The 288358-nt window shown below is 38.5% G+C and overlaps 1 protein-coding gene and 1 pseudogene across 1 annotated transcript; one reads left to right on the top strand and one right to left on the bottom strand.

The window, feature by feature from the left end:
- Nucleotides 1–59535: 59535 nt before the first annotated feature.
- On the bottom strand, nucleotides 59536–213342 carry LOC129236331 (protein timeless homolog). The gene is made up of 10 exons (XM_054870660.1): nucleotides 213102–213342; nucleotides 212696–213019; nucleotides 186302–186559; nucleotides 181952–182271; nucleotides 155591–155776; nucleotides 142890–143013; nucleotides 134723–134886; nucleotides 91468–91630; nucleotides 72114–72247; nucleotides 59536–59620 (listed from the first exon to the last, which is right to left on the bottom strand). The coding sequence occupies exons 1-10, from the start codon at nucleotides 213201–213203 to the stop codon at nucleotides 59536–59538; spliced, it is 1860 nt and encodes a 619-aa protein (XP_054726635.1). The 5' UTR covers nucleotides 213204–213342.
- Nucleotides 213343–216631: 3289 nt separating this feature from the next.
- LOC129237520 (uncharacterized) lies at nucleotides 216632–218278 on the top strand (annotated as a pseudogene).
- Nucleotides 218279–288358: the final 70080 nt, after the last annotated feature.

Genomic DNA, 288358 nt, shown 5'->3' on the forward strand with positions numbered 1-288358 from the left:
ATCAGCTGTCGCCTTTCGAAAGCCAAACTGTACGTTTTCCGTCACTTTTATTGTATTACTTCGTATTTAGGTCGATTCAATAAATCTCCTTTCAATCGCAATTAATTTGCAAACTCATCAAGATGACGAACACAAAGGCCGCATTTGTTTTATTTTCCTACTTTGGCAAAGCGAGGCGGACATAAAGTGGGTGTGAATTGTATTTATCGAAAAACAAGAGAGAAAGAGAGAGAGCAGGCAAGATATCGAAACGAGATGAAAAGCGGCGAAGGGAAATTTTAGTTAAGAAAAGGACGAAAATTATCAAGGACAATTAAGTGGTGCATAGACTCCTCGACTCTTGCGTAATATCAATGTAGTATTGCTGTTGTGTTTGCGTGTATGTTTTTATTCGCGTGCGTATGGCTGCGTGCAAAAGCAGAATGTCATTAATTTAAAATTTCATACATAAATCCTTATTAAAATTCCATTTAATATGCTTTCAGTAAAGTTTTCAATACAATTAAGCGCATGCAATTTTTCCGCGCCGAGTACGGAATTGCACCACATTTTTGTACGTATGTGAGTGTATACTTGCATATGTATGTGTGTATGTGAGTGGTAATTTATGTTTGTGTGCTTGTGTGAGCGTGTTCATGTATTAATATTGCAACGCGCAACAGCAGGCAATGATGTGGCATGCATGACGGCGGCCCGGAACGCAAAAGCCTTGGCACGGCATTAAGGCTTCGTTGCAAAACACAGCGTGAGTTCCAACAACAAGTGCAACAGTAACAACAGCATCAACATCAAAGCAGCAATCTGTACAACATAAGCGTCAAGAGCAACAGAAAATTAAATTGATGCATTAAATTTATTCGCTGTGAATGCCACACGTGGGATGAGGCGGCACAGCTTGGCTCAAAACGATTGAGCGCTCGCTGGCTCGCTGGCTGGTTGGCTGGTTGGCTAATGGCGTGCAGCATGTAATATTTTACGCTGTTGCATGCCACACTATGAGCCTGACGCGCACGACAACAACCAAGTGGCAGGCAACAGGGCTGCGAGGCAACACATCTACCTAATGGCCTCGGAGGTGAGAACGGCTTGAATTGCATTAGACAGGCTCAGGGTGCCTTGAATATTAAGTTTTCGGGGCATGTTATCCAGAAACAAAAGAGCTTCTTGGTCGTCTCGGTGATGCCACATCACATCGTCTTGTTTTAAAGCAGAATAGAGACACTGGAGGCCTCATACAAAGTCGGGCTTGGAATGAACTATCAAACTATGTGTTAGTTGAGGTGCTCTGCAGTCTGACGTTCATTAAGCTTCTGTGACTCACTTACTGAAGGTCGTAAAAGTACATGCATGCAACTATTCATTATTCGGCCGCTACTCTGAGGTGATGGAAGCATCCTCTCCGGCTTCAATCAATCTATTTTTAGGAATGTTTCGATGAGGAGCCGGCAGAGCAAACAAAACGGCACAAAAATCTCAGCAAATATATCTAAGATACGTTATCTCAGAAGATCTTTCAACTCTACAAAGCTTCATTTTCATTCAGTTTCATTTCTCTAAACTTCGTGCAGATCTCTCCATCCGCAAACCGCTGTTGGAGAGTCGTGATAGGCAATTTTTCCAATGAGAGGAAAATCTGTACCGAGACTGTTACCTCTGCCTTCACTCCAAGATGGAGTCGGGAGTGGAAGCAGAAGTTTTTTCTCTTAATCAGCCGCGAAATACTGCTAAAGTTTTTCAGATAGTCAAGCTGCAATTAAGGCATGACGACGCCATGATGCAGATCCAATTTTGTCAACTCAGGTAAGGAGGAGATCACATTTTTTTGGTAACATACATATCTCTGATTCTCTGTGTTCCAGGACATAGTAACATAAAGCGAAATGAAATTGCTGATGAGCTTGCCAGAAAGGGGTCGACTAAATGGGTCTCAGACGTATACCAGCCGGTCATCGTCATCCCTGACTCTTGTTAGGAAAGCAACATCTTTCTCAGGAAAACGCACAGTGAAGCTTCATTTCTTCGTGTGCTATTTTCACAATCCTGTGCCCCCGGTACAATAGACGGACGACTCAGACAGTTATGGGTACTCCACGTCATTCAATTTCCAAACTCGTAGCCTTATTTACCGGCCATTGAACGATCGGCACTCACGCAGAAAAGTTAGGTTTACCATTCAATCCTCATCGTCGAAACTGTGGGGATCTTTCAGAGAAGGAGACTGTTGAGCACTTTCTCTGTAAATGTACGGTTAAGGTCATTGGCTGCTCCTTTCTTCGACGGTTTAGGGCAGCGCGACAACTTAAATCCCATCAGCCTCCTCCGTTACATCAGCAGCTCTGGTTGGCAGTAGATATTGGCAGTAGGTCTCATTATGGTATTAAAAAGGCGCTTTAAGGCTACTAGGGGCGTGTCGGTCCGTTTCTTAAACAATTTCACCTACCTTTCTGATTTCCAAGAAGCAAGAAAAAGGAAGGTGAAAGGGATTGAAAAAAGTTATAGTTAGATGGTAGAGAAATAGTAAGAAAACTTTACTGTGCATCTCCACACTTTCTTTCCAAAGAACCGGGTCTGGTGGGCACTAATCCAGTGTGATTTAAGGGGGAGGTAGGGTTTAGCGCTAAAAAAAAAACACTTTTTTTGTGAATTTTTTACAGAAATATGGCTTAAGATACTTTAATAAAATCAGTTGCATGTTATTGTACATCTTTTCAATAAGTTTTTAAAAAATATTAATAATAAAATATTGACAAATAAGCCCATGACAGAGTTTTTTTGGAGATATGTTTTTCGAGAGGTGCTCTGCGGTGCCAATCGGCATTCGTCGTAGAATCATCTGAAACTAAAAAAGTCGAATTTTTCAGTTAAAGTATGACGTAATGCTCCCCCCTACATTAATAAAATTTTTTTTTTTTTCATTTTTGTAGTTTTGGTGGCAAAAAAACGTAAAACGAGCATTTTTGGCGAAAAATTTCGCCATATTTGTAAGTGAAAAACAACCTTAAAAAGCAAAAAATAAAAAAAAATCAGTGTAGGGGGGAGGTATTTTTGATTTAGAAAACGTGTGCCAAATTTGAAAAGAATCGGTTGAATAGTTTCGGAGTTGTGATTGGCACCGACTTTTAAGAAGTCGTTTCGGGAAAAACGCGTTTGAAAAAATGACTCTGAAAAATTATCTATGCTCCGCATTCGAGGTAGAGTGCCTACAAAGGCTATAACTTTGAGAGTTCTGCTCCGATCCACTTAAAATTTTGACACAACATTCTTGAAATGATTTACTATAAGATGAGTGAAGAAAAAAAATTTCGATTTTGTGACCCTACCCCCCCCTTAATGTGGAACAAGCAGCAAAAACGTTGAGTGTCTACGCAGAAAGATCCCATTGCTTGCTCCACCATAGAATGCAGTTCTCACGTCTCAACACAAGTCACAAATCCTATCCAGTGAAGAAAAAAAGATCTCTTCATACCTGTAAAATTGTCGCAAAGAGCTGTTTGAAATTTATTAAAGGAAATACAAAAATATTATAGAAATTAAGGAGCCATGTCTTCTTATGACCTCTAGAAGCCCATTTTCCATTGACCCAGTTAATTTTGCATTGTTTCTGGACTTATTGCTTCCGCGGTCACCGTAGCCGAATGGGTTGGTGCGTGACGTTGGTTCGAAACTCGGTGAAACAACAAAATGAAGAAAAACATTTTTCTAATAGCGGTCGCCCCTCGGCAGGCAATGGCAAGCCTCCGAGTGTATTTCTGCCATGAAAAAACTCTTCATAAAAATATCTGCCGTCCGGAGTCGGTTTGAAACTGTAGTTCCCTCCATTTGTGGAACAACATCAAGACGCACGCCACAAATAGTAGGTGTATATACATACGAGGGGTGCCTTTTATATGTCGGGATTTGGCAACCCTGGTGTTGCAATCTGGCAACTGACAGCTGTATCGCAAAGTTTGACATTTTCTGGCTTTTACGTACTCAGAACGTTTTGAAATACCAGCGCTATTTGTGTTGTTTACAGTAACTTAAAAGATTCATCTCGGTCCAAAAATGGAATTAAATCGTGAACATTTTCGTGGGATTATTTTTTACAACTTTCGACATAGATTAACTCAGCAACATTGCATGAATGAACTTAATTCATTTTTTGGCGATGAAGCTCAATCAAGGACCAGTGTTTATCGATGGTATGGTGAATTCAATCGTGGTCGTAGTTCACTCCAAGACGAATTTCGTGAAGGTCGTCCAAAATCAGTTGTTGTTTCGAAAACCATTGATGCTGTGCGCGAACTGATATTGCAAGATCGTCATGTGACCTATCGTGAGATTGAGACAATCTTAGGCATTAGTGGGACCAGCATACATTCAATATTGCATAAACATTTGACTGTCAAAAAAATTTGTTCGCGTTGGATCCCACACAATTTGTCAATTGCTCAAAACAAGGCTCGTGTCGATTGGTCGAAGGAAATTCTCAAAAAATACGATCGCGAGGCTTCGAAACACGTCTATGACATCGTGACAGGTGATGAATCATGTATTTACGCGTATGAGCCCGAAAGTAAACAGCAGTCGACTCTATGGGTGTTTCAAGATGAGCCAAATCCAACAAAAGTTGTTCGCGCACGAAGCACTTCCAACCAAATGGTCGCCTGTTTTTTCGGAAAAACTGGACATGTCGCAACCGTACCACTAGAACAACGTAGAACAGTAAATTCTGAGTGGTACACAACCATTTGTTTGCCAGTTGTCTTCCAAGAAATTAGGAAAACCAATCCCCAAAGACGGATCACTCTTCACCAGGACAATGCGAGCTCTCACACATCGGCTCAAACAACTGCATTTTTGAGCACTCAAAACATCGAATTAATGGGTCATCCGCCGTATAGTCCTGACTTGGCACTGAATGACTTCTTTTTATTCCCGTACGTAAAAAACAAACTGAGAGGTCGACACCTGAAGAAGCGGTTGCGGCATTCAGAATGCATGTTTTGGAGGTACCTCATTCGGAGTGGCAAAAGTGCTTCGACAATTGGTTCAAACGCATGCAAAAGTGTATAGATCTTCATGAAGAATATTTTGAAAACAATAAGGAAACGCCTCATTTGAAATGGTGTTTTTGGATGTAAAACGGAAACGAAAAAAGATGTTTTACACTTGTTTTCAGTATTTTATCTTTTAATATATTGCTAAAAAATAAAAGAAAATTTTTGGTCATACAAGATTCGTTCAAAACGTTGTCAGCCTTCAAAAAAGTCTTTCTTTTTATTTGCGATATCACAACAGATTTGTGATCCAAGTATTCCTACTAAGATCTTAAACATAATCATTGTGATGAAAAAATTCTCTTTAAGTAAGTGTTAAGTCTTTTCTAAGCAATTAATAATAAAAAAAATCTTATTCACTTTAATTGGCAAATTCTTTAATAAGCCGTTAAAAGCTGAGCTGTATTTTCAACATACCTCGATTTACTGGTTGCATTTAAAGCTCTGTCAAGCATCAACCCGCCGCAATACTGACACAAGAACAGCAAGCAACAACGCATGCACACATTTACATTTACATTTACATTTACACAGCATTTTGCACCTGAAAGGCGGCCATACACGCAATTGTAATCAAGCCAGCGGTCGGTCATCTGCCCGTCCGTCCGTCCATTGCTGTTTAATTAAGTGCTCGTGAACTTATGCGTACTCACACCAGGTGCAATGCATTGCTATCAGTTGCGCACCAACACACATACACACATACACACATGCACAACTATTTGTTGCCCGAAATATTTAGTAAAGCACGAGTATGTCCAACCGCAGACTCCGCACACAACGCCCTAAATGCTTCGCTTGCCAAATCGTTTGTTTCCATTGCTTGTTTAGTGGTCGTTCTTTCGCCCGTCGATGCCACTGCGGCCGCGCTTTTCTGTTACCGCCACAACTGGTGTCGTGTGGCATTTAAAACATTTTATTACCACCTCTACTGTTGCGTTATCTCTCAAAACACAGGTAAACAAACATACAACCATAATTTCGAACGCGCACAAAACTACAAACAAGGCACCTAAGCAACTTTTCATATTGTTTTTGTTGCCTCACCTGCCATCTATTATTTCTCTTTCACAGCTATAAATACAAATTTCCAGTTTGCTGCGGCACACTCAACCAACTTACCTAACTCCCCGCACCGCCTTTTGCCTATTTTTGCAATCTACCTTGGCCCATACATCCATCCATTGGCTGCTGACGGTGAGTACTCGCCACTGTGAGACTGCATCCACTCGCCTGCCTGCCGCTTCAAATTTGCTGATAAAGTTATTACGCGATCGTTATTTTTTTTTTTATTTACTGTTTTTTTGTTGCAACTATTTGTTGCTGCACACTGTTTTGTGTCCCTACCTACATATTTTTAGTATGCGAGAATTTTCAGAATTTTATTTATGGCAACAAATTATTTGTTGTGCTTTTTATCGGTGCGGCAGGAATAGCAAAAGTTGTGGGCAAAACTTATGTAAACATTGTATCTTTTGAATGGATTGTTTTTAATAACTTTTAGTGGTTTGGTATGGCACACAAAATTGTTGATGCACTAAACAATTCCCAATACAGAACAATTTAATTAGTTTATGGCGCAGTTGCTGCCCTTAATTAAAGAAAATGTGTCCAATTAAAATTTTTCAAAACAAAAACGCATGGGTTTTCCATCACAAATTGTCTAAGCATGGCGAAATCAACTATTTTTATTTTAGCTTTCATTGCTGCAAAAAAGTAAGTAGCTTCATCAGTAAAATAAAAAAACCGATAAAATAAAAAGCCCTTTATTTTAAGAAATTAAAATTCTTATATACAGTTTTTTTCTGCATGCATTGGAATCAGTGGGGTGCTTTGAACCACTCCTGCCCTTTCTTGTTTTTTGTTTTTTTGTCGGAACAGACTAGCACGTGCAGCACTCAGACACAATTAAGTCTATTGTACTGCACGCGGGTTCTTTAAATCTACTCGACCTCCGAAGAAATTTCTTAACATTCTCCTCTCCACATGCTGGCCAAAGTGCACTGTCTGATATGACCACCTTTTCCATGTGCTTTGCCCATAGAAAGTGGCCTGTCATCAATCCAACCAGCCTCCTACAGTCCCCCCTGCTTAGTGACAGGAGGAACTGCGACAGTCGGTCGGACATGACAGGTAACCTTAGTTTTGTCTATCTGCAGCTCCCTTCAGCCTGTCAAGCTCGCTTGTGAGTTAGAGTAACCCGTTTGTTAACCGTGACTTTGATGCATGCAGAAGGGAGTGACAGGACGGGATCCGGGCCAAAAAAGTTGGCTTCAGAGCCCATTCTGGCTAAAGAGACAGAGATCTCGTTACGCGCGATACCCACGTGTCCCGGGACCCATGTTAGCATCAGGCCATTATATCTACCGACATAGTTCAGCCTGGATTTACAGGACTCAACTACTCTTGAATTGGTTGGGGGCTGTCTAAGGCCATGAGCGCAGCTTGGCTGTCGCTGCAGACACATATAGATCTGACTCTCCATCTGTTTTCCACAACAACGTTCATCGCTTCATGAACAGCATACACCTCCGCTGGAAACACAGATGCATGCATTCCAAAAGCAAAATGCAGTTTTGTCGCGCTGGATTCCACTTAGACCCCAGAGCCGGAGCGTGCTTGGTCCTGGAGCCATCCGTAAAAATGCGAAAACCGTGTTTGCCGGGCTCATTTTCTGAGTTAGACCACAGTTGAGCCTCTGACAGCACCACACTGTATCTTTTGTCAAGCATGACTCTTGATGGCAAGGACCGTTGGATCGAAGTCCATGCCTACTCTGTTGTCCAATGCCGTACCAATTCCCATTGGCAAGGCCTATAAGGCCTCTCCTTGGATGAAAACATCAAGTGGTGGTAGACTATTCAGAGCATCTAATGACGGGCCTGAAGTAGTCGGAAAAGCTCCGACGCAACAGATTGCCACAAAGCGTTGTAGTCTCGATAAGATTCTTCTGACTCCCACGAGAGGGAGTCTACGCATCCAGACCGCTGATGCATAGGTGGTAATAGGTTCATAGGAGGATGGTTCCATGTGTAGAAGTCCACGCAAGTGGGGAAAGTTACTGATCGCCATTCACTTGGGAGTGGCCAGGACGATTCTTCTACATATGGTTCAAGCAGCTCACAACGTCCGGGATTAGCCCACGTATCCTCTGGTTAGCTTCCGAACACCCGTTCGGGAGTGAGCTAAAGTGAGAAGGCGAAGCATCCCAGCATAGCTGGTTGTGCGCTGGGTTTGGGACCCGCCACTTAAAAAGCCCCCCCAATGAAAACAGCAACAAAGCCTCGGATGAGAACTGCCTTTACTGATGACGACCCCTGCAAACGAAATAAGGAACACGATTTGAGGGCATGCACCTGGAATGTCCGGTCCCTTAATGGGGAAGGTGCCTCTGCCCGGCTGGTTGATGTCCTCGTGAGAGTAAAGGCTGACATCACTGCCATCCAAGAGATGCGATGGACGGGGCAAGGTAAGAAAAACATAGGACCTTGCGACGTCTACTACAGCTGCCATGTAAAGGAGCGCAAATTCGGTGTCGGATTTGTTGTGGGAGAGAGACTTCGTCGCCAAGTACTGTCGTTCACTCCGGTGGACGAGCGTCTCGCAACAATCCGCATCAAAGCGCGATTTTTTAACATCTCGCTAATTTGCGCCCACGCCCCGACGGAAGAGAAGGACGATGCGACCAAGGATTCTTTCTATGAGCGCTTGGAACGTTCCTATGAGCGCTGCCCCCGCCACGACATAAAAATCGTGCTTGGCGACTTCAACGCCAGGGTGGGCAAGGAGGGAATTTTTGGTCCCACAGTCGGAAAATTCAGCCTGCACAACGAAACATCCGGTAACGGACAGAGGCTGATCGACTTCGCCGGGGCCCGAAACATGGTAGTCTGTAGCACCAGATTCCAGCATAAGAAGATTCACCAAGCTACCTGGCTGTCTCCAGATCGAAAAACGCGAAACCAGATCGATCATGTTGTGATAGGTGGAAGACACGCTTCTAGTGTATTAGATGTACGTACGATCCGAGGACCCAACATCGACTCGGATCATTACCTTGTTGCAGCCAAACTGCGCACACGCCTCTGTGCAGCAAAAAACGTACATCTACCTACGCAAAGAATGTTCGACATCGAAAAGCTGCAATCACAACAGACAGCCAGAAGATTCGCCACTCGACTCTCACTCCTGCTCTCGGAGAGCACTGCCCAACACACCGGCATGTGCGAGCAATGGAGCAACATTTCTCGTTCCCTACGTACCGCCGCCGAAGAAGAAATCGGATTCCGGCGAGCCCGAAAAAACAATTGGTACGACGAGGAATGTCATGCTGCCGCCGAAAGAAAAGATGCCGCCTATAGAGCCACGCTGCCATCGGGCGCAACGCGAGCCATGTGGGATCGTTACAGAGAGCTAAAAAAGGAAGAGAGACGTATTATCCGACAGAAGAAACGAGAGGCCGAAATACGTGAGTGCGAGGAGCTTGAGATGCTGGCCAACAGGAACAACGCCCGAAAATTTTACCAGAAAGTTCGGCGGCTTACAGAAGGTTTTAAGACCGGGGCGTTGTCCTGTAAGAACAAAGACGGCGATCTGGTGACTGACGTACAGAGCAATCTTAAATTATGGAGGGAACACTTCTCGAACCTGCTAAACGGTGACAGCTGCGCATGTCATAGAGAATGTGAAGATCCCGATACCCCAATCGTTGACGACGGAATTGTCGTTCCGCTACCCGATCATGACGAGGTGAGAATAGCGATAATGCGGCTAAAGAACAACAAAGCCGCGGGCGCCGACGGACTGCCGGCTGAGCTATTCAAACATGGCGGCGAGGAGCTGGTAAGGTGCATGCATCAGCTCCTATGCAGAATATGGTCGGATGAAAGCATGCCTGCCGATTGGAATTTAAGTGTGCTCTGCCCAATCCATAAGAAGGGCGATCCTGCAATTTGTGCCAATTACCGCGGGATTAGTCTTCTAAATATCGCCTATAAGGTTCTAGCGAGCGTATTGTGTGAAAGGCTGAAGCCCACCGTCAACCAACTGATTGGACCTTATCAGTGTGGCTTCAGACCTGGAAAGTCTACCATCGACCAAATATTTACAATACGCCAAATCTTGGAAAAGACCCATGAAAGGAGAATCGACACACACCATCTTTTCGTCGACTTCAAAGCTGCATTCGACAGTACGGAAAGGAGTTACCTGTATGCCGCTATGTCTGAATTTGGTATCCCCGCAAAACTAATACTGCTATGTAAGATGACGTTGCTCAACACCAGCAGCGCCGTCAGAATTGGGAAGGACCTCTCCGAGCCGTTTGATACCAAACGAGGTTTCAGACAGGGTGACTCGCTGTCGTGTGACTTCTTTAACCTGATGTTGGAGAGCATCGTACGAGCCGCAGAACTTAATCGCTCAGGCACAATTTTTTATAAGAGCGTACAATTGCTGGCGTATGCCGATGATATTGACATCATCGGCCTTAACAACCGCGCTGTTAGTTCTGCCTTCTCCAAACTGGATAAAGAGGCAAAGCGAATGGGTTTGGTGGTGAACGAGGACAAAACGAAGTACCTCCTGTCTTCAAACAAACAGTCGGCGCACTCGCGTATCGGCACCCACGTCACTGTAGACAGTTATAATTTTGAGGTTGTAAAAGACTTCGTGTATTTAGGAACCAGCATTAACACCGATAACAATGTCAGCCTTGAAATCCAACGTAGAATCTCTCTTGCCAACAAGTGCTACTTTGGACTAAGTAGGCAATTGGGCAGTAAAGTCCTCTCTCGACGAACAAAATTAACACTCTACAAGACTCTCATCATGCCCGTCCTAACATATGGCGCAGAAGCTTGGACGATGACAACATCCGATGAAGCGACGCTTGGAGTGTTCGAGAGAAAGATTCTGCGTAAGATTTTTGGACCTTTGCACGTTGGCAACGGCGAATATCGCAGACGATGGAACGATGAGCTGTATGAGCTTTACGACGACATAGGCATAGCGCAGCGAATAAAGATCCAGCGGCTTCGTTGGCTGGGTCATGTCGTCCGAATGGATACAAACGCTTCGGCCTTGAAAGTATTCGATGCGGTACCAGCTGGTGGTAGCAGAGGAAGAGGAAGGCCTCCTCTGCGTTGGAAAGATCAGGTGGAGAAGGACTTGGCTTCACTTGGTGTGTCCAATTGGCGCCGGTTAGCACGAGAAAGAAACGACTGGCGCGCTTTGTTAATCTCGGCCAAAATCGCGTAAGCGGTTATCGCGCCAATTAAGAAGAAGAAGAATAGGTTCATACGACCCCAGCGCTTAAGGCAATGTTAAATGTGGTAACTGTAGACATTGGGGGCAAAACTTCTGCTTCACGTATAGCAATCAGGCTCGAACTCACTTACGGATACTCAAATGTACTTAGAAACTTGGGCGCAACCCTTGACACCGACTCAATTTTCGCCTTTGTTCAGTCCAAGCGAAACACTGCCCAATCACATTTCATCAAGGGAGGATCAAGGATGGATGAGATGCAACACTTGGAGACAGGGCTTGGTGAACACTGAAAATTGACAAACTCTTAGTTTTGGTGTGGGGATGCATAGCCAGCAAGGAAGAGGGTGATTTGGTGTTTATAGAAGACGAGATGGTCGCACAACAATATCTGAATATTTTGCAATGCCATTTGGCAAATAGTGCAACAAGACGTGGCTTCGTGGTTACCAGAAAAACGAAACAAAATCACGAAAGTGAAATAGCGGAGGAAGTCAATAGCACTGCATCTTCGAGTAGTGAAGTGGAAAAATTTCTACCGAAAAAGCTACTGGTGGGACTTCATGGAAGACATGGTTAGGACGTAACCTAACCTAACTGCATTCAAGGAGGCATCGGGTCGAACTGCCTATGCTAAATGGTTTAGTAAGTAGTGCTTTCAAATTGATTACTGACGAAGGCTTGCTGGCATATACAAAATCATGCTCGGAGTAATCATACAAAGTACGGATTCACATTCCAAATTGTAAAACCTATAACTTAAAGCTATTAACTGCAAATGTGAAATGAATTGGTCCTTTATGGATGCCATTGTGGAACCTCCCGAAGTACTGCAGGAAGTAATAGTTTTAATAGCCATGCCACATGACGCAGTAGACGACGGTCGCTGTTACTTCCAAAGCATTTTGAACCTACCTCACCCACCAAAAGCAAAAAAAAAAAAAAAAAAAACTTTGTTGACAGTTATTCATTCCTCTGAGCGTGGTGAAGTTGAGGAATGTTTGGGAAATCATTAACAACTTATAGTATCTTAGTAATTTTAGTTTATATACAGAACTTTTATTAAAAAGGGTTCAATTATTAAATATAAAGTGACTGATATTTGGCATCGGAATGCATTAAATGGATTTAATTTTATTTAATAAAATTATTTCAAGCAATCGACTGTTTTGCTTCGCTCTAAGCTACGTTTCATTACTTCTGGTAACTCAGAGCAATAGTCTAAAAATTTTAAGTGCTCTCTGTAGTTAGAGTAGTAGCAAAAAACTTGACGTAGGTCGGAGCGCTACTTGCGAAAATATCCATCGGTGCTCCAGCTACCGCTACTGCTCTCGTTTCTGTTGCTCTGCTACTACTCCCATAGCTGTTATTTGAGCACTGCTCGTTTTTGTTTTGGTGAATGCATTTTTTTTTGTTTTGCATTTTTGCGATGCTACATTGAAAATATAACCGACAAATTAAGTAGTGTAGGATGTTAGTCCACTATAATACCCTTTTTTGAGTTGCTGAGAACAAACGATTTTTTTTTTTTTTTGCATAAATGTCTTCCCAAACTATCCAAGAATGTGTCCTCAAAATTTCATAAGCAAATTCAAGTTATTTTCGGAGTTACAGAAGAAACTGTGAGCAAGCGTCGAGCAGGTATACGAGCGGCCGGATCGCTCGAAGTGCGATTTCTCGGTTTTTTATTTTTGCGATTTTTTCTAATTGGCGGGAAAGATAGGGAAAAAATTAAACGTCCTATCGAAACGAGATAAAATTGATTGTATTCGGAATTAAATTTTCTTTTAGTTGAACCTAAAAAACCTTAAGAAAGTTAAGACTAACCCACTTTTTAAACAATCTGAAGTAAATTTGTTTTTCCAAAAAAATTATTTTTTTTTTTTAATTAGCGAAAAATTGTTGAATTTCTCATTTTTTGTTAAATTCTCTTGGTTTAACTAGAAGCTACACTATACCCAAATAAAAAACTTTTTGGGTTTCTGATTTCAGATGAAAATTGCGCCCTGCATCTTTCCCGCCGCACGACACATGCACACTCGAGGCGCTTCGGCAAAATGCTTGTACCAGGCATAATATGACATATATTATATTATATTTTAATGAAAAAATTTTAGAAGACTGTTGAAATATATAACTATAGAACCAGAAAGCTTCGTTTCAATCGAATATTTCTTTCCTTCCCAAAAAAATCCACAAAAAAATCGATTTTTTGAAGCCTCTAAAGCAGGCTCTCCCCTTAAGAAACCTATTGCCTATCAGTCACAGCTCAAGTAGATTTCAATCAAAAATATTTATTGAGGAGTGTAGTAATTACGATAAAAAAATATCTTTTTCCATAAAAATTTTGTAAACAAGTTCACTTTAAAATATATTTATAGAACTCAACAATTAGTCTGACTAATTTAACCAAACTTCATAAATGAATTGCCTTCACACCTATGTATAATAAGTATCTGGTCTCCAAAAGATATTCTATTTAATATCATATTACAAAATATCCGAGAGCCAACAACATAAAAAAATGCAATTAATATTTAAAGTTCGTTGCTGTTCTTCCTCAAATGCCGTTAATGCTCTCACTACTTGATTAGCTGTTAACTACAGAAGATCAGAAGATTTATGTTAAATAACACCCACACAAGAATTGCTACTAAAAATGCAATTAATATTTTGTTCCACGAACATTTTTTTTTTGTTTTGACAGTCATAACAATCATAGAGTTCTTGACTCTTCCACCATTTGCCTATTTAATTATTTCTTTGAATTAGCCACAAAAGCATGAGATTGAGCGATTATAAACACGCACCATATGTACTCACATGTGCTCACATACAAGCACACCATACATATATTATACAAATGCTCGCGCATATGTGAGCAGCAGAGAACTGCAAGCGGTGGTATTTTTCTGACTTGCGATCCACTCACAAAAAAAGCGGTATCAATATGTACGACCAACGCAAACTAAGCGGTGTCTGCGCTGAGCAGAACCGCAACAGAGCAGTAAATGTTCTGTGTATATCGTTTGTACATCCGAGTCCTTTGTTCAGTCTTTGCTTCGTTTATAACTACCGCTTGTGCGATCACTTCGGCTATGCGGTGCTGCATATGACCGCTACCGAATGACAAAAATACTGAAAACACCGCCTGCACCAATAGATCATAACACACAAGCAAAAGAGTACCGCAAAAAAATATCTATGCCATCGCGCGTTCACTCAATACATAAATGATTAGCACGAGTTAACGACGTTGCCACATACACTACACTACATACATACACTGCAAACATACATTATTATTGTTTCCAAACTACTACTACAGTCGTGCAAGAAACTTGTGAGATATTTTAAGAAAGCAAATTTGCAGCACAAGTTACCAAGTTCCTTAAAAAATGATTGTCCTACTCGGTGGAATTCCAATTATACGATGCATTTTCATTAGCGGGTAACATTATAACCGAAAAGCGAAATAGAATTGGGCCCAAAACAGTTGACAATTTGTTATTTTTGCATTCAATGCATAAAAACTTCAATAAGTTGCAAATGTAAATATTATATTTTCTTTATATCTTTATATATAAGTATCTTTAGAAGTAAGTTAAAAGAAAAATTATTATTTGTTTTTGTACGATAAGTAATTTGTAAAAGAATGAATTTGGTTTTCAATTTTTATTTTAAAGTTCATTTTATTTTCTGTCATAATTAATAGTAATATACAATAATATAAAAAATAATATCACTGCTTCAATAAAGAAAAAACTTTTCATTTAAAAATACTGCTACATATGTATGTATTTATAAAAATCCTTTTTTTCCGTGCGCTGCTATCTCACTATTTGCAAGGGATGACGACGCGGTGTTTGCGGTGTTTTCCTCATTTGACAGAGTTCACACGTCACACCGCTTAGCCGAAGTTGAATATACGATTGCTTTCAAATCTAACACCCGAGTATACGAGATATTCATACACTCAGCAATCGCGGTAATAGCGGTATTGATCAGCACACACACCGCTCTTTTGCTTTCCGCTCAAATGCGTGAAGCAGAGTATTGAAGCGGTGGGCAAGCAGTAGCAGTACACCGCTGCAGTTCTCTGAGTGAGCAGCAGAGTGAATGGAGAACAATAATGAACGGTATGGAAAATGACAAACAGCTGCAGCAATAACAATGCCGAGGTTAAATGCACGCAGGGAGACAAAAACAGTTCTACCGTGAAATGTTAACATTACCCGAATGCAAATGAGAATCACACACACGTACACATGCACACAAACACATAATGCGAGTGCATAGTAAATAATAAAACAGAGATATAACTGAAAGCAAATATTCGTGCAGTATAAGTGCAAGTGTGTCCCTCGTCGCCTAGTGACCACATCAAGCAGATATGGCTCAAAGCCGTTAAGATGATGCATTTGCATTTGCCACGCAACGGTACGGCCACAAGCTCGATAAAGCAAAGGTCAGCCGGTACAGTTATCAAATGTGTGCTCGTAGCGAACATATCTACATATTATATGTATGTATTACATAATTTCACAAGTGTTTGACATATAAACCAGCATATCTGCAGGCGCACAAATGTTGATTATTCTCCAGGGAATTATTATCGTGCAACATGGCAGTTAACTAATATATTTTTCACTAGCCAACCACCGGGTAGTTCAAGACTTAGTGAGGGACGATAAAAGCGCTAATCAAATATGAGCATGAGCTAAAAATTAAAAAGTAGACAATCGGTGGCATTTGTATGCGTACATTTCAAATATTTTCTCGAAAGCCAGACACATGACTTCTTTTCGAATTTCGCCTTCAGCCTACACTGTAACGCAACACATAGAAGGTAGCTAAAATCTAGTAAACTTCAACCGATAAATGATCGGAAATGCAACTGATATAAATGTCAAATCGCGGCGACTTTGTTTATAGGACAGTATTTTCATTTCACAGGATAAGTTAAGAAGCAAGATTGGCATCTTTGGGGCATATAGTCGTAGCGATATTGAAGCGCTGGCGTTCTTGGTCCAGTTGTTCTACGAAACCAAACGTTAGACGGGGAAACACAGAAACATAATAACCCTTTTTCTTTTGCCACCACATGGAACATCTGGTTTCAACTGCCACCTGCCCCAAAGCAATACAAATCGTTCCACCAGCGATCTTTTGTGCACTAAATTCCAGAAGCCGTTTCGGCGATGTCAGTTGGCCGTAACAGAGCGACAATTTGATCGAAATTTCTCTCCTCTAGTAAAGTATTCTCTCGACGAACAAGACTAACTCCTTTTAAAAAGGTTCTCATCATGCCTGTCCTATAATAGGGAGCGCAGAAGCTTGGACGATGACAATATTCGATGAGGCGTCCATTGGAGTGCTTAAGAGAAAGATTCTGCGGAAAATTTTTAGACCTTTACACGTTGGCGAAGGCGAATATCGTAGGCGATGCAACAACGAGCTTTACAATGACGTAGACATAGCGCAGCGAATAAAGATCCAGCGGTTTTGTTGGCTGGGTCATGTCATCCGCATGGATACTACCAGCTGGTAGTAACAGAAGAAGAGAAAGACCTCCTTTGCGCTCGAAAGATCAGGTGGAGGAGGACTTGAATACACTTGGTGGATCTAACTGGCGTCGGTTAGCACGAGAAAGAAACGACTGAAGCGCTTTGCTAAACTCGGCCGAAATCGGTTAAGCGGTTACTGAGTAAATTAAGAAGAAGAAGAGAAGTGTCCTGTGGAGCTATATATGTTATCCCAGCTCAGACACAATACATATTGGTCGCGTCGATTTAGTCATCCGTGCGCACAATAACTTCACCAAAGTTCCATTTCGGTAGTGCGGGGGTTCGAAACCTTGGACATAAAACACCAAATGATAAAAAAGTAACAGCGGGCGCAAAATCTGACACAAAAAACTCGAGGAACGCTCTGACACTGTCCGATCTGCAGAATATATTCAACAAGTGGAAGCGATCATTGACAAGAACCCTTCAAAATCGATGAGGGCCCTTGCGTTTAATGAACTGTCTTTGCGTCGAGCTAACCATGGAGACCTCCGGTATAAATCATAGGTTATACGCAGAAGACAGTTTATATCGGAGCAAATACGGGAAAAGCCGGTTAAGTCGCTTCTAAACAAAATTAAACAAACTGAAGCGCCTAACAAAACCATACTTATGACCGCCTAACTTCCCACACCTTCATCCACTGGACTTTTTATATGTTAAGATGCTTAGGGTGATCCGGGGTATATCGCCATCTCTGACGCATTGGTGCTACACAGCAGCGACCGGACCAATACTACTCTAAGGTACTCTGGAGTGATGGACTGTGACTAGAAAATCTTCATACATTGCCCTTATGAGAAAGGTTCAACGACTAGCTGCTTTATGCATTACGGGAGCGCTAAGACTAACTCCAACGGCAGGAAGACTAAAAGCCCTAAACGAACTTTCATGCATGACTTATGGACAAAGATCAATAAGTCATTAAGCCATTAAACTTAATGGCTCCGGTTTTAAAAGGTCCAGGATCACTATCGAAAAGAGGAGCATGGCATAAGGGGCTTCAAACACATTACACTTAACTTTTATATGGACGATTCTAAAATGGCTTTCGTAGTAGGCGTTGAGATATACTGTCCAGAGCTAGACCTGAGGAAGTCCTTAGTTAGTCGTTCGTTAGATCACTGCAGTGCATTCCAGGCTGAGCTTTTCGAAGTTTCAAGCCACCTAGCTAGTGTTACCACTTGGGCCAACTCCAGAGTTAATTTTACATAGTCAGGTAAACCAATTAAATCGTTTAGTATAACGTCCAAGATTGTTCTGCAGAGCAGGGAGGCGATAGAAAGCACAAGAGGCAGCAAATTGTGAGCTGGCCATAAGGGCATTAAAGTGTACGACATCGTAGACGATATAGCGGAAAGCGGGGTCCCTCTATCTCGAAATACCAAAGCCAATACGAACAGTAGTCAACGAACTAGACAAAAGCTTGATGAGAAAATTCGGGGCAAGGTGGAAGAGCTGGTCCACTTGTAGGAATGCTTAGATCCTGTGAAAACAAGACAATCACTGTCATACTTGATTTATACGCTTGAAATTGAAATTTGAATAGGTCGAGCTAAGGAGCACCAAGAGAGAAGGAGAGGGAAGGAGAGAAGTATCAGAGAAAGAGAGAGGAAAGAATAGAGACAGAGACAAAGGTAGTTAGTTGTCTGAGAATTTTCCAGATTCGTTGGCAAATCTTTAAATATCCTGCAGTTTTAGAGAACGAATATTACTTATTCTCACGACATCGGAACACAAAATTCTTAGCCGTGCTCTAGCAAAGGCAGGACCCTCACGGAGAAAGTGCTCAGTACTATCCGCCTCCTCCATAGCAAGACAGGCACATTGGGTCCTCAAAGATTCCAATGGTGGTCATATGCTGAGTTGTGTTCTGCAATAATACCGACCATCAACCGAACGTCTTTACTTCCAAGTTTTAGTAGAAAGTTTGACAGTTTTCTGTTCGGACTTGTCACAAAACACTTTGCAGTTTTGCAGCGTTCTAGACCGGACCATCGCTCTTTATGTAAATTGCATACATAATCGCTGATCCAATGCATGATTCCTGCGGAACTGATCCCGATTGTTGGCTCTGGTCCCTGTGGGGGAAACGCTGATCCACGGTTGGCCAATTCAATGGCCTTACTAACACGAAGAGATTAAGGAAGTATGACAGGCGTGCTGACGGAACATAGACCAGTAGCAGCGTATGTTTATAAGATAGGAATCTCGGGCAGCGAGGTGTTTCATGTATATGTAAAGACCCTTTCAAATTTGACGAACATTACTCGAAAAGGGTTAAACTGACTAGTTTCAAATTTTAGCACCAATTTCTTAAATATAAGTTTTAAGATTTTTTCTCACCGATAATTTTTTTTTTCATAAACACTTTAAGGCCGAAATTTTGGTGAAAATCGATTTTTCGTTTTTTTTTTTTTTGTTTTTTGAGAAACCGCCACTTTGTGAAAACATTATTTTGCTTATGCCTTCGACTAATTACATTACTTTAACGAAATCTGTTTCGTTTTTTAATTTCAGAGGATCCAGTTTAGAGATATAGTGGTCACCGCTAAACGTCTTTTTTGAGAGGGGCTCCCAGGGATCAGCTGTAGCTCTTTTTCAAATAAATATTTTTACTAGTAATAAGTCTTAAAATACAGCTAAAAGATAACGTAATGTGGTAGAAATTTTTAGATCAATAAATTGAAAAGTTTTCTAAGAAAAAATTCTGGAAAATTAGCGTATTTTGACCTTCTAACTGTATATAGCCGCTTAGGTTAAGGGTTAGGTTAACCTTTTAACTGTTTTTTATGTTAAAATTAAATGTCCCTCCTTCCCTCTAACGTTACAAGCTATAACTGAAATTGGCTACGACTTTGTTTAATTCCAAAAATTAGCAGCCAGCACCAATTAAATTTTACTTAAATGTGCACGGGTGAATAAAGCTCAATTTATGTCGAATTTAGCACTTCCTCACTTAGTTTTTTAAATGCAAGCATCAACTTTTCAATTTTCACACAATTTTTGTACAAACTCGCCCAACGAAGGCACAACGTTCAAAGCTCAAAAGTGTACACTAAATCGACGAAGCCAAACACACCTTCAATTTTTATTTATTTATACAGTTATTTATACAGATGTTATAATTATCACATTTTATTTAACCGCTTTTCCCATTACACCTGCACTTCTTGAGCTTATTTGCTTGCCTATTGCTTTTCCGCCACTCTGTTTGCGCAGATGTTTCAAGGTGCACGTCGCTGGCTTGTCATATTCTTTTGCAATTTTTTAAATTTATTCAGCAATGTTTTCCATTTCCATTTCACTTGCATATCATTTTCGCCCACCTTTTGCCACTCAAACCGTGCTCTTTTCTTTTGTAATTAAAATGCTCGGCACATCGGCCGGCTACAGGCAACTGCATTCGGAGGAGGTAGATACCTGCACATACACATATGGGCAGACATACATCCATATGTGCCTGTGTGTGTATGAATGCAACAGATTATGGCCGCTATTGTAATGGCTATGGATGTAAATATGCGAATATTATACGACAACAACCAAGTAGGAAAAATCTGACCTAAGGGAACCAATTTCGCCAATTGCAAGCGGCGACTGCTCTGTTTCTCTTGGGATATCTGTCTTTAGAGTATTAAAACAGCACCAAAAAAATCGTCAAGCTACGGATACTGATTGCCGCAAACTGGAAGTTTATCAGCTGTGAATTCAATAAATATGTAGATAGGCCTAAGCTCAATCGGAGACCCCGGGTTCGATGTCGATTCGGTACACTTACGCATATCTTTCGGTTTTCGCATGTACGATCCGCTTGCCGTCGAGCGCATGACTAGACTGCCTCAATGGTGCCCTTTTATGCCCTAAAGCGAATATCTTTTTATGGGTAGCTACACGGCTGCCGAGACTCTGGCCGCTGCCTTCACACGTGACTATGAAACTCCCGTGATAGTTTAATCAGAGGGCTCAGATATTTCGTACGCTCATTTAATTGCTTCTTAACTATTGTGACGTAAGTTAGCTAGTTACCCGCCCGCTGTGACATCAACTTCTTCTTCTTGTTTGGCGCAATTTGCCAAGCGATTTTGGGTGATTTGAACAAAGCGGGCCAGTTGGACTCACCAAGTGAAGCCATGTCTTTCTCCACCTGATCTTTCTAACGTAGAGCAGTCTTTTCTCTTCCTCTACTTCCACCAGCTGGTTCCGCATCGAATACTTTCAAAGCTGGAGCGTTTGTATCCATTCGGATGGAATGACCCAGCCAACGTAGCCCCTGGATTTTTATTCGCTGCATTATGTCTATGTCGTCGTAAAGCTTATACACCTTATTGTTCCATCGTCGGCGATACTCGACGTTGCCGACGAGCAAAGGCCCAAAAATCTTTCGCGGAATCATTCTCCCAAAAACTCCGAGGGACGCCTCATCGGATTTTGTCATCGCCCAAGCTTCAGCGCCATACGTGAGGACAGCCATGATGCGAGCCTTGTAGTAGAGTGTTAGTTTCGTTTGTCGTTTTGGATGCCGATACGCGAGTGCGCCGACTGTTTGTTTGCTTTGTCCTCGTTCACCACCAGACCCTTTTGCATTGCATCGTTATCCAGTTTGGACAGTGACATCATCTTACCTGATGCTAATATCAGGTACCACTATACAAATCGATAAAAATTTGTCTGCAATTCAGAAGAGGGACCACGTAGGCAGCCGATCTGCTAGGTCGACTGATAAAATTTGGCCAATGCACAAAATCTGAACTCATTCTGGTCAGACAAAAGATCCACCTAACAATTGCGGTCCTTACTGAACATTGCGGACGTGCGAACTCTGATTTGGTTAAGCGTTGCCAGCTTGAATGTTCTTCGTCATGACTTCTATAAAACTTGCCATTAACCGGCACTATCGCACATAAAGAGCTCGAACGGTCGAAAGACATAGGTACACTTCGTCAGTGAGTTTTGGGATCTCTATTCCATGAAAACAAAAAAAAAAATATGAAATTTATTTAGAGCTCCACTGGAGCTCCACCACTAGGCAGTGGTAATTATATGAACGAGTGATGAAGGTATAAAAGGCCCCTCTCCATCAAATTCAAACGTAGACGTCCAAGGCTTGAAGACGATCCACATTAAGGACGTCCAAAAACATCAACAGCGACAACATCACCACGAATCATAGAAAAAAAATGGCTGGAGGAAAATCGTGAAGTGACTGAAAGAGATTTAGTAGAAGCCCTAGGCATTTCATCGGACAGTGTAAGCAATATTTTGAATGAAGTTTTGGGTTTCACAAAGCTGTGTGCAGAATGGGTGCCGCATTCGCTAACAATGAAAAAACAAACACATTCGAATGCGACTTTCTCAGGTACATGTAGAGCATTTTCGAAAAGATAAAGTGGATTTTGTGCATCGATTCACCACCCTGAAGAAGACTTGGGTCTATCACTTTGATTCTAAATCAAAACAAGAGGCTAAAGAGTGGTGTGAACCTCGTTTTTCGGCTCCAAAACAATTTCGTGTCCAGAAATCAGTCAAGAAGTTGTAAGCTTTAGCTTTTTGGAATGCGAACAGAATTTTGTTTGTCGATTATTTGCGAACTGGTAAAAACATGAATTCTGAATATTATTGTAACTTTTAAGTCGAGGTGAAGGAAAAAATGCATGCAAAAAGATCCAGTTTGCAAAAGCAAACAATATTTTTTATCAAGACAATGCACCGGACAATGCATTTGGGCAATGACTAAACTCCATGAATTAAAGTTCGAATTGTTGGAGCATCCACAGTATTTACCAGAGTTGGCCCCTAACGACTTGCATCTGTTGCCAGACTTAAAAATATTCACGCGTGGAAAGCGTTTTTTGTCAAATGATGAAGTCATAACAGCTGTGGAAGCTTATTTTGCAGCCCTTTCAGATTCTCACTTCAGGAATGGAATTCATAAATTGGATTATCGTATTGATGTTCAGGGAGACTAGACTGAATAACAAAGTGTTTTTCAAACCATAAAATTGTGTTTTTTTTTTATCGAACCGCACACCTTTATCACTTTTTTTATAAAAATATAGTTCATACTACAACGAAAACCGTGTAAAGGATAGCTTGAAAATTTAATATATACAAAACGTTTAAAATTTTTTTTAAATTTTATCAAAAACCAGAATTTTTAGAATTTTGATTTTTGGCAATTTTTCAATAAAGACGACTGTCAGACCTCGTCTACGTTTTTGTGTCACATTTGAAAATTATGAATAGAATATAAATTATGAAATTTTTCTCGTTTCAGAAATCGAGCTTAGGAGCTTCTGAGTGGCATGCCAATCTATCTGCCGCTTCGACTGTTCCGACAGCAGCAGCACTTTAAACTGGTACGGGTACGAGGTACCCAAAAAAGGAGCCTCAGCAGCGTATAACTGCCACGGGTTATTAATATCCTGAGCCATTCATCCGTTACCTATATAGAAAAATGAGAGAGAGAGCGTGCGAAAAATTCACCACAAAACGCATTAGTTTGCCGGCAACGCCTTTTCCTGCAGGGAAATGCTGCTTACCATTGCACAGCTCTCTGCTGGCGTGCTGCGCCAGCTCAGATTACATGTATCCAGCGAGAATTTCAACGTCATTTCCGGTATTTTTCACTCACTTGGGACGCAGAGTAAAATAACAATTCGCGTGAATGGCGACTGGGCGGTGGTGAGTGGTAGGAAGAAAGCCTGCAGCAAATGAGTTGAATAGCGCGCTTAACCCGATGAAAATAAACTTTATTGTACGACAATTCAGTGTGCATGTGTGCATAATTATATATATGTGTTTGTATACACACGCACACGCACACACACACCAATATGCATTGTCTCAGTGGGTTTCATTATCATATTTTCCCATTGCACGGTGTGCGTAATTACGCCCTTGAAGCCTTCATCTGCGGCGCTGTTGTAGTCGACTACTTCTGCTGGCTGCTGGCTGCTCGCTGCCGTTGGCTTTCTCGTCTCTCCTGCCAACTCAGGTTTCACTCGTCGTTTCATGTTGCTCATCAGGTGGAAAATTTTAATGATGTTGTAATTAAATGACTTGGAAATGTATTTTTATTCGCATGCACACAAACACACACATATACATACATGTGCATGTATAGGTGGACGACATGCACACAAAGTATATATAAATAAAATTTATATGCCACAGTTAACAAATGGTCAGGGGTCAAATGCGTAGAATACAGTGACGCGCTCCGATGTCAGGCGCTCTGCCTGATCGCTCGACTGGTGGGTCGACTGACTTTCAGCGACGCCAGGTCTTCACCAGGCAATTGTTGCCCGCTGGCAAACGTCCTGAAGTCCATTGCTTTTCATTTCGCCCAAAAGAGTTCGCCTTCTTCGCCTTCGTCTTCATGCACAGTTTGTTCTTGTTTTTACTTTCTCTATAGTGATTCTTTGTGTTCGCGAAATTATACTTTAATTAAAGTCAAATAACTAAAGCGATGCCAATTAAAATATATTTACATATTTCCATTCAATTTTCTTAAGCTCATATTTTTTTCACAGACACACTAACTTTCTCTCTGTTTTCTTAGCATTTATTTTATTTGTGTTTATTTTGATTCTTTCATTTCCACAATTAAGTTTTCCTTTCATTTTTTCGTTCTCTTTCTATTATCTTTATTACGATTTCGCTGCATTTTCTCAAGTCTCTTGCTTTTTGCTTAATTCGAGTTGTTGTGCTGAAGCTTTTTTGCTTTAACTGCATTGGTTAGTTTTTGTTTTTTGTTTATCCTAACTGATAGGAGCCAGTGAGTTCATTTTTCAACTTTGTATTTTTGTAGTAAAAAACAGTCTCAGACAAATCTTCCTCAGCTAGAAAAAATTTAAAAACTTTGCGGAATCGTAGGCATTCTGGATGCTGATGAGAATGAAAGTCCCTCGCAAAAATTGAAGGGCTGGCGAATATCTTATCGTGCAGCAAAAAAGAATGTATAAGCTGCTAAATAGGCACATCTTTTTTGCAACACGCATTGTATAATTTGTTAGTTTTGTGAGAAATTTATAATAAGCTTCACGTATGAGTACCTATTTGAAGCAGCAATTACTCAGTAAGCCGTATTGTCGCCATAGTTGTCGAGTATAGCCTGGCATCTTCTTCATGCTTTCAACCAGCTTTTCTGCATCGATAGAGGACTGATTTTGCGAACTTGACGCACCAGTTGCTTTAAATCATGGACTAGCCTTCCGGCGAGAAGCGTTTTTATAGTTCCCCACACATTTTCAATAAGGTTAGCGTCTGGGGACTGAGAAGGCCAGTCCAATACTGTGATCCCATTTTATTTTTTTGTTGTTTCTCAATGTATTTTTCTCTGAGAGCAGTGGTTTTGATGATGTGGGATGGTAGAATATATTCGCCTCCTTCAGTCGCCGTTCGATGGTGGTGATACATCTATTCCCTTTCTAGCAAGAACTGATCATGCTTGGCGTAGTCGCAATGAAGGGTCCAGCTTAAAAAGTTGGACGATCCCGCTTTTTGGTCTTCACTCGCTTCAAGCCGCGCTGGGAAAAGTCATCAACATTTTTGTACACTTTATACCGCTGTTTCCACTTCACAACAAACTTTTTTAATTTTTTAGTCACTTTTGCAACCGCGGCGTAAGATAATTTCGGCCCTTTCGAATGCGTGCATAAAAGACCGCCTCAAAACGCTTCGCGTACTTCTCACCGGTTATTTTCTTCTGACGCAGACTGTATGTCCACACCCTCACGGTGCAAAAATTTTGCGTGCTTCTGTAGCGAAATATGCTACTTTGAGAAATCGAAGACGTTCATCAGTAAATGGGAGCAATGTTTGAACCGAATTTGTTTGTGAAAAAGCCGAACTTATCACTGCGTGAAGCTGAGGCAGTTTCCAGGCAAAATGGTGTCAATGCATCCAAAGACACGATTTGAGCAAATTTAAATGTAGAAGACCTGAAATTTCGGAGCGTATAGAAAAAACCGCTGCTCTTATTATTACAAATTGAAAAAAAGACTTGCGAAGGGCGAAGACAAATTCAACACGAAATTGGGCAAACGTAATACTCGCGAATGAATCTCCTTTTTGGGCGAATAGTTGCATATGTCAGTCTTACGGTGTACAGCTGATCATCAACAACTTCAGCGAACTGTTAAGAACTGACGAGAAAATTTTTCAAATTGAGCAATTCGTTAACTCCCAAAACCGGAGGATTTATTTGGCCGACCGCTCATATGAAAATTTGAGTCATCGATTGGCCACCAGGAGACTGCACTGGCGTCAGAGTAAATGCGAAATATTATCGGGAAAGTATTCTGGAGGTTGCTTTGAAGCAGTGGGCAGACAAACATTTCGGTGGCAGACCATGGACGTTTCAACAGGACTCGGCACCGTCTCACAAAGATCGAGTGAACCAGGAATTGCTAAACAACAACGTACCGAACTTCACAACGTCCACACAACCGCTCTCAAATTCACCAGACGCGAATCCGTTGCACTATTCTCTTTGGGCCATTTTGGAGAGCGAGGTGCGAGCTTTAAGATTCACCAGTCCCGACGCGCAGAAAAACGCCATTGTCCGCGAGTGGGCCAAAATACCTGCAAGTCACATTCGGGCAGCTTGCGATTCATTTCTCGACCGTCTCAAGGCCATAGTCAAGGGAAAGTAAATTGATTCTTAATTTTGTATTATTTTCACACATTTTTTACATTGAATTTAATAAAAGTAATTTTCCAAACTAAATTTATGGCCTTTTTAATTCGTTACAGTTCCATTACCGCACCCTGTAGAATGCTGGAGGAATTCTCAATGAACAACTTGGTAGAAATTGCAAGAAAGAAAATAGATGACGTAAGCAGATTTTTGGTCGAATCATGATGGTTTGACTTCTCTAACGACAGTGGTGTACCAAAATGGCACCTGCTTTGCTCATTTAGTCTGAAATGTGTCACTCAAACAGCGACTCTACCAACCAACCTTGGCTGATTATTTTATGACAGAAAAAAATTAATATTTGTTCAGTGTACCATAAAGCTATTTCGCTTGCTGTAATTACCTTTGCATTTTATTTACTATTAAAATTTATATTTTAAGTAACAAAAATTAGACAAACGTTCTAAAGCTAGAAATAAAACTCAGAGGTTAGAGCACAAGAATAAGAGGTTAGGGGTAGTCAGAATTTCAAAAAAATTGGGTTTTTTTGCATTTTCTTAAAGTATAATATCTTAAAAATATTGTGTGAAAATTTTACATCAATCCGACAAACACTTTTCGAGTTACTCAACAATTAACAAAGGGCGCTCGGGCGCTGCGGAGCAGATAGCAAAACTTTAAACGTTTTTGGAACTGGTGATCACTGTAACTTAAAAACCGCTAGGTAGATTTCAATTAAATTAATACTGCTTTTGAAAAACATAAAAAACTCATGCCTAATCGAAGATTTTTTTTTTTCAAAAATTTCGATTTTTTTTTTTAATAATTAATTGTCGGTTTTCTTCTCGAAAATCTGAAAAATATTTGCTGAGGCCGCCATATTGTTCATTTAGAAAAAAAAAGCTTCGATCAGGCACAAGATTATCTATTAATAAAACTAATTTATCTTGCCCGATTGATTTTAGATGAATCTCCAAGGACTTGTGATGATCACCGCAAGGGACTTCTGGAGAAATGGGCTCAAATCGAAACATGACGTATTAATGTTATGTTTTTATTTTTGTAAATTAAAGCAATTGACTAGCAAAACAAATTTATTGAAAATCATCATGTTTTCGGACCTCTGACTACTCCTAACTCCATAAATGCGAACTCTAACCTCGAAAAGGCTTAGCTGCCCACACTGAAAAAGCTGTGATCACAGCCAGAAATGAGGAGTAGCGCTTCTTATGAAAAACCAATAAAATATGGCACTCCAAGCTGTGGTATTCTAAATAATAAATGTATTACTAACCTCCGACTTCTTAGGAGTTCAGAATACCAAAATGTAAATGGTGCAAACTTATTTCTGAATACGAATATAAACAAACAGCAAACAGCTAAAAGTTACGAGCGGACAGTAAAATGTGTTTTATGGTATTTGCGCCCGCTTATTATTTGCATAAATATTTTCCATTTTATTTTGGCGATATATTTACTTTGCGTTGAATAATTGCTTTCGTAGCGAAAGAAAAGTAATTTTCGGTGTGTTATTATGCTACTTAGGTATGTTCGTATGTTCCTATGTATGTATGTGTGTGTGCCGGTAGGTATGTATTTGCATTTAACGCATTTTACGGCAATTATAGCAGGGATCTTTGCGACAGCATTTGGTTTAATTTCACAGTGCTTGCGATGTAATTTATGTGAAAACTTTTGATATTCATGAAATTATTGGCTTATGACCATAGAGACTAATGCCATTTACTGCCACCACAAAGATTTGTTATCCACTTGTTTTTTAAGTTCTTTCCTACTGGAAATTAAGCGATTCTTAATGCGTGAAATTATTTGCGCAATTTCGAATGTTTCTACGGCCATTGGCAACTTATTGATGTTTGTGCACGTTGGACCTACCAGCAAAGAAAGATGGATAAGGCCACTCGTACAAAGGTCCTTGAATTTTCGGTGGGTCTTGCAAAACGCTGCACGATTTGGATGGGCAAAATATTTTTATGAAAATTTTAATACAAAAATAATTCGACATTTAAAATCGTAAATGTTTAAAATCAATGAAATATGTAGATGTGGAGAACGTCTACTTCTTCCACCAAAATAAGCCTTCTTTTAGCTTTAGCGAGGTGCAAAATTAATCACCTAACACAATATTGATAATTTAATCAAATGGCGTCGTACGTCAATCAATCTTGCGCTTACTAACTAAACAGCTGCGGCATACAAACAGACAATTAATGGGGTGCGTAAAGTTCAAAATAATGACTTCCATCACTCAAACAAATTTTTATTTAGTAAAAAAGTTGTGCAAAACGAACAAACAAAAATGAATGATTAATTTTGCGCCACCCAAAAACATCAGTTTGGTGAAAAAAGAATTTTCTCTTTGTTGACTTTCATTGTTAAAACCCTGAAACTCACAAGAAATAATTTTTGTAGTGTCAACTATCACTTTGACATATCCTCGTCCTTTAAGTTGTTGGATCGATACTTTATGAGATATCGATCACTGCAGCCGCCTGCCGAGAAAATAATGGATTTGTTTGCCCCAAACAATATTTAGATTACACTTTTCCACATCAGATTTGTAACTCAAGTTCATTAACATTTTAAATTAAAAAGAAAAAAAAAATTATTGAAAAGTCAAACCTGTCGATAAGTCATGGTCCAGCGTTCGAAACATCGTTATGCATTATTGCAATATTGGCAAAATAGCTCCGGAGAGCAGATCTTGCACAAAATCCAAAAACGTCGGCTGTCAAATTGTGCGGGACCCTGCAAAATTCATGTGAAATCAATTTTAACCCCCAAAGTGTTCGGAATACCCTAAATAAGGCTGGGTATCATGGCCGAGTTCCTCGACGCAATCCCTTCATTTCGAAGGTAAATAAGAAAAAGAGGCTAGAATTTGGTAAACAGCATTTAAATAAGCTCGACGCCTTTTGGAACACCACCATATTTAGTGATGAATCAAAATTCAATTTATTTGGGTCATATGGCGCACAAAAGATTTGGAGAAAGCTAAACGAAGAGCTTCAAGAAAACCACCTGCTCAAAACAGTTAAACACGGTGGAGGAGATGTAATAGTTTGGGGTGTTTCGCGGCATCTGGTGTCGGAGACAATGGATTAGTATGTGTATCGCGACATTTTTAAAGAAAATTTAGGTCCAAGTGTCGAAAAACTTAGCGTTAATGGGACAACTTAGCAATTTCCACAAGATAATGACCCAAAACATTCGTCTTATCTCATGCAGGAGTGGTTGATATACTATCGCGAACAGCTTAAAACTCCACCCAATCGCCGGGCTTAAATCCTATTGAGCATGTGCGGCATCTTCTGGAATGGAAGATACGATCTCACCACATAACGTCAAAGGATTCTCTAAAAGAGGCAACAATTGCTGAATGGGATAAAATAACACCTTTCGAGACTTCAAGTCTGGTAAATACAGGGTTTGATTGAAAAGTAATGAGCCTTCCCGCGCGGAGCGTCTGCCTAGCGATCAACCGAATCGGCTGGTGGGATAAAATGATCGTTGGGCCTTCACCTTCCACTAGAAACCGGTCCCAGTTCGCTGTCAACAGCGGTTCAGTCAACATCGCTCCGCGCGTGAAATCTGTTTTAAAAGTGTGTTGGGATTTTGCAGTGGCGAATATGCAGCTATCGTTGGAGCAACGTTACTCGATCAAATTTTGCGTAAAGCTAAACACAACGAGTACCGAAACCATTGGGCTGCTCAAGGAGGCTTACGGGAACTAATATCTGTCCAGTGCCCAGGTAAAACGGTGGCACAAGTCATTTAAGGAAGGCCGGGAGGACGTCGAAGACGAACAGCGATCTGGAAGGCCTTCGACGACGCAGACAGACGAAGATGTGAACCGGGTTCGTGAATTTTTGAACATTGACCGTCGTGCTAGTCTACGTGAGATCAGTGAAGAGTTAAATTTAACTTATTACAATGTGCGGGAAATCGTGACCGGAAAACTTGAACTGCGCAAAGTGTGTGCCAAATTGGTTCCAAAGGTTTTAACTGATGAACAAAAGCAATTGCGTGTGGAAAAGAGTCGTGAAGCATTGGAAAGTCACAAACAGGATAATACTTTAGACAATTGTGTCACAAGAGATGAAAACTGGTGCTTTGAGTACGATCCTGAGGGCAAGAGAGAGAGTGCCGAGTGGCACACGAGCCAGTCGCCACGACCCAAGAAGGCGCGCATGTCGAAGTCCAAGGTCAAAACCATGCTGATCATCTTTTTCGACTTTTTTGGCATCGTCCACAAGGAGTTTGTACCTCCAGGAAGCACTGCAAACGCGGCATTTTACAAATAAGTGCTCCTTCGGCTGAAAAATCGCGTCGCCCGGGTTCGGCCCGACCTCGTCAACAATTGGACCCTTCATCACGACAATGCGCCGGCGCACAACGCTTTGGCCAAGATGGGGGTTCCGATGCTTTCCCACGCTCCCTACAGCTCAGACCTGTCCCCTTCGGACTTCTTCTTGTTCCCGCGCCTGAAAAGGAAGCTGAAGGGGAGACGTTTCGACTCCATCGAGGCGATCCAAAAAACTGTGACAGCCGAATTGAACGCGATTCCGGCGGATGAATTTAAAAAATGTTTCCTGCAGTGGAAGGACCGCTATCAGCGTGTATTGACACTATTTTGAAGAATATTAGTTGTATAAGTGAAAAGGTTTAATAAAACTGCTTACAAAAAATAAGGCTTATTACTTTTCAAGCAAACCCTGTATGATAGTATGAGGAGACGTTTGCAGGCCGTCTAAAAGAGGGCCCAAAAAGCATTAGCTCGTTACAGCTGCAATGGAGCAAGCTGATTACGCTACCTGTGCCAATACTTGTTTTATGTGAATTTATGCCTTATTTTACCTTTCAAGGTTGATCTGGTAAACCCAAATCGAAATTAATTTTTTTTTGTTCAGATACGTAATAAATAAATACATTTAGAAAATACCGTTTTCTATTTTTTTATACTTTCATTAGAAGAAAAGTTATAGTACTGAGTAAGATAAGAGTTTATTAAGTAAAAAACGTTACAATATTTATGTTATCGCACAATTTACAGAATATGATATACTATAAATCTTAATTCTACATCATTATATTTGTATATTTATCACAGGTTTGGTTTTTTAAACGATTTTTTCTTTTTTTTTTTCGAAGGAAAAAACTACTATGAAAAACCTCCGCTATACATCTTACAAGCTAGGGTTAATCTGTACGCATTTAAGTACCAGGGCCTAATTGAACATTAATAAAGTTCAGTTATTAGTAGATTGTCCGAAAAACTGAAACGAATTTTGAATCTTTCAGTCAAATTTTGTATTTGATCTGACAAAATCTTAGTTTTTGATTCATCATGAAGCTTTCTGGTGGAGAAATGCCATGGGAGTCGTAGCATCATTTTGAGTACCTTATTTTGGCAGATTTGCAGTTTCTTAACATGTGACTTTGCGATATTACTCCAGGCTGGACAGGCATATAATATTATTGGCTGAAATATAGACTTATAAATTATTAGCTTATTTTCATCACTTAAGCCTGAGCGTCTATTTATTAGGGGATATAACATTTTAATCGCCAAATTTACTTTCTCCTGTATGTACTTTACATGATCGCAAAAAGATACTTTTTTATCAAAAATCACCCCCAGATATCGTACGGTATTGGCCCACGGGATATCATAACTACCTAATTTCAAACCTGTACTTGGTATAAAACAATGACTTCTTTTTCTAGTGAAAAAGATAGCTTGCGTCTTACCAATGTTTAATTTTATTTTCCAAGTACACAAGTAGTCTGCCATGTTTTGTAGTGCATCTTGAAGTTTGGTTACGATTTGGTTACCAAACGCATGCGAATAAAATATGCCAATGTCGTCTGCGTACATGGCATATGAACAGTTGGCTAATTTGGGAAAATCAGAGCAATAAATAATGTACAGTAAAGGACCAAGTATCGATCCCTGGGGAACTCCAGCGGGTAATTCGATCATGTCAGAGTATTCGTCAGTCAGAGACACGCAAAAGTAACGATTTTTTAAAAAGCAATTTATGATTTTTACTAGTGGTAACGGAAATTTTAAATTTATTAATTTGTAAATAAGACCATCATGCCATATCGAATCAAAAGCTTTCTCAACGTCAAGAAGCATTAAACCGGTTGATTTCTTGTGATCGAAGTTAGATTTGACGTGATTATAGATTCGTTTAATCTGATGAGTCGTACTATGATGTTGTCTAAATCCAAATTGCTCGCTTGGCATAATCTTATGGGTGTCTAGGAACACGGATATTTTATTTTTGATAATTTTTTCAAAAACCTTGCTTAAGCTGCTTAGAAGACTAATAGGGCGGCAGCTATCAGCTGCGTTTGCTGGCTTGCCCGGCTTGCGAATTGGAATTATTTTAGCAGTTTTCCACGCATTAGGGAAATATTGCAATTTGATGCAAGAGTTTATCAAAAAAGTAAAATATATCACGGCCTCTTTGGGTAGGTGTCTGAGCATAATATTTTTTATTTCATCATGCCCTGCAGATTTCCTCAGTGGTGCATCATGCAGAAGATGAGAATTTTGATTTTTCGAGTATTTGGTTTTTGTGTTTTAGATAAATAGCTGCCAAAATGGACAACACCGTCCAGGTCCAATTTTTTGGGCGGGTCAACGTCAGCGCCATTTTTAAAATATTTTAAATTAAAAAAATTTTTTTTTTTTTATTTATGTTTGTAAAAGAAGTTAAATACAAAGCCTAACAAATTTAAATATGATTTCCCACTTTTCTACAGTAAAAAAAAAAAAATCCTTAAAATACCCTAAATTTTCGAGCTCTAGACCACCGGGACCAATTAAATGCACCTGGGCACTGCAAAAATAAAAGAAATATATTAAAAATAAAAAATATATAAAAAATAAAAAAATATATTCGGTGCGCAACTAAGTTCTCGCTGCTTTTTTGATGAAAATACACCTTTATTTTGAAAAAATGGTTACAAGTGAATCAATGAAAGTATTGCCCCTCGCTGGCTACTAATTATTCCCATCTTTCTGACCACGTCCCATCGATCGGAGCAGGTGATAATCGGACGGCGCAATATCCGGATACTATGGCGGGTGGGGTAGGATGTCCATTTTGAGGTTACCAAGTAGGTTTTAACGGGTTTGACTACGTGAGGCCGAGCGTTGTCATGATGTAGAATCACTTTTCCATGCCTCTCCGCGTATTGTGGCCGCTTCTCGCGCAGTGCTCGGCTCAGTCATATCAATTGAAGTCGATACCGATCCCCACAGATGGTTTCGCTTGGTTTTAACACTTCACAGTTAACAGGTCAGTTAAACAACACCAACTTGGTCCCACCAAATACATAGCATAACTTTCGCAGCGTGAATATACGGCCGAGGCGGCGACGTAGAAGCATGACCGGGCAGTCCCCATGACTTTCTTTTCTTTCGATTGCTGTAATGAATCCATTTTTCATCACCCGTCACGATGCGATGAAGAAAACCGTTCCTTTTTTGCCGCTGGAGCAGTTGTTCACAGGCGAAAAACGACGTTCAACATCCCTTGGTTTTAACTCATAAGGCCAGCCCAAGTCTCCTGTTTCTGAATCATTCCCGAAGCCTGCAATCACTTAGAAATGGATTCGCGGGTAACTTCTAATACTGAATCAAGCTCTTCTTGCGTTTGACAGGGATCCTCATTGAGCAATGCCTCCAATTCAGCGTATTCGAAGGTTTTTGGCCTTCCTTCACGCGGGCGTTCGTCAGCATTAAAATCACCGTCGTTGAAGCGACGGCACCAATCTCGACACGTTGTTTCACTTAAACCAGGAGGAAAATCGGCACTTCCCGCAAATGACGATTATTCGGCACAAAATCAGACATTTTCACAAAAACAAAAGTAAATGACACCAAAACAAAATCACTAATGTGTCGAAGCAGTTTGTTTACCAAATGTCTAAGCTTGGTTTATGACGTTTGGGATATGTTAGAATCAACTGGCACACACTGCTGGCGGCATCTATTGACAAACGCAGGAACTTAGTTGCGCACCTAATATAAAAGAAAATTCCACGAAATACCCAAAATTTTCGAACTCTAGACCACCGAGGCCCCTTAAATACACCTGGGGAGAGTAGGCAAAAATATAAAAAGAATATATAAAAAATGAAAAATTATAAACAAACAAAAATATATAAAAAATAAAAAATTATAAACAAAAACAAAATATATAAAAAATAAAAAATTATAAACAAAAAAATATATATAAAAAAAAATATAACAAATTAAAAGAAAAAAAAAACAAAAAAAATAAAAAAAAATATCCATCACCACAGCCATCTACTAAAAATTTATGTATGTCTTTTCCCCCCCCCCAACTAATATTTACATTTCACTTTCCTACCTTCCTACTTGCCGTGACTCTCTCGGTTTTATTGTAATTTGCTGCAAAGTTAAACCTTTCAAAATGATCAAATTGTTTTTGCGTTTTTCCAAAAACTTAAATTTTTTAAATATTCGGTACATTACAGCCGAAGGCCTCCGATGCTAGCGCTGCGTTACCATACAAATTAATATAAGAATTAAAATGTTATATAAACCTTTAAAACAAAAAATATTTATCAGAAATTCGTGTGGCTTCCTTTGGTTCGCCCCACACATTATGACATGACCTTCATTGTCTTCGGAAGCAAAAGAGAATTTCCCCAACTATTTTATTTCAACCGACCGGAAGTGCAACAAAACAATTGGACGCATTTAGAAAGGAGTAAATAAATACCTGCATACAAACAACCGGATGTCTGCAGCAAATCACCAAATTTTTAAATAAACAACAAGAGTCTAATAGAGAAGCCAGTAAAAGGAGAGAGTGAAGAATAGGAAAATGCATTTCCTAAAAATAGCAAACAGCGGAAGGATTTTGGTTGAATTGTTTGTCTGGTTGCAGTTAGTTTTAATTTATTTTCTCTTTGGTTTTATTTTGTTGGTTGGCATTTTTGCGCGTTTGAAATGTCTAGACTCTATTGTACACAAATTAAGTTGTGACAATTACAAGCGCACAAAAACGGGCTCACATGTCCCTTCACATGAGAATTCGTGAAGATATGAAAGTATTCCGGGGAAGCAGACATGTCTCAAGGCACATATGCGACAGTCAACAGGCGACCGCATAACAGTATTTGTGCATTATTGACTAAAGTTTTAAAATATGTAGGATTATTAGCAAACCCTTTGAGAAACGCCAAACGCAAAAACAGCTAAGAATTTTAAGAGTTTTGGGAATAAATGATTAAAAAAGTTATTCATAGCTAAAGCATACGGCGGCGATTGTCACAGACTTTGATTTTTCTCTCAACCAGTACAAAAAAAAACGACAAACCGGCAGCCTCAGAGTCAAGTGCTGTAGTATAAGCACATTTCTGAGCTCTTGGGAATAATCAGAATACAATAGAAATACGACCTCAATCAGAAGTTCTGTTTAACCTACTTAACTTTTTTACCATTACAGAATTTTCTGGATTTTCTTATACCCCAAGCGAGTCTCAATGGAAAGTTGCAGAAAAACAGTTCTTGTACCGTTCACGAAAAGATAACAGGTCAGATTCTGGAATTTACTTCCGAGTGAATTTCATTGCAGTTGCAAGAAAAGTTCAATGAAGTTCACTCGACGGTGATTTACGGAACATGCAGTTGAACGGAAATTTCAATAAAATTCATACGAAAGTGAATTAGAGAATTTGCCCGATAAGTCTAACATAGATTTGGCTAATCCAAGGGGGACAGTGAGAGTGCTTGAATATTCGGACGAGGTCAAATACTCGGGAGGCGTAGATTTGGAATTCTCATCCTTGCAAAGCTCTAAATTAAGTCACACGGGCCACGTAAGCCTGCAGACGTAGACTGATTTGATGTAAGCTCTTCGCTCACACTAAATACTGAGATGGCCGTCGAGTTAAATTTTTAGTTTTGGCCCTTTGATTTGATTGATTATCAAAAATGCCAAGATATGACTAAACAAACGAGCTGTTCTGCTGAGTTTGATTTTTCTTGACATCAGCATCAATGCGATCTGTTTCGACACCCTCGTTAGAGCCCACTTCCAGAACTTTAAATTTTTTCATACAATTGCTAATAGCAAGCCTTCAAAAGACACTCTAGGGAAGGAAGAAATAGTGGGTTGGAAAGGTGTAAAAATTCTGCTTCAGCAGCAAGGTTTACGAGAGTGCGTTTAAAAATTTTGAATCCAGATAAGATTCAGATGTGTCAAAAATAGATGGTTATATGGAAGAAGACATATAGAGATCTGTGAACAAAGTTCCCATTGCAATGGGAAAATGGACCATCGTGTTTCAGGTTGAGGTACTAGTAGTCTCGGTCAGCGCTAATATAAACAACGAGAAAACTCCTCATAAAAACCTATTTGCCGTTCGGAGTCGGTTTAGAACTGGAGGCCCCCCATTTGTATTTTTATATATTTTTATCTTTTTAGTTAGCAAAGCGCCCAACAAGAGTCTCCTTTTTAAACTTTCTGAGTGTCGTCATCAGAGTCCACACATCGCAGACGAAAAACTTCAGCTTTCTCTAGACAACTGCTTAATTGCGTTCAGGATATTGCATTAGCGCGAACTCCTACCTAACCAGAATCGACCCCAACATACTCCACGTATGTCCGGCTTGTTAGAGTACCCCACCAACACCACCTCTTCACGTGCCTCCTTAAACCCACTCATATAACACCGTTCTTTTTTTGAACCCGTCTCGTCTTTTGCTTACCGGTAGAGGAGACCGACGACTTTGACTTCGCCGTGCCTGGAAGGGAATGTTAACCCCTTGTCGTGCTTTAACGAGTCTGAGTCGTGATGAAAATGTTGGCCCATCGTCGGATCAAAATAAGCATCACAAGCCTTGGTCGTGATTGAATGTTAGTTTTAATCTGTACGTCACCAGAGTTAGGCGCGACTCTCATAATTGCGTCAATTTACATCATCTCGCGCATCAGTCTGGTCTGTTTACCACGCATTGACGCGTAACACTTGGGCCCGAGTTTCGTCGAGCTAAATGGCACGAGAAGGGGTTAAACTACCACAGTAATTGCATCCTCACCAGTCGAGTTTTGAGTCCATGTTTGTTGAGAAATGCTATGACAATAGCAAAACTAGTAAATAATACTTTACCTAGTACTTGGGCACTGCAAGATGGAAAGCAAAAAGATCGCCGACGAACTGGCAAGAGGATGATCCACAATCGTGTTTTTGAAACCAACCTGAAGTATCCTGTTGTCTTTTCTAGCCATTTCTAAATTGGCTGACCCAAAAATTTGATTAAAAAGCCACTTTTTAATAACTCGATCTCGAATTATACATCGACTATCGGCAGTTTCCTTAAAATATCTACAAATCGCAGAATGCATATGGAGAGGCCAGACAACATACAAAGTTAGCAGAATGTTATGGCCCAACTAAAACCACAAACAAACGTCAATACTGATAAATTTGAACCCAAGGGATGCCTGGCAGTCAAAATGGGCATCCCTCACAACACACACTGCCACATTTGTAAACAACCGGAGAAAAAGGCAATGATTTCCCATTTCCTCTGTGATTGTCGATTGTCATGCCCTATGCAAGGAGAGAATGTCAACCCTTGGCAAACTACTGTTCGTGAGTCTCAAACAACTGTCTGGCTTAGACGCCAACAACCTGAAAAGGTTTTTAAATTGCACAGACTGGATATAGTATTGCTGTAAATAACTGTTAAACAAATTGGTAACGTGGATGTGGCAACAAAATGGTGTGGATCCGCTAGTTGGATTTTGGATGAATCAGAACTATAACCAACCCTCCAATATCGACCTATAAAATAAATCAGAACATGATAACATGGCACAAGAACGTATCCCTTACAGAGAAAGGTGCAGAGGCAGAGGCCTGCGGACCAAGGAAAAGATACTCGGAAGCCCTAGGTAAGAATAAAAGTATATTTCAAGCTCTGTACAGTATAAAAAATTTGCTCACTTTGACTTTGAACGCAACTACAACAACACAAGCTATCCACATAGTCATCTTTTCAATAGATATATTTTATCTAGATATGTTTTCTGATAGCCAGGCAGCACTCAAAGCTTTCAACTATTTCCAGGTAAGAACAAAACTTTTGCTGGAATGTCATGAAAAACTGAATATCTTAGGGCAAAAACAACCAGGTACGTATCGTAAGAGTTCTAGAGCGTAAAGGATATACTGGAAAGGAAATGGCAGAAAAAACAGCGAAGAAAGGAGCGACATCCTCGGTTATAAGCCCAGAGCCATTTGGGGGCCTAGGAAAGCCCACAGAAATTGGAAGAGAAACAAAGAAGATCATACTGCGACAATCTGCCAGGTTCATCGCAATCAAAATCAATGATGAGTAACTTAACCTAAACCTATTCAAAGATTATAAGAACTTACTTCAATTAATAATAATTTTAGAATCATCACAACAATTCTAACAGCGCATTGTAGACCGAATTATCATCTTACAAAACTGGAAATATACTCCAATGGAAGTTCCATTACATGTTCGTGCTTCTATTGGCATCGCGCCTAGCACTGATGAACACCTGGGGAAATATATTTTACCAGAGGAAGAAGTACAACTCAATAAAATGGGACAAATATTAAAATTTATTGAAGAAGTTGAATTGGAATTTTTAAACACGACTATGTACGACTGTAGTCAATACATGTACCAGACTTAAAAAAAAAACATTAAAATCGGTTCACAAGTCTTCGAGAAATCGAGGCCACCGTGTTCAGAAAAGTCGTTTTGAGTAAAACGCGTTTAAAGTTTTCATTGGCCGTTGAAACTCACTACCTGCACTTATTGTATAGCGTATAACTTCGTCAATTTTCCAGATTTTAAGTTAAAATTTTTTTTACATATTTTTGAATATATCTACTTTTAGGATATGCAAAAAAATCGATTTTTTTGAAAAAATCAGAGTGGTGTTCACCCTTGAAAAGAGTAAGAACTGAGAAACGGCAGGTAGAAAAAAATGTCTATCAAGTACGGTCTCTATAATACTAAGCCCTCTTCAAGTGTTCTGAAAAAGCTTCTCCGTTTAGAAACGGCAAAGCTGCTATCAAAAACAAACAAACAAAAAACAAGAAAAGGAAGTTCAGTTAGTACGAACCTTAAAAAGGGAGCTGTTAAAACTTCGTGATATTCTATTCATTAGTGAGTGAGTTATTGTGCTAAAAGTGACGCTACTTTTGATATTGGCAAAATAAGGGATCACAAAAAATTTCGTGTTTTAATTTTACACTGCTTCTTGATGGGTTGATGGGAAAAAATACCGAAATGCAGAAAAAATGGCTTGAAAAATGGTCATTGCGCTCCAACAGAAACAACAATAAAACGATGGTTTGCTGACTTCAAGCATGGACGTCTAAATGAGGCAGTAACACCAGGCAACATCCAAAAAGTCGACAAAATCATTTTGAATGATCGCAAAGTGAAGTTGCTGAGTTAGCTGACATCGTAAAGATACGAAGAGAATGCCTTGGCTTTATATTGCATCAGCATTTGACTATGAAAAAGCTTGGTTAACAGTAGGTGGCGCGTTTGCTCACTGTTGACCGAAAACAAGAAGTCACAAATCAATCAAAACAATGACAAAACCATATGCATTGAGCTTCAAATTGCTTCCATATTTTGCTCCCAGCGACTATTAGCTGTTTGCAAACTTAAAAAAATACTCGCCAGTAAGAAATTTTGCTCGAGTGAAATGGTTATCGTTGAAACTGAGGCCTATTTTGAGGCAAAAAATAAATCATTCTGCAAAAATGGTATTGGAATATTTGAGCGGCGCTGGAATTATTGCGTTGTTCTTGATGGAAATTACGTTGATGAATAAAGCTAATTTTGAACAAAAGAAAACTTGTTTTTTTTTTAGGTCGGTTTTTAGGTTAGGCCCGGGACTTTTCAGCCCATTTATTCCGAAAAGTAAGATTCTTTAAGTCTTTGCACAAAATAATAGGTATCAATAAATAATTAAAGTGATTAAAAAATATATTCTTTTACACTTCCTTATAAAGGGTGGTTAAGTTTCAAGGGCCGGTGTTGATTTTGAATCAAATACAATTTTTTTAGGAAATTATTGTCAATTCTTCTTATTATGATACCATCGGTATGGCTCAATTACGTATGGAATAAAATATCGGCCAAATGGCCGCCGCGGTTTCGGCGGCACATCTCCATCCGATGGTCCAAATTTTCGATGACGCTGAGGCATAATTGAGGTTCTATGCCGTTAATGTGCCGAATTATCTCATCCTTTAGCTCTTGAATTGTTGCTGGCTTATCGACATACACCTTTTCTTTCAAATAACCCAAAGAAAGAACGGTACAACGGTGTCAAATCTCATGATCTTCGGGGCCAATTGGCATCGCCGCGTCGTAAGATTATTCGCCATCAAATTTTTCGCCCAAAAGAGCCAATGTTTCGTTAGCTGTGTGACAAGTGGCACCGTCCTGTTGAAACCACATATCGTCCACATCCATATCTTCTAATTCGAGCTATAAAAAGTTCATTATCATCTCACGATACCGAACACTATTCACAATAACTGCCCAATACGGTCCAATAATGCCACCGGCCCATAAACCGCACCACTCTTTGTGGGTGTATTGGTTTTTCGGCAATCACTCTGGGATTATCATTCGCCCAAATGCGGGAATTCTGCTTATTAACGAATCCACTGAGGTGAAAATGTGCCTCACCACTGAAGATGATTTTCTTCACGAAGAGCGCGATATGCATTTTGATTTGAACGACCGTTTTTATAATAAGCCTGAATAACTTTAACGGGTTGCTCGATTGTGTATCTTTCCATGGTTCAAATTGAGTTAGTCTGAAATTGAAAAATGTCAAATGAAATGCAGAAAAAAACCTGACGTTTAGGTGTGGTTCACATTCAACATCGGCCCTTGAAATGTAACCACCCTTTAGTATTCGGATGTTCGCCGCAAAAGAAAATTTAAAAATCCCGTATCCAGTATATTTGAAGTCTTAGCAGATCGTTGATCATAACTCAAAATTTCCCTATAAAACTGCATGTTTGTACTTTTCTTTTTTCTGCTATTCGTTGAGGTGCACCATTTTTATTCCAGGTGCAGATGACGAATAACTCGGCTATTATTCACGTAGTTGGCTTCATGGCTTTTTGACTTTTGCATTTTTTTTCTATTTTATTCATCGTAGCATAAAACTTTTATGCGAAAGTAATAAAGCAGCTGGAGTGGACTTGCTCACACTACAAATAACAACACAACAAACTCATGCGCAAATGTACACACATACACATGCACATACGCAAGTATGTGTGCCCTTTTGTTCATACATGGTTACGAGTTTGTTATGTTTTATAATAAAATGCAAACAAGCAAAGAGAACAAGACGAATAAAAAAAAACAACAACGGCTATGGAAGGTTGGGAAAGTCGCACTAAGCTTTGCATTAAGTGAAATGCCGCAGACGACACTAGTGTCATTGCCAAAGCCAAGGCAAAACGGAGCAACGTGGAGCAATAAAAGAGCAGAGTTTTAAAATATAAAAACGAGCTGGAAGCAGAACTGGTAAACAAACTGACTACTCAGCAGAAAAAGAGAAAACAGGCAAGCAGAAGGCAGAAATGAAGCTGTAAAAAGTGAGACGCCAAGTTTAAGTGAGTTTTTTTCAGTTGTTGTATTTATTTATTTATTTATTTTAAATGCTGTGAAAACCTTTTTGTGGCACTTTCGCACATTCGTCCAAGCCAATCACTTGAGCGCGGCAAGGTTTGACTTAATAATCCCTTGGCAGGGCAGATGAGCCATGGCAATCCTCAAACTTCCTCTAATTCATACACACACACACACCCGCACGCAAGTAGGTGTTGTATTGTATGTGGATTCTTGTACGATGACATTTGGCTGTTCATTTTAATTTATTTACTCACACATGCTTCTAAATAAATAAAAAATAAATAATACACTCACACACTCACTCTCGCACACACTTGCAAATGATAGTTTTAATGGGAAAAGAACTTTTGCCTCACTCCCATGAGCGATAAGTACATATGAGCTTCCCCGGCGACGACTTGAGTACCCGTATAAAAATTTGCAACTTTTAACGTTGCTATTTTTTGGTTTTTGTATTTTTTCTTTTTGCTTTGTTTTTTTCCTTAGCCTCACTGGGTATGTGAAAACTTAAAAGTATGTAAATTAAAATTATAACTCTGGCGAAATTCCACTGTAGCATTTACAACAACAGCTGCGTTGCAAGCAAAATGCAAATAAATACACAACAACAACAAAAAATGCCCTCTGCAGCCGAATGTGCATGGTGCGCCGTAAGAAGTTGGGGTAAAAACCCTGCAGGAAAATCACTTCTTGCACAACCGATGCGCCTCCAGTACGATTGAAACTTCGTTTTCTGAGTCTCGCGCGGCGTGACGAATTTGAGCTTTTCTTTCTAAAGATATTTCCTACTTTTACATACTAAATTAAATATATTGGGTTGGGGAAAAAGAAATGTCGTATTTGTGATCGAAATTTGACGCTTTATTTAATGTACTTAGAATTATCCGATTCAAGTCAAATATGCCCCGTTTTGTTCGCAGACTTGTTGCCATTTAAAAGGCAACTTCATTATCCCCCCTTTATAGAACCCCCCTTCCTTATTTGCAAAAAACTCAGACAATCAGTTTCCGCAAGCCTCTTTTGAGGCCAACTTGGTATCATCCAGGGCGTTTTGCATGGACCGGAAGAGATGATAGTCACTTAGTGCCAGGTCCGGACTATATGGTGGGTGCGATAGGACATCCCATCCGAGCTCCCGTAGCTTCTGGCGGGTCATCAAAGATGTGTGAGGACGAGCGTTGTCCTGGTGGAACACAACACCATTCCTATTGACCAAATCTGGCCGCTTCTGGTCAATCGCCTGCTTCAAACGGTCAAGTTGCTCACAGTAGAGGACAGAATTAAGGGTCTGGCCATAGTTGAGCAGCTCATAGTGGATAATTCCCTTCCAATCCCACCAAACACACAGCAAAACCTTCCTGGCGATCTATCCGGGCTTGGCGATGGTTTGGGCGGGCTCGCCATTTCTCGGCCACGATCTTTTTCGCTTGGCGTTGTCGTACGTGATCCACTTTTCATCGCCAGTCACCATCCGCTTCAAAAATGGGTCAAGTTCGTTCCGTTTTAGCAGAAAATCGCAAGCGTTGATTCGGTCCAAGAGATTTTCTTGCGTCAACACGTGTGGCACCCAAACATCAAGCTTTTTTTGGAATCCAATCTTCTGCAAATGGTTCCAAACGGTTTTGCGGTCTACACTTAGTTCCTGACTAATCGAGCGAATGCTCACATGCCGGTCTCTTTGGATAATTTCAACGATTTTATCAGTATCTGCGAAGATTGGCCTACCAGTACGGGGTGCATCTCCGACATCTACTACACCAGAACGAAATCGATCAAACCAACGCTGTGCTATGCGAATCGTTACAGTATCAGGCCCATAAACTTCACAAATTTTTGCCGCCGCCTTCGTTGCATTTTTACCTCTAAGGTAGTAAAAACGTAAAATATGACGAATTTCTTGCTTGATGGACTTCATCTTTGACGCGCTATAACTTAAGACTGAAACGTACGATCACAACACTGTCAAAGAGACACTTGTAGTACAGATTGTCGTCTTCAAATCATCGCTCAATTGACAAAATACGACATTACTTTTTCCCCCAACCCAATATATTGAAAACGAAAACGCATTTAGTTTTTACAACAACCGGAAATCGAACAATTTTTTACACAACGCCAACATCAGAAGTGTCAGTTGTCTGCATATATTTTTGCGATAGTTTGGAACTTTTAAATAGTAAAAACGTGAAATGCGGACTAGTGCGCTCTGCATCCCATTGTCACTAGTTGCCTACTAGTGTTAAATTCGACAAACTAATATATATAACAATTTACTGAAAAACTTTAACGAGCTCGTGCTGTTGACGCGGTCCCAGATTCGATTTTTGGGACAACCGAAAAAAAATGGTGTACTATACTTTTTCCTTAGCTAATTTTGCTTAGCTGCGTGATGATATTCGGAAGTTCCCTGGTTCAAATTTCCATTTATGAAACACCAAATGATAGAAAAGGTTTTTTCTAACAGCGGTCGCTCCTCGGAGAAGATCAAGGGAAGCAGATCGATCCCCATCACATTTTAGTCGATTACAAAGTTGCATTCGGCAGTAAGATAAAGGTTCACCTGCATATCGCCATGTCTGAATTTGGCATTCTCACAAAGCTCAACCGGCTTTGCAGGATGACCCTAGCAAACACCATCAGCGCAGTGAGAATTGGCAAAGATATTTCCGAGCCATTTGAATTGAAATGGGGGTTTCCGACAAGGCGATTCCTTATCATGCGATCTTTTCAATTTGATGATGGAGAAAATAATTCGCGCTGCTAACATCGACATCTCCGGCACTATTTTCTTTAAAAATGTTGGTGTTGCCAGCGGACCGTCAGTGCAATTTTGTTCAGTCTTGAAAAAGAATCCCGCCGAGTGAGTCTTGCGGTAAACGAGTATTTTGTGTCAACGACCAAAAAGTCTACACGTATTGGACAGTAGGTTGTGATTGACAAACACGAGTTCGGCCAGCATCAACACCTTCAATAACGTCCAGCGCAAAATAAATCTTGCCAACAGGTGCTACTTTGGGCTAGGTAGGCAATCAGTCAATCAATCAATCACTCATCCTTCCGGTCTTCCTGTATGGCGCTGAGACCTAGAGCGGTTATGAGGAGCTTTCTAGCGAAAAATTCTTCACAAAATCTATGGTACAAGTTGCGTGAATGATGCATACCGGATAAGATAGAGCCACGAGCAGTACGAGCTGTACGCCGATATTGACTTATTGAAGCGCATTAAAATTCAGCGGCTGCGCTGGCGAAGTCATGTTGAACGAATGGATAATATCGGCCCAGCAAAGAGGGTGCTTTTTTCAAAATGTACAGGTGGAGCTCGCAAACACGGACGTCCTCATCTACGCTGAAAAGACCAAATCGACGATGACCTGACCGCCCTTGGTGTTCCTAACTGGTATCAATGCGCGCAATGCAGAGGCGATCGGCGGAACATTTCGGTAGCGGCCAAGACTGACCATCGGTTGTAGTTGCCATCTAAGTATAATAAGTAAGTAAGGACGCCCTTCGGCAGGCAATTAGTTGTATTTCTGTACTGTATTGAAAAAGATCCTCACAAAAAACCCAGCTTGAAACTGTAAGTGCCTCCATGCCTTGTGGAACAGCATCAAGACATACAGCGCAAATAGGAGGAGGAGCCAAATACTCAAAGCGCTAGGATGTAAGGGCCAAAGGGTGTAACTCAAAACCTTGAACTACTTGGTTCGTATGCCAAAGAATTTGAAACAAAAATAAAAAAAAATTGGTTTATTGATAACACATTAGGAACATACGGTGTCTGTAGTAACTACTATTGGACTACTTTGACAACACCTCTCAGTCTCGCGAAACTTCAATAACTTAACTCGATCGCACACAGAAGTATGCCTGACAACTTCAGAATTTTCCTACAGGGTAATTTATCAACCGTTAGTATTAGTAGCGGCTTTACATTGTAGGAGTAGAAATAACGGGTTTCAATGTAAAGTAGTAATGCCATTAGCATAACTTTTGCTTTTTAACAAGAATATAAATTTTCATAAGCCCTATTTTCTCAGCGTTGATGGGAGGAGGAAGTTGAAGCAGAAACTGTTATACATTAAGGGTAATGACAAGAGAAGGAACATTGAAATTATAGCAGCATGAGGATTACCTACGAGCGGGGGAGAATAATAGTGAAGTTTAGAAAAAAAAATTATTGCTGTCATTCACCTCACGCAACTCACAATTTCCGGTTATTATTAAGTACTAAATGTTTTATGGCCCCTTTTTGGCGACGAACATAAATGAGAAGGCGAACACTGTTGGAGCCGCACCGATGTATGCGGCTTAAGGATTCATCAAAGTCTAAGTAATGCGATGGACAAGAAAACATAAGAATAGAATGAGAAGAATTTTGGTCCCTGAAGCACTAGTACAGCTGTCATGTAAACGAGTGTAAAGGCGCGGCTGGGTTTTTGATAGAATGGAGACTTCGTCACCACGTACTTTGAAAGTAGATCTCGCTACAGTTTATAACAAAAAGAAAAGCTTAATATAACGATCGCTTGCACCAACGCCGCTTAGGACAATGTCACCGAATATCGCATCTCCGAGTATTTGAATGCATACCGAATATGGTCGGACGGATGCGCGCGCGCCTTCGGAATGGAATTTAGAAAACCTCTACTCAGCTCACAGAAAACGTAATCCCGCAAATTCCATTAGTTGGATATAAGACTAGAGACCACCATCAATGAACTGTGGGGAGCACATCAGTGTCTCAGAAAAAAGTAAAGATGCACACAGAACAAGTTTCCTGCGAAGGATGTCTGAAACCTAGTAAGCTAACCACCTATCATGCCACTTCTGACAGACGTGAACACGTTCAGCCTCCGCCTTTTACCATTTACAGTTGCTGGCAACGAGTGATGCTTTGGACAAAGTAGGCAGCTGAGATATAAAATCCGCTCACGATGAAGGAAAACCGCAGTTACTATTATTGTGTGGCGCAGAAGCCTACGCGATGAAAACCTCCGATGGAGCGACTCCCGCAGCGTCCAAGAGAAAGTTTTTGCGGGAGATTTATTGGCTCGTGAACACTTGAGCTGTTTGTATTACATGCAGTCCTAACACCTACCAACATCATTGGAATGGATCCGAATACGGCAACCCTGAAAACATGAGTTCCCTTATAGTGATGGCAGATGCAGTGGAAAGTATTCGAAAAAGCAATCGGGAAAACTCATTTGTTGTTTCACTTACCCTCCAAGTGAGTCCGCACGAGAAAAATGAAATTATTAGTAGTCCACTGTACTAAGCTCTGAAGATCTATTCGGACGTCTTTAGAGAGTAAATACCAAGAGCCACGGCGAACGATATCAGGTTGCAAACTGTGGAACTGTTTGTGGAATGAATATAACCTTCTAAAATATTCTATTGGTTCGCGAATCCTATGCATGACGAACTCAAGCTATTCACTGGCTATCGGCAACCACGCTAGAAGCGTGGGTATAGCCTCCAGTTATTCCAATAAAGGCTGTAGAAAGCAAAATAAACCTAATGAAATTGGAAATCTTTGTAGAGCTCCAGTATTATTGAGAAATCAGAGGACTTCTCAGAAGAGATTTTGCGTACAATTTATTTTTAAACGCGAGTTCATCAGCGCGCTGGCAGCAGTTTGCCTTCCAGAAGGATATAATTCGAACGTAGCATTTTTTTTGTTTTTTAATAATATAGAACTTTAGATGACAGGTGTAACTTTCAGAGGTTAATGTCAGCTGCACAGTTCTTAGAAGCGGCAGTTGCTTTAAATCATCCTTCAGAGGTGGAAAAATTCCTCTGATTGCAATTTGGTCTCCTCCACATCTCTTCAATTCTGCAGATGTTCCTCGATAAAATCAATTTCCCAGAGTACACTTTTTTGCTCACATTGCTCAAATGTAACTTTTTTTGGTCTACTTATTATTTTCGTTCCGCCAGCTAATTTCGATAAGCGCCCGATAAAAATGATTGAAGACAACAATTTTCTCGTAATCGCAAGGCAATTTGACTGAATTATTTACAAATAAAGTAAATTCCTCTCAAAATTTTGTATAGTTGATTAAGTAATTTGAAAACTAACTGAGAAGCGAACTACGATTTAGAGAGCGAATTACGAATGAGAGAGTGAATTACGAATCGGAGAGCGCATTACGTGCCGAGAAAACATAGCATTACATTCGTCCGTCAGTTTATAGCACGTTCATACCATCCCAAATTTATTTTTCGAAATGAATTCAAAGATAGCAACGCTAACAGATAACGTTGAAGCACCACCCTTTGCCATTGCGAAACGTGCAATGGTGCAAATAGTTCCAACATGGCCGTTGAATTTCGTGAAGACCGTCCAAACCCTGTTGGAGTGTCAGAAACAATTGATGTTGTCTGTCAACTTATAATGCAAGATCGTCATGTGGCATATCGCAAGTAGAAGCAGCCTTGGGTATTAGCGGGACCAGCTGCATTCATTATTGAAAATTTGGTCATCAAGAAGATTTCTTGTCTATTCAACGACATGATTTGATAATTGCCCAAAATGCCAAAAAAGAGGACTCGTGTCGATGAGTTAACGAAATGTTAAAGAAATGCAGCCGCGGTGGTTCAAAGCACGTCTGTGACATCGAATTAACAGGTGACGAATTTTGGATTTTTGCAAATGAATCGGACACAAACGAGCAAACGACAATATGGTTGTTCCAAGACGAGTTTAATTCAACAAAATTTGTTCGCAGAAGAAGCAACTCAAAGCGACTGGTCGCCCGTTCTTTCAGAAAATTAGTCATGTCGCAATTGTTTTACTAGAGAAACATAAAATCATCAATTCTGAGTGGTGCACAACCATTTGATTGCCAAAAGTTTTCGTAGAATTAAGGTAAACCAACCATCAAAGACGAATCATTCATACTTCACCAAGACAATGCAAGCTCTCACGTATCGGCTCACACAAGGAAGTTTTTGAGCACTCAAACGATCGAATAAATGGGCCATCCGCCTTACAGCACTGATTTGGCACCTAAAGATCTCTTCCTGTTTCCAAACATCAAAAATAAAATGCGAAACCAAAGTTTTTCAATACCTGAAGAAGTCGGTGAAGCCTTTAAACAGCTCGTTTTGGAGATATCCACTTCTGATTGGGAAAAGTGCTTTGAAAATTGGTTCAAGCAAATGCAGAAGTGCCTTGACTTCCAAGGAGAATATTTTTAAAAACAACAAAGTCATTTTTATTATTATTTTACTGCGCTTGCATTTTGGGCGCATAAGGGCAACCCTCGTATATACATAGAAAAAACTTTGCAGTAGCCAACTGCTAAGAGAGGATTTCGCTCATGAAAAGGCTTCACGTAAAACCGAACCACTATTCAGAAGTTACATAGAACTGTAAATCTCTCTATTTGTAGGACATCATACAGATGCACACCACAAATTGGAGGAGGAGAAGTATTTGCAGACACCTAGCAAAGGACTTGTGCATATAGAGGATGACTTTCAGATACGAGGTGTGTTCAAAAAGTATAGCGAATTTAGAATTTTCGCATGTTACGTATATTCGAATTTGGATTTTTTAATGGCTATATGTTGGTACTCATGTCTCTCATTTTGAATGCTCAGTTAATTGTTGCCAGCTGCTTTGCTTGCACGTGTTTTGGCTCGTCTTCCATTTTTACCCATTCAAAAAGATGGATCAAAGAACCTGTATCAAATTTTGTATGAAAAACGAAATTAAGTGCGCTGATGCATTCCGAATGTTGACTGTGTCATACGGAGAAGCTGCTTTGGACCAAAGCAACGTTTATCGGTGGTACAAGATGTTCTTAGAAGGCCGAGAAGATGTGAATGACGAAAAATGTGCCGAACGCCCCGGACGCCCGAGTACTTCAACAACAGACGGAAAAATTGATGAAGTGAAGAAATGGTTTTCGTCGTTGCTGAGCTCCTAGACATATCGATTAGCTCGTGCCATTCAATTTTTTTCAATGATTTGGGCATGAGACGGGTCGGCGCAAAATTCGTACCAAAACTACTCAATTTCGACCAAATTTGCCACAGGGTAAAACGGATTTGAGGGAGAACAAAAATTGGCTCTTGTATCACGGCCAAAAACAACACACTAATGTTGCCACAGCCGGCGTATTCTCCAAATCTGGTCGCCTGTGACTTTTTTTTGTTCTCGAAACTGAAGAGGACCATGAAAGGACGACACTACGCTACGTTTGACGAGATAAAGACGGCATCGAAGGAGGAGCTGACAAAGATAAAAAAAATGATTTTTTGAAGTGCTTCGAAGATTGGAAAAAACGTTGGCACAAGTGCATAAAATCTCATGGGGATTACTTTGAAGGGGACAAAATAGATATTAATGAATAAAAAAATTATTTTTGAAAAAACACAAAATTCGCGATACTTTTTGGACACACCTCACCACATTTTATACACACCTTTACCACATATTAGTTGTATTATTCAAACTGCATTTCACTCTGCATTTCTGCCCTGTTTCACGTCCGTTTGCAATTTTTTTAATTTCTCTTTTAAGATGACAAAATCAGTTGCATGATACTTCCATAGTGAGTATCCTGGCTTCTGATTCACACCCTTGGTTTTGCAGAAGACTGAATTGGCATGAGCTCAGAACTCTCGTTTAGAATTTGTATTTGTGGTTTGTGTAACTAATATTTGTATTTCCATAATAATTAGCTTGAATAGTCAATTTTAATTACAATAAAATATTATTTTTAAAAAAGTTTTGCGGTTTATTGTTCACAACGCAAGAATTTTCTATTCATCGTATAACAAAATTTTATTACTCAACAAAGCAACTAAAAATATAATAAAAATAAAAATTTTACACTCGACAACTCGAACATGCAAAATAAATTTGCAAATTAAAACGCGTATTGTTGGAAATTAAAAAGTGTGAAAAATTACAACAGACAAATTTGAAAATTGTAAATTGAACAGCACAAAAAAAATATAAAACAACTTCTCGCGCAATTGTAACGTAGTTAGCCACGGCAGCACAAAAACACAGACGAAAAAATGGGAGAGAAAAATAATTCAAATGTACACAAAGTATTTTAGGAATTATTTCGAAAAAGATCCCCGAATATGAGAGTGAAATAGTTATACCTAATGACTATGAAAACCGCAAAAAAAAAAACAATAATTGAACTGTAAACTAGCTAAAATGCAGAGTAATATTAATTTGTAGGGATAAGCAAAAGTGTGCTCGAGGGAAAATAACAAAATGCGCAAAATTTATCTGAGCCACTACTAACAAAAAACGCGCTGATTTTAACTTTCAATGCATTAACGTGCAGTTTTTAGAACAAAGTCCTTCCAGAATATTTTTTATAAATACAAATAATATATTTTCCATACATTTCGCCAAACAACTAAGTAGCCCTATTTAATATCAAAATATGAAGTCATAAAATTTGTTAAAAATTTCAGAAATTAAATTATGAAAAATGTGCAACAGGGAGCGCATTAGCAATGCATTCCATACACACAATGCACTCGTAATTTTGGTGCAGCAAGGCATTCATGCGATGAAAAATTGACTTAAAGCCTTAAGAACAAGTCGGCAAAGGCGCAGCGGCCGCCAACAGTCAACTAACTTTCGCTGAAGCTAAAACAGCGATCGACCAAAAGTGAGTCACATTTGAGCTATTCACTAAAAATGAGGCAGGCATTTTAATACAAACCTAAATTTCTATACCCGCACACAGGTGACCAACGGTATTCTAATTTTGTGCAAATAAAGGTTGTATATAACAGCCTAAAGGAATCGAGATAGATATACATAGATAAGCCGAGTGTCCGGTGGCAAAATGAGGTTTAAAGTTTTTCCCTTCTCTCTACCTCATTAGCTTCGCTATTCATGCGAAATATTTAGAGTCACGAAGTCGCAGTGAACGGATGAACAAAGTGCGTTAGCAATCGAAGCGTATTTCAAGGCCCATTATTTGTATGCCACTGCTCATCGTAGATTTTGTTCATATTACAAAATTCAATGCTTACACGATGAGCCAGGAAAAGGTTTCATTGATTCACGGGTGCTAGGAACCAAGTAAAACATTCGGTGACAAATAGCTCATGGCCGGGGCCCAATCAGACATCGAGAACAAATGAAAATATTGCACTCGTCGCTACGAAATTTACACGTTCGTCCGCGTCAGTCCGTGCGGAAGAGAGGGGCTGCCCTGGGACTTCCAACACCTATTCTGCATGAAATATTGAAGAGGGATCGTAGACTTCACCCTTTCAAAATTCAAATCGTACAAGCGCTTAAGCTTAGTATCTTTGTCATTTCAGCCACGGATGTGCATTTGGCGAAGACACCTGAACGATGACTGATTTGCGGTGATGTTTGCCGATTCGTAGTTAGGTAGGCGAAATGGTTGAAGTGCCAGTCTGGCACTCCTCAAGTAGCACTGAAGCGCCGTTTTGATACCGTTATGAGACCTTCAATAGGCAGATATCTACAGCCAGTCAAAGCTGTTGATATAATGGAGGAGATTGATTAGATTTAGGTTGGCGCACTGCCCCACGCTGTCGAAGAAAGGAGCGCCCAGTGACCATAGTCGTCTAGCTGCCAAACCCGGACATTTACAGAGAAAATGCTCTACAGTCTCCTTCTCTGAAAGGTGCCCCCGATCGGTAAACACAGCTACATGTTTGGAAATTGAATTGAGACGAGCCCAAAGAACTTTTAGAGTCCTTCGTATATGAAGAAATGGAGCTCCATATTGTCTGCGCTTTCCTGAGAAATAATTTGTGCAGTTCCCCTTTAACAACTGTCAGGGGGATTCCGATGACCGGGTAGGAGGTTTCTGAGGCCAATTAAGTCCCCCTTCCTGGCAAGCTCATCAGCAATTTCATTTCCCTGTATGTTCCTATGTCCTATGCCGCTTCGTACTACTGAGGAAATTCATCAGGTTTTTCACATGAGTCCCTGCTATATCAGCAGGCATAGCAAAGGGATAAGAGCCAAGATACTTAAAGCTTAACAGGACAGTTACAGATACAGTTCTGAGATGATTTCACCTCATCCTCCATACAATTGATGCGAAAAGAACTCGAAGTAATGCCGAGTCTCATAGCATGTATACCACGCGGCCAATGTCCTGTAAGGGCACCCACGAAATTTGAGAGCTGAGATTTTGTTAGCCTTAGGAGATCCCTCGGGCGCCTCCGATCCACTCGTGACCAGAAAGATTTCGCGGCCTTACACGCTTGTGTACTTGCCCAACGTTCGCTGAGTTGACGTAACGCTCACCAAAAGTATTCCAATCCTCTCGTTTCGCGGGGTAACTACCCGACAGGTCCCCTGTCTAGCCAACTCATCTGCGTCGCAGAGTTTTGCAATGTCGCTATGACTAGCTATTCAGATGAGCTTTACATTATCTCACATATAACGCCACAAAAAGAATTTGTTAATCGATCCAGGAAAAGCGTATTGGTTGCGTTGATCACAAGCCACTGTCTCTAAGGTCGACATGCGCAAAGATTGGACGCACCTCATTTTGACTAGTACAGAAGCTAAAAGAATGAAGAGGAGAAATAATATGTCAGAGAAGTTCTGCTACTGTCCCACATAGTTTAAATACTTTGGCTCATCATTCTTGAATGATACTGATGACCTTCGTGATATAAGTGTCAGCCACATCAATGGGCTTGCACTCAAAATCCCGCTAGAAAAGGTCTCTTCTTATATCAGTCCATTCTGTCCAACATATGGGCATTCTTTTATCCCCAAACCAGGCTCTGGATCAAGTCAGTCCACATAGCGCCAGTCAGCAGTAGATGGACCAGGTTGCTTACTTGTGAGGTAACTAGTCAGGTCTGGCCTAGAAGATGAATGAACGCATAACTAAATGCCTTATCAATACATACCGACTTTTTATTAGTACTGTAATAGGTAAAATCACCAGGCACTGCCTAATGAGTAGCCATAGAAAACGTATGAGGTTTCCCTCAAATGACTCCTGTCGCAGCTGCAGGAACGAGGAGGAGGTGCAGGGGGTTAAACACTTTCACTGCCACTATCCCGCACTTGCCAGAACGACCGCTGCTCTGATCCCTCTAATGTTACAAGCTATAGCTCTCATGGTATTTGAGTGTGTTTTGATTATAAAAACTAACAGCCAGCAAAAACCAAATTTTACTAAAATATTGGCGATAACCGTAGCTGAATGGGTTGGTGCGTGACTACCATGCGGAAATCAGAGAGAACGTTGGTTCGACTCTCGGTGAAAGAACAAAATGAAGAAAAACATTTTTCTAATCGCGGTCGCCCCTCGGCAGGCAATGACAAACTTCCGAGTGTATTTCTGCCATGAAAAACCTCCTCATAAAAAATATCTGCGGTTCGGAGTCGGCTCGAAACTGTAAGTCTCTCCAATTGTAGAACAACATCAAGACGCATACCTCAAATATAAAAAAAAATATGCGCGATTATATAAAGTTCGGTTCGGACTGAATTTAGTTTTCCTTACTTGTTTCTTAAAACTTGAAGTTTTCTCTAAACGTATTTACCCATAAATACTGACTAAATATTTAATCTACCATCACCTTGACAAATAAACCATCACACCTACATTCACAGCACCAACAACAACAGCGCACCAACCTGTCTCAAGGAGCCAGCCACACCAGCCTTGCACTTACTATCTTCACATGTATCTGTACCCACTTTAAATCCGATACGATTGCGTTGATACCCAACACGCTCAGCCCACGGCCCGGCCAGCGCTGTACTTAAGCAACTGCCGGTTGGGCGCTCGGTTGCTCTGCAACGAATGCGGTAAGCATATTTTATGGTTGCGGATTGCATTCAAAGGACGGCCAATAAAAAGGAATTTCGTAGGACTAAAGGTAATACTTACGTAAGTGCAAGGCTGGATGTTGGAAGCTCGACTGCGAGCAGTAGATGCACTCACACTCACACGCCGCTATACAAGATCAGGAGTAGTAGTAGGTTGATAGCGCAGTAGGAAGACAACATAAAAGTATAGGGGAAAATTTGCACAAAAGCTGCTGCAAGGAATTTCTTCACGAAGCAAGTTAATTTATTACGCCAAATATCTTTGTGTAAATTTAGTAGCAAAGTGAAGAAAACATGTGAAATAAGGGCATAAAGGTAGTCGAAAGGGAGTTAAACGTGGATTTATTAGAGGAGTGATGCACTTTAAGTGAGTAGAAAATTCAAAATGCAGTGATAATGTGTTAGGCATGTATGTGTGTGTGTTGGCGTATGTATGGTGATGTACTTAGGTGATTTTTTGTGCAGTATAAAATTGATATTACTTTGGTGCAAGACGGAAAACGTAGTAGTTTAGAAGTTAATTCTTTAGTTAATCTTTCCTTGTTGGCCACTGAGAATACGATTTTTTGATATAAAATTCATTCTCTTGATGTTCAATTTCAATTTTTCTTGTTGCTATTCAGAGTTTTATTCCCACTAACCTACTAAAATAATGAAAAAAAATCTAATAATGTGCGCACCTCGAACCCCTCGACTGCATTTCATTGGTCGCTAGAAAACAACGTAAAAATTAAGGAAACTTTATTTGTGCGACCCCATTGAGAAGCACACCAGTCCTGCATTCCTCATTGCCTCTGCTATTGCCTATTAGAAAATGCAAGCTAAGCCCAAGTAATCTCTCTAGCTCCAAGGAGGCCTTTCATCCTTATAAATACGATATGTTGTTGCTGGTGTTGTAGCAATTTATCAAGCCCTACCGGTCGTGGTGAAGTCACCGCTCGTCGTCGTCAATGTCATCTAACCGTAGGTTAGTGCGGGACTCCCTCACATCTCGAACACAAGTACGAGATCTAACATGCCACGGCCCTGAGTTTTCAGCTTTTACCTATCATTCCCACCCTTCGAGGGCGAGACGGACCAGATTAGCAACATTTTAGTTAGATGCTGGCTAATAGGTTAGTCTAGATTGACCTGGCTGGCTGAAGGCCATCACATAGACCTATTGATCGTCCTACCAGATGTAGCTTGACCTTTATGTTTCTGCGTAGTAGACTTCTTGTAATAAGCCTGCGTCCTTTGCGAATCTAAGTAAGCCCTGAAACTCATACCCCGAGAGGCATTTAACTTCTCATATTGTAGAGCTCCTAGGCATTTCATTCGGGTTTTAACTACTGCAGAGCAAGAACATGGAAGGTGCTCCCGCAGAGATTATGGGAATGAGATCACAAGTAGCCACAGTTCGCCTAGCCGGCATGTTCGCGAAGGCATGCGTACCCCATGATTATGGGGATCAAGAAGTAATGGCATTCTAAACATGGGATCATGATTGTGCATCCATTGGAAGTGTTAAGGAGCCGCTCCCTCGACCTTATGCGACACTCGACATTTAAAAAGCGTAAAGGCCTTAATGTGGGATGAGGCCGACTTTTACATTATCCAATAAATCGGACTGTTTGACTGAGCTCTTTCGCCTATTTGTGGTGTGCGTCTTGATGTTTTTCCACAAATGGAGGGACCTATAGTTTCAAGCCGACTCCAAACGGCAGATATTTTTTTGAGGAGCTTTTTCATGACAGAGATACACTCAGAGGTTTCCCAAGGCCAGCCGAGGAGCGACCGCCATTAGAAAAAACTTGTCTATGGCATTGGTGTTTCATACCCGCAGTTTCGAATCAGAGGAATACCTACCTAATGATAGTCACCCACAAATCCATTCCGCTACGGCGGTCCTAATGGGACGTAATGCGAAACAAATAAAGTGAAAATGGGTTTCGAAAGAGAACTTAGTTCCGTAATCAGTCTAGGAAGACGCTTGTTTGCAGGAGTGGTTCTTCGCTGGAGGTCAAGAAAGTTTTTTACTAATGGTAACCTAAATCGCTAATGCTTAAGGTTTTCGCGGTTGAAGAAGTGATCTCGGAGCTTGGATAAGTTTAATAAAAAATTGTATATAAAGTTCAAACAGCGTCCAACTTCGTGTGTCTGTTAAGTAGCAATTGTCTAAATTTTACTACTGCTTTCCTCGACTTTAGAATAGAGTTTAAGGTAAAGTTCCCCACGCCAAATAAATGGGATTTAAATTCAGTCATAGAAAAAAATACAACTGCACTTTACACTGGCAGATCCAAAATGGATTGCAGTGACGGCGCCAGTTTATATTTGAAAGACCTCGAGGCTTCTAAGTCTTTTCGCCTGAGCAATTAGGATATTACTTTTCAAGCAGAAGTTCTCGGTATAAGGGAAGCTTGCAGGATAATTAGAAAGCATCAACAACGGCAATCAAACTATTTTTACAGCTTCTGCTAAGTACTATGAAATTCAGATGGTCAAGCAGAAACTTAGCTTTAAAGTCACCTAAAACCAATTCAACAATCGTCAGACAATGCAAAGAAAAACTTAATGCTTCAACGCGCACGATAGACATCACTTTCAGGGGCATCCTATAACGATTTTGAAGCCGTATAAATAAGCTTCCCCCAAGGAGTGCGCAAAAGTGAGATCTTCTCGCTATTCCAGAAGCAGGCCGTTGACAGATGGACTAGCACGGATACCGGCAAAATAACTAAACAAACCCAGAACTGACGAGTTGTTAAGAAAGCCACGAGCAGACAGACCGACCACTGGCGTTTGTGAGACCATGCCAGGAAGATGGGGTAGCCGTATAACGATAGATGCAGAAGCTGCAAGAAGAACATAACGTCTGGGGGCTCTACAACATCGAATGCTGGAGGAATTCTTGATGGTTAACTTGATTGATGTTTGGAAATTGCAGAAAAGAAAATAGGCGACATAGACAGATTCCTAGTCAAATCAAGACTAATAAAAGGCCGTGATTTTACAAACGTGGTGTGAAAATGGCATCTTTTGTGCTAACTGGGTCTGGGCTGTGTCATTCAGACAACACCTCCACCACCACCAAGTAGTAATTATCCACACCTTTGTGCAGGGGAAGTAAGGATTAGAAGCCAAGTGGATTTCACTGAAAGGCTCATCCCAGCTTGCAGATTCTGTTGGAAGCTTCTCTTTGAATAAGGAGCCCCCCATATACTTTATAAATATTTATTAAAAAAAAGTTCCACAGTGCATAATCGCTCGGTGATCTTGGGACTAAACAAAATATCCAAAAATAATCGGTTGACGTGGGTGTGAATCCTGTGTTATGTATTTTGGCGGTGCTTCTCATGCGATTTGTGAAATTTTTGTATTTTATATTTTAAAAGAATCTTTTTCATAGCAGAAATTCACGTGGTTTGAGTGACCTAATCAGATAGAAGTATGGCAGGCAATCAAAATCGGCTCATTGTGAAGGCCAAAAGTGCAAGATTTTGACAAATCTCGCCATCCTCCAAATGAATAAATACACATTCCGTCTTTTGTATAAAAATTTTTTCAGAGAAGGCAGATTTTTCGATGCCAAAGAGCTTGATTACGTACCGAAACTTTCTCCAGCGACCCATAAACAGAACGAAAACAACAACAGACGAGGGCGAAACGCAAAAACGTTCCTCTTGCTACTCTGTCACACTTTGGCGGTGTGAGCAGGCCGTGTGGGCTCGTTCGATATTGGCGCGGCAACCAACTAGACTGCAGATTCTTGTAGACAGTGATGTTGGGCAAGGTGGTAACACAAAAGGTATAACCTTAAACACCCTCACGAGAGATATGTGTTCAACCAGCGGGAAGTGGGAGTCAGTTCGAGCTTTTGCAGCAAAAATCATAATGCGTCTCCGCCATAACGCTTGGGCGCGAAACGCACGGCAGCAATCAATAGCACTCATAGCAGCACCAGACGGAGCATCACTATTAGCAGCAGTGCAGGGGTGGCTGACCGAAAATGTCGGGCCGACGACCACCACAGACACTTGAGAAAAGGACTCGCAATGATGCACTACTTGACGAAGAAACACAAGAAGGCGTGCCTATAGCATGAAGCTAGCTACAAATATGGTGGACCCTGACGTGGGTGAATAGAATTTCTTTCTTTTATGGATGCCATTCTGGGCTCTCTCGAAGTAATGCAGAAAGTTGTACCAGGCAGAGTGTGTCTCCAGAAGAAGATGAGGGATTGTTTTAGTGGCCACTCGACGCAGTAGACGACGGTCGCTGCAAATGCGAAGGCATTCTGATTCCTATCTAACCCACCAAAAACAAAAAACACTAAAGGTATGCTGAACAAACTACCTTGCAACAGAAATTTGATGAATGAAATCCAGCATATACACATTTAATTAATAAGAAAATATTATTAAAAAAAAAACACTTACATTTAAATTTCACAGTTTCAAGAAACATAAACTTTTAGTTACTTACCTGGCCGCCCGCAGTAGCGCAATCGCCTTTTCAAATTGCTGATCGCGCAAAAACCGATGCAAACGCTTCATACAGTCTTCCCTAAAAAGGTAGAAGAGAAAATCAAATTCCAATTTAAAAATGAAAAAGATAAAAATAAACATAAAAGGAAAATCAAAATTAATTTAAACTACACGAAATGCAAAATCGGCACAATAATGTAGAAGGGCATAGAAACAATACAACATAGAAACCTAAAAAGTCTATGAGGGTTCACAAACATACACACACACACACACACATATGCAATAAAAATGTTTACAGATATTCAAAGGATTACAGCTGAAGGTAGGACGGATAAATGTGTTAGTGGGTGGCATGCGATAGAATAAGATTTCAGCAATAAATACACACGCTTGTTTACACATACATACGAATATAAGTTTACAGTGCCTACAAAAATTTCACGTACAGTAAAGTTGGTTTTTCAAATCGAAACTAAATGCGCGCTTTTATGGAGATTTTTAATGAAAATTTAAGAATAATATGATTTAATTTTTTTTTGCACAAATCGCCATATAGACGGCGTACAAACCGAATGCATCTGACCCATGCATCAACCCCTAATCTGGCGTGTTTTTTCCAAAAAGTTTTGGATAAGATTAAATGCTCTATGTGTAGTAAGTTTGATGGAATTCAATGAAGAAGTTTCCTCGGAAAAAAACAATTAATGGCAGTAGGCAACGCCTCTACTTCTAAGATTGTAAATCAACGCGTTTTTTCCTTGATTTCAAAGCGTATACTAAAATTGCGCAAAATTTTAAGTATACAGTTTCATAGCCCATTGAGTTTAGTTAAAAAAAAAGATTTTTTCTTTTTTTTTGCGGTGGTCTTTTACATTTTCTCCATATAGGCAAAATTTCAACCATTCCTTATATAGCAGCAAATGCATAACATCGTCAACAAAAAAATTATCAAAAATCAGCGCGAACTTAGAGCAACTTGAAACTGGCACAATATTATACCAAAATTGAATGAGCTATAAAGCTGCATACTCAGAATTTAAAAAAAAAAATTGTAATTTGAAATTTTTATGAAAATCTGTTGAGTTTTTCAAATTTTACGCAAAGTTTAAAACTTAGGTTTAACTAATACAAACTCCATTTTTATAAAAAATGTGGCAAAAAATTAAAATTAATTAATAAACAGTCAAATGCGTCTTAAAGTTTAACATCTCAAAATTGAAAGCTGAGCGTATGAATACGCGAAATACGCGCACATTTTTAATTGATTGGGATGAACTCAAAGATGTGCAATCATTTTGATATTTAGCAGCAGCAGCTGATTCAAGCGAAAGGCATCAAAAATCACATCAAGGGAACCAGCTTGGAATTCTTCACATATTTCGAAGCGCACGAAATCGAAAATCTGCAATTCAAATGTGAAACCCGGCCTGCTGTATGGACGCCTCATAAGTTAACAATAAAGTACTGCAAGTCTTCAAAAGTCGTTGTCTGAAGGGAAAATATTCTGGCCGAACATTAAATCAAACGCGGACTTATGTAGCAAAAGCCAACAAACGCGCGTGGTCCTTGAGATAAGAAGAAGAAAATGGCGCTGGATTGGCCATACCCGACGCAGAAGCGAAGAGTTAACAAGGAATGTCATTAACTGAAACCCTGATTATAGCACCCCTATTCACCTGAACTAGCTCCCTGCACTTTTTCTTGTTCCCTAATATGAAGAAATGGGTCGAGGGGAAAAATTGAGTTCAAACGAGGAATTCAGCGCTGAGATAGAGCAGTACTTTGAAGAGTTCGACAAATTCTTTCTAAAAGGGGACTATGTTGAAAAATAAAAAATAAAAGATTTTGATAAAATGGTGTCTTCATTTCTAACGTGGGTACTTATTGAACCCTCCTCGTATGGAGAACACATTTTTGTTTCTAAATAAATTAAAAATAAAGGAATAAATTGTAAAAGTAAACATAAAGCTAAGACACCAGCAGCTAGACGCCATAAACTTTCAAATTTATTTGTGAACTTTACTGAGGTACGTTTACTTTTTTGTTGTAGTGTACATGCTGTTATATTTACTCAATGGGCTACTACAGTATTTGTATGTAAATATGTAGGTATGTGGATATATAGGTAGGTGGCGTACTGGCAGGTAAGCAAAGCCAATTAAATTATAACAGGAATTCAATTTTCCAAATTTGCCGAAAGTGCACAGGAAAGGATGAAAAAATGACGGCAGTAGGTCCACAAAAAATTAGAACAACTTTAGTATATAAAAACTTCTTTGTAAGAGCTGGATTTACAGATAAACGAATACCAGCTTGATCAAAAAGTTATTGGAGAAAACGCCAGGTGATGCACTAAGTGAACTGATTTGACTTCTGTTTTTTGAAGTGAAACTTCTTAGGCGTCGATGGACGAGCGAGAATGGAGAGTAAAATTTCAAGGTCATGCAACGTTTTGGGTATTTTCGTTCCGCGAGAGAGAAAAAAGATATAACGTAGCGGAAAAGGAGAGAGAGAGCTATACCTTATATATATCTTAGATACACTTTAGGCTATTTTTCCTGAGTTGTTCCTTGTGGTTGCTAATTTCTAGTGAGAAATAACACTGCCTACTTTTTGGCGTTATATTTCCTTGGTGCCTACTGTTTGGGACGTTTTTTGGTCCCACTCTTCAGCAAAGATCGTGTGTCCATCGAACGTAGTGACAGACCATCGACATAGAAAACTGATGAAAACATCAACAAGTCAAAGAAAAACTGATCAATAACCGCAATATTAACCATCAGAAAGTTGGAAGAGGATTTGAACATTAGCTATGGATCCGTTCAGGGTCTTATAGTTATTGATTTGGGTTTGCGCCGTGTTGCTGCAAAGTTGGTCCCAAAAATCTGAATTTCATACAAAACAGAGACCGCGCTGATATCGCCAAAGACATGATTTCCAACGCTGAATCCCAACAAAAATTCATCGGACGCATTGCCGCATTACTGGAGACGAGACGTTGGTTTATGAGTACGGACAACAAGCGAGCGAGTCGAGAGCTCCGAATGATCCCAAGATCAAAATAACCATGTTGTGTTCAGTCGAAAAGGAAAGCTATGCTCAAAGCTACTGTATACCACGATTTTTTCCCAGAACATCTGACAGTTAATAAGGACTGTTATTTGGGCGTTATGACACGTTTACGTTAAGGAATTCGCCAAAAAGGAGAGGATTTCGGGGGAAACTAGTCGTGGATTTTTCACTAAGAATTTTTGGCCAAGAACGAAACGAATACCATACGAGAGCCATCGAATTCACCTGATATGGCTCTCTGCGATTTTTTGCTATCTGATCGTCTGATCGAGTTAAAAAATCATACGGGAAGAATTTTGGCGTTTTAACAGCCAAAAGGAAGTGATGGAAAAATCGAAGACGGCTCTGATATTTCAAAAATAGAATTCCAGAAATGATTTGAGAGCTGGCAAGCAGGTTATGGAATGCGTAAAGATCAAAATAAAGACCTTATCACTCAAAATCATTTTACTTTAGTTCGTAAAAAAATTATTAAAAAAGATTAGATGATTAATTTTGCGCCACCTTGTATTTCATGTATTTCATAATTTGAGAATAAAAGGAAATGCAGAATGAATGAGGTTAGGTTAGGTTGAAGCGGTTGTCCTGTGGGACACACGCAGGCTTATAGCCCATAATGATGCCGCGTGGGGAGCTTTCCCTATTTCTCCTAAAACCAGTGTGTGCTCCTATTTCTGCAGAACTGAGATCTTCCAATTCGTTAAAAAATTGTCTGCCTAGAATGGCAAATCTCCGTCTGGATCGAGCAGGACAATGGCACAGAAGGTGCAAGATTGTTTCTTCTTCCTCCTCGTTCTCATCTAGACAACTTCTACAGAAGTCATGTGTTTGCACACCCATCCTTTTAGATAAAGTCCCCTTATGACTAAAATCAGTGTGCTAAGGCTGTGCTTATTTTGTCTTAGCAAAGATTCTGTGCGTTTAGCATAGAGAGGCGACCACAGTTGACCGGCGATTTTGCAAGTGGTTTCATTACGTCATCTTTCGTTTGCTTTCCTTACGATTTTTCCAAGGATAAGTAGCTTACATGTTTGTAAGGGTATGCCTATGTCATTGTCTATGTACTCATCGGTCAACTTGGGGCCGAGTCTCGCTAGTTTATCGGCTCTGCATTGAGGGTAAAATGTCGCGATGGCCAGGAACTCATATTATCCTTAAGCGAAATTACTCGCTATCTCGTTAAGAGATATGCGGCATTTCATGGCTACCTTGGAGGTTGTCGAGCGCATTATTTAACTCCACTTCAGAATTCTCGCAGCAAACAAAAAACGCGAACTCGAACAAAGGTTACGGCTATGTTGACTTTTTTATAGAAGCGAGAGGCACTGCATTCGAAAGAGATGAAAGATAGAGACTTAATTGTTGGGGTTTGTTGCTGCATTCTTCCATAATAAAAGCGTCAGCCAGGTACAACTTTTGCTACGCATTTAGTTGAGCTTTGAGTCTTGCGATTCGAGATTTATGAACAAAAAAAGTAAAGCGGACAGAATCGGTGATGAACAAGAACAAAACGAAGAACGCCAGACATTACTCACATTGGCATCTCCACAAGTCATCAGACTTTTAAAAGTGAGGTTTCAGAATGTTTTTTTTGTTTTTAATTCGTGAAAGCATAAATATTTGGATGCATTTTTAATGATGCCTTCACTTTATATATACACACAAAACTGGCATAAGTAACTGGCGCAGCGGCAACGAGCTTAGGTCGAAACGTGGATTATATAGTGAAATTGTCACAGGAAGCAACAATTGAGCGCCGCAAATATCGAAGTGAACGACGTTGAAAAGCAACAAATCGCAAAGGTAAGGAACCAGCATCAATAACTAAAGCCGGAATAAACAGAAGCAACCGGTCTGAGAGAAATTTCGAAATGAAAAAACACCTTTCCAATTGCAGAACAAAAGAAAAAAATGAGACTGAGCTAAAAGGTACAAAAACTGAACAGTAAACAGTTGAAGCAAAGTCTTTTGGTATGAGACTTCGAAATTTGAGTTGATGATTATTTTTGGGGTAAAGTGAAGCAAGGAGGAGATTATATTTTAATAGTTCAGTTCTGTTTGGCTGGCCATCAATGACAAATCGAAGAAATTCTGGACAAAAACCCGCACAGGGCATTCCGAGAATTACGTGGAGAGAAGAAGGAAGAAAGAAGCATCAGTAAATGCAGTAGAATGATGGAACATTTATCCACTTTCCAGCTCTGAATCCAATTTAGTTATTCTAGGTTAAGCTGCATACGAAGGCTAGAACTATAGACGTATGACCAACATGAAGGAAGAGCTATGGATACAACTGTATCAAACATAAATGACAAGGAGTGAAGGCAGCAGAATGCGCATGGATGGTTGTATATGGTGCATAGTGTACTTATAATATGAAAAAATGCTCTTGCCAATCAATGCTACTTGAGACGGACCAGACAATTGCACAGAGAAGACGTCCTGCGAAGAAAATCTATACTTCTCCTTTGTTAGATCCAACCCATAGAATAAGCTGGGATTCACACTATAGCCGGCTTTCCTCAAGAAAAAACAATAAAAGTTATTCTGGGTATGCCATTCGCCGTCTTAATTGGAAAGCTAATATACCGAGTATGGATGATATAATATTATTGCCTTAATTAAATCAAATTAATAATTACTTCCTAAGCCATTATTTTTATTTTTGCTCTTTTTTCAGATAAGACATGGAGGACTACAACCTAACTCAAGAACTGAAGAGACATGCAGTTATCGTTCGCTTATTCGTTATTAAGGTTCGCCGTAAACTGCAATCATCAGGCGGTCATGGCTAATCTGTTTGATGTTTCTGCGGGTCTTATTTGTCAAGTTGTCTATGCAGATCTCCGGTATAAGGCAGTTTATGTCGGACCAAACACGAGAACGGCGAGTTATCCGATCAAAACGCATCCTAAACAAAATTAAAGACACTGAAGCGCATGAGATGTTATGGTTTTTTCTGATGAAACACATTTTAGCCAAGACCAAAAGACCAGCCGCAGATGACAGAAATGAGAGATAGCTATGTTTCAATCCTATAGAGGTTCCTGTTGTCATGAACACGAAGTTTCCAGTTATGGATTGATAGCGTAGCCGGTGACAGCTCATGCATCTTTCAGTACGACTCTGCTGCTTCACCACATAACTCCGAACTTATGACCGAATAAATTCCTATACCTTAACAGCCCGAACTACGCATGGGGCGTAGTTGAGCGTGAAACCAATAAGCCTCCTCATAACTCCATTTGTTCACCGAACGCTACAATTAATTATCGTTATGGTCAATATGAAGAAGAAGCATTTGGTTCGGGCATGTAATTGTTTCCGGACCCGGATCCTGGAGGTCATTTCAGCTAGGCGGAGTTTTATTGAATGATTTTATAGATATATAATAAATAAAAAAATCGTAAAGTTTCCTTAGATTTTGTTCTAAATAAAAGCAATTAGTTTTACTCTCAAGTTTAATATCTTGCTCTACCAGGGGCCTACCTTCCGCGAACTTTTATTACTTCACAAAAAATATACACTTTATACTTAGGTCTCTCATCGTCCTCTTGAATTGAGGAAAAGCATAAGATTGGACGGCATTTGGATTTTTTCTGTCGTAAACCTCGAAAACAACAAAAAAAAGTCTCAGACTGACGCATTTGCGACAGAGACTACGGCAGAACATAGGATTAAGAGGATAAGCTTTGCATTGTCATCGGCATCATCATTTAGCCACAGCAAAGTAAAGTACCGCGCAGCAGCAGAGGAGGACGTATTCGCCTATGCTTGTGTGAGAAAGGCCCAGAGGATAAGCACTTGGATTCCTTTTGGAATATTGCCCTAAATCGTTTAGGCGAATTCAGCGCCAATTAAAAAAAGTCGTACCTATATGTCCTTCATGTACATATAGTACATTAAGGTGTTGGTGCGTTCTTTGTCGGCGGGGATCTTAGCAGTAAGTAGAACTTCTTCTAAAGGCTGCTCTTGGATCCACGTTGCCATTTCGACTATCTCTGATTCCTTCTTCTGTTCTTTACTCGGTGATTTGTTTTTGTTTTTGGGTATTCATACTCAATTCTTTTGAGTCCCGACTTCAGGCCGCTATCCTTACACGAAAGTGCAGTTTTTCTAAGTGTACCCATGGTTATCTATGCGAGCAGGCAGGTAATGTGAGGGTTGGCTTTAAGCTTCATGGGCAATAGAGATCAGAGCCCGGACGGAAACTAGTCAGGATTTCTCAACTGAGCCTGCACCACCAACTTAATAGTGACATGCAAGGAACGTACCCGAAGGCTTGCCAGAGTTTTAACGGAACGGAGGCGATTGGAGCATTAGCCTATCAGACATTTCGGTGAGGTGTCACCCGTACTGAGGTGTTAAATAATACTTTCACCAGCCCATACACTTCTTAATATAAAAAAAAAAATTAATATATTATATAATAAAATGGAAACTATTCTTAGCTTGAGAAGTCTATGGGCGGGTGAAAGTAGTATTCTATCACCTCAGGAGGGTGACACCTCACCGAAATGACTGATAGGCTAATTTTCCCAGTATACCGTAATCAGGAGCTTTACAGGTGAGCTTTACAGCCCTGCCGTTGGAAGTACTCGGGGTATATGAGGCCTTTCGAGCCGAGCCCGTTCCTCTTTTCACGGATTGTAGTCGACTCTTACGACAGGCGTGCCTTACCGCGGATATATTCTTTTCCCGGACACGCTCAAACAAGCTCTCGATTATTTTTTTATTACAAATTTACTCTGTTACATAAATAATCCGAAAACGAAAACAATATGTCACTTTTTACAGTGAAATTATTTTTATGGCGACATCCTGTAGTTATGAAGATGTATATATAGCATAAGGCTACTTGTTTATTTATGTGTTTGTGTATGAAGAAAAAAGGAAAAGCTTAAGGACGGATTGATTTTCTGTTTCATCTACACAAATCAAACACAGCTACTACTGTAGGCTACTAAAAAATTAACTTAGAAATTCAGCAAAAAATTCGTCGAAAAGCCAAAGTATTGCTATCGAACTGCTAAGAGGGAACGAAGGCAAATAGTTGCCAAAGCCTTACAAGAATTAAGCAATCATGAAAAGCAATACACTTACTAGGTATACCATATATGTATGTATGTGTTTGGCTTAAGGCATCATCACCGGGCATACTCGTATTGCAGTGGTATGAAGTGAATGTTGAGCAGGGAAACAAAAGAAATACGAAGCATGTAAAATGTGAACGGGATGTTATTAAGGAAATGCTGAGCGTGTTTGCCTTTTCCATAGACGCTTAGCATAGGTCAAATGTTCGTAGGATGCAGGCAGAATCAGATTTCAGGGGAAAAAATCAAAAAATAAACGAGAATGTGAGTTAACTGCTAGAGATGTGTTTAAGTTTGGATAAAACAGAATTTCAGTAAATTAATATAGTCGTATCCTCAATGGACCAAGGATGAAGTTGAATTGAATTATTGTACGAATTTAGAGTCAATGCTAAATCATAATTAGTCCATTTAGGCAGTTTGAGCCATAATGTCACTTCATCCAGCTATCTGGAACATCGAGTACTGCAAACTTATTTTTAAAGGCAGGGTGAAAGAAACAGTCTGCTAAACAAGAAAGGGCCAGCTGGGGTAATTATGAACAATTTTTATAAATTTCAAATACTAACAGAAGTCTTTCATCCATGAAGAAGTTCTGGAAAGTCATCAAAACCGAATGTTTCATTACTCTGTTTGTAACCCTAAAACATTGCAGTTAAGGAACTTTAAAATGACTGTTCCTAATTAACCCTAAGTTCATATTTACGCCAGTGAGGTAATTGTGAACATTGATTCTCGTCTTGGGATAAGATACTTGAAAACCAAGAGTAGTTACACTGCACGGTTACCATAATTTTCGGCATACGCCGACAACATCGACATTATCGACGAAACCGACCGCGCTGTATGCTCGGCACACTCCAGTTTAAAGAGAGAGGCGAGCAATATGAGTCTTGCGGTGAATTAGGGTAAAACAAAGTACCTGCTGTCAACACACAAGGAGTCTTCACGCCTTGGACAATATGTCAGTGTTGACAACCAAAAATTCGAAGTCGCATATGACTTTGTCTACCTTGGGACGAGCATTAACAACAGAAATGACGTCAGCCTGAAGACAAACGGAGAATAACTCTTGCCAACAGGTGTTACTTTGGGTTCGGTAGGCAATTAAGAAGTATAGCTCTCTCTCTCGAAGTACCAAACTGACACTGTACAAAACGCTCATCATTCCCCTACTGTTATATGGCGCAAATGAAAAAATGTTGGGAGCCTCCGCGGTAGTGAGAGGTACCGCATACGGTGGAACAGTGAGACGCTCCAGTTAGGCGAATTTACGACATGGTACCCCAAAAAGGAAGGCGTGGCAGAGGAAGACCACATCTCCGTTGGAAGAACCAAGTGCTGCAGTGCGGCCTGCCTTCACTTGAGATTTTCAACCGGCCCCAAACGAGCGCAAGGCAGAAATAGCGGGCGCATCATTTTGGATTCGGCCAAAACCGTTGTAGCGCTACATAATTAAGTAGGTTCACCCAATCTGAGGTTAAAGTTATCCAAAAATCATGATTTAAACAAAAACCGCTTTGGTTTAAAGATCAAAACGTACATTTTCGTAAATACCCAGTTAATGGGGCGGTCAAACAACGAGAACTTTTCCACACATCATTGCCTTTTCACATTCACACTGACACTGAACTATTAAATATCTCTTTTTGCTGACTTGGTTTTTGGAAATACCGAATTCGTCCACCTTTACAAAGGTTAGGTTGACCTGGCTGGCTGATGGCTTTCATCACAAATATCACCCCTTTACAAAAATAAATTCAGTTTTGTTCTGGTCCGCACTCTTCACCCCACGCCCAGTGTTTCCAGATATACATTGGTCTGCGTTGGGTCGTTCAATACTCAAATCTAATGGAACCTCAGCTCTTCTGAGGGAATTATTTCTCCCGGTAGGTTGTTATCGTTCCGTTGCTTATTGGAAGAACAGACTCCTTATTTCTATTTTCATTCTCATCGTTCTCATTGTCTGCACTGCTCCTAGGCGCAAACTTTATAAAAAATTTGAAAAATTAAGTAAATTTTTATTCAGACTTAAAAAAAATTCGAAAAAATATTTCGACAATTTCTGACTATTTGTTTATTTGATTTTTAATTTAAATTATTTTTTTACAAAAATATAGTTCATTTTATAACAAAGACCATAATAATCCAAGTTTGGACTAAAATTCGACAAATGTTCATAAAAATTTAAAAAATGTTAATCAGAGTTAAATAAAGATAACACAGTTTTATATTTCATTAAATTTTAATATAAAAGTGCAAGTTTGTAGTTGATAAAAAAAATTGGCGTAATTAGTTTTTTTTCCTTGATGCTGTTGCGCATTTCTTTTTTTTTTATACTACAAGCCCACAAAATTTTTTTATTAGAGAAAATAGGCAACAGCGTCAAGTAAAACGTACCAAAAATCAACGATAATTTTAAGCCTTTTTAAACTTGTACTTAATTATACTAAAATTTAATGACCTATAAAAGTGTATGCCGAATTTTTTTTTTTAATTCTGATAAAAAATTTTTAAATTTTTATAAAAATTTTGAAATTAAAAAAAAAAAAAAATTTTATAGATCATTAAATTTTAATATAACAAAGTGGAAGTTTGAAGGTGCTAAAATATACCGTCAAAACATTTTTTTTCTTTACAGTGTTGCGCATTTTCGCCATATAACAAATCCACGGAAGTTTTTTATTAGAGAAAATAGGCAACAGCGTCAAGGAAAAAATACCAAAAATGAACGAGAAGTTTAAACCAGTTTAAACTTGCACTTTATTATACTAAAATTTAATGATCTATAAAACTGCCTACCTAACTTTTGATTCTGATAAAAAATTTTGAAATTTTAAGGAAAACCTTGTAATTTTTTATGAAAATTTGTCGAATTGTACACAGTTTGATGCTTTGATTAGTTTGCGTTTTGTTATAAAAGGAACTTTTTATACAAAAAAATTATTTCAATTAAAAATTAATAAATAAATTCAAAATTTGGAAAAAAATAAAATTTCCTAGAGCTGTATATCACATTTTGTGTACAGTCTGTTACATAAGAGCGTGGTCACTGTTAAATAATAACAACAATTGATTTTTCGAAAATTCGCAATACTGAATACTCAATGCAAATACCTCAGTAGCAAGTCCAATGTCCTGCATTGCCAATTATGGCCTTGCACCGTCGGGGCATAATTTCTACTAGTTTTTCTGCATATTCTACCGGAAAAGACCTACAAATTTTCCGAATTTGTCGAGAAAGTTGATCTAAATTACATGGCTTGCGTCTGTGAAGCTGTATTTTCATCGGAGCCCACACATTTTCTATGGGATTTACATCTGGTGACTGAGATGGCCAATCTCCGTTTTGCGCCTTCCACTCGCTTCACGCTCGACTCCGATGTTTCGGATCGTTGTCCTCTTGAAGGATCCAGCTTTCATTTTTCTTGATATACCATTGTCTAGCAGATGGTAGCCTTTTGGTATATTTTATTAATTTTTTCGGCATTTAAATTCTCGGTAAATAAGAACAAAGTACCGAAACCTTTGTTTGAGAAGCACCCCCAAACATGGACCTTGACGGGGTGTTTAACAGTCCGTTGAAGCATCCTACTGGTTCAGATTGCCCAGGCGAATTTAATGCTCGGAAATGCCCAGAAGGAGGATTCATCACAAAAAATTACGTTGCTCCAACCGTCCAAGTTTTCCTTCGGCCATTCCACTCGTTTTTCAACGTGTTTTGCACTCAACGTTGGTTTTTCCAAAGTACTACGATATTTCAGTTTATTAGCAAGCAAGTGCCTACGAATCGTTCCGTAAGATAAGTCAAAACCTTTTGCTTTCAAATTTGCAGCAGCTCCATGTAAAGTCAAAGCTGGATCTTTCGAGAACAATGCGAGAATCTTTTTCCGTCTTTTTTTGAGACTTTGCTTGCACTTCCGCGATCAAGAAAATCTTCAACGCTACCGACCTTTTTATAGCGATTTATCCACTTGCTGACGAACTGCTTCGTCTTTCCCCTATATTTCGCAGCAGCAGTTTGCGTTAATTTGGGTCCTTTTTCATGCAAACATAGAGAAATCGCCTCAAAGCGGGAGGCGTAAACAGCACTCATTTCGAAAAACCACTCAATTGAAGACTAAATTTGACAGACAGCTTACTTTTTAAAAAAAGCATGAAGGACTGAGGTGCGCTCTATGTCATAGAAAAATAAACAGGACGCTCTGATTTTTTATCTACGTGTAACAATGACCACGCTCTTATGTAACAGACTGTAAATGGAAAAAAATCCAAACCTTTTGCATGCATCAAAGTATTCACACGAAGTTTCTAATAAACACAAGCATACACACATACACGTGTTTAAAACTGTACAAGAACTAACTTTAAGAAAATTTGATTCACAAATTCCAAATATCTTACTTTTGATCATCGATGCTTTTCTCTGCTGCCGCATCGAATGGCAATGGTTGCTCTTCCTCTGGCAACTGGACCTCAGTGGTGAGCGCTTCACTTACTTCAGCGGCGATTTCAGCCCATTTAGTTGACAATTCCTCCTGAAAATAGGAAAGAAAATTTAAATAGCAAAATTGTTTAAAAATTAAAAGTAAAAAAGAAGAAAAAAAAAAATTGTAAAAAAATTGTTAAAAAAAACTTTAAAATTGTTTAAAATTTTAATTTAATTGAAAATTTAATTTTTTTTTTTTCAAAAATAAAGTACAATTGGTTGTGTGCTCATAGAACATTTTGTAAAAATAAAGCCCAGCATTATAATTCTTATTTTTATAGCAACTGAATGTTTGATCAAAATTCAAATTGGCACAAATTGTAAAGTTTGCCTTGACAAAATAAAGGAAATGGGGTGCATTTATCATCTGGAAAGCACTTACGAAAAATTAATCTGATAAAAAAAAAGAGAGAATAGTAGAATTTGCGAACTTTACGTTTACCATTAATTTATTATCCGTTTTCATAATACAGTTTTTTTGTTGTTGCTTTTTTCACATACATTAGTTTACGGTTACATATTTACACGAATTGCATGCTTTTTTTTCATTTTATGTAATTACATTTGCTTGCACTGTGAAAACAACTGCAAAAGTCGAGGAGTAGAAGTAAATCCAGAAAAATCGGGACTGATACTATTCATAGAAAACATAAAACACCTCCTCTTCAACAAATACCTTTTGGAGGGAAAACCCCTTAAGGTAACAGAAAGTGCTAAATAACCAAGACTTGTACTGGATAGGAAGCTAAATTGGGCGCTCACAGTCGCAGATAGAGTACGCAAAGTTACGACGACGCTGTACTTCGGGAGGCTCATTGAGCAAAAATGGGGTTTGAAACCCAGAATGATACACTGGTTGTAGACAGCAGTAATTCGACCAATTCTCTACTACGGTATTGCAATTTGGTGAAATGCCTTGGAGAAGGGCGTGAACATTAAAAGAGTTGAGAGGGTCCAAAGACTTGCATCTGTTCTTATAACCGGTGCAATGTCAACCACACCATCGAAGGCACTGCATGTGATACTAAACTTCCCTCTGAGCACTTTAAGTAAGCGGTCAAGCACAGACTATGGCCACGGCAAAATCCACTTTGGCACTTTGGGGCTTCCCGGACAGGTGGACTATACAGTCCCTCCTATACTTGCCACTACAACGTTCGCGACCGTCCCACCTACGAGGGAAGAGTGGGAACGCGACGCGGTAAGACAGGGCGAGTCGATCCATGTATACACAGATGGCTTAAAGCTCGAGAGCAGGGTGGGCGGAGGTGTATATTCCGAGCATCTGGGGATGTTCTTCAGTTTTCGACTTCCCGACTACTGTAGTGTCTTTCAGGCTAAACTGATGGCAATAATGAAAGCCGTGACACTGGTACAGTGTGATGCGATACCTGGAGACGATATCTTCATTTTCACTGATAGCCAGTCGGCGATAAAATCCCTCATAAAACAGTCGACAACATCCAAGGTAGCCATGAAAAGCCGCAATCCTCTTAACGAGATGGCGGAGTCATTTCACCTAATGATAACATGAGTCCCTGGCCATTGTGACATTGAGGGGAACTGCAGAGCCGATGAACTATCGAAAATCGGTACCAAATTGGCTGATGAGTACATAGACAATGATATATGTAGGTATACCATACAAACATGTAAACTACGTATCCGCGAGGAAATTATAAGAGTAGCAAATGAAAGATGGCGTAATGAAGCCACTTGCAAATTCGCACGACAGCTGTGGTCAACTCTCAATGCTAAACGCCCAGAGAATGGGTGTGCAAACACATGACTTCTGCAGAAGTTGTCTAGACGAGGAAGATGTAGAGACGATCCCACACCTTCTGTGTCACTGTTCTGCTCTATACAGACGTAGACTCGCCATTTTGGGTGAAAAATTCTTTGATGAATTAGAAGATCTCGGCTCTGTTCGCTCTAGTACACATTGATTTTAGGAGGGATAAGGGCTAAGGGCTAGTTCCCTACGTGGCATCACAATGGGCCATGAGCCTGAGTGGTGTGTCCTCCAGCGGACAGCCGCTTCAACCTATCCTAACCTAACCTATATAGTGCTTGCGACATTAGAAAATGTGTACCTCGGTGATTCGTTTGTCTTTCTCATTTTTTAATTTGTATCAGCTGAATGAATTTAGCGGAAGTACCGTCTTATTCATTTTCAGGCGAAATGACAGTTTGCGTTAACTTTCGCGCGGTGTGGTCTCACAATGGCAAAATTTACGCTGCGTACATTAAAGAAAAAGCTGACGTACTGAACAAATTAAAAGCGGAAAATTCCATTAATGTATTAGCTAAAAAGATCTTGACGTGCATAGACCAAAAATAACTCGAAATTAAATAAATTGACAGTCCATGATGAAGTTTTTTACGCGATCTGAATCCGGTCAGAGTTTAGTGCAATGGACTTAATTGTGTCTGAGTGCTGTAGCTGCTCGTCTATCCCGACAAACAAGCAAAAAACAAAATGCTTGGATTGGAAAAATGGAAACAATGTTTGCTCAAGTGATGATAGGACACTGCAGAGACCCAGAAACTCAGTAACAGTGTGCTACTGAAAAAGCGAGTGTGTACAAAACAAACCAAAGTCAAAAATTTCTTTAATTTCAAATTAAACTTATCGCTTTAAAGTGTATTAATATCGTATAAACAAAAAAAATTGGATTATAATAGGACTATGAATAAGTTCGTGCGGTTTTTTCGAAATTTGAAACTTTATTGACGTAAAATGGTTACAAATTTAATATTCAAAGTATTGTCCATCGCTTACTACTACTTTTTCCCATCTTTCTGGCAATTCACGGATTCCCTTTGTGAAAAATTCGGTCGGTTTTGCCGCAATCCACGAATCGATCCATTTTTTGACTTCATCGTAATTACGGAAGTGCTGGTCAGCCAGGTCATGTTGCATCGATCGGAAGAGATAGTAATCGGATGGCGCAAGGTCTGGACTATACGGCGGGTGGGGTAGGACATCCCATTTGAGCGTTTCTAAGTATGTTTTGACCACTTGTGCAACATGTGGCCGAGCATTGTCATGTTGCAAAATAACTTTGTCGTGTCTATCGGCGTATTGCGGCCGTTTTTCTCGCAGTGCTCGGCTCAAACGCATCAATTGTCGTCGGTAGACATCCCCCGTAATCGTTTGATTCGGTTTCAGTAGCTCATAATACACAACACCCAGCTGGTCCCACCAGATACACAGCATAACCTTCAGGCCATGAATATTCTGCGCCGACGTCGATGTTGAAGCATGGCCAGGGTATCCATACGTTGCCCGACGTTTTGGATTGTCGTAATGGACCCACTTTTCATCGCCAGTCACAATTCGATGCAAAAAACCCTTTCTTTTGTGCCGTTGAAGCAGTTGTTCGCATGCCATAAAACGGCGTTCAACGTCTCTTGGCTTCAATTCATACGGCACCCAATGGCCTACCTTTCGGATCATTCCCATGGCTTTTAAACGTTTGGAAATGGTTGATTGATCAACTCCCAAAGTTTTTGCAACCTCTTCTTGCGTTTGAGCCGGATCTTGATCGAGCAATTCCTCCAATTCGGTATCCATGAACTTTGGCGGCGCACCCTCGCGTTCTTCGTCTTCCAAGCCAAAATCACCACTTTTAAAGCGTGCAAACCACTTCTGGCACGTTCGCTCAGCTAGAGCATGCTCACCATAAACTTCCACCAAGATACGATGACTTTCGGCTGCTTTTTTCTTCATATTAAAATAATGAAGAAGAATTCCCCGCAAAAACACATTATTTGGCACGAAATTCGACATTTTCAAGTGTGGTAAAAATATTGTTGTTTACGCTTCAAATAAAAAACTTATACTGACGTTTGTGCCTTACGACAGTAGCTCTCCAATGAATGTTTGGAAATGTGGATCGATGGAATAATAATCAAGTTACGCCATCTGTTGTAAAACCGCACGAACTTATTCATAGTCCTATTATATTACATATAATGGGCGCTTACACCCTTTTTGGGTGTTTGGCAGATGTCTTTCTCCTATTTGCGGCGTGCACCTTGAAGTTGTTCCACAAATGGATTGACCCACAGTTTCAAGCTGACTCCGAACCGTAGATTTTTTATGGCAGAAATACACTCGAAGGTTTGCCATTGCCTGCCGAGGAGCGCCCGTTTATAAAAAGAAACTTCTTCTACATTTTGGCGCAGTCACGCACCATTCCATTCGATTACGGCGGCCGTTTGCATTGTCAAAAATTTCGATTGCTATTAGTAAAAAACTATTTAAATTTGTATGCAAAACAAAATAAAACAAACTTCAGTACTTGAGACAACCTCGAAACTTGCACCGAGCGCGGTTTTCAATACGTGCGAGAATTGAGTTGGCACTGTATCTGCCATATTTGAATAGAGTCGACAGAGTCGCATTTTATAGTAAGAGATAATGGAAAAAAAACACAAAGTGTGTATGAATCAAACACAGAAAGTGACGATGGATAGGTCACACATTGAGAAAACCACCAGATAGCATCACGAGAATGGCACTAGACTGGAACCCGCAAGGGAGCACAGGAGCACAGGTCGCGGTTGTCCAAAAAAACACTTGGAGAAGGTCGATGCTGCGCGTACTACCAGATGCCGACATCTCGTGGGACGGTGCGGAAACAACAGCACAGAACCGTGTACGATGGTAGAGTCTTGTCGAGGCCCTATGCTCCCGAAAATAGTAAGCAAGGAGAAAAAAAACATATGAAATTCGAAGGTTTGTTTTTGCCTGCCGAATAGCGACCGCTATAAACATTTGCCATAACACATACATATTTCAAAACAATAGCCTTAGTCCCTATTATTAAAGATTTAAATTTTATATATTTTTTTTTTTGTTTTTTTTTTCTACATATGTTTTTTTTCTTTTGTTTTTCGTACCCGTCATAGAACCTTTCAATTTCCAATTGCTATTCGCTTGCATTCAATTAAAATTTCTAATTTCTCTACACAAAAACCAAACCTAATTTTTTCGCCGTGTTTTCATTCTCGCTACAAAAATTTCCATACTTAATTGCAGTGTTCGTGCAAAATAAAAAATAAGGTTTTGTTTTTGATAAATTTCCGATTATGTAACTGTACGTACATTTTGCATCCGTTTTCCGCAACTTTTTATTTACTCGTATTTGCATTTGAGAATTTTTATTTGTTTGGCAACGCTTGCAGCAAAGCAGTCTATTTTGCAGCAAATTTTTGCATTACACAATGCGCTCGCCTATAAAGTTAATTAAAAACAGTTACACCGACCTACGCATACATACATTCAAACAAATATAGACGCACACACACACACACGTGTGCATACTCGACACTTATATAAGCAATTAAAAAAACGACTATCAACTGCCAACTCGGCGATTTCATTTATTAATTCCGGTTTAATGTTGCCACGCAATTTGCTTTTGGTAATTTAAAAATCAGATGCAAAAATAAAATTATCCAAAAGAGAAATTAAATATCGTTAATAGGAAGTGCATCCGCCAAGGCTGCATGCGCTGTGGCCTTTGAGTTTTTTCAGCGTTGCGGTGGTGGACTTGGGTGCGGCGGGTGGTTTTTTTTAGAAAATCAACAACATGGCTAATGCTGTACAAATATACATACGTACATATGGATATCCCCCTAAAGCAAAGTTGTTTTTTATATTAAGTGGGCAGCTTAACCTAACACTTTGCGATGCACTGCCGGGGGCCTCTCTATGATTTGCACAAGGGCAGAATAGCAAGAAATGCTAAAATGCTATACCAATATCATTTTATTTTGCCGTTACAGTGTTGCATTTACTCTGCTGTGCACTTGAGGCTGTTTAACTTTCGTGTTCTTTTCTCAAAATTTTGCACCTTAACCGGGCAAAAGTGCTAAATTTTCTACCCACTACAAAAATTGAGGGTGAAAGTTGTGCAGCTGATTTTAATGTAATAGCGTACACCAGCTTGACAAAACAGCTGTGCGAAAGCTCTAACTCCACAAAAAATGGAAGCAAATCAATAAATTTTATCATATTAAATACAAGGCGAAGTTCAAAATAAATAAGACTGAGCTAAAATAGAAACGGGAGAAGCTTTGTTCTGATAACTTCGAGTTGATTTGTTCAAAACAGTTCCGTCTGGCCTCGATAAACTGTTTAGTGCGATCTAAAAGCTTTTTCGAAAGAGTGTTTCAGGTCATTCACCGGAACCCGGCATGGTCTTAAGGATGTCGGACGTCCAAGACATTTGTATGGCTTCTACGGACGCAAAACGTTTTCCTTTCATGGCCAAATGCAATTCTCTAAATAGGTAGAAGTCACAGGGAGCTATATCGGGCGAATACGGTGAGTGATTGATGGTTTAAATACGATTTCTAGTAAAAAAATCAGTCACAAAAGTGAAACGATGAGGTGGTGCATTATCATGCAATAAGCGCCAGCTTCCTCCTTCGCGGTATTCAGAGCGAATTCGACGAATGCGATGCAACAAACGCTTCAAAACGCCAAGATAGAAAATTGCATTGATGCTTTGGCCCGTTGGCACAACCTCTTTGTGGACAATTCGCTTGGAATGGTAAAAACAAATGAGCAGCGACTTGATTTTTAACTTCTCCAAATGCGAGTTTTTGGGTGGTAGCTCGTCTGGGGCCTTCCATTCGGCACTTTGACGCATAGTTTTAGGTTAAAAGTTTCATCACCCGTTACAATGTTGTAAAGGAAGATCTCGTCTTTTCTCGCCTCTTTAATGAGGTCTTTCGAATGTTGAATTCTGAGTAATTTTTGGTTCTCAGTTAACTTGTGCGGAATGACACGTACACAGACTTTTCGGAAGCCCAAATGATCAGTTCAAATACCATAAATCAATGTTTTGGAGATATTCAACTCCGATTCCATATACTTCAGCGATGAGTTCGGTTCATTTTTGATAAATTTACGAAGAATTTCGATTTTGTTTTCGGTGATTACTGATTTTGGGCTTGGACTTATGTCCTCACAACCATCTCTGAAGCGTCATGAACTCTGGCGCAAGATAGACAATTATCGCCATAAACTTTTTTCATCAATTCAAATGTTTTGGTAAACGTTTTACCGATTTTAAAATAAAATTCGATATTAGCTGTTTGTGCGAAACTCATTTTCGTGCCGATGACATAAACTGACTGACACTTTAGCAATAACGTCGCTTCCACTGAACCGAATGTCACCCAGCTTTCACTGGAAGTCAGGTAGGGATGTAAATTCAACCGCACTAACTCTCCCCTCTCTCTAACTCTCATCTCTCCAACTCGCCAGCCAAAAGGCTTGTCCGACATCCCGAAGGACATTCCCGTCAATGGCCTGAAACACTCTTTCGAAAAGCTTTTGGTCGCGCAAAACAGTGTGGTCTCGATACACAATAGCGAACTATTTTGAATAAATAAACTCGAAGTTATCAGAACAAAGCTCCTGTCGTTTCTATTTTAGCTCAATCTTGTTTGTTTTGGGCTTAACCTGGTACAGTGGCGAGCATAACTGAGTGCATGATGCTTTTTCATATTATTTTTTTTTTTAATTTTTATTTTCTATTTTTATTTTATTTTTTTTTTTTTTTCTATTTTTTTTTTTATTTTTTTTTTTTTGTTTTCTATTTTTTTTTTTATTTTTTATTTTTATAATTTTTTTATTTTTTTTTCTTTCATGTTCATATTTTTATTTTATTTTTTATTCTTATTTTTATTTTTCTCACATTTATTTATGTTTATATATTTTTTTGTATTTGAAATGTTTTTGTTGTTTTTATATTGCTTAACCTTGCTTAACCAAAACCATATAAATCAAACTTTCGAACTTTATATAAAATTTAGAAAAATTCAACAATTTTTCATATTTTGAACTTTTAAATCAGAATTTTTAGTAAAATTTCTAGTATGCAGTTTTACAGCCTACTGAACTTTAGTATCATTAAGTCCCGTTTTAAGCGGCTAAAGAATCACGTTCATTAAAAAAGTGCTTGGTCACGTCTCAGCAGTTGTTTTCGCATAAAAAGTGCACTTTAAGAAAGCTGGAGCTAATTCTTTAAATTTTTTTTTTTTGCAACGGTCCTGTGCAATTTTTTTCCAAAGAAATTTACTTTTGCAATGAAATGCAAAAATACGTAAAACAAAAATTATGAAAATCCAGCCAATTTTTAAACCACTTAAAAAAGTTATGATTTAGCTCTTATTTCTTAGAAATTTCTCTTACGAACAGAAGTGAGAGATCGAAAATTATTTTTCGAAACGGACGCCAGGTTAAAATTTACGCGTGAATGGCAAAAAAAAGTCTCTCTAAAAAGTCTTCTTCAAGCATTTCATAAAAGGCCACAAAATTGTAACATATTTTGTGCAAACTGCATGAAAAAATTCGGAATGTATAGATTTTTACTTGGCAGTGAATATTTTAAAATATTATACAAAGTTGGCATTCTCAAAGGTAACACCTCGTGACACCGCTTTTTTTTACCTCACTAACTGTGTTGATATTATTAACCTCAAACTTTTCATATACGAAGAGCTTAGAGTTTGCATCAGTGCGCCGTTTTGATACTGTTATGAGACCTCCAACAGGCAGATATCTACAGCCAACCAGAGCTGTTGATATAATGGAGGAGATTGATAGGATTCAGGTTAGGTTAGCGCACTGCCCCAGGCCATCGAAGAGAAGAGCATCCAGTCACATAAATCGTCTAGCTGCCAAATCCGGACATTTACAGAGAAAATGCTCAACAGTCTCCTTCTCTAAAAGGTTAATGGACACAAGGAGTGGAGAATTTAGTTATAACTAAGGAGCTCGTAAGGCTTTGAGCGTCTTTCGAAAATTTTTATATATTAGGCAGTAGGGACCTCCCTTAAGTAACAGTGGAAGTTCGAAGTCGATCAAAAGTTGGATTCGTACTTTAAGCGTGTTTTTTTTAATAAGTCTGCGTTTTACTAGCGACGAGGAAATGAGTGACCCAAGAGATTTGATCTCCTCCTTACAGGAGTTTACTAGCTTCGTTCTGCACCATGGCGTCATCGGAGCCTTGATCGCAGCTTGACTATCGGAGAAAATGTTAATATCTCCCTCGCTCCCGCGTCCCTAACACTTTTGCATGCCGGCAGGATCGCAAATACTTCCGCTTGAAAAGCACTAGCAGTATTTTGTAGTTTAAAGGAGATAGATAAATCGGCTGATTTAGAGAAATCCTTTACTCGGACTGCCGATTCCATCTTGGAACCGTCAGTGAATACAGAGGTGCAAGCTTCGGTACAGATTCCCCCTTCGATCCAACCTTGACCTTCCGACACATATGCGAATGGGAATAAACCTCCTTCACCGAACAATTTTTTACTCATTTTAAATCATTTTATAGTTTAAACACATCAAATAAATTGTCTGGCTAACTTGTATGCGTCGCTCCACTGTGTGACGTTTGAGAACACGTCTCTCTAGATTTAGCCGACAGACTTTTGATGATTGACCCTGATCTTAGTTAATGGACACAAGGAGTGGAGAATTTAGTTATAACTAAGGAGCTCGTAAGGCTTTGAGCGTCTTTCGAAAATTTTTATATATTAGGCAGTAGGGACCTCCCTTAAGTAACAGTGGAAGTTCGAAGTCGATCAAAAGTTGGATTCGTACTTTAAGCGTGTTTTTTTTAATAAGTCTGCGTTTTACTAGCGACGAGGAAATGAGTGACCCAAGAGATTTGATCTCCTCCTTACAGGAGTTTACTAGCTTCGTTCTGCACCATGGCGTCATCGGAGCCTTGATCGCAGCTTGACTATCGGAGAAAATGTTAATATCTCCCTCGCTCCCGCGTCCCTAACACTTTTGCATGCCGGCAGGATCGCAAATACTTCCGCTTGAAAAGCACTAGCAGTATTTTGTAGTTTAAAGGAGATAGATAAATCGGCTGATTTAGAGAAATCCTTTACTCGGACTGCCGATTCCATCTTGGAACCGTCAGTGAATACAGAGGTGCAAGCTTCGGTACAGATTCCCCCTTCGATCCAACCTTGACCTTCTGACACATATGCGAATGGGAATAAACCTCCTTCACCGAACAATTTTTTACTCATTTTAAATCATTTTATAGTTTAAACACATCAAATAAATTGTCTGGCTAACTTGTATGCGTCGCTCCACTGTGTGACGTTTGAGAGCATGTCTCTCTAGATTTAGCCGACAGACTTTTGATGATTGACCCTGATCTTAGTTAGTGGACACAAGGAGTGGAGAATTTAGTTATAACTAAGGAGCTCGTAAGGCTTTGAGCGTCTTTCGAAAATTTTTATATATTAGGCAGTAGGGACCTCCCTTAAGTAACAGTGGAAGTTCGAAGTCGATCAAAAGTTGGATTCGTACTTTAAGCGTGTTTTTTTTAATAAGTCTGCGTTTTACTAGCGACGAGGAAATGAGTGACTCACAGAAAAAAAGCTTTACGAGACAGAGACAATGACACAGCTTGTGTGAGTGGCGTAGTTATCGAAATTGAAACAGGAAACTGTCAGATATTCCTAAAAAATCATAATTTCTGTTAAGTTAGTAAGCAAAATGTCCATATTAGAATCTTAATGAACCGGCGCGCAACCGTAGAATAGCCGAAGTATCCTGAACGTGTTACTGTTTTGCTCAACTTTTGAAGCGGTGGCCTTATGAGCTCATTATTAACGGTTTTCGGATAGCGCTACAGAGGCACGCTAATCAATTTTTTTTAGCACATCAGTTATTAAATAAAATCGAGCTCTAGTTTTAGAAAGGTAAGGCTACGTGGCATTAGATTAGACTTGTGGGGCGTTGGACAAGTTCGTCAGGAGACCATTGTACTACACCCGAATAGATTTTAGTAGAAAGAATAGAGATAGGAAAGATAAAATGTAGATGGTAAGACGCAAAAATTAGTTTAAGGTCACTCTTCCAAAAATCTCTTGGATCCCAGACCTACGTCTTCTATGGGTAGACCTCATGAAGTCGTCAATCCATAGTTGAATCGATGCGGAATTGACACCTAGAAAGGGTTTAGGCCCTAGTGGTATACTTCATGGTCTTCATTAGTCAGTTCATCAGCTAACCAGTTCCCTGTAATACCACAATGCCCAGGCGCCCAAATAAGACTAACTTTGTTGTGTTTTACAACACTGTTCAGTTTTGTCGTATCTGCCTTGTGACATAGGAGTACTTAGTGTTTTCGTCTAAGTACCATCCAGATCCGCTACAATCAGTGGTTATGGATCCGTCGGTATAGAAAGTGTGCTGATATCCCATTGATCTCTATCTGGGATCAAAACATCATATTTCCTACCGAAGCTAACGGAAGGCACCCGATTGTCCACTGGCATCGAGAACAGTGTGCACCGCTGCGACAATTGGCGGTGTATCTACGTGCCATATAAAGGTGTCCAGTAAAACTGCAACCACCCATTTTGGCAATGTTCGTCCTAAGCTCTAGTCGTTCGCCACTGGAGCAACACCTGGCAGGGGTTTGGATTTGCATACATCTGATTAAGGCTGACATTGAGTGCAATCCCTTGAGGTTATATCTGCTGCGGCGTTAGTCAGAGAAGCCTCCATCCGAACTCTACTTGGGTTATGTGCAATCATTGCAATGAAATGGAGCCACCTTGAAACCAACTCTGGTCTTAAGAGCCATAAGGAGTGGACCACGCGATTTCTGGTTACTTTCGCCAACAGGCGACCATAAGACACGGTCCCAATCCTACGCAATATGCGGGTGCCTATCCAAAGCACCCAATAAGGGACCTACATGGCACTCAATAGATAAGTATAGCTCTTCTACAAAAAGCAACACAAAAAAGTCTTAACCAATCTTTTCTAGCATCAAGTTAAAGAAATCACACGGCAGCGAATCACCCTGTCTGAAACCTAGTTTGGTATCAAATGGCTCGGATACGTCTCCCCCAATCTTGCCGTCACAGCCGTATTAGCTATGCGGAGATACCAAACTCAAGCATCGTGGAATATAGGCAAATCTTTTTCGTGCTGCTGAATTAGGCTTTAAGGAGACACCTTTTTTTTTTTGTCAAGCTCAAGGGTCTTTTCCAAAACATGGCGTTTTGTAAATATCTGCAACAACTATCGGAGGATACACGAAAGTGCAAGGTCTGTAATTATAGAAAAACATGTAGCTGCCCATCAGGAATTGGAGGAGAAGTCCGAAGTTTTATGGCAGCTTGACACCACTTTAAAATCGTAGCTGGCTTTTGAGCGAAACATTTTTATTGCGAAAATGCACTCAGCCTGCCGGGGGACCGACAGCCACCGCCCATTTCACATCAACCCCAGACGTGTTTATTTGTCCGGACTGTCGCCACCACTGCACTAAATGGCCAACTATTATTACAGTTAATATTTAAATTTATCAATAAAATAAATAAAGCCCAGTCCAGTCAACGCGACAAGAGGTAAACGAAACGCAGCCAACAGTTGACACAACGCAGAACACACGCTAGGCGAGCGGGCGGGTGGGTAACATCGACATGGAAACGCATGTGAATGCAGTGCGAAAGGACACAGCTGCCAACGATAGTGAATAAAATGCGAAAGGGCAAATGAAATGTAGTGAAGTGACCGAAGAAAAGTGGTAAAATGGAATGCCTCTTCTGATTGGATAGGCAACAGAGTGCGGGACAATAAGAGAGCGCAGAAGGCCAGAGGGCAAATGACAGGGCAAGCAAATACCGACATACATACATATATATATATAAGGTAGCCAGAGGGGCTAAGAGGAAAATACTGGCGATAGTTTTTAAATCCGCGCAATGGCTGCACAGCGTGGCAATCAATCCATCAGCTGAGCGGTCAGAAGCGCGAAGGCGGCATTGGGGAAAGCCATTATTGCGAGTCATTGCGCTGGTGATAAATAAATGTAAGTATTAAATATATTTTTTTATGTGAAGGAAAGTACTGAAATATTATGTGTGTGTGTGTGTGTGTGTGTGTGTAAGTATAATAAATATATACATTCAGATGCAATTTATATAGAGCATACAGCCGATGTGTATGGCGGACTTGGTCGCAGCGATGTCTCTATTAAAATTTGAATGAGCCTAAAGCTGGTGATGCGCAATTTAAAACAACAAAGCCAACAAAAACTCGCCGATATTCAGACGCAACTTTCAACACGAGCATACATATGTACTTATATGTAGCAGGCGCGCAACCTGGATTTGGTTCCGGGAGGGGTTTTAGTATAAAATTCTTTAAATATTAACAAAAACAAATAAAATTAAGATCGGAGCACAAAGCCTTAATTGTTTCCAAAATTAACTATTGGCATGATATCTTTGGATATTCTCCAAAATCAATACAAAACAAATTAAAAATCATTTTAAATGCGGCCAAAAGAGCTTCAATTGGCGCCTACTGCACTACACCTATAAATCACTTGGCCGTAAAACAATGTGGATCAATATTTGGAATTGAAATTCATCAACCCACTAAAGATCTAAAAAACTCAAAAACAGTCCTTCAATTAAAAAAAAAAAATAAATAATTGGCGCGTACACTTCTGTTAGGTGTTTGGCCGAGCTCCTCCTCCTATTTGTGGTGTGCGTCTTGATGTTGTTCCACAAATAGAGGGGCCTACAGTTTCAAGCCGACTCCGGACGGCAGATATTTCTATGAGGAGTTTTTTCACGGCAAAAATACACTCGGAGGTTTGCCATTGCCTGCCGAGGGGCGACCGCTATTAGAAAAATGTTTTTATTAATTTTGCTTTCACCGAGATTCGAACCAACGACCTCTCAGTGAATTCCGAATGGTGATCACGCACCAACCCATTCGGCTACGGCGGCCGCCCTTACAGCCCTTCAATAATAAATAGAATTATTGGCTATGCCTATCATTAGGTATCTCAATAAATAACAAGCAAATATCCCCTCCTAAATTTCCCAGTTGGCAGCTCCCTCCAACCTCTGTAGACACATCCCTACCTTGCTTTTTTCATATCAAAAATGAAAAATCACCAGATACCAATTTACAATAAACCCTTCTTTACACTCCCAAATAGGCAGAGAATGTTCAAATTCATCTACACAGAAGGCTCCAAAATAGAAAATTGTACCAGTTTCGGTGTAATCTGCAATGATGAAACAATTATTGCAGAACAGTTACCAGCCTAGGTCTCGAATTTCACGCCAGAAATTATAGCCATCTATGAAGCCATAAAATTTGCCAGCTACAGTCGAGACAAATTTGCAATCGTCACAGACTCACCAACATCATTCGATACTATAAAAAGCCTCAAACTAATAATAACATTTATGAAGATGGCATAAGAAATTTACTTATAAAAAATAAAAACAAAATAAAACTTATCTGGGTGCTAAGCCACGTACAAATTAGAGACCACGAACTAACCGATCTAACAGCAAAGGAGGCATTGAGACGCCCCTTTATTATGTCCAATAATCACTTAGTCAGCGTCATACAAAGCTACAACTCGACACTTTTTACACCTAAACAAAATCGTGCATACGACAAACCTACCACTTGGTAGAAAAAAATAAGCCCACAAAAATTAACTGTGAACGCAATCTCCCAAATCGACCACAACTCTGAACTAACAAGAAAGGACCCAGTTAGATTTGCACGACCAAAATTAGGACACAGCACTTTGACAAACCAACATTTAATAAATAAAACCCTTTCCAATATATGTAGATGCCGCAATAGATCCCCAATCAACATAGAACACATTTAAGAAAAATGTCAAAATTTCAACCAAAAAGTTCTCTTTCGAATGGACCTCCGTACAAACCCAACCTAGAAAACCTCAAGACTTTTTTAATATCTTTAAAATACTCCACAACAGATAATCTGTTTAACCTGCCTTCAATAGTGCATTTAAACTTCAAGGCGTAGCACAAAACTTTTGCACTTTTTGTTGACTTTTCCTGTGCATTCGAACTCTCTCGCGAGATATGCTTTTTTATAAACTGGCATCTTTGGGCTTCTCGGCCCATCTGATAGAAATATTAAAACTGTTATACGAAGACATTCCAGTCATATTTGGCTCCTCCTAAGCTCGGGCTTGTTCCTGTTGTTCCCTCTGTATTTAAATGATTTAGGGGGTCCCCCGGTGGTCTAGAATTTTTTTGATATTTCGAAAATATAGACATTTAAGAATATACTGTCAAATTTTTGAAAGGATATTCCCAGTATTTTCGATTTCACAGCCGTTCTAGCAGGTAGAGTCAGATTCGACACGCGGCCAATCTCAAAACTTTAAACTCAATTATCTGAAACGACTTTTTTCGGTCTGGTCTTGTCAAAAATAAAAAAAAAAAACTATTTAATCGAATTGGCTAAAATTTTAAAATGTTCTCAACATCAATAGCTATCGCCCGTAATAGAATCATATTATTATTTCAATTATTACGTATTTCTTTTTTATTAAAAAACTGAAAAAAGCGCGAATTTCAGAGTGTCAAATTCAAAACCGCGACATTTTGTAAATTTTTTTTTTTGTTCTTAGTACGGGATATTTTTTTAGTCTTTGTATGTCAGATAAATAGATGCCAAAATGGGCAACACCGTCCAGGTCCAATTTTTCGGGAGGGTCAACTTCAGCGCCATTTTTTAAAATATTAAAACTAAAAACAATTTTTTTTTTTTTCATTTTTATTTAAATAAAAAGTCTAAAAAAAAATTTAAATATGGTTTCTCATTTTTCTATTTTAAAAAAAATTTCTGAAGATAACCTAAATTTTCGAGCTCTAGACCACCGGAACCCCCCAAACGATTTCCTCCTTGGTGGAGCTAAAGTCGCAAATCTTCATATCGAACTGTTAATGTACGCCGATGACTCAGTGCTTTTTGCCGAGCCACCGAATTGCAGCATATGATCGATGCAATCTGCGATTATAGCATTCAATGGGATCTTAAAGTAAATTTGACTAAGTCTAAAAGCATGGCGTTTAAAAGGTGTAGCAGAATTCCTTCTTCTTATAATTGGAAGTCTGGCGACGAGAATATCGAGTTTGTTCAAGAATATAAATACATATCTGGCCATGCTGCTTACATAAAAACTCTCCTAAATCTACGTTTCATATAAACTGAAAAATTATAGTGCGTGCTCAAGGTGGATCATGTTTTATGGGGCGCAAGTTTGCCGTGTCGATGAATACGATTCAGTTGAGTGACTTCTACGTTTCTTATGCGCTAGAATGTTCCAGAAAAAAATTATTTGTCATTAAATCTCACTAGGGCAATTTTCTGAGGGACCAGACAAAATCTTTGTACAAAGAATCTGTAAGTCCACAGAAAATATAAAGCAAAGAAATTTGTCCAAAAAATGCAAAACGATTTTGAGGTTTTACTATATGGGTTTAGGTCTTCCATTCAGAGTTCGAATCGCTATGTTACCGGGCAATGACCACCAAATTGTTCCAAAGTATAATTTAATTAAATTCTAAAAAAACTGATTGCTAAAAAAACTCTTCTTCTTTCGATGGTAGTTGCATATTAAAGCCTACTTTGCCTGCGCAAATGATAATTTTTGATTCACTTGATTGAGGTGGACGAGGAAAATGTTAGCATAAAAAAAAAGTTTTTGTAAAAATAAGAGTAAAAATAATTAACGGCAAATCAAGCTGTTCAGATCGAGTAATTTATTGGAAATGAAAATTTTTTAACATATAGTAAGTCAATTCAAAGTACATTCACTAAAAGAGGTGGCACTAGACCAACAATAATTTTTTGGGCGTTTGATTGACAGGGCAAAGTATTGGCGAAGTAGAAAAGAATTCGACTTGTTTCAATCTGTGATTTACCGATACACCTTTAATAGATTCGCTTTGAGTCAATTCAAAACATACAAAATATAATGAGATGCTTATGTAAGTGAAAAATAGATTACTACATACATTAAGGATGTATAGTAGATCACTATGAAAGTGGAGTTCGGAGTCACAAAGTGATTTCAGGTACTTTAAAGAAATTAAGCGGCAGTCCGGTTGAACTAATCAAATTTCAGTGTATCTTCAAATAGTTTTCCATTTTCATAGACTTTTTCCTTGATTCTTGTAAGTTGGTATGGGAATAGTTGCGAGAATAGTTAGTAAATTATTTAATTATTAATAAACCTCGCCATTATTAGTCGCCGAGTTTTACTCACTTTTACCCCATTGCAAAATTATAACCACACGACTATTTTTTTTATAAAAAATATAGCTTAGACTACAACAAAAACCAAGTAGTCAAAGTTTCAAACTTTGTACAAAACATTGAAGAACTCCTTGGTCTTCATATTGCAAATTATTTTATTTTTACTATTTTTACCAAGGACTTAATTACATTTGCAACTTCCTCAAAATCTCCTTCTAAGTGATCAGCATGAAAAGTAATTCATTTTTGAAGTGAAACTTCTTACGCGTCGATGGACGAGCGAGAATGGAGCGTAAAATTTCAAGGCCATGCAACGTGTTGGGCATTTTTGTTCCGCGAGAGAGAAGAAAGATATAACGTAGCGGAAAAGGAGAGAGAGAGCTATACTTTATATATATCTTAGATACACTTAAGGTTATTTTTCCCGAGTTTTTCCTTGTGGTTGCTAATTCCTAGTGAGAAATAACGCTGCCTACTTTTTGGCGCTTGTTTGTTGGTGCAAACTTTTAGGAAATATATTTTTGGTGCCTACTTTTTGGCGTTATATTTCCTTGGTGCCTACTCTTTGGGGCGTTTATTGGTCCCAATTTTTTGGTGCCTACTTTTTGGCGCTTATTTCCGTTTCCTGGCTAGTGCTTGTGCGTACTATAAAGTGTTATCCATTCCGGCGTCGGATTTATTTTTATTGCCTTGCGGTAATTTGTGCTGTTGCTGCGGTCCTGGAATCGCTGCGTTTGTGCGGGTGTTAAATGCTCGGAGTAGTGCGCGTTGTTGCCACGGCTTGTGTATGGCGTTTACCTACACCGGTCGACCTTTTTCCGTTTTTTGTAAATTTGGTCTATTTGTATTCTCTGCAAATGTTGTGAATTTATTGAGATATATATTCTTTCTCTCTCTCTCTCTCATTCTCTCTCGGGTCTCTCCCTCTTTCTTTGTCTGCCTTGAAAGTTTCACTTCTCTTCTGTGTACTACGCTATACGCACTTTTTTTTATTTACCACAGCATTATCGACAAGACTCGAGGTATTATCGGTAGAAAGTGTTTGAAAGCCAAGGAATATTTCATAACATTGGTATACCTTGACGAGCTTCAATGCTTAGTGTTCAAGAAATTGTTTTTAAATACACACCGTTTGTTGGGTGTATGGCCGAGCTTCTCTCCTATTTGTTCTCCTCCTATTTGTTTGATTTTTCCCTTCTGGTGTTTTTCCACAATTGGAAGGCCCAATAGTTTGATGCAGATGGTTTTTATAAGGAATTTTCTCATGGCAAAAATACACTCGGCTTTTTCGTAGCAGATTTGAGGCTTAGAACCCTGCGACTTGTGAATGGTACCCAGGCACTAGTCTATTCGACTACGACGACCATTTGTTTCATTAATTTCAACTTTCTTTCCAGCATTACTGCATAATTTTTTAAATTTAATTTTGTCATTATTTTTTAGAAGCCAATTTTTGTTTAGCCAATGCTGGTAAATTTTATTTCCTGTTGCTTCTTATTACGATGAAGAGTGGCATCCTTCCATCAACGATCCTTGCATCCATCGACCACTGCGGTCATCTACCGAGAAAATAATGGATCTCTTCTTCTCCAAACTCATATTTGGGAGGCTTTGAACCCCCAAGAGCACCGCTCACATTGATTGCGCGCACGCCTATGTAGATACATATATACGAGTATATGTATGTATGTGTGCAGATAAGTAGGCACACTTGCGTGCGCGCAATGAAGTTCGCCGCTCTCGACCAGCCAGTTAAGCAATTGTCGCTGAGTTTGCTTTATTTTCACTCAATTAAACTTGATGTCTCGTTATAAATTTTGCAAAAGGCTTACGACTTTTCGTCAATAAAATGGCGACGGATGGAGAGTGTACGAGGGGATGTGGCGTAAATTGTCTGCATTGAGAATTTATTGCAGTTACGTGGAAAATAAAGAAAAAAAAAACAAAATCAAGCTAATTGTATGATGTTGCCTTTCAAAAGGACTACAAAAAAAAATTGAAATATTTTTTTACGCCGAGTTGCAAAGACATAATTAACTTTAATAGTTTTGCAGTGCATTTGCCGCTCGTTGGTAGTTTATGCTTTACTGTAAATTAATTTTCAGTTGACCTGCAATGCCCGCGGCTTGCTTTTTTCCGCCTCTACTTACCTCAGTGAGTTGTGGTTTAGGTTCGGGTTTTTTATTTGCTTTTGGCTTGTGACCGCGATTCTTAGTGCGCTTCTTCTCCTGCAACAGTACTGTGTCCTTGCAGAATTTTTCCATCATTTTAATGAAGATATTGGCAGTTTCGATAACATCGCGCAGATAAGCTCTGTTCAAAGAAAGAAATGAGGAACATTGAGAGTATAAACATAAAATGAATTTTACTTAAAAATTGTAAATTTAATTGAATTTAATATATTTTAATGGTATTTTTAAAATGTACGATAGTGGTACAAATTTATTCGTTTTTTAAATCCCGAGATTTTCGGGATATCGCTGTTGATATACCGGTATCCCAAAATTTTCGGGATAGCTCTAATACAATCCCGCGATCTTAACTCGACAAAACTGCATCCGTATTTTTTGAGAAGCTCTCCTACCCTATAATAAATGCATAAATGAGTTTTAAATACATAACTTTTTCATTTAAAATGAAAATTATTTCACTAGTAACCAAACAAAAGAGAATAGGTAATAATGGTTTAGCCTGTACAGATCTGATTAAGTTACTTAAGGTATGTCGAAAAAATCTCGATGTAAAAATTTTAAAATGGAGGAGTGTTCCGACAAACCGGTACAAAACCGGTGTACTTAAGAACTTAATTTTATTATTTCTATGCGTACCTGAAGTGAGGGTTCTGAATATTATTTCAATATTATTTGATACCAATCGAATTTAAATATTTCAGATATTCAAAATATGAAGATTGACCACGCAAAGATCAGTTGATTTTTACCATAAAGTGTTGTAAACGCAACATGCTTTTCAGTCTTGCTTTTTTGTATTAAAACGACATGTTTTATCTTCATTTTCATATGATTGATAAGAGATGACAAATCCCGAAAATTCCGCCGGTCCCTCGGCAGGCAATGTATTTCTACCATGAAAAAGCTCCTCATAAAAAACCGTTTGCCGTTCAGAGTCGGCTTAAAACTGAAAGTGCCTCCATTTGTGGAATAGCATCAAGACGCACGCCAGCAAAATTGTGAGATTAACTTTGGCTACTACGTCGTAGCGGAAGGAAACTTAATTGTGTCCGCTCGTTTCACATGTTTCTTATGCTCTTCTAATCAGCCTTTGTGCAGACGGCTACGAAGTAGGATGGATTTTTCCTATATTGCCAATACACTTTTAGGTTTGCCGACCTCTGTTAGAAACAAACCGCTGTAACCGCTCTTTTTACGAAAGCAAATCAGCTGGTCACCCGTTTGCATTCTGGTGGCCCTGCGTATGTAGGAGGATCGTTTGAGACGTCCGTGCAAAAATAAAACCTACTTAATTGTTTCACTAAAACTTTTTTATTTTTCGACATAGTCTGCTTTTATGCTTATACCTTGCACTCATCTCTGTTCTTGTTTGTTGATCCCTTCGGAATAATGGGATTTGTCTGCCATCACCTCCACGTCTGAGTCAAATCCCACGCACACCAGCCATTTCTTCAAATTGGGGAACGAACAGTACAGTAGAGAATAGAAAGGACAAGTGAAACGAGTTGGAGCCCCAACTGCTGACATATGGCCAGGTGCATTGTCGCACTTTCCATTTTTTGAAAATCACTCGATTCAAACGAATGCCAAACACAAAGAAATACACCTATCTGGCTGCAGCTTGGTGCGCGGTCTTCCAAGAGATGTTACAAGCCAAAAGTAACTTCAATACGCGCAAGTAATGCCATCTCCTTGATTTCGCACGAACTTTTCAAACGACCTCGCTAGAGCAGAAAATTTCACTGAGTTGCTGTGCGTATTTCAAGATAACTCGAACAATTATGGAAATCCCATTATAGTATTTGCAGCTACTCTCTTAAACCATATCCTCAGCTATTAACAAAAAAAAGTAAGAAAATGCTTTTGATTAATTTTAAAAATTTTGAACAAAACAATTAAATTTTGTTTTTTTTTTCTCAAAAGCAGCATTTTTTTTATTTTTTCCAAAAAAGTTCTATTTTCATTTCTTTCCAAAAATTGTTTAATTTTATTTAATTTTTTTTTCGCAAAAAATGTTTATCAAAAAAAATTTTTATTTATTTAATTTTTTTTCTAAAAGTAAATTTTTTAGAGAGAAAATTTACTGTTGAAAAATTAGTATAAATAAAATAATAAACAAATTTGTTTTTTCACAAATTTTGACAAACAAAATTTTTTATTCCTTCCAAAAAAAAATTAAAATAAATTTAAAATAAAAAATTTAATTATTTAAATTTATTTTATTATTATTTCTTTTAAATTTTTTATTTTTAAAATATATTTAAATTTAAATTTTTAATTTTTTTTTATTATTTTTTTTTTTTAATTTTATTTTTAATTTTTACTATTTTTAGTTTTTTCCAAAAAAAGAAATGTTTTTGGAATTTATTTTTCATTTTTATTTTTAATTTGCATTTTTACTTCTATCCAAATTTTTATTTACTTTTTTTCCAAAAATTTTTTAATTTTAGAGAAAATGTGTTTTTGCAAAAATACAACAATAAATTAGTTTTTTCAAAAATTTTGAACAATATTTTTTTTTCATTTCCATACATACAATTTTAAAATATACATACAAATTTAAAATAAATTTAAATTTTATAAATGAATAATTCACAAAAATTTAGAAAAAGAATAAAAAATTTAAGTTTAAATTTATTTATAAAATTTAAATTTAAATTTTCATTTTTTTCTAGATTTTGTTTTTTTAATTTTTAAGTTTTAAGATTTTTATTTTTTCCAAGAAAAAATGTATTTTAATTTCTTTCCAAAAACTGTTTATCCAAAAACAGGTTTAATTGATTTTTTTCCAAAAGTAAATTTTTTAGAGGGAAAATTATATCTTGCAAAATTAATATAAATAAAACAAAAAATATATTTGTTTTTTTTGTTTTTCAATGTTGAACAAACAAATTTTTATATTTGTAATTCGCATTTTTATTTCTATCCAAATTTTTATTTAATTTTTTTCCAGAAAATTTTTTATATTAGAGAAAATGTATTCCTGAAAAATTACCAAAATAAATTAGTTTTTTCAAAAATTTTGAACAAAATATTATTTTTTTTTATTTCTTCCAAAAAATTTAAAATAAATTTAAAATAAATTTAAATTTTATAAATAAATAATTGAAAAAAATTTAGAAAAAAATAAAAAATTTAAGTTTAAATTTATTTATAAAATTTTTAATTTTTATTTATAAAATTAAAATTTTTTTATATATTTTTTTCAATTTTTTTTATATTTTTTTTAATTTCTAAGATTATTATTTTTTCCAAAAAATTGTATTTTTATTTCTTTCCACAAAAAGTTTTATTTAATTTTTTTCCCAAAAAATTTTTATGCAAACAAATTTTTTATTCATTTTTTTCCAAAAGCAAATTTTTTAGAGAAAAAATGCATTCTTGCAAAATTAATATAAATATATTAAAACAAACAATAAATTAGTTTTTTGAAAAATTTTGAGCAAACCAATTGTTTTATTTCTTCTAAACAATTTTAATTTTATAAATAAATTAAAAGAAACATTTAGAAAACAAAAAAGTTTTAAATTTATAAATAAATTACAATAAATAATAATATATTTATAAATAAATTTAAATTTCTTTTCCACATTTTTTTTAAGCTTTTTATTTAAAAAAAAATCTGTATAAATAAATTTAAATTTAATTTTTATTTATACATATATATATTTTTTTCTAATTTTTTTTTTAATTTTTAAGATTTTTATTTGTTCCAAAAACAATTGTATTTTTATTTATTTCCAAACAAGTTTTATTTAAATTTTTTTTCCAAAAAATTTTTATCTTAAGTAAATTTTTTAGACAGAAAATGTGTTCTTGAAACATTAATATAAATAAAATAAAAAATACATTTTTTTTTAATTTTGAACAAAACAATTTTTTTTATTGCTTCCAAAAAATTTAAAATCAATTTATATTTAATTTTTTTATTTTTATTTTCTAAAAATGTTATTTTTACTTTTTAAGACTTTTTAGTTGTTTCCAAAAAATATTGTTTTTGCCAATTTTTTTCATATTTATTTTTAATTTGTATTTTTATATCTTTCAAATATTTTTATATCTTTCTTTATTTAATTTTTTTTCCAAAAAATTTTTCGGATTAGAGAAAATGTGTTCTTGAAAAATTACAAAAATAAATTAGATTTAAAAAAAATTTTTCCAACAAATTTTAAATAAATGAAAATTATTTTTTTTTTTAATTTTTAAGATTTTTATTTTTTTCCAAAAAAATGTTTTTAAAGTATATTCTAAGCTAAAAAAAATTATAAAAACAATCGGCGATATTTCACTTTAAAAACTCCTTACCAAAGTTTTCAACATTCAGTAAATATCAAAATTGTTAAATTATTATTTTTTTAATTATTTAAGTTTAGTTCTTATTATACTCAAACCTACAACTATATAAGAAATTGTCAAAAGAATGACGGCAATGACCAAAATATCTTGCCATTAAATCCCCCAGGTGATAACTTCGTCTAAGAACCAAAAGTGAAAAGCGTTAAGAACTTTTTATTTCACCCAATATTTACACGGCTAAACATCATTTATTTCATAACTGATTTTCACGCAACCCGTTTTTTTTAGATTTGATCAGTCCTATGGAATTTATTATATTTTTTGGCAAACAATCCGGATATTCGTGTGCTTAACATCCTAACTGCTATCCTCTAAAATAATACCTGGCGAATAAATCGATTGACTCAAATTTTAGATTTACAGCAACAAAGGATATCAAAATTTAAAACCATATTAATTTCCTGTCAAAACACCGTACATTTGGCTTAACTTAGCCAAAGTGGAAGCCACACGTTGCTGCATTAAATTTATAAATACGCACATTCAAAGTCGCTGCGGCGCATTAAACGACAAATTAGCGCAATAATGCGGCAGCTTTTCTACGTCAAAAGCCATGCAAAGTACAACAACCTGCTGTCCAGCTGTAGACCTACACACCTGCACATACGCAGCCATGCGTATTATACATATATACATACACATCTACAAATGTGCGCACAGAAGTATTCACAAATCGTAGTCGCAATGCAACTAACTGTCAATGCAACTAATTAGCCAGTTAAGAGAAATTTGGGTATTGCAACAGTAACACCTGCGCGCGCACACTTCTCTGTGTAGGTGTTGAACTATGAAAGGGATTTTGCGTGCGCCGCTGTATATGTATGTGTGGGACCGCGCGTTTATCATGCTGCAACGCAGTACACAAAAACCGCATTGACGGCGCTTGCGGTCTACAAGTGGATTAGTGTGCACAATTGCAGCGTTAAATAGGGCAATTGTGGACGCACTCATAAATAGTTGGTACGTAGTTGAAGGATTAGCGCAGGTGCAAGAGCATGAACGAAAACCTGGTGTATAAATTAGGATAGGTAGTCTTTAATGTGGTTAAGAATTTGTGCAGTGCGTGGTTATTGTGAAGGGGTTATGGCAACGACACGCTACCCACTTTAGCGGATTGCGATCGTGACTGCGATCCATCTATGAACTAAAAAAATAGGTTTATCAGGTCGTCTATTGGTCTATTGGCCGCCGTAGCCGAATGGGTTGGTGTGTGACTACCATTCGGAATTCAGAGAGAACCACAAAAGAGTTGTTGTGTTACAACAGGACAACGCAAATTCCACACACGTCTGTAGTGACTCGATAAAAAACTCGGGAGCTTGGTTGGGAAGTTTTAATACATCCACCATATATGGTCCGATTCTGACACCAAGCGCTTGCTAGCTTTTTCTCTCATTGCAAAGCTTCTTGAGCCATAAGAAATTGATATCATGAGAAGATTGTGAAAATCAATTAAAAGGGTTTTTCGCCAATAAGGAGGAAGGACCAAGGAGGCATGAGAGAGGCAAATGAAGATACCTTTAAAATGGCAACAAATAATGCAACACAACGATGCATATTTGATCCAAATCGAACAACCCGAAATATTTTAAATAAGGTTTTGAATTTTACGCAAAAATAATGGATTTCTTTTTCCGCAAACTAATATTTCTAAATCCAACCCAACTTTATGAAATCTGTCCTGGAGCATTTTTCATTTTCAAATAACGCCTCATCTAAATGACTTCTGAATGGATGGAAAGTCTGAAGTTTGTGGGTTACTAAAACTATTTAAGCAAAGCATAGAAGAAAAGATTGTATATTTATTTTGTAATATATTACTGGTCGAATGTAGGTTAGGGAATATGACAACTTAATAATTAAATAAAAATATAATTGGCGCGTACACTTCGGTTAGGAGTTGGCAGAGCTCCTCCTCCTATTTGTGGCTCGCGTCGTGATGTTGTTCCACAAATGGAGGGACTTAATTATTGCTCTTTACACATTACCAATATTTTTTATACAATATGCGGGAAGAGCTTTGCGTAATTTTGAAGACCTCTGAATAGTATTCATTAATATCCTTATTTTACTGAATCAAGTTTTTTAATAGGTGGCAACCTGAATCAAAGATATATTACAAATTAAACTTTCCTTATACCTCTTTCGTTTGACACCCATTTAGCAGTAGTTCAGTTACCTTATTTGTTCAATTGACGAACAATTCTTTCAAACGGGTGGCAACTATCACCTAAAATATTTTATAAAATAATCCTTCTTAAATTTCTATCATTTGACACCCATGCTAAATTATTTTAATTATTTATTATTAGCTGTTTTATTTATTGTATTAAATTTTTTAAACGGTGGCAACTTTATTCAAAAATATGCGTTCAAAATAAAGAATTTTCCCACCTCTTTCCTTTGGCACCCATTTAGAAGTATTTCAGTTAACGTATTTATTTAATTGAATGAACAACTCTTTCAAACTGGTGGCAACCCTTTCTAAAAGTATTTTCGAATTTAAGCCCTCTTAAACTAATTTTCATATTTAACTTATCTTATCATTTTACTTGAACTTAGTTTCTTAAACAGGTGGCAACTCTCCTCAAAAGTATTTCCGAAATTAGGCTTAAAATTCACCTATTTTCATTTCACACCTGTGTTATATTATAATATTTAACTTATTTCATTATTTTTACTTGAACTTAATTTTTTAAACAGGTGGCAATCATTTTCAAATGTATTTTCGAAATTAAGCCCCCTTAAACTCATTTTCATATTTAACTTATTTTATTATTTTTACTTGAACTTAATTTTTCATACAGGTGGCAGCCCTCTTCATAAGTACCTTCGAAATTAAGCTTTCTAAAATCTATTTGCATTTGACACCTATATTACAATATTTAACGTACTTTATTTTTTTACTTGAATTCAATTTTCAAACAGGTGGCAACCGCTTTCAAAAATATTTTCGAAATTAAGCTCAAGAGACACTCATTTTCATTTGACACCTGTATTATAATATTTAATTGAACTTATTAATTTTAATACAGTCTATCCTTGTAGTATATAAACTACCTGACAACTTGTATGAGTCGCAGGCCCAGCTAGTCCATAAAAGCAGGTGGTATTTTTGACAAGCAGATTTCCTACGAGATGTCAATAGTCAGATTTTGATGAGAAATATGCCAGCTTCATACTAAATCAGACTAGATAAAAAAATACTAGTCCAATAGGGACAAAACCTCTCCTTTGAGATTATAAAGGGTAATTAAAAAATAAAATAAATTCATAAACACGTAAAAATTACCGTTTATTAAGTATAATAAAATATTATTTTCATTATCATTTTTACTTAACAGCCTTAGAATTGATAAGAATATTAGTCTTACTTATTCTAAGTATTGTTGAAAAGGAAAAATAAAATTACAAAGATTATAAAGGGTTTTCCTATAACAGATGTTACAGGTGAATGGATTGCGCTATCGAGAGATAGCGATAACGATTTTTTATGGCCGGAATTGGAGGGCATAGATCGTTTATTTTCAAGCGCTACTTTCACGGGAAAAGTTTCCGGACCTTGTTATCTCTCGAAGAGGTGATCACAATTGGCCACCGAGATCTTGTGATTTAGCACCTTGTGACTTTTTTCTTTGGCGCCACGTGAAAGAAAAGGTCTACGCCAACAACCCAGGGTCGATTTAAAATCTCAAAGATGAAATTCGTGAGGCTATCGAGGAGGGCATAGAGCAGCAACTTTATAATTCGATTATGGAAAATTCCATGTAAAGGATATTGTCCTGTAAGCGTGGTCGTGGTGGTCATTCATGAATTAATCGTTTCGTAATTGGTACAAATCTGATCTTTTTCGGGCTAGTTCTATTTCAGTAAGAAAATTCTAGTTGTAAACCAGAAGTTTTTCTGGTGTTTAACTGCAGGCTGTTCACTGCGAGTTATCGCGCACACATACATACATATGGTACATATCCACAAATAGCTGTAAAAACATAGTTTGTAGAGCCCTTAAATGCATAGACGAGTTGGTCAAATGCAGAGGTCAACAACATAACAGATATTTTATGTATTCAATTAATATCTATACAAATGACCACAAAAACATTTGAATCAATTAGGGTCAAACGCGTTGTTGTAATGTTGGAAAACAAGCCACATATGTTGGTGCTTCGAATGTATTTCTGTATACAAAATATTTATCCACACACACACACAAATGCTTGGTTAGAACTGTTATTGTTGTACAGGTAATAGTTGTCAGGACCACAAAGCCACTGCGGACAATGATGGACAGATGGGCGAACAGTGCAAAAAGTGGCTATTCAGTGCAAAAGCAAGAATAAAAACTAAATTAAATTAAGGGAATAAAGAGTACAGGGTACGCGGATACAGGTTATAGGATTTAGAATAACTTTTTCGCTTTAAATTAAGTTAAAGAGCTACATTCCAAAAGTTTCTATTAATACTCAAGGTTAAAAACAAGGTAAACAATCCAATCACAATTAACTTCAGCCCATGAAAAAATTTTGAAATTTGAAAAGGTCGAGCCAAGGAGCACCAAGAGATTTGGTGGCTTCTAAAACACTAAGGCTAAAACGCCCATTGTATATAAAGCTCTGGAAAGAGAGTAGATAGTCAAGGAGGGAAGGAGAAAAGTATCAGAGAAAGATATAGGAAAGAATAGAAACAGAGATAGAGATAGTTAGTCCTGTGAGAATTTTCCAGATTCTTTGACAAATCTGTAAATATCCTCCAGCTTTAGAGTACGAATATTTCTCATTGTCATGACATCGGAACCCAAAACTCGTAGCCGTGCTCTAGCAAGGGCAGGACACTCACAGTGAAAGTGCTCAGTGCTACCCGCCTACTCCAAGCAAGACAGACACATCGGGTCCTTAATGATTCCAATGGCGGTCATATGCTGACCCCATGGGTTGTGTCCTGTAATAATATCGACCACCAACTGAACGTCTTTCCTTCTAAGTTTTAGTAGAAAGTTCGACAGTTTTCTGTTCGAACTTGTCACAAAACACTTTGCAGTTCTGCAGTGGTCTAGACCGGACCACCGCACTTTATGTAGATTGCCTACATAATCGCTGATCCAATTCATGATTCCTATGGAACTCAATCCGATTATTGGCTCTGGCCCTTGTGTGGGAATCGCTGATTCACGGTTGGCCGATTCATCGGAAATTTATTTTCTTTGAACTCCGGAGTGTCCTGGAACCCATATATGTAAGTACAAGCCTGTTTTGTCTTGCGACAAAATTAAACTTCTTCTCACATTCTTGAACAATCTTTGAGGTTTGCTTCGCGTTCTCCGGGGCCTTCAGTGCAGCCTAACTGTCACTGAAAACTCCAATCTGTTTCCCGCTACATCCCCTCTCGCTTATACATTCGGCTTCTTTCAGGATGGCAAAAACTTCCGTTTGGAAAACAGTTGCCATTTCGCCCATATCATAGTCATACTTATTACTATCGTTTAAGTACCATCCGGCTCCACACCCTATTTTATTCTTGCTCCCATCGGTAAAGAAAATATCCGTCAAACCTCCCTAAATGCATTCTGGATTGCTCCATTGTTCACGCAATGGAAATCTGACACCAAATTTCCTTCCAAACAAAACTGTGGGTATCAGGTCGTCTTTAGGTGCCAAAAATAGTGGATACTGCTCAGATAGCAACTTAAAGATTTCTCTGTGTGCCGAAGTTCCGTCTTCGTGCCAAAAACCATATTTATGGAGTCCGCACATTGCTTTTATTACTTTTTTGTTGTATCTTAAGATCCAGGGGGAGCAAATCAAGCATAGCATTTAGGGCATCACCAGAGGTTATACACATGGCACCCGTGATGCATAAACATACACTTCTTTGCAGCCTGTATAGTTCCCGGATGGTGGACTTAACCATGCTTCGTCGCCACCAGACCACAGACGCGTAAGTGATGATTGATCTGATAAGTGCTGTGTATATCCATAGGACCACAAGAGGTTTTAGACCCCAGGTTTTACCAAAGGCTCTACGGCATTGCTGAAAAATCCTCAATGTGCGATTCACCTTCAGTGAAACGTGTGTCTCCCAAGTCAGCTTCTTATCCATGATTACTCCTATATATTTAACTTCATCGGAAAGGCCAAGTGTCACACCTTTCAGTGTTGGAAGACTGAATCCATCCAATTTCCGTTTTCTCGTAAACAAGACTATGGTTGTTTTGTTCGGATTAACGGGAAGACCTTATCTCATGCACCTGTCATCGATTTTGGCCAGAATCCTCTGCACTTTCGTGCAAAGCCTCCTTAGGGATTTATCTGGACAGGTTCTAAACGTGATTTTAGAGGATTGAAGGCGGGAAAAGCTAGGTTTACCATTAAACCCACAATGCAGGAACTGTGGGCACCTTTCAGAAAAGGAGACTACTGAGCATTGTCTCTGTAAATGTCCGGTATTTGGCAGCTAGACAATTAAGGTCACTGGGTATTCCTTTCTTCCGCAGCGTGGGACAGTGCTTCAACCTAAATCCCGTCAACCTGCTCCGTTACACCAGCAGCTTTGGTTGGCCGTAGATATCTGCCTGTCTGGAGATATCTGTGACCTGGAGGTCGCAAAATGGGGCTTTAACAGTACTTGGTGAGGCCAGAGTGGTACTTCAACCATTTCCCGTATCTACATATCTACCAAGGGGCTGGTGGAAATTGCATTGCAATTTGTTTTGACATTAAGTATTGAATCTCCCTGTATGAGCGTATGTGATTTATGACATCCCATTGGCGTAATATAAACTGGCATGTGCTTTAACATGTTTTTTTTATACCTCTACACAAATTCGAATATGTCACCTGTCACACATAGGCGCATATTCACATATACATGCAAAGGCATTGTATGCGCCTATTTACGCATTTACAATAGATCACACGCATGGCGTAATTATTGTCCAAGTAGGTACGCATCGCATATGACAATTTGCCGAAATTTCGCTTTAATTACGAGTTTAACAATTGCGGTATTGTTTGGCTACTGGCAAAATGTAAATGTAATTAGCGATTTGGTAATTTGGCAATTTGAAACTGATGCGTGAATTAGATATAACGCCGATATCGATTAATCTACGACACTTAACCCAGCATTGGAGAGATGGGGTATGTTGTGCCCAGCACTTTCTTGTCTATTATACAAGTCGTATGAGGTTAACTAAAAAGTTCTCAGTAATTTTTCGCTTTATTCCGATGAAGAAATTAATATTAATTATCTTATTTATATGAATTTTTCTTTGCTTTAATTAGAAGCTTAACTTTGATCGCTAATTAGCAAAAATTCATAGCGACGAGCTCAACCAAACTGATTAGTAAGCAAATTTAGAAAATTTTCCAATTGGAATTTTGATGAGTTGAGAAATCATTAATCACAACGACACATTTTAATTCGGCAATAATTGTTTTTAGAGTGCAAAAAGTAATTTAACTTTTTAGTTTACTTAAATGACCTCAAAGAAAAAAAAAAAACACACTTTCAGGAATCACAAGTCATTTTGTGCAAGTAGGTATTGTTACTATGGCATCAGTTTTCAACAGTATTTTCCAATGGTAAATTTTACCATGAATTGGCAGCAAAATCCAGTCAACGCAGACAACTGTTATTGTAATTGACGTTGAACGCTAACCAGAGCACAAAAGGTGCCAGTCATGTAATTGTTAGGCGACAGGCATTTCGAATGGTGATTGGGGAGCAATAAGTTGGGATAGGAGACGTTGTGAAAAATGAACTTCAGGAGTCAAGACGGTCATACCGCTTGATTGGGATAAAAGAAAGAAAATATATAAAATATAATGGTGGACGGGTGCTCGGTGGAATTAGTCGGAAGCTTCTGCTACCTCGGCTGCACTATGACAACAAACGGCTCAGCAGATGAAGATGCCAACTGCAGGCTATACTAAGCAAGGGCGGCGTTCGGGCGAATGCATACAGTAGGGGCGAGTGCGCAAATTTTCAGACGCTCTAAACTGCGAATATTCGACTCATGCGCGAAGTCCGTATTGTTGTACGGAAGTGAAACATGGCTGGTCTCTAACACCATCACACAGAGGTTACACTCTTTCGTCAACAAATGCCTCCGCATCATCATCTGTAAAATATTCCGGCCGAACACCATCGACAACGACGCACTGTGGAGATTAACGAATGAGGAATCTGTTCTATGGCAAATGAAACGCAGAAAGTGGCGATGGCTAAATCGCACTGTTGGAAAACCACCAGATAGCCATACGAAAATGTCACTGGACTGGAACCCGCAAGGGAGCAGAAGTCGTGGTCGGCCAATGACGGCATCACATCGGACGGCGCAAAAACAACAGAACAGAACCGTATACGAAGGAAGCGTCTTATTGAAGTCCTATACTCCTGAGCGGAGTGAGCAAGGAAAAAAAAAGTGGGGAGAAAAAATTAAGTTTAATATTCCTCAGCGAAGCTTGCTTAGAAAACCACAAGACAGAACACAAAACAAGAAAGAAGAAACCTATTTATTCCATCATTCTTGGCTTTCCATCTCCTTTGACTTATTCTTATTTTGTATTCCTCTTCTTTCCGTGTTTCATTTTCTCCACTGACATCAGTGCCCTAGGGAAGGCGCAATCTTTTATTCCATCATTCTTCCCAAGAACCCCAGAGCAAAACTGAGACCCATTAATTTTAAATTGATTTAATATTCAATCAGTGCAACACTTTTGTATTAAATTGTCAACGAAAACGAAATGCAAGTTGAAGTTAATCGAAAGTGAATGCACACATTGACTATATTCTAAGAAACAACAAAAATATATGTATATATGTATGTATGTGTGTGTGTAGTAATCTAAATTTATACCTAATTGAAGAGAAAGCAGCAATGAAGCAATGAAGCAATCAATCATTGCAACGAATTAACAAATGGAAATAAGACACAAGCAATCCGTATAACAGGTCATAGGAAAAAAAGAAATGGAATGGAAATAGAAATAGAAATAGAGATAGAAAAGCACTCCATATACATCCAAACATGTAAGCATAGTGGATATGCAGAGCAAAAATGTGATAAAATAATCAAGCAGACAATGACAGGCGAAAATGTGCAAACTGATTACAATGAAGAATCCGTAGTCTAAAAAACCACATTAACCCAGTTGTTGTTGCAAAATATTCCAATGGAAAAAGTTACTTAAGTAAATTTGAACAGGAAGTGGCATGAGCGCCAACGACAAGGCGGCTATTCTCCATTTGGGTGGACGAACTTTTTGTCAAAATGTTGATTGCTAATTGAGGTCAGCAGTCTTTATTTTGAACGACGCTGCAGGCGGTGATAGCTGAGAATGGTAAAACATTATATATGCACTAGAAATTTGCAAAAGTACGACGTTTTTATGTAAGTATGCATGCAAGTGGCGAATTCGGTCGTTTTATGTTGTTGCAGTGCAGTGAATGGGGGCCTGTCACATGTCGCACTCAAATTTAGAGCAAAACTTTCGTGAAACTATCAATACTTGGCTTGCAACTTCCGCAGGGCCGTTAGTTCTGGTGAAGCTGTGCAATTATGTAGGTCACTATTGGCATTTGCGTAATTTTAAATGATTCAAATTGCTAAAAGATAACGCATTTATGTATAGAAATTTAAGATAAAGAATAAAGATTTTTATTAGATTTTTTTTTTAGTTCATGCCAAAATTTTTATTTGCCCGTGGTTTTCAAGTATAAGTATTGGGTAGTCGAAACAGTTTTTTCGTATTTTGTCAATAGATGTCGTTGGAGTCATCTATCTCCAGTGCTACCAATCACATTGTGTCATATCATATGGTGTTAGAAAGGTGACATTTTAAGCTTCATTTAACCAAAAAAAAAAAATTAAATTCGGAGAAGTTGAAAAACAGTTATAGCCCTTCAAAAATGAGTGAAAATAATGAAGAAATTCGCTATATTTTGAAATTTTTTAAAAAAGGGAAGAATGCCACGCAAGCCACCAATGAAATTTGTGAAGTTTACGGAGACGATGCTGTATCAGTTCGTGTAGCACAACAATGGTTCGCTCGCTTCCTTTCTGGAAATTTCGATGTGAAAGATGCACCTCGCTCCGGTCGACCTATCGTTCAAAAAGTCGATGAAATTATGGAAAAGATTGACCTGGACCGTCACATAAGCTGCCATCACATCGCCAAGGCACTAAACATTCATCATCAAACGGTTTTGAACCATTTAAAAAATGCTGGTTACAAAAAGAAGCTCGATGTTTGGGTGCCACATGAATTGTCTGTGAAAAATTTAATGGACCGAATTAACATCTGCGATTCTTTGCTGAAAGGAAATGAAATCGAACCATTTCTGAAGCGAATGGTAACAGGAGACGAAAAGTGGATCAAATGCGACAAAAATGTGCGAAAAAGATCATGGTGCAAGGGTGGTGAAGCTCAACAAATGGTCGCAAAGCCAGGATTGACGCTTCGAAAGGTTATGCTGTGTGTTTGGTGGGATTGGAAAGGAATCATCCACTATGAGCTGCTCCAGCCTGCTCGACCGATTGATTCTACACTTTACTGTCAACAACTGTTGAGATTGAAGCAAGCAATCGAAAAAATACGGCCAGAACTGATCAGCAGAAAGGGCGTCGTCTTCCATCAGGACAACGCTAGGTCACACACATCTTTGATGACTCGGCAAAAACTGGGAGATCTTGGCTGGGAAGTTTTGATGCATCCACCATATAGCCCTGACTTTGCACCATCGGACTACCATTTGCTTCGGTCAATGCAGATCTCCCTTAAGGGGTAACACCACTGTACACGTGTAAAATAAACACGATTTTTAAAGAATTTTTTTGTATAGAAGGAAAGGGAAAACAATCACTCTGATTTGGGAAATTATTACTTATATACTAAAATACAAAACTTCAAAGTTTGATCGAAAAATTTTACAAAATGGCGGCATTGGAGACATTTGTGTAATGTGGTTTCTCTTAAAGGAGCTCTGCGGCACGCAGCACAGAGGGTGCAAATTTTAATCTGGAACAAAGAAACATTTTTTTTCTTAATCTAGATAAGAATAGCTAGAGAAACACGTAGGGGATTGAAAAAATATTTATTTTTGTGGAATTAGCAAGCATTTGAAGGAAAAAACTCAATTTCGGACGAAAAAAGCGGCACTTAAATAATTATAACAATCGTTTAAATTAATCTATCGAAAATCCCCTACGCTTTTCTCTTAAGAAGGTTGTTATACAGACGTAGTGAAAAACCTGATTAAAAATATTTAAAATTTTTTGAGTTATGCTGCGTGCCAATTTCAGAAAACGTGTTTTGAGAAAAACGCGTTTAAAGTTTGGAAATTTGGAGAAGTCGTTAGGTAGCAGTCACTAACGCTTGGTTAAAAGCTTAAAATATTTATGAAATAAACTTCGGTAACGTATAACACTTTTTGTTCTGTATTTTAAAAGGTTCAAAGAATTTTTTAAGCTTATAAAAAAAGATCAATTTTTTGAAATTTCTACAGTGGTGTTACCCCTTAATGGAGTAAAGTTGTCTTCAAGAGAAGCCTGTAAAAATTACTTGTCGCAGTTTTTCGCCGAAAAACCACAAAAGTTTTACACTGATGGAATAATGTCTCTAGAAGAAAAATGACAAAAGGTGGTCGACCAAAATGGTAAATATTTGGTTTAATAAAGTTCATCATAAATATAGGTAAAAAAATGAGTTGAAGTTTGATTAGAAATACGAAAAGACTTTTTCGACTACCCAATATATGCAGTGGCTCAGTAAAGAACTCGGACACCCAAGTGATATCGTTTCAACATACGTAAGTTGAGAACAAAAAAGCGCAGAAATGTTTTTAATCCAAAAATCGCTGAAACGGATGAAAGTAGTTTTATTGGCTCGGCGAAAAAATTTAAAGAACAAGAAGAAATCTCAGTTCCGCTTGATCCGACTGTTGAGTAACGCATTTTAAATTTTATAACAGCAATTTCTGAATATGTGAAATGCAAGATCTGTGACGGAAATGTGAAGTTTCAAACTGCTTCTGAACGACGACTTGGTTTCAAAAATTGTTTTGCAGTGCGATAAGTGTGCAGATCTTAACATAAATTCTAGTCCTCTTGTCGCGGACTCTTATGAAATAAATCGACGATTTTTATTTGTCATGAGAGTCCTCGGCTTAGGGTTAAAAGGTGCAACGAAATTTTGTGGATTAATGAACATGCGAGCCTTTATACTACAGCCCACTTACGATTTAATAATGAATAATATTCACTCCAGTGTAGAAACAACCCCTGAAAAACTTTTTCAACAGGCTTGTAGTGAAGAAAAAAATTGGACTTGCGTACATCAAGGTGATGAAGATTCGACAGAATTCCCTGAATCTGGCCATGGCACATGGAAAAAGCGAGCATTTATCTCCTTGTACAAGGTGACACCGTTGATCGGATACTATTCTGGTAAAATCATTGATATTATTGTAAAAAGTGCCTACTGCAAACAGTGTGAAATTCCTCCAAGTTGCAAACTCGATACCGAAGAATGAAATGAATGGTACGCAGAACATAAAAATACTTGCATTCCGAATCATTTTGGTTCTTCTGGGAAAACGGAATTAGATTCAGTCGACGAAATGTTCCAACGTTCATTCTAAAAACTTGGAGTCATGTACAAAAATTTCATCGGAGTTACTATGTGCAATAAACCAGTATAATTGCGAAACTTTTTCATCAGGGAGTCCAACTTACTGGCCCTCAGATCAAAACAAAGTTCCAGACTTAATAGACTTTTTCATAGTAAAAAATATCAGTTGCAATTATCTACAAGTAGAAGAAAGCGCTGATTTAAACTCTGATCACTCACCAATTGTATTCACTTTAAGCGAATACTTAATATCAAAAATAAACAAACCAACACTCGTGAATCATAAAACCGACTGGCAAAGTGTTAAGTTAATTCTAAAGGAAAATATAAATCTGAATGTTTCCATAAAATCGAGAAAGAAATTAGACGAAGAAATCGAAAAATATATCAAAATTATCCAACAAGCGGCCTGGCAGTGCACACCGGAAATAAAAAGAAGACTTAAAGGAAATAGTTATCCGAGGGAGATTTTAATGCTAATAAAAAATAAACGTAGATTGAGAAGAAAATGGCAACAAACCAGAGCACCACAAGACAAAGCCAAACTCAATAAACTCTCTACACAACTAAAAGAAGAAATAAAACAACTTCAAAATTACTCCATTAGAGATGCTCTAGAAAATTTAACGAGCGATAAGCGTACGGACTATTCACTTTGGAAGGCAACTAAAACCTTGAAAAAGCCTATTATGCATTCCCCACCAATAAAACATTATGATGGCAGCTGGGCCAAATCTAACGAACAAAAAGCTGAGAGATTTGCCGAATATCTTCAAAACATTTTTCATCCTAACGAAGGAGATGAATTAGAAAATATACCTCATCCTATTCGACAAAAAATCGATAAAATCCCCTTGACTTCCTTTAGAAAGGTAAAGGACACTATTAAAAATAAAATAGATAGCAAAAAAGCACCCGGTTATGACCTTATAACAGGGAAAATATCAAAAGAATTGCCCAATAATGCTATTGTCAAATTGACACATTTGATTAATGCTGCATTTCGTTTAGAATATGTACCGCAACAATGGAAAATAGCGGAAGTTATTATGCTTCCAAAACCAGGAAAGCCACCACACGATGTGTCATCATACCGACCAATATCGTTGTTACCAATTTTATCTAAGCTTTTTGAAAAAATCTTGCTAAAAAGATTAAAAAGATAAAGAAAAAACACTATCGGTGGAAAAGACAAACTTACTGGAAAGATGATCGATAAGTTGACAGTTTATTATGGCTTAGCAATAAGGAAAAATTGTTATTCCGTTGAAAAAATATATAATGCATTATTGTTCATCTCACGAAAAACCTCAACACGATAAGTGCCCGAACGTACCAGATTCATGGTGCAGCTTTCGAACATTATTATCCGGCATTACCAGAAGATGTTGCTGAGGCTTTGCTTCCGATTTATACAGATCTCAGCAGTGAGAATTTATTAGAAAGATCACCTACACATCTTGCTGTCTTAACCAAAACAACAACGAGAACTACAATCAATTTGAAAATCTCTTCCAAAATTGTTCCGGCCGGTTCGAAAACTATGGAAATCACTATATAAATAGCTGCCGGCATATTTAATGCAATAAAATGGCATCAATATTGTATTATATGAAGGTAATAGGAATTACACTTGGGCCCAATGCGCATTCATATACCGAAAAAGCGTGTGAGAGCACCCGAGATGGAATAATGGCTCACAGACAACATCAGCTCGAGTTATTAGCAGCTGCCGAAGCAGCGGAGGATGTATTATATGGTCTTGGAATAGACAACTCCACGTAAGCTAAAAAAAAATGTATCCTATGTAAAGTGCTTTTCAAACCTTAAGCGTATTTTTCACAAAATGGCGTTTTGAAAGTCGGTGACCAACATCACTCGAAAACGGCTACACCGATTAGTCTCAAATTTTTACACGAGCGTTTTAAATATATTTTTTAGTAACTAATCAAAGATTTTTACTCACCGATAAATATTTTTTTATGAACAATTTAAGGCCGAAAATTTGGTCAAAAATCGATTTTTTTTTTTTGAGAAACCGCTATTTTGTGAAAAAAATTTATTTTGCTTATTCCTTTGATTAATTACTAGATTTAACATCGAGCTCCTCTTCCTCTTTTGTGGTGTGCGTCTTGAAGTTGTTCCACAAATGGAAATTTAACATTACTTTAATGAAATCTGTTTGATTTTTTAATTTCAGAGGATCCAGTTCAGAGATATAGCGGTCACCGCAAAACGTCTTTTTTGGGAGGAGCTCCCGGAGATCAGCTGTAGCTCCTTTCCATATAAATATTTTTACTAATACTAAGGTATTTGGCACTGATGTGTTAAAAAGCGACCACCTTGGCTCTTTGGCACCACAAGATCCACTCAGATTTTTTCGGAAAGAAAATTAAAAGGGGAACCCGAGTGCAGTACAATGGATTTAATTGTATCTGAGTGCTACACTTGCTGATCTGTCCCAACAAAAAAAAAAAAACAAAGTCTTAAAATACAGTTAAAAGATAAGATAATATGTGTAGAAATTCTTAGATCAATAAATTTAAAAGTTTTCTCAGAAAAAATTCTCGAAAATTCGCTGTATATAACCCCTTAAGGATCTATTTTCCCCCACTCGGCTTTAATAGCATCTTCTAGGTCTTTCTTGCTTCTAACAACAAGCTTTTTCAGTTTGTTTTCCAATTAAGCCCACTGATGTTCAATTACATTGACGTCTGGAGATTGTGGAGGTGTTTCAAGTACTTTAAGGCAGTGGTACATAAGCCTTAGACGGACATCACGCACCTTATGCTTGGGATCGCTGTCTTGATAGTACGAGAAATTCTATTTGATTCCCATCTTTTCAGAACGCTGGACCAAATTGTATTTCATAATTGTATTAGGTATTGTTTGTGGTCCATATTGCCGTTAATGAAGCACAAATTTCCATTACCAGCAGCGGACATTCAACCCGATATCATTACCCTCCTCCTCATGTTTAACTGTCGGACGTAAGTTTTTTTCCAGCAACTCTTCATTAGGTCTTCTCCACACAATTGATTGTCCGTCTGACCTAAATACGTTAATCTTGTTTTCATCTGTAAATAAAACGTGCTTCGTGAACTCGAAATCCTTATCCCCATGACTCTTTGTGAATCTTAATCTCTTGTGTCGGCTAATCTCGTTGATGAACCTTTTTTTTCGTGCAACTCTTCCATTATAATAATTCTTTCGCAACACTATACGCCTTCTTTTGGAGTTGCAGTTAATATTAGGAGCGGGCTTAGGAGCGCTCAAATTTCGATTTGTTTTTTTCAATTTGTTCATCTGTATCCGAAAACAGTTTGGTTCGTCCCTATTTCTTCTTATTTTCCACGGATTTTGTTTCTTTGAAACGTTTTATCACGTCGTATACAGTCGAGTGAGGTCTATTCACTATTTCCGCGTTTTCTCGGACGCAATTAAATTTCTGATTTCAATTGAGCTTTGTCCACGCTGTTCACCCCTGCTTATAAACTGGACTTTTATTCAGCAAAATACGACTTAAATTTTATTTTAATTTATTACGTTTTGGTGCTTTCTTTGCACTGTTCTACCGAGAGCAAATTATGTATGGGATTCCCCGTTTTAAAGTGCCAAACAAGCGCAATAATGCCAGATGTCCGACTTCTTGTTTGACACCAATTTCGGGAATGCTGCATGATAAATTTTTTACAACAAGGAGGTAATGGATTTGTAAATTATTATAACTATTTTTAAAATCCTATTTGAATACCCAATAGAAAAACACTTAGGTGTGATCTTAGATCCGAAACACAGCTGGAGGTCCAACGTAGAATACAGGGTAAAGCAAGGGAATATAGCACTTTACACGTGTAAGAGAATGTTGGGTAAAAAATGGGGTCTCCAACCAAAACTATCCAATTGGTCCTACACAGCCATTGTAAGTTCAACAATACTAGCATATGCGGCACTAGCCTGGTGGCCCGCAATAGAAAAGAAATGCAACCAAACCAAGCTGAACAAGATACAAAGAACAGCGAGTATCTTACCCACAGGAGCGCTTAGCACCAGTCCTACTGAAGCGCTCAATGTACTAACTCATCCATTACCATTAGACTTACATATAAAAACAATCGCCACTTGCAGCGCGTGAGACTCAGCGACATAGGAAGCTGGACAACAAAGTCGTATGCTCACAGCAAGATCCTCCTTCAGAGCCCCTCGCTGCCAAAAACAGATCAGACTACACAGTCCTGACCTTAACTTCAGGCAAGACTTTAAAGTACGTTTTCCACCGAGAGCCGAATGGGGCAAAGAGAATGTGATTGGAAGATGCGATATTTAAATCTACACTGACGGTTCTAAGATGAACTGTGGTGTGAGAGCTGACTTCCATTCGAAGCCGCTCAACATATTTCAGTCAATTCGACTTCCTGACTATGCCAGCGTGTTCCGACAGAACTTTTAGCGATCAGAGAAGCATGGAAATCACCAAAACTCTACAATGAAGTTGGTGCAAGAGTAGCTATCATTTAGACAATCAAGCAGCTATCAAGGCCTTAGACTCCAACTACATTTCATCCAAACTAGTCTTCCAGTGTAGAGAGGAATTAGAACTGCTTAGTCAGTGGCTTGGAATTACTCTGATATGGGTTCCCGGTCATAGGAACATACGGGGTAATGAGATAGCGGATGAGCTAGCAAGGAAAGATTCGACACTAGACATAACAGAGGGGGTGACAGTCACCAAAAAAGCACCCATTGCTTCACACTATCATGCTTTAGCCGAAAGAAGTTGGAAGCAATTAATTATATGTACTACAACAAAAAAAACACATGACCGTCGTACAAAACCCAAAGGACGAATTACATATTAGGATGCTCTCGACCAAACATTTCACGCGTGACTGCAACCCTTACAAGTCATTGGAAAGTAGGGGATCATGCAGCAAGACTCAACCTTCCTTTCAATCCCACCTGCAGAAGCTGTCCACTACTTATGTGAATGTCCAGGGCTAGCTAGGGCACGGACTCGCTCTTTCGGTAAGCCTTTCTGAGATGTGGGACATCGAGATAAAGAATTTGCTATACTTGGGTCTCACGAAAAGGGTCTGACTTACAAACACAAAAAAACAAAAACCAAGACATCATCATACGAGAACAGTCTGGTAGTGCTGTGCTGCTCGCTAATTAGTATTATTTCAGTAGAAATACTCAACCACTTCAACAACAACCCAATAGAAAAATAAAAATATTTAACTTCCATTTCTTACAAAAATTTTGAATGTGAAGCTGCTCGCTATGCATGTCCGAGTTCTTTATTGAGCCACTGTATTTGATTGTCACTCGTTAAGGCGAATGGGCCATTTGAAACAAGCGCAGCGAGCCGTATTGACTAATTCTGTTGTATGATTTTTAAATCTGAGTTGAGTGGAAATTTTTAAAAAACTTAGTTTATGTGCTTTTCGAGAAGTTATGGCGTAAAGCTACTGTAACCATTGCAAAAAGCCCAGTGGTCAAGTGTGGTGCTTCAACAGCAAAAGTCAGTCGATCAGTGCAGTCCTGTCTCGATAGCCCAGCTTATCATACTTAGCGTTGAAAAGGGGGCCCTCTTAAAAGGCAACCATCGTGCATGCGAAACACCTACCATTACACGGATGATTTTCATCTGATCCTAAATTCACGCTTTCATTCGCTATATTAACATTTCATTTTTGAAATATATTTACTTTATTATACATTTATTCGCTCGTGTTTAACCTATAAATTTCGACTGCCTTTGTGTTCCAAAGCAAACAAACAAAAAAAATAAGTTGCTGATACGAAAACATTTTTTGTTTATGTAATTTTTTAACGGGAATGTGCAATGTTTACCTTTTGCTTAAAGCAACGCTTTTTTACGCATACTTAAATAAATTCAAAAAAATATGTATCAAAATTCAACCAAATTGTTTGCTTTCATTTTTACACAAAGCAATTAATTAATGAAACTTTCACTATTGTAGTAGAATCGCTAATACGAGCACAAAGCAAATAAAAGCAAAAAAAGTTGGCATTTCAATGTGCGTGAAAACATAGCACCGTCAACTGTAAATGCCAACAAAAACAACTGGCAGTACGCGCCGTTGTATTCCTGGTTGTTCGTCGACAACAACAACAATCAACAATTTACTAATGGAAAAGTTAAAAATTAAAATTCACACTGATTGTACCTGCAAATGTATGGAAACGTACACTTTGATCTGCTTCGCTGGCTACTAATTAGGATGAAAGCAGACTGAAGGACATGGAATTTTCCGAAATTTTGCATTTGTATTCAATAATTTGTAAGCGTCTTATCAGCGCTTTACAATGAACTTTTTGAAATGTAATTACCTTTGAAATGCTCATGGGATGGAATGTCACAATGGAATCTGAAGCAAAGTTTCGAAGAAGTTTCGTCACACAATTGACTATTCAGAAATATTAAAATAAAAACTTTTTGCTTTCTCAGGGCAATCAATACGAAACGAAGTGAAGTTCTGCTTCTTTCAGGCACTAGAAAACTTTCGGCTCTTCATAGGATAAGACACTTGTAAACCGTTTAACGGATTTCAAGATCTCTCCACTGTACTATCAAAGAGCGTACGAATCGAAATGATCCAAAAATGCTTTGCTTTTTAGAGGACGTGTAAATGGAGGTAGAGCGTCCAAGTTCGTTTATTCAGGAACCACATTAACCCCACTAACAATGTCAGCGGAAAACCTCTCTTGCCAACAAGTGCTGCTTTGGACTAAGTAGGCAACAGAGTAGCGGAGATGTTTGCTGTTTAAGAAGCAATGAACTTTGTTTCGGAAAACAGATGGAGAGGCAAATCTATATGTATGTTTCTCCAGCGACAGCCAAGGGTAGTCCAGTCCTGTAAATCCATGCTGAACTAAGCCAGTAGACATAATAGCCTAATGCTAACATGCGTCTCGGCACACGTGGGTATCGCTGGTAACGAGATCTCTGACTCTTTAGCCAGAATGGGCTCTGAAGCCAACTTTTTTGGCTTGGATCCCGTCCTGTCACTCCCTTTTGCATGCATCAAAGTCACGGTTAGCAAACGGGTTACTCTAACCCACAAGCGAGCTTGACAGGCTGAGAGAGGCTGCAGATGGACAAAACTGATGATATGACAGGTAACATATCCGACCGACTGTCGCAGTTCCTCTTGCCACTCAGCAGAGGAGACTGTAGGTGGCTGGTTGGACTCATGACGGGTCACTTTCCATGGCCAAAGCACACGGAAAAGGTAGGCATCTCAGACAATGCACCCTGCCCAGCATGTGGAGAGGAGGATGAGACGGCGGACCACACTCTGTGCAATAGGGTGGTCCAAAAAAAATTTGTATGCTGCCGCCCCCCAAAATAGTAAAGAATGAAAAATAAAAAGACCCGTATTTTTTTTTTTTTTAATCAGACCATATTTAATGGTGCCGCCGGGGCTTTGAAATATCCCATGTATTTTGCATTGGAAAAAAATACTTTTTCGTAGACTTCATGTAAAAACCTGGAAAATGAATATATTTTAACCGGATAACTCAGTTTCTCTTCATAATTGGTCAGGGAATAACAACCAATTATGAAATAATTAATTTTTTTTGTATTAACTATTTTCATAAAAGTAATATAAAATATTGTTTTTCGATTTTTTCTTAGATTTTCGTTTTATGGGGGCTTTTTGGGGTTCTATAAAAAATAGTTAATACAAAAAAATTAATTATTTCATAATTGGTTTTTATTCCCTGACCAATTATGAAGAGAAACTGAGGTATCCGGTTAAAATATATTCATTTTCCAGGTTTTTACATGAAATCTACGAAAAAGTATTTTTTTCCCATGCAAAATACATGCGATATTTCAAAGCCCCGGCGGCACCATTAAATATGGTCTGATTAAAAAAAAAAAAAATACGGGTCTTTTTATTTTTCATTCTTTACCATTATGGGGGGCGGCAGCATAAAAATTTTAATATAAATTTTTTCCCATGCATTTTTGGACCACCCTACTGTGCAACCGCCCTGCCTTCGCTCGAATCCGATTTGAGATCTTTGGCACTGGTGTGTTAAGAAGCCACCTCTTTGGCTCTTTGGCACCACAAGATCTACTCAGATTCCTTCGGAGGTCGAGTAGATTTAAAGATAATTAAAAAGGGAACCGGAGTGCAGTACAATGGACTTAATTGTGTCTGACTAGTTGTACTTGCTAGTTTGTGCCGACAACAAAACAAAAAAAAAACAAAGTAAAGTTCTCTCTCGACGAATAAAACGAGCACTCTACAAGGCTCTCATCATGCCCGTCCTAATATGTGGGGCAGAAGCGTGGACGATCGCAACATCCGATGAAATGTCCCTTGAAGCGTTTGAGAGAAAGATTCTGCGGGAGATTTATGGACCTTTGCATTTTAGTCGAAGTGCGACATCGAAAGTGATGATACAAGGAGCTGTATGAGCTCTGCAACAACATAAACATAGCGCAGCGAATAAAGATCCAGAGGCTTGATTGGCTGGAACATGTCATCCGAATAGATGCAAACACTTCGGCAGTATTCAACGCGGTGTCAGCTGGCGGTAGCAGAGCAAGAGGAAGGCCTTCATTGCGTTGGAAAGAGAAGGTGGAGAAAGACTTCACTCAGGCTTCACTTGGTGTTTCCAGCTGACGGCAGTTAGCACGAGAAAGAAACGACTGACGCTCTTTTTTAAACTGGGCCGAAGTTGCGTAAGCAGTTTTCACGCCAATCAAGAAGAATAAGAGCTCCCAGGTAGAGTAAATGTGAAATATGCCGTTCAAGGAGTTCGCAATTTTAAAAGGTCTAGTCAGCCATCCAATCATCAGTTTAGCGAACCTTCAGGCTGCCAAAACTCTCCAACAGAGAGGCTTCTAATTGTATAGACCTTTTCAAGAGCTTGCAAATTTGGCATCTGTGATTTGATCCAATGTTACTGCGTTATTTTTAAACTTATTCTCGTTGCCGCAGCAGGTTCATTGCTTTGTGGCACTTTTCTTACAGTAGAGCGCAATTCATATCTGTTCCAATCATTGAATTTCAGTGCTTGTTTGACGAATAGGTTTGGCTTGACGCGAATTGAGTCGAGATTTTAGACACACAGCTCCTTCAGTTTTTTATGTATGGTTTCAAAGCCAGGCTACATTGGCTCTTGGGGGGAAATAAGTACTCTCTTAGAGTCATGTATACCTGGAATACAACGTGATTTTTGAAAAAGTTAACCATTGGCTAGTGTAAGCGATGCCTGATTGTGTTGAGTCTGATGTTAAACTTTTTGCTGAGTGATCTTCTATAGTCTCTCGAGCCTTCACAGTTGGTTTCCGATCCAAACTTTTCAAATCCAACTTTTCTGATGGACTTCTCAAATCTCGATTTCGACAATGCAGAAGATCAGTTCCCCTTTTTTTTATTTCACGTAACACTGCACACTTCTTAAGCATTGCATATTAGGCCGAAACAAGAGTAATTGCCTTCATACCATTTGGCATTATTGAACATTGGCTGATAGCAGATATGACTACTACCCTATTGACGCTCCCACGGCAGTCGGTTGCCGTAACGAACCAGATTTATATCAGGCCAAGGAATGTCATTCCAGCAGCATTCCTCGTGCACGTATGACGAATGTTTGTGTTGATACAATAACAACAACAGCAACCACCCAACTGACTAAGCATAGAGACAAATGAGATGTTTAGAAGCCGCTTAGTAGAAGAAAAAATGAAACGATTCTGCCTCTTATAGGTGAGAAACCTGCTCTGGCTAGACAAAGACATTCTCTTCTAACCAGACGATAATTTGGAGGACTGTAAATCTATTATTACACATTTGGCTGAGCTGCTATTCCAATTTACGATGCGCGCCTTGATATGATTTTTACAAATGGTGGGACCTACAGTTTTATGCCGACTCCAACCCACTGGAGCCATCGTTTCATGAAATACTTACCTGAAATAGGAGTCCCGGCGTGGAACCTCCCGAAGCTAGGCAACAACGAACTACTTCTCAAAGATAATACGAGGTACCTCGGAGTAATTGTGGGTAGTAAATTGCTGTGGAAGCACAATGTTGAGGAAAGGGTGGAAAAGGCCAGTAATGCGCTGTAAGCATGTAAAAGAAGGCTCAGCGTTACGTACTTTAATTGGGAAAGAAGGTTTTTCGTACTAAAACTGAAGAGAAGCGATGGCACAAAGGCATAAAGTCTGTCCGGAGGACTTTTCACATCTACACAGACGGCTCTAAAGCTTTGGACAGAGTGGGAGCGGGCGTTTACTGCTCAAAATTAGGAATAAGGCAGCCTATCAAGCTGCCAGACCAGAGGAAAACTTTAGAACACCTTCTATGCGTTTGTCCGGCATTATTAAAAACGCGTTTAAAATGCCTGGGAGCGCCACTGTTTGAGGGCCTGGAGGACGTCTCAAAAGCGGATCTCTCAGCTCTGCTTAAATTCGCCCAAAGCGTTGACTTCCTACAGGATGTCTACTTTCAGTATTCATAGAGGTCGGTCTCCATCTGGTATCGCTGGCTAACCTAACCTAACCTACCTGAAATAGGCACTCCGCCAATCCCTTTCACACTTTCTATATTTATTTTATGGCATAGTTTTAGATATCTCAAAGTTTTTTTTCCTAAAACTATGCACCACCATTCCACATAAACATAAAAGTATTCGTTGTACCAACTTATTTTCCAATGAATATTTTTTTGCACTTTAATATTGCCACTCTTGTTGATGTTGATATTTAAGTGTATTTTTTACGCTATCATTGCTTTGATACTCAACCGGCGAGTGAAAATTATTAACGCTCCAATTCTGAGTGCTGACAAAAAATAGTCATATTTACAGGCTTTGCTTAGATGGGTACACGGACGAGCATTTGTAAATTGGGTGCAATTCGTTAGCTGCGCTAGAAAATATATCAACTTCCACACCCACACAAACACATGTAAATACATACTTATTGACACACACTATCTGCCACTGGAACCCATTTCGCCGACATTCTGTGAATTTTCCGCTAATTTTGTTGTTTCAGTTGTCAGCACACATTCACATTTCGTGCGACGTTTCCAATTGCTGCGAGTGCATCAGCTAAATTTATTCGCATCAAAGGGTATGTCGTGTGCGCAAATGAAAATATACAGGGTGGTTCATATGTATGGTAATTTGTATGTCTACATCTTTCAGCGTTGCATGTAAATGTGTGTGTGTGTGCGTATCTGCTGTTAAATTCCTAAAGCTCTGTATACGCATACATATACACACATACACACTTACATATGCACATTTGTATTTTTCTACCTCACCCGTTCATTTGCTGTGCTATCAGTCAACTTTCACTATTTGCTGCAGCTATTCATATGTTGCATTAAACCGATTTCCTATGAAACGCATTGACGCACAAATGCACATAGAGCACATTTTTACATACATACATATGCACGTAAGTATGTTTGTAGCTGTGCTGCATATTCGTTGACGTATTTGTGTAAGCATCTGCATATCTACAGCTGCACTTTGACTGGTGTCAGTTGAATGCATTCACACGGAAATTGGCACACGTTCAGTTCGTTTTGACAAATAACAATACAAAAAAAAGCAACAAAAATAATTCCGAAAATGTGCGCTCATGCTTCGCTCTTTAAAAAAAAGTCGGGCATTTATTAAGAAACGGAAATAGAAGGGGAAAATATATAAACTTAAGCCTGGTGATCTAGTTTTCACTTCGCTTGCATCGAATTTAATTATGGCATTAACGCTTTACGTACGTTTGCAGGCGATGGGAATGATCCAGAAAGCAGGTAACTGAGTGTGACATCAATTGAAGGCGAGAGGCATATCGAGAGACGATTGGTGCCGTGTGAGATGCTTCTTGAACGGCAGAATAGAAAAGGTTTTCTGCAACGCATCGTCACTGGCGATAAAAAATGGATCTATTATAATAACTATAAGCGTGGAAAATGTTGCAGCCTGCCAGGACCGTCAACAGCGAAAAAAAATTCATATTGTGCATCTGGTGGCATCAGAAGGTTTGATAAACTCGGCCCAGAAACATTTAGAGACGCTGAATTGGGAAATCTTGCCCGCCGTATTGCACCCTCGGATCACCATCTGTTCCGATCAATGCTGTAAGCCCTTATTGGAGAGCGATTCACTTCACTTCATCTCGAGAGCATCCCAAACTGGCGCATGGGATGGATCAAGTCAAAAGAACTCGAATTTTTCGTCAGAGGAATCCGCATGCTGCCTGAAAGATGCAGTTAAGTTGTAGCTTCCAATGGCACATACTTCACATAATGTCATGAGTTATTTAACTGTTTAAATAGTATATTGTAACTTTGGCTAAGAAAGGACACCTGCGGTTGAACAATTCGCGATATTTTTTCGACAGAATGTAGATAAGTTACATTCTGTCGAAAAAATATCGCGAATTGTTCAACCGCAGGTGTGCTCTGCGATTTTCATTATGGATAAAAATATCGAACAAAGAATTGGTCTTGAATTGTGTGTTTTGAACGGGATTTCGTATACCGAATCGTTGAAAATGTTGCAGAAAGTCTATGGGTCTACGAATAGTATAAGGCTTTTGCAGAGGCGCGAGAAGTCGTGGAAGATTTGCCCCGATCTCGTCGCCCATCAACTTCTTCAACGGATGAAAATGTCGACAAAGTCAAGAAAATGGTGCTGGAAAACCATCATTTAAGTTTGAGTGAGGTAGCTTGTGACCTTACCGTGTCTCACGAATCAATTCGCAACATTTTACGTCATCACTTGAGCATGAGGAGTGTGGCTGCTCGACTCGTTCGAAGAGAGTTGAATTTCTTTAAAAAAATTCAACGGAAGGAGGTGGCTGAAGACATGCTTGAGCAAGTGAATTCGGACCCAACGTTTATCCAGCGCATCATTACAGGTTATGAGACCTGAGTACATGAGTTCGACATGCAAACCACTCAACCAAGCGGCTGAATGGCGCTATCCACATGAGCCGAAACCCAAAAACCTACGTCAAAGTCGGTCAAAAGTGAAAGTCATGCTACTCGTTTTCTTTGCTTATCATGGTATTGTGCACTCGGACCTCCTTCCAAATGATTTTATAGTAAATAAAGAAAATTATTTTAAAGTTGTGCGACGTTTGAGAGAGAATGTGCGTCGGAAGTGGCCAAATTTGTGGAAAGAAAACTCTTGGATCTCACACCATGATAACGCACCGTCTCAAAAGCTCATATTGTGAACACTTTTTTCACCAAAAACTCGACAAATATCAAACATATCGACAAAACTTAAATTGCCACTCCGCGAATGCCGACGCCGCTTTGAGCCGATAGAGGCCATTAAGGAGAATTGGCTGAAAGAGCTGAAGAAGATCTCTTCAAACGCGTTTAAAAGTTGTTTTGATGAATTGACTAATCGTTGGCATATGTGTATTGCTTCGAATGCAGCCTGTTTTGAAGGCGACATAATAAATTTTGATGATTAAACAATTATTTTGCGTTTTATTGAACAATTCTCGGTACTTTTTTGACAGAACCAAGACGATCTCTGTTTTGTGGAGTGGTACCCTTAATGAGAAAGCAAATTAGCTGATTTCTTCAAAATCGGCGCGAGCCTCTTAATGGTCGATGTTGGCTATGCCTTCTAAATTCTCTCCACCGTGCGTTGTTTTGTAGTTCCAGTTTCGGGAGTCGTTCGGAATTCATTTCGCTTTCATTACAAATTTCATTATCAAATTTCATTTTAGTAAAATTTCGATAATTTTTTTTTTCATAAAATGTTAATATACGTAATCCTTTAAGAATATGTAAAAAAAAACATTTTAGAACGTAAATTTTAGTATTTCTTATATTATAGATCGTCAACCGTGACGACTCTATTCTTTACGTTCGAGCGCTGGGAGAGGTATACAGGGTTGCCAATATTCGACGGACCCATCTGGCAACCCTGTATCTTTTGACAGAGACGTCAGATCGCTTAATGACATACCGCGTTGGAAGCGTCAGTCCAAGCAGATTTTTATCATGGAACAGTACACGCCACGCGAGCGCTCCCAAATTGTTGAAATTTACATTAAACAAAAGAAGTCAATTGAGAAAACTCAACGTGCGTATAAAAAATTAAATAATGTGAAAAGTGCGCCTTCTAAGAACACCATTAAACGTTTGTACGAAAGGTTTTCGACTGGTGATGCTCTTTCTAATCCAAAGAGGCCAAATCAAAACCGACCAAGGCGTCACCAAGGATATCCCAAAATCGGAGGTTGGGATGTCGCAGTTGGGCACTGCTCGGACCACTTTACAACGAATTATCCGAATTGATTTGCATTTACTCCCGTATAAGATTCGATTGGCGCAAAGATTGTTGCCTGGGGACAAGCCTCGTCGATTGGAATGGGCCCAAAGAGTCAACGAAATCCGTCGGGTCCGTCGAATATGGGCAACCCTGTAGTTACTTTGTATTCAAGCTTTAGACGTGTTTTTTTTTTCAAAACTATATTTTTCGAATTGGCGTACACGATAACTCGAAAAGTTATTGACCGATCTCCCTGAAATTTTGCACACATCTTTTTTATGATATTACTTCCTACGAGAATTTACAATTTCGAAAATTTACAAAAAAAAATTTTTTTCGAACCAAAGATAGTAGGAAAATTCGCCCCAAAATTCATTTTTTTAAGCATTTTATTCCGCGATTCTTTTTTTTCATTTTTGTTTAATTCATATAGAAATTATGACATTAATAAACAAAACAAATTTTTGCTTTTTTGTATTCAGGTCACTGACGCCGATGCTATGATACAATGCCTGCCGTTTGAGAAGCCCCGCTGCGACCTTCCTGGAAGAATCGAGTGAACATCCGCCATTTGAAATAATTCAAATAAAAAAAATTTTATATTATTTTAATGGATAAATAAACTGTATACCAATTTTGAAAAAAATATATTAACTTCTTCTTTTCTTAATGAAAATCGTCTTCTTTTAATGAAAATCAGGGAAAATGTGGCCGTTTACAGGTATCTCTCCCCTTAAAATGTTATTTCCACAATTATTTTCTCTACGGCAGCGACGCACCTGGTGCCAATAAACAGGCCCTTCCAAAGGCAATGGGAGACCACGGAAGCACAAAAATAATGAAATGAAAATTGCATACAAATCTTAAACCAAATATATTATAAAAACGAATACAAAAATACCAAGAAATTTAAATGTATGCAGAAATGTGGAAAGCACGCAACTTTTGTGAACAGGTAAAACTGGGCAATACTACCAAATAAGACAACGGCAAAGATTACAACTTGACTTTCTTGATTTAAGAACGAATACTTAAAAAACAGAGTTACAAAATTGTAATACTTTAGCAGTGACTGCCCAAGGAACATAAGAGCTATGCGTATAACAAATACAAGAAAGCATTTGGCTGTGTACGGAAATGCATCGGACACTAGGATAAAATCACAATACAAGGAAATTCGTAGTCAAGTATACGCAAATATCCATTGCATGTTTCACGGTAAACAAATTTGTCTTAAACTTAATATTGAACCTGCAGCCAATACAGTTACGAATGTACTAAAAGTCCTATCTTACACGAAAAGTCAAATTAATGTCAACTGGACAAGCAAATGATTACTTAATTATTAAACCAAAATTCACAGCAAATATTAGATTAAATCAACAAATTTATTTTGAATATTACCAGAAAGCATTTACACCAACACTCTGAAATAGAATTATCTAGACACGTTTTTGTTACTACACACACACCGCCCACAACTCTGTATATACATATGTATGTGTGTCTATAGACTCTGCATATTGCATTAACCATTTGAATAAAAGATCTTAATTTCACACCTGTAAGCGATGCAAATTGCATGCATTTACTTGAATTTATGCTTTAAAACATTCATTAAATGTGGATGTAAGAGCTCGTCTTCATACGAGGGTGAATCAATAAGTCGCTGAAGCTCGAGATGAGTGAAACTCTATGCAGCAAAGAAACTTTAGCACTTAAAATCCAAAGATTTCCACCTCTGCGTAATAGAGAACCTACCACAAATAAAAATAATACACCAATAACAACAGCCGTAACAAACATAATTCCCGGAGTAAGCTAAGCTGATGTGGCATCTTCTTCAAGGGAACAACAAATCTGAAAACAACAATGGAATTGAATAGTTTAAAGACATGGTAAAATCCCTACTCAACCAAATGACAAATATCAGGTCAGTCCATAAGTACGTGCGTATTTTAGCCATAATTTCACTTTTCCCTGGTTCAGTTGAGAAAGGTTTAAAAGCTGGGAAAATGGGCTTCGCATAGACTTTCCGTAGCCAACCTTAAGCAGAGAGTGAAAGTGTGTCCTCAGCTGCTGCAACGGCTTGAAAATGAAAGTTTTTTTAACCGTATCGTTACTGGTGATGGAAAATGGGTCCATTACAATAATCCTGTTCGCAAACGCCAATGGTTAGATAAAGATGAAACACCAGCACCGACCCCTGGAGATGGCCTTCACCCCAAGAAGATTCTCCTGTCTATTTGGTCGGATATGACCGGTATTGTTTATTATGAACTTCTGGAATCAAACCAGACGATAACTGCTGATTATTATTCTCATCAGCTATCAAACCTGAATGAGGCACTTAAAAAAAATCGACCGTCTTTAGTGAATAGACGAAAAGTTGTGTTTCACCACGACAACGCAAGACCTCATACCGCAAGGCAAACATTAGGCAAGCTGAACGAGCTCGGATGGGAGCTAATGCCGCATCCACCATACTCTCCGGATATTGCACCTTGTGATCATCACCTTTTCCGTGGACTTCAATCCCATATGAGTAACAAGAACTACTCCTCAAAAGAAGCTATAAAAAGGGATATCGAAGCGTATTTTGGCTTTAAGGACAACAAATTTTTTGAGCAGGGAATTAAAAATTTGCCTAAACGTTGGGAAGATATTGTAAATAATGAAGGAAAGAATATTATTGATTCATAAATGATTTAAACATCCTTTTTACTAATTTTAAAACCAGCTTTAAAAAACGCTCGAACTTATGGACTGGCCATATAATGAATATAATTACAATGCTTTTAGACATTATGAATGGACAAAAGCGATAAAATTAAATTAAATTCTAATTTGGAATGCAAATGGTCTAACACAGGACTATTTAGAACTAAAACTATTTGTAGTTGACAAAGAAATTGGTTGCAGAAACACACTTCACTGACAAAAATCTTTTGCAAATTCCTAAATATAAAGTGTATGTGACAAACCATCCTGCTGGAAGAGCCCATGGAGGGACTGCTATAATTATTAAATGAAGCATAACCCACATTGAACAACTCCAGTATTCGACGCCTTATCTGCAATCCACGACACTAACAAAAATGGATCACTATCTATTCCCTCCATTTATTACCAACCAAGGCATATATATACTTCCGAAACGTTTCTAATGCAATATTTCGCTTACAATATTTTCCGAAACTCTGGAAAGTGGCACAGATTATTGCATGCAAACCGGGTAAGGATCCAACTACCGTATCATCATATACAGGGTTGGCCATATTAAACTGACCCATTGAGTAACCCTATAACTTTTTACTGTAATTTGAAATCTAAGGTTTACGTCAACAAGCCAAAGACACTAGGCGCACTTAAGGCCAATATCCGACGGGAAATAGCCGCCATATCGGCCGAGACGCTGGCCAAAACTATGGAAAACGCCGAAAAACGGGCACATTACGCTATACGAGCTAAGGGCGACCACTTGCGCGATATCATATTCAAAAAGTGATGTAAACGAATCTCCTTGAACTAAATTAAATGTTTTTCACAATGAAACACAAAAAAATGTTTCTTTTTCCATATTTTTTTAATAATCACATGGGTCAGTTTAAGATGGCCAACCCTGTACATATCCAAATACGTGCTAAGGGCGACCACTTGCGCGATATCATATTCAAAAAGTGATGTAAACGAATCTCCTTGAACTAAATTAAATGTTTTTCACAATGAAACACAAAAAAATGTTTCTTTTTCCATATTTTTTTAATAATCACATGGGTCAGTTTAAGATGGCCAACCCTGTACATATCCAAATACGTGCTAAGGGCGACCACTTGCGCGATATCATATTCAAAAAGTGATGTAAACGAATCTCCTTGAACTAAATTAAATGTTTTTCACAATGAAACACAAAAAAATGTTTCTTTTTCCATATTTTTTTAATAATCACATGGGTCAGTTTAATATGGCCAACCCTGTACACCAATAAGCTTACTACCGATATCTATCAATATCTAAAATTGCTGAAAATTACTGCGTGATCGATCAATGTGAATTTAGAAAATAACACTTGACTATCCAACAGATCCATAGCATTACAAATAAAATCCAATCAGGTCTTTAAAACAATCGATACTGTGTGGCAGTATTTTTGGACGTAGCTACAGCGTTTGGCGAAGTGTGGTACAAAGGCCTACTCCAAAAAATAAAAATAATGCTACCTTTTTACTACTATCTCATCATAAAAAGCTACCTAACCGACCGAAGTTTCTAAAGGGTGGTTAAGTTTTAAAGGTCGGTGTTGATTTTGAATCAAATACAATTTTTTTTGAAAATTATTGTCATTTCTCTTTATTATGATAATATTGGAATGTCTCAATTACGTATGGAACAAAATATCGACCAAATGGTCGCCGCGCCTCGGCGGCACACCTCCATCCGATGGTCCAAATTTTCGATGACGCTGAGGCATAATTGAGGTTCTATGCCGTTAATGTGCCCAATTATCTCATCCTTTAGCTTTTGAATTGTTGCCGGCTTATCGACGTACACCATTTCTTTCCAATAACCCCAAAGAAACCAGTCCAACGGTGTTGTTGACGTTTAGGTGTGGTTCACGTTCAACATCGGCCCTTGACATTTAACCACCCTTCATATTAAATATGACAATCAATGTTCAGATATTCATCAAATAACAGCTGGAGCTCCACAAAGAAACTTTCTTGGACCACTACTACATACACTACTACTTGCATATGTTTTATTCACTGCAGACATACCCGGTTTTCCGGTTTGCTGAGGAAACTAATTCTTCAATTGCTACGCTCGCAGACTAAATTGGAATCGTCACATAAAGCAAAAGGTCAAACAAATACAAAAAAAATAAATTGGACTACAGTAAGTCTGGAGTTTGTGCAGCCTTTAATAGGTTAGTTACTATACAGAACAAGCTGTTAGTGCGTAAAACTATAATTAAACCATGCTGGCTATATGGACTACAGTTGTAACGAACGGCTAAAAAGACTCATATAGTAAAAATTCAACGACAACAATCGAAGATTTCTATTATATTTCGCCCATGTCCAACAAAAGTTGCTCGCGGAAGAAGCACCTCACACCAAATGGTCACCTGGTCTTTCAAAAAATTTGACATCTGGTCATGCCACACCTGTACCACTAGAGAAACTTAAAACAGTCATTCACTCAATTGGGTGATGCACAACCTTTTGTTAGCCAGAAGTTTTCGGAGAATTAAGAGAAACCAATCATACTTCATCAAAACGAATCATGTTTCATCAAGATAATGCGAGCTCTCACGTATCGGTTCACACAAGACAGTTTTTGAGCACTCAAAAGATTGAATCATCCGTCTTACGCCCCTAATTTGGCACCATGATTTTGACACCTTTGGATTCTTCATGTTTCTAAACATCAAAAATACACAGCGAGGTCAACGTTTTTCAACACCTGAAGAAGCTATTGAAGCCTTTTCACTCGTTTTGGAGAAATCCACTTCTGAGTGGCAAAAGTGCTTCGAAAATCGGTTCAAGCGAATGCAGAAGTGTACTCACTTCCAAGGAGAATATTTTGAAAAAAAAAAAGTTTTTCAAGCCGTTTTCATTATTGTTTTAATGCGTTCTCATTATTGAGCGAAGGCAACCCAAGGCAACCCTCACAGCACTGAGATACTGTTTTGCACTTATCGGTGAATCAAACGGAGCTTTTCCGTTACTTTGTTTGTAAAAATAAAACTATGAAGTTTATATTTTATATTCACTTTATTTAATTCAACAATAAGTGCAGAAGATAAATCAAATAAAAAAAATATGCGGCGAACGGCGTCTATGTGCAGATGTCTTATATCGACTGACTGTGTTTTTCTTAAGCTGCTCTCATTGCAGCTACGCAAGCAGCAACAATGACTAAAACGAAGCAGGTGGTGTTTGAGTTGGTGGGGAGAGCTTTTCTAGTGTAAGGGTCTTTGTTTTTGTTTCGATAGTGAAATGAGTAGCGGCGAAGATAACGGTGAATGGGAGAGATGTTATTGAGAGACGCTTTGGTAGACAGCAAGAATGATAGAAAGAAGATTGCGCCCATCAAAGAGTGCGTGGCGTCACGTTTTTCCGAGTTGTGCAGTATTGCCAACCATTTCTCTTCGCAATAAATTTAGTGCTTTTTTGTACCGAAAATAGGAAAATTTTGAAGTTTCGTGTTTGTTCCTTTTTTTTTTAATTTAAAGCTACCGAAACTTTAAGTTAAAAAAAAACTGTATTATTATACGAAAGAAGGTTAAAAAAGGCCACTCTGAGAAGATTTTAGTGCTAATGAAAATTAGTTGGTTCTTATAAAATTTGGTATTTTGAAACCGTGAATTTAATTTTTTGCTACTTTTAAGGTTATGCAAGAATACTAAATGTGCCTCACTCAACTCTTGAAAACCTTTTCACTCGTTCTAAAAAGCGTTTAGATTTACTGAATGCGAATTAAAACCGCCACAAAATAAGCCACAAAATACCAGAAAATACTAAAGAAACCATACTGGCATACCCTCAAATATAGCAAATAAGTCGTTCCCTTAACAAAAGAGTCTCGCTTAAAAAAAAAAAAATCAAAAATTAAATTGTACATAACCATAACACATTTATTTAAAAAAAAACGCGCATTTTAAAGGCAATGTATCACGCATACAAAGTTCTTTAAATGATTCAATAAAAATTTGGTGTTTTATTTACTTTAAATTGCCATTTTAGTGCGTTTTTATATCCAAAGCTAGGCAACACTGCAGTAGCGAGAGAGAGATTTGAGTGCCGAAAGCAGAAGAGCACCAACAACACCTGCAATCGCGGGCAATGCCACCAGATGTTAAAAAAAGTAAACCTAAATAAAACTGAGTGAATTATTTAACTAATTATTAAAAAATGTGTATTTTACAAAATTATAAACATTAAATTTTAATTAGAACAGGCTAGAAAATGTCATGAAGGAAGAAGAACTAAAACTCCGAGACTAAATAACAAAAATAAATGCTAAATCAAGTTATGAAAATGGTAATCTGGCCCTACTGGTGCTAAAATCACGTAACTCGTTGTCAAATTTGTTGAGAGCAAAGTAACGGGTTCACGATAGGCGCCATCTCATTATTCTTTCCATCATGGGTAGACAGTTGCTTTTCGAAAATAAAAATATGAACAGGTACGAAGAGAGGAGCGCCGCTGAACATACATAGTTTTTGAAGGGGGTGCGACCAGATGCAATAAAATTATGATTGAGATTCATCCTATTGAGCAGAGATTCATCCTATACAGGCTTATAGAACTACCCACTAACGAATCCATACTTGATATAAATACTTGTATGGTATAGACCCCAATGAATGAATCAGAATTCAGAGTATAACTGTTTATTGATCTCTGTGCACTTTAGATTTGCTACATTTAAAAATTTGGTTGTTCGGAAAGTAATTTCGTTTTTTGTGGTGAAAATGAAAAAGGATCTGCAGCCCAGGCCTTTCAGGTAGTCATAAACAGTTGAATTCGATAAATTTAATCTCTCACCGATCTCACGTGTTATTATTCGTCGGATTGCATCAACTAATGCCTTTAGCGCGTCTTTATCAGCTTCAACCGGCCTTCCAGAACTTGGCGCATGTTCGACGTCAAAAGTGCCGGATCAAAATTTTGCAAACCAGTTCTGACACTGGCGATCTTTGTCGGCGAAAAATGAAATTACTTTCCGAACAGCCCAATATTATTTATTTTAAGTAAATTAAATCTCAATTTGCACTTGCTTTAAAGCGAAATTTATTTAATTTTCATTTCAGTCAATTAGATGCACCCGTAATGCTGATATATACGTCTTTCATGGTGCTTATATCCAGGAAATACTTTACTTGCATAATACATCCAGCAATTACTTACTAGTGAGCCACAGTGGCCCGTAAACTGGCAATATATTAGGTATGTAAATATGTATCAGCAACTATTGGCAACTGGGAGTTGAGCGTTGAGAATACCACAACACCATTTATTCACTCATTTATGAATTCCACCCAACCTACAAGTAAATATTTATGGCTTTGGAGCGGCCAGAAATGTATGAGCGAAATGCAATAACTTAGATCTGAGCATTGGCATGGCGATGTTTGCCTAACGCTGGCCGATTACTGCATGCAATTATGACAAAACTGAGAATTACACACATATAACCATATAACTACAACAACAACAATTTATATGTATAACAAACAATTGAACTAAATTATATTGTGTTCCCAAAGTATCGGATGCGCTAACTGGCATCCAAACAAACAAGACGTGCAAGCAGGCAGGCAGACATGACAATGGATTCGAGTAATGGGAGGAGGTCAGTTTGAATATCCTTCCAAAACTGAAAGCCAGACAACAATTCGTTCGGAGATCAAGGTTGGCTGCTGGCACGCGCACAGACTAGCAACCAGCCGCCAAGCAGCAGTACTGAGCCCACGGGTAGGCAGGCAGGCAGGCAGTCTCATTCATTGAATGAATGAATTTAAGTAAACAACCAGCCCAACAATCGGCTGGAGTGCAATTAAAATTCAAGTAAAGTTTTCGGCAAGTATGTAACATACAAATATGCATAATAGTTTATAGTTTATAGCTTTGCTTAAATCCCTGCAAGTGTGACTGCTTGCCATTACCACACGCCATAGTTCCAGCACAGGCGCACGGCACACACACACACACAGACACCATAAATATTCCTATACAAATAATAATTTTATGCTCGAGCACGCAACATATTTGCAAAATCAATTAAACTTTTCTTCGATACGAGCAAAATGAATTAAAATTCTAAATTAAACTGAGCAACATCAGGCAAAAACAACAACCACAATTTTATCAGAATAGTTGCAGCGAAAGTTTGACAGACTCCGGCTAAATTCGATGGCATGAAAAGTAGAGAAAGCGTCAAGCGCAAAAATGTTCCCATAAGCTGCGCGAAATTGTTGTCATTGCTGCCACGCCCACAATCTAACTAGCTAACATATAGCTGACATTCCACTTCGATGGCGTTGATGGCATTGCTTGGCTTACATAGAAACGATTTTAGGCATCTCGCACATTTATTGCCAACAATGTAAACAATCCCATTACGCAGCAAGGATATTCAGAAGAGTGAAAGAGGCGAAAGTTAGCGATGTGTGTTGGAAAGAGGTACTACACTCAAGCGTATAAGAGGTTGCGCATTGTTTTCAAGACTTGCACACGGGTGTCCCAACAAATTGCTACTAAATCGTATCACATAACGCATTTCGGCATGCGCATTAGAGATGTTAATCCCGAATCTCGATGTATTGAAACGTCAGAAAAAATGCGGTATAAATCTTTGGTTGCGGTAGATATCAGCACGCATCAGTTCACAGTGTCAGTTTGACCACAACAGCGCTTGATGAGTATAGATAAGACCTCGCTTATACAGGGAAACATTTGTTACTTCAACTCGTGCACTATGTGCACATACTCGTTTTATTTGGTTCTCACTAGCGGTGAATCTCAAGCAAGGTGTTCCGCAAGGTGGTGTCCACCAGAGGGAGTCTCCCTGGTCTCATACGCTGACGACTGCACAATAATGGCGTCGGACAATGGCATCGAGGGCCTGTGCTCCAAAGTGAACAACTATCTTTCTCGCTTTTTTACTGCGAGGAATCTACAACTTTCCCCCACTAACTCCACGGCGACCCCCTTTACCACCTGGACAAAGGAGGTCAAACTGCCCCTCAAGGTAAAAGTCGATGACACACCAATTCCGAGTGTAAACAATCCCAAAATTTTGGGTGTAACCCTCGACAGTTTGCTCTCCTTCTCTGCGCACACAACCGCAATTGCCACTAAAGTCCGAAATCGCAACAAGGGCCTCAAATAGCTTGCCGGCAGCACTTGGGGCAAAGACAAAGAATTGTTGCTATCGACATTTAAGGCACTAGGCCGGCTGGTTCTAAACTATTCTGCGCCCATCTGGTCGCCTGAAACCAGTGACACGTCGTGGATAAAGCTTCAGACATGCCAAACCACTGCCATTCGGACAGCGACGGGTTGCCTCTTATATCCCCAATACAACACCTTCATGACGGGGCCAATATGCTACCTGTTAAAGAGCATAACAAACTGCTCAGCAAGCAGTTCCTGTTAGGGTGCTACCGCAGGTTTAGGATTAAACGATTTTTGGTGAAAATTTTTACTCTCGATTAATTGTAACTTTATGAGGATGAAATAGCTTTAACAATTCTTTGACGATTTCTAACCATTTCCTTTTCATTTGAGTAAACCCCCGTTAAACTTAGCTTAGCTAATTGTGCATACAGAAAATATATATCGCGAAAATAACTCAATGCTAGCTGTAAATATTTTTGTGACATATGTACAGTTCCTAGAAACCATACTCGTTTTTTTAGGGCGTTTTTATACTTTTGATCGTAAACACTTCTACATGGAGAGTCAGGCACCAAAAAAGCATTTAGGAGTACCGGTTGATATTAAAAAATTAATTGTAAAGTTAAAGCTAGAAGGAAAGAGTTACGGTGAGATATCAGCAACTGTTGACAGACCACGTGCTACCAGTCAATCCGTCGTAAAAACGTTTGAAAAGAATGGAACGTTTATCATGGCAAAAGGGAGAGGCGAAAAAAAATGTTTAATCAGTATACGGAGCAAATAAAAGAACGAATGGTCAAAGCTGACCCGAAACTTGGAGCACCTAAGATTGCAGTGAACCTTGAGGAAACTGGTGGACCAGTTGTGAACCCACAAACTATAAGAAACTTCCTGAAATCTAAAGGTTACAAGGGGTGCGTCTCACGTAGAAAGCTATTTATATCAACGAAGAATGCAAAAAAAACTATTGGAGTACGCGAAAACCTATGTTGATATGCCAGATGACTTTTGGAACGATGTTATATTTATGGACGAGAGTAAATACAACATATTTGGATCAGATGGAAGAAGATTTGTTTGGAGAAAAGCGAATACTGCTCTCAAAAAGGAAAACCTCACTCCTACTGTCAAGCACGGTGGCGAAAATGTGATGGCTTGGGGCACAATGGCGGCTAGCGGTGTTGGAAATCTTGCATTTGTAGAAAGCACTATGGATAGATTTAAATATTTATCTAAATTTATTTAAAGCAGAGCGCTGAAAAACTTGGTCTCGGCTCGGATTTCAGGGTGGTGCAAGACAATGACCCGAAGCATAGATCGGAAGTTATAAGAACTTACTTGCTTCACAATTGTAAATCTGTGCTCCCACACCCGCCTCAGTCTCCAGACTTATATCCGATTGAGCATTTCCGGGATATTTTGGAAAAAAAAATTTTAAAGCCCACAATAAAAAAACAAAGAGCAATTGAAGCGAATTATCGAAGAGGGGTGGCAAAATATTTCGCCTGATGTAACCAAGAAGCTGGTATGTTCCATGAAAAGTCGACTGAAGTGTGTAATTGAAACAAATGGATACCATACGTTTTATTGAAACCTATACATTTTAAGTAAACTTTAAATTTCCTTTACTGTATGTACAATTTTGAAGATAATTTTTTGTGTGTTATTTTTGCTAAGAATATCCTTAATTTTTTCGTTACATTTTTTGTTATTGTTTTCACTATGAAATAAAAGATTGAAGAGAGTAAAAATGTTCACCAAAAATCGTTTAATCCCAAAGGTATTATCACTTTCTTCCGAAAGTCAGTGCTGTATTTAAAATTTTTTGATGCATTCATTTTTATTAAATTTTTTTATGTAATATGGAGTAATGTCAGTCATTAAAAAAAAACACAATTTTAATTAATTAATTAATTTTTTTATTTGTTTCATGAGTCTAATTTTTTGGCGTGTAATATGTTAGCGTATGTATGTATTTGTGTAGGTTATTATTTTTATGTTTCACTGGGATATACTCACTTGGTACTGTGTGCCTCATTGTAGTTCATTAACAGATGCAATATTGTCTCTCGATATTCCAGCACATAGCAGACATTATTCAATAGCATATCGAAGAGGGCCAAAGCTCGGTCGTCCTTTACTCTCTGCAACGCCACCAAACTCAACAGCAATTCACGGAATGTCTTTAATTAAAAATAATAAAGAAGCAAAAATAAATAGGGAGCAAAGCAAATGAGTAGAATAGAAAAAAGTATGTAGACACTTGGATCGAAGAAAATAGACTGCGATAAACAAATAAAATCAACTGAAGCAAAATTATTTAATAAATTAGAGCTTAAGCAATCTAACTAAATATGCACATATATATGTACATACATAGCAAAATAGATATATTTATATAAGTAAGCTGAAGCAAAGGGAATTAAGGTCGAATCGATAAATTCGTAATTGAGTAATACTTTTTTGGTTTTACTTTTATTAACCCACTAGGAGCTACATTAGCTGGTGTATTTTATTACACTTTAACATATATGTAAGTCATAGCTAAACTTTTTCAACCTTTTCTAACTGCTTTTATAAACTTTTGTAACTGCTATAAATAAATAAAATAAATAAACTTTTAGGTTGGTGGTTGAAAGCCGAGACTCTAAATAGGAGTTATGATGAAAAATAAAACTTCTTAAATATAAGCAAAAATTTATTTTTTTAATTCAAAATCTTATTTGTCATTTTGTGAAAATGTAAATATTTGAAAATAACTCGAAATATTATGGGAGTTCAATATGAAGCTTTCAATGATTACTGAGCATAGTGCTAGGTTTTAGTAAGCAAAAATTAAGAACAAAACTCAAAAAGGCCACCAAAAAATTTTCTTTCACTTTTAAGACACATATTATTTTTTTTGCCAGTTTATGTTTTGCTAAAAAATTAAGAAAGTCAAACAAAGTTTTTTTTCATAATTAAAAACAAACTTTTTTTTCGAAACATTCTTAGAAAAAAATGTAATTTTTTTTTAATTAGAAAAAATTATATATATTTTTTTAAATTAGAAAAAAATTTATTTTTTTTTTATATTAGAAAAAAGAATTTTTTATTTAAACAAAATTTTTTTTCGAAAAATTTTTAGAAAAAAATTTTATTTTTTATTTTTAGGATATAATATACTTAAAAAGAAATCGAAAACAATTTAATAACATATGCTGTTAAAAAAAACAGTTTAGAAAAAAATTAATTGTTTTCGTTTTGTTATTTTTTAGGATGCTATATAAATGTATACCTTAAAAAAAATATATATTTTCTACAAAATTAAGAAAATCAAAAACGTTTTTTTTTTTTGTTTTTCAAAATTAAAAAATAAATAATTTTTTTTCGAAAAATTATTAGAAAAAAATTTTTTTTTTCGAAAAATTATTAGATTTTTTTTTTAATTAAATTTTTTTCGAAAAAATTTTATTTTTTTTTTTTGTAGGATGAAACATACCTTAAAAAAACACAATCGAAACAAAATTTAATAAAATATGTTGCTAAAAAAACTAAAAAAAACTATTTTTTTTCGTTTTCTTATTTGTGAGGATAATCTATATACACATGCTTTAAAAAAATATTTTTTTTCTACAAAATTAAGAACGTCAAACAAAATTTTTTTTCAAAATTAAGAAAGCCAAAAAAAATTTTTTTTTTTTCAAAATTCAATTTATCGAAACATTTTTAGAAAAAAAATTTTTTTGTTTAAATTAGAAAAAAATTTTAATTTTTTTTTAAACAAAATTTTTTGTGAAAAAATTTTTCTAAAAAAATTTTCATTTTTGTTTTTAGGTTAAAACATACTTAAAAAAAATCGAAAAAAATTTAATAAAATATGATGTTAAAAAAAAAACAATTTAGTAAAAGATACCATATAGATATACTAAAAAATATATATTTTTTTCTAAAAAATTAAGAAAATCAAAAATTTTTTTTTCAAAATTAAAAAAAATAATTATTGTTCGAAAAAGTACCAGAAACAAAAAAATTTAATAATTTTTTAATACGTTTTCGAAAAATACTAATTTTTTTAAATTTGAAAAAAAAATTAATTTTTTGGTTATTAAATTTTTTTGAACAATTTTTATATTAAAAAAAAAACATGCTTAAAAAAAAACAATCGAAACGAAATTTAATAAATTATGTTAAAACAAAATTTTTAGAAAAAAATGTATAATTTTTTTGGTTTCTTTTTTCGTAGGATAAAATATATTATATATTCTTAAAAAACATTTTGTCGAAAAAAATATATTGTTTTAAGCATATTTTGTCCTAAAAAATAAAAATGACACAAATATAATTAAAAAAACATTACATATTTTTCGAAAAAATATTACATTTTTTCAAACAAAAAAATTTTTTTAAGTATTTATTATCTAAAAAATAAAAAAAAATCAAAGAAAATTTGGGCTAAAAAAATACTATACAAAGGTTTTCCACATTGAGTAAATCTCAGTTATTCTTCCAGTCTTTCCAAAATTGTTTCGATTTACTTCTTCGGCTTACAATTAAACCACTTTTTGAGAAATGCCCAAAATACTTAGATCAATTAAGATGAAATTACTCTATTCGCACTGGTCCAGTGATTGTTTAATATTGTATGTGTGAGTTTCATCAGTAAGTTGGTAGAGATAACTTCTGATGTGAGTAGGAGTCGGAGCCTCTTCTGGCAAGTGCTTGCTGAGAATGGTGATATGATCCTTAACTGGTCTCATACACACCTCGCTACATATGTAGGTGGTATTTGGGAGTGCATCGCAAGCTGGAAAGTGCAGTTCTGACAGTTCTATAGTTTCGTTCACAGCGTACTATCAGTGCCTGACTATTAGATATACCCTGCGTAGTCTAAAACTAGCAACCGATGACCTTAAGTGTCGTGCGCAGAGAACAACCTGTCGAAGGTGACGACCAGTAACTTTCGACTTTTACCTGATTCGGCTGCCATCGTAGTAACACGCCCTGCTAACGCAGTTTTCTAAGTTTTCAAAAATATTGGTAACTATTTATGGCGCCGTAAGGGCATGAAACGGATTAATAGATTATTCAAAGAACAGCGATCCTTCACAGCATCCTTCAAAAAAGTTGAACTGCGTCAAATCGCAGCTCCGCAAAACCATTTATCATGCCCAAGTAGGGCTTGGTCCGTTGTCCGGAATGGAGTTTCTAGTGGCATTTTTAAAAAACAAAACGGGCCAATGACGCCACCGCTCAGAATCAGCACCAAAAGGTGCATTGGCTTCTCGATGATCACGTGCGGATTTTCGTATCACCAAAAGCGGTACTTTTGCTTGTTAAGATAACCGTCGAGGTGAAAATAGGTTTCTTTGGAAAACATGATTGCGATTTTTTTCAACATTTTTCATATGTAAGGCGATTCATTTCCAACCGCGCAGATATGTCACTGACTTTCTGTTAAGATTTCTAGCGGAAAAGTTCCACTATCAAAATAACATATGATCAAAAAACAAAAACAATATTTTGCCCACCCGGTATTTTCTCTATTTCATAGAATTTCGTATAGAAACCTCTCATTCTGCAAAACTTCCGCAATACCATTTATTGGAAAGAGTAAGATTAGTATAGAGCAATAGAAAAGGACGTTTCCAACAACAGCCATGCAAATACTTCATTTAAGTTGAACGCATTCGTCAATTAACTTAAGTAAGTGAAATACGAAAATATCCGTTCCTTTTCTTTTCACCTCTTTTACTTACAGCGCACCAACTATCTAGACATCGAACTCACTTAAGCTCTACACAATGAAACTCTCTTACAAAACATCTAATTAAGCAAAACGTTGCTAAAGAAGCGGAAGCAACAATAAAAGTATACGGGCATTCTCGTGCATTTCTAATGAGCGCCAACTCAGACTTGACAAGTCAAGCGTCGCCAAGGAGTGTGGCGTCATACCAAGTGTAGATATGAATCACTCATTCACAATCAGGTGCGCGCAAAGACCGAGGATGTGAGTTTAAGTTATTTAACACGATCCTTTGGCACTTTTTAGTACTTAACTGAATGGCAAGCGCGGAAGACGAAGCACAGGACACATAACAAGTAATGCAAATGTTGGTGAGCCAGCCAGCTAACTTGAGAGGCCCAAGTGGTGGTCGTGGTGGTGGTGGTGGTGACGGCGATAGTATTAATTAACGCCAACTCCAGCCAAAGACATGCACTGAATTCGATTCGTGTTAATGAACCAGCTGTGGCAATAAAAGCGGCAAGCCGGCGAGTGAATCCTTCAACAAACTTGATAACATCAACAGCAGCTATCGACTCCAGATTCTAAGTACTACAGGCAAGTAAGTAAGAGAAGCAACGAGTGTAGAGGCAGGCACAGAGGCAGAGACATTGGCAGCAATATCTGTAGTGGCAGCTACAACGGCCACGACGGCAGCGGGAACGGCATTGTGGCACGTAAATGCAATGAACTGCAAAAGCAGCTTTTCCTGCAAAATAATCTTCCTGTAAAATGCCACACGTGACTATGCCTTAGCAAATACTTGACATTTTCTCTTACTGCTAGTTACTGGATCTTCGTATCGCTTCGTCTACGTATTTGCTACCTTTGCTATTTTAGTTTTCTTCCAGCCAGCCGCCAATCAGCCAGTGCTTGCCTCGCCGCGTCTTCTTCTTGAATTTTTCCCACTTTGACTTCTTTGAATAGTGAATTTTTCTGTGTTGCTGGAAATTTTTTTGTTTTTTTCTTTGTAACTTTTGATTTTAGGGTAAACCCAAACCTCTGCGCTTTCACCTAATAACCGTAAAATGTGATAAGTCACTGCTGTTGATGTTGGTTGGCAAGACTCCAATTTGCCGGTATTTCAACTCGCATGCGCCTGCTGTACACTCCACTCCTCTCGAAGGCAGAGATATTCAAGCAAGTTTGTGGCAGGCTGCATCAACAGGAGATGTAGGATACGGGAAGTTGAGCAGAGGAAAGAGGAACAAAGGCTAGATAAAATAATGAGAATGAGCAACATCGAAATGAATCTGACAAGTGAATCGCTCTTTGCAAACAGGGTGAAGCCAGCAGGCATTCAAAGTTCTATGCTTACATAGATGGCGATGCGTAAGTTTACCCTAAAGGACGCGTACTATAAAGTACCAAAAATTGCATCAGTTGCCTTGCGAGTTGAAGGCAGTAGCTCCAGTAGAAGCCTAACAAAGTAGAGAAGATAGCGCAGAATGTGACAAAGTAGCGTGCGAGGGAAGTCTTATAAAATAGAGGCCAGAAATTACAAAAACAAACTTAGGTAAAAGGGGTTAATAGCCTCCCGCTAACCAGCTTTCCGCCTAAGCCAAATGCTATCCTTTTTAGGGGTGTTTTCTTTTGCCATAGCTGCTTATGAAATATAATTGGTAAGCTCCAATTTTTTTTTAACTCTTCATATCCAAAAAACTAGACGGTAGTTGAAATAGTTGAAAGAAGGAACGGTTTTGGAGCCAGCTACCATGCGAGCTGCTTAATGGAGTTATTAGGAGCTCGAAAACAAAAGTGAAGTATTTTTTTTTTTTTTTTTTTTTTTTTCAATAAAAAGGACGAAGTAGCAGGACTTTTCCACTTTGCTGAAATGGTGGCTGCAGTGAAACCTACAGAGTAGACAAAGCGCAGCAATCACTGGCGACGGAATCTATACTCCACAAGCTGGGTATGGCAAGAAACTTAGGCCCAGAAAACAACTAAGCTACGCAATCTTGCGATTTGGGTATTGCACTATTTAAATACCTTGGCGGTGCCTTGGAAACTAGAATGCGCTACGTGGTCAATTGCGAGTCGGTATGCTGGGGTTTGAGAGTAATTTACCCCAAAGTTGATTCTGCAATCTTAGCCAACTAGCAATGTGGGTTTCTATTGAAGGTATTGTGTCAAAGACTTTTTAGTGCCAGTGTGGCTTTAAACTGGATAAATTTACCATCGAAATAAAAATAAATATTTAAAGGCTGAGTTTTGGAAAGGATACGAACTTACGAGATATAGCCATAAAATAACGAGACAGACTTACGTTAGATTAAATGGTTGGCCATGCAAGAACTCAGCTGGACGATAGATAAGAAAACGGCCTTTGCGATACCATTGCAAGGCTGAAAAGAGAGAGGAATCAGGAAAAAAAGAAAGGGTAGGAAGGTTATGAAAAAGACTGAATGGTGGATATTTATATGTGCTAATTACTTCGTGCTACTGATAAAATTCATTACATGGGTAACAGGTACCTAAGCTTACTATAAGCGCGGATGTAGCACAAGGATAGGACAGCTGAGGAAAAGATGCCTCCACATAGCTGCTGTAAAAAGGATTTGAACTAATGCTCACTGCGTGGATGCCCAACGGATAGTGCGCGGAAAGGACACCGACAAACGAGAACTAAGCCTTCGTTCCTTCGGGCGTCCCGATGCACCTGTAGGTAGACGGGTATCGCGACTTTGCAAACTGATATTTTTGCCCAGCGTTTGCTAAGTAAACGCGGAAACCCTCCTTCCAGCAACAGATCACAGGTAATTAATATTTTCATTTCGCGGTGAAATCACTTCACGTATCCCCGGAAAAGTTTTAATTATGGTTTGACATATATTTGAATGGAATTGTAGATGGGCGAAAAGCACTGAGGCACTATTGCCCATTGCACTTAAGACTAAGAGATACGGTCTAGAAGAATATAAGGATGAGCAGGCGGGGTAGTGATTCTATAATCCTCAGAAAGCTTCCCAAAGTTTTTCTGAATCTTAGCAGTTTGTCGAGGGAAAGAGAATGTAGCTCATCCATGCTCTATCCGACCCAAATATGTAAGTCTAGCGAAAACTTGACAACGACAGAGTAAATGCGTTGCAGAGTCTTGAGCTAAAGGTGCAAGAAACTTATGGGTATAAAGATCTTCGGGGAAGTGTTTCATGCTTTTACCGATTTTGGGATTATTATTGCCCTTATTTGTACCCATTTCTGGTGTGTATGGTTATGATGATCCGCCCTTCAATGACTGATTTAGAATATGATAATAAATAAAATGGCTGTCCATGCGAAAAGACCCACTAGGACAAATAATCGAAATGCATTCCCTGTGTAACCAAAGGGGAAACTTCCACACAGGAGCGGAAAAAACAACGGAAAAAGAACCAAACAGGTGGAAAAAGAAAGGAGGGGATGACGACCAACAGTGGCTAATTACTTTTGTATTAACCACTCAAGCTACTGATGAAATTCACCTGGTATGTGATATTTAAACCCGCAACATGCGCAGGTTTAGCAAAAAAATGAGAGCCGAGATGTCAGTCGAGCTGCAGAAATGACTCTAAGCAATCCGCAAGGATACCCACCAAATTCGAGATCTACGGCTTTGTTGGCCTTAGAAGTTAGCTTCAGGGCCGCGATCTACCCGTAGACAAAAAGATCTCGCAACTTTACACGTTTGCGTGCTAGTACTAACCCAGCGCCCGCTGAGTTGACGCGACGCCCATCTTTCCGAGAGTATACCACAGGTTCTCAGAGGAACCCCAATCCTCACATTTGGCGATGAAACCGTATCCAGGGTCCCCTGTCTAGCCAGTTCATCAGTCCAACAGTTTCCCTCTATGCCGCTGTGGCCGGAAACTCAGATGAGCTTAATATCGAAGTATTCAGATACAGTCGGGAGAGAAATCAGGCATTCCCACCGACTAATTTCGAACGCACAAACAACGAGCACAAAGCCCTAATTGCCGCTTGGCCTTCGGATATTTAAGTCCTTTACGGTAATTACAGATGTAGGCAACCAATCCACTGCTTCCTTAATTGCGGCTACCTCCGCTTGGAAAACACTACAGTGGTGGATGTGAGACCAGTAACCAATCGAATGATATTCTAAAGTTTATCAAAGACGTCTGAAGCCGCTCGTTTTCTTGCCGGAACTCAATTCTTCCGAGCAATTTTCTGGGCCAATCTTCCGAGCCAAGAATAACATACCCAGCAGCAATGAAAATACTAAGCCCAACTCGCTGAAACATGTTTTATTTTTGCTATCTAATAAATCATAAGCTCTGTCAGTCTTCACTTAGCAGTTTTAGATACGCCACTGCACACAAATCTCCAACTCGGCTACAGCGAAAAGTGCAACTGGTAGGTAAGTAAATTTTCAGTCGCATACGTAGATATGTAAATAAGCATTTCCAAGTACTTCCAGATACTCACCTGTAGTGCGACATGCAAGCGCTTCGACCAGACGCGCGCTTGCTTCTTGTCGCTGATTATCATATCCATATCGTGTTGCATGCGCGTTAACACCCAGTGGAAGCATTGCACACTCAGCGACTCACTGAAATAGCAAAGAAAGAGAAAGAAAGAAAAACAAAACGTTATCATCCAAACATACATAAAAACGTATTAAGAAGTGCGGAAAATGCACAAAGGAGGTGCTCCTACATACATAAGACGGTGTAAAAGCATAGCGTGAAATGATGAGTTTAAGTGTTAAGAAATTAAAATTCAAATACAACAAAAAGGACAAAGCGAAGAAGTGAAAGGAAGTCAAGTCTTTGTGAAAAACTAGAACTCCTCAGTCGCTGCGCTGTAACACGCGGAAATGCGGCGCACATTGGGCAATTCATTAAAAACTTTTCAAACATATGCAAGAAAAGAAAGTATCAGTTTATTTTTAAAGAATTATTATATTAAAATAAAATTTATAGTAAAAAAAATATTATTTAAAAAAAAATATATAAAAAAAATTTTATATTAAAAAAATATTATATTAAAAAAATATTACTTTAAAAAAATTTATGTTAAAAAAATATTATATTAAGAAAATATATTATATTAAAATAAATATTGTTGATCATTGATCGAGAATTTCACAGCATTGCTGATCGGAGGTGGCGAGTGGAAACTACTTGCGTTACGACCAGACAAATCTCGCCATCCTACAATCTGAAACAGACAAAAACCCTTATAAGTCTTTCGAAACACAAACTAAGGCATATAATATCTCTTATCACCGGCCACTGCCTTTTGGGCACTCACGCACGTCGGCTCGGGATTCCTCAAAACGACCTGTGCAGATACTGCGAGGACAAAGATGAGGAAGTATCGAGCAGGCATTTGCTGTGCAGTTGTCCCGGCTTAGCCAGAAGTCGACTCGATCTTCTAGGCTCTCCAACAGTTGACAATCTTTCAGTACTCTCGGACCTGAAAATCGTTCTCTCATTAAATTCTCGAAACGAATTAATATCATGGACCAAAATCTATAGTAAAAATCTCGGTTAGGTGGGGAAATCATATAATATAATGAGCTCTAGGGCAACACAACGGACCCAACTTGCGGTCTATGGGGCACTCCGATGCGGGGTCAGCCTTAAACCGACCAACCAAAACAAATATATTAAAAAAGAATATTATATTGTATTAAAAAATATTGTATTAAAAAAATATATTAAAAAAAATTTAATATTATATTTAAAACATTATATTAAAACAAATATTATATTAAATAAATATATTAAAAAAAATTTTATATTAAAAATTATTATATTAAAAACATTATATTAAAAAAATATTATATTAAAAAAAATATTATATTAAAAAACCTATTATACTAAAAAAACATATTAAAAAAAATATTATATTAAAACAACAATATTACATTAAAATAAAAATATATTAAAAAAATATATAATATTAAAAAAAATATATAATATTAAAAAATATTTTATTAAAAACATTATATTAAATCAAATATAATATTAAAAAAATTTTTATATTAAAAACAAATATTATATATTATTAAAAAAATATTATTTAAAAAAAAATATTGGTACTAACCAACAAAATGTATAGTAAACACGTACTTGTACTTACAGATTGGTTGAAAAGTATTGAAAGTGAAGAGGAATCCAAATTTATACGCCATTTAATACAAAGTTAAGTCCAAAATAAACAATACTGTGCTAAAATAGAAACGACAGGAGCTTTGTTCTGATAACTTCGAGTTTATTTATTCAATATATATATTCACTGGGTATTTCATTTTTTAGTCATTCTTTTCATTTCAAAAAAACGTGTTCCGATCTGTCGATTGGTTCGTCGCTTACACGCCATTCGAAGTTGACGTGTCAGTGTAAACGAAAAAACTGCAGTGATAAAATGCTTTGTTTTGGTTGATGTATCAGATCAATAGGAGCTCATACAAGATGCTCAATCTGCTAGGCATTTCCAACTTTGAATCGATGGGCTTCAGAGTTTAAAGGACTTGAAGAAGTTCAAAGCGTTCAAAGAGTGAAATAACACTAGGAATCATTTAAAACTCCTAGTTTGACTAAGCGTGAGATTTCTGATACCAAATGCATTTTAGATTAAAGACTACTCCATATTCCATATTTTGCAGAGCTTTCGGAAAATCAGAAGTGGTATAAAATTATTTGATGATAATTAGAGTGGGTAAGTGTGTTGAAGTTGAGGGAGATTACATCGGATAAAAAAATAGTTCATTTAATAATTCACATTTTTTTGTCTTCTATTTCCTCACTCTTTAACTAACCTGTGTTATTTTGCCTTGGAATTAAGCTCTAAAAATAGGTTAGTAATATATATACAGTGACATTCCTCTTTAGTGGTTGTCTCTATCGCGAACTTCACTTTATAAAGAATTTCTTTCAAAAGCTGTATTTTCCTATAAATTCAGTCCTTCTATTGACTTTCTGTCTACAATGAATGGGCTTTAAGCTCACAAATACAGGGTGCGTTGGGTAATTGAGGGCATGCATATGTATATATGTATATATGGGTATAATTTCCAAACTATTATCGTCGCTTTATGTCTTTTGAAATCTATAATTTTCGTTCATAATAAGGTGCGCAATAAATGGCAAACATCAGGTGGCGATTCAGAATCTATTCTAAAACGCAAAAAATACGAAGTACGTTCTGACACAATCCGAATTGCCGAAATTATTCAACAAGTGCCAGTGATCATTGACGCGAATCAAAACCAGTGAGAACCCTCGTGAGGGAACTTAATGTTTTTCAGGCTCTTATCCGTCGAGTTGTCCATGAAGATCTCCGGTATATATCCTACTTTCTAAACTTTATGTCGGAGGACACACGAGAACGTCGAGGTATCAAGACACTTTTTGCGAATGGCTTTAAAATCGAAAACATTCTTTAAATTCCATATTCAAACCAGGCAACTTAGCACCCTAAGAAGCTACATTGAGTGAAGGGAAAACCTTAACACTTATTAATATTTTTAATCATTAAATGAAGTATATAATTTCGTTGAAAGAAATATGTGCTGTAGTACTCACACGGCAGTCGCGAACGATCACCAGCTGTTGAGTAAGCAAATCAGTGCCTATAGTCATTGCCTTTATTTGCATTAGAATTGTCTTCCTTTACTTCCCCGATAAAATGTTAAATTTGGCAATGGCCAATTTTGTTGTATGATTCCCTCGACTCGTGGAACTCGCTGGAGAAGACGTTGTGGATTAAGAACTCGGAGAGAGTCTAAAGATCTGCCCGCATTGGAATAGGTGGAGTGCTTCACTCCACTCTTACTCCAGCAATTGACGCAATGCTGCATCTCGTGTGCGTGGATATAGCAGGCAAAATGTCGCAACCAAATGGAGGTGCTCAGACTACAAGTTAGACTTAAGCTATGGACATTTCAGTCATGTCTGCGTCCGAGCGGGACATTTTCCACCCATATTCAGTTAAGAGAAGGGTGGGCAAGGTGCAGTAGTTCGAGACAGAGTTAATTGGTTAATTTCTTTACGAATGACTCCAAGTTGAACGGAAAGGTTGATGGAGGAGTATTTTGCGAGGACCTCTTAATTAAGCTCAAATTCACGAACCACTATAGTGTTTTCCGGCGAGAGTAGCCGTCCTTGGCGACGTCTCAACAATGGCTCATCCGATCGCCTTGGTCGCATCACCAGTCGAAAACCTTTCGTACAAACGTTTAATGGTGTTCTTAGAAGGCGCACTTTTCACATTATTTAATTTTTTATACGCACGTTGAGTTTTCACAATTGACTTCTTTTGTTGAATGTAAATTTCAACAATTTGGGAGCGCTCGCGTGACGTGTACTGTTCCATGGCGAAATTCTGCTTGGACTGACGCTTCCAACGCGGTATGTCATTAAGCGATCTGACGTCTCTATCAAAAGATACAGGGTTGCCAGATGGGTCCGTCGAATATTGGCAACCCTGAACATACTGTCAGCCAAGCGTCAGACAGGCTCCTGGGTTCATTATTGGTTGCCACGAAATTTGTCGGAAAATGCCAGACATCTCCTTCAACTATATCCTATATTAGGTTGATTTGGGTTCGTCTTAACAAGGACATAACGGAAAACTGCTGGGCGGATGCACCAGCTAGACAAGGGAGCCTCGAGATGGTTTCTCCGCGTATCAAAATAACTGAGGTTCCCTTGAAAAGCTATAATCTGTTCCTGGAAAGATGGGCTTCACGTTAACTCAGCGAGCGCTGGATTAGTGAACAAACGTGTCAAGCTTTAAGATCCTACTGGCCACGGGTAGATCGAGGGCACTCGAGTCAACTTCTAAGTCTAGCAAAGCCACAGCTCCCGAATTTTGTGGATGTCATTTCTGGGCATTGTCTATTAGGTATACACACGGTGAGACTGGGTGTTGCTTGCTGCAGCAGCTATCAGGAGGGTGAGATGGAATCATCTTACTACCTTCTCCTCTGCTATCCTACTTTCCCCGGGCTGAGTTTCAGACACCATAGCTATCACTTTTTTGTTACGTCTACGAATATACTACACACCTGATGAATTTGAACAGCTTTTCTTCTTCATAACCTATAAACATAACTCCTTTTCCGAAACCTTTCTTTCCTTCTCCCTTTTGCGCTCACAACGGTATGACAAGGGACAAAAGATTGTATACTCGTTCAAGTGGATCAGAGTCCCTGAGGATGTCTAATCTCCTTTATTTGCCGAATTCGCGAATTGTGGCGTGCGATGTCTTTCTGTTTCTTGAGGTTAAATTTCCTTTAAATGGAAGAAATTAAGGCAGTGAAGGCGTGAAACAGAAAGCGGCAGAAGAAATGATGAAACTTACAAAAGAAGACTTTGAGTTTCAAGTTCTCTCGAATTTTTACCACCAAACAAAAAATAAATAAATTAAAAAATAGTCACTTTTGACATTTCCAAAGCGATATTGCGAATTAAGTCCATTTTAAAGAAATTACAGCGCCTCTTCTATTTTTTAATGAAATAAATATTTAAAAATCGCCTTTTGAGCACTTTCTTGTATGGAACCGTCCCAGTGTATGTGGCAGTAGTATTGGCGAATGGTAGCTGAAGACATTAACGAAATTACAGACAGTTACGTATGTATAACTGCGTGTAAGTACTTGAAGATGCAGCCACGTAAGTTCCGAGGAAACGCGGCATACGGTAAATGAATGTAGGTAAGTTGAGGAACTTTCGTAGTTGCTATTATGTGAAAATTAGTTGAGACTGGAAACAGTTCTTATTCGTTTGTGGTAATTACTCAAATGGTTAATCCAACTCTAATCGCAACCAAATGCAAATAGTTAAAAGAGAAATATAATATTAGGTTTCAAAAAAAGTGTAGAATCTTAAGCATTTACTTGAGTAGGATGGTATAGCTGGCACCTCGGCACTTTTCAGTCATCACTAAATGAAATATGCACCCACTGTCTGACGCAGGAGTCGATTGCCGAAGAAGAAAATACAAGATGGGGTAAAATTAAGCGTACACTTTTGTTTTTGAGTAAGTTTTTTAATAAATGAAAAACAAAAAGGTTTTGTGTGATTTAAACCTTTATTTTCATTTTTGTGCGCTTCATTAATTAAATATGGTTGACTACGACGCCATTTACAAAAATAATTAACCTAACGAGAGGGTAATCAATATTGCGCCAACTGGTTAGGATCCAGCGAAGCTCGCATCAACGCTCTCTAATCAATGAGCAGTATTAAGCGGCGTTTATGCCTCAAATAAACTTTTACATTAACAGTCAAGTAATAGCAGCTGTAATGCCAAACTCACACTGCGTACGACGGAACAGGGCGGATGAGCTAGGAACTGAGAAATAACCCACAATCTACTAGGTTCCAGCGCATAAGGTATTGCCAAAGCAATCGCAAATCTTACGAGTTCCGGCACTCAAGTGTAACCAACTTCAGACCGCTCGCATTTCAATTGGCCGGAAAATCACAACCACCGATTGTTCGTGAGCTCGAGCACCATAAAGTAAATAAATTTTTTGTTTATCGCACCATTACTCGTTACAATGATACGAGGGGGGCCTTTTACATGTCGGGATTAGAGAACAAAAACAAATTTTAATCATCGAAAATCACTTTATTGTTTTTCAAAATATTCGCCATGAAGATCTATACACTTTTGCATGCGTTTGTACCAATTGTCAAAGCACTTTTGCCACTCTGAATTAGGTACCTTCAAGACATAGATTCTGAATGCCGCAACCGCTTCTTCAGGTGTCGAAAAACGTTGACCTCTCAGTTTGTTTTTTACGTACAGGAATAAAAAGAAGTCATTCGGTGCCAAGTCAGGATTATATGGCGGATGACCCATTAATTCGATGTTTTGGGTGCTCAAAAATGCAGTTATTTGAGCCGATGTGTGAGAGCTCGCATTGTCCTGGTGAAGAGTGATCCGTCTTTCCTCATTTCCTGGAAGATCACTGGCAAACAAATGGTTGTATACCACTCAGAATTTACTGTTCTGCGTTGTTCTAGTGGTACGGTTGCGACATGTTCAGTTTTTCCGAAAAAACAGGCGACCATTTGCTTGGAAGTGCTTCGTGCGCGAACAATAGTCGACTGCTGTTTACTTTCGAGTTCATACGCGTAAATCCATGATTCATCACCTGTCACGATGTCATAGACGTGTTTCAAAGCCCCGCGATCGTATTTTTTGAGCATTTCCTTCGACCAATCGACACGAGCCCTTTTTTGAGCGATTGACAAATTGTGTGGGATCCAGCGCGAACAAATTTTTTTGACAGTTAAATGTTTATGCAATATTGAATGTATGCTGGTCCCACTAATGCCTAAGATTGTCTCAATCTCACGTTAGGTCACATGACGATCTTGCAATGTCAGTTCGCGCACAGCATCAGTGGTTTTCGGAACAACAACTGATTTTGGACGACCTCCACGAAATTCGTCTTGGAGTGAACTACGACCACGATTGAATTCACCATACCATCGATAAACACTGGTCCTTGATGGAACTTCATCGCCAAAAAATGAATTAAGTTCATTCATGCAATGTTGCTAAGTTAATCTATGTCGAAAGTTGAAAAAATAATCGCACGAAAATGTTCACGATTTAATTCCATTTTTGGACCGACATGAATCTTTTAAGTTACTGTAAACAACACAAATAGCGCTGGTATTTCAAAACGTTCTGAGCACGTAAAAGCCAACAAATGTCAAGCTTTGCGATACAGCTGTCAGTTGGCAGATTTCAGCACCAGGGTTGCCAAATCCCGAAATATAAAAGGCACCATTCGTACTGGTACCATCGCGAAACGTCATGGATGTGGTCACCAAAAGACTGTCACGTCACGTGAAATGGTTCAATGAACTCACAGTCAAGCCTTACAAGATCCAAAATGTGCATGAACTCACACTAAAACAACAAGTCAGACTTGAGAGAGCGAAGGAGTTACTCCGTTTGGCCGAAAACGGTAAAATTCCAAACAAAAATCTTCAAATTGAGCAATTCGTAAACTCCCAAAACGATAAGGTTTATTCGACCGACCGCTCATACAAGAATTTGAGTCATCGATTGGCCACCAGGAGACAGCACCCGCCACAGGTAATGTTTTAGGTCGCTATAACAGCAGATGGGCGCTCTCCAATCTTTTTTATCGAGCCTGGCGTCAAGGTAGATGCGAAATATTATCGGTAAAGTGTTCTGGAGGTTGCTTTGAGGCCGTGGGCAGACAAGGATTTTGATAGCAGACCATGGACGTTTCAACAGGACTCGGCACCGTCTCACAAAGCTCGAGTGAACCAAGAATGGCGAAAAAGCAACGTTCCGAACTTCATAAAGTCCGCACAATGGCTCTCCAATTCACCAGACGCGAATTCGCTGGACTATTTTCTTTGGGCCATTTTGGAGAGCAAAATCCGAAATAAAAGGTTCTACAGTTTCGAGGCGCTGAAGGAAGCCATTGTCCGCGAGTGAGCCAAAATACCTGCAAGTCACATTCGAGCTGCTTGCGATTCATTTCTGAACCGTCTCGAGGCCATAGTCAAGACAAAAAGTGGTCATATCGAACAAAAGTAAATTGATTTTAAATTTTGTATTATTTTTACACATTTTTTACTTTGAATTAAATAAAAATAGTTTTCCAAACTAAATTTATGGCCGTGTTAGTTGGTTACACTTCGAGTGCCGGACCCTGTGAGGGCAAAATATAAAGTTCTTAAACTCTCCATACAAACACTTGGTGTCACTATGAATCAGTTTCTGGCCTAAGTGCGATCTACAGGATCAGCCAAGTACAACCTACTCTAACCTAACCGATCACTGACCGTTGGTACACAGCTATTGTCATAGACGTATGTATGTATGCAAGTATATTTTGAGATAAGTTTTTCAAAATAATACTCCATCACACGGCTGTAGTTAGCAACACAATTGAATAGTGTACAAAACAAATTTGCGCATTGTTGTACACAAACATTTTTTTAACTTAAATTTTTGTTGAAACTTTTCCATGAGAAACTTTTCAAAACATCACAAAATAAGAATACTCTGCTACAGTAGAGGAACTTGGGACAAACCCCTAAACAAATTGTATTAACGGCGACATGCAAAGTTTAGCAAACTACAAGCAACAAGCAACTGGCTGTCCACAAGACTTCTGCTTTCAGTTTTCCGCCAGAAGTGGCCTACCAGAAGACTGCTCAGCTTAGACTTCATAACTATTTGGCACAGTTGAGTGACGCACAGCACAGCAACAATGCACAAATTAAAGAATGGATAAATAAGTGAATGAGCGGGTGAGAGCAACAAATGACAACATTTCTATAAAGCGCCATTGTTGGTATGCAGAAACTAATTTGAAAGTAACCAAAACAATTTTAAAGAAATTTTTGTTATACCAACAACCAGCAAAATGCACGTACGAAGGGTGCACACGAAAAGGGTCTACAAAAAAATCTCAGGAAGAGAAATTGCAGTGAACCAAGTAAATTGTCTGTCAGCTAACGGAGAGCGCCTGGACCATATGCAAGCGCACCAATGAGCGATGGCAAGGACGACAACGATGTTGTGATGAACACAACGTTGAACGATGAAGACAACAAAATACCAGAGTATAAAGAAATTTGCGAAATTTCGTTAGTTATGAATGGACAATGCCACACAAAGCGACAACTACAATGGACGCTCCTACTCGTAGTAGAAAGCTGAACAAAACGGCGAACAGTAGCCGTCGCAAGGGGCATGCTGAGCAATGAAGTGCAACACCAACGGGCGTCCAATTGCACTTCGCCTGCCTGCCTAGTCGCCTATTCGTCTATGCGCAAGTGAAGCACTGAAACAATAGAATCTTTGTAGTTTTAAGCGGAAGAGAATAAAAACAAAAAAAAAATATTCACCAACTTTCGACCACTTCCGATTGTTGTTCTACCCCCTACCAAACACAAAGAATCATGAAACAGTTCAGCAGCGCGGAGCGAGTTGGGGGACAAGGGTCTAGACAGTATTGTGGTTGGGCTGAAAATCGGATGTGAGTGAAAGCATTTTGTCAGAAACTTCCGCGCGCGCACTAAATAAATTTAATGTAGCAGCAGACAATAAAATTTGACCAAGAAGTACATTGCGATCGTTAAAGTGTGGGCAAAAAAAAAACAACAAGCTTTCTTCTGGCTGTTAAAGTAGAAGCTAAATTTTTTTTTATTTTTTTTTATTTTTTTTTTTTCATTTTATTGGTTTGACCAAGAGCGACTGTAATTTTCAATATTGTTGCTTGGTATTCAACGTACAGTAGCTCTTAAAAGTAAAGGCGTGAAAGATTTAATGAAAGTGCAATTGGAAATTTATATTTTTAAATTAAAACACATACGGCTCGAGTTGCTGCACAGTCGATTGATGTAAATTTATGAAGTGAGCCAAATTGGTCTAGGAAATTACGCTAAACAACTGTATGTTGTATTATCCAAGAGAAGTATAAGAGAGAAGTACTAGGAATGACCATAACGAGACCACTGAATCTCAATGGCTAAATGTCACGAGAATTTCGGGAATAGTTGATGCGAAATTTTTTGTTTTTTTTTGGATTAGTTGGTGCGTGACTACGATTCGGAATACGTAGATTCGAATCTGCCTGCATCAAACACCAAAATGAACAAAAATTTTTTTCTAATATGGTCGCCCCTCGGCAGGCAATGGCAAACCTCCGAGTGTATTTCTGTCATGCAAAAGCTTCTCATAAAAAATATCTGCTATTCGAAGTCGGCTTAAAACTGTAGGTCTGTACTTTTTGTGGAAAAACAACAAGACGCACACTACAAATTGGAGGAGGAGCTCGGCCAAACACCCAAAAAAAAATTATTTGTCTTAAATATTGCATTTCGAACGGGATTTCGTTAAAATCGTTAAAAATGTTACAGAAAGCCCATGGCGAGTGTACAGGGTGAACGATATGAAGTGTTAACTATTCAAAACACCATAACTTTTTTGTGTGAAATTAGTTTTTATTGATTTCAAAGACAAAATTGTTAAAAATGATTACAATTTTAACATTTATTCACTTTAGCTCGATATGACCACCTTTTGCCTTGACTATAGCCTTCAAACGGTCAAAAAATGAGTTGCGTGCTGCACGAATGTGATCTTGAGGTATTTTGGTCTATTCTTGTATAATCACTTTTTTCAGCGCATCCATACTGGCATATTTTTTAGTCCTCACCTTACCTCCCAAAATGGACCAGATGGAATAGTCCATCGGACTTGCGTCTGGCGAATTCGAAAGGCGTTGTGTGGACGAAATGAAATGTGGAACATGATTTTTTAACCATTTTCCCGATAATAAGTCGCATTCACTTTGAAACCAGGCTCGACAAAAGCGATTGGAGAGCGTCCATCAGCGGTCACTGCGGCCCAAACCATTACTTGCGATGGGAAATTGCTTCGAGTGGCCATACGTTGGCTCAAATTCTCATATGAGCGTTCGGTCAAGTAAACACGATCGTTTTGAGTGTTTATGAACTGCTCAATTGGGAAATTTTTTTCATCAGAAAACACAATGTTAGGAAATTCACCACGTTCGTGCAAGCGCAACAACTCCTTTGCTCTTTCGCACCGAACTTTTGTTTGCTGAGGTGAAAGATCGTGTGCTTTTTGGAACTTGTAAGCCTTGACCTTGAGCTCATTTTTCAATATGCGTCCAATGCTGTCTTGCGATAGTTTCAGTTCTTTGGCCATTTTTCTTCCACTTCGACGTGGATTTCGTTCAAGTCCAGCCTTCACTTTCCGAACCCTTTCTGGCGTTGTTGCGGTTTTTTTTGGTCCAACTCCATAGCGTTTTGCAATGCTACCAGTATCATTGTAACGTTTTATAGTGCGATACACAAATATTTTATTCACTTTGAGGTGACTGAGCTCACGAACAATGGCTGGTTGTGATTTTCCAGCCAAATATAACGCAAGTTCTAAGTTCTCGTTCCAAGAGAGTTGAATTTCTTTCAAAAAATTCATCGGAAGAAGGTGGCTGAAAACATGCTTGGCAAGTGAATTCGGACCCAACGTTTATCCAGCGCATCATAACAGTCATGACAGATGATGAGACGAGCGTACATGAGTTTGACATGCAAACCAGTCAACAGGGGACTGAATGGCGCTATCCACATGTGCTGACTTGCACTGAAACCGCCATTCTCAATTGCAGTTAAAATTTTTTTTATTTCCACTCTTTGTAAAAAGCGGTACTGAGCTGTTGTATTTGCGCCGTCCCATGGCATGTCGGCATGTGCAAGCTCGCGCAACATCGACATTATCCAAATAATCTTTGGCCAATCGCAACCTCTGCCTTTCTCGTGATGCCAGCTGGTGGTTTTCAAGCGTGCGACCTATCCATCACCCTTTCTGCGCTTCATTTGCCATGGATGGGTTCCTCATTCGTTGATCTCTTCATCGCCTCGTCAATTATTACATGTTTTGCTTTATTGTGGTTGACTCACATAGCCTTCGTCTTGCTACTTCTCCTAAGTCACTCACAAAGAGTTCACTTTCATTCTCGTGTAAATCACTTACTTTTTTCAAACACTGTTAATGCAATGAAAAACTATTTGCCGCAACGTTGTCAAGAGAAATACACTTTGCGACCCAAACCAAACTGAAACAAAGATATGACAAGCTAGAAAGAATGCACAAAATGGAGCACTTAAAATTTAATGCATTCTTTGAGGTTAAGTCATAAAAATAGAATTTAACGACTTGCACCAACACAACAATACCGGCGAGAAAGTACATGAAAAGTGCAACTCAAAACAATACTAAATCACTCAAATGCATTTTACACGTCTGCTTGTGAAAACTCGCTAGAAAAAAAAGAAATAGAAAACTTAACTTTAGCTCCAAGGAAAATTCGCAGAATTTGCAGAATTTTTCTGCATTTCATTATTTCGAAGTACGTCCATTTTACGACATAGAATAGCAACCAGTGGTCAATAAGCTGATTCCAGCTGACTTACACTTGACTACAATACAGACTTGACTGCCCTCAACGCAATACGGGCAACAACAATTCATATGCCTGTCAAACAAACCAGCTTGTATCTAAACTGGCGTCCATCAGTATTCCAACTCAAGTATTTTAACCAATATATTTTTACTCGTATTGCTGCGGCTTTTCTACTCACCTCACCAGCTCCAGTTGCATTCCGCTCAGCCGATTGAATTCCATGAAAAATCGTATCGCCCACAAAAGGTACGAATCATCATGATTGCCCGTACCAGCATTGCGTTCCAACACTCGCCTGACCTGACGCACCAATGTATTGTAAGCCGAGCGCAGGACTTCAATGCAGAACTCGCGCAGACACAAACTGCAAAAAAAAACAAGCAGAGCATAAATAGATTGCATGAGAAATAAAATTGGAAAAAAGCAAATACAATGGGATAAAGAATAAAGGCACAAATAAGTATGAATAAGAATGAACTAAATTGAAGGCACGAAGGCGTGCTTAAATGGGATTGTATAGCAGCAGGTCGCTGAGGTTTGCGATTTGTGATGAAACTGCCACATCCGGCGTGGCATATGAAAGGAATGCGAAGGTATAAATGATATAAATAAATGAATGTTTAGCATGAATTATGGATTAAATGGCAGAAGGTATTTACATTTGTGAGGGAATAGGAAAAATAAATTGCTTTATTTGTATATGTGAGTAATGTAGAGTCTGTGCAATTACGCTGTCGTATTTACTATTTGTAGTATCTGTAAGGAGGTAGTGAATAACCATTAGGGCTGGTCGATTTAAAAATCGCTCATTCCTCTGTGAAAATCTTACTCTAGGGATCAAAATAAGAAACTTTGCCGAAGGAATCATACCTCTAAAACGAATTCTTATGTCCCCCAATTTAAAAATATCACCATTTTTGGCCTTTACATGAAAAAATCAGCTAAATGGCTATGTTTTTTCTTTATTTTTATTTATTTATTGTATAATATTTATTATTTATTTATAATAATATCTATTTTTTCTCTTAAGAAATTTATTTAGTCAGAGCATATGTAAATGAAAAACTTAATTTAAGTGAGTTATAGAAAAGAAACTAAAAAGTTCGACCCAAATTGGGGGACATCAGAATTCGTTTTAGAAGTATGGTTCCTTCGACAAAGTTTCTTATTTTGATCCCTAGAATATGATTTTCACAGAGCAATGGGCGATTTTTTTGCCTCCCCACAAATCGACCCGGCCTAATAACCATATAACCATACAAGAACAATTATATGTTCTACTTAACTGCTCTACTTTTATTTTATAACAACACATTGTTGAATAAATTTTATTTAATCATAAAAGATCGCAATATGATTAAACTTCTTATTGAACACAGGATAGTTTTGGCTATATTGGAAGCAAATGCATATCGTTCCAATTTTTAGTGCCCGCTGTTCAGCCTTGAAATCCAACGGTGCTACTTTGGACTAAGTAGGCAATTCCCGGCTGCATCATCACGGCAGATGGTGGAGCAGATGAAGATGTCAACTGCAGGCTAAACAAAGCAAGGGCGGGATTCGGGCGAATGCATTCAGTATGGGCGAATCCGCAAATCTCATGGCGCACTTAATTACGAATATTCGGCTCATGCGTGAAGTCCGTATTGTTGTACGGAAGCGAAACATGGCTGGTCTCTAACACCATCACACAGAGGTTACACTCTTTCATCAACAAATGCCTCCGTTCATCTGCAGAATATTCTGGTCGAACACTATCAGCAACGAGACGCTGTGAAGATCGACGAATGAGGAACCCATCCCATGGCAAATCAAATGCCGAAAGTGGCGACGGATAGGCCAAACGCTTAGAAAACCACCAGATAACATCACGAAAATGGCACTGGACTGGAACCCGCAAGGGAGTAGAGGTCGTGGTTGACTAAAAAACACTTGGCGAGTGTCGATGATGCGCGAAATGCCGTCATCTCCCGAGAAGAGTGAACCAGGAACAAAAAAAAAAAACGCAAAAATGTAATTGAGTAGTAAATTCCTCTCGGGACGACAACGTCCGATGAGGCGTCCCTTGGAGTATTTCTACGGAAGATTTTCGTACCTTTGCACGTTGGTGACGGCGAACATCGTAGGCGATAGAACAATGAGGTGTATGAGCTTTGCGACGACATAGGCATAGCGCAGCGAATAAAGATCCAGCTGCTACGCTGGATGGGTCATGTCGTCCGGATACAAGGGCTCCGGCTCTGAAAGTATTCGATGCGGTACCAGCTGGTGGTAACAGAGAAAGAGAAAGGACTCCTCTGTGTTGGAAAGACCAGGTGGAGAAGGACTTGGTTTCACTTGGTGTGTTCAACTGGCGCCGATTAGCACGCGAAAGAAAAGACTGACGCGCTCTGTTAAAATCGACCAAAATCGCTTAAGCGGTTATCGCGCCAGTCAAGAAGAAGAAGAGTGCCCTCTGTTAGTGCTGACACCTTTCAATCCGGAATTCTCACTTCTTCTATCCGAAATTCCTTGAATAAGTACAGGTAATGTTCTATTAAAAACTTATAATCCTATATAAAATTGGGTATATCGTAAATAGTGGTAAGAAAATAATGACAATTTTTTTATTGTTAGATTTTAGCAGCCGTTAAATTTATCAATGACATCCGGATGCCAAGATATACAATAAGTCTTGCCATTCGATCAAGTATCGTTTCACGGCTGTCGCGGAAAGAATGGAAATTATTAAGCACAAAATATAAGGTGGCGCAAAATTAATCACCCTATCGGAGGATTTATAATTTTTACAAATGACGTCGTGTATAAATCATTTTTGACACTTGTGAACGGGACAGCTACAATACACAAATAGACAAGAAATGAAGGGCTTTACGCAAAATAAAAAGATATCCATCACCCAAAATTATTATTATTTTATTTAGCAAAACGTTGTTCAAAAACAAAATTGGACGATTAATTTTGCGCCACCTTGTATATGCGGCACTTCAGCTCAGCTATACAGAAATACTAAATCCGGAAACTAGCATTAAACTATGAATCCGGCTTTTCGTCAAATAATCGTCTTCTCGTGTGGTGACCCCATTTTTGGCTCAGTGGCTACATGAAAAATAATTAATATTAATAAAATTAGGAGTTTGGCCGAGCTCCTCTTCCTATTTGTGTCGAGCGCCTTGATGTTGTTCCACAAAATGGAGGAACCCACAGTTTGAAGCCGACTCCGAATGGCAAATGGTTTTTACGAGGATTTTTTTCATGTCAGAAATACATTCGGAGGTTGCCTGACGAGAGACGACCGCTATTTGAATGGAGATTCGAATCTACGCACTTCAGAATGGTAGTCACGCACCAAACTATTTGGCTACGGCGGCCGCCGGTATAATACGGAATCGTTTTTTGATAGCTTCATCACTGCAGATGAAAAATGGGTCCTGTGCGGTAATCCAAAACGTAAAAGGCAGTGGCTCTCTCCGAACTGTCCGATCGGACACAAGGAACTGCTAAGACAGATTTACATCCCAAAAAGTCGCTATTGTATGTTTGGTAGGGTATTCGTGGAATTGCCTGCCTCACCCACCATACTCGCCCGACATTGCGCTATCGGATTTCCATCTATTCCGTGCACTGCAACACTTCTTAACAAACAAAATATTTCAAAATTTGGTTGATATGAAAAATACCATCTCCAGATATTTTACTGAAAAATTAATTGATTTTTATCGATTCGGCATTGAAAATTTCCACTCTAGATGGCAAAAGCAAAAAAAGCAAGGTTTTTGAAAAAATTATCAAAAATAAAATATCCCTGTCCCTAGACACCCATAAGATTATACCAAACGAGCAATTTGGATTTAGACAACATCATAGTACGACTCATCAGATTAAACGAATCTATAATCACGTCAAATCTAACTTCGATCACAAGAAATCAACCGGTTTAATGCTTCTTGACGTTGAGAAAGCTTTTGATTCGATATGGCATGATGGTCTTATTTACAAATTAATAAATTTTAAATTTCCCTTACCACTAGTAAAAATCATAAATTGCTTTTTAAAAAATCGTTACTTTTGCGTGTCTTTGAATGACGAATACTCTGACATGATCGAATTACCCGATAGAGTTCCCCAGGGATCGGTACTTGGTCCTTTACTGTACATTATTTATTGCTCTGATTTTCCCAAATTAGCCAATTGTTCATATGCTATGTATACAGACGACATTGGCATATTTTATTCGCATGCGTTTGGTAACCAAATCGTAACCAAACTTCAAGATGCACTACAAAACATGGCAGACTACTTGTGTACTTGGAAAATAAAATTAAACATTGGTAAGACGCAAGCTATCTTTTTCACTAGAAAAAGAAGTCATTGCTTTATACCAAGTACAGGTTTGAAATTAGGTAGTTATGATATCCCGTGGGCCAATACCGTACGGTATCTGGGGGTGATTTTTGATAAAAAAGTATCTTTTTGCGATCATGTAAAGTAGATACAGGAGAAAGTAAATTTGGCAATTAAAATGTTATATCCCTTAATAAATAGACGCTCAGGCTTAAGTAATGAAAATAAACTAATAATTTATAAGTCTATATTTCAGCCAATAATATTATATGCCTGTCCAGCCTGGAGTAATATCGCAAACTCACATGTTAAGAAACTGCAAATCTGCCAAAATAAGGTACTCAAAATGATGCTACGACTCCCATGGCATTTCTCCACCAGAAAGCTTCATGATGAATCAAAAACTAAGATTTTGTCAGATCAAATACAAAATTTGACTAAAAGATTCAAAATTCGTTCCAGTTTTTCGGACAATCTGCTAATAACTGAACTTTCTTAATGTTCAATTAGGCCGTGGTACTTAAATGCGTATAGATTAACCCTAGCTTGTAAGATGTAAAGCGGAGGTTTTTCATAGTAGCTTTTTCCTTCGAAAAAAAGAAAAAATCGTTTAAAAAACCAAACCTGTGATAAATATATAAATATAATGATGTAGAATTAAGATTTATATCATATTCTGTAAATTGTGCCATAACATAAATATTGCAACGTTTTTCTACTTAATAAACTCTTATCTATCTATCTTATCTAATATATCTAGATGGCAAAAGGTTGTTGCCAACGACGTGATTACATCATTGACTAAAGAGAAACAAATTTTAATTTATTTATTTATTCGAATTTATTTAATTATATTTAAGGTTCTGGAAATAGGAGCATTCTGAACATGAAGGGATTTTGAAAGCCCAACATAGAAGAACACCGACCTACGCAGAGCTCTGGCCGGAATATTAAAGAAAATGCTCTCAAAAAGCACCGGACAGTCAACAGCACCACGGATTAAGTCGAAAATGAATAGGATCCAAAAAGCGTGAATTACGCAACGCACAATGTAAGAATACTTTCTAGATTCGTTCAATTCTAGCAGCATGGCACGAATAATACCGATACCAAATGAAGGATGCTTACTCCAGTTTGGAATGCACAAACGCCATGTACAAAAGCTTCAGGGTATAAGGATCGTAGAAATCGGAGCTATAACACCTAACAAAAGTAAGCTTGGCGTAAGATTTGGCATTAGTTAAATTTATATGACTAGTAAAAGTAAGCTTCGAATCAAATATTACACCCAAGTCTTTAATTTCACTTATACGTGTCAGGGGGTTCTTGATATGTGATAAGAGGAGTCAATAACAGTGTCACGCTTGGAAAAGGTAATTTGGAAGCACTTATTTATGTTGAGCGATAGACGATTATTGATACACCAATTGCTGAAATTATCTAACTCAATTTGCATCAATTTAGAGTCGAGGGAGCTAGTAATCGTCGAATAAATCTTAATGTCGTCTGCATAAAGCAGGAATCTTGCTGATGGGAAGCAAGAGTGAATATTATTGATAAACAGAACAAAAAGAAGCGAGTGTAGAATACTACTTTTTGGAACCCCAGATCAAGCAACGAAGGGAAGAGACCTAACGTTGTCGATGACGCCCAAACAATGTCGATTCTGCAAGTAAGATGAGATCCAACTTAAGAAGGCTGAGTGGAAGTCAATGCAGGCTAATTTTTTTTTTAGTATTATTAAAGGCCTTAGAGAACTCGGTATAAGCGGTGGCAACCTGGTGCCCTTATTGGAAGGCAGCGATACAATCATCTGAAAATACAGCTAAATTAGACATTGTTAAGCGGCCCGAAAAGAAGCCATACTGCTCCAGACGCACCATATTTTTGACAGCAAAAAGCAATTTGTCCTGGATGATACATTCAAAAAGCTTTTGCAGTGGCGGAAAGCTTTGAAATAGGCCTGTAGTTACTAATATCGCTTTTATTAGGTACCACTCTTGAAAATGGCTGAAACGAAAGTCAATTTCCAGGCATCAATAAAAGTACCCCATGTTAGTAATTTGTTACAGATTAACAACGGAGGGTATAGTAAAGAATCACACTGCTTGAGTAACACCACAGAGAAACAATTAAAATAAAAAATTTGAAGAAGATTTAAGAGGAGTAATGCCTCTAAAGACATCTTCAGTGGACAATACTAGCTTGCCGAAGTCAATAGATGGCTGTATATCGAAGAAAACATTTGCCTCGCTGTCAGAGGGCGATGCAAAATTGGACTTAAAGAACTCAGCGAAGAGATTAGCGGCATCGGCTGGAGTATTAGCAGCTTCGTCACCGTAAAAAATTACCATATTTTCCATTACTTCTTTCTCCAATACAAAGAAAAAACCTTAAAACCTTTCTTAAATTTTTATTTCAGAAACAAATAAATTACATGTTGATGGTCCACCCTGTATGTAATTGTGCACCTTTAAGCTTGCTGAAAATCATTAAGTTTTTATGTAGTCTTATTCATATACATTTTTTTAAATAATTTCTCATAGCTAAATGCTGAAAAATTACTTAAAACATAACACCGACCTTTTAACTCACACCAACTAATCAAAACTTTTTCGCAGCTCTGATTGAATTCTGAATTTCAAATGGCACACTCAACATTAGAACTGAAATGATAAATGCCACAAGGTCAACTTAAGACTTACGAGTGCTTATTTTCACCCACTGGCAGAGTGCAATATTTTCAAAATGCTTAAAAATGCATTAGAAAGGAAAATGAAAACGAAAACGTTTCGCAGAGCGGACGCGGCAAGGACAAACGCTTATTTACGATACGAGTAGCCTCAAATACTTTAAGCGCACATGTGCAGTTATAATGTGTTCGTATGTATGTAGTAGTGTAGAGACGTACAATCCAATACGGCGCCAAAGTATACGCGTAAGGGGTGTGACTGACTTCGGAGAGCTAAACTCTAAATTTGGGTTAAAATAAAAATATGATTGTTTTTTCCAATATTGTTTTTTTTTTCAATATGATTTTATTTTGCAACTATTTAGTGGATCCTGGCGTTTCGTCACTGCGAACAGTTAAATTACTAAATTATACGCATAAAAATGCAGACCACGTAAAAGAGTCCTATCTCCCACATTTCGAACAGTTTCGACTAGTTTTCTTCATTTTTAACGTAAATTTTTTTTTTCCTTGTTTAACTTTAAAACTTTATGCAAAAATTAGAAAAATTGGGCAAATTGACATCAAAATTTCAAACTTTTAATCAGAATAAAAACAAGCCCACAAAATTTTGGTTTATCACAACTCAACGAGAATTTTCAGCCGCTTCAAATTATTATACTAAAATTTAATGGAATAGAGAGTTTTTTAGAGAAATATTGCTTAATAGTTGTCGAATTTTTATAAATCTTATGATTATGTTGGTCTCCTTGCCGCGGGGATGAGGCTTCAGTGGCGATTTAACCCCCATGCCATGAGGGCTAACTCACCACGAACTAAGAGGGAAGCTCCACATGGGGACTGGCTAGTCATGCATCCGCGGAACGGCAGAATTGGCTCCAATCCCCAATACTCCTACAATACCATACCGACGTTAGTCTGCCATGATCGACGTTTCTCTTTGCCAAGGCGAGCAGCGCGGACACTCATAAAATGCATAATGTTAAAAAAAATCGTAACCTCGGATTGAGGCAGAATTAAGACAAGACCCAATGCTACAGGAAGGTCAGGTTTTTCGGCAGGAAAGACCACACACACGGGTGGTGCCAAGCCTGTGGCTAAGCCAGGGCCCAGCTCTCACTCCGTCTCTTCAGGGATTGCTCCGTGGCAGAGAGGTATATTACTAGTCACCATCCCAACCCTGTCTCAAGACAAGTTGTCTATGACATTCCATAAACGTCTGGTGCCAGAAGTAGAGCCCCGTCGTAACTAAACTCCCGGAAAGCAATGACGGCCCTGTCCTAAGACAAGCTGAGCTTGCTGTCTTCATCCCTCCAGGTAACACGGGAACTCCAGAAGGAGTAACACCCCGGACCACATGGCTCAGCCAATGGTTACTGGAGCTTCTTCCCTTTTAACATAATCACTGCCCCGGATACCCACTCCCGAAAGCAAATTTGTGCTTTAGAAAGGTACTATCGCACCAAACGTTCAGCGTTCAGGATCCTGGGGAGACTGAAGAATATCAAATTAGAAGATCTGACGGAGGAACGTTCAGTCTCCAAGACGTGGGCTGAAGCCTACATTGCCAAACACCGAGAGAAAGCTAAAATGGCTTCTGCGCATGGGAAGCGCAAAAGATCGAGTGAGGGAACATCGACTAAAGCCAAAAAACCTAAGGGCTCCGCCACTCAGACAACTAACACCACGATGAAGAAATCTTCATGATAAGCCTCTGAAAAGTTTACAAAGACATCCTGCAAGAAACTCCAGGACCCCCACCCAGTTTCTCGGATGTGGGTTGGTATCAACAACGCGTCAAATTAATTAGTTGCACTGATCAGCGATCGGTGGACCTATACACACTGGCAATAAAGCGCATAGAGGAGCCTTGGCTGGGGGCCCGCCTCGATGTGGCCCTCCGAGAAGACATCCCCAATCGGCCAAGATCTAGAGCCTGGATACCAGACTTCTACACCGAACCAGAGGAAGTGTTGGAACTGTTCAAACTAGGCAACCCTGAGCTACCTACCACCGATTGGAAAGTAGCAAATATTGGTGAAGTAAATGGCAAGAGAAGGCTAGCGCTAATCATCTTGAATGAGGAATCAATGGATCCACTCGCCAACCAGAAATGGAAGGTAGATTACGGTTTCCAATCACTGACACTCTATGTTTACAGACAGGATGTCGCCAGTAAAAGCAACAGTTCCGGAGCGTTCGAAAGCAAGTAGCTAGCAGCAGCTGCAAGCAACCGACTACAAAACTTTAAATGCGTCTTTAACAAATTTTCATCATAATTTCTCACTTCTTAAACAGAATTTTTGATTATAGAGTTTTATGGGGCATTAAATTTTAAAAAAGTTAAGTGCAAAAATGCGTTGATTTTGAAAATTTTGAATTGAAAAAAAAAAATGAATAGGCAGTTTTCAAGGCGCATTCGTTAAAGGTGGTGGCACTATACCAACAACACTTTTCTGTACGTTTGATTGTCAAAGCAAAATATTGAGAAACTAGAAAACAAATAATGAATTCGCCTTGTTTCATTCTGAGCTGACAGCCACATGGACACGGCGAAAGAAAAAAAAAACAACTCAGCCGATTTACCAACACCACCTCTAATACATAGCTTCGCCTTGGCAGTTTTATAGTGCACTGACAGTTTGAAGTGCCTCAAAAGTCGCGCAGATTTATAACGATTTTTTTGTTGCTGATGTTTTGATTTTTTTTCCTTAAAAAGACCTTTTTATATGGAAGAAAGGTTCATCGCTGTAAGCAAAACAAAAATTTCTACAGTCAATGCTGTTTTGAGACACTTCAAACTTTTCTTTATTACACTAAAATAATTGGATTATAAAAATGCATATTAATGTTTTTTAGTTGTTGAAAAATCTCGCTTTGATGTGGATTAGTGTTATGAGCTGCTTGGACCACATATAGAAAAATCGTCCTGGCCACTCCCAAGTGAATCATAATTAGAGTGACATTCCCCACTTGCGTGGACTTCTACATATAGAACCATCCTCCTCATAGGCATTCAACATTATCCTTCAAAAATATTTGAAAACAATTTATCCAAATCTTTAGGACATACCCCTTAACACTCAAGTTATCAGCGTTCCTTTCCCACGTATGAACAGCCACACATGTGGCGGAAGTTAAAGAGCTACGGAGATTTTACTTGAAGAAGATACAAATTAAATAAATAATAAATACAAGTAGAAGTGACTAGAGTATTTTCATTTTGTTGTGCAGTTAGAGATTAAACCAAGGCAATGCGTATGTATTGTGAGTGTGCGTTGCCGGGCGGGCAACTGCGAAAAAAAAAAGAAAAAAAAATTGAAAATTAAATGATTCATAACGCGGAGCGAAGTAGTTACGAGAGCGGCAAGTAACACATACATACTTGTATGTATACATATGTAGATATATTCATATGTATATGTATGCATTAAGCATCGGAAGTCTACGTTCCTATGATGTGATATTGAGTAAAATGAGAAAAATTTGCTTAAACCGGCTATTTGTTTGTTTAATTAAAAACTAATACCGGTGAGGTAGGCAGCAGCACGGTAAAACGCCTTGTCAACAGGGGAGCTCCTCAGGGAGGGATCTTATCCCCTTTGCTGCGGTTACTAGTTGTCAACAATATCCCTACCAAATTCAACCGAAAGGGAATTAAGCAGTGGCGTATGCAGATGACATAGTGCTTATGGTTTCAGGAATGTTTCCAACCATAGGCAGTGAGGTTATGGAAGGAGCTCTGGTATTACTCAGCAATTGGGCCACAGACTGTGGTTTACATAAGTGTAAACCCGAGCAAAACTGAATTGATGCTATTCACTAAGAAAACCAAGATTCCAAACTTTAATACCCCAAAACTAAGCAGCATTAGTCTTACGCTAACCCAACACGCAAAATGACTAGGTGTTATCTTAGATCCCAAACACAGCTGGAAGTCCAACGTAGAGCACTTTACACGTGTAGGAGAATGTTGGGTAAAAAATGGGATCTTCAACAAAAACTATCCAATTGGTCCTACACATCCATTGTAAGGCCAATAATATTAACATATTCCGCACTAGTCTGGTGGCCCGCAACAGAAAAGAAATGCAACCGAACCAAGCTGAACAAGATACAAAGAACAGCGTGTATCTTAACTACAGGAGCGCTTAGCATCAGTCCTACTGAAGCGGTCAATATACTGACTCATCTATTACCATTAGACTTATATATAAAAACAATCGCCAGGTGCAGCGTGGTGAGACTCCGACACATAGGAAGCTGGACAACAAGATCGTACGCTCACAACAAGATCCTCCTACAGGGACCCTCGCTGCTCAAAAACAGATCAGACTACACTGTCCCCGACCTTAACTTCAAGAAAGCCTTTACGGTACGTTTTCCAATGAGAGCCGAATGGGGCAAAGGGAAGGTGATAGGAAGATAAGATATTGAAATCTACACTGACGGTTCTAAGATGAACTGTGATGTGGAAGCTGGTTTCCATTCAACATATCTCAGTAAATTCGACTTCCAGACTATGCCAGCGTATTCTGGACAGAACTATCAGAGAGGCATGTAAATCACAAAAACTCTGCAAGGAAATTGGTGCAAGAGTAGCTATCTTCTCAGACAGTCAAACAGCTATAAAGGCTCTAGATTCCAACTCCATCTCATCCAAACTAGTCTTACAGTGTAGAGAGGAACCAGAATTGCTTAGTCATTGGCTTGAAATCACTTTGATATGGGTTCCCGGTCATAGGAACATACGGTGTAATGAGATAGCGGATGAGCTAGCAAGGAAAGGTTCGACATTAGACATAGCAGAGGCGCCTCACTCAACACAATAAAAGCATCCATTGCTTCGTAGAATCATGCTTTAGCCGAAAGAAGGTGGAAGCAATTAACTATATATATTACAACAAAAAACACATGGCCGTCGTACAAAATCCGTCGTATAAATACCAAGGTCTAGATGTTCTCGACCAAACATTTCACGCATCACTGTAACCCTTACAGGTCATTGGAAGGTATGGGATCATGCAGCCAGTCTCAACGTCGCCTTCAATCCGATCTGCAGAAGCTGTCAAACGGAAGGGGTGAAAGAAAGTCTTTTCCACAACTTATATGAATGCCCAGGGTTAGCTAGGGCACGGACTCGCTCTTTCGGTAAGCCTTTCTGACAGCAAATTAATGTGATGTGAGACATCGAGATAAAGAATTTCCTTCTATACTTGGATATCTTACGCTAACCCAACACGCAAAATGACTAGGTGTTATCTTAGATCCCAAACACAGATAGGAGGGTAAAGAAAGCGAATATAGCATTTAACACTAAAACTTTACAAGGAAGTTGGTGCACGAGTAGCTATTTATATAGCTTTTCAGACAGTCAAACAGCTATCAAGGCCTTAGATTCCAACTCCATCTCATCCAAACTAGTCGTACAGTGTAGAAAGGAGCACAGCGAATGTTGAAAGTGTATAAGGACGTTTCGCCATCAATTCGTAAAGTAGAAAGACGGGTTGCTGAATTTAAACGTGGTCGTACAAGATTGGAAGACGATCCTCGTCAAGGATGTCCAAAAATAGCAACAACAACAGAAATCACAGAAAAAAGTCAGGATATCGAATTGGAAAATAGTCGAGTGACTGCAAGAGATTTACCGTATTTTTCCGAAAATAAGACACCATCTTATTTTCTTTTTTGGTCCAAATTACGCGCAAGGGATTATTTTCAAGTGAGGGCAAAAATAAAAGTATATTTATATATTTATATTTATATACTTTTATTTAATATTTATTTTTCATAGAATACAGAAATTTAAATTTATTCAATCACAGTCATGTCATTTTCTTCTGGAACATCGTCATAAATAAAATTCTGAATTATATTCTGATTTTCACCCAAATCCATTTCCTGTTGAATCATTGGTACGAATTGTTGTCATGTCTTGCGGTATAGTTGTCGTTAAATGAATACTTTTTGTCTAAGTCACTATCAGTTATTTGGGCCTATGAATTTTTTACCCAATTCACAACTTTTTGTAAGCCTGGTTTTACAAAATTACCTCGATGATTTCTCACCATTCTGTTTTCAATATAGGTATTCATTGATTTCCATCCGATATCCTTTGATCCTTGAATGGCTTGCTTATTGCAATGTCAAGTGTTGGGAGGTAACCAGTTATTCCTGCCTGAACCATTATTTGATCAGTCTTCCTCTCAGCAAGAAATTTCTTCATGTCTTTAGCGCGATGAGTACTGGCTGCACCCCAAAGTAGTAAACCTCTATTCTGACCCCTCAACAATGGTGGCAGCATGAAATCAACCCATTTTCTTATAATTGCTTGAGTGCAGCAGGCTTTTTACTGTCAATGATATAAATTGCTGAAACACGTTGAATCTGAACTTTTTTTATCTTTAATGATTAAAAGTGGTGATACTTTTTCGCCATCTACACGAATCGCCAAAATACAGGTAACACGTGCACTATTGTAACCGGTAAAAGGAACGTAAATTGACGAAAAAGCCTTGTGATGAATTGTCGTTTGAGCTCGTTGTCCTAGGAATACCGTGGCAATCATGTTGGAGAGTTAGTTTTTCGAAAAATCGATGCCATCAACAAAAAGCTTAAACGCAAGTGCGGGCTCAACAACTTCATTGTCTTCCAGCTTAAACAATGTTGTTGGTCTCCTTAGACACAGTTCATATCGTGTAAGGAAGTTGTCCAACCAGTTCAATTGCTGTTTCAAGGGCAAATATTTGAATCTTTGCCCTGCGTACAACCAAAGCCATTGCTCCTGCCAGCAATCCCTTCCCAGATGCAATCTTCCAACTCAGCAAATAAAAGCTGTTGACCTAATTCAACTCTGCGTTTTTTCTCATTTCCTTGGTCCACCAGCTGGCACAGGTAGTCGTAGTCTACAGGCCATTTACGAACCATAGGGAGATCCAGCATCTTCTCTTTACAGAATGCTTCAATGAATGCTACTTATTTTTAGAAAAAGACGGTAGTAGAAGCCCTAGGCATTTCATCGGGTAGTGCAAGCAAAATTTTGACTCAAGTATTAGGTTTCAGGGAGCTATGCGCACAATGGGTGCCGCATTCGCTAACAATGGAACAAAAACACATTCGAAGGCGACTTTCTCAGCAACATTTAGAGCATTTTCGAAAAGATAAAGTGGATATTGTGAGTCGATTCACCACCCTGAATGAGACTTGGGTCTATCACCATTATCTTAAATCAAAACAAGATGCTAAAGAGTGGTGTGAGCCTGGTTCTTCGGCTCCGAAACGAGTTCGTGTCCAGAAATCAGCAGTCGGCCAAGAAGGTATTAGCATCAGTTTTTTGTGATGCGAAAGGAACTTCGTTTATGGATTACTTGCGAACTGGTAAAACCATAAATTCTGGCCAGCTTTTAGACCAGCTGAAGGGAAAAAAATCGTGAAAAAAGATCCAGTTTGCAAATGAAAAAAATCTTTTCCATCATTTTTCAGCATTTTTGCAATCACTAAAATCCATCAATTAAATTCCAAATTATTGGGGCATCCACCGTATTTACCAGAGTTGGCCGAGTAGCGACTTGCATCTGTTGCCAGTCTTAAAAATATTCATGCGTAGAAAGCATTTTTCGTCAAATGATGAGGTCATAACAGCTGTGGAGGCGTATTTTCCAGCACTTCCAGATACTCAATTCAGGAATGGAATTCATAAATTGGAATCTCGTTGGAGCAACTGTATTGATGTTCAGGGCGACTATACTGAACAGTAAAGTGTATTCAAACCATAAAATTGTGCTCTTCTTATCGAACCGCAAAACTGAATGAACAAATTTTCATCATAATTTCTCACTTATCAAACAGAATTTCAGAAAACATTTAAGTATACAGTTTTATGGTGCATTAAATTTTGGTACAATAAACTGCAAATTTAAGGAAGTTCAAAATTTGCGTAGAATTTGAAAATTTTGAATTTTGAAAAAAAAAAAAAAAAATTGTAGACAATTTTCTAGTGCACTGATAGTTTGAAGTGCCTCTAAAAACGCGTAGATTTTTAACAATGTTTTTCTTTTTTTTTTTTGTTGATGACATTGAGAAATTTCTTTCTTAAAAAAAACATTTTTTATTTGGAAGAAAAGCTCAGTGCCGTGAGCAAAAAATACTGTCAGAAATCAACGCGAATTTTGAGGCACTTCAAACCTTCATTTATATACTAAAGTGAATGGGCTATAAAACTGCTTACTCAACTTTTTGTTTTTTTTTTTGCAATAATTCAAAATTCAAGTAGCTTTATTAGATAAAAATTCAATACGCAATAGAACTGTATACTCAAAAGTTTTCTAAAAATTCTGATTAAAAAGTTGAAAATTTTTATAAAAATTAGTTGAATTTTTCCAATTTCGTACAAAGTTTAAAATTTTGATTCGAATGACTTTTATTAGGGAATGCACTCAATATTAATTGTAAATCACTTAAATTTAAATTTAAAAAATTCAAATTTTAAAATTTATAATCACAAGAAATGTGGCTTTTTTGGGATGGGTATAGGTACAAAAAGCAGGCTAGTATTTATGTGCAAACTCTAAGGCAGTTACAAACGATTTCATCTTCAAAGCAACTAAATAAATTTGCAATTTACCATCGTTGCTCACCAAGTAATCTATTTTTGCAGCAATTACTCTCGAATCTATCGTTGTTGCTGCTTTAACACGACCCGGCGTGTAAAGCGTGCTGCAACGTGTTTTATGGCTCCTTTATCCTCAACACGCAAGCACAACTGCTTTGGCACGCTGGAGTAAAGGCAGAAAAGTACTCAATTAGAGTATGGATTTCACGGTGAAGGGCTGAAGGGCCTTCTTGTCATTTGTGTACCAGTATGTGTGGGTGTATGTATAGAGAACTCTCTCAGATACTTTTTGTTTGATTTTATCTTGGCAGTTTTTTTACTATTTTTTTAATAAGTTTTTTTCATCGTCCCTCTTTATCCTAGCTGCTCTCATGTCAGTAGCGTTGCTGTTTGGAGTTGTTGCATTGTTGTGATTTGCTCTGGTGTAGCCTGCTACCGCACACAACTGCAAGCGACAGCTGCATATTGCCCATCGTCACGGTTCAAGGTGGGTTCAAAGCAATTGAGGCGAACGAGAGTTGTGCTACAAAATGAAAGCAAATTATTTGCGCCATTTTATTATTACTTGTGGCTATTTTTATTGCCATGCGATGTGGCGTTTCATGGTCAACGTTATTGTTATTATCGTTGTTATGGATTTTATGCTGCTGTGCTGTATTGCTTGTCATTTGCAATGGATCGCTTCGATTAGCTTTTCTTGACTTTTCTCTTGGCATTCTTATACGCTTATTATGCGGGCGCACGTTTCACTTGCAGATATTGCAATGTGGTAACTACCAGAACTACAATACTAAAATGCCGATAAAAGGCAGTGAGTGCAAAAAAAAAGCGAGGGTAATAAGGAAATACTTGCAAAACAGATAAAATAGAATCCAAAACTAAATACTAATACAAAGACCCCTAAAAAATTTATTATACACATTTGTTTAACATTTCCTCACAAAAACGAATGGAAAAATATCGATACTTGCGTGCGTGTAATCATTTACACTTTTCAATATCAAAGCATTTATTTCATTAGCGTAGTAATCCCATTTATAACTCCTCCATAATCATTGCGAAATTGTAAAATTCTGTATACTTTTTGTATTTACAACTCTCTGCCAACACAAATAACCCGGCAAATAAAGCTCAATCACTGTTGCTGCTAGCCACCTGGGCGTATGTGCAACCTCACGAATAATAGCCGTATGTTTGCGCTTTGCCAGCTAATAAAAGCTGCGGTTAAGCCAACCCGTGTTTTGTGTGCTCCGCACTTTAGCTGATGCATATCAACAACATGTACAACAACACCAGCCACCAGTCAGGCAGTCAGGCAGTCACATCGCTAAGGTTCATCAAAGTCACGTGTTTTGTGGAAGCTCTTATATTTATTATTTCCCCACGTTCACACAGTAATTTTGTTTTTCTTTTTGTTGGTGTCTCTACAATGCAGTGATTTGTGGAAATAGAAAGGGGATAAAAATGTTTCTTGTACGCAAACGAATACTTACAGTGACGGGTAAAAGTTGCGGCATCATTCTAAGGAAATGGGATTTACTTAATTTATTTTCTTATCTCTAATTTGAAAGGTCGGCGGCCTCGGTAGTCTAGCGTAAGTGCACTAGCCTGCCATCTCTGAGGTTGTGGGTTCGAATCCCACATAAAGCATGGTCCTCGCAATTTCCAAATTTACCTACTTTCTCTGTTTAAAAAAACAAAAAAAAAACACCAAAAATCTCATTCCTCGACCCCAAAAACTTATCTTTCCATCTTTACTCCAGCGCATTATTTGCATTGTGTCTGCTAAAAACAAGCAAAAACAAAGAAAAACATATAGTTACACATTGCATCAGTGGCGTCAACAAGAGGAAGCGGGCAACCGCGGTAAAGCGCAGACACACCAAATTTAGCGAAGTTCTTAACCATCTGTGCGATCCTTCTGCCAGAAATATGTGAAACACAGATGGAGGTCCTATCAGTAAGAAGGCGTTGTTGCTAAGCAACGACAGGTGGGCTTTCATACTATTTAGGGCTGGTAGCGGCAGGCTAATCTCCAACCCTGTCAGAAATCAAAATAGATAAACGAAACCAACACAAGACTGAGGCTTGTCGAGGCCCTATCCTCCCGAGAGAAGTAAACAATAAAAAAATTGGAAGATTTATAATTTTTTCCAAATGGCATCGTAAGTCAATCATATTTCGCACTTGTGAAGTGGACAGCTGCAGCATACAAACACAGACAATGAAGAGAGCGCGTAAAGGTTAGAATAAAAATTTCCATCGTTGAAAATCATTTTTTTATTTAGTAAAAAAATTATTAAAAAACAATCCATCCTTAATCAGCAAAACTATCCATAAACAACATGAATTCAGTGCGTACTGTATCTTCTCTGGTTAGATTAGATTTAAATTTACTGGAGGTTTGCACTTCTCGCTCATGGTTTTTCGTGCCTCTACTCATCACTGTACCTCGCCCAGACCCAATTCCTAATTTTTCGAATAGGCAGAAGTCACAGGGAGCCATATCAGGCGAATACGGTGAGTTTTTGAAGGTTCTAGTCAAAAAATCAGTTACAAGAGTGGATGGATGAGATGGTGCATTATCCCGCAATAAGCGCCAGTTTCCTCCTTAGCGGCATTCAGTGCAAACTCGACGAATGCGATGCAACAAAAGCTTCAAAACGCCAAGATAGAAAATTGCATTGACGGTTTCGCTCGTTGGCACGTCTCCTTGTGGACAATTCTCTTCGAATCGTAAAAACAAATGAGCATCGATTTTTTTATATTTTTGACTTCTCCAAACGCCAGTTTTTGGGTGGTGGCCCGTCTCGGGCCTTCCATCCGGCACTTTGACGCTTAGTTTCAGGTTCATGTTGGAAACACCACATTTCATCACCCGTTAGAATGTTGTAAAGGAAGTTCTCGTCTTTTTTCGCCTCTAATGAGGTCTTTCGAATGTTGAATTTTGAGTAATTTTAGCGCCTCGGTTAACTTGTGCGGAATGAAACGTGCACAGACCTTTCGGAAGCCCAAATGATCAGTTGAAATTCGATAAATTTACGAACAATTTCGAAGGAGTTTTCAGTGATTACTGATTTTGGACGGCCTTAGCCCGTATGTTTATTGTCATTTACGTCCTCACAACCATCTCTGAAACCTGTAAACCACTGATGAACTCTGGCGCAAGATAGACAATCATCGCCATAAACTTTTTTTATCAATTCCAATGTTTCCGTAAACATTTTACCGATTTTAAAACAAAATTTGATATTATGCCGAATGTCACCAAGCTTTCACTGGAAGTCAGCTAGGGATGTAACTTCTAACACGGAAAAATAAATACGCTCTAAAAGAAGAGGGAAGTCAATTGCACCACTGATGATAGCAAAGAATATTTCTTCTATTCTGTAACGACTTCAAATTTATTAAGTCGCATCTTCCGGCATACGAAGGCAGTGGATCAACAAAATTAAGCGATCTGGGAGCGAAATGAAGAAAATTCTTTCGAGTTCGTTCTAGTACAATATATTAATATGGGAAGTGTGAGCCGACCACCACATAAATACACCGCTCCAATGTTGATCGTACAGCCGAGGTAAATAGTAAAGTGTAGGGTCTATGGAGCAATAAAGTCTGAACCAAATTACCGGATACCGGCAAGTGTAGTATATTATATTACTTTAAAATTTTATAATTTAAATGACTCAGAAATAGGAATTTTCAGTCAAAAAGTATACCCAGCCTCAAAAGTTCATTAATTATTGTGAGGCGCAAGTATTTCATGCAATGTGAAGTAGCAAATAAAATGAATAAAAAAAAGAAATACGTCGAAATGCCCAAAGTACGAGGTATCATCAACATCTTGGCATTACAGTCCGGGGTGGACTGTTGCTTCCTCTACAGTAAGCCTCCATTATTCTCGACAGCCCGCTTTCGCACTATGTTGTGAGATTCGCTTCTTTCGTATATCGTCTTCCACGTCTTGCAACCATCGATATTTCGCCATTCATTATTACTTTAGCGTTTGAGTGTATAAGAGTCATATTGATCACATTTATGTATTTTTGTGGTATACCCAGTACTTTTAGGTGATGGTCAATATATTTTCTGTTGAGTTTATCAAACGCTTGCTGAAAGTCCACAAAGAAACAGTGCAGATTAATGTTGAGCTCATGACATTTTTCGAATATCTGCGACATGATAAAGCATTGATCTGTTGGCGAGTGTCCGCTTCTAAAACCGCAATGATAATCTCCTAAGACCTCTTCTGCATACACATTTAGTTCGTCATACAGTATGTTTGATAGAATTTTGTAGCTCACGTTGAGAAGAGCTATCCCTTTATAATTTACACTATTTTAAACTATCTATCCCCTTTTTTATAATTATATTCTTTTATTTTATAATTTTTTTATAAATTGGGACTATTAGGTTTGTATACCATTCTTTCTCTTCTCCAAATTTGAGGTTTTCACATGAGATATCTGTCTTATCAACTCTTCTTCGCCGTACTTTACGAGCTCTGCATTTATAGAGTCTTCACCACTTGACTTGTGGTTTTTCAACTTCTCTATTGCTCTTTTCAGGTCACTTTTCAGGTCGGGTTCTTCTAGCCTATTTTCGACCGGGTATACAGTACCAATAGGTGCGTCATCTTTATTATGATTTAAGAGCTTATTAAAATATTATTTCCAGATACTTAGCACTTCTTTTCTATCACTCACTAAATCACCATTTTTGTTACGAAGTACTCTTCCAATAAAATGCTCGACGTTAGTCCAAGCATCACAATTCAGATATGCAGTGGCTTGCACTCATTCCATTAAAAACATCCAAATATGGACATGCCCTGTGCCAAGCCTGATTGCGGCTTATTGAGGACATTTACCTTTAAGTTTTGAGTTTTGCAGGATTAATTCACTTGAATTGCTTTGCTGTTGCAGCTGCCGGCAAAAGTCAGGTAGAATCGTCATTTAAAACGAAGGTAGCGAAAACGAGAATTTGTCCACAGCAAAAGTAATTGAATACTTTTCGTTGATTTGATTGAATTTGAAATGAAGCTAATTTACAAAGCAAACGAAAAATGTGCAACGCGAAGGGGAATGTAAATAGTAAAATCTGTGTAAACATGTAACGGGTGTTTCTTCTAGGTGTATAGAACTTGTGATAGAATTCCTTATTATACTTTTTAATCAGATTAAAGGAAACAAGTTCAAGTAAAAAATAATAACAAGTCTTATGCAATTAATTACACTAGGAAATAAAATAAATAAAAATAAAAAATAGCAACAATATTTTATTTATTTTTGTGGTTCGGCATAAGCAGAAAAAAGTGGCGGTTCGGGAGGAAAATTTATGTTAAGAGGGGAGCCTGGTTTATAAGGTAAAAAAAATCAATTTTGTTTTCGTTTTAAGCGATTCCTAATATATTTCAGAATATTCACACAAAGTTACAGAATCTAATTCTCAATATTTCCGTAGATACAAAGCCCAAGGTAGGCAAGGGTTAGGTAGTTACGCTGTGACCGGACAGCTATAGTACAAACTTTATCTTGTTTTCTCGACTTTTCACTTTTATGATTTCTTTGAATTAGCGTACATGAATGAAAAAACACTAATGAACCTTTTGAAATGAATCATAGCTTGTTCCCTTCAGTATTAAATTCTCTTCTATTTGAACTAACAAAATAGATAAAAAAAATTTTCAAGACTTTTATACCAAGTTTAAGTGAATTTTTTTTTTATAGAAAGGCATTTTTTTCTTTAAAACGGATAAATTAGTTTGAGATCACTCTTCCACAAATTTCTTGGATTCATTGCTGAATCTTAAGCGATCCGGAAGAGTATGAACCTTATCCATAGTCAGTATATCGCAACCCAATATCGTAAGTCTGATTCTGGAAAAAACGCCGGACAGCTACAGATAAAAAGCTCTCCAGTGTCGTCATTCTCAAGACAGTATAGGCATATCAGGCTTTCGAGAACCCCAATGGCAACCATATGCTGACCACGTGCGTTGTGTCCAGTGATTACACCCACCAGTACTCTCAGGTCCTTTCTGCTGAGTTTTAAAAGAAAGGCCGCTATTTTCCTTGTGGGTTTTTTCACAAATCACTTGGCTACTCTGCACGAGTTCAACCCAGACCAACGTCCGCTATGCGTAGATCTCATGAAGTCGTCAATCCATAGTTGAATCGATGCGGAGTTGACACCTATAAAGGGTTCAAGGCCTAGTGACATACTTGCAGAGTCTTCATTAGCCAGTTTATCAGCTAACCCGTTCCCTGTAATACTACAATGCTCAGGCACTCAAATAAGAGTAACTGTGTTGTATTTTGCAACACTGTTCGGTTTTAACGTACATTCACCGACTCACTTCGAAGAGCAGCGTGGGTTGGAAAGGGTTTTCAGTGCTGCTTGACTGTCACTACAAATTCCAAAACTGCCACCCCACCAATTTATACTTCCGACTGAAGCTAACGGCAGGCACCCGATTATCCACTGGTATCGAGAACAGAGTGCGCCGCTCCGACAACTGGTAGGATATCTGACAGTGGCCAGCGCTTACTTCATTTCCCCAGACTCTATTTAACTTGCGCCTGTTTACGCCGCCTTCATCGTTTTCTTTCGAATTTGAAGATCTAGAGATTGCAAGTTCAGAATGGTTTTAAGGGCATCGTCAGATTTCGTACTCATGGCACCTGTGATACTCAAGCACACACTTCTCTGTAGCCTGTTTAGGGGTTTTACTCAGGAATTAACCAAGACAAGCAATAAAGCGCGTAAAGCTCAAAATCATAGTTTTTATTTAGTAAAAGTTATTTAAGCACAAAATTGGATGATTAATTTTGCGCCACTTTGTGCTTATACATTTAAATATTTTTAAAGGGGACATGATAAAGTTGTGAAATAATAAGAGGTTGGTTTTAAATTAATTGCACTAGGAAACAAAATAAATAAACATTTTTTTTGGTTTGGAGCTGGAAATATATAAAATAAAAAGTGACAGCTCAAAATGAAAATGTTAGGAACTAGACAAAAAATAAACAAAAAAAAAAACAACTAGACAAAAAAAACAAACAAAAAAGAAAAAAAAATTCAAAATTTTCAAATAAAAAAATTAACTAAAAAAAAGCAAAAAAAAAATTTTTGATTTTATTAAAAAAAAAATTTTTTTTTTTTTTCAAACACAGATTTTTTTATCGTTATTCGAAGATCGAAATAAAAAAAAGTAATTGCCGCGTACACTTCTGTTAGGTGTTTGGTACAGCTCCTCCTTTAATTTTTGGTATGCGTCTTAATGTTGTTCCACAAATGAAGGGACCTACAGCTTTAAGCTGACTCCGAACGTCAAATGGTTTTTGTTTATGAGGAGCTTTTTCATGGCAGAAATAAACTCAGAGGCTTGCTATTCCCTGCCGAGGGACCGCTATTAGAAAAAGCATTTTCTATTATTTGGATATTTCATGCACAGAGATTCAAACCTACGCACTCCCGAATGGTAGTCACGCACCACGAAGAACGAAGTACATAAGAAAAAAGGAGTCGTGGAAGTTTGGCATGAAAATTAATGTTACCAAATGTTGTTAACCTCAATGGCAACTCTGTAACATTGTGCCGCATTGTGTTGGAAAATCGGAGTGCTGCGACAGGTTTTCAACTGGCGTTTTAACTATTTTATCAACTTAAATGATGTTATAAACCGGAGGCGCTTCATAAGCAGTGTTTGTCCACCATACCGCAAGAGTAAACATAATGCAATTGTTGCTGAACTATTCACATTAGTTCTGAAAAAGTGATCCCTACGTTGGCCAGATCAAGACAAGTTTAACTCAGGTCCTTACTTAAGGCGCCACCGTGAAGGTCCTGCAATATTTTTTCTTCTTTCAATTTTGACAAAATCAACTGAAATCTGTATTTAAGACAGAATCACTTCAGCTGAGCCTCAACTCGCCTATTTGATGAGTCTTAATTGCTTTTCCTGTATGTCTTCTAAGCACTTGATATTTGTGCTCGACTTGATAATGAAAGTATTAAAAACAGGTACCCGCTATGTATACAAAAAAATAGTTTAAGCTTTCGCTTCTGCATAGCTGAAGACTTCAATGCATGATAAACCTAGTAAATATCTAGCAGTCAGCGTCAAAATAAAGTATACACCACTCATGAATATGTTTTGACTACTTATTCCTTTATTTTGTAATTTGAATTATTTTTTTATAAAAATATAGTGCATGCCACAACAAGCACCATATAAAGAAAAGCTTCGAGCTTTGCATAAAATTTATAACAATTTGGCAATTTCAAACTTGTTACTCAGAATTTTCGGGTATGCAGTTTTATGGCTCATTGACTTTTTGGAAATTTTTGGAATAAAGTGCAAGTTTCAAGTAGATCAAAAATCACACTGATTTTTGAGAATTTTTTTCGGACGCGGTCTTGTGCATTACCCCCATTTAACGCCTACTGCAAATTTTTTTTATGTGGAGGAAAACACGGTAAGTAACATATATAAAGATACAAAAAATATCAAAAAATAATAAACAAAAATATTATATAAGAGATAGCTAGACCTGTGAGAATTTTCCAGATTCTTTGGCAAATCTTAAAATATCCTCCGGTTTAAGAGAACGAATTTTACTCATTCTCATCAGATTTGAACCCAAAATTCATAGCCGTGCTTTAGCAAAGGCAAGACACTCACAGAGGAAATGCTCAGTGCTATACGCCACCTCCAAACAAGGCAGGCAAATTGGGTCCACAATGATTCCAATGGTGGACATATGCTGACCCCATAGATTGTGTCCTTTAGTAGAAAGTTCCACAGTTCTTTGTTCGGGCTTGTCACAAAACATTTCGCAGTTCTGCAGGTTGTAGACCGGACCCTCGCTCTTTATGCGCATTACATAGATAATCGGTGAACCAATTCATGCCTCCTCTTATTCCTACACTGTTATTATACTTTGAATTACATTTCGGAATAAACAGTGTTTCGGGGAAAGTTATCTTAGGTACTTAAGAAGACTATTATTTAGGTTATTTCTGATTAATTTGGTTGATAATGACAATATATCCAAAACTTAACCGTTTTCGAGATATTCGGCTTTAAAGATTACATGTTAGTCTGGCATATTTGGAATCTGCAATCATATCCAATTTTTTTTTTTCGGGACAGACTAGCAGGTACAGCACTCAGACATAATTAAGTCCATTGTATTGCACTCGGGTTCCGTTTTTAATTTTTTTTAAATCTACCCGACGTCCGAAGAAATCTGAGTAGATCTAGTGGTGCCAAAGAGCCAATGTAGTGGCTTTTTTAAACATCAGTGCTAAAGACCTCAAGCCTGATTCGAGCGAAGGCTGAGCAGACGCACAAAAAGTGGTCCGCCGTCTCATCCTCCTCTCCACATGCTGGGCAAAGTGCACTGTCTGAGATGCCAACCTTTTCCATGTGCTTTGCCCATAGAAAGTGGCCCTTCATCAGTCCAAACAGCCTCCTGCTGTTTCCTCTGCTTAGCGACAGGAGGAACTGCGACAGTCGGTCGGACATGCCAGGTAACATTAGTTTTGCCCAATACTTCCTCATTTATCCGAGGAACAAAATGGCTTCAATATGGGAATTAGAGAGGCGAACTTATACTAGTAGGCCCCTCTACATTCTCACGGAGACTGGCAACTACCATAACCTAACCGAACTCAGAACAAGGGTTCGATTTTTGTGGGTGGAAACTATTTTGCAAATTCTTTAAAAAAAAAAAAGCATATCTTTTTAGCTTACCAAACCAAAAACGGGTTTTGAATTAATCAGAAAAGACCTAAATAACATAGTGATGTCCTTAAGTATCTAGAATGATTATGTAAGCAAAGTTCTGTTGTAAGATGTAATCGTTAAACCCGTATATTCGCCAAATATGAAATCTTTAAAAAGGTTGAAGTCACCTTCTGACTTATCGGATAAATAAATAAACAAACTTTTTATATTTGGGATGAAAATAGTCTTCATGCGACACTCGAGTTCTGATAGCATCTCAGCAACACTTTTTGGTGCGGTTTGCATGCTGGAGGCATCATTTGTCCAACCTTTTCAAAACTGGGAACCGAACTAATTGCATCTTTGATAGGAGTACTAAGGGCAAATGGACAGCGACCTTTGGGTCTCAACACACAACATCTGTACTCTGTTAGGACGAAATTTCGGTCTGTTCTCAAGATATGGGTATGCCCTCTATAAGAATTCATTTCACTGCTAAGTACTAATTTTTGTGAGTTTGAGTTGATGCGTGAATGCCATTCTGAAGCGCAAGCGTTTGATACGCCAAGCCCGAAGCACCAATTGATAGAAAAAGTTTTTTCTAATAGCGACAGCTACTCGGCAGACAACGGCAACTCTACGAATAGGATTTCTGACTTGAAATAGATTCTCACATAAAACTATCTGCCGTTTAAACTGTAGCTCCCTCTGTTTGTGGAAAAACATCAAGACGCTTATCTCAAATGGGAGGAGGAGGAGCTCAGCCAAACCAGCTAAATCGAAAACTTGGAAGTCAACGTACGGCACGTCATTAGCGAGATAAGGTCGGTTATTCTCAAAAATGTAGTGCAAAATTCGGTCGACTGAACGGCATTGCTAAAACACAGCCAAAGTTGTCATTATATGGTTGGAGTTATATATTTAGAAATTTCGTTAGTTATTTGATATTTCGCTTCTCACGTCTCTAAAACGAAACACCTTTTAGAAACTAGGAAGAAAAATGTCACCCAAAAAAAACAAAAATTGCTATTCAAATACATTTGTGGCAATATAAGAGCGCACTTAATTGAATTTCCAATCGGTTTGTGGCGCTTATTCATTTCTACCGTTTTAATTTTTCTTGTTTGGATTTTTTTTTTTTTTTGTATTTTTTACTCACCGCACTGAGAATGCACTGCGGCGTGTCAGCTCTATCTCCTCCTTAACGTGGCGAAATGAACGCTTCTGCTGATTCTTCTCACGATCAAAATCAATCGACATAACACGTTCCAACGGCTGATGGCAAATGATGTCGCGATCCGACACGGATTTCATATTCCGTATTACATACGTGCCGCCGAAACGTGAATGGCGCACTGTAGGCGGTTTGGCTTGATACCGTTGACGTTCACGACGGCGGGCTGCCAACAATTCCTGTTCATCGCGTTGCTTCTCGGTGATGCTGCGTTGTAACGATGCATCCGCCAGGGATTCGGCTGTCTGTTAAATAGGAAATTAACGTCAGTTGCACACGCAGTATTTTATGGCAGCTATGTGGGTTCATAAGAGTTGAGAAGGCGAAGGAATAGGAGCAGGAGGAGTTGCAGGAAGATAGGGAAAAATATACAAATATAAAATAAGGCACACACACCATGCAACTGCAGGATAGTGTAAAGGTATGAGGTGGCAGCTTAGTTGATGCTGCGTAAGTGTGATGGTTGCAAGCTGCAGCAAGAAATCTGCGTTACGTTCGCAATTATGTGCAGCTGGCAACGCATGAGGTGCAGACGCGTTTTACTGGTTAGTGTTACAGCTATCAGCGTGCAAAGTTATGCGTCGCTCAGCAGGATTTAATTGAAAAGTTGATGGCTGAAACGGTTTAAGAGCGATCACAACACGACGACGCGGATAACTTTGGAAATGCATATAGTTTAGAAATTCGTGATGGCTGGACGAGGTGTTTTAGCGCGCCACAAAGTGGAATTAGCTAATGATAAAGGATGCCACATGCTGATGGTCAGCAGCTGCAAGCGGAAATGTTGCGGTGCAAATGAAAAAGTGCTTAAATTAATTGAAGCAAATTTTTAGGTAATGAGTATTTTAAAGTGGCCCCGGGTAGGCCATGACAAAATGAACAATTAAGCACAATTATGGAGTTACTTAGTAAATAATTCTTTAAATATTTGATGTTGGGTAAATCAGTACTCAAAACCTTGAACCAACATAGACTAATAATTTATAAAGAATGGCCATTTTCCGGCTTGCGTCACAAAAGTTCAATTCAGATTGGTTTTCGCTCCGCTTTGGATAAAAAAAACGTCGAACTTTAAAGAACATTTCCTTAATTTTTGTTTGCCTCAAACCTGCATAAACTTTTAGTTTTTGTATTATAATATTTTTTGAATACTTGTATCAAAGCTTCTGTTGAAAGAAAATTGATTGCTGTGAATTACGCATCTGCAAATATCAACCATTTCGATAAAATTGAGCGGGATTTTAGGATCACTGATACTTCATTGCTTGCGCGTCCAAAAATTTGTAAAAACGGAGTAAATCTGTCCGTATTAGATGACAGTAATTTATTCCTTCTCCCTTAACCCTTTTTCATCATTCGGCGAAATAATCCGCGAATAAAAACTCTCTCTTATCACTAAGAGAGGAATAATCCGGAATGAATTATTATTATTTTTTTTTGTTAAAGTTTGAGGAAAATAAATAATTTTTATAATTTTGTAACATTGCTTTTCTTTAGAACAAGGAGTAAAAGTCTAAAGTAAAAGCCAACGGAAGGTATTATGGACGCAAGGTATTTCTAGTACATCGCGCATTTCGAGCGCTGATGCAAAAGGGTTACGTATGGAAAATCAGAAAAATAACAGAGTTTTCCCAAAGCCGCGAGTACACACAAGTTCTCTCAATGCACATCCACACCACATTTTGCTAGATCTACGGGCACTTTGGAGTGGAGGGGAATGAAATAGCGGATGAGTGTGCAAGGAAAAGCTCTTAGCTCGACCGTAGGCGCGGGATATAGGACATTAGCATTCCTCTAAACGAACTGTGACTTGGGCATAATCGTGAAAAACAATAAAAGGTGGTATCTGGCTAGTAACTGCAGGGTCTCCAAAGCCATCTGGCAAAAATTGAATCTTGATAAAATGTCTGATTGCACACAACAGATCAACTATCAGGGTCCTCACAGGTGTTATAACGGGGAACTGCGCTATTGCTGCCCTAGCTAGTAGAATGGCTATACCTCGCAAAGACTTCTGCAGGAGTTGTGGAGATGAAGAAGAAATTGAGTCGGTACAAAACCTCATCTGTGAATGTCGCGCACTTTAAAGCAAATATCTTGGCGGTTATATCTTTGAGCATCTGGGAAATTTACAAAGCGTCTCCATGGGAGGGATTATTTACCTTCTTAAACAGATCTAAGTGGATTAAACAGCTGGCATCACAATGAGCCTTAGGACCAACAAGTGTCTTGCCTTAGTCAAACACCCTGGCTAACCTAAACTAACCTTCTGTGCATTGCTCGTTTTGGTACTTAAAGAGACATAAAGTGAGAGTTTTTAAATTAATTTCAATTATTTTTTTTACTACAAAAGCCATAGTAAAAAAAAATCCACCCATTTTCATCAATATTTCAAATTTTTTAATCAGAATTTCTGAAAAAAAATTTGAGTACGCGGTTTTGTAGCCCTCTAAATATTAGTCTAATAAAGTGCAAGTTTGAGATGACCCAAAATTTTCGTTGAATTTTTATAATTTTTCTGCCTCAAGGTTTATACAAAACAAAAAACAACCGATGCATTAGGTTTTTTTAGACCTTGAGTAGTCTGCGGTCAAAGATAATGGCATGGTCTTATAAGACAATAATATACTACGATCAGCTCTGGTATGGTGGCCAAAAGTAGACCAAACTAAGGCTCATATAACACTTAACAAGGTATACATAATAGCCTGTCTGAGCGTAACGGGAGCAATGCGAACATGCCCACAGTGGCTTTAGGAACTGGACTTATTCCACTCTATCTTGTAGCCAAAAGGTCGGCAGTCAGTGCAGCTCTAAGGCTTCCTAATCTATTCCATCTCAAAGAAGGCAATCTTACAGGACATGTAGGGATTTTGGGTTCAATCCTGAACTCTGAACGACAGTTCCTGATAGTCCACGACAAGATGGAAAGGAAACTAGAATTATCCAAGAAATTCAAAATGGTCATTAGTGATCGCTCAGCGTGGAGAAACAATGAAATATCCTTAAAACAGGGCGCACAGGAGTGGTTTACTGATGGGTCCAAAATGGAGGACGGTAGTACCGGCGCTGGAATTGTTGGACCACATTTCAAAAAAACATCAGCAATGGGAAAAACCACTTCTATTTTCCAGGTGGAGGCCCACTTCTTAGAGCTTTGTGCCAGAGAATGTCTACGGAGAGGCAGGCGCGGTGTCAATATTAACATTCTCTAGGGCCATGAAGGGAATAAAATTGCGGTCACTTTAGCGAAAAAGGGGGCAGACACCCTCTTCATAGGGCCTGAACCATTCTGCGGGGTAAATAACAGCATCAAAAGTGGCTTTCTACGCGAACAGGAACAACGAGACCTAATCGACTACTGGAGAGCCCAATCAGGCATGCGGCAGTCGAAAAGACTCATAGATCCACAACGGATAAAGGCAGAAGCAATCATTAACCTAAGAAGAAATGACATAAAACTTTACACTGAACTACTAACAAAACACTGTAAACTTAATTATCACATGAACAAGATAGGTGCGATAGAAATCGATTCCTGTAGACTCTGCAAAGAGGCACAAGAAACAACAGAACCCGTTCTATGCGACTACGCAGTAGTGGCACGACGCAGACTAAATTACCGGGGAAATGGGGCTATAGATCCAAACCTCCTGGTAGAAATCAAGCCTACAGCAGTTTTAGGATCTATTAACAACCTAAAACTGTTTGAGTAGGCAACATGGCTGCACAATAGATCTCTTCAGGTCGCAGTGCAAAAACAGCAAATCAATAATGAAAAACAGCAAATCAATAATTGAAAAAAAAGGTCAGAACTTATCGATATGTGGTAACCCTAGCATAATAGTACCACTCACTTCACTTATACTGTTGCTACTTAAGGCATAACTCCGTTTCTAAGCATTTTAAGTCTTATTTAGTTGGGAATTTAATTTGACTTGAAGATGATAAACTGCACAGCCAGCATATTTTATGACAACACTCGCCGTACTTCAACATTATTAAATGATTTCCAGCTATTCTCAATTTCTACCCCAACTTCCATATCTCCACTAGTCTCAATATCACCGCCACACTCAGTATCCACATCACTCAGCATCTGGCCCACTCTCGTTACCTGGCTTTACCCAATCCTCACCAACTTCTTTTGTCATTTGCAACTCTTTAGTGCCAAACTCTTCGCTCGACTCCATACACCGTCTACCCTTTTGTGACTGTCATACAACATCGCAACAATCTTTCAACTTCATTTTAACCTCCTCATGGCATACTCACTTGTTCGCGATAAAGCAGACACAAAATCTCTAAGCCGTGCAAATGAAACTGATGCTCATCCGGCGATGACACCACGAACAACACCAAATCCAGGAGGCCCGATTGATGCAGCGCCCAGATAACTCGGTCATGCAGACTGGCATCGTTATCGGCACGACATTCCGCCTCCGGGTTGGCTGGTACTTGAAGCACGTTTCGTATCAGCACAAGGACGCGTTCAATCATCAAGCTTTGCTCCTCGCTGCGTATCGCCCAATCCTGAAAATTAAAATCAAAATGAAAATGTGAAAAAAGTAAACAGCAATAAAAATGGTTTATAAATACAATGGCAAATAAAATGCGAAATAAAACAGAGGTGCGGAATTAAAATTTAGCAAGAAGTGCATTTGTTTTTTTTTTCTATGAGCAGTCCGACAAAGCGGTCTGGTTTCTATGCAAATCCCATGAATTAAGTAGCTACATAAAATTAAGTAAGAAACATGGAAATTTATTTTAAGTGTTTTTGCAAAAGCACAGGAAAAAATAGAAATAAAAATAAAAGGAGATGGGCGGCAGCTGCCTACTTTGTTGTTGTTAGGCCATTAAGCTGTTGTCAGGCGGAACGAATGTGCTATCATTAGTTAGGCAATCGTTATAAATCTAAAGTCGAAATCAATTTACCTCCGCCTAGGCGAAGGGGACAACAAAGCCGCTCAGCACCAAAATGACGGCGGGTAGTGGAAAATTAAAATACATTGAAGCGAAATAAAAACAATACGAAGTCCGATTTTTGCTCGCAAATAAGTTGCGCTTTCTGTTAGCTATAAAATGAACTAAGATATGAGCTGTGCGGCAGCCGAAAGTACTACCAAATGAAGTAAGTTGAGCAAAGTGCATGGAAAAAATGGCATCATACAGCACGCGAAAAAGATTTAGTATCAGAACCTTTTGACAAGTTTTGTTATTTTATTTACTTATTATTTAATTTCAATTATTTTTTTATAAAATCATAGTTCATGCTAAAATAAAAAGCATATTAATACGAGTTTCAAATTTTGTACAAGATTTATAAAAGTTCGGCGAATTATCAACAAAATTTCAAGATTTTTATTTAGTATTTAAAAAAAATTTTAGTACGCTGTTTTATACCTCATTAAATTTTAGTACAATAAAGTGCAAGTTTTAAGTAGCCCAAAATGATGATTTCTGATAAATTTCTTCCCCGGACGGTAATGCGCATTTTCTCCATGTAAAGAATAAACCACGTTTTTTTTATATGACGAAAATGCGCAACATCGCCAAAGTAAAAAAATTATAAAAAATTTGCGGACTTTTCCAGTAACTGCAAACTTGTACTACGTTTCACTAGAATTTAATGGGTTATAAACCTGCGTATCCATTTCTTATAATTCTTATTAAAAAGTGTGAGATTTTGATGAAGAATAGTCAAAATTGAGAAAAAAAATTGGGTCGATTTTTTTTTTGGTGGGCAGTAGATATACAACTTAGAAGTTCTATGGAGAGTTCTTGTATACCTTAAAGTCAAATCTACGGAGACAGCGCCCCACGAGGTAATTCGAACAATGGTGGGCTCTTTAGAACACAACAACAACATACCCCTCATAGCAAGAGTCAGAGATCTCGTTACTCGCGATACCCACATGTCTCGTGATCCTTGTTAGTAATAGGATGTTATGTCTGCCGACATAGTTCAGCCTGGATTTATAGGACTCAACTAGCCTTGAAGTGGTTGGAGGGCTGTCTCAGGTCATGAGCGTCGCTGCGGACACATAAAGATCTGCCTCTCCATCTGTTTTCCACAGGAAAGTTCATTGCTTCTTGAATAACATGCAACTTCGCTTGAAACACAGATGCGTGCATTCCAAGAGCAAAGTAAGTTTCACGTAGTCACCAGAACCGGAACCGTGCTGGGTCGTGGAGCCATCCGTAAAAATGATTAAACTTAATAGAGGTGGAGTAAAAGTGGTGGCGTACGCTGATGATGCGGTGGTAATGGCATCAAGACTGTGTCCTAACACGATCAATGGGATCATTCAAAGGGCGTTAGGTGGGCTCGAATCTTGAACCAACAGAACTCATGGTTTTTACTACCAAATACAAAATTTTACCCTATTACTAACTAATGGGCAAACTTTCCCTATTTCATCTAGCGCAAAGTTCTTAAGAGTAATCTTAGACTCCAAACATAGCTAGAAACTGAAGATTGAAGAGCCGATAAGGAAAGCGGAAATAGTTTTGTATGCCTGCAAACGTATGCTTGGAAGAATATGAGCTGTATGGCTTTATGGCTGTATAAGGTGGTTACACCACCAATTTTATCATAAGGATCAGTAGTTTGGCAGAAAACTCTAGGAAGAGATTACAACACTAAATTAATAGGCAGAATACAAAGATCAGGCTGTGCAATAACGGTCGGTACAGTTAAATCACGTCCTTGGAAGGCTCGTAATGCCTTCCGATAGAGTGGTTTTAGGTCGCTGGAGGCAAAATTTATAGTTCAAGGTTTCAAACATAGTGCAAAATTTAAAAAACTTCAAAAATTTCAAGCTTTTTAATCGCAGTTTGTAGAAAAGTTTTGAGTTTGCAGTTTCAAATGTAAGTTTGAAGTGGATCAAAAAGCGCGTTGACTTTTCAAAAGAAATGTTTAACATTTTCTTCTGACAAAATAAATTTCAAGCATTTGTTGTTATACCAAACTTCAATGAGCGATAAAACTGCATAACCAAATTTTTTCTAAAAGTTCTGAATAAAAACAATTCTGAAATTTTGATGACAATTTGTTCAATTTTTTTAAATATATTTGTTATCGTACGACGACCTACATATGTATGTATATTTGAAAAAAAAAAAAAATATTTAAAAAATAAAAGAATTTGAAGATTTGAGTTATATAGTTTTTGTCGTACGACGATATATATTTGTAAAACAAAACTTAAAAAAAAAGAAAAAAAAAATACAAAATTCTTTTAATAAAAATAAAATAAAAAAATTGTAAATACGTTTAAAATTTTGAGTACATATATCAAATATAATTATTTTTTTAATAAAAATAAAATTAAATTAAATTTAAAATAATTAAAAAAATGTTGATAAAATTTTTAAAAATTTTCTGCAAAGTTCTAAATTTTGAGTTTTATAGTTTTTGTCGTGCGATGAACTATATTTGTAAAAACAAAACTGGCAAAGCAATTGCAGCGAAAGCAACGACACGCATGGATGCTATATCGAAATGGAATAAAAATCTTGACCATTCGGCCATACTGAACAGGAACACTGTTATCTCTTCCGACATAGACTATCATGTAAGTCTTCCATCACCACCCTTGCTATTCTCCTGTTCACTCCCAACTAGGAAAGAATGGAAGACAAATCTTACCGAAATCGATGGCCCTCTGATTATATATACAGATGGTTTAAAACAAGACGGTAAAGTGGGATTTGGAATCTTTTCCAATTCCCCTCACATCAATCTATCATTTAGATTACCCGACTACTGTAGCGTATTCCAAGCGGAAGTATGCGCTATCTGGTATGCTGCGAAAACTCTCTTAGAAAATAGAATATCACTAGAGGATATCCGCTTTTTCACCGACAGTCAAGCGGCCGTTCGAGCACTCAGCTCCTCTTATACCCACTCAGATGTGGTTCGATCCTATCTCTTATCTCTTAACGAGATAAGTGTTCAGAATTCTGTCCAAGTTATCTGGATACCGGGTCACAGTGGATTGGAAGGTAACTGCAAAGCTGATGAGCTCGCAAGAGTTGGAGCTGCGTAATCAAATGTTAGTAACTTACCCACAACCCACATTCCGCTCTCAACATGTAAAATGCTCATCGATCGAGAATTTCATAGCATTGCTGATCGGAGGCGGCGAGTGGAAACTACTTGCGTTACGACCAGACAAATCTGGCCATCCTACAATCTGAAACAGACAAAAACCCTTAAAGGTCTTTCGAAACACGAACTAAGGCATATAATATCTCTTATCACCGGCCACTGCCTTTTGGGCACTCACGCACGTCGGCTCGGGGTTCCTCAAAACGACCTGTGCAGATACTGCGAGGACGAAGATGAGGAAGTATCGAGCAGACATTTGCTGTGAAGTTGAAAACAAAAAAAAAATAATCACAATTCTTTTAATAAAAATAAAATAGAAAAATGTAAAATAAATAAAAAAATTGCGTAATTTTATTGAATTTTTCAAAATTTGACATTTTGAGTTATATAGTTTTTGTATTTAATAATTATAATAAATTTTTTTTTAATAAAAATAAAATAAAAAAATTTTAAATAATTAATAAAAATTTTGAAATTTGTTGAGAATTATTTAGAATTTTTCAAAATGTTGACAAAATTTGATCTTTTGAGTTGTATAGTTTTTGTCGCAGGACGAACTATATTTATATAAAAAAAACTTATAAAAAATAAAAATAAAAAAATAAAAAAAAATTAAATGGTTTGTCTAATAAAAATAAAATAAAATATTGAAATTTGTTATAGTTTTTGTCGTAGGACGAACTTGTATGGAAAAATAAAAAAATTAAAAATTTTTTTTTTTTAATAAAAATAAAATTTAAAAATTAACGCATAAAATAAAAATAAAATAAAATATTGAAATTTGTTATAGTTTTTGTCGTAGGACGAACTTGTATGGAAAAATAAAAAAATTAAAAATTTTTTTTTTTTAATAAAAATAAAATTTAAAAATTAACGCAAAAATGTTCAATAATAAAAAAATTTTAAAAGAGTAAAAAAATTAAAAAAAAAAAAAAAACTAAAAAAAAAAAGTTTGTAATAACATGTATTATATGTGAAAAAATATTTAAAAAGTCAATACTCGGCACGCTGCTATTATTTCGAGCACAAATGTAAGCAAATGTATGTATGTATTTAAGTAGCTCGAATTGCGAAAAAGTTAATAACGTATTTGTTAGTTATGGCGATTGCTTTAGCTCAGAAAGTGAAATGCCTTCCAAAGCGGTCAATGATACGCACACCCATAGGAGTGAGCTTTTTCTCACACCTATACATCACGTCGCCCATACACCTACTAGAAGACGTTTACCAACTCGGATTCAGATTCTTGTTATCTATGCTACTAATGTATTACTGTTATTTCAGACTGTAGACTAGGAGTACAGTTAAAGTAATGAAGTTAAAATTTCGTAATAAAATACGTGGACAACCCTCTCGGAACTGGAGTACATAGAGAACAAGAATGACGTCGAACAAAAATTTAGCTACTGATTAGGCAAGTTGGATCATCGAGTATAGCAAGCTTTCAATTAAATTCAGAGTGAAACAAACAATCCGCTAAACAATATACAAGTTGGCGTAAAATTAATCACCCAATCGGAAGATTTATGGTACAATTATTTCAAATGGCTTCGTACGACAATCATATTTGCCACTTCTGAATTGAACAGCTGCAGTGGACAAACAGACAATGAAAGCTGCGCGTAAGGGTCAAACCAAAGATTTCTATCGTTTAAAACTGTTTTTTTATTCATTTAGTAAAAGTTCTTCAAAAGCAATATTGGATGTATAATTTTGCGCCACCATGAATTTAAGGCGGAACGACTAAGATACTTAAACTTTTTCTACATTTTTTAATGAAAACATCATATTCTTGAGATTATTGTGTCAACATTTCAAGTTGTTGCGAGCTAAATTGACGAAGTTATGAGTGTTTAAGCGTCCTTTGCTCCAGGTCGGGTTTCTATACCTGCGCGTCTTTAAAGCATTTTTTCTGCAATTTCTCAATTTTGAAATCCATATTCACCATAACTCGGGCCTCTTATGTGGTTCGGAGACCGGGCTTGTGTCTGACCACATAAGGCGACGTCTTCAAACGTTTGTGAACAAATGTCTCAGAATTACTTATATGTGTCGCAGCATTTAGCCGAGAACAATCTCCACGAAAAAGACGAAAATGGAATTGGATTGGACCTACTCCCAGTAGAGAAGACGATAAAGTTGCCAAAATGGATTTTCAATGGAATTAGCAAGGAAGTCGACGCAGAGGTTGCCCATGTCAAACTTGGATGGCCAGTGGAAAATTTTCTTTTTTGACCCGTAAAAAATCGGTTTTTTGGCTGCCAAGTGTTCCCAAAAATTTACTTCTTTAAAAAATTCATTTTGATTTTTTTGTTTCAAATGATTCTGTTGTGAGTTGACATACACCGCAAAAGGAGCTATTTTCGAAGCGCCTCCGGAGCTTTAGTGTCATCGCTCAATCTTTAATGTAATTGCAATGACACTAAAATGATAGAACATGTTTTTTTAAGAGCGGGCGCCCAGCAGTGATCGGCTGGCAAAAGTCCAACAAAGAATGCAAGTAATGGAACATTACAGTTTATCCACTCAAGTAGAATTGGACATTCGACGATGCCACTAACAACATTAAAAATAAATGAAAGTGAAAGGACTGCCCTTCTATTTTCTGGAGATTGTCGAGTAATTGATATTCTTCTTCTTCTTGTTCATTGGCGCGATAACCACATACGCGATTTTGACCGAGTTTAACAAAGTGCGTCAGTCGTTTCTTTCTCATGCTAACCGGCGCCAGTTGGACACACCTGATCTTCCAACGCAAAGGAGTCCTTCCTCTTACTCGGTTACGACCAGCTGGTACCGCATCGAATACTTTCAGAGCCCGAGCGTTTGTATCCATTCGGACGACATGACCAACGAAGCCACTGGATCTTTATTCGCTGCGCTATGTCTATGTGCTCGTAAAGCTCATACAACTCATTGATCCATTGCCTACGATACTCGCCGTCGCCAGCGTGCAAAGGTACAAAAATCTTCCACATAAGCTTTCTTTCAAGCACTCCAAGTGTCGCTTCATCGGATGTTGTCATCGTCCAAGCTTCTGCGCCATACGTTAGGACGGGCATGATGAGAGGATTGTAGAGTGTTAGTTTTGTTCGTCGAGAGAGGACTTTACTGCTCAATTGTCTACTTAGTCCAAAGTTACACTTGTTGGCAAGAGAGATTCTGCATTGGATTTCAAGGCTGACATTGTAATCAGTGTTAATGCTGGTTCCTAAATAAACGAAGACTCTTACAAACTCTTACAAAATCATAACTGTCAACAGTGACGAGCGTGCGAAGTGGGCCCACTGTTTGTTCGTTCGTTTTGTTTCTTTATCCAGTTCGTAGAAGGCCGAACTAACAGCGCGGAATTAGCATTAACCGAGAATCATGGTATGGAACAAGGGACTCAAATCGTGGGGAACGGCATGCCTGTTTAAGAAATATTTCTTGAACGGCGCACAATTCCTTTTATCGAAAATTGCTGGGAAGGTCTCCAAATCATAACAGCGTACACTAAGTGAGAGCGAAAAAGAGCCACAGAGAACACAGACCAAATAGGTATACGGATCAGAAAATTGGGATAAGTACGCAGAATTTCTCAATTGATGGTATCGATCTCGAAGATGTTTAATCTTTTTGATATTTAGGCAGCGTTATATCGTTCTCGGCAGGTTCGAGCGATGATATCAAAAGCCGAAAAAAGAAAGCTGTGACCGCATTTGGCTCTCTGCAAGCAATTTGGAATGCATCACACATTTCACGGCGCATTTTTAACTCCAATGTAACGTCGACTTTAATTTATGGTTGTGAAATGTGGAATGCGACATCAGCTGGCATAAGCCCAAAAAGAAGTGGACCTAAGATACTGCCTGGGGGGGGCACCTGAAGTAGCAACAAAGTGTTCCGATTAAACTTCATCTATTTTTACAATGCTCCGTCTGTCCGTCAAGTGTGACTTAGCACATGGGCTGAAAAGTCCCGGGGCCAACAAAGAAAATACGTTTTTTTTTTGTTCAAAATTAGCTTTTTTTTACACATGGGGACAAACTTGTTCACCGATTGATCGAAGTTAGAAGGAAAGGTTGGCGGAGGAGTATTTTGCGAGGAGCTCCCCATCAGACTCAAATTCACGTTACCGGACCACTGCAGTGTGTTCCAGTCAGAGGTAGCCGCAATCAAGGAGGCAGCTGATTGGTTGCTCATATGCGTACTAACGATCAAGAAAGTAAATATTTACTCCGACAGCTAAGCTAGGTTAGTGACGGTGCATACGAAACTGGTCAAGGAATGCTTGACCTCACTTGCGACTGCGTCCGAATTCTTTGACATAAGCCTCATCTGGGTTCCTGGTCACAGCGACATTGCGGGAAACTGTGAGGCAAATGAGCTGGCCAGACAAGGGACATGTGAGGTGATTTCCCCGCATAGGGAGAGAATTGGAATCCTCCTGACTACCTGCGGGCTGCTCCTGGAAAGACGGGCATCGCAACAACTAAACGAGCGTTGGGCAAGTACACAAACTTGTAAGGTCGCAAAATCCTTCTGGCCACGTGTGGGCCAGGGGCGCTCGGGCGAGCTTGACAAAATATCAGCTCTCGAATCTCGTGGGTTTTCTTACAGGTCACTATGCGCGAGGAATGCATGCTGTGAGACTTGGAATCACCTCGAGTCTTTTTTGCGCTGGATGTATAGAGGATGAGGTGGAATCATCTCAGCACCTTCTCCTTAGCTGCCCTGCTCTGGCGGGGTTAAGATCCAGGCATCTTGCCTCTTACTTCTTTGCCACGCTTGCTGATATAGCTGGCGCTGACATTAAAAACCTGATGGATTTCATCAGCAGCACAAAGCGTTTGACGCAAACGCAGCAAAGTCATCGTTCGTAAATCCACACGCTCCTAACCATCCCAGCACTACCTCTCCCCGCTCTCTCCCTGCATCCCATCGGTCTTTCTCTTTCACCTCACCTCCTTCATAATGCTATCACAAAAGACGAATCCATTTTTCTTCGTCCAAGTGTGCTCATTCCTTGGGCAACCATACCAACCTAACCTAACCTAGCTTTTTTCATATTCTCTAAATACCACTAAATGTGAATAAACTACCACTAAATGTAGCGCAAAAAGAAACCTTTAAAACATGCCTGTTTTACCGAGTTTCTGTAGTTCAAAATCAAATTTAAAATAGTAAATATTTTCTTCCCACTTTCCTACTGGCATATATAAAAAAAAACTTACCGCCAGACAAAAGCAACACTAAGGCCGAAGCGGATGTCACAATGCGATAAGGCAGCTGGAAAAGGAAGAACGAAACACGCAGCGATACAACATTGGGAGGTCAAAAAATAAGAAAGAAACCAAAATTAAGAAGAAAAAAGTGGTAAACTCAAAACAGACCCAAATGAAAGATAACAGCATGCAGAATGGAAAAGTGGAAAATCCCTTTGTATTGCTCCCTGGAGTGATATGACTGTCACGGCAATCGGCTCCAAATGAATTTATAGATTGGAGGTCAGCGTGTAAATTGGCAGCAGAGGCTAAACAAAAAGGAGTTTAAAAATATTTATTGCAGCCTTCTATGTACGCATAGAAAACAAAAGTGGGGAGATGTGAAGAGTAAATTTAAATAAGTTTTTTAAAAACTTTTATAGGTTGGAGTGGAGGCACACAAAAACTTTATATGTCCAAGATGCTTTTAGGTAGCAGTGTAGGCGCATGAATCTTAAAGAATTTCAATTAAACTTTTTGTTGCGAAATCCAATTGAAGTGCCCCACTTTATCGCATTAGCCAAGCATTCATAATTTGAATGCCCACTCGAAAAACGAGTGCCAAGGTCTTCTCACTTTCACTATTTCGTTAAGTGGCTACATTCAGTGTGTGCCACATGCAAATCTATATTTAATTTTGCGAAATTCGCGCTACTTAATTTCTCTCAATTTCTTTGAAAATTATTAATATTTGCATGCCCCAGTAAATATGTAAGAATTTAATGCTTTCTTTTCGTCCAACGAAAGCAGCCAAAGGAGCCAGAAGCCTGTGAGTGGCTTGGACAAAATAAACAGCCATCCAATAACGCAGCTGCAAGAGGAGCAACAGACTTTTGAAGTGCGTTGAATGCAGCAAGTGGCCACCGCAAAAATAAAAAAAACAACATTCTACACTTGGTAATTTCGAATGGGGCAAGCGGATGGTGGTACGCAGCAAAAATACTGGTAAATAAGTAAGCAAAAATTGCAGAGTTGCAGAGCCTTTTGGCGAATTAAAGCGAAGTACAAAAAGCATGTACAGAAAAAGAAGGAGTCAACAACAACAAAAAAGCTGAGAGCCAATACTCACAATATCGTTCGAAGGCAGGCGTATGGGTGTGTAAAGCGCAGAAGGGGGGCGTTTTCTATTCTATTTTTACTTGTTTTAAATTTGTTTGGCGTTCTATTTCTTTGAACATTTTCGCTTTGAAATATAGGCGCGTAGGAGGCCATCAATTTCGTGATGGAATGCAGGTAGGCGCTTGCCGCTATTGTGGGCCTAAATGTGTGCTTCCCATACAAAGGGTGATCAGATTGGAAGCACTTTTTCCAATAGGGGTTTTTCAACAGATCGCGCGAGACTGCTGTCAAACTAAGTACATAGTTTTTTTCAGTATTCAATGACAACGTTTAAAAATCTTAGAATTGTATTACGAAAATCGACGCAATGTGAAAAGTGTTCATCGCGCGCTCAGGCCAACTTACGGTTGTTCAGCGATGAGATCCATTTTTGGCTTAACGGCTACGTCAGTAAGCAAAATTGTCGTATTTGGGCTGAAGAGCAACCTGACGCCATTCAAGAACAGCCATTGCATCCATTGAAAACAACCGTTTGGTGTGGTTCCGCTGGTGCCTATGACCTAGAGGAATCATCGGCCCATATTTCTTCAAAGACGAGGCTGGCGCCAATGTAACAGTGAATGGCGAAAGCTATCGCGTCATGATAAACCACTTTTTGATACCGGAAATTGAAGCCCGTTATCTCCACAACATTTGGTTCCCCAAACAAGACGGGGACGGCGTTATTTGCCATAGAGCCCGTGCCGTACAGAAGCAATGGATTTACTGTGTCGTCGTTTCGGTGAGCAATTTATCTCTCGTCTCGGACCAGTGCGTTAGACACCAAGATCGTGTGATATCACACATTTGGAATTTTGTCTGTGGGTGTATATAAAGTCTAAATACTTTATGGATAAACCTGCTTCGATTGAAAGATTGGAAGCTAACATCACTAAAGTTAAAACGAGATACCGACCGTTTATGAATGGCTGAATTACGACGCAGTTGCGGCCAACATTTGAAAGGGACTATCTTTAATAAAGAAATGTTATGAATGGATCTACATAAAATTAATAAAGATTACCCAATCAATTTGCGATTTCGTTGTTCTATTTCAATTTAAAATCCGATTCCTCTAAATTTACCACGCCTTAAATCGTGTCAACATGGAAACTGATCTTTAAAAACCCTTACTGAATGAAGCAGAGGTAGACTCTCAAACTTTAAGATATACAGGGTTTGATTTAAAAGTAATGAGCCTTCCCGCGCGGAGCGACGTTGACTGCACCGCTATCGCCAGCGAACTGGGACCGGTTTCTAGTGGAAGGGGAAGGTCCAACGATAATTTTCCCCCACCAGCCGATTCGGTTGGCAGACGCTGAGACGCTGTTTTAAAAGTGTGTTAGGATTTTGCAGTGGCGAAAATGCAGCGATCGTTGGAGCAACGTCACTCGATCAAATTTTGCGTAAAGCTAGACAAAACAAGTACCGAAACCATTGGGCTACTCAAGGAGGCTTACGGGGACCAATGTCTGTCCAGTGCCCAGGTAAAACGGTGGCACAAGTCGTTCAACCCTCCCTACAGCCCAGACCTGTCCCCTCCGGACTTCTTCTTGTTCCCGCGCCTGAAAAGAAAGCTGAAGGGGAGGCGTTTCGACTCCATCGAGGCGATCCAAAAAGCTGTGACAGCCGAATTTAACGCGATTCCGGCGGATGAGTTTAAAAAATGTTTCCTGCAGTGGAAGGACCGCTACCAGCGGTGTATTGACGCTCAAGGATCCTATTTTAAAGAATATTAGTTGTATAAGCCAAAAGGTTTAATAAAACTGCTTAAAAAAAATAAGGCTCATTACTTTTCAATCAAATCCTGTTTTGTGCGCTCTACTCTTCACAATACCTCATCCAGTTCCAGTTCTTGCAATAAACCTAAGCTGGTACGGGGCTAGGTTGAGCTTATGTACCTCTCCTTCGGCTGTAAGGCTTACTACATCTCCGAGATGCTTACTACATTTCCTGGACATGGCATCGTATTCGAGAAGCAAGTATGATTATGTCTTTATGGCAGGTATCAGAGTCGACGGGAATCATCATAGACCATATCTTGATTTCGTGCTGATGGCTTCGCAGGCTGTAAGAATGTTCACAGGCTCAGTTGGTTCTTAAAGAAGTTCGTATTTTCTCGGGGTTACTAGGTGGAACATAGCGTATCCACAAATAGATTATAATTTAATTAAAGATAGAAATTTAGTTTGTCTCCAGGAATTGCCTGCTTTCTGCGCTTCTGCTTCAACACGTCGTCTCCAAGTGTTGACTGGTCTTCCGCGCCTACGGCTTGTTTGTGGATTCAGGTCTAACGCAGCTCTTATAATATCCTCCTGTGGTTTACGCAACGTATGACCGATCCAATTTCATTTACGACGCCGTACCTCGGGATCGATAGGTGTTGGTTTAGTTGCTGTCCAAGGGTCGGCGTTGCTTATGACTTTAAGTTGGTATCGAAAATTCTTAACTTCCTACGTCTGGATATGCGCGCCGATCTCCAAACTTTATTCAGCATGCCAAAGGCAGCACGTCCTTTTATTGTCCTGTATGGCTGTTGCTGACCCGCCATTTTTTTGTAATGACTAGGACTAAGTTGAATAACAACAGCGATATTACTCACACCTTAGAAGAGGTTTATAAGATGCTTGAATCTTTTTGTGAATGTAACTTCCCACTTCAATTCTGCAGCCTTAGCCTTTTACCTCTAAAGTGTGTTGTCCCACCGTCAGGATAGGTTCAGGTCCTATTAGTTCCAAGTCCGCAGTCCCTTCAGTCAATGCATCAGATACCACATGATCAGATATGCACTGCTGACCAAGGACCTCTATAAGCTTTATGCTATTGAATGGCCTAATGAGTTAAGTCTCTTTATACTAAATAGCTGCAGCGGATTTACACTCAACCGATAATGAAGCTTTGAATGGAGGTTGACTATCGCTCAAAATAGCTATCCGCTCTTTGCAGAAGTTATCTTTTTACAACAATAGAATGGAAGCGCCTATGCATGGGGGCGTTTTCAAGCTGTCTGCAGTTTTCTTTTAAGGGCATGGATACTCAATTTTGCTTTGTTGTTTAATTTAACCAGGCGCTTTTTTCAAAACTGATTACCTCTATGATATTACCTTTAGGGGGTAGTATGGTTAATTCGGTGTAAAACAAGCATATTTTTCGAAATTTTTTTTGTCGACACAGTTGATTTATTCAAAATTTTAAAATTACTTCATTATAAAGTCATATTTAAAGAATATTGTGTGAAATTTTCATTGATTTTTATGAAGAAATGAGTTGGTGGCAGCGAATCTTCGCGGACGTCTCATAAAAAAGTTTTATTGCGGTGTCCCTCAGAACTCATTACTGGATCAACTAAAATCAAAAAACCAAATTGATTTCATCAGCTAATAAAGTTTCGCAGGTAACAACGTCGAATTTTTTTTTTTTTTTTTTTAAATTTTTTAAAGCGCTTTGAAGTCAAAACACCGATTTTTCATAAAAAAAAACTTGAAAACTTTGTTGTTTTAAAATATGACAAAATTTAAAAAAAAAAAACTCGACGTCATTACCTCGTGAATAAAGTAAAGAAACAAAAAAACCAAATTTGAAAAGAATCGGTGCAGTAGATATGAATCTACAGTGGACACCGACCGTAAAAAAGGCAAGTGTGAGAAAAACGCGTTTAAAGATTTTCGGCAGCGTGAAATCCGGTTGGAGAGGTAGATACTTAATCCTTTGTGTCTTTGTCAATTTTACTTTAATGCACTTCAAACTTTCACACAATAATCTTAAGATGTTATAGAATAATTTAAAAAAAAAAAAAAAAAAAAAAAAAATGAAAAAAAAAAAAAATACCATACTACCCCCTTTAGGGAATTTGTCTGGCTGGAGCTGCAAGCTAAAAGTTTTCATATTTCTTTGGATTGCATGACGACCAATGGTAGCTAATTATATACATTTGTATGAAGGGCTTTACGCTATTGGTGAAATTCATCAAGTTTGTGATATTAAAACTGCAGTTGTAGCAAAAAAGTGGGAGCCTAGATGTCTGAATCTTAGCCCGACGAAAGCAGTACAACAAAGCAGAAGATGCTCAGATGATTCTACCTCATCCACCAGATAGCTTCTGCAGAAAAGACTTGAAGCAATCCCAAGTCACACCGCATGGATACCAAATTCCAGAGCTGCGGATTTGCTAGCCTCAGAAGTTCCCTCGAGTGCCCCTGACCTAGAGAAAGATCTCGCGACTTTGCACGTCTTCCAGCGCTATCGACAGAGCAGCTCGCAAGACTAGCACGAGCGCCTGAGATAAGCATCAAGACGAACCCAAACAGATGACAAATCGATATCGAGCAGCAATAATGCAACTTTCCGATGCATCTATTCATTGGTCATAAAGTGGTAATAGAGGGGTATTGAGGAGGCTATTGATAGTGTATAGCCCCTATAGGCAAGTCGGAATGAAACCTAGAAGCAGGTACCTGGGGTGTCTAAACAGCACAAATGTGGCTCCACCTTGATGAAATACTTTTAGCAGTCCCAGGGTGGAATCAGCCGAGAAGGAGCAATGTTATAGTGTTAGTGCCACATGCCACTGGTGTGACACATGCCTTTGATAATGTTTCTGGCATTTTCGACTTTAACATCTTCTGAAAAACAAAAACAAAGACCTGTGGTCTTTGGATTATCATGATATTCATCAATCTCAAGATATTCGGGGTACAGTTTCAGAATTTTTCCACCAGACACACCATTGTCCGTTGGTTGTTTTAAATGGGATCGCATTAATGAATTTTTCTTATTTTAGCTTGGCGTCCAAGAACAAGCCTAGGTTGTTGTGGCAGTGACAGTCCTTGGCCGAGTATAAATCTGAGTCGTTTCGGTAGAGTAGAACCCATTCTCGGACCTGGGTTGTTGTTGTTGTAGCACTTCACTAGGGAATGCAAGTGTGGTGTATTCACGGATCGTCATTGATCTTCTAACTCATCTAACGGTAGGCCCAGGAAACGTGCTGTTTCGACAGGTTGGGTCCATAGGAAGAAGGGTGTTAGGTGAGAGCGTTTAAGAGGGCATGTGAATAGGAGGTTAGTATCGTGCGGTGTACCTTCACACCCCGGACGTATGTATGATATATTGAGAACATCGGGGTCGATTCTGGATATGTAGGAGTTTAACCTGCTAGACTTTGGGTATTTCACCGCGCTATGTCGTCTTCGTCTCCGTTTAGAGTCATGTTGCTCATACCTGATAATATGAGTTTTCTAGGGATGAAGGGGATAATGGCTGTTTAGGTCGGGGTTTACATTGAGACCCTCCCCAGGTCTTTGTCAGTTTCAGAAGTTTTTGCAATGTATCGAAAAGGTATTCTCAAATTTTCCTCTTGCTATAATTACAGCATCGAACGCATAAACTTGACAACGGAAGTCATGGATGAAATGATTACTGATAGATAAGATTTAATAAATATGAGTACGCTTGAGCACATCTTCTACTGTGAATTTAGCACCCGCCAAATGCTTATTTGTGACTCCTTCATTATAAAAGTCTGTTGCCATGGCGCTGCGCTATGAATAGCAACTGGTTTCTGACTACAGTTCTGCTACTGCTGCGGCTGCACTGCCACTTTGGACGACAAATTGGAATTCACTGCTTCTCTTCTTTTTTTCTTTGTTTTGCTATTATGTTTTCAAACACTTCCCAAAAGCGAAAGCTCTCTGAATCAAACTACGAGTGAAGCAGCTGTGGCGTCAACCATTTATCGCTTCTTTTTTGTGAAAAGGCCAAATAGCCAAAATCAGCTGGGTGACTTTAGCACTTATCTAGAAAAAAAACGCCGTGTAATATTCCTGTCTGCTTACTGCCACATTGTGTGAATTCAGCCTTTGTTGATTTTGGTATTTTTTTCTTTGCTATGCTTAATTTAATCTGCGCATAGAGCAGGGATTTGTGGTTTAAATCTGCGTAGGTGGTGTGACGCTTTTGTAGTCGTGTATAAGGACGGCATTTCTACGTTTATTTGTGAATGCGTAGAGATTTAATTTTTTTTTTTTAATTAAATTTGTTTTTGCAGCTTGCGGTTGTTAATAAGTTTTAGAGCCTACTATGCTCGTGCACACATATAAGCATACGTGTGTATGTACGTCATATCTGAGCGCCTAAATGTTTGTGTTCTTTCCACTTACTTTGAGCTGTAAACGATTTAGCATTCAAAGCGACAAAAGTTCTCATTTTCGATGTGAAAAGTTTGTAAATTATTATGGCCACAAATGAGTTGATTTACGGTGTGTATGTGTGAGTGTGTGTATAGGTAGACATTCGGGTGTAGATGAGTTTGGATTGGGTGGTGAAATTTCGTTTCATTTATTATTCAGTGCACACACTTGGAAAGTAATTTTGGTGATTGTAAAAAATAGAGCAGGATTTTAAAAATATAAGTATGACAGGTATATGTTAGTATGTATGTGTGTATGTGCTTTGAGGAACAAAATTGGTACAGTTGCCTTTGAATTTTCGGCGATCTGAATCGATCCATACGGACGACATGACTCAGCCAACGTAGCCGCTGGATTTTTATTCGCTGCGCGAGGTCTATGACGTCGTATAGCTCATACAGCTCATCGTTCCATCGTCTGCGATACGCGCCATCGCCAACGTGCAAAGGTCCAAAAGTCTTCCGCAGAATCTATGGAGGATGGTTCCATATGTAGAAGTCCTCGCAATTGGGGAAAGTTACTGATTGCCATTCACTTGGAAGTGGCCTGCGCGATTCTTCTAACAATTGCCTGACTATCCTAGTAGACATATGCTTCGCTCGTATAGGGTGGGCCATGTAATTTGCTTTTTGAATCGGCTATAAAAAAAAACTAATCAATATTTTTTCAAACTTTATTTTTTATTTTGAAGATTGAACATTGTGATTTATGAATGAAAAATAATATAGTTCAAATGACTGCCACGACTGGCTTTACAGTAGGACATTCGATCAACCCAATTTTTCGATTGTTTGGGCTCCAATTTCATGAATGGCAACTTCGATTTCGTGTTTTAAAGCATCAATCGTCTCTGGATGATTCGCATAGCATTTGTCCTTAACGGCTCCCAACAAAAAATAGTCCAACGGGCTTAAATCACAGCTCCGAGGCGGCCAATGGATATCGGAATCCAAAAACGGTAGCCAATAGTTCGAGTGTAACTTTGGCAGTGTGACAAGTTGCACCGTCCTGTTGAAACCAAATGTCGTCCATGTCATCCTCTTCAATTTTTGGAAACAACTCGTTGAGCATGTCACGTTAACGCTCGCCATTTACTGTAACCACGGCTTCTCGCTCATTTTCGAAAAAAATGGCCCGATGATACCGCCAAACCAAAAACCGCACCAAACAGTGACTGGTTGTGGATGCATTTGCTTCTCTACAGTAACGTGTGGATTTTCTGAGCCCCAAATCCGACAATTTTGCTTATTGACGTAGCCACCGATGTGAAAATCAGAAAAGAAGAAGAAGACTCACCACTTTGGAAATAGGTTTTCAATATTTCCCAATTTTGCTCAAGCGTATAGCGTCCCATTTCCTAAATGTCAAACCTTTAAGTAAATTATGAACACATTTGACATGTCATTTGTGTTACCATTCTCAAAAAAATAGGTGGTTCAAAAAGCAAACGCTATATGGCCCAACCTGTAGTTAGGGATCTCTTTTTTCATAGATCAATAAGCCCGATAACTTTTGCCTGAAAGGCACTTTAGTGATCAGGGAAGCAAAAGGATGAACTGATGCCCAGCCTTTCAGAGTAAAACCCTTCATAGCACTGTTTAGAGTTTATTAAAATTAAGATTTACACGACCACAGAAATCTGTAGTAGTTGGAATAGTCGAAATAATTTCTAATATAGTCGAATGACCTTTATTGAATGTTTTTAGGAGGGCGAGCTCCCAGAGCCTCAATGCTGACTTGACTGAGCCTCAATGCAGCTTGTTGCTTACCATATACGAGGTATGTTCAAAAAGTATCGCGAATTTTATGTTTTTTCAAAAATTATTTTTTTATTCATTAAGGGGACAGATACCTGTAAAATTTCGAATAATTTTTATTTTTTTTTTTTCAAAAAATGTTAATATAATCCTTTAATATTATGTCAAAAAAATTTTAGATTTTTATAATATTGCTTTCTATGTGAATACAAGTTTTCGAAAATTTTCCAAAAAAAAATTTTTTTCGAAGCAAAAATAGTAGGAAAGTTCGGCCCAAGATTCGTTTTTTCAAGCATTTTATTCCGCGGTTTTTTCCCCATTTTTGTTTAATTCATATGGAAATTATGACATTAATAAACAAAAAAATGTTTGGTTTTTTGTATTCAGGTCACTGACGCCGATGCTACAATGCCCGCGGATTGAGAAGCCCCGCTGCGACCTTCCGGGAAGAATTGAGTGTACATCCGCCATTTTAAATGATTAAAATAAAAAAAGAATGTTGTTTAATTGAAAAGTAATGAGACTTATTTTTTTTAAACAGTTTTATTAAACCTTTTGGCTTATACAACTAATATTCTTCAAAATAGAACCCTTGAGCGTCAATACACCACTGGTAGCGGTCCTTCCACTGCAGGAAACATTTTTTAAACTGTCACACTTTTTTGGATCGCCTCGATGGAGTCGAAACGCCTCCCCTTCAGCTTTCTTTTCAGGCGCGGGAACAAGAAGAAGTCCGGCGGAGACAGGTCTGGGCTGTAGGGAGGGTGGGGAAGCACGGGAACCCCCATCTTGGCCAATGCAGAGGTGCAGAGGAAGGCGTCGTCGAAGGCCTTCCAGATCGCTGTTCGTCTTCGACGTCCTCCCGGCCTTCCTAGAACGACTTGTGCCACCGTTTTACCTGGGCACTGGACAGAGATTGGACCCCGTAAGCCTCCTTGAGTAGCCCAATGGTTTCGGTACTAGTTTTGTTTAGCTTTACGCAAAATTTGATCGAGTAACGTTGCTCCAACGATTGCCGTATTTTCGCCACTGCAAAATCCTAACACACTTTTAAAACAGCTTTCAGAGTTTTCTTACACCATAGCACCGTATAGTATATATATAGCACCGTATAGTATATATATATAATTGGCGCGTACACCCTTTTTTGGTGTTTGGCCGAGCTCCTCCTCCTATTTGTGGTGTGCGTCTTGATGTTGTTCCACAAATGGAGGGACCTACAGTTTCAAGCCGACTCCGAACGGCAGATATTGTTATGAGGAGCTTTTTCATGGCAGAAGTACACTCGGAGGTTTGCCATTGCCTGCCGAAGGGCGACCGCTATTAGAAAAATGTTTTTATTAATTTTGGTTTCACCGAGATTCGAACCAACGTTCTATCTGTGAATTCCGAATGGAAGCCACGCACCAACCCATTCGGCTACGGCGACCCTATAGTAATATTGTCTTTACTATAGCTGAGTAGCACCAATACATTATAGCAGGAGATAGATCCCATGTAACTCCCAGCATCTTTGTGCATGCGTTACTGGCCTTTTTCTTCCTCTCTAATATATTGTGCTTCCATGATAGTTTACTATCCAGAATTACTCCAAGGTACTTTGTGTGGTTTTTAAGAGTTAGTTTCGTTTACCTTCGGAGTTGCCAATAGGGGATCTTGTACCTTCTACTAAAAAGTATCATATCCGTTTTATCAGCATTTACCCTTAGGCCGGCCATTGGTGCACTGCTGCGAGTGTATTATTTATTATGTCACTCACGGTGTTGCCTGTCACTACTATGGCTATGTCATCTGCATATATAGTACTAGTTTCGATGCCGTACCTTCAAATTTCTTTAGTAACTCATTAACAGCGAGTTGCCAGAGAAGTGGCGCATTCATCTGTTTGCCCGCCCATGCAGCCTTAAACATTTTTTTTAACACTCTTTACTTTTCATTATCGCATTCGATACGCTGACGTGTTAATTCATATTTAAAATATAATAAAACTCATTCCCGCATGAGCAAAAAAAATGAAGTGATAATAATTCTTAATTAGTGATTTGGAAATGGAAATGATTTCACGCTTTTACAGCTCTAACGAGCGGATATGTTTGTAAAAAACAACAAAAAAAACACGCCAACTACAAAAGTGATGGCCACTGCATTTATTTGAAATATTTTCAACAATTAGTGGCAGTTTTTGAGTTAAAAACTTAGACTCTGTCAATACGCACCGCACAATCGAGATGGCATTCATATCTAAAAACATTTTTTTTTTTTTTGAAAATTTATATATTAATTTACAAATACAAACATACATACATATATATGTATGTATAACGCACTGTTAAGTGCCAGCACATCAACACAATTCCAACTGCGATAACATTTTATGCCCACACTTTGCCATATCTGCGCCACATTCAATACCAATGCGCCCGACTGTCCGCCTGCCCACTAGCAGAAGTTTTAGTGCAGCTGGAGCGCATAAAAATCGCATTTCTAATTTATCCTGTGGCAATTTTAACTTTTTATCAGCCATCGTTATCAAGTGATGTCGTTGGCCGTGATTTTTACACACAGAATGCAATTAAAACGTCAGGCTGGCAGAAAAAACCAAAAACAAAACGTTGATGCGACTATAAGGGGGCATTCACCACCCCCCATCCGCGGTATTTAGCACAAGGGCAGTTAACGCAATTCAAAGTATTCGAACGGTACGCAAAAAAAAAAAAATAACAATGTTAAGTTAGTAGCAGCAAAGAGGAGTGAATATAAAAAAATAGAAAAATTAAAATGCCAACTTTTAAGCTGTGCGCAGTCAGCGGAGTAATGGGTCACTGCATGCTGGTGTACTCTATGAAGTGATACCCGTCAGATCGTGCTGCGCATCAGACGCCGGGCGAACTGTACGTGGTCGACTCTTTAATTAATCCTTTTAATGACATCAAATGGCCATTTTTTCTATGCATCTATGCATTCAAAAAAAAAAAAAACAAAACCGAGCACAATATTGCTATTCAACAAAATGCTAAAATAAAAGGAAGCACATAAAAATCATTAAAAACTTAAAACTTATTCATTGCAGATGCCTGCTTTCATGGTTTTTGTTTTTTTTTTTTTTTTGGTTTTTTTTCTTTTCTTGTATCTCTCGACTTTTTCTAGCGCATTAATTCGCTTACATTTGCTAATGCGCGGACTGTCGGCTATAAAACTATTTAGTAATCCTTGACTTAATGTCAAGCGTTGGCGGCCATCCTGGAAAATGACGTTGTGCATAAGCAGCGCACGAATGGGTCTGTGGGGGCACCGAAAATTCCAGAGTTCTATTAAGTCCATAAATTAGATTGCACAGCTTAACTTTTGCTGCTGCATTCACAAATTTTTTTTCTCTTTAGTTTTTACCACAGAGCAGCGCAGTAAATAAATGGAAAGTAAGTATATAACTAATTTGAGTGAGATGCAGACGCACCAGCCAGCCAGCTCATCTTTTTTCAGTTTGGGAGCATAGTGCATTTGTTGCTCAACGATAAGATAACGAAGTTTGCGTAGATATAGTTTTGATTGTGAGTTTTTTGTTTTTCTGTATGCACTTTCGCGCGCTTGTTTTCTTTTGTGCTTTGTTTTTTTTTTTTAATTTCTCGCTCCCAGCTTTGCGCTTGCTAGTTTACCTCTTTCATTTGCTTAATTTGTTGGCTAAAGTCTGCCAGCTATTTTTTTCTGTATACCCCCTAGATTTACTCACATTTTTTTCCATGTTGAATTTCGCGCCTTTTTACATTTTGTTTCCCCCTATTCCTTTCAACAGCAACAACAACAAGAAAAGGAACCCATTCAAATCGGTGTGCGAAAAATTCTTTTCTTAATTCTAATGAATCTCTGGTCGGTTGGCTGGTTGAAAGCGTACAAAGTTGAAGGCAAAAACTTTTGCCATGCCAGGTCTTGCACAAAGACGACTGAAAGCGAAAAGCTGTGCTCCTTTTATCCCTCATTTTTAACGCGCGTCCGCAAGGTCTCAACTGTGTTGGCCATTCCATTTTTTTTTCTTAGTTTCCTCATTTTTGCCTTTGTTTGCAAGCGCCGCTACTTATTCGTGTAATTTTTATTTTGCAAAATGTTTCCCCCCCGCATCTTGCCGGTTTTTGTTAGCAATAAAAGCTAATGATTTGTATTCCAAGTCTTTGGGTTTTTATTCGGTTGTTTATTTAAAAACGAAGTTAAAACGCATTTTTATTATTCTTTTTTTATGCATTATGTTTGAATTTATTTCTTTTCTTTTCATTTGTGTGCTTAAGTAATTGTGCGGTAAATGCTGGCCTGCAGGTGTAGGCCGTAAATGCTCGTGGATGAGCTTTTCACGATAATTTGCGTGCAGTATTTAGGAAATTTAGTGTAGCTTGCAGAGCTTGAAACGGTATGTTTATGGATTTAACATTTTTGAATTTGTTGATGATGATAATATAGGGTTTTTCAATAGGTGCGCTTCAACTTTTTTCCAATAGGGAGGGCGAACGACGCAATATTTTTTATTTTTCGCTTGTCATTTGTAAACTTCATTAGTATACATTTCATCATGGAACGCTACACACTTGAGCAACGATTGCAAATCGTGCAAATTTTGTATGAAAATAATCGTTCTGTTGCTGCTACTTTAAGAGCATTACGGCCATTTTACGCTCCATTTAACAAGCCGTCCCGTTTTGGGGTTATGTGAAGTCATTGGTCTACAGTAACAAGCCGGCGACGATTTGTGAGCTCAGAGCCAATATTGAACGCGATTTATGCAAAAGAGTGGTCGAAAATTGGGTTCAACGATTGGACTTCGTAAAACGTGCACGCGGTGGTCATGCAAAACAAATCGAATTTCATGCTTAAATGTATGTTCAAACTCGATAATAAAAAAAAAATTAGTTAAAAAAGTCAAACCGTTTGTGTTTTATTCAAAAAAGTTCAAAAGTTGAAGCGCTCTTACTGAAAAACCCTATACAGCAAAATTTTAGCTGCATGCATCGTCGATTTACTGGCAAAGCAATTTGAGTGTATTACTGAATTGCTGGTCAACGTTACAAAGGCGCTCCTTTTATCCTCTATCAACTATGGGGTAGAAATATATGGCCAACATGCTAAAAATTAACTCAAGCTGCTAGCGTCTGTCCGACGATCTTTACGTGCATTTCCTACTTCGTCAATAAAAAACATCTTAGCAGAATCAGGTCTACCATCAATAATCGAATATGTGGAGGTCACTATAAGGAAACTTTATCCTAAACTCGCTCTCACTTCTAATGCTTTACTCGGCAGCTGTGCCTACACGGACTCCTAAGATAGCTACATACGTCAATTTACAAATGCAAAAGACAATGGACTGCCCTTAAGATTATTATCGAGGAGACATGGCCATCACCCGCCATGGGTGCTGAAAAAATCATCTTTATAAACGACTTAAGTTACATGCAAAAATCAAATACGACAACGGCAGAGTATTGCGCACATTTTTTAGAAATTTCATCTCGCCTGGTAAGCTCTAGTTGGCAGCTAATGTTGTTGTTGTAGCAGCATAAACATTCCCCATACTTATATACGGAGAATGTTGCTGGAGTGACCGTCGTTTCGGTAACGTAAAACCGACTGTCGTGGAAACGCTAATGTTGTTGTTGTAGCAGCATAAACATTCCCCATACTTACATACGGTGAATGCTGTTGGAGTGACAGTCCTTGGCCGGATGTAAATCCGGGTCGTTTCGGTAACGTAGAACCGACTGTCGTGGAAACGCTAATCTTCACCGATGGTTCCAAAGCGAATTACACTTCCTTTGCTGTCGTGAAAGAGAATGGAGAGGCTATATCGTATGGACTACTACTTCTGTTTTGCTCAATTTTCACCGCTGCAGCAACAGCAGTTCTCTACGCCATGCAGTATTCGTCAAAATCCAAGGGGAAATATCTACATCATATGCACAGACAGCATGTCCTGTTTTCAGGTCATAAAAAACTATAATAACTCCAATCACATTATTGGAACCATAAGATATATTCTGATTTTTCACCCTCATAAAATCAGAATCATGTGGGTACCAGGGCATTCATGCATCAACGGCAATACAATCGCTGTTACTATTGCCAAGGATATGAGCATTACTCCTACTATCACATCAAATCTTACCAGGTGTATAAGCTTAAATCCGCTGTTTTTTAGTAAAAAAAACCCATTTTTTTTTATAGAAAGCAAAAAAATAATTTATTCAAAGTATTTGCCCTCGCTAGCTATACATTTTTCCCATCTCTCGGGCAATTTGTGTATACCACGCCAAAAGAATTCTTCATCTTTCGAGGCGAACCACTCGTCAAGCCATTTCCGGACGTCTTCGTACAAATCGAAGTGCTGTTCGGCGAGCGCGTGACCCATCGATGAAAACAGATGATAGTCCGAAGGGGCCAGGTCTGGTGAATAAGCGGGATGAGGTAGCACCTCCCAATTGATTGTCTCCAAGTAGTTTTGGACCATTCTTGACGTGTGCGATGGGGCGTTGTCGTGGAGGAAAATCAGCTTCTCATGTCTTTGTTCATAACGAGGCCTTTTTTCACGTAAAGCACGGCGCAATTTGATGAGTTGTTGGTGGTAGCGATGAGAATTAACAGTTTCACCAGGTTTCAACAGCTCATAGTAAACGACACCCTGCTGATCCCACCAAACGGACAGCATCGTCTTGCGTCCAAAGCGATTAGGTCTTGATGAAGAAGTTGATGGTTGGCCGGGATCGACCCATGATTTTTTTCGTTTAGGATTCTCAAAGTATATCCACTTTTCATCGCTAGTCACCAGAAGATGCATGAACGACTTTCTTTTATGCCTAGCCAGCAAGATTTCGCATGTGTTTTGGCGTCGCTCCATCTGTCTATTGTTCAATTCATGGGGTACCCATTTTCCGACTTTTTGGACCTTTCCCATGGCACGTAAACGCATGGAAATGGCTGGTTGAGTGACACCTAACTGCTCGGCAAGCATTTTTTGCCATTGGGTATCGTCCTCATCCAAAAGAGCCTGCAATTCATGGTCCTCAACTTTTCTGGGCCGATTTTCACGCTTCTTGTCACTCAAGTCAAAATGGCCGTCTTTGAACCGACGAAACCAGTCTCTGCAAGTTGTTTCCGATAATGCACTGTCACCATAGGCCTCCACAAGCATTCGATGCGATTCGGCAGCCGATTTCTTCGAATTAAAGCAAAAAAGTAGAGTTTTCCGCATATGCTCTTTTTTTGGCAGAAAATTAGACATGATTACGCAAGGAAAAAAGTGTGTTGCTGTATGAAATCACTGATGATGTGCAGTGATTGATGTAAACAGGTGTCGAACCCATGCAAAAAAAAATATGGCATTTCTATGGTAACTTGATATGCTCACTAACGCCATCTACGAGCAATCAGCGGATTTAAGCTTATACACCTGGTATATGTAAAAATGATGTTTTACCCACTTATAGAGCAGCATAGGCAAACCCAACTAGTAGCTGACTGATTTCACTATAGCCATTACTACTTCAGGATTAATCCTTATCGTGATAAAACCAACTTATCTATCATCCCTCCCATCTAACTACTACTAACGCCATAGACTCGCCTAGGCATTGGTCACAGTGTAATCACTAATGCATATCTACTACAAGGGAGGCAACCAAGTCTGTGTCGATTTTGTAATACTCCAGTCAGTATGCTGCTCTTATTAGCCTTTTGCGCTGGACTAGATAGACAAAGACATCAGAACTTTGACGGTCATGATGCACTATCGCTACTAGTTAACCCTTCCGATTCCAACATTTTCAAAATCTATAAATTTCTGAAGGACTCTGATCTTCTACGACACATACATATATATATAAATAGGAATTTTTCACCAGCCAGCTGAAAGCCTCAGTTGCTAACGCTGCGTTTATTTAACAATTCTATTCTTATTTAAGCTTTAAAAATGATGCAATGAGCAAAAAGCGCAGGAAAGCTATGCCGTACATACGTATGTGTGTATATGTACATACAAAAAATATACAACTAGTCAATGCACTTAAACTTTAGTGTCGCATCGGTTAGCAACATCTCATTTTCAAAACTCGTATTTAACCGCCTTTTTGCGGTTCATTGGTTTTCGAGCTTTCTCATCTTTGATTTCAAAACTAGTTTTGCTGTCCTTAGCGCTTTTGACGCCGAGCAAATACTTCAACCCCCATTTATTTACATACATTCCGATATGCACACGCAACACATACTCGTGCACTGCAGAACAGCTGGCTACTTACGATTTCCAATCCTTTTTTTATGATGCCATAGAGTGGCACCCAAACTTTGGCTTGCGTGAATGCACTCTTATAGCCCTGCAGAATTTCAATTAGTTCCATAAAAACTTTTCGACTATGAAAATCTTTGGGTGGTCCATCGCGATACAATAACAACGTTGGGTTTGTTAAGATGACCAGCAAACGTACAAGCGCATCTGCATACTCTTCATTCTCCACATAATCATGCAGCATATGCACCAAATCTGTTTGCAGTACTTTGGCGTGGCCCAAATGACGGCGATATTCATGATTTTCTAAATCGCGTCGCAAAATCCATATCAAATGCTGCAATCGAAATGTTGAATGAAATGAAAATGAGAAATTGTTAAAGAGTGATTACAAATGAAAGCTTAATGCAAATGCATACCCGTAAGCCCTGCAGTGCGTCCGGCTCGGCCAGATAACGATCGTTGTCGTAGTAGCCAAGCGCCGCACAAGTGGCATCGATATCCGCCAACAAAATCGACATCGCGCAACAAACGAACGACAAATTTTCACTTTAATTTAACGAAAAAACGCTTTATTTACACGAATTAACACTTTATACCGACGTTCACGTCTATTCTCATTCACAAAACTCCCGATTGTTTTGTTTGATGTAAACAAACTCAAATTCGCACGTGAACTGACATATGCGCGCGCCAATTTCGCAACTACACAAACAGCTGATCGTGCCGAGCTGCCACTGGTGGATTTTCGGCATTTTTAAATTGAGGAATCAGGGATGTGTTGAATGTGGAAGCAGAGAACGTTAAAAGTGAAGTAGATCACTAGTGGCTGTGCATGAAATGCGATGAAATATTTATTATTAAACGAAGAGATAATGAAGAGATGTTAATTAGTAAGCAAAACTTGTTTAGTGAGATCAGAAAATGATGAGTGAGGTTATTATTTAATTTTATTTTCATTAAAGGTTAAAAATGACCAAAATATTGAAGGTGTCTCATTTTAATTTTTTCTAGTATAACCGAGTACTCGAAAAGTATAGTATATACAGCCATGGTCATATAAATAGCACATTTAGACTTTGAAAGCAGAGACTTGAATACGTTTTTAAATAATTTTTTTTATTGGGAAAAAACAACATAAAAAATAAAAAACTTATTTACTTCCATTTTAAAACAAAAAAATAGTCAAAAAGATTTTCAGTTCTGTTTTAATTTACGAGAACGTTGATAACTCACGAAACCTCCTGGACACATAAATAGCACATCCTAAAAAATTCCAAATAAAAGTAAAAATAGTAAACAAATCAGATCGTTATTAGTTATTGTTTTACCAGATTTTTATTTTGTACTATCTCCACCGTTTTTGATTACTTCTTCAAGCCGTCGCTCCATGCTTCCTACCAACTTGTGGCATCTTTCCTTTGGAATCGAGTACCAAGCCTCCTCAACTGCGGCCCACAAATCATCGAAATTTTTAAAATTTTTGTAAGCGATTTTGACCTTAACGTCATTCCACAAATTTTCTATTGGATTGAGATCAGGGCTCTGCGCCGGCCAATTCAGTACATTAATTTTTTCTCTTCTGAGCCATTGCTTCACTGTCTTTGCAGTATGTTTTGGATCATTGTCCTGCATAAATGTCCAATTTAATGGCCATTCCATTTTATTCTGGAGTATATCCAGATACTGAAATCTATCCATTTTACCAACCACGTGAACAATCGACTCAATTTCCCATGCCAGGAAAAAGCTCTCCCCCAACCCATGATGCTTCCACCGCCGCGTTCACCTTTTTTTGAACCTAGAATTTAGGGCTTGATTTTTTGGACAACGTGCAATAGTTTTCCCATCTAGTCCCATCCTATTTATTTTGGTTTCGTCGGTCCAAAGTACGTTTTTCCAAAACTGAATAGATTTGTCTTTGTGGGCTTTTGCAAAGGCAAGTCGGTGTTTGATATGTCTTTTTGAGAGGAGTGGTTTTTATCTGCTTATGCGGCCAAACAGCTGGGCTTCGTTAAGTCACCTTCCTACAAGCTTTCTGGACACCTGTAGACCAGATTCTTTGTTTATTTCAAGCATTATTTGCCGTGCCGACTTAAAAGGATCTGCTTTGCTCTTGCGTATTATAGCTCCATCCACATTAACCTCAGTTTTTCGCGGCTTTGGTTTTCTTTTCGTTTTTTGACGTGATAACGTCTTATAATTCGATTTAACAGGCTGCACGCACGAAAAAATGTGTCGTTACCTTGCTCATTACTGTTACCTTGCTCATTGCCGTTACCTTGCTCATTTGTCGATACCTTGCTCATTGCCGTTACCTTGGCAACGTTCGACATCTTACTCTCTCCTACTTAAGTGAGCGTATATGTGTATGTATATGCGCATATGTACATATATAAATTCACGTATTTGTATTTGCACATGCCTTCTTATTGATTATTATTAATTTGATTTACTTGAAGAATTTAAAATAAAACCTGTTGTTTTAATATTATTATTATTTTTTGACGTGATAACGTCTTATAATTCTATGTAGCCGGCTGCACGCACCAAAAATACGTCGTTATCTTGCTCATGCGTCGTTACCTTGCTTGAACAGCATGTTATGTTATGTTATGTTATGTTAAGTTATGTTATGTTATGTTATGTTATGTTATGTTATGTTATGTTATGTTATGTTATGTTATGTTATGTTAAGTTATGTTATGTTATGTTATGTTATGTTATGTTATGTTATGTTATGTTATGTTATGTTATGTTATGTTATGTTATGTTATGTTATGTTATGTTATGTTGTGTTATGTTATGTTATGTTATGTTATGTTATGTTATGTTATGTTATGTTATGTTATGTTATGTTATGTTATGTTATGTTAAGTTATGTTATGTTATGTTATGTTATGTTATGTTATGTTATGTTATGTTATGTTATGTTATGTTATGTTATGTTATGTTATGTTATGTTATGTTATGTTATGTTATGTTATGTTATGTTATGTTATGTTATGTTATGTTATGTTATGTTATGTTATGTTATGTTATGTTATGTTATGTTATGTTATGTTATGTTATGTTATGTTATGTTGTGTTATGTTATGTTATGTTATGTTATGTTATGTTATGTTATGTTATGTTATGTTATGTTATGTTAATGTTAACTAATTCTCTATATCCATACAAAATATCTATCAAACAAATAAAATTAAAATTTTCTTTTGAAAAATGCAACCATTCAATCAGTATTTTCTTATGACGTTATCACGGAAAAAGCTATGTAGAAATAGCTGAAATGATGATGTGCTCTCGGAAAATGGTTTATAATGCTCTTAACTTAGTTAAGAAAGATTCATTCTATCTAAGCAAAAAGAAGTTGTCTGTAAAGTCGGTTTACTGACGATAGTTTAACGTGACAACGTCATAAGAAAATATTGATGGAATGGTTGCAATTTTCAAAACAAAATTTTAATTTTATTTGTTTGATAGATATTTTGTAGGGATATAGAGGAGGAGGTAAATGGAATTGCAATGTACATCTATCAAACAAATAAAATTAAAATTTTGTTTTGAAAATTGCAACCATTCCATCAATATTTTCTTATGACGTTGTCACGTTAAACTATCGTCAATAAACCGACTTTACAGACAACCTCTTTTTTTGTCAAATTTAATTTCGACGAAATATGTTCATATCACAAATTTAGGGGAATTCCCTTTTTATGCATACAAGCAAATTTACTGGTCAGAGCAATTTAAATGTGTCAATATATTGTGAATTATCAATGCAATCAGACGTGTTTGGTAAAGAAATTTTTTATTGGCAAATTTGTTTCTCCAACGTTACATTGAATTTAACGCATTAAAATAAAAGGTAAGCCTACAAATATTTTTCATTTATTCAATTATTTATATTTTTTAATTTTGTTAAATATTTTATGTATCCCTAAAGAAAATGTCAAATACAAAACTAAAACGTAAAGCCATTACATTGGAAACCAAAATTGAAATTTTAGATCGCCTGCGAAATGGAGAAGACTTATCATTTCTTGGCAAAATGTTCGGTTTAAATGAAGCCACAATAAGAACTATAAAAAAAATGAAATTTCAATTAGCAATCGGTGATTTCTGGAACGAAACTATCTGTTAAGTCTTCATCACACACTAGAGATGCTACTAAAGAAAAAATGGAAAAAGCACTTATAATATGGCTTGAGGACAATGCACAAAAACAAATTCGCGTAGACGGAAACAATATCAAACAGCAAGCATTATGGTTTTATAAAATGATAAAAGACGAACAACCGTCAGCATCCATACAATCAACTCATGAGAAAAGCTACGTATTTTCTGCAAGCACAGGATGGTTAACGGGATTTCTCCAAAAGTATGCGCTTCATAACATAAAAATCAAGGGCGAGATTGCTTCTGGAGATCAGAAAGCCGCCAAAGAATTTCCACTAAAATTAAAAAAAAATAATAGCCGATAGTGCATACAGTCCAGATCAGGTTTTTAATGCCGCGAAACTGGTCTTTTTTGGAAAAAATTGCCGAGAAGAACATACATATGTGGCAAAATCGCAAAAAAGCGCTGGTGGTTTTAAAGTTGAAAACGATCGAGTCACATTTTTATTTTGCAGTAATGCTTCTGGAGATCGGATGTTTAAGTCCCTGCTTATCAATTGTGCTCTTGAGCGTCAAGCAATGAAAGGTAACGATTTTGGTACATTGCCGGTTAATTGGATAGCCAATAAAAAAGCATAGGTGACAACTATAGTTTTCACAGAATGGTTCATTAAGTATTTTGTACCAGAAACTAGAAAATATATGAATGAAAACGGCTTAGAATTTAAAGTTCTTCTGTTGCAATGCACCCGAACATCCTCAGTTGGAACACGAAAATGTACAAGTTTTGTTCCTACCACCGAATACCACATCCCTAATCCAACCACTGGACCAAGGAATTGTCGGAACATTTACAACTTACTACATCAAAAGAGCATTCCAGTACATTTTGTACACTTTGGATAAAGATAAAACTCTTACAGTAATTGATGCTTGGAAAAAGTTTTCTATTTAAGATTGCGTTAAATATGTTGCTTTAGCATTATCAGATTTACAACCATCAACCTTAAACGGATGTTGGCAGATTTGTCTGGCAATTTGGCCAGAATGTGTAAAAAGTAAAATCCTGTAGATCCAAATACAAAAGAATATCCCAATATATGTAAGTGATTTGGCACACGCAGTTGGTGTGGAGGGTTTTGATGACTTGATATTCGATGACATTGATAAACTGATGATTGATTGATTCTTAGCGAAGAGGAAATATGTATTACATTTTGCCTCACAGAATACTGATTCTATAGAAAGCAGTGATAGTGAAGAACCTGTAAAATTAACTGCAAATTTAATTCATGAAGGACCTCAACTTGCAAATAAATTAGGACACAATTTCATCACAAATGCTCCCAATATTGAAAGAGCTACACAATTTAAACGTGAGCTGAATTCTTGTATGGCTCGTTACAAAGAATTATACAAAGAGGTAACAAGAATTGGCGAACAACGGCTCATAACAGAGTTCATTGCAAACATGTAGATGCAGAACGAGCAAGAAAAATTCCGGTTCAAAATTATTACGCGTTCGAAGCAAGCGAATGCGAGTAACTGTTGATGACAGCAATTAAATTTATGTTCCTGTATTTATGATTATCACTTATTTTTTTTTTTATTTTTTTACCTTAAAAATTGAATAACATATTCTTTTCGTTAACAACATAGCTGTTTAACATAACTATTTTTAGTTGCTGAACTTGGCATACATTTAATTCATACGAGTATTATTTTCACTCGTAAGATTAGAGTTCATATCTTTTTTTAATCTTTAGTAACTATGCTTGTAAAAATAAACATTGTATGTGTGATTTAATTAAAAAAATATGAATACCAATCACCTGTTTTTGCATACGATCAATGTCTTTTTTTACACGGTTTTTTTACAGAGATTTTCTGGAACCAATCTACCGTGTAAAAACAGAATTAGGTATATTTCGTTTGGGTAACGAACATTTTTTTAATAGCAACATTTTCAACGATTTGGCATATGAAATCCCGTTCAGAATACAAAATTTAAGACAAATTCTTTGCTCGATATTTTTATAGTGAAAACGCAAAGCACACCTGCGATTGCCTGTGATAATTCAACGCCAAAAACATTCACAGACCAGGCTCTAACTCTGTGACACTATAGAGGCCAATTGTACCAACATTCCAGCGAAAAAAAAATTTTGTCAAATGTATAACACGCGCTTTTTAAATAAACAATTCCCAAATTTTTTATTGACAGAATGTATGTCAAATGTATAATATCTTGTGATTGGTAGTTTCTTTGGCTTTCGCCTACTCTTCCTCTTCACAAATAATTGAATGTTTGTTATATGTTTATTCATGGAGCCTGATGACCTAGCGAATTCTGTTGGCATAACCTGCTGTTCTATCCTCCTTTGATACTCTTTAATAGATTCGCCTTGATTTTAAGTACTCACTAGTTTTTATCAAGGCGAATCTGGTATCCATGTGGCTGTCAGCCCGGAATGAAATAAGGCGAATTCGTACCAAGGCGCATTTATTAAAAGTGGTGGCACTAGACCAACAACAATGTTTTGTACTATTGATTGTCAGGGCAAAGTATTGCAAAAGTAGAAAACAAAAAATTAATTCACCTTGTTTTATTCTGTGCTGACAGCCACATGGACAGAGCGAAAGAAAGAAAAAAAAAAACAAATCAGCTGATTTTCCAACACCACCTTTAACTGACGTTTTGACAATCAAACGTACAAAATATTGTTGTTGGTCTAGTCCACTACCTTTACTGAATGCGCCTTGGTCTTTGTCATTGTACAAAATACCAAGTAAAAACACTCTTCTACTTCCTATTTTTTTGACAGGCACCCAGGTGAGTGGGGTTGCAATGCCAAATTAAAATTTTTATGGTAACATTAAAAGCAATAGAATATCGACCAAAAAGGTTCAAAATAATATCTATGACTTGAAAAATTTACAATAACAAATATTTTTATTATATTTCTTAGCTATAATAATGTTTCTCTATTGAGAAATATCTAACTTTGTACGACATTTTTTAGACTTGTTAATACTTTTTTCTATGAAATTCAATCATTTTTTATTCAACTGTTTTACATAAAAGAGCGTTTGGAATCAGGTGATCTGAGTTGTGGGCATTTTCTGGCAACCAATTGAGAGTTTTTTACTTATGGATCTGCACAATGGTTTTTACGCGCACTTTTTTTGAGGCAACGCTGAAAAAAATGCATAAAAGCAACAAAACGCTGAAATTTTTATCCACCTCAACGCCAAATTTTCTGGTATTTGTTGGTACTACCTTTTTATTCACAATGCCCATTGTTCTGCTAAGATCTCTATCACTAACGAAACGAGATCTCTATCACGAACTAGTTTGATGGCCTGCCCTTGATCTACCCGTAAGCCAGAGTCCATGTTCTGTGCTCTTTTCAAGAGCAGGCCACAACTAGTCAAAAACTCTCAGCCCCTCTCAACTAGGCCACCAAGCGTTTGAAGCTATTGTAGATGTCCACCATAAAATTTTACTTGGTTTTGCAATGCGTATTTTCATATTCGTATGTGCCATTTCGAAATGTTCCAGTAACTTATTGATTTAATGCAATTGAACTTTTGCACAAATGGCGTACCAAAGCGTTGTGGTGCGTACACAAATGGACTCTTTTCAAAGTACGAGTACATACAAACATATGAGTATGCATTCATGGGGTTTATTGCACACAATTGTTGCTGGGATTGATAGTTCTTGATAGAAAGTAAAATTGTATAGCAACGACCAAAATGCAATTTCTGGCACACATCCACGCAAGAGAGTTCACATACACACACACACACATTTACCATTATATGAATACAAGTGAATATAAATATCCACTTTTCATTGCAGAAATTCCGATTATGTACACGCATATGTACATATGTATGTGGGTTAACAATAAATGGTTCCATATGCAACTTGACGCAGGCCACATGACAACGACTCCCTAGTGACCAACATCTGTGTTGAATTGCTGCTCTGAGAAAATGTCGCATCGATTGTGATTTCAACCTCAACTTATTGTACTATGATATTTGCGCTTGTGCATTTCTTCTTAGTCCACTTACGAAAGCATCAGAGCAATGCTGTTGTGAATTGATTAGAACTGAACTTGTGACTTTTCTTGTAATATGCAATTTTGCTGTCATTGTAGTTGGATATTCTTCCGCAAAAGAGTTGGGGTTAGGAATGACAGGTAGGTTGTCGATTTTAAAGCTGCATCCCCGCAAAACTAATGCGGCTATGCAAAATGAAGTCGCTCAATACTAGCGCCTCTTCGTCTCGTTTGATACCAAACGAGGTTTCAGACAGGGTGACTCGCTGTCGTATGACTTTCTCAATCTGGAACTGGAAAAGAACGTCTGAGCCGCAGAACTTAATCGCTCAGGCACACTATTTTATAATTGTTCGCGTATGCCGATGATATTGACATCATCGGCCTTAACAATCGCTCTGTTAGTTCTGCCTTTTCCAAACTGGATAAAGAAGCAAAGCAAATGGGTCTGATGATAGGTAGGTAGGTAGTTGAAATGGTTGAAGTGCTAGTCTGGCACTCCCCAAGTAGCGCTAGATACTTTTATAGACCTCCAATAGGTAGATATCTACAGCCAGCCAAAGCTGTTGATATAATGGAGGAGATTAATTGGATTTAGGTTGGCGCGCTGCCCCAGGCTGTCGAAGAAAGGAGCTCCCAGTAACCTTAGTTGTCTAGCTGCCAAGCCCGGACATTTACAGAGAAGGTGTTCAACAATTTTCTGCTCTGAAAGGTCCCCACAGCTTCTGCAATGGGGGTTAAATGGTAACCCTAGCTTTTCCGCGTGTGTGCCGATCGTCCAGTGACCGGTAAACACAGCTACGAGTTTGAAACTTGAATGGCGAGGAGCCCAAAGGACTTTCTGAGTCCTTCGTATATCGTATTGAGGTTAAAGCGTTTTCGAAATAGCTCAAGAAGAAATGGAGCTCCACCTTTTCTGCACTTTCCTCAAATAATTTGTGCAGTTCCTCTTTAACAACTGTCAGGGGGATGCCGATAACCGGGTAGGAGGTATCTGAGGCCACTTCAGTCCCCTTCCTGGCAAACTCCTCAGCAATTTCATTTTTCCTATGTCCTGGAACCCATTTCAGAGAAATACTACTTGCACAGCCAAGTGATTTGATCTCCACCTTATAGGAGTTTACTAACTTCGTTCTGCACCATGGCGTCGTTAGAGCTTTGATCGCGGCTTGACTATCGAGGAAAATGTTAATATCTCCCTCACTCCCGCGTTCCCTAAACATTTTGCAGCCTGCAAGGTCGCAAAGACTTTGGCCTGAAATACACTAGCAGTATTCGGTATTTTAAGGAGATAAATAAATTGGCTGATTTAGAGAAAACCTCTGCTCCGACTACCGATTCAATCTTGGAGCCGTCAGTGAAGACAAGCTTCGGTGCAGATTTTCCCCAATCCTGCCTATTTGGAAATATTACCCTAGCATGATCCTCAAACTCTAGTTTGTGGTTAGAGAGATCTGTTCGAAGTTCGGAGAAATACGGTGTTAACGGCCCGAAGATGCTACCATGCCCCTTGAGAGATTGCCTCCAGAGGCCAATCTCCTTTAACCTGATTGCACTTTGAGTTGCGATGGAAATAACGTAAAATTCGATGGGAAGTAAATACAAAACGACATTAAGGGCAGCACTGGGGCAAGTTTTACAAGCTCCGGTGATGCCAATGCATGCAGTCCTTTTCACCCTCCCCAGTTTAGTGATATTGTAGCCTTTCCGAAGAGCTTCCCACAAAAATTGGCAAAATCACTGCGTTCTACTTCCACAGTATGACCTGTGGCTTGAGTCCCTATTTTTTACCGCACATAGATTTGTAGGAGTAGAACGCTTTACCCGATTTTCAATGAGTTGCTTCCAATCGAGCTTGGAGTCAAGTATCACTCCAAGATACCTAACTTCCGCTGAAAGCAGGCGAACGTGGTTGTTTAATTTGGGAAGTCGAAAGGGTGGAGGTTTATATTTTCTGGTAAATAGCACCAGCTCCGTGTTGTCAGAGTTGACTCGGAGCCCGCAAGTGGTAGCCCAGCGACTGAGTACAGCCAGTGAACTTTCCAAAATCTCAGCCATGGCTGAGGGAAACGGTCCCAATACCATTAGAACCAAGTCATCGGCGTGTCCTACTACCTTAACACCACCCTTTTTTAGCTTTATCAGAACTTCATCAATAGTAACTAGCCAATGTAGGGGCGAAAGGACAGGTCTGATGGTGAACGAGGTCAAAACGAAGTAGCTCTTGTCTTCAAGCAAACAGTCGGCGCACTCGCGTATCGGCACCCACGTAACCGTTGACAGTTATGATTTCGTGGTTGTAAGAGACTTCGGCCGCTGTAGCCGAATGGGTTGGTGCGTGATTACCATTCGGAGAGGTCATTGGTTCGAATCTCGGTGAAAGCAAAATTAATAAAAACATTTTTCTATTAGAATTTTTTTTTTTCATTTTGGTTTTTCGTCGAGATTCGAAACTATCAGGTCAGCCCATAAGTTCGTCCGTATTTTACCCATAATTTCACTTTTGTACGATTTTTGCATACAAAAAATTATTCGCGGAATATAACGGAACTATTTATATTTTCTTTGATTTATGGTGCTTTCAACAAGTGATTTTAATCGCGAATAGAAGCACGTGTTGTTAAAAATTAAAATGGAATAAAATGGAGAGGATACCGTGAGTGTAAGGACTGCGCAAAAGTGGTTTTCAAAATTTCGAAGTGGTAACTGCGACGTGGAGGATACCCCGCGCGCTGGTCGCCCTGAAGTCTTTAACTCCGACGCCTTGCTGGAACTCGTGGAAGCTGAGCCAAATTTGGCAGTCGATATGATAACTCAGAGGTGAAATTCATCACATGGAACAGTTTACAGGCACCTGGTTCAGTTGGGAAAGGTTTCAAAGCTGGGAAAATGGATTCCGCATAGACTTTGCGTCGCCAACCTTCAGCAGAGAGTGAATGTGTATTTTCAGCTGCTGCAACGGCTTGAAAATTAAAGTTTTTTGAACCGTATCGTTACTGGTGATGAAAAATGGCAAAACACCAATGGTGAGATAAAGATGAAACACCAGAACCGACCCCTAGAGATGGCCTTCACCCCAAGAAGATTCTCCTGTCTATTTGGTCGGATATGACCGGTATTGTTTATTATGAACTTCTGGAACCAAACCAGACGATAACTGCTGATTATTATTCCCATCAGCTATCAAACCTGAATGAGGCACTTAAAAAAAATCGACCGTCTTTAGTGAATAGACGCAAAGTTTTGTTTCACCACGACAACGCAAGACCTCATACCGCAAGGCAAACATTAGGCAAGCTGAACGAGCTCGAATAGGAGCTAATATCGCATTCACCATACTCTCCGGATATTGCACCTTGTGATTATCACCTTTTCCGTGAACTTCAATCCCATATGAGTAACAAGAACTACTCCTCAAAAGAAGCTATAAAAAGGGATATCGAAGCGTATTTTGGTTCCAAGGACAAAAACTTTTTTGAGCAGGAAATTAAAAATTTTCCTAAACGTTCGGAAAATATTGTAAATAAAGAAGGAAAATATATTATTGATTAATAAATGCTTTAAACATCTTTTTTATTAATTTTAAAACCACCTTTAAAAAACGCCAGAACGTATGGACTGACCTGATACGTTCACTCTGAACACCAAACGGTAGTCACGCACCAACCCATTCGGCTACGGCGCCCGCAGCGCAGCGCAGCGAATAAAGATCCAGAATATTTTCAGCCAGGCTCTTATAATAAGAAAACTTTTGAAAGTTATTTAAATGTGGGCAATACCCTGCTCACTTCCCATTGACTTAAAATCAAGCTGATCCCAATTTCTTGTACCTTTCCTCTCTTTAAGTTCTTTAACAAAACAAATAGATTCTATTTAGAATTAAATCGTGCGCCGAATTTAGACGCGAATATGCGAAATCGGCCAATACTCAACATTGTATAAATGGCATAAAGCAATGGCCGTATTATCGTAGCTCTGCTTATTATTCTGCATACTCTCACTGAGATCTTTTTTTGTGGAATAATTGAAAAAATCAAAGCTTTTTTAATGTGACTGTGAAAGTAAGATTCTCGCTTTGTAAATTCGATACAACTTAGCTCTGCATAAACATTTCCTATATTTACGAGTATTCACACAAATAGGTATTATATATGCGACATCAAGAGTGCATGCACTTTCCCAATTCATTGAATTATACATATGTATATACATACTTATATATCCTTTGCATTGACTCACTCTTATGTGTAGACACCCGGCGCACGTAAGTATTAAGTAAGCGCATATGTATGAGTACGTAGATACACGTAATGCCACACAAGCATACATACAGCCTGCATTATCTAGCTTGCTTAACACTAATTCTATTTATTACAGTTACGAAAAAGGGAATAAGATTTGCACCAAGCTGCTCTAAATATCCACAATACGAGTAGATGCTGCAAGGTAGCAAACACCCTGCAGGAAAGGCCACCAGCGTCGTAGTTTTTCGCTGCTACTGAATTTGATTGTAAATCCATGTTTGGTTAATATTTATTTTGTTTTCCAAAGAAGCATGGGGTGAATTTTGCAGAAAGTATCAATTCCCTCTTTTTGCTTCCCTTTTTCGATAGTGCGGCGCCAGTTTTGTTGCAATCATCGGAAGGCCGATAGCGTAAAGTATTTGCCTTTTTAGTTTAACATTTTTTTCAAATTTTTTGTTTAATTTCTTCGATTTGTACTTACATTAATAGAGAACGGAGAGATACTGACACCAAAAATCAGTTATGTCACCCATCTTAAGTCCCTAACCTTAAATACCTAAGGCATTTTTAGGCTCCTTAATGACGGCTTAAGGTCTTTGATTACTTAATTGCTTCTAACAGTAATAGGATATTGTAGAAAGTCTAACCAAGTTCGTACATTCACAAAAACTATTTTAAGACATGACGTGGTCTTATATAAAGGGTCTTTCTTTATGCCATCTTTGAAATTTGTCACGTAGCCGGACGTACTCGTATGTACAATTTTATGCGGTAGAACAACGTGTTGAAGCTATTGAAATTTATCACGAAAATGGTGGATCTTTAAGAACAACATATCACAAAATTTGTGATTTTTTTGGTGGAAATAAACGTCCGAATGAATCGACAATTCAAAGTTTGGTGAAAAAATTTCAAGAAACTGCTTCTGTCGAGAATAGTAAAAGGACTGCCTGGCGTACCAAAAGCAGGGCGTTCTGTTGAGAATATTGCTGCTGTAGCGCAAAGTGTTGCTGAACAATCTTCGACAACGATATCCGATATTTTAGCGTTCTCAACAATTCGTCATTGGAAGGCTTTGTATCAACTGTTTGGCGGCTGTTACCTGTAGCCGTGCTCTTTGGGGGGCATTTTAATGAAATCACTATTCACATATAATTTTTAAGCGCCGTATTTTGAATAAAAATAGTGAAACCTGAAATAATCTAAATTTATACATGTTTTATTTTAAAACAACATCTAGGCGCGTCTTTTGAAAGACCCTTTACATGCGCGTGCATCATTGTTACTTTGCCTCAGTAGACAGCACGAATCCAGCGCGCGAATACCAACGTGGTCGATTATGGCTGATGAGGTAACTTGGAAGCAATTCTAAGAGGGTTCTACCCAACCAAGTTGCATTCTTCTTATTGGAGGCGTATTGAAAGAGATTTGCTTGTCTCAAGCCGTTCAAAGCTATCCAATGTTTACTGCGCCGCAACTAATCCATGGCGCGATTGAGGTGTTGGACCTCTGTAGATTGAATGTACCTCATTTCGGCTATTGCAGAAGCTGCAAGAATGAGAAGGAGGAATAGTCTGTCAGACAGCTTCTCTGTCAGTATCCTGCGTGGCATGCCACTAATTTTAGATACTTGGGCACATCGTTCTTCAATGATACTGATAACCTTAGGAGAGGAGGAGCCGTTTTAGTAGCCACACCACACCACGCAGTAGGCGACGGTCGCTTAAGTGTGAAGGCATTTTGAACCCTACCTCCCCCACCAAAAAAAAAAGTGTCGGCCAGACCAATGGATTTGCACTTAAAATAAAATGGTTTAACGAGGAGTAACAGATAAACTACTACTGTAGTATCCCGATGGATCGGCAACGGTCTAAGTGAGTTAGTTCAGAGAATGACTGCCACCTCTACCTACCTACCCACCTACCTACCATACCGCGCTATGAGTATACCATATACATTCACTTGGTAGACTAAATACTTTCCGTTAATTCTACAATTTCATAGGTATTCTCTATGAGTTTCCAGGAAGTCGTTAAAGTAACCTAGTCATCATCATCGGTTCCTATTTCGCGCCGACGGAGTATAGCGTCTCAATGTAACACCTTCATCTGGTTCTGTTCTTGCAAGTAGCTTAATTTCGTCCCAAGTCTTTCCTGATGCTCTGACTGCTTTGTGAACCGTTCTGGTCCACGATATTTTAGAATGATCAACCTTGCGAGCAGCTTGCGTGTTCCAATCGAGGGCTTGACGACTGATTTCATTTGCGTTCTTGCCCCATTCCCCTCTACTTTCGCAGCTTTAACAAATTTGCTATCGGTTGAGTTTCGCATATTTTGTATAGATCGTCGTTACCTTTAGTGTTGGTCCACTAAATCTTTAATATCCTGCGCAAACAACTGTTTACGCAGCTTTGAATTTGGTTGCACTCCAATTGTAAGTGAGCCAGGTTTGCTATCCCTACAACAGCACCGATAGAACATTAGAGTTGTGCCATGGCTTTGTTAATTCTGAGCATAGCGTCTAATTTCGCACTATCTTCAGCGGCAATGATATTACCCAGGTAAGCAAAGGTCTTCGTTCTCAATTTTATGACCATTTAAAAGGAATGCGCAGCTGTTCATAGACCGAATTTTCATAGCTTTCCTTTTCTCGCGATTTATGCTAAAACTTTCACTCAGTGATGCTGAGAATAAATCGTTAATTTGTGTTTAGATGGAGTGAATGTAGATATCATCAGCGTACGCAAGGACTTCAAGGTAGGTACTCATGGAAGTTTCAGTAAATACCTCTTATTTTCTCCTCAAAGCAGTTTTCGAGCCGTGGATCATTTGGGCCACAAAATGGTTCCGGTCCTACCGGAATAGCTGATGAACCTTTTCTTATCAGGTCATAGGCGAACTCATAGTGACCAGTAGGGCGGGTCGATTAAAAAATCGCTCATTGCTCTGTGAAAATCGTATTCTAGGGATCAAAATAAGAAACTTTGCCGAAGGAACCATACCTCTAAAATTCTGATGTCCCCCAATTTGGGTCGAACGAAAAATCCCACTTTGACCCATTTAGAGTGCTCCAATCGAGTCCAAATGTATGACCGACCCCCACTAACTTTGAGCGGCCGATCCACCCATGCCAGTGGCACACCCCCTGAAACTCCCCTGGGGGGTTCCCCATACAATCATTTCAAAATATCACCATTTTTGGCCTTTACATGAGAAAAGAAACTAAAAAGTTCGACCCGAATTGGGGGACATCAGAATTCGTTTTAGAGGTATGGTTCCTTCGGCAAAGTTTCTTCTTTTGATCCCTGGAATATGATTTTCACAGAGCAATGGGCAATTTTTTTGCCTCCCCACAAATCGACCAGGCCTAGTGACCAGGTACCCAATACAGCTGTTTTTCTTGCCAGCAACTGAGGTATAGCAGACTCTTTTAATGAGACATTCCATTTAGAAGATGCCATGAAAGTCCCTTGGATATCTGGGAATATGAACTACATGTTAATGCAAATCTTTTTCGAGATAATTTTTAGCTCACCGTACTTCAATTTATAATTTTAAATTTGTTAATATAATTTTTTTTAAATTTAAAGCCTTTCCCATGCCAGCAACTTATGCTGCAGTCATCATTTCCTGTTTTGACTCTATCCAGAATCTATTTTGTATCCATCCCCTGAATCAGAAATTTACTTCACTACTTCAGATTTTTCCTGCAGGGCCATGCATACTATAAGTGCATACACATGAATGTATGTATGTATGTGCATACCCGGCTTTCGTGTTTTCAGACAACTCATCCGTGAGCGTGCGTTACTATTTGCCTCTCTTCAATGAATGCAATTCACTTTCAACTAATCCTACAATTTCATTAGTATTCTCTATGAGTATCCAGGGATAGAAAATTTATCAATGAAAAAATACTGCAATTTCATTCAGATTGTGTTGGAGCAGCGCGCTTATGCGATTACCAAAGTGGAATTTGTAAATACACTAGAGAATTTGGCTAGCCCTACATACATTCATACATACACACGTACATGCATACGTATGAGTGTATTTAGGTCGGCACCAATGTAAGTTACTGTATTCAGAATGAACTTATGCAAATTTCGTTAAATTACTAGTAGCTGATGGAATTACCATAAATCGAAAAGTTTGCTGATTGAACAGTTTTTTGCTGAGTAAATAACAGTTGTTTGTAATCTGGCTTGGAATGTAGTGAAGTGAAGGATAACAGTGTTTTCTATTATTCACTCTTAACCCGTAGACCATTAACTGTTTGTTTTAAACCAATTCACCAACACATATGCACTGCATATTACCACTTCTTTTGTGGGCGACTGATTTCTACTAATGATTTGAATATTTCTTTATGTCTGCCATAGATAAGGCCTTTGAAAAGTTACGATTTATCTTCGAAAGCTATGGTCGCGTTCTTTTTAAGCGACTCTTAAAAAAGTTTTGAAATCACGAACACAAAAAGATGCTTTTATAAGATAAAAAGCAGACCAATAGAAATTGGAATTTTTAATATTAATATTCGATCACTAAGCATCCCATATATTTTTTATTGATTTATTTTATTCATTGATTATTATATGGTCTATGAACACAGACAAATTACAACGAAATCGGAGATAAACATCTAGGTAGGTAGGTAGGTAAGTAGGGTGGCTTTCGCAACGACACACTTGGACCTTTCGCAGGTCCATTGTAATACCACTGGAGCTTATCCTTACCCTATGGATTCCTATTCAAACCATCCGGTAGCTTTAAGGCGGAACACCACTGTGATTTTAAAAAAAATCGATTTTTTTTCTTTTGCATTTTCTTAAAGTAGATATATTCACAAATATGTAAAAAAAAAACTTTAACTTAAAATCTTGAAAATTGACGAAGTTATACTCAATACAATAAGTGCAGGTAGTGAGTTACAACGGCCGATTTCTCGAAGGCTTATGAATCGATTTTAATTTTTATTTTTTTTATTTTTATATTTGTATATGTATTGGCTACAGTCTTACATAGCTAATACATTAGGCCGGGTCGATTTGTGGTGAGGCAAAAAAATCGCCCATTGCTCTGTGAAAATCATATTCTAGGGATCAAAATAAGAAACTTTGCCCAAGGAACCATACCTCTAATCGAATTCTGATGTCTCCCAATTTTGGTCGAACTTTTTAGTTTATTTTCTCATGTAAAGGCCAAAAATGGTGATATTTTGAAATGATTGTATGGGGAACCCCCCAGGGGAGTTCCAGGGGGTGTGCCACTAGCATGGGTGGATCGGCCGTCCAAAGTTAATGGGGGTCGGTCATACATTTGGACTTGATTGGAGCACTCTAAATGGGTCAAAGTGGGATTTTTCGTTCGACCCAAATTGGGCGACATCAGAATTCGTTTTAGAGGTATGGTTCCTTCGGCAAAGTTTCTTATTTTGATCCCTAGAATACGATTTTCACAGAGCAATGAGCGATTTTTAAATCGACCCGCCCTAGTGACCATAGATTTCCTCAAAAAAGTACCGGTAATTATTCAATAAATCGCAAAATAATTTTTTAATCATCGAAATTTATTTTTTCGCCTTCAAAATAGGCTCCATTCGAAGCAATACACATACGCCAACGATTGGGCCAGTCTTCAAAGCACCTTTTAAACGCGTTGTAAGAGATCCTCTTTCAGCTCCTTTAGCGAATTCTCCTGAATGGCCTCTATCGACTCAAAGCGGCGTCCACGGAATGTCAATTAAAGTTTTGGGAAAAGGAAAAAGTCACAGGGGTTAAATCCGGTGATTACGGTGGTTGTTCGTTGATATTTGTCGAGAGTTTGATCAAAAAAGTATTTACAATATGAGCCTTGTGAGACGGTGCGTTATCATGGTGCGAGATCCATGATTCTTTCCACAAATTGGGCCGTTTCCTACTAACATTTTCTCTCAAAAGTCGCACAACTTCAAAATAATGTTATTTATTTACCATATAACCATTCGGAATGAATTCCGAGTGCACATCACCATGATAATCAAAGAAAATGAGTTCGATGACTTTCACTTTTGACCGATTTTGACGAGGTTTTTTGGGTTTCGGCTCATGTGGATAGCGCCATTCAGCGAATGTTATGATGCGCTGATGCGCTGGATAAACGTTAAGTCCGAATCCACTTGCTCAAGCATGTCTGCAGCCACCTTCTTCCGATGAATTTTTTGAAAGAAATTCAACTCTTTTGGAACGAGTCGAACAGTCACGCGTCTTATGCCTAATTGATGGCGTAAAATGTTGCGAATTGATTCGTGAGACACGCTAAGCTCACGACCTACCTCCCTCAAACTTAAGTGATGGTTTTCCAGCACAATTTCGTTGATTTTGTCGATGTTTTCATCCGTTGACGACGTTGATGGGCGACCAGATCGGGGCAAATCTTCTACGACTTCTCAGTCCTCCGAAAAAGCCTTATACCACTCGTAGACCCGTGTTTTTGATAAAGCACACTCGCCATAGGCTTTCTACAACATTTTCAACGATTCGGCATATGAAATCCCGTTCAAAACACAAAATTTAAGACAAAGTCTTTGCTCGATATTTTTATCCATAGTAAAAATCGCAGAGCACACCTGCGGTTGACTGGTACAATATAATTCAACGCCAAAAACAAGCTAATTGACAGACCAGGCTTTAACTCTGCGACACTATAAAGGACAGTTGTACCAACATTCCAGCAAAAAAAGTGTAGAAGATGTTTCCACTCTATCAGGCCTTTTCAGGAAGCACTCGGTTGTTTTGCAGACGTCAGTACTGCACCAACGGTTCTCATGAGACTTATTACTGGGCTTTATGCGCGAATACCTGCAAAATAAACGTGGCCCATTTTCAACAAATTCTGAATGTAGGAGTTGTTAAAAAACCACGAGCAGACGTATTCAGAATTATGTCAACAACAACCGGACACTGGTATTTCGAAGATCATGCCAGGAAGGTGGGGTGACCGTACAACGATAGCTGTAGAAGCTGCAATCAAGAAGAATCCAAGGAAACAGTCTTTCACTATCTGTGGTGGGTGCTCTACAATATAGATTGTGGAGGAATTCTCGATGGTTCACTTGAAAGAAATTGCAAAAAAAAAATAAAATAGATGATAGGGCAGATTCATACTCAAATCAGAATTGTTCGACTGATAAAAATCAGTGGTTTTTCTACAAGTAGGATGTCAAAATGACATCTTTTGTGCTAATCGGGTCTGTGCTGTGCTTTAAGCCGACTCCGCTTGGCAAATGGTTTATTATGAGGACCTCTTTCATGGCAGACATACACTCGACGGTTTGCCATTGCCTCCCGAGGGGCGAACTTCTTCTTAATTGGCGTGATAACGGCTTACGCGATTTTGGCCGAGTTTAACAGAGCGCGCCAGTCGTTTCTTTCTTGTGCTAACCGGCATCAATTGGACACACCAAGTGAAGCCAAGTCCTTCTCCACCTGATCTTTCCAACACAGAGGAGTCCTTCCTCTTCCTCTACTACTATCAAACCGCACCACCTGATACCTCATCGAATACTTTCAAAGCCGGAGCGTTTGTATCCATTCAGACGACATGACCCTGCCAACGTAGCCGCTAGATCTTTATTCGCTGCGCTATGTCTATGTTCCATCGCCTGCGATATTCGCCGTTGCCAACGTGCAAAGGTCCAAAAATCTTACGCAGAATCTTTCTCTCAAACACTCCAAGCGTCGCTTCATCGGATGTTGTCATCGTCCACGCTTCTGCGCCATACGTTAGGACGAGCATGATGAAAGGAAGTTTTAGTTTTGTTCGTCAAGAGAGGACTTTACTGGTCAGTTGGCTACTTAGTCCAAAGTAGCACTTGTTTACAATAGAGATTCCCGAGGGGCGACCGCTATTAGAAAAAACTCCTTTATTATTTGATGTTCATGCATGGAGATTCAATCCTATGCACTTCCATATGATAGTTACGCACCAATCTATTGGGCTCATTCCGCCTTGCCGATAGAGTTTAGCATCAACTCACATTCCTGAAAAAATTTCGAAGAGGTTGGAGCGGTTTCTAAGACGTTTAGTGGCGACAAACTTCCCTTAAAGGTCCTTTAGCCATTCATCTAAAGCCAGATTTTTATCCAGCTTTGACATTAAGTCGGCCTGTGGTGCTTCATGCCTGAATTAAACTGAATTCCTGCCAGAATTTTTTGGAAATTGCAAAGCATCGATGTGACAGCGAAGCAGCCACGGAGCACAAAATAATTATATTTTCTTGTAATTACAGTCACAACAATCCAAGTTTCTCACAACGTGGAAAGCATTTACGAAATTTCTTGAAATTCATTAAATATTTTTTTTTCTTTTTGTTGTTCACGTATTTTGCTTTGATTCTAGCCATGACACGTATTTAACGTAATTTGATGTATACGAGCATAAGTAGCCAGCAATTTGCTATTCACATTCACGCACGGCACATGCACGACTAGAATTTCAACTTTTTGTCACAATCAACACCAAAAGCCTTATTAGCACGCATTCACTGTGCTCGTAGACATCGGTGTAGTATTTATATCTACGAGTACATACCCGTTCCATCTATAGTAAATACAGTAAATGTAAGCGCATGCAACGGGAATTGACGAAACACGAAACCGCAGATGAGGCAGAGTGAAGGGCGTCGCTAGGGTAGGAAGGCAGGGAGTAGAAATTTGTTTAAGGACGATTCGCGGATTCACCATGCTTGACTCTTATTTCGATTATTTTATTTGAAGTGTAGGTTATTAGGTTAGATTAGGTTATACTGGCTGGCTAAAACCACGCAGAAACCAATTTGTCCATCACTCAAGATGCGCTTACTGTTCGCGAATTTTAGAAGTCGCTCGAGCTCCAGTTCAGGGATAGATTCCAGCCTTTCAAAGCTGTAAGCACCCAGGTAGCATTGTCTAGTTTTCGAGAGGGCGGGACCGTAGCATAGAAGATGCTCCAGGGTTTCTCTTGTACCCGGGTCATTACATTTACATTACCCTGTAAGCATCGTTAAGAGTTAGATTTAGCTTGTATCTATATTTAAGTTTAATTTAATTCTGTAGTTAAAAAATAAAATAAATTGCGACATACAAGACGAAGTCCAAAATAAACAAGACTGAGCTAAAATAGAAACGACAGGAACTTTTTTCTGATAACTTCGAGTTTACTTATTCAAAATAGGGGACCTCTGACCTCGATACACTGTTTTGCGCGATCTAAAAGATTTTCAAAAGAGTGTTCGAGGTCATTGACCGGAATGTCCTTAAGGATGTCGGTACAAGCCTTTTGGATGGTCTCTACGCACGCAAAAAGTTATCCTTTCATGGCCAAATTCAATTCTCCGAATAGGTAGAAGTCACAGGGCGACACTCCAAATGCGATTTTGTGGGTGGTGGCTTGATTGAGGCTTTCCATTCGGCACTTTGCCACTTAGTTTCAGGTTCATGTTGGAAACACCACATTTCATCACCAGTTGCAATGTTGCATAAGAAGCTCTCGTCTCACCTCGCCTCTTTAATGAGCTCTTTCGAATGTTGAATTCTGAGCAATTTTTGGTTCTCAGTTAACTTGTGTGGAATGAAACGTGCACAGACCTCTCGTAAGCCCAGATGATCAGGTAAAATGCGATAAATCGAAGTTTTGGATATATTCAACTCCAATTCCATGAATTTCAACAATGATTTCAGTTCATTTTTGATAAGTTTACGAACAATCGTCACACAGCGCCATCATTATCTGTGAATTTTTGTCCAAGAAAGAAACGAATACCATCGATTCACCTGATATGGCTCCCTGCAAATTTTTTTTCTGTTTGATGGAGTCAAAAAACCACTGGCTATACCGAAAATAGAGTTCCAGAAATGTTTCGAGAGCTGGATCAAATGCTGGCATAAGTGCGTAGCACTTGATGGGGAGCACCTTGAAGGCGATTATATCACTTTGGCGGAATAAACTTGTGTTTTGAATTTTCCTCTTACATTCCGGGAGCCTTTTGATCAAGCTGATATTCTCGTTAGGAAGTGTTTCGCTATCTCATCGGCCCTATATTTCCCCTCAGCGCCACAATATTCAGGAACACTTGCGTCATTTGGACGAAATTATTGAGCCATCTCTTTGAGAGATGTGCGGCATTTTATGGCTACCTTGGATGTTGTCGACTGTCTCGTGGGCGTTTCGATCGCCGCCTGACTATCAGTGAAAATGTAGCTATTATTTTCCTGTATCCAGTCTCACACTGTATCAGTGCCATGACTTTCATTATTGGCATCAATTCAACCTGACAAACACTGCATGTCAGGCGAGTTAAAAAATTCTCAAAGTTTTTTCGCCTTATTTGGGCGATGAAATTCTTCTTCTTCTTGATTGGTGCCAAGTCTAACGTCTCAACGATTTTGGCCAAGTCTAAAAAAGCGCGCCAGTCGTTTCTTTCTCGTGCTAACCAGCGCCAGTTGGACACACCAAGTGAAGCCAAGTCCTTCTTCACCTAATCTTTCTAATGCAGAGGTGGCCTTCCTCTTCCTCTGCTACCACCACCTGGTATCGCAACGAATACTTTCAGAGCCGGAGCGTTTGTCTCTATTCCGACGACATGACCCAGCAAATGTAGTCACTAGATCTTTATTCACTGCGCTATGTCTATGACGTCGTAAAGCTCATACACTCACACAATTGTTTCATCGCCTATGATACTCGCCGTTACCAACGTGCAATGGTCCGGAAATCTCCCACAGAACACTTCAAGGGACGCCTCATCGGATATTGTCATCTTCGTCGAGAGAGGGTTTTACTACTCAATTGTCTACTTAGTAGTAGTTGCCTACAAAGTAGCACTTGTTGGCAAGAGAGATTCTCCGTTGGATTTCAAGGCTGACATTGTAATCGGTGCTAGTGCTGGTTCCTAGATATGCGTAGATTCTTACAACCTCGAAATCATGAAATCGGCGACATAATTAACCTAGACAAAATTGACCTTCTGCAAGTTATTCCAAACAGTTTTCTGACTAATCATCAAATTCTGGGCAATGGAAGGGTGCACACATCTCGGACCGCCTCGAGAAGTTACATGATTTTATCCACATCTTCGACGAATGGCATACCATTGGAATCACGGCTTTGCTGTTGCATTGGGACTATATTGGGTCCATTATTTATGGAATATATTTTCATTCATGTAGCTGCATCTACTAACTTTGCAGCAGCGCATTCTGTAACCCAATTTTTAATGCCCTGCCCAGACAGCTCGCGGCTTTATCTCGTGACTGGCTCGGACGCTTCCGAGTTCCGAACTGCTGCATAGGACCAACTTTTCGGAACACCCTACAGGAAGCAGTGATATATCTCAGTTCCGTTGAGTATGACACTACCAGGCAGCCGAGATTTGGAGTACGAGAAGGCTGTCGGTGTGAATTGGTCCTAAATCCTCCTCACAAGAAAATGAGAAATATAAAATTAAAATGCATTAGCGACATTTGGCTCCTGGCTATTCGAAATACTGACTACGCTCTTGGGTAAAAGACAAAAAAAAAAAAAATACAGAACATCTACAAAGACTAACTGTCCAATCGGCAGCTGAAGGCTCAATTTAATTAACTAAATGTGCAGATGGAAGTATTTAAACAGCAAATGATGAATTTGTTAAGATGAAACTTTGTCACCGAAAGTCGCTTTGTAAAGCCCAAAAAGTATAGACAGCAACGTGTTGAAGTAAATGTCAAAATAGCAGCAATGAAGTGGTGAAGTGGCGTCGAACGTATTCAAGGTAAATGCCAGTTAAGAAGCTGCTGGCTGCGGTCGTTCGACGTGAAGTTTTGTTGAAGTTTATCGTACATACACAGCTAAGCTCCCACTTCATCGTGCATGTGGTTTGCGGCAAGCGGAAATCTTACGACTAGAATATGTTGGCCTTGTCGCGTCCTTGGCAACGCACAGTGGTTCACATCTCGTTAAGGGTGGCAAAGTTAGAATGTAAAATTTTGACAAGATTTATGAATTTATTTGTTTCTTATTTAATTTCAATAATTTTTTATGAACGTACAGTTCACTCTTCTACACAAACCATATACATCGAAATTTTAAACTTTAGGGAAATTAAAGAAATCAACAAATTTTCATCAAAATTTCACACACAATTTAATCAGAACTTTTAGAAAAATTTCAAGTATGCAGTTTTATAGCGCATAGAATTTCGATACTGAACATTGGCATTGGACACTCGAGTATCCTTTATAAACTTTGGGTTTATCCCCATGCTGATTGATCAATGCAAATTCTCACTGGTTCTGGGCAGGACTTTTTCACTTCCTATTCCCATAAGGAAGGAGCGGGCAGGGTACAGCATTTGGAGACAGGGCATGGTAAACTTCAGAGTCTTCAGCGAGGAGCTCCCTATTAAGCTGAAATTTAGTCTACTGAAAGAAGCAGTTGATTGATTGCTTACTTGTGTACCTGCTGTCAGGAAAACAAACATTCACCCTGACAGTCCAGCATCAATTAAGACCGAATGTCGCAGATCCTCCTGTCATTAAGCAGAAGGGACTGTAGGGAGCTTGTTGGGCTGATGACGGGCCACTTTCTATGGGCAAAGCACACAGAAAAGGTAGGCATCTCAGACCACGCACTCTGCCCAATATTGTGGAGAGGAGGATGACACGGCGGACCACTTGCTGGGCATCTGCCCGGCCTTCACTCGAATCAAGCTTGAGGTCTTTGACACTGATGTGTTAAGAAGCAAACACCTTGGCTCCTTGGGAGCACAAGATCTACTCAGTTTTCTTCGGAGGTTGTACCCAACCTACCATTGTACCGAAATCTACAGATTTTGAGAAGATTTAAAGAAAAGTAAAAAGAGAAATCCGAGTGCAGTATAATGGACTTTTTTTTGTTTCATCCTCATCCTCCTCTCCACTTTTTGTGGAGGCGCCGATAAGGGCGTGGAGCAGCAGAACCTTTTCCCGTCACAGTGACTGGCGCCAAGACCGCGTTCGTACTTTGGGGAGGTCGTAGCTCGGCCATCAGCTACCGTCCTTCTCCGCTTACCTCGAGAGCGAGACAGTTTGGGAGTGTCCGTGCACACCGAGCACTCGGTAGCTTCCGTGAGTGTCACTTCCGCCGGCCGAGAATTTTTGGAAGACACAGGCACAGAAGGACCGGCAGAGCCACATGAGGATTTCTCCCGCATGAGCCATGCTTTTCGATTTCCCTGCTACTTTGGGAGGTCGTGTCACCACCGAAGTGACCTCACAACTCAGCACCTCCTCAGCACTGGGAAACGTTTTCCAGTCTCTGAAGAAGATGAGATTGCGATAGCATCCCCTGTCTCCTCCAAGATGCGCTCTCGCTTATACAGCTGAGTGACTTGTATAACGGTTGAGGACTCCAGAATCCATGCCCCTGCCGCCGAATCTAAAGTGGTTTCCACCTGAAGTATTACCCTTTGTGTTGTCCATTACCGAGGAAAGTTTTTATTCGGGACTCCTCCCTGCTTCTATGCCAACTTTGAGTCATCACACGAGTGTTGAACCTACCCCATCAGGGAAGGTCACTCGTGTGATGCCAGGGCTTCCCTATTCACCACCTGGAACGCGCCCGATGGGAGATCAGGCAACTCCTCACGGTGGGAAAAAATGGATTTAATGCTACATGAGTGCTGTACTTGCTAGTTAGTCCCGAGAAAAAAAAAATTTAAATATTAAAATTTGATAAATCGTTATTAAGTTACTTTTCCTTTCCCTTCGAGTTGATGATCAATAGTACTTTTGCTGGGCTTTTCCTATTTCTCTCCCACTGTACTTGAACGGCGTTGTTTTGTACGAGCTGCATAATCTCGTTTTATTATTACAGTTGGCGGAAAGTTTTCCCGTTCGAGTTTGTTTCCCCCGCTCCCCCAACTTAGTGCTTCTATTGCCTGTTATCTGCTCGCACAAATTATTTTCTTGCTGCTGTTGCTGCCGAAATAAGGGCGAGACCTGCTATGTTATTATGGCGTTGATTGTAGATAGCATATCGTTTTTTTTTTCACTTCATCTTACATTTTTATGATGGATGTTGCAGAAGATGAATGCTTTATACACGATTTTTCACTTTTCTCGTACGTTTTTTTTTCTTCCCCCACTTCTGTTGCCGTTTCATTACATGTACCCAGAATTGTTTGATTTTATTATACATTTTTTTTATCTCAGTTTTTCACCTCAATTTTTTTCATTTTGTTGACGCTTTTGTGAGTTGTCCTTTGGCGTTTGACTGCTGCTCATTAAATTTATTTGACTCCTACTTCGAATTGTTGTTGTACTTGGCATGTGCTTGCGCTTTAATGTGTTGCATGGTACATATCTGTCGCTGGCAGTTTTTTGGCGCTCGTCTTCCTGTGGCCCGTAGTCTTCCCTCATAATTATCCGTTATACGCTTCCCGCATAATACTCATACATTTCGCCTGGTGGGCCTACAATCGAAACCATATTCTAATGTGTCAAGTACATTATTTGCTGTCATGCTTATGGCATAAATAAATTAGCCCTAAAACATTAGTCTATTGCATGCACTCGACAAGTTAATTATAATTGCCTTGGCCTGCCTGCATGCAAGTACACATCGCCGTATTTGCGTTCGCCTCTTGGCTGGCTGCTTTGCTGCTACCTTCAAACTACCGCTCACGAATGTCCTTTGTGATTTGTGCGTGTACGCAATTCCATGTTTGTTTGTTTGCCAACTTGTTGGTTATTTCCATTGCCTCATCCGTCCATGGTGCCTGTCAACGGGCTCTTCTGCCAAGGCAAATATGTATTTAAAAAGGCTATGAATTATTCAAATGTTAATTAGATGTTAATTTAATTGGGCTCATGTTGCCCATCGAAGAATAAGGAAGGCCAAACATGAAATTAAAAGCTAGCGTCTAAATGAAAGAAATGCTCAACGACAATATGTGGTGAAAGTTGCTAAGAGAGTTGTGACACTGCCTAAGTAGAGGGTTTGTCAATAAGGACTCTAGATTTTTAGATATAAATGAAATCAGCTAGGTAAGTAGGTTAGATGGCAAGAGTACCACAGGTACACTTCAAGTAGCACTTACGTGCCATTTTGATACCAAAATGTGGACCACTACCTGCGAAAAACTTAGAGAGGGGAAAACCATCTACAGCCATCCAGTGCTGTTGATGTAGTGCAAGAGAGAAAGGGGATATAGGCTGGAGAATTTCCTCAAGCCATCCCCAAAGGGCACGCTAAGGAATCTCCAACGCCTAGCCGTCAGAGCTGGACATTTGCAGAGAAAGTGCTCAACAGTATCTTTCTCTGCAGCTTCTGCAATAGGAGTTGTACGGAAGTCCAAGCTTCACCGCATGAGTACTGATCACCCAGTGACCAGTGAACACCGCAATGAGTTTGGAAATTAAGTGACGGGGAATTCCCATCACCTTAAGCGTTCTGTTTCTATCGTATTGAGGCCATAGTGGTTTTGAAATAGCGCACGATGAGACAGACCTCCATCTGTCTTGCGCTTTTTTGAGAAAGAAATTGTGCAGTTTACCTTTCACAATGGTCAAGGGGACACCGATGTCTGAGAAGGAGACAACTCAAACCGGTTCTATCGACCCCTTCCTAGCAAGCTCATCGGCAATTTTATTTCCCTTCAATATTCCTGTGCCCAAGAACCCAGATAAGGGAAATATTTCCTGCACGTTCGAGACGTTTGAGTTTCTCCTTACAGGAGTGAACCTGAAGAGAGATGCAATACGCAGCTTGACTAACAAATGTCTCCCTCCCAATATCGATCCCTAAGCATCGATCCCATGCTTGAAAAACGCTGCTTGTTTCCGGCAGTTTAAAGGAGACTGAAATATTGGCTGATTTAGAGAAAACCCTCGCTCCGTCCATCTTGAATCCTTCAGTGAAAACAGAGGTACTTATATCCGTGCCGACTCGCCCCTCCTTCCAATACTGCCTACTCGGAAAGATAGCGCTAGCACAACCCTTAGAGATCAGTACGAAGTACAGAGAAGAAAGGGGAGATTTGCTTCAAGATGCTATTATGTCCTACCGGAAGTTGCCTCCAGAGGCCAATCTCCTTCAACCTAATAGCGCTCTGAGCAGCAATGGATTTAACTTGAAGATCCACGGGAAGTAAGTGCAGAATGATGTTGATATGTAGAACAAGTCCCAGTGATGCCCGCACATGCAGTTCCCTGCACTCTCTCTATCTCTGGTTTAGTGGGGTCGTAGCCCTTCTGAAGACCTACCCACCAAACTAGGCAACCATGTGTCAAAATTGGTGGAACCACTAAGTTGTACATCCAGGGTACGACACGTGGCTTGAGACCCCATTTTTCGCCGAACATTGATTTACAGGCGTAGAAGGCTATACTGGCCTTCTGAACTCGATTTTCTACGAGCAGTGAAGTTTGGGGTCAAGTATTACACCAAGATGCTTGACTTCCGATGCGAGTGTAAGACACTGATTATTTAGTCTTGGAAGCTTAAAAGGTGGAGGCTTGTATTTCGTGGTGAATAGCATCAACTCCGTTTTGTCTGAGTTGACTCTGCGACCGCAAATGGCAGCCCATCTACTGAGTGTAGCCAATGCACCTTCCAAAATTTCAGCCATTACTGATGGGAAGGATCCTGAAACCATTAGGACCAACTCATCGGTATATGCTAAGACCTTTACCCCACCCCTGTTTAAACGCGAGAGTCGAGAGGACGCCTCTCCTTTGGCTAGTAGATATTGACGAAGTTTTATTATTTATTTATTTTTCCACGATTTACTTGGAAAGAGGTAAAACAAACACAATAAGCAAAGATCTCAAAATAAAAAAGACACTGGGATACGATCTTATAACGGGTAAGATTTTAAAAGATTTACGCACACGTAGCTATAAAAACATACATCACAATCATATTTAATGCGATGATCAAAGACGAGTATTTTTCCATTCAGTGGAAAGTCGCTGAAATTTTACTTATTTCAAAGCGTGCGAAATCTTCGAACGTTGTTTCCAACTATAGCTCAATGAGTCTGCTGCCTATTGTTTCCAAACTTTTTGAAAGGTTGATTCTGAAAAGACTTAATCCGATAATTGAGCAAAGAAAACTCATTCCAACACACCCATTTGGATTCCGCAAAGATCACTCGACTATAGACCAGGTTAATTGTGTGTACAAATTCGCTAGAGAAGCACTTGAAAAACAGGAATACTGTACTGCAGAATTTTTAGATATTACGCAAGCTTTTGATAAGGTATGGCACAAAGGCCTGCTTAAAATGACCCTACCGCATAATTACTAAAAGCTTTTAAAATCGTAGCTGAATAGTAGACATTTTCTTGTAAAACTAAACGACGAAACTGCCAACCTCCACGATAATAAAGCAGGTGTACCACGAGGAAAAGTCCTAGGACCCGTTTTGTACACTTTGTTCACAGCCGACCTACCCTTAACGAAGAGCACATTTACAGCCACACTTCTTCATTCTTCTTTATCTTTTATTATAGGCTTTGCCGAGTTTTCTTTACACAAAAATTAGATTTAAGTAGATTTAAGTGCCTTGTTTAGCCAATTTTAATACTCGTACAAATTATTGCATATATTATATATTTCTTCTTTAAATTTGTGGAAGCGAAGCAAGCGCGCATTAGGCGAGCATCTTAGCACGGGTTTTAGCTGATCCAATAAAAAGGGGCTTTTAGTGGATGGATTCGTAGATGTGACGAAGGTGTACGCAGTGGTGTCTTAGCAGTAGTAGATTTGATTTTCTCTCAATGCGAAACCTTTTCTGTCTACTTGTTTTTTTAGCACTGATTTTGAATATAAAATTTGATGATTTACACAGGTTGTTTGATTCAGCAACATTCCATGGTGATTCACTCTGTAATTTTATAACAAATTTAACAGTAATTGCTTATCAGTATGGCCGCTATTAATCTATCAAAATTTCGCGCGTTCCTTTTCGAAGACCCTTTACATACCTATCTGCTTCCTAAATAGCTCTTGGCATACGATTATGTAAATATTTGCTTCTCTTATGCATTTGAATGTACATAGAACTCTTCGTGCATGTGAATACGCACACATATGTACTTACATATATATATGGACACTTAAGTAGATATGTCTATTAATACTTGCTTGTGTACTTAGGCAAAACTTTGATCATTTGACTTATGGTGGCGTCATTAAGAACAAACTGTGCGGAGAATTAGTAACGCCGCTAATCAAAGTAGCTGTTCAGGTTATCCTTACTTTGTAAAAGTACATCCAATGTATGAAGTATATATGTATATGCATAAGTATTTATATGCGCACATACATATGCACTCTTATTTGCTTCGTACATGTGAGTGAATATGAATAGCCTAACGGACTTTAGTGATCCAAGGTTTCGTCACAGAATATGGCTAGGACACACGCGGATCAAGATATTTCGTAAAATTGTATCTAATACTAGTTTTTCAAAGTCCAAGCCTTACAAAGAAAACACCTTTTTTCTGTTCAAAATTACCTTTATTCATCAACGTAATTTCCATCAAGAACAACGCAATTATTCCAGCGCCGCTCTAACATTTCAATCCCACTTTTGCAGGACGAATTTTGCCTCAAAATAGCCATCAGTTTCAGCGCTAACCTCCTCATTCGAGCGAAATTTCTTACCGGCAAGCATTTTTTTTTAGTTCTGCGAGCAACCAGTAGTCGCTGGAGAGCCTAATCTGGCGAATACGGAAATATGGGAGCAATTCGAAGTTCAATTCATGTAGTTTTGCCATTGTTTTGATTGAGTTGTGACTTCTTGTTTTCGGTCAACAGTGAGCAAACGCGCCACTTACTTTTTACAAAGCTTTTTAATAGTCAAATGCTCGTGCAATATAAAGCCAACACTTCCTTTTGATATATTTACGATGCCAGCAAACTCACGCAACTTCACTTTTCGATCATTCAAAACGATTTTGTCGATTTTTCGATGTTTTCTGGTGTTACCGCCTCATTTGGATGTTCACTGCGTTGTGCTTCATCGCCGCACTTTTCAAGCCGTTGCTTCGCTTGAACGGAATTTTTTCCATCAACCCACCAAGAAGTAGTATAAAATTAAAAGATGAAATTCTTTCATCGTTCCATTGTTTTGAAAATAACAAAAGCAGCGTCACTCCTAGCACAATAACTCACGAACTAATGCATAGAATATCATGAAATTTCAAAAGCTGTATTTTTAAGGTTCGTACTGACTGTAAAAGAGGTGAACACAATAAAACTAGTGGCATCTATATGTTAGTTCGAGTTTATCTCTTCCTCTTGCCTAAACAAGGGCAGACAGCCTACGTTTGTTACTGCTAGAAGGCAGGAGGTGATTGATCTCACCTTATCAAATTCAAAACTTGGGTGGTCCATCTGGAACTGGAGAGTCCTTGCCGAAGATTCGTGTTCGGACCACTGGTACATTGAGTTTCAGTGTGGCGATGAGACACAAATGACATTACCCTCTAGAAACCCCAGAAAAACAAACTGGAAGTTTAGGGGGGCGTTGCGGGACTTTGACGTGATGCCACCAAGACTTCGGAAAGAACAGGGTATTGAGGTGGCTGTTGAGAAACTCAATAGTTGAATATTTTGAGTCAGCCTGTCCAACTGGACCTCTCCTACAAGAAGTTAATTCGGGAGTCGAAAAAGGCTTATTTTAGGGAATTCTGCGGTGGTATTGAATCGGCGAAATTGGTTAGGATCCTGAAAAGGGATTCTGATGGTTCCTTCACGGAGAAGCAAAGTGAGACACTCACTGTCCAGGTAATCAGATAAGCATTGGCCGGCAATAGCCCTTAACGAAAGAACCTATTGTCAGAGCTGCTATACCTTCTCGGCGTGACTGGTGCGTTGCCAGATCTGTGGTGAATGAAATCGCCATTCGCCTTCATCCCTAAGGTTGGGAGAGATGACTACACCAGCCCCATACTGAAAAGTCTCGAATGGCTCGTGTAGTTGCATATGCGTCAGAAGTCGCTGAAGATTCACTCACTCGGCACTGCAAAACCTTATTGCTAGGGTAGAGCTGGCCATCGACAAGAGGGACTACGCTATGGGCTTATTTTTAGACATAGAGGGGCCGTTTGATAATGCCACTTTTGACAGTATGTGTAGCTCTGCTAGTAGACATGGCGAAGACCGGGTGCTAGTGAATTGGATTCGTTCGATGATGGCCCAAAGAATCGTCACTGTGTGAGAAGAGAAAGATCTCCTGATGTCATCCGGGGTTTATAGAGGTTGCTCCCAAGGCGGTGTGATGTCTCCATTACTCTGGTGTATGGTGATCGAACCTCTGCTCATCACCTTAAACGATTCGGGAGTCTACGCACAAGCATATGAACATCTGGAGGAAAGTGCAGAAAGCTCTGGATATGATTGACACTTGGGGCTGTCTGAATGGGCTATCGGCAAACCCCACCAAAACCCATATTGTCCTCTTTAACAGAAGAAGCAAGTTTGATGGACTCGTTGTGCCTAAGCTAAAAGGAGTCACAATCCAGATATCAAAAGGAATCAAATATTTTTGAGTAATCCTCGATAGTAAACTTCTTTGGAAGTCACAAGTTGAAACAAAGACATCCAGAGCACTGACAGCTTTCTGGCAGTGTAAAGGTGTCTTTGGGAAAACGTGGCCATCTGTTGCACTGGAGCTTTTCCGACTACTTCAGGCCCGGCATTAGATGCTCTGGTACGCAATCTGACTAAAAATTTTGAAGAATCGGGGTCTGTAGCAAATCATCAACGTGTTTCAGTTCGTAAAAGACGCTTCAATGAAATTGTTGAAACTGTCAAGCAGAGTGTTTTGAAAAGCCCAAATCTGTCATATCGTCACCGTGCCCAGCAGCTAAACATAAAAGGAACCTCTCTTAGAAGGATTTTAAAAGAGGATCTTCACGTGTTTCCTTACAAAGTGCAAATAACTCAACGATTATTGCCTACAGATGAGCCCCGTCGCTTGGAATACGGAAAAAGCGTGGTTCGAATGGGCAGGTTGATTCCGAGTTTTGGATGTCGAAAGGTGGCGATGTTGAGTGGCCTCCAAGATCGCCGGATTTGACGCCGCCGGATTTTTTTTGTGGGGCTATTTAAAAAGTAGAGTATACGCCAACAAGCCCACTACATTGGAAGCGCTCAGGACCAACATTAGATCTGAAATAGAGGCAATATCACCCGAAATGCTAGCAAAAGTAATGGAAAATTCGAAAAAAAGAGCACAATATTGTGTGGCTCGTAAAGGTGGTCATTTGTTGGATGTTGTGTTCTAAGTGCAGTTGAAGCAGATTGTAAAATACAAAATCAAATAAAAAAACACCAACAAACATTCAATTTTGCTAGTTGCTAAAGTTATTCAATATTTCCATACCGAAGCTCGAGATGGCGCACACTGTATTTACTAGACAGATAAAGGCTTATTCCATATATAAAGTATTTGATTAATTTGCTGGAGCCGCCTCACTTTTGTCCTTTAGACTTTCACTGTCCCTAGAATAACTGAGTTGTTGTACGGCTAAGGAGGTGGACAGTGCTCGTATATTAATTGTCAATGATGTAGCAAACAATCTTGTGCATTCAAGAAAGCTTTAGTGTACATACTTACATATACACGAAGCCCATTAGACAGCAACATCCAAATCATCTTCACGGCTCATTAATTTGCATACTTTTAGTTACACCCGCATTTCGAGTAGCATTCAAATCATCCTTTTGCAGATTTTACAGGTTTCTTTATAATAAAACAAGATTTCATTAACCGCATCACCCAATTGACCAATAGACACATGTAGCTATCGAAAATCTTTTGTAGTAATAATTGAATCCTACTCGGGACTCCAGTCCAAACTCACTCGGAAAGCAATCATTGGAGAGATTGCAGCATTGTTTTGAAACAGTCCAAAAACAAATGTATGTCAATTCCTAATCAAACTAGCGAACTTACACACATCGAGCAATACACTTACAATGCAATCCACACATTCCACCTCCTACATACAAAAACCGGTGCTCGTAAGCCAAGTAAACGAAGAGTATTGTTTTGACTAGAACCGAATCGCGCACTGTTGGCGATGCATAACGCCCGCGTGCACCACACGCTCCACTGACTAGGCAAAGGGAGTAGTGAATGCATGATTGGGCTTGCCAGTGAATAATGGCTACGAAAAGTGATGTTCTACTGCGTTTAAATGAGTTTGAGGGTGGCGTTGAGGAGGTGCGTTGGTGGGTGTTGGAGGTTTGTGTTAGCTTTTGTACGAAAGCATTTCAAAGATAAATGTAAGCACATTGGCAACTCCGTTTCCATCAGTTGTTGCATTCGAATATAGGGTGTTTTATGTATTTATACATATTGATTATTTTTAAATGAAAATAACGCTCCTATATTAGTTTGGGGAAAAAGAAATCCATTATTTTTGCGTACAATTTTCGATCAAATGGCTTAAAACTGTTTTATGGTCGGGGAATGTCTGGCTTCACTCTCGATTGCATCCGAATACTTCGATATCAGGTTCATTTGGGTTCCCGACCACAGCGGCATAGAGTGAAACTGCTGGGTGAGCTGGCTAGACAGGGAACTTTGGAGACGGTTTCGTCGTAAAATAAGAGGATTGGGGTTCCCTTAAGAACCTGTGGTCTGCTCCTGGAAAGATGGATCTCGAGTCAACTCAGCGAGCGCTGAGCTAGCAAAGGTGCAAGATCGCAAGATCCTTCTGGCCACGGGTAAATCGTGGACGCTCGAGTGACCTCCTAAGGCTAACAAAGACCCCGCTCTCGGCTTTGATGGATACCCTTACCAAAAGATGTCTTGAGGACAAGGTGGAATCATCTCATTACTTCTTCTCAGCTGCCCTCCTCTCGTCTGGCAAACATTTCGACATCTGGGCTTTATTTTTTTTCGCTACGCCTGCGAAAATATCATGAATCTGTTGAAGTTCATAAGTGGCTTGATACAGCTAATTACGAACGTAAATCAGCCACCGTCAGCGGCGTCGTATGTGCATGGTCATCATCCCTTAATCCCAAGGCTCCTTCTTCCTTCCCTTCTCCTTTCTCCTTTCTCCTTTTCCCTCTATGGCAACGGACGAATTTTGAATATTTTCCAAGTGGGCCCCAAGCAAGGGCAGCCATTCAACCTAACCTAACCTTAGGTCGATCTTTAGCTTCGGGGTGTTGCTACGACTACTAACAGGCGGTCAACTTCGATTATCTCTGTGATTTTATCGACATTTCCAACATTTTTTCTAACATCAAAAATGCAACGGACGGAATCGACAAAACCAAAATTCGCCTAATTAGTTATTAAATTATCGACACCATAAACTCCATAAACAATATTCACAATTTCCGTGGACTGGCTTGCATTTTCGCCTTTATCAAAGAAAAACTGTAAAATGTACCGAATTTTCTCTTTGCTGACTTCCATTGTTAACACCCTGTAACTCACAACGGAATGAAGAAACAAAAAACAGCAAAAGAATTTTTTTAGTGTGAAATTTCACCTTGAAAACGAGCATAAACTTTAAATTGTTTGAACGATCTACCAAGAAAAGTACGGATATCTTTTTCCCAACTTGAGATTTCTGGCTCGACAATGAAAGAATGAACATTGCCTTCGTTTGAACCAATTTTCGAAGTCCTATGACCAGTTTTGTTTTTTTTCAGGGCGTCTTTCAAATTATATGGGGCTTAACGCGAGCACTCCTTTTTTATCACCAGATGATCATGCAAAATTTTATTTCAATTTTATTGAAGCTCGTCCTACTAAAGCCCAAGGATGTGTCAATCTCACTGTATACTTCATGTCGAACTTATTTAATAGTTTCGCGCTAGACATTGAAGTTTTCTGGCTCAACAACGTATTTTGGACAACCTTCTCGGAATTCGTCAGCAGCGACCACTGGAAAATCCGTTTCACCAGTTTTTTACGGTGTTAAAGGATGATGCTTGCGCGGGGTATAATGACTTTAGTTCACCGTTGCATTATTGCCTTATTAAATCACGTCAAAAATTGTGAAAATAGTCGCACGAAAATGTTCACGGTTGAAATCCATTTGTTTTTCGAGATTAATTTTTAAAGTCACAAAGTAGTTAGTTCATTAAATTACCGTTAAATTTGAAGATAATTAATTTTTCTTTTTTTGTATTCACGTGTATGAATGTGTACTTGAAAATAATCATTGCCTGCTAAGCGACGGCCGCTATTATAAATCAAGGGAGCGATGCGGACCTGCCCTACAGCTTTGATGTGGAGATGATGCTCGAGCTGACACCGCTTCATATGGTTCTTCAGCAATCAGCCGAGCGTACCCTGTTGAGTATTACCAGGCAAGGCTTCGGTGGAGAAAAGTGATGTCATCTAAAAACATGGACTTGCTGAGACTGCAGCTCCCACTTATCCAGCAACCCAGAGAAGTTATCATTAAGATAATCACAATTCAGAATTGAACTGGACGAAAAAGTAAACTCGAGTAGATCTGCATTTGAAAGGAAACTCCAGGAGTGTACCGTGCACTGGTACACAGATGGCTCACAGACACTAGAAGGTATAGGCGCAGGAATATATGGCGGCAGAATCAAGCGTTATGTGGTGTTGAGTAGTTTTCCAAACATCTTTCGAGCGGAGATGTGTGTCATCTATGAGCAGAGATAAACTTAGATAGAAATTTCCGGAATGAGAGAATTGCTATTCTAAGCGACTGTCAGTCGGCATTCTGTGATATTAAGTCCTCACTGGATCTTGAGTGTAACGAGTAACTGAATCTATTAGGAACGTGCAATAGCTCCGACTATTTTGGGTCCATCACACAGAAGTATAACTGGGAATGAAGTAGCGAACGCATTGGCGAGAGAGGCTGCGACCTTGCCATTAAGAGGACCCGAGTCCTTCCTTGATATGGGGCAACACACCAGGAGGGAAGAACTAAGGCTAAGGCGAGTGAAAAACTAAGGCTAAGAGAGGTTAACTGGCCCCAAACTATGGGGCTATGCCAGGCAAAATCTTTAGAGGGAGGTACAACCAAAAAAGGTTTGGAAAACTCATAACCCTCCAACAAGCATAAAGTAAAATGCTCACGGGTATGCTCACAGACCACTGCTGACTGCGTAGTCATCTGCAAATTATCGGATACTCTATGGCGCCTATAATCTGGTATTTCAAATCTTCGGTTGTTACTACACAACTTTTCTCTAAAAAAAATCCATGAAAAAGGTATCCAATCGCTTCAAGTTGCAAAGCTCTTAATGGCTAATAGACACCGCCATAGTGCAAATTAATGACATTTTCTAGCCGTCTCTACAAAACTCCGCCGTCACAGTGATGCAATTTCTATGTACGTTGCGAGTCTTGATGGTCTTAATAGGATCTAGGTGGTCTGAATAGGGCACCCAATACTTTTCATACCGCAACTGCGGTTGCTATTTCACCTCGATTTATCTCGGCAATAGAGTTGGTTAGTAGTCGTATGATGAGGGTGCATTGTTCCATTTCGCGGCCAAATTAAACGTGGCTTGTCGTTTTGTCAAATTGCCTACAAATTCTGTCGATTACAAATACAAATCTATACGTACATATCTACTTCTCTGCCTGATTATTGTGTGCTACGAGACATGAGCTACTTTTTTGGCCTCCACTGCTGGATTGTGAACGCATAATCATTCGATTGCTGCGCCATCCAGCCTCCTTTGATTGCTGCGCCACCCAGGAGTTGACCGCCGCATACAGCTACTGAGAGTCACAAAGGCGGAGTGGTACGAGTATTGTGTAGCATTTGCATTTGTAGCCACTTGTCGCACCGAGCGCACCTCAGCACATCGCATCGCATGGCACAGCATTATGTAACTGACGTACTTCACTGCAAAATACTTTCATGTCATCATCCTGCTCTCCTTTATTCGTTCATTCACTCATTCACTCGGCCATCGAAATATCTCTCCAATCATTCATTCAGCGCAGAATTTCATTTGATGTTCCACTGGTGGGTCTGGAAGGACATTGAATAGAAATCGGGCGTATGACTGTCCGATTACGCGATTACCCAATGAAGCGTGCAAGAGCCTTTTTGCCAAAAAAAACAAAAAAAAAAAGCAACAACCTTCATTGTGGTCTATTGTGGCGCCTTTAAGCTGCTCACTTTCGAGCTGCTGCATTGGAAAGAAATAATTGAGTGCGTACAAAGAATTGCGAATCTTTGATTGGCATAAAAAATCTCCTATAAAAGGAAATCGCATCAGAAGAAATTAAATTCTCAATCACTAACTCTCAACTCTCTTAAAGTGCGTAAACTTGAAGGGGGAAGAGAAAGCTATCTTTTGACGCCCACTGTCTGCTTTCACTTACCCATTGTTTTATGTATGTACGCACATAAATACATCCCTGGAGTGCGACGTGCAAATCCGTAAGCGCCCGAATAACGAAAAAAGTGAAATCAAAAAAAAAAAAAAAAAACAAAGGGAAACGTAGATTAGAAAATAACCAAAGAACAAATTGAATTGTAATGTACATCGCACTTTAATTTTCCCATTTCTCCCTTTTGCGGTGCACTCCATTATTTTATCGCACTTTCTACATATTTCACACAGTGGTAGGCAGATTGTTTTATTTCATTTAACTTTTCTCCCACAACTTATTCAATCTGCCACTGGAGACAATAACACGACGCTCAGGTTCGCCAATGTCATCAGTTGGCAGTTTTTACCCTAATCGGGCATGTGGCGATCGGCATCTGCATCCTGTCACTTTCACATTCGAAACTGTTCATTCAATCTTTTGATACGCTCTAGTCGCCAACCCCATACGACAATGTCAAAGCGACGCTTTGACCCACCACACACCCACACCCACACCCACACGCACTCGGGCACTACCTGCTCACTAAGGAGGCATGCAGCCTGTTTAGCGCGTGCGGGGGATATGTCGCACAGTGTAATATTTTGAAATAATTCGCTCAATATTTCGTATTGTCGTAATGTAAGGGGTTTGGCCAAGCTTCTCTTCCAATTCGTGGCGTGAGTCTTGATGATGTTGTACAAGTGCAAAGACCTGTGGCTTCATTCCGATTGCGACAGATGGTTTAACATAATTAAAAAATATAAAAAAATTCCATATTAGGGTATACCAGCTTGATCAAAAAGTTGCCGGAATACATTCTCAAAATAGAAAAAAATAAATATTTTTCCCCAAAATTGATATTATCGCCTTCAAGATACTCCCCATCAATTGCAACGCACTTATGCCAGCAAAATCGAAAATATTTCTGGAACTAGTTTAGCCCTCAGAACCGTCTTGCATTTCTAAATGACTTCCTTTCGGCTGTTAAAAAGGCAAAGTGGTTCCCCGTTTGACTCGATGAAGCAGAAAAAATTTACAGTGAGCCGCATCAGTGGAATTCGATGGCTGTTGTATGGCATTTGTATCATTCTTGATCAAGAATTCATGGAAAATGATGGCACTGTCCGACGTTGTGCTTACTTGATGCAAAATCCATGAGTTGTTTTCTCTCAAAGTCTTTCTTTTTTATAGCGAATCGCTTCATGCAAACGTCGCATAACGCCCAAAAAATAGTCCTTATTAACTGTCAGACCTACTGGCGAAAATTTCTGGTATACAATACCGTTGAAATCCATAAAAACCGTGAGCATATTTCTTTTTTTCTTTTTTAATTGAAAACGACGTGGTTTTTGGTCTTAATTCATTCCGAGCTCTTCTCGCACTCGCTTCATGTCTGGAGTACTGGATTGCGTGTCGTACTCATAAATCCACGTCTCGTCTCCGGTAATGATGCGTTCGAAGAATGTTGGATCGGATACAGCCTTGGAAATCATGTTTTAGCGCTAAAAATGCGGTTCCTTTTTTGCGTGAAGTTCAGATCCTTTGGGACCAACTTTGCCACAACACTACGCAAACCCAAATCATTAACTAACTGTAATGACCTGTACGGATCCATAAGCAATATTCAAGACCTTTGCCAGCTCTCTCTGGTGGTTAATTTGTGGTTATTGATCAACTTTTCTTTGACTTTATTGATGTTTTCATCAGTTTACTTTGTCGATGGCCTGCTGCAACGTTTGTCATCGTCGATGGGCTCACGATCTGTTCTGAAGCGTTCGTAGCTATACAATTTTGGTAGGAATGTTAACCACAGCTGTGGCAATCTTACAAAAAAAAAAAACAGAATTCAAATCAACTGACTGAGAGTGTCACCTGGTGGTTGTTTCGGGAACTTTTTGATCAAGGTGGCACATGCACATTCGTATGAATTTTCTGAACTATTTATTTTCTTTCTTAAAATATTTCAAAAAACTATGCCTAATCCTTTGTAGAGCCTAATTGAGCTGGAGAAGTCTCTGATTATTCCGTACGAATCGATGTAGGGTTACCTAAAAGCAGTTGCTAAATGAGCCGTAGATTGCGGTCTATCGGTGATACCTCTCAAAACGGAGCTCGTTCTATTCACGAAGAGATATAAAATACACAGAGCTCAACCAGCCTCAATAGAGGATGCACCGTTGGTGCTGACTGACAAGTTGAAGTCCCTAAGATTAATAATTGACAGAAAACCAACGTGGAAGACCAATATTAAGGAGAGAGGGTTAAGAAGGCATCAGTTGTTTTGTTTGGCTGCAGTGACGCCATTAGCTAAAGAAGGCGCCTCTCACCTAGAGAAATATTTTGGCTCTGTTTATAAAGAAAATCCAGTTGCATGTGGCCTCGCCTGGGGGAAATCGCACAAGTGGACGACGTTGGTTAAGAAGCTGAAGAAAGTCAAGAGGTCTGGCCTCCAAGGAATCAGTTGGGCGCTTCACTTAGCGAACTGTTATATGTGATACCCGGATGCATCGCAGGCAAAAGTGCTAATTCACGTTGAGCAATCAGAATTTCGGGCCGTAAGCTTGACTTAAGCTACGAGCAGTTCAGTATCCTTACAAACTTTGAATCCGTTAACTGCGCGCTAACTGATCAATTCCCATCTTCACGAGGTGAATTCAGGATATTCTTTATTCATATTCCCTCAAGGAAAAAGTGAAAAGGATGGCTCAAAGTTAGGTGCAAAAGTTGATGGAGGAGTATTAAGCGCAAGTTCAGGCTATGAAAGTTCAGTAGTATTTTCCAAACGAATGTAGGCGCAATCAAACAACAACCTTGTATATTCGCTTGGATGCGACGCAATGGGCGGTTTGTAATGTGGGCCTCCACGGTCGCTCCGATGAAATATTTTATAAAAATGAAAAGCACAGTGTCAGTATATATTCATTTAATATTTATTTTGCAATATATATACATAGATACATATATGCATAGAAAGAGGTATTGTCAAGTATTAGTATAAGTGTAATTTAGAATTTATATTACCTTGTTGGCTGACACGTCTGGTGGCTCCTGGTTGTACAATCCAAGTGCAGTTTTAGTTAAAAATTAGAAAGAAAGTAACCTCGCCGAACAACGTTTAACACGGTAAACGTTTTAACTGTTCGGCGGGGAAATGCCAGGGTTAACGGCCTTCACGTTGCAGCGACTGGAAACGGTGGTTAGCAACAGTCGGAACGGTAGGCGCAGTTACCATTAGGGTGGCTATAAAATTTATATTTAATATTAGGGTGCGGCCTAAACAAACCTTAACAACTGTCAAGGAAATAAACATTTACTCCGACAGCCAAGCGGCAATTGGGGTTCTGGTTCTTATTCACGAAACGCGCGGAACTAATTCGGTCTTGGAAATTAAGCTCATATGGGTACTTTGTCATTGGGGCATTGCAGGGAGCTGCTAGGAGGATGAGCTAACTAGATCGTGAAGGAATTTCCCCACAAAAGTTTCCCGTAATTACCTGTAGACTGCTCTTGGAAAGGTAGGTCTCGCGCCAGCTCAACTAGTGCCGGACAGGTATACCAACCTGTAATGTCATGAGATTCTTCTGTCAACGCGTCGTTTGGAGTCGCTTGATTAAGCTTCTAAGAGTAATAAAGCCACATTTCTCAAATATTGTGGGTGTCTTTTCCGGATATTGTGATCGACGTATGTAAGCTGTGAGACCCAGCCTTACTTCGAGTGCCTTTTGCAGCAGCTACGTGGAGGATGGGGTGAAATCATCTCAGCACCTTCTCCTTAGCTGTCTTGTCCTCGCGGGGCTATGATTCAAACATCTTGGCTCTCACTTTTTGCTATGGTTTATGAGTTATCATCATTACTGCGATGACAACCACAAATAGTCATCATTTGGTTTGTTTGGTGCTTAGACCTGGATTACAGAACAACATCTGAAAAAATGTTTAGCTAATATAAAAGAAAATAGTATTATGAATATGCTATTATTAGTGAAATACTTACTGAACTATGCAATGGAAACAGCAACTAGACTTGAATTCACCGATAATCACAAGTACTGGCATGACGAATGGCCAAGGTGTTTGGTCGAGCTTCTCCTCCTCCTATTTGGGACGTGCGTCTTGATGTTGTTGTCCACAAATGGAGGAACCCGAAGTTTTAAGCGGACTCCGGAGGGCAAATGGTTTTTATGAGGAGCTTTTTCATGACAGAAATACACCCGGAGGTTTTCCAACGAGCCAAGGACTCATCGCTATTAGAAAAAACGTTGTCTATTTTTTAAGCTTATGCACTGAGATTCGAATCTATGCACTCCCGAATGGTAGTCACACACCAATTCATTCGGCTATGAAGCCGTATTTTTGCAATGAAAAAAAAAATAATCTTGATGAGCCTGATGTCAGAAGTATTGGAGAGATATTCACAAGCTGCGACAACAAATGCGTTACTCCCGAAACTTTCCCGGTGGCTCTCTTATGACCTGGGGGGCTTTAAGGGACCGTGGCAAGACTCCAATCTGTTTTACTTTGCACAAGATACAGAAAATTACGTAGATGTATTGGATAGTGTTTTAATTAATTTTGCCCAATAATTTCACGCTGAGTCTGGGCCGTATCAACAGGACGTTTGCACCAATTCACAGCGCTAAAAGTAGAAAGGAGTTTTTCGCGTCGAAAAATGTTCCTGTGCTGAAGTGATTTGCAGTTAGTCCAAACCTCAATCCAATAGAGCACCTCTGGGGTATTCTTAGCAAACAATATTATAAAGGCGGACGCAAGATCAATAGTTTTTGCAACTTAAAAAAAACTATTCAATGCGAATGGGCAAAAATCGGCCTTAGTGCCCTTCTGTCACTCCTAGTATCAGTTACAGAAAATAACTGATGATATACAGAGTCCGGCACTCGAAGTGTAACGCACTTCAGACCGTTCGGGCATCAGCTGTCTGTTAGTCTCGAGGCGCTGAAAAAAGCCATTGTTCGCAAATGGGCCAAAATACCTGCAAGTCACATCCGTACAGCTTGTGATTCGTATTATTTTCATACATTTTTTACTTTGATTTAAATTCCAAACTAAATTTATGGCTACACTCGAGTGCCGGACCCTGTACAAGCTTCGTTTTGTCCCATATATCTATTTCCTTTTCCACCCTTGAAAATTATTAAATTTTCACAATAAAAGGCTGATATAAATACTTTTACATGCTTTATATTTACTTACTTATCCTTACCAAAATGCTTCCTATTTCGCTTAGCGTAGTTTACACTTTTCAGGTAAACAATTTTAGACTTCCGTCAAAACAATACGGGATATGATGCGTATTTTCATTGGATGCATTCCTGTTAAGTATCTAGAATTCCGCTTATAGTCGTAAAAATCGATTGCAAAAAAATAAAAAGCTTTTCTTATTACCCTAAATTGGATTTTAGCCTTTTAACTTTTATTTTACTGGAACTGTTCACTGTGCTCGGAAGTTTAGCTATCTGGCGGCAACTTTCCATCAGGTCATAAAAACTACAATTGCGGATATGCTTCAAGTGGGATTAACTTGCCATTTGCAATTTCTCTTTGATTTGTTGTCGTACATTTTTATTTTTCTACTAAATCGTATGAACAGCTTCCAGAATGTGCCGAATAATCTCACCCTATTTGCTTGTTCCCATGGACATCTTAGTGGCTCCCCTTTAGCAGATATTGTTTCTCCATTACTCGTATGTGTGAATGTAGGTACGCAATTTTACTTATACTTTATTTTCTATTCTTTGATGTTCTTCCATTGTTCTAAGCATTACATCTTTTGATATGCTTATTGATTTTATTTGCTGCTTTAGAGACTATTTTGCTTTCACAGGTTTTGTCTTTTTTCTTCTACATATGAATGTACTGTTAGTCGCAAAAGTAGTCAGGCAATTTATGTAAAAAGTAATAACTAAAATTTCTTCCACCTACGATTTCGATAATATTATTAACTTTGCCAAGGTCAGAGGTGAACTCATATGGTTTGGTGGCATATATAATACACCTGAGATGAGAATCGAAGAATCGAATATGAGAGTACACTGGCGAGTCTACTACTGCAACAAACTCAGGACTGATTACATCGTTCGCATGGTAACTTTCAACGGGAATTTCGCCAATCTCTATCCATCTCGGGAGGAATCGAGTAAAAGATTTCTACTAAACAACTTCGACGCAACAGTCTACACAGATGGATCAAACCTGGACTGTGGTGTTGGAGCTGTTATATATTCTCTTACTAGAATTGAAAAATATTTGCGCCTTCCCAATACTCGCAGTGTCTCCCAGATGGAAGTACTAGCAATAGTATCGCTATTCTTACGGATAGCCAAGTTGCGCTCTGGATTTGGCTATAACAACCTCTAAACTGGTGGAACAAAGCAGGAATAGTATTACCGCCTTGAGTGAAAACCATAACGCTACCTAATCCAGATCCCTGTATATCAGAACATTAAAGGAAACAAAAAAGTAGACGAACTGGCAAGAAAGTGATCTGCCATGGGTAACAGATTAGATTAGATTAGATTTGTGGGAGGTTGAAGAAGTCCATGCACTCAGTCAGGAGATCATTGTACTACACCCGGATAGATTTCAGCAGAAAGAATAGAGAGATAGGAAAGATAAAATGTGGGTGGTAAGACGGAAAAATTAGTTTGAGGTCATTCTTCCACAAATCTTTTGGATTCATTGATGAATCTTAAGAGATCCGGAAGAGGAAGAGTATGAACTTTATCCATACTCAGTATATTGCAACCCAATATCCTAAGTCTGATTCTGAAAAACGCCGGACAGCTACAGAGCAAATGCTCTGCAGTGTCGTCATCCTCAAGACAGAATAGGCATTTCAGGCTGTCGATGACCTCCATGGCAGCCATATGCTGACCACAGGCGTTGTGCCCTGTGATAACACCCACCAGTACTCTCAGGTCCTTTCTGCTGAGTTTTAGGAGAAAGGTCGCTATTTTACTGTTTGGTTCTTTCACATAGCACTTGGCTACACTACACGAGTCCAACCCAGACCAACGACCTGGGTAACATTCTTACAGAATTGATATTCACACCACTGGATGTACTCGAGAATGATGAACAGATCAGATGACATGCAAAGTTAGCAGAACGTTATGGCCCATCTACAATCACAAACAAACGTGAACATTAACAAATATGAAAAGAAGGGATGCTTGCATACTCACGACAGGGGGGATTAAATCAGATGATCTGGGGGGCCGGTCGATGTCGACACTAGACGTCCCAGGAAGTTTCGTTCCAGTCTTTTTTAAACCGTCTAGACCTTTCTCATGCATTTGCGGGCAGACATAAGGATATCGGTTTCCATCGACCGTTTCGTTTTCTCGGTAAGAATATGGGCCAATGATGGTTACTTTCCGGTCATGTAATGGCGTTTCATGGATCGCGTGTGGATTCTCAGTTTTCCAAATGCAGCAAATTTTGTTTGTTCACGCTGCCAGAGAGGCTAAAATGTGCCTCGTCAGTCATTAAAATTTGCTTCTAAAAATTGGGTTCAGTGTCAACCATTCGAGCGACTGTTTGGCCCTATTCCAAGCGACGTGAATGGTCTGTCGGCAATATTCTTTGTGTCAATTGCACTTTATACGGAAACAAATTTAAATCATCATTTAAAATGCGCCGCATTGTGGTTTCACTGGCGCCAAAATGCTGATCGCGACGACGATACGACACTGTTGGCTCCTGGGCATTCGATAATTCGAAACCAAACGACGAATAGTATTGTCAGACGGTGCCTGTTTGCCGCGATACTTTTTGCGATATGCGCGTTGAGTTAGAACAATAGAACGACTATTTTCGATGTATAGCGTCACTATTTCAACGCGTTGATTCGGTGTAAAGCGATCCATGGTTGAAATTGTACTGAATTGACTTATCGAAAACATGTATGTTGTGCGTTTACATACCGACATAAAAGATGGTGCACCCTGTAGATGTGCTGCACCGCGTCTGTTTCCTTTTTTGGCTGTGTAACTTGGCTCGTGAACTGGATTTTGATTAGTACTTGTGAATATGGCAAAGTAGACTAATGAAGAATACGCTGGCCTCATAACAATTTTCATAGACAGTTTCGTTGTTCTTCGTGTAAAATTGTACATATGTCTACTTGACAAATGTTACAGATGACATAAAAAAGGATACCTTCTAAAAATTATTCACTACCCCTTATCTAAGCGTTTTGAAAGGGTCTTTATACAGGGCCCGCCATCTATCGTTACGGATTTGAACTAGGTATTATTTGAAGAATGGTAACACTTAGCTGTCATCTGATTTGACAGAAAATTAGTTTTATTCTTCCGCTGAACGAAAATGGTTGTGTATACGCTCAAAGGACCGACCACCCAATGCGTTTTCGCTTCACTTCATGGGCTTGGGATCGACTTGAAGAAGATGAAGACTTTTACCGAAAAATCATCTTTTCGGATGAGGCTCATTTCCATCCCGGCGGGTATGTTAACAAGCAAAATTGCCGCATTTGGGGCTCAGAAAACCCGCACGCACTCGAAGAAAAGCCGATGCATTCACAACGAGTCACTGTTTGGTGCGGATTTTGGTCGAGAGGCATCATTGGCCCATTTTTCTTCGAAAATGAGCGAGGAGTGGAGAGCGTTAGCGGGCCATGTTGAACGAATTTTCGTTCCGAGAAATTTAAGAGGAGGATATTGGTGGCATTTGGTTCCATCAAGATGGCGCTACTTGCCACACAGCGAATGCTACGATCAATCTTTTGCGCACTGTCTTCGAAGATCGCATTATCAGCCGAAATTCTGATATCGTTTGGCCGCCTCGGAGCTAGGATTTGACGCCGTTGGATTATTATCTTTGGGGTGCCGTCAAAGACCAGTGTTATGCCAACAAACCAGCAACAATTGAAGCACTGAAGACCAACATACGCGATGCCATAGCTGAAATACAGCCGCATACAATCGAAAATGTGTTGAAAAATTGGACCGATCGTACGGGATGGTGCATGGCTAGCCGAGGCAGCCATATGAATGAAGTTGTGTTCCATCATTAACCGGAAGGATTGTATTTCAAATGGAAGAATATTGAGTAGTTTCTTTTTTATAGCATTTTTAATTCCATAAAGTTATATGGCGGACCCCACATGGAACTAATCGAAAACTACGAGTAACTATTTAGTTCTGTAATGAGATGCCGTACTGATATCGGCGAACCCGTAATTGTACTGAGGCTCAAGAAAACAAGACCCGATATTTCTTCGTGGCAAACCCAACCACAACTATGAATGTTGTTGCAGATCAGCTGGAGTTGTCGCAGTGGAAGAAGCGGTTTGTAACGCATACTTCTGAACAGTGCCACTTTAATAATGTGTTCATTTACGTGAGTCACTGTATGTTTCCAATGTTAGTTCCACTTCATATTTTGTACTTAACAATTGAAAAAGTCGACAGGTAAGATTTGTAAGCTCAGGAAGAAAAAAAATTATAAGGTTAACTTGTTTTCCTTTTTGAACTTTTTATATTTGTATTCATATATTAATTTTTCTTTTTGTTATTTGAGATGAAATTCGAAATAATAGAGGGCTTTCTACAACTAGCACGAGTACACTCAGAAAACAGAAAAGAAAAGATAAAAGCAAATGGCTGAGAAACATATTTAGTTTTTGAAGGATACTCATAGTTATTACTTGTTTCAATCTTTCTGGACTTTTTTTTAATTATCATAGACAATATTTGGATTCAGGGCTGCTGAAATTTCTCGCAATCATCTTTTGTATTTGAGCACTAAAGATATTTTTCAGCGAAAAGAAAAAAATATGTAATATGTATGTAATTCCTCAAGACCGCTCTATTATCGGGCACATGAACACTAAGCACTGATAAAAAAAAGTTCTTTCTACTAGCGGTTACCCCTCGCAGTTACCATAAAAATATATGCCGTTCGGAGTCGACTTGAAACTGAAGGTCTCTCCATTTGTGGAACAGCCACGCACGCCACAAATAGGAAGAGGAGCTCGGCCAAACACCCGAGAACGGTATACGCGCCAATTATATATATATATATTACATATATATACAGGGTTGGCCATATTAAACTGACCCATTGAGTAACCCTATAACTTTTTACTGTAATTTGAAATCTAAGGTTTACGTCAACAAGCCAAAGACACTAGGCGCACTTAAGGCCAATATCCGACGGGAAATAGCCGCCATATCGGCCGAGACGCTGGCCAAAACTATGGAAAACGCCGAAAAACGGGCACATTACGCTATACGAGCTAAGGGCGACCACTTGCGCGATATCATATTCAAAAAGTGATGTAAACGAATCACCTTGAACTAAATTAAATGTTTTTCACAATGAAACACAAAAAAATGTTTCTTTTTCCATATTTTTTTTAATAATCACATGGGTCAGTTTAATATGGCCAACCCTGTATATAACGGCTGTTCTTAAATGGCTAGGGGTTGTTCTTAAGCCCAAATACAACAATTTTCCTTATTGATGTATCCATTATTTGTGAGTCTCATCGCCGAACACTTTTCACAGAGCGTCGATTTTCGTAATACAATTTTATGATTTGTAAACGTCGTTGGGACATGCGTCTTTCCATGATGAAACGTCAATGAATACTGAAAAAAACTATGTATTTAGTTTGACAGTGGTCAGGTGTGATCTGTTGAAAAACCCCTATTGGAAAAAGTACTCCAATCTGATCATTCTTTATTATAGACTCCCTAATAAGGGGTTAGAGGTACTCAGAATTTTCAAAAAATTGGATTTTTTTTTTGCATTTTCTTAAAGCATAATATCTTTAAAATATTGTGTGAAAATTTGAAGTGAATCCGACAAATACTTTTCGAGTTACTCAACAATTAACAAAAGGCGCTCGGGTGCTCCGGAGCAGACAACAAAACTTTAAATGTTTTTGGAACTGGTGATCACTGTGACTTAAAAATCGCTTTGCAGATTTCAATACTCCTTTTGAAAAATATAAAAAACTCGTACCTGATCGAAGGATTTTTGTTTTTTTTTCAAAAATTTCGATTTTTTTAAACAATTGTCGGTTTTTTTCTCGAAAATCTGAAAACTATTTCCTGAAGCCGCCAAAGCAAAAAAGCTTTGATCAGGCACAAGATTACCTATTAATAAAACTAATTTCTCTTGCCCGATTGATTTTAGATGAATGCCCAAGGACTTGTGATGATCACCGCAAGGGACTTCTGGAGAAACGGGCTCCACACAAACAGCGATAACTATTGCAATTATTATTATTATTATTTTTTTTTTTTTTGAAATTTCGAGACATGACGTGTTAATGCTTTGTTTTTTTTTTTTTGTAAAATAAAGCAATTGACTAGCAAAACAAAATTATTGAAAATCATAATTTTTTCGACCTCTGACTACACCTAACCCCATAAGAACTTTGTGTCTGAAATAGCTCGCAATCATTAAACTCACGAAACTATTCATGCCACTCTCTAGAATACTTGCAAGCACTAGTTTGTTTGAGTGTAAAATCTATTTGAATAAGGCACCGGCCTTGTATTCACATTTTAAGTTGCAGACAATTGATTTACTTTGTGTTTATGTTCAAACACTTTGGCTGTGTGAGAAATCTCTAACATCTCTAACCACCCAACAAAGGTGCACATATACGTACATTCGTATGTATGTATGTATGTAAATACATGTTCTACATACAATTAGGGGTTTCCGCAACACATATGCACAAGTGGGTTGTTATTTTTTGTATTGATTCTACTGAAATTGAATCTATTTTTTTGGGCTTCACATCTTTTTCACCGTCTGTTGTGCACTCAACCATACTGGGTAATCAGCCGGGCAACTGGCCTTAGCAAAAATAACAAATATGTGTCGATGTGTATGTACATATATGTCTGTGCGTTATGTGTAGATGTAGTAGTATGTTTGTGTATACCTTTGGCAATAACAGCCACAGGTGTGAGCAAACATTTCAACTTAATTCTTCTTAGTTCCTTTGAGAATTCTCTCATCTTCCTTTGTATTTTGTGTGTATTGTTCTTTGGTAAACAACGATTGCTAACAGGTTTGGGGACCTTTTTTTTTAACTTTTGTTTCATTTTCCCGTTTAATAAATTAAATTTTTTGTGGTATCTTTCTCCTTCAATTTTGTGCACTCACAAGCACAAAGAGTCTTAAGCATAAACAAGGCAAAAGGTGAGGTAAGACGAGCAGAACAAGAAAATGTTTTTCAGTAAATTTTGTTAGTCATAGTTACAAAAGGAATGTATTTAGAACCGTTTTCTCTATTAGCCTCTAATTTTGCAGGCATCTTTCTCGAGACGGCAAACGCATTTTCGTTGTCTAAAACGCTTATTAAATTCATGAATCGATATATTTAAAAGCCAGCTGATGCTCCCTTTAAAACTATGTAGCCAGCTACAGTTTGAGTTCAAATTGTAATTTTCAAATAAATCACTCCTGCGGTTGGGAGAGAAAACGAATGGAGTCAAAGGACGCTTTACAGTGAGCACCAAATTATTGTCTCACTTAGGTCCGGCACTCGAAGTGTAACCCACTTCAGATCGCTCGCGCTGCTGATGCACGTGCATCAGCTGTCTGTTAGTTGGTTAAATGACAGTCCAGTGAATTGTTTACAAGCGCGCGGAAGCACTTTGTCGAGAGTAAACGCGAAAAAAGAAAATTACACCGCTTTACACACATTCTGTCCTATGAACCAAATATACTTTTTCGGAAAGGGGATAAAAAATAAAAATACACGTGTATCGGCGATTTTCATGATTTTTTTTTTTTTGTATTTTGTAACTTTAAACGAGCAATTCTTGTATGCATGTCTGTATAGCCACACGATCTCAGGATTAGCTTAACGGATTTGAATGAAATTGGGCACACAGATAGTGTATCACATTTCTAGACTTTTCATTTAGGTGTTGCCACTGACACTCTTGCACAGGGTTGCCACCTGTTCGAAATTAAAAAAAAAATTGCATGAGATATGCCGATGTGGGTATCAAAAGAAAGATATTTCACTCCGCATTACAATAGAGATATAAAACCCCGTGTTTTTTTATCAATTTTTTTATTTTAATTTTTTATATTAAAATTGAAAATTGTTACATTAAAAATTTTAATGCTTTTAAAGAAACTTAGGCCTTTTATTTTTGCGTTTGTAAGCATTTGTGCCAGTATAGCGACAAATAGACCAACAGTATTCGCCAAGGATATGTGTAATGTCTGAGCCTTTAAAGCGCTTTTCAATAACCGCATTGTCCTGATGGAACCTTTCGCCATATTCATCGCTACAAGCTCCTAAATCACCAGGGAAACAATCTAAATGATTGTGAAGGAAATGGATCTTTAGCGACATTAATATGCCCATTTCGCCATATGCCGAAATCATTTCTGCAACAATATTTTTATAATTGTCAGCTCGTTTGTTGCCAAGAAACTGCTCAGTAACGGCAACTGTGCTTTTCCATGCACGTTGTTCGATAGCATTCAATTTTGATGAAAATTCATAACTTGCAACTATTTTTTTTATCTGCGGACCACTGAAAACACCTTAAATTATACACATCATTAAAAAAATAAAGTAACTAAAAGACTTCGTAAAAAAAATACCTGCATGCATCTTTGCGCCGCTCAGTTTCGGAAAAATATTGCGCAAACTTGCAATCGCCTCGCCGTCACGATCCAGTTTTTTAACAAAATTTGATACGACACCGAGCTTAATGTGTAGTGATGGCAAAATGATTTGAGATGGCTGCACTAATGGCAGATTTTCTATACTTTCTACGCCTACTTTGTAGCATGTTCGCGGCTTCTACTTAAATTCAGTGTAATGCTGATCTCTTTTGCGACCTTCCCATGTACACAAAAAGCACTGGTGGGTTGGAAATCCACGCTTAACACCCATGAGTAATCCGACCACTTTTAGATCGCAGCATATTTTCCAATTATGCTCTTGGTAGTTTATCAGCTGTAATATTTCCATGCCTTCGTATGTTTCTTTGAGGTTGGTGGCATATGCGATCGGGACAGCTGGATGTTTGTATATCGGTACAGCACTATATCGAAGCAGCACTACTTTAAGGCTGTTGACCGATGCATCGATGAAAAGTCGCCACTCCTCTGAAATATGAGGGTAACCAATTTTTTCAAACATCGAATCAATATCAAAACAATAAGCCAAGTTTTTTTCCCGATCTTCGTGCAATTTAAAAAATTCGTCACATGGAATACTGCTACGTCGATCACGAGCGGCTGTTATTTTAAAATCAGCCGCCACTATATTCCACTGCTTAAAGTGTGATGCAAAGAGTTCGGCTGTTCTCTTTGACAAATTTCCTTCTCGTACAAGGTCATTGAAGTCGGCTTGCGTTACTAAATGCGGCACTGCAGTCCCAAGTTCACTGGGTGTTGGTACAAATTCCGATACTTCTGGTTCCCCGCATCTCGCATTCGATGCAAGAAATTTTGATAGCATTGTTGGTGCTACTGTTGGTTCTCCATCCCTTAATTCGGGAACATCATCAAAAATCTCCATTGAAGCCGCTATACGTTCTTCTGGTGAGTACAGAACCGCTGGGATAACCGATTCTACATTAGCGTAGCGAATTTTATTGCGGCGAAAGTATTGGTACCCTTTAGTTTGAGTAAAAGTTACGCAAAAGTAGCACAGTTCACTGCAGTGCTTCGTACGTGGTAGCCAAATTGTTGGTACAGAGTACTTTATTGTTGACCTTCCATCAGTAAACTTGCATAAATTTCTATAGCAATAGTCGCACACGACTTCCGGAGTATACCACAAGTAAGGAACATAAGCAGTCTTGAATATTTTCTGAAACGAATTAACCACTATTTTCGTAATATTTTTAAAATTTTTACTTGGTGCGAATAAGCCACAAACGTAACAAAAGTTATTTCGAGTCGGGCACTGCATTTTTCGTAAGATGAAATATACAGAAAGACGTTTTCGCGCAACAGAACTTAAAACAATTGTCAAAGTATTTATACGTCTCCTAATAGCGCAACTGTCAGATGATCGGAACTTCCAGAACTGTAACAAACACACAAACGGCACAGAGTGTGTTGTATGAAACAATAGATTAAAGGTTAACAAGTTGTTTAAAAATTTGGAGTCCCTTCAAGTTATGCCGAAAATTTAAAAAAAATTTTTTTTTTTTAGAAAAAAAAATTCAAGAAAATCTGAGAATTGATAAAATTTTTTTTTTAATTTTACATAATAAAAACATTTCCACGAGTCTACCTGCAGAAATTCAGCGCGATTGGATCACGGAAAAAGGGTTCAAAATTGATCCAAAGTTTTTCACACAGGCGGACTGCGAGCTCTATATTTTATACATAAAAAAAAATTCTGACGTGTACATGAAAATCGCCGATACACGTGTATTTTTATTTTTTCTCTCCTTTCCGAAAAAGTATATTTGGTTCATAGGACAGAAAAAAAGTTTGTTTTTGTAACGCAGTGTTAGTAATGGATTTCAAACGAAATAGTGTGATTGCATTATATTTGGCGGGAAAATCACAACCACCGATTGTTCGTGAACTCGCACCTTAAAATAAATAAAGTTTTTGTTTATCGCACCATTACTCGTTACAATGATACTGGTAACCATCGCGAAACGTCATGGATGTGGTCACCAAAAGACTACCACGTCACGTGAAATGATTCAAAAAAAAGAAGAAGCGTCTCGAACGAAGTCCCCGAAGAAGTGTCAATCACATGGCGAAAGAACTGAAAATATTTGACCGTAGATAAAGAAAAATGATCTCAGAGTCAAGCCTTACAAGATCCAAAAAGTGCATGATCTTACACCAAAGCAGCAACAAGTCAGACTTGAGAGAGCGAAGGGGTTGCTTCGTTTGGCCGAAAGCGGTAAATTTTCAAACATTGTGTTTTCTGACGAGAAATTCTTTCAAATTTGGCAATTCGTTAACTCCCAAAACGATACGGTTTATTTGACCGACCGTTCATACGAGAAGTTGAGTCATCGATTGGCCACCAGGAGGCGGCACCTGCTTCAAAAATATAAAAATTTTAATTCATAAATAAATTAAATCAAAAATTTTATATAAAATTAACTGAAGAGTATAAAATATTTAATTCATCATTTTTATGTAAAAATGTTCTTTAAAAAATTGCGAATATTGTAAAAATTAAAGCGACTACTGCAAGGGTACACAAAATGTATGTAACCTCCGACATCTTTCTTTCCAAACAAATTTAAACGCTGCCCATTTGGGAATTGTTTCTTGAAGTGAAACTCATTGCGTGATTCAGCAAATGATAGAAGTTTCGAAATAAAGTTTGTAAGACTGAGAAGAGCCGTCGTTAATAATGCATTACTCACTTTAAAATCTAATTGGTTTCTGAATGAGATACGCGCACATAGGTGGATAAATATGTGTGAGATATACATATGTATATGTGAATGTGTATGCATTCCAACCGCTTGCGTTCCACTAAAATGCACGGGGTAAATGAAAGCCAAAAAAGTTGGCTGTCAACAAGGGAAACAACAATAAAGTTATTGCGAATTTAACTTTTAGAATTTTGTTTGCTGACAACAGTGCCTTCATATGAGTGCCGTTATTTGTGAATGCCGTTCATATTCTTGTATGCATGTCTGCGTGCATGTGTGTGAGTGACTATGCGGTAGTTTATTTGTTTTTGCGTTAAGTTGAAGTTGAAAGTTTGAAGTGTTAGCGACTTTTATATTTATTTACTTGCCACCAAAGTGAAAATGCACATCACTCAAAGTTTAAACCTCAATTCCGTGGGGATAATGATGCCTAAAGTCTCATTCATGGCACAATTTCATTCTGTATTCTGCGATTGCTAAACTACATACCAAAAATACATATATACATTCACACGGACACACATATATGTGCATATATACTTGTATGTATATACACATTCCTGTACACTCTCATACAGGAAGCACTTTGGCGCTCAGGAACCGCACACTGTTCCCACATCCCTGTTTATCCATACGAATTAATGCTCCAGGGAGTCTTGCATATCATCGCTGGCACACGCCACTCGCAATCAAACAAATAATGTGCGCACACACTCACACAAAAGTGTACACATGCATACTAGACACACACACACTTTCACATTAATATGTTCACTCATGCCAAAATGAAATGTGCGTCAAGGATTTCGCGCTTGGCGCTTTCGTCGGCATTTGGCAGTTGACGCTTGTAGCGGCGGTAGAAGTTGTAAAAAAACGAAATCACATATCGAAAAATGATTTCAGATATGTCAGCGAAATCTGCTTTTGAGCGCCGATTGTCAAGGCGGCACAAACTGTTCAACACTCCTCCCTCTGTGCCCACCCACTTAAGGCAGCTGGCGCATAGTAGAAGCTATAAAAATCGCTTAAATACGAGGGTATGCGTATGCCCCGTTGTTGATGTATTGAGTTGTGTGGTTGTGGGAATATTTGGAAAATATCTTCGCGATTTAAGCAATTCTTTTAGTGCAATTTTATTTGGAGCTCACTTCGTTTTCTTCCACGGCTTTCATTTTATTTTACTTCTTTGATGATGATGGCTCCTGGTACACACACACACATTCTAGCGCTTGTATTGTGGAGTCGGTGACTGTGCGAGTGCTGATAAAATTAAACGCGCGAATGATTTGTATCCACATCTAAGAGAGAGAGGGCATACAGGGTGACTCATATAGTTTTTTATTTTCAATCATATGTTATCTTGACGGTGAACAGCTCTTTCCAAGCGAGTGTCTTTGATGTTTTTTTAATAGTAGGAAATACTTTGTGTTGTCATCATTCGCTACTAGTCCCATTCGCTTCGAACCCCGACACAGAGCCTTTTTGTTTTTGTTTTCTAACATTCAGCAATATTCGTACTTAAAACTGAAATAATTTATTAAGCGTGTGTGGAAAGCACCCAGTGGTGCAACCATTTCAAGTATGTTTGCTTAAGGGGTTAAGTGGGTTTGAAAATTTCAAAAAATCGTTTTTTTTTGTCTTATTAAATAGTATAATATGTTTAAAATATTCTCCTAAAATTTCAAATTGATCTGAGTAAAATTCTACGAGATAGACCCTTCAGATTTTCCGCCCATCAGGCCATGTCAGTGCAGCATTTCGTTTTTAAACGCGTTTATCTCAAAACTCGATTTTTTAAGTCGGTGGACACGATTTCTCGAAAAGTTATAAAGCGATTTTGTTCAAATTTTGCACACAGCTTTGGAATAATATTATCAAGTTATTGAACGAAGGATTTTTTTTTTATTACAACTAATTTTTTCGAGCCAACACATGACGAAAATTTGACGAAAAAATGTGTTTTTTTGTTCAAAGTCTGTCAAAATTTCAAATTAAATTTTGTTTTTTTTTCCTTCGTCCAGTAACGAGATTTATGCATGTACTAACGAAATATTTTTGGTTTTTTGATTTTAGATGAACCAATAATGAGTTATGCTGTCCACGGCAAGAGCATTTTTTTGTGAGACGTTAAGGGAGATGTGGTACCAACGGCTGAGTTTTCGGAATTTTTAAATAAAAATTTCACAAAATACTGTTTAAATATGTATCTTTGATATGCTGAATTGTTTAAATAAAATATATGATTGTATATATTTAAAAAAAAATAGTAAAAATACCCTTTTTTTGAACCTCTGTAACCCACCTAACCCCTTAAAGGCATCATATGTAAGTACTTGCTGACTTTCTCTTCAGTCTGTTAAGGAAATGGGAGTAGTCAAAAATTTCAAAAAATTTGATTTGTTTTTGCATTTTGTTAAAGTATATTATCTTGAAAATATTGTGTGAAAATTTGAAGTGAAACCGACAAATACTTTTCGATCTACTCAACAATTAACAAAGAGCGCTCGGGCGTTCCGGAGCGTTCGAGAGCGAGTAGCTAGCAGCAGCTGCAAGCAACCGACGTATGAAAGTGCCAGATAAGCTAGCTAACGATAACACTGGAGAAGGTAGAATGCTACGTAGATAACAGCAAATCGATATTTTAGTAGCGCTATGAGGGCTGAGAAACTATTATATGGCCCAGGAATAGATGGCACAGTGTAAGTAATTAAATAATTCGAGTGGAGTTATACCATATAAATCGATGGCAAAACTTTAAATGCGTTTTTCTCAAAACTATGTTTTTTCAACTGTTCATCTCTGTAACTTAAAAACCGCTTGGTGGATTTCAATAAAATGTATACTACTTTTGAAGAACATAAAAAACTCGTGCCTGATCGAAGGATTTTTTTTCAAAAAATTCGATTTTTTTTTAACAATTAATTCTCGCTTTTTTCTCGAAAATCTGAAAAATATTTCCTGAGGCCGCCATATTGTTAATTTCGCAAAAAAAACTTCGATCAGGCACAAGATAATCTATTAATAAAACTAATTTCTCCTGTCCAATTTATTTTAGATGAATCTCCAAAGACTTGTGATGATCACCGCAAGGGACTTCTGGAGAAACGGGCTTCACAAAAACAGCGATAACTTTTACAATTACTATTTTTTTTGTTGAAATTTTGCTTAAGTCAAGTCGAAACATGATGTATTAATGCTATGCTTTTATTTTTGTAAAATAAAGAAACTGACTAGTAAAAAAAATGATTGAAAATCCTGATTTTTTCGGACCTCTGATTACCCCTAATCCCTTAAATGAGATGGGATTGAGAGTTATTTCTGTGATTAAAGGGTTTATGTGTGATTGATATCTTTTATCATGAGATATGGCAAGCTTTTTTATTTCTTCAGCTATTATGAGAAATTTGAGATCTCGACGTATTTAGGCATTCGAGATTTAGTATGGTGCGTTTGTAACCATTCTTAGGGCTTTTGAGTGGAATCTTTGGAGTATTTCGATGTTAAAGTTAGTTGCAGTAGCCCAGAGTTGTATGCCATAGGTCCATATAGCTTTCAAGGTAACTGAGTAGAGTAATAGTTCACTTTGGAGAGAAACATGAGAATTGCGATTCAACCAGTATAAGTTTCTAAGCTTCGAAACTTCCAAGTGCTTTGCGTTTGGTGAAAATATGCGTTTTCCATGTAAGTTTACTGTCAAAGTGCAGGCCAAGATATTTTGTAACATTATTTTGGGGAATGCTTACATTATTGAGTTTAACGGCTAGGCAAGTGTTTCGTTTGAGTGTAAAGGTAACTTGAGCAGATTTCGTCTTGTTAGCTTTTATTTTCCAGTCTTTCAGCCATTGAGCTATTTTATGAAGCCCTTTCTGGAGTTTGAGGGAAGCCACCTCGGAGTGGGAGCCTATAGCGAGTAGGTCGGATAGTTTCCTCTGTGATTGGTAAATCATGTGTGTAAAACAAATAATGTACATATTGGGCCCATTATACTGCCTTGGGGTACGCCAGCTAAACTTTCATAGAGTTCAGATTGTTCTTCGTTTTGTTTAACAAAGAAATGTCAGTCTTTGAGGTAGGACTTGATAAAAGTAGAATAATTAATGTGTTGCGTGTATTTTATTTTGCAGAGTAAGCCGTCATGTCAGACGCTCAAAAGCTTTGTGAATACTATTTACGAAACTGTGTACCTGCTCGATGGTACCGTGTGTTTTTCTGAAGCCGAATTGGTGATTTGGGATTAATTTTCGGTCTTCAATTATGGCCAACAATCTTTTGAGAATAAGAGATTCCATGACTTCCGAAGCAATGTGCAATAAACTGATGAGACAATAAGATCCCACTTTTTCTGCGCTTTTTCCTGGTTTAAGGATCATTTTTATTAGTGCGATTATTTTATAATCTCCCTTTGTTTTTTATTGCAATCTGTTTTAAATTTAAACATTAAGCAATTTTTAACCTAATGGGGCGATCTTGAAGAGCCCGAAATAGGTGAAGTCCAAATTCAGCTAAAGAATTTGCTCAACACATGCTCTTGATAGAAATCATTTAATGAACATAAAGCCGTCACATTTTTAGGCTGATTAAATTTTTTTTTTTCAATGTTTGAAAAGGTGTACCCCGTTTGAGGTACGTTGCCTGAATTATGCCTTGAGAAATGCGTTGAGGTGGCTCGACAAACTAGTGCTGTATTTGTGACTAAACCCTTTTATCTCTTACCGTACTGAAGGTATCAACGTTTTGTTACAATGCCTTTAAATAACGTTTTGTTACAATGTTCAATGATGTCAATATTCGTATTTGCGCCACTTCTCATAGCTGGATGCCGCAAGATCAAATGAATTTAATTACGGCTTTGTACAGAAGAAGTTTGTTTTCTGCAGGCAGCATTGAGCTTCTTCCTTAAGCCATTGTAGGGAAATGAGTTTAAAACCGAGCGGTTTCGCATTTGATCATTATGTCATTACGCCACGTTAGGCGTCCATGCACCTGGACAGCTACATATATCACCCAAATATTTCTCGCTATCCGCTTGTGGAAGCTGCAGATCGAATCTCAAATTTCGGGAGAGCAATTTTGTATAGGTAATCTCACTTTTTAATTACGGATTAGGAGTTAAGCCCGGTAAAGTAGATAATCTAGTTATATGTGAACCTACTATAAAATCTCTGCCCATGCCACTCAGGGTTGGGCATAATACACTAAATAATTAATGCAGTAAGCGGATAGTTAAAGCACTGAAAAACTGAAGTTTTAGTGATAACGAAACCCCTAATTTAACTACCACTGGAATATTTGTGGTAGTGCAAAATACCAAACCTGATGTCACTAATAACGAAAGCAATTCCTCAATTTGAAAAAATATATGGGCTTTATTTCCTTATCATTTTATACTTATTTTTCCATTGCATTTCAAATTGATCTATGTACTATTAAGCCTAAATTCCCTTGTTTTGTTTGATGAAAATTCATCTTTCTTTGCTTCTCGTACTTACCAGTCTTTGAGAGGTGAACGATATGCCAAGTGAAGTGAGCACTCAAGACATCAAATCCATCCGAGCAATACTTATAATTATAAGCATTTCATACTTTTACAAAATTAATAATGTTCATTTACATACATACATATGTACATAAGTAGTTAATTTTAGTTGTTAGTTTAATAGTTTCCACTTATTAGCATTTCAATTACACAAAACATTATCGCTGTAACTTAAAAACGTGTCAAACTTTATGGGATTAAGGTTTTGTTTAACTTTGTTAAAACGCGATTAATTAGAAAAGTGCAAACAAGTGGTAGATTTTTTTATTTTTCAACAGATAAAAGACCATACTTTTTATTTATGGAATAAAAATAAACATGATTTTTTATGATTCTGTTCGGTTACGCAGTTCAAGCGAACAACGAAACAAGCGCAAACAGCGCAGTCAACGTTTTATCTCTGCGGCTCCGCTTTCACCTGCACTCATATGGTATGCTCATATGTATATTTATGTATATACACATTCACACATATTGTAACTTGTCTTGAGAAGCAAAGAGAAACAAAACGGCATTTGGATGTACAAATGCAATATTTATTGCTATTGCATTCTGCTAGATTTTCTCTCTATACGTCGGCGCAAGCAAGACTCTTCCCCTTATAATAAATAATTTTATTTATTTGTATTTTTATTTTTATTTTGAAATGCTTAGATGATAAGAAGTATTAGGTAGTGGTAGTAAACGCAGCGCTAGCAGCAAAGGCTGTTGGTTACACTTCGAGTGTCTGTAGGTGGTTAAAAACATACATATGTATATGTAAGTCTTCTTAAAAGTTAGCAAAATATATTTTATGTATAGTTCTTAGCCCACTTTAAAAATATTGTATACTAGCAAACCCGGCCCCCTTCGCTGGGCACACTAAAATAGAATAGATATGGTTTAGAACAGAAAATATATGATTTTCATATTATTTATTTCTTTATTCTTTATTCAAGCGCTTTGGCATAAACAATATTTTTTGTTTTTCTATTTGTTTTTGAGTAAATATAAAATATAAATTGAAAATCAGGAAAAAAGAAGATTGTTTTTAAATGTCAAATCAACGCATATGAATAAACAATCGTCTTTTTTCCTGATCCATTGGAGCTTTTTTAACCATTATCCATTTATATTTTTCAAAAAAAAAAAACGAAAAAAATTTTTTTTTCACGAACACATAATTTCATTCGGATTTCACATTAAATTCTCAAATTTCGTAAGAAATTATTCACTGTTCCAAAATCCACTCCAAAAAAATTCACAAACAATTTTTACATGTTGCACTTACGTTTTTTCCTTATGGCATCCAAATCAGAAAGAAATATAGACCCATTGTAACTCACACTGTCAATTTGACAGTTCAGTTCCGCCCCAAGCGTTAAAAAAGTAAGCGACATTATGGATGGTTCAAAAGAACGCTGTACCCGTTGCCAGTGCTCCGAATTACAACCAAACTTTACGAAACCCATTTTCAATACTTACTTAACAATGAGCGTAAGTTTGGTTTAATTCGGTGCAAAGACACGGCGGGTCCACGTTTTGGCATATATTTCGAGACCCTAGTCATCAATAGGTATGAAAATTACCCCGTATTAAAGCACTTATCAACAGCTTTCATTTGATACCCATATTGTACATACACAACCAAAGGTTACCCGGGTCCACGTTTTGACCTATATCTCGAGACCCCAGTCACGGAGCGGCATGAAAAATACTCTGTACTAAAGCATTCCCAACAGCTTCAATTTGATATCCATATTGTACAAACACATTCTAGGCTCCACGTTTTGGTCTCTATCTCGAGACCCTAGTCATGGAGTGGCATGAAAAATACTCTGAACTAAAGCATTCACCAACACCTTCCATTTGATACCCATATTGTACATACACATCCGAAGGTTACCCGGGTCCACGTTTTGACCTATATCTCGAGACCCTATCTACCAATAGGTATTCAAACTATACGGAAATCATCTTCAATATCTACTTAACAATGTGTGTAAGTTTGGTTTAATTCGGTTCAAAGACACGGCGGGTCCACGTTTTGGCATATATTTCGAGACCCTAGTCATCAATAGGTATGAAAATTACCCCATATTAAAGCACTTATCAACAGCTTTCATTTGATACCCATATTGTACATACACAACCAAAGGTTACCCGGGTCCACCTTTTGACCTATATCTCGAGACCCCAGTCACGGAGCGGCATGAAAAATACTCTGTACTAAAGCATTCACCAACAGCTTCAATTTGATACCCACATTGTACATACACATCCGAAGGTTACCCGGGTCCACGTTTTGACCTATATCTCGAGACCCCAGTCACGGAGCGGCATGAAAAATACTCTGTACTAAAGCATTCACCAACAGCTTTCATTTGATACCCATATTGTACATACACGTCCGAAGGTTACCCGGGTCCACGTTTTGATCTATATCTCGAGCCCTATTTCCAAAATAAAATATAATCCATGTTACTCGTGGATAATGTAGCTTTCGAATGGTGAAAGAATTTTTAAAATCGGTCCAGTAGTTTTTGAGCCTATTCGTAACAAACAAACAAACAAAGTTTTCCTCTTTATAATATTAGTATAGACTAGCAAACCCGGCCCCCTTCGCTGGGCACACTAAAATAGAATAGATATGGTTTAGAACAGAAAATATATGATTTTCATATTATTTATTTCTTTATTCTTTATTCAAGCGCTTTGGCATAAACAATATTTTTTGTTTTTCTATTTGTTTTTGAGTAAATATAAAATATAAATTGAAAATCAGGAAAAAAGAAGATTGTTTTTAAATGTCAAATCAACGCATATGAATAAACAATCGTCTTTTTTCCTGATCCATTGGAGCTTTTTTAACCATTATCCATTTATATTTTTCAAAAAAAAAAAACGAAAAAAATTTTTTTTTCACGAACACATAATTTCATTCGGATTTCACATTAAATTCTCAAATTTCGTAAGAAATTATTCACTGTTCCAAAATCCACTCCAAAAAAATTCACAAACAATTTTTACATGTTGCACTTACGTTTTTTCCTTATGGCATCCAAATCAGAAAGAAATATAGACCCATTGTAACTCACACTGTCAATTTGACAGTTCAGTTCCGCCCCAAGCGTTAAAAAAGTAAGCGACATTATGGATGGTTCAAAAGAACGCTGTACCCGTTGCCAGTGCTCCGAATTACAACCAAACTTTACGAAACCCATTTTCAATACTTACTTAACAATGAGCGTAAGTTTGGTTTAATTCGGTGCAAAGACACGGCGGGTCCACGTTTTGGCATATATTTCGAGACCCTAGTCATCAATAGGTATGAAAATTACCCCGTATTAAAGCACTTATCAACAGCTTTCATTTGATACCCATATTGTACATACACAACCAAAGGTTACCCGGGTCCACGTTTTGACCTATATCTCGAGACCCCAGTCACGGAGCGGCATGAAAAATACTCTGTACTAAAGCATTCCCAACAGCTTCAATTTGATATCCATATTGTACAAACACATTCTAGGCTCCACGTTTTGGTCTCTATCTCGAGACCCTAGTCATGGAGTGGCATGAAAAATACTCTGAACTAAAGCATTCACCAACACCTTCCATTTGATACCCATATTGTACATACACATCCGAAGGTTACCCGGGTCCACGTTTTGACCTATATCTCGAGACCCTATCTACCAATAGGTATTCAAACTATACGGAAATCATCTTCAATATCTACTTAACAATGTGTGTAAGTTTGGTTTAATTCGGTTCAAAGACACGGCGGGTCCACGTTTTGGCATATATTTCGAGACCCTAGTCATCAATAGGTATGAAAATTACCCCATATTAAAGCACTTATCAACAGCTTTCATTTGATACCCATATTGTACATACACAACCAAAGGTTACCCGGGTCCACCTTTTGACCTATATCTCGAGACCCCAGTCACGGAGCGGCATGAAAAATACTCTGTACTAAAGCATTCACCAACAGCTTCAATTTGATACCCATATTGTACATACACATCCGAAGGTTACCCGGGTCCACGTTTTGACCTATATCTCGAGACCCCAGTCACGGAGCGGCATGAAAAATACTCTGTACTAAAGCATTCACCAACAGCTTTCATTTGATACCCATATTGTACATACACGTCCGAAGGTTACCCGGGTCCACGTTTTGATCTATATCTCGAGCCCTATTTCCAAAATAAAATATAATCCATGTTACTCGTGGATAATGTAGCTTTCGAATGGTGAAAGAATTTTTAAAATCGGTCCAGTAGTTTTTGAGCCTATTCGTAACAAACAAACAAACAAAGTTTTCCTCTTTATAATATTAGTATAGACTAGCAAACCCGGCCCCCTTCGCTGGGCACACTAAAATAGAATAGATATGGTTTAGAACAGAAAATATATGATTTTCATATTATTTATTTCTTTATTCTTTATTCAAGCGCTTTGGCATAAACAATATTTTTTGTTTTTCTATTTGTTTTTGAGTAAATATAAAATATAAATTGAAAATCAGGAAAAAAGAAGATTGTTTTTAAATGTCAAATCAACGCATATGAATAAACAATCGTCTTTTTTCCTGATCCATTGGAGCTTTTTTAACCATTATCCATTTATATTTTTCAAAAAAAAAAAACGAAAAAAATTTTTTTTTCACGAACACATAATTTCATTCGGATTTCACATTAAATTCTCAAATTTCGTAAGAAATTATTCACTGTTCCAAAATCCACTCCAAAAAAATTCACAAACAATTTTTACATGTTGCACTTACGTTTTTTCCTTATGGCATCCAAATCAGAAAGAAATATAGACCCATTGTAACTCACACTGTCAATTTGACAGTTCAGTTCCGCCCCAAGCGTTAAAAAAGTAAGCGACATTATGGATGGTTCAAAAGAACGCTGTACCCGTTGCCAGTGCTCCGAATTACAACCAAACTTTACGAAACCCATTTTCAATACTTACTTAACAATGAGCGTAAGTTTGGTTTAATTCGGTGCAAAGACACGGCGGGTCCACGTTTTGGCATATATTTCGAGACCCTAGTCATCAATAGGTATGAAAATTACCCCGTATTAAAGCACTTATCAACAGCTTTCATTTGATATCCATATTGTACAAACACATTCTAGGGTCCACGTTTTGGTCTCTATCTCGAGACCCTAGTCACGGAGCGGATGGAAATACTCTGAACTAAAGCATTCACCAACAGCTTCCATTTGATACCCATATTGTACATACACATCCGAAGGTTACCCGGGTCCACGTTTTGACCTATATCTCGAGACCCTATCTACCAATAGGAATCCAAACTATACGGAAACCATCTTTAATACCTCCTTAACAATGTGTGTAAGTTTGGTTTAATTCGGTGCAAAGACACGGCGGGTCCACGTTTTGGCATATATTTCCAGACCTTAGTCATCAAATTACCCCGTATTAAAGCACTTATCAACAGCTTTCATTTGATACCCATATTGTACATACACATCCGAAGGTTACCCGGGTCCACGTTTTGACCTATATCTCGAGACCCTATCTACCAATAGGTATCCAAACTATACGGAAACCATCTTCAATACCTCCTTAACAATGTGTGTAAGTTTGGTTTAATTCGGTGCAAAGACACGGCGGGTCCACGTTTGGCATATATTTCCAGACCCTAGTCATCAATAGGTATGAAAATTACCCCATATTAAAGCACTTATCAACAGCTTTCATTTGATACCCATATTGTACATACACAACCAAAGGTTACCCGGGTCCACGTTTTGACCTATATCTCGAGACCCCAGTCACGGAGCGGCATGAAAAATACTCTGTACTAAAGCATTCCCAACAGCTTCAATTTGATATCCATATTGTACAAACACATTCTAGGCTCCACGTTTTGGTCTCTATCTCGAGACCCTAGTCATGGAGTGGCATGAAAAATACTCTGAACTAAAGCATTCACCAACACCTTCCATTTGATACCCATATTGTACATACACATCCGAAGGTTACCCGGGTCCACGTTTTGACCTATATCTCGAGACCCTATCTACCAATAGGTATTCAAACTATACGGAAATCATCTTCAATATCTACTTAACAATGTGTGTAAGTTTGGTTTAATTCGGTTCAAAGACACGGCGGGTCCACGTTTTGGCATATATTTCGAGACCCTAGTCATCAATAGGTATGAAAATTACCCCATATTAAAGCACTTATCAACAGCTTTCATTTGATACCCATATTGTACATACACAACCAAAGGTTACCCGGGTCCACCTTTTGACCTATATCTCGAGACCCCAGTCACGGAGCGGCATGAAAAATACTCTGTACTAAAGCATTCACCAACAGCTTCAATTTGATACCCATATTGTACATACACATCCGAAGGTTACCCGGGTCCACGTTTTGACCTATATCTCGAGACCCCAGTCACGGAGCGGCATGAAAAATACTCTGTACTAAAGCATTCACCAACAGCTTTCATTTGATACCCATATTGTACATACACGTCCGAAGGTTACCCGGGTCCACGTTTTGATCTATATCTCGAGCCCTATTTCCAAAATAAAATATAATCCATGTTACTCGTGGATAATGTAGCTTTCGAATGGTGAAAGAATTTTTAAAATCGGTCCAGTAGTTTTTGAGCCTATTCGTAACAAACAAACAAACAAAGTTTTCCTCTTTATAATATTAGTATAGACTAGCAAACCCGGCCCCCTTCGCTGGGCACACTAAAATAGAATAGATATGGTTTAGAACAGAAAATATATGATTTTCATATTATTTATTTCTTTATTCTTTATTCAAGCGCTTTGGCATAAACAATATTTTTTGTTTTTCTATTTGTTTTTGAGTAAATATAAAATATAAATTGAAAATCAGGAAAAAAGAAGATTGTTTTTAAATGTCAAATCAACGCATATGAATAAACAATCGTCTTTTTTCCTGATCCATTGGAGCTTTTTTAACCATTATCCATTTATATTTTTCAAAAAAAAAAAACGAAAAAAATTTTTTTTTCACGAACACATAATTTCATTCGGATTTCACATTAAATTCTCAAATTTCGTAAGAAATTATTCACTGTTCCAAAATCCACTCCAAAAAAATTCACAAACAATTTTTACATGTTGCACTTACGTTTTTTCCTTATGGCATCCAAATCAGAAAGAAATATAGACCCATTGTAACTCACACTGTCAATTTGACAGTTCAGTTCCGCCCCAAGCGTTAAAAAAGTAAGCGACATTATGGATGGTTCAAAAGAACGCTGTACCCGTTGCCAGTGCTCCGAATTACAACCAAACTTTACGAAACCCATTTTCAATACTTACTTAACAATGAGCGTAAGTTTGGTTTAATTCGGTGCAAAGACACGGTGGGTCCACGTTTTGGCATATATTTCGAGACCCTAGTCATCAATAGGTATGAAAATTACCCCGTATTAAAGCACTTATCAACAGCTTTCATTTGATATCCATATTGTACAAACACATTCTAGGGTCCACGTTTTGGTCTCTATCTCGAGACCCTAGTCACGGAGCGGATGGAAATACTCTGAACTAAAGCATTCACCAACAGCTTCCATTTGATACCCATATTGTACATACACATCCGAAGGTTACCCGGGTCCACGTTTTGACCTATATCTCGAGACCCTATCTACCAATAGGAATCCAAACTATACGGAAACCATCTTTAATACCTCCTTAACAATGTGTGTAAGTTTGGTTTAATTCGGTGCAAAGACACGGCGGGTCCACGTTTTGGCATATATTTCCAGACCTTAGTCATCAAATTACCCCGTATTAAAGCACTTATCAACAGCTTTCATTTGATACCCATATTGTACATACACATCCGAAGGTTACCCGGGTCCACGTTTTGACCTATATCTCGAGACCCTATCTACCAATAGGTATCCAAACTATACGGAAACCATCTTCAATACCTCCTTAACAATGTGTGTAAGTTTGGTTTAATTCGGTGCAAAGACACGGCGGGTCCACGTTTGGCATATATTTCCAGACCCTAGTCATCAATAGGTATGAAAATTACCCCATATTAAAGCACTTATCAACAGCTTTCATTTGATACCCATATTGTACATACACATCCGAAGGTTACCCGGGTTCACGTTTGGACCTATATCTCGAGACCCTATCTACCAATAGGTATCCAAACTATACGGAAACCATCTTCAATACCTCCTTAACAATGTGTGTAAGTTTGGTTTAATTCGGTGCAAAGAGACGGCGGGTCCACGTTTTGGCATATATTTCCAGACCCTAGTCATCAATAGGTATGAAAATTACCCCATATTAAAGCACTTATCCACAGCTTTCATTTGATACCCATATTGTACATACACAACCAAAGGTTACCCGGGTCCACCTTTTGACCTATATCTCGAGACCCCAGTCACGGAGCGGCATGAAAAATACTCTGTACTAAAGCATTCACCAACAGCTTCAATTTAATACCCATATTGTACATACACATCCGAAGGTTACCCGGGTCCACGTTTTGACCTATATCTCGAGACCCCAGTCACGGAGCGGCATGAAAAATACTCTGTACTAAAGCATTCACCAACAGCTTTCATTTGATACCCATATTGTACATACACGTCCGAAGGTTACCCGGGTCCACGTTTTGACCTATATCTCGAGCCCTATTTCCAAAATAAAATATAATCCATGTTACTCGTGGATAATGTAGCTTTCGAATGGTGAAAGAATTTTTAAAATCGGTCCAGTAGTTTTTGAGCCTATTCGTAACAAACAAACAAACAAAGTTTTCCTCTTTATAATATTAGTATAGAAGATTAAAAGGCAATTTTAAGTATTTTTATGCCATAGCAGCACTTTGTTGTAATATTTTGTGCTGAAGCCTGGGAGCACTAGAAAACCCCTTAGCAGAGTAATATTATATTTTTACCGAGCAAAGGCGGTAAATGGCACATAAACCGAAACGAAAATGCCAATCAAACCCTTCCACCAGACACTCAAATCGCAGCAGCGCAAGGAGTCTGTAATGATAAGATATGTGAATTGAATGGGTGATTGAATAAACAATTTCCGATTTTTTATGTCTGATTATTTGCATAAATTGTAAACTTATCCACGATAAGTAATGAGAAGCAATTTTATTTTGCGTACACTTGCAAATTTTTAGAAAGATATGAAATAGCAAAAATGTGGCTGCGTTGTGTTGTTTTGATTACAGTGCAGAAACAAATACATACAAACATACGTGCCATGCAATTTATCTACATTTATGAAGGCTTAATAAAAAATTGTTGACGATGATTTAGGAAATAGAATATAATAAATAGGCAAGCAAGTGATTTGAAATTTGACTAAATCGAGCATACATTTAAATGCAATAATAGGATATGGCCTGATGCTATTCATAACAGCTTAAAGGCTTTTATGTTACTGTATTTTATAGCCAATGCAGGATAAGGTCAACGTTCATTGCTAGTCATATACCAGCGCTTCACAGAGATAAGTGCAAGTAAAAGTAAAACTAAGTGAAGTGAAAAGTTGATAGTAAAATTTTAACTATTTATTTTTAATAATGGAAAATATTTCATGATGCAATAATTTTTTGTGCTAAATATAATTGCAGCGGCCAGCGTGTAATGACGTCGGGCAATAATATTGATGGCCTGTGCGCCAATGTAAACGACTACCTTGCCTGCATTTCTCGCTTCTTCACTGCAAGGAACGTACAACGTTCACCACCTGGACAAAGGAGGTCAAACTGCCCCTCATGGTAAAAGTCGATGGCACACAAATTCCAAAATCTTGGGAGTTATCTTCGACCGTTTGCTCTCCTTCTCAGCGCATACAGCCGCTATTGCCACTAAAGACTTGTCAAAACACTGCCATTAGGACTGCGACAGGATGTCTTCTGATGTCCCCTCTACAACATCTACTTGACGAGGCAGGGAGCATAATCTGTCAAGGAGCATAATAAACTGGTCAGCAGGCAGTCCCTGTTAGGGTGTTACCGCGGGTCTCACCCATGCAGACACCTGCTTAAGCCTGAGCCGCCTCCCAGGCACGTCAGGAGGCACCTCCCCAATTACGCGTACGAGATCCAGGACAAAACAGACCGACAATTACTGGATCGGACAGTGTACAGACAGGCAATTAACGACATTCATCGGGAGACTTCTGTATACTAAACGTATGTCCGGCAAGTGAAAACACCCCGCACGACACTAACCACCTTTTCACATGCTCCATCAAACCCTTTCATCTAACACCCCTCTCCCTCTGGACCCAACCTTTCGAAACAGCAATCTTCCTGGATGATGAGCTAGACGAAGACGACCGGAGACTACACTACACTAACAGAGCAAAGTTACTGTTACAACAACAACTACAACATAAAGGGCTAACGGGTACCCGCTGTCAAAATTAGAATACATTTAATTGCATGAAATTGCACAGACCCGCGCCGGCGACGGATTCCTTGCCGTCGGTTATTTGTACGGCGTGAAAATATTTAGATTCATTTTCATTTTCTCCACCGAGCTGAAGGCACAGGGTTGTTTTTCTGATTACTTGACTACAATTTTTTCGTTTACAAGTAATAGTAGGCAAATAACAAGCAAATAATATTTGTTCGATTTGCCAAAGAAACCCCGCAAAATATCGATCATTTAAAAAAAAGTGGTTTTTTTTTTGTAACAATGACCTGCAACGAGTTAGAGGAAGTGCGAAAATACAATACGATTTGTCCCTGAAAGGGTTATATACAGTTAGAATTTTCAAAAAATCGATTTTTTTATTTTATTAATCGATTCATTCTACAGATAATTTAATATCATTCAGATGAATATTTTCGAAATTACACGCAAATTTGAAAAGGCGTTTCAGAGGGCGTGAAAGTACAAAGCAAGCTTTAAACGCGTTTTTCTCCTAAAAGTCAGTGACCAACATTACCCGAAAATGGCTAAACCGATTAGTATTACATTTTAACACGAGATTCTTAAATGTATTTTTTAGTAATTAATCGAATATTTTTTCTCACCGATAAATATTTTTTTTTAACATTTTGGTCAAAAATCGATTTTTTCATTGTTTTTTTTGTTTTTTTGAGAAACCGCCATTTTGTTAATGTTGAGATTGCAGCTGAAATATCCCATTTAAAATAAAAGACCGACTTACTCGTTTAGTATTATAACTTTCAATATGTATCAATAGAAAAGTGCACAAAAAGAATGAGTAACAAAAGAGAGAGAAAAAGTATAATAGAATATTGACACTTGAATAGAGATGCCATACTGACATGCATAATGTGTTAGAGGAGTAGTGAAATATTTCCAACAGTTAAAAAAGAAATTATTTTGCTCATTCCTTCGATTAATTACTAGATTTAAGATTACTATAACGAAATCTGCTTGGTTCTTTAATTTCAGAGGATCCAGTTCAGAGATATAGAAGTCACCGCAGAATGTCTTTTTTGAAAAGAGCTCCCGGAGATCAGCTGAAGCTCCTTTCAAAATAAATGTTTTTACTAATACTAAGTCTTAAAATACAGTTAAAAGATAATAATATGTGTACAAATTTTTAGATCAATAAATTTAAAATTTTTCTCAGAAAAAATTCTGTAAAATTCGCTTTTTTTGCGTCTTTAGAAGTTGTAGCATAAATTTTTTCGTTTTGTTTGTTAAAAACCTCTTCAACAGTGAAAATTTTCTCATCTGTGGAAATAATAAATATTTTACTAGCGCCTTTCTTTTTTCTTCAAGCGTCTTGGCATAGGAAGGCCAGTTGAGCGACAGAAGGCTTTCATGTGGAGATATCTCTAAATAGTCTTGACATGGTACTGGTCGATACATTCATTTCCCTGGACTTGATTTTCCGCACACCGCTGGCTGAACAAGTGACGCACAGTGGTGCAAAACTGGAATTTACTATTCAAAACAGTCTACAGCACACATTTCTTGACCGATTTGCAATTTATTTTTTTTGCTCAGGATAAAATTGCTAACAACTCTGTCGTTGCGGATTTTTAAAATATTTTGCTAATATTGAAATATTTAAACAAATACATTTAAAAAACAAAACTTACAAACTTACAAAATCTTTTAAAAATTAATTATTTTTATGAAACTTGGTATCCGGGGGTTTTCTGGGTCGCTGATTGCAAATATGATGTCAGATTGTCAAAATTCAAAATGGCGGATCCAATATGGCGGTCAAAATTTTCTTATAGTTAATTATTGTTTATGAAACTTGGTATCCGGGGGTTTTCGGGGTCGCTGATGACGAATCTGATATCGTATTTGCAAAATTAAAAATGGCGGATCCAATATGGCGGTGAAATTTTTTAAAATTTATTCGAATTTACTTAAAACTTGTAACTCGGGGGTTTTTGGGATCGTTGATTACAAATCCGATGTTAATATTCCTAAACTTGAAATGGTAGATCTGATACGGTGAAAAGTTGCAAAACTGGGTAAAGGCGAGAAGAAAAGATCTCGAGTCAGTAAAGGTGAGAGGAAAAGTTCTCCAGTCAGTAAAGGCAAGGGGAAAAGATCTCCAGCCAGCAAAGGCAAGAGGAAAAAATCTCTCCACGTTATTACTCTATAAGCTTGCTAATAATAGATCGGAAATATTATTACGTAGGAACATAAAAGAAAAACTGGTTTAGTGTTAAAAAAGCAAGAATAAAGTTATCTAGCGAAAAAAGTCAATTTAAAAATTTTCTGTATTATCGACCGACAAAATAAAGTAGTGTCAGTTTCTCATAGATGGCGTGTTAAGCATTTAACATAACTTTTCTCACATATGAGTTTAATCTTATATATTATAAGTACAATAGCTTACCTGTTGAGACATTTTACAAAGATTTTAAAATTTGGTAAGTAATGTTGTCGGTCTGATTGTTTTATGATTATTGTAAATTGTAATCTATATATTATCTTAGATTTTTGAAAACTGCCGCTGCACGCGCCGCAATCAGGCTAAGGTGTTCGGGCCATAAACTAGACTTGAGCTGCGGACACTCTAGCATTTTTAAAAATGTTGTGTTTATCCCCATGGTGCTGGATCATTGTACACCTACGCTAGGTCTGAGCGGAGCTTTTCCCACTTATATTCCCTCAAGGGATGAGTGGGCGGGGTGTAACTTTGACGGCAAGGCATGGCAAACATGTTCAGGGAGCTCCCCATCAAGATCAAATTCAGGTTTCCGGATCACTGTAATGTTTTCCAAGCGCAGGTAGCCGCAATTAAGGAAGCACTGGATTGGTGGCTTACTTCAGTAATGACCGTTAAGGAAGTAAATATTTATTCCGATAGTCAAGCGGCAATAAGGGCCTCGCGCTCGTTGTTTGTGCGTTCAATATTGGTCGGGGAATGTCTAGCTTCTCTCTCTCGATTGCATCCGAATACTTCGATATCAGGCTCATTTGGGTGCCCAGTCACAGCGGCATAGAGGGGAACTGCTGGGCTGATGAGCTGGCTAGACAGGGAACTTTGGCGGCAGTCTCGTCGCAAAATGAGGGGATTGGGGTTCCTTTAAGAACATATGGTATGCTCTTGGAAAGATGAGCCTCGAGTAAACTCAGCAAACGTGTAAGGTCGCGTGATCCTTCTGGCCACGGGTAGATCGGGGACGCTCGAGGGAACTCCTAAGGCTAACAAAGCCCCAGCTCTCGAGTTTGGTGGGTATTCGTAAAGGACATTGTTCGTTAGGTGTCCGTGTGGTGAGACTTGGGATTGTCTCAAGTCCGTTCTGCAGAAGCTGTCTTGAGGGCGAGGTGGAATCATCTCAACACCTTCTTCTCAGCTGCCCTGCTCTCGTCTGGCAAAGATTTCGACATCTGGGCTCTCATTTTTTCGCTACGCCTGCGGATATAGTGGGTTTAAATATCACAAATTTGTTGAAGTTCATCAGTAAATCAGCCACGGTCGGCGTTGTCGTAAGTGCATGGTCATCATCCTCTAATCCCAGAGCTCCTTCTTTCTTCCCTTCTCCTCTCCCATGTATGGCACCACAACGGACGAATTTTTAATATTTGTCCAAGTAAGCCCTTAGCTATGGCAGCCATTTAACTTAACCTAGCCTAACCTTGGTGACATTCGGTTCAGTCGAAGCGAAGTTATTACGTCTAAAGTGTTAGTATGTTTGTGTCATCGGTACAAAAATGAGTTTCAGGCAAAGAGCTAATATCAAACTTTGTTTTAAAATCGATAAAACGTTTATCGAAACATTTGAATTGATGAAAAAAGCTTATGACGATGATTGTCTATCTCGAGCCAGAGTTCAGAGACAATGAACATCATAAAATCAGTAATCACTGAAAACTACATCGAAATTGTTCGTAAATTTATCAAAAATGAACCAAAATCATCGTTGAAATTCATGGAATCAGAGTTGAGTATCTCCAAAACATCGATTTATCGCATCTTAACTGGTCATTTGGGCTTAGAAAGGTCTGTGCACGTTTCATTCCGCACAAGTTAACTGAGGGCCAAAAATTGCTCAGAATTCAACATTCGAAAGACCTCATTAAAGAGGCGAGAACGAGGCGAGACGAGAACTTCCTTGACAACATTGTAACGGGTGATGAAACGTGGTGCTTCCAACATGAACCCAAAACAAAGTGTCGAATGAAAGGCCCCAGACGAGCCACTACCCAAAAAATCGCGTTTGGAGATGTTAAAAATCAAGTCGATGCACATTTGTTTTTATGATTCCAAAGAAATTGTCCCCAAGGACTTCGTGCCAACGGGCCAAAGCAATTTTCTATTTTGGCGTTTTCAAGAGTTTGTTGCATCGCATTCGTCGAATTTGCCCTGAATACCGCGAGAGAGGAAACTGGTGATTATTGCGTGATAATGCACCATCTCATCGATCCACTCTTGTGACTGATTTTTTGACAAGAAATCGCATTTTAACCATCAATCACTCGCCGTATACATCTAATATGGCTCCCTGTGACTTTTACCTATT

The sequence above is a fragment of the Anastrepha obliqua genome, chromosome 1 (genome assembly GCF_027943255.1).
Source record: "Anastrepha obliqua isolate idAnaObli1 chromosome 1, idAnaObli1_1.0, whole genome shotgun sequence".
Classification (NCBI taxonomy): Eukaryota; Metazoa; Arthropoda; class Insecta; order Diptera; family Tephritidae; genus Anastrepha; species Anastrepha obliqua.

Coding starts and splice junctions, on each gene's coding strand:
- LOC129236331 (XM_054870660.1), bottom strand. CDS start 213,203: ATGTCGATTTTGTTGGCGGATATCGATGCCACTTGTGCGGCGCTTGGC. Junction 143,014..155,590: donor ATGCAACTGGAGCTGGTGAG/GTGAGTAGAAAA, acceptor TTGCTATTTCAG/TGAGTCGCTGAGTGTGCAAT. Junction 91,631..134,722: donor AATGAGGCACACAGTACCAA/GTGAGTATATCC, acceptor TTCTTTGAACAG/AGCTTATCTGCGCGATGTTA.